Below are 288,358 nucleotides of genomic sequence, written 5' to 3' on the forward strand. Positions count from 1 at the left end.
AGGCTAGGAATCCAAGCCAAGGACTTGTCCAATTGTGTCTTGTTACAAGGAAAACAGATGCTTATCAAATTTATGCAAATACATATATTGTCATGAAAATAAGAATATTTAATAAGGATTTCTGAATTCTGGAAGGATTAGGTAGGGAGAAAAAAGGTAAATACTTTAACTTTGGTTGCAAAGATACTTTACCAAATTACAGGAAGTTACAGATAGTTTAAAAGAAAATAGAAAAAGCAGTACTTTAAGTCTGGAAAGAAAAGCACTAATGAGCCAGTAATGTTTTAAATGAAGAAGTCATAAAAATTGTAACATTTTCATCAGTTCATTCATCTTACGTAGTTAATTCTTGTTTTGCTTCATCTTCAGTTAACAGCTTTATAAATCAATCAGTTTTCCATTAGCGTTTTAGAAATTCTCCAACCAGTTCAGTGGAATGATCTTAAAGTTCTCGGAATCTTCTATTTTACAGTACTGGGCAGGCTCTTTTCCAAGAACCTCTTCGAAGATGAAGCATTTTATCAGGAGCACATTTGCAAAAGTAACAGAGTAAAACAATAACTGTAAATGGCAAAAGACTTACAAAAGACTTACACATAGACTTGGTTAAGGATCTGGTGAGAGTTTACACACACATACACACACAAAAATGATGCAATTGACAACTATTTCTATGACATACATTTTTAAATAATGACTGATAACACTATACTAGAACATACCAGATTTTTAGGAATTTTATATAATTTATGAATTACTTACTTTAATGATATATATATCCCATATACATAATCTAAGAAGATTAAACAATGCTTTTTTTGATCTTCTTTGTCTAGGATTGAAAAATTTCTTTTTAAAGTCTTTCCTGGTTCTCTTGTGTCTGTTGCTATTACTGGTTTCTTTATTATGAATAGGACTTCTTCATTTTATTTTCTATGTGATCCATAACATTATAAATTAACTTATAAATAATATTATGTATGTTATAAAGCATTTTTAATTGTAACTTTCCTGAATTCACTTACAAAGTATGCTCATTTTTTTTTTTAAAGATTTTATTTATTTGACAGAGAGAGACACAGCGAGAGAGGGAATACAAGCAGGGGGAGTGGGACAGGGAGAAGCAGGCTTCCCGCCGAGCGAGCAGAGAGCCTGATACGGGGCTCGATCCCAGGACGCCGGGATCATGATCTGAGCCGAAGGCAGAGGCTTAACCCATTAAGCCGCCCAGGTGCCCCAGTATGCTCATTTCTAAAACATTGCCTACAGGGTGCCTGGGTAGCTCATTCAGTCAGGCACCCGCCTTTGGCTCAAGTCATGATCCCGGGGTCCTGGCATTGAGCCCCACATCAGGCTCCCTGCTCAGTGGAAAGTCAGCTTCTTCCTCCTTCTGCTCCTTTCCCCTACTTGTGCTCTCTCTCTCAAATAAATAAATAAAATCGTAAAAAGAAAAAAAAAACATTGCCCACATTTTTCCTATCAAGCTTCATCTTTTCCTTCATCATAAGGATCATCTGGCTTAATGAAATTGTAACTGTGGTATATCAAAAAGATTTCATTCCATGGGAACCTGGGTGGTTCAATCGGTTGAGCGGCTGCCTTTGGCTCAGGTTGTGATCCTGGGGTTCTGGGATCAAGCCCCACATGGGGCTCCCTGCTTGGTGGGAGCCTGTTTTCTCCCACTTCCCCTGCTTGTGTTCCCTTTTCTGCTGTGTGTGTCTCTCTCTGTCAAGTAAATAAATAAAATCTTTAAAAATTTTTTTTAAAAAATATTTCATTCCAGTTTGCTACATTTAGGGATAATCTCAATAAGAATAGCATCTACTGAGTGCTTCTAATGCATCAGGCAATGGTGCATGAATGGTCTGGTGATATCACATACAATACTAACATCCACCCTTCAAGGTTACATTATAACCTATGCTTCTCAAATAATGCATGTAACTCACCCATTAGCTGTTGCTGGCAAGTTATTGAACCAGGAGTTAAACCAGGGATATTTTTACCATAAAATGAAATAATCTGAAGTCTCTTTCCCCAGGCAACATAACTAAACTAAGCCTTCTTGAGTTTGCTTTTACTTTTGTCATATATAAATATATAAATATTTAATAAGTACATATATTATATATATTTAATTTTGATAATATATTTCAGTTTCACCTCACAGACACATATATAAACTCCATGAATAATTTCTGAATGCATACTCTTTATACAGCATTCAAACAAGCACAGGGACTGAAAAATTAAATTTCACCTTCATCTTCTTCCCTTCCAAATGCCTGTCCTTCTCCAGAGGTAACTCCTATAAACAATTTTCCATATATCCTTAAAAGCGTTTTCTATTAACTTATACATTCACAGGGACAAATACACATTAATTTGCATTCATGCATAATAAGCTATATATAAATGTATTTACTGTACTTGTTATTCAACTGAATTTATACTTAACACATTATTTTGTAACTTGCTTTTTCTTAATAATCTCTTTAAGTCTTTCCATGTCCTAGAGGAAATCAACTATTTTCTAAACTCTCCAGAACCACCTTACCAGCACCCAAGCACCCTGAAAGGCCAGAGACTGGAGCTCCAAAACCAAGTAGAGAATTGAAGCAAATTATTTGGAAGATAAATTTTTAATTATTATAACTAACATATACAGACACATATCTGTGTGTGCGTATGTATATATACATACATATGTATATATGGGAATAGTTTATATATAAAACTATATAGTTTTATATAGTTTGTGTGTGCGTATGTATATGTACATACATATGTATATATGGGAATAGTTTATATATAAAACTATATAGTTTTTATATATAAACTATTCCCATCTTACAGTAATTTGGCTCACTAGAACATTAATGAGTTCTTACCATATTTTTGTCACCAAAACATTCTATCTTGGATATTTCATTATTTAGAACAAAAATGTGGCCATATGTACTATAAATTCAAAATCACAAACACTTGTATAAGATTGATTTTTATTCTTCTACCTTTAATGAAACAATCTGAATTGTACACATCCCTTCTGCTCATATCTCATTGGTCTTGAAATCCAGGGACGTGGCCACACCTAGCTTCAAGAGGGTCTGGGAAATTTAATATGGGCCATCTTGAGCCCAGCTATATTTTGTTTTCCTGAGGATTAAGGGCAGAACTAGTGGACAGACTATCAAGGTTGTGCTTAATAACTTCATGATTCAGTTTCAAAAAATGCCCATGCGACCCTTTTTCCAGAGAAGTTTCTTTTTTTTCTCCAAATTCTTGATCTTTTAAAATTCTTTAAAAATCTCTTTTTTAAAAATTTCTTAAAATGTGATTGAAAATGTCAGTAACCCAAACTGAGAAGCTTCTTTACCTTTCTTTATTTATTATGAGGTAGATTAATACCTTCATCAGGTTGTTCATAAGTTCCTCATAGAATTATCTATCCTAACAAATACTTATTGAGCAATAGGTTCTTATGTCAGTTCTAAAAACACACCAGAAATAAGGTAACAAAGTAGGCTCCCGGTGTGCGGTGTGTGTATCTGTATTATATAATTTCATCCAAATCATCTGAATTGATAAATACTAGTGAAGAAAGAGAAGCCAGTTTATCCACAGTATTTCTATCCTGAAAAAAAGAATTGCATATTTCTGACTTAATTTAGCATTTTGTTATAGAATGCAAAACCTAAGGTCCTTACAATAGTGAAACAAAGCAGAAAGGAAGATTAATATCCTAAAATCTTACAGCCAAGAAATTCTTTACATAATTTATTTGAATAATACATTAGATAGAGTGAAATATGTTACACACCAAAATTAATGTGCCTTAAAAGTTAAAGAACAATTTAGACTTGAAAGAATAATATGAGACTAAAATAAAAGAAAAATGAATCTGAAAATGAATTTCAAGATTTCAGGACAGTCTATCATGATGACTTTGAGTATTCAAGCCTAGTTATTGGAGGGGAGGCATTTTTGTTGTTTTTTTTTTTTTAAGAGTTCAGTTCATCAGTGTATACTGAGGGTTTATATTGATGACAGCTCAAAAGAGACGATCCTTGGGAAGTGACTTTATGGGATAACAAAGAGGGCTTAAGCTCCTGCAAATTTTTCCAATAGTGAATTTTTTTTAGTTCTGGATCATAAGCAACATACTCTGTTAGATGACAGTTGTCCTTAGGATCTTTGCACTTAAGAGGACACTGATGGATTTATATACACCTTTCTCCCACTTAGCCTCATGCGGCCTGATGTGAGTTTTTTTCAAGTAGATGCATTTTCTGACACTAGCATTTACTTTCTTGGAAAAGAACATTGAAACACTAAAGCATATGCCTTTCTGGGTTAAAAATAAAACCTTTCAAGGAATACCCCAACCAGATAATGCTACATGTAATAATTTGCACAATATGCACGTCTTGCCCAGTTCCCTACCGCCCATCTGCACATTGCATGTACTGACCCAGTAAGCACAGCAGTCTATAGACCCACGATGTGTAGGAGTCCAGGAAGGTTCAAAGCAAGGACAAAGTGAACGAGTTCACATCTACCACAGGGTGATAGGTATGGGGGTGAGGAGAGCTGACAATCCTGAGAGGCCACACTTCCCCATTTGAACCAGATCTTACTTCCAAAACAGAAAAAAAAGGCAATGTTGTTCCAAGAAATACAAACCACCAAGGCACATTCTCATAGCTTTTCTCACTCATGTTATTCCTCTGTGGTTCCCAACTCTATGACACTGAAAAGACTGATACAGAAAAAAAGGGACAAACGGGGCAACCCATGTCTCTTTTTCTTATCAGTTCTTCCTGCTTGTCAGAATGCCACAGGTAGAGAGCTTTGGCAGAATGCCCACATATCAAGAAGTGAAATGAAAAGTTGAGTTAATTTGGGGCAGTGTTTCTACTCTTCTGGTAAGAATGAAAAACACAGGCACACACAGGTCATGATATATGGATTGTGGTGGTTTTGGTCATTCTACGTATGAGCCAAATGCTCTTGTATCTGCATTTAAGACTGACAAAGTACAACATGAGGCAGAATAAAATTCATATTAAGAATTTTATTTTATTTATTTTTTTATAATTCTTTTTTTTTTTAGGTTTTTTTTTTTGTTTATTTATTTGAGAGACAGAGATCACGAGTAGGCAGAGAGGCAGGCAGAGAGAGAGGAGGAAGCAGGCTCCCCGCTGAGCAGAGAGCTCAACGTGGGGCTTGATCCCAGGACCCTGGAATCATGACCTAAGCCAAAGGCAGAGGTTTTAACCCACTGAGCCACTCAGGCACCCCTCATATTAAGAATTTAAAAAAATTAGTTTTTCTTTGATCAGAACAACACGAAATAACAACAAAAACAACAAGAACAAAAATCCAAAAAGAACTACCGAAAATCCCACTGTGACGGGTTGTGAGAGAGACTGCGGAAGAAAAGGAGAGAGCTGTATATTTCAGCGACTTCAATGGAAATTTTCCTCCTTTTTGAACAAGTGGTCTTACACCTCATATTTTGACTTCGCACTGTGCTCCACGGTTTATGAAACTCCTGTGTGAGGCCCAAGAACGGGCCCCCCAGCAGCTCTACAGTATGATGTAGACTGTTGCCCCATGAATGTCACTTCCAAGTCTGATTCTCTGTGCTTTCAAAATGTTTGAGCCACTCGGTCTCCTTTAAAAAAAATTCTTTTTCTGTTTAATCCAGCTGGGGCAGGCTCAGTTTTTGGCAGTGAAGCACACCAATTGATAAGAATAAAAACAAGAGCTAAAATGCACAGATTCTTACTCAATGGCCCGCACATACTCACATAATAATAAGATAAACACTATTATCTATATTATACAGATGAGAAAATCCAGGGTAAATAATCAAGTAAGTTGTCTGATTTTCACCGGCTAATGCATCTACGGCCAGGATTTCAACCCAAGCCGTCTGATTCCAGCCCTGTGTGGAGCCGCATTTATATTACCATTTGTCCTCTTAAACATTGTTGATCCCCATGGCAAGACTTTGACTAAGTCTTCAATAGGCACTGTGCCACCTAAACAAATAGCCATTGTTAGAAGCCAAGACAGTAACTGTTTGAATCAAGTCTGATTACTGAACTCATAATTCAAAGGGACGATCCAATAAACTGTCTCTTCTGAGAACACCATTGGTGGCAATTAAGAGTGTTCAACGGCTTTTATGTCTCTGGGATTCACTGTCTCTGGATTTTATTTCCCTCGATTTTACAAGATTTTACAGCACAGGATGACTAATCTGGAAAGACAGACAATGTGAGGAATTTGGGTGGCTTTAAATATAACTACCCACCTCCTCTTCTGTTAATCAGAGGTGTTAAAATAGCTTTCTCAGCAAGTAGTTTTCATGCTGCTGATGCTAGTGTGGCTCGTACTGACGTTCACGCAGACATCTGGCAGAATACAAAATTATGTAATTACAACTGATTCTTGGAAGGTTCTGCACAAATGAATGAGGGGCAAAAAGTTTGAGATTGCTGAAGTTTGGAAGCTTACACAGTATCTACCTGTAAGAAATTTACTATTGCATGAATTCCCTCGGTCTGGGAAAATGAAATCATTCTAACTTCGGACACATGTCATTTCGGTCTTTGGATGTTTCTCATTTTTGCTGATACCAGGGAACACAGACATGGTGTTTTTAAAAAAAGGTATGCAATTTACTGTAAAAAAAAATAAATAACATGTAATGTGGGCTAAGCTGTGCAAGTTAAAACACTGCAAACCACAAAGGTGAGGATCATAGGACAAATATTTCTTTACCAGCGATGGGTGGGAGGGTGTCTTTATGATTTATTCTAAAATAACAAAACAATCTAAAACAATGAAGTGTTTCTCTGGGCCTCATGAATATATATGAATTCAGTTCATGACAGAACAAGTCTTTGGTTGTCTCAGCCAAACAGCCAAAAGCGGATGATTGATTGTTTTATGTACAACCTCACGGAGACTGAAGGCACTGGAAAACTGTGATGAAATGCAAAACACTGCCAAAAATGAACGTAACTCTTCAATAGTATCACAATATTTATACTGATGACCAGAAGTACTTGAGAGCTCATAATCACAAACTTCCCAAACTCACCAGAGATACCTTTACAAACTGTTTCTATCACTTCTTTAAACAAAACTCGTACTGCCTTTAAAGTGCAAATGCTAGAAAATATATTTGCTTTGCTTTAGTTGCTGACTTTTTACATACTGGTGGGTCCATGTTTTCATGAGAATTTTTTTTTAACCATAAGTTAATTGTGGTTTATTTTATTTACCGTTGAATAAGGAAAATGTCCCTTCCTGAAATGTAAATTGCCTAATTTTTTATTTACTAGAATCTAAAATTGTATCCTCATATAATTAGGTAACAATCTATTTCTGCAACTCGTTTTTCAAAGTTATGGGTGTTGGAAATTATTTTTGGGAAAAGGGATTGCATCTACTTGCCTTTATCCATCATTACGCTGTCTTAATTTCGGTTCCCCCAAATGCGGATCTTAAGACATGGGATTAAATTTATTCGAAAGGCAGCCAGAAAACAGGAAGAGAGAGAAGACAAGGAGAGGCCAGTACAGGCGCATGTTCCTGAGACTGCTGCTGTGGGAAACAGAGACTCCGTATTGCTGGGACCTCAGAAACAGACAGAAAGCTCCCTTCTTCATCGGAAGGACAGCTGCTGAGTGTTGAACCCTTAGGTATAGTTGAGGGTTCCTGCTGGGACATCAAAACCTTTTCACTGCTGGGCTGCGGAGGTACAGGTTGAGAGAGTTCCTGTGGCTTTAAAAAAAGCTCCGGGACAGAAAAGTGAGGAACTTCCTGGCTAGGGGGTGCCAGTAAACTACAAGATGCCAAGTTAAATTAGGACTTCAGATAAATAGTAAATACTTCTTCATTATATGTATTACATGAGACATATTTAGACTAAAAAATTATTCATTATTTATCTGAAATTCAAATTTAATTAGGCAAACTGTCTCCCCCTTCTTCTTCTCCTTCTTCCTCCTCCTCCCTATCCTCTTTCTCCTCCTCCCTGTCCTCCTCCTCCTCTTCCTTCTCCTCCTCCTCCTTCTTCTCTCCTTCTTCTTCTCTTCTTCTTATTCTTGATTTTCTAAATCTGGTAACTCTTCTCCTGGCACATGCTTGAGATAGGATGCTGTCTTCACAAGTCTGAGCTTGTGCAGAATCGTCCACCCCTGCCACAGCTAAAGTCAGATGTGGGCCAAGGGCAAGATGAAGCCAGGCACCCAAGCATCTGCTACATGTGAGTATTCTTTATTTTACATGCCTGAATCTACTTCACTTTATCGGACGGAACACCACACATCCCTTCCTTATGTATCTTCATTTTTCAGATCACACTTCCATTGCTAATAGGGCTCTTCTTAACGTCCTCATAAATAATCTTTGATTTGTTTCTAAGCATAGCAGCAGTGTTGCTTAACCAAAATTATACAACCTGTTACTTATCTTTTGAATCCTCCCCAAGTCCTTTTAGGCTTGCTCATGACATCTTCTTGTCACGCCGTCATCCCAGACACCCCATGTGCCTGCGGTACATGCTAGTCTATGCCTTCTAAGAAGCAGATGCCAAGACAGAACTAAATATGCAAGAGATAAATTTGAGGCAACAACACCTGTGAGGGGAATTTGGAGAGGTACAGGGGGAGGGGGTGCCTCTTAGACCCTAATGCTTGTCCCACCTCAGGTGAATGAGAGAGGCAAGGAAAAAGGATGGGAGGGAGAGGCTCGGACTGTGGTGTAGTTGTAAGAGATTTCGGCAGGGTCTCATGGAGTCTCATACTTACAAAACTGAAGTAACTGTGGTATCTGATGTGTAGGCATATTTTGTGGTAGAGAAATCAGATAGCATTTTTTTGTTTTGTTTTGTTTTGTTTTCAAATCACAGCTACTTAGACATTGGCTTCTTTCCTCAGCCCCTGTGAGTTGTCTCCTCCTTTTAAGTAATAGATGCCGCAGCTGTGGAAGAATGGCTCTAAATCCACCCACGCTACTTGCCATGTCATCTATGGCCGCCCAACCAATCTCCTCTAAAATGGAGTGGTTTAAAACAATAGGCATGTCTTCCGTCTCAAGTTTCCGTTGGTAAAGAACTCAGGGCTTTTGTAGGCAGTTCTCACTCAGAGTCTTTCATTCAGTTGTAGTCAGCTGTCTCCTGGTCCTGCAGGCATATAACGCTGGGTTGGAACCGGCAGATGAATTTTCAAGGTGGCTTACTCATAAGACTGGCAAATTCATCCCAGCATTGGCTGGGGACCTTGGGTTCTCTGTACAGGGCTGTTGAAGGTTCCTCACAGTACAGCTCTAGTGACCTCCAGAGCAAGTGACTTAAGAGACGAAGGGAAAGCTGCACATGACTTAACATGACTTAGCATCAGAAGGCACACATCCTCATTTCCACCATATCCTGCTGTCACACACCGCTAGCACACAAGGGTATGAATACCAAGCAACAAGGATCACCGAGGGCCATCTTGGAGCTAATGTGTACATTAGAATCTCCTACAGAATAGGTGTGTCCAGAAGAAATTATGTTATAGTGAGAGTATTCAGAGTACTGAGGAATACAGACAACATCTTTCACCAGAGTTAAACCAAGTCTCAGTTTTCCACTTGTAGACACAGACAAAGGCCATCTTATCATCATGTTCTACCCTTTCAGGAAGGTCTAAAGCAAGGATATAAGTGTAGCTCATAAGCAGAATTTACCCCAAAGTCATATAATGTGCATGTAATGACTGTGCAATTAAATGCCTTCAAAGAAGCACTGGTTCTCCACTCTGCCACCACTCCGTACAATCTTAAATCCTTTAAGTTAGATAGTATCCACCTGACCCCTAAAGGCATTGCAATCCCTGCCTCAGAAGGTAGAAATTGTAAGTGTAGAAAAGGCAAAGGTGGGGGGGGGGGGCGAGGCAAGGGAAACAGAGGGACAAAGTGTTCCTGAAGCAAGCTCAGTCGGCTGTCCTCCTTCCGTGTAGAGGAAATTATAAGAACAAATAAAATCTTGGCAGTACCATGAAAGATTTAACATAGGCAAGAGAGCAGTGTTCTTGAGAGTGAAGCCTGTTAAATACTAAAGTAAGGAAATGGAAACTCCTTCTCAGGAGGTCTTTAAAAATAAGAAAGATTCTAATCTGTCTGGAAGAATTTAGGTGTGGTTTTTCTTAGGGGTAAATGGGTTGGTTTATATAACTTATAAAGTTTCTTCCATGATTTTTTTGACCCCTTTCTATGACATTTTACAAAGTTATCCTCCCTCCTCTCGGCCCTCCCCACACACAGAGGCCCCTTAGGTGCGGAATACATCATGACTATCATGAAGTTCAGCGATTCACTCTTCTGGGAAATGGGAGACCACCCAGGCGAGCAATGATAGGCTACTGCCTAGAATCTATGTATTTGGCTTGCTGGAAGTTGTCTGTCTTCTTCTTCCATTTGAAGAATAATTGTCAGATTCTGATCATTAGTATTATTCACAAAATGCTTCTATTATTTTATATCTTTTCTTCCCAAAAGTATTCCCTATGCAAAAATATTCTGATTTTTAGAATACCCAATAATATATGCATATTTTTAAAGCTCAACACTTCTAAGCAAGGGAAAAAAAGAGCTGTAATTTATGCTTTATCCAAGCCTCATCATTTTCAATGTGTGTGTTCTCATGTGAAGAAATCCAATGCTTCCAACATATTCTTTGAATGTTATGTTTTCTTTTCTAAACAAACAATGTGATGATCAATTTCAACCTTATGCCCAGGCTTCTATACAAGTATGTTTCCCATTAAACTTCATCATAACTTTTCAAAATGTGTTTCTCAAACAAATCAAGATTCTTTTATCCCTGCATAGCTAAATAGTCTTGATTTAATTTGAGAAAAATTTCACATATCAGAGGTCAACAGACATTGTAGATGTGTGAGTGCCACTGTGACAAAATGTCAATGCATTAAGGGAAAGATAGACTATACATCTTCCTTTATACTCAAGTTCTAAAAACTCCTTAATTCCTTTTCTCCTGTGTGATGCTACAACTTTCAATACATTCACTAAATGAGACTTTTTCTTCCAGCTTTACTGAGGTATAATTGTTAAACACAAATGTAAGATATTTAAACCACATGTCATAATGACCTGACATACATATATATTTTGAAAGGAGTCTCCCCATCAAGTTAATTAACACAGCCATCACCTCACACATTCACATTTTTGTGGTGGTGGAAGGGCAGAAAACATCTAAATTCTACTCTTAGCGAATTTCAGTTACACAATATAGTGTTATTGACTATAGACACCATGTTATATGTTAGATTCTCAGGCCTTATTCATCTTATAGCTGAATGTCTGTACCCTCTTACCAACTTCTTCCTATTTCCCTCATCTCCCAGCCCTGGTAAGTACTTTCCTACTCTCTCTCTATGAGATTCCACATAGAAACAACACCACGAAGCACGTGTCTTTCTCTGTCTGGCTTATTTCACTTAGCACGATGCCCTCAAGGTCCATCCATGTTGTCCCAAACGGCAGGATTTCCTTCTTCCTTGTGGCTGGATAATATTCCACGGCATATATATAGCACATCTTCGTTATCCATTTATCTGTTGACAGACCCTCAGGTTGTTTATGTATCTTGGCTATTACGGTTAATGCTGCAATGAACATGGGAGTGCAGGTATCCCTTCAAAATCTTGTTTTTATTTCCTTTGGACACATACCCAGAAGTGGGATTGCTGGATCGTATGGTAGTTCTATTTTTAACCTGAGGAACTTCCATACTGTTTTCCGTGGTGGCTGCATCAATTTACATTCCTACCAACAGTGTACAAGAGTTAACTTGTTTCCATATCCTCACCAACACTTGAGATCTCTTATCTTTTTGATGATAGCCATTCTAACAGGTGTGAGGTGAAATCTCACTGTGGTTTTGATTTGCATTTCCCTGAGGATCAGTACTGGTGAGCACCTTGTACCCGATGGCCATCTATATGTCTTCTTTGGAAACTTGTCTACTCAGTTCCTCTGCTCGTTTTTAAATTGGATTATTTGGCTTTTTTGAATTGTGTGCATTCTTTAATTTTTTTTTCATGTTTTTTTTTTAAAGATTTTATTATTTATTTGACAGAGATCACAAGTAGGCAGAGAGGCAGGCAGAGAGAGAGAGGAGGAAGCAGGCTCCCTGCTGAGCAGAGAGCCCGATGTGGGGCTTGATCCCAGGACCCTGAGATCATGACTTGAGCCGAAGGCAGAGGCTTTAACCCACTGAGCCACCCAGGCGCCCCTTTTTTTTTTCATGTTGACCCCTTATCAGAGATATGAGTTGCAAACATTTTCTCCCATTCTGTAGGTTGCCTTTTCATTTTGTTGATGGTTTCCTTTGCTGTGTAGAAGCTTTTTTTAGTTTTATGTAGTCCCACTTATTTATTTCAGAGTATTAACTTATTATCCAAGTTTTTATTTTTTTAATTGTGAAGTATTTCAAACTTAGAGCAAAGCTGAAAGAATTTTATGGTGAAAACCCATAGGTCCATTACCTTTTACCATAACCTTATCATTAGTCTTTTACCATACCCAGGCCCATTTTCATAAACATAAGACACCCACCAATCCCTACTCATCATAGTCTGACCCACAGGTCACCTTAAGGATTTCTTCTGTGTCATCTGCATATGCCCACCAGACAAGAAAATTTGGAAAAACTTAGTATATTGTTATTTGAACTATAATGACAGTAGATTAAAAAATAACAATGACTACAGTGGGTTGAAATACATGAAAATCCATGTAGTCATACTAAAACCTTAACAAAAATTCACTGGACATCCCTAGAGGTTTCTACTACCAATCCACAGTTCTGAAAATGAATCAATAAATCGAAAAACATAAAGCACTTTTTCTGTTGTGCTGGTTTGAACTCTCTCTCTAGGTAACAAGTTGTTGACAAGAGAAAGTTATTTATAAAACTAATAAATACAGAGAGCTAATAAATACAGAAAGACTGCAAGAAAAGTCACAATTTTGCAACCCCTGACGGAATAAAGCAATTAGGCACTGTCAAAGGCTCTAAACCTTTAGGGGGAAGGTGGACAAGAATGTTACAATGGGCTCATCTGACTGGCATCTCCTGAATCTGCAGATCCTTCTTAGGATCACCAAAAACAGGGACACATGGGTGGCTCAGTTGGTTAAGCTTCTGCCTTCAGCTCAGGTCAGGATCCCGGGGTCCTAGGATAGAGTCCCGCATCGGGCTCTCTGCTCAGCGGGGAGCCTACTTCTCCCTCTGTCTGCCACTCCCCCTGCTTATGCTCTCACTCTCTCTCTCTCTGTCTGTTAAATAAATAAATTAACTCTTGGGGGACAAAAAAAAAAAAAGGATCACCAAAAACAGGTCAGAAGACACTGTGTGTCCCCTGAATGATGTAACAAGACGTACGAAATGCCATCTATAAAGTATTTCTTTGATAGGACATTAGGAACTGAATGATGTATTTTGTAACAGATGTAAACCAAGTAAGGAATTTTACACTGACCCGTTAAAAAAAATTGACTCTATTTTGAGAAAAATAAGATTCCTTTAAAAATTTTTATGGCTAATCAATATAAAATCACTGGAGCATAACTTTAAAAAAAAGCAAAACTTTTTGTTTATTTAAAAAATATATAATAATCTTATAATAATGAAAAGTTTTTAAGTGATTTCCCACTTTCAGGGATTCTGAGAGGTTCTGTATTCTCTCCCTCCTATGCCAGCTTCCCCTCATCACCAAGTTAAGAATCTTTGTTTAACGGCAGAGTTGGGGGAGACAGCAGACAGAGAGCAGAGAAACAAGAGGGCATCAGGGAGTGAGACACAGAGGCAGAATGAATGTGGGAGCTACCTCCCAACCTTTTCTATCTGAAACCTCGCCATTTTTTTTTTTTTTTTCCACTACAGGATATAGAGACAAAGCATCAAGGGAATCATGCCCAGACAGATTTCTGGCAGGGTCTGCCTGTAGCTGGAACAGATAGAACAAGGAGATGATCTACTAGATCCAAAGCAAGAAGATCAAGGAGAGGAAATAACGAAGCTCTCAAGTGGGGATTGTAGATTTCAGGTTCACAGAGCATGCAGCCACTCCGTCAGCCTCCGCAGGCAAGCAGGAGCTTTCCCCAAACATGGAGGGCTCAAGTGACTCATTTCTGGGGAATGCTAAACAAAGTTTCACGGGTTATTAAGTCTCTGCAAGGAGTCCTGGAAGATTTAGTTGCAGCTACAGGCTTCTCGGGGGTCTTGTGGAAGGCCCAGAGAAATGAGGTCACAGGATTTAGGCAAGAATTTGAGATTAGAGGAGAGACCCAACTGGCCAGAAAGGGTGGTACTGATGAATGGATTAAGTGAGCAGAACTTAGGGCAAGAGCTGCCCAATGTGCTGATCTGCTGGGTGAAGTCTCCGTGGCAGGCAGGGGACTGAAAAAATGCAGAAGGCTAGAAAAAGATGAGAAAAAAAGAGAGAAAATGTTAGGGAACAAAAAGGATGTCAGGGGAGAGAAAGGAAAAGCTTGTATGCATGGAAGTGGCTGCTGAACCAGCCTATAGAGCATCTTCATACATCTTTAAAGCATAAAACCTTTATCCCCCAACATACCTTAGTAGAATTCTATTGAGGTACAATATCTAGGTGGACTCCCAGGTTGCTTTCTCCCTAAGATGTGTCATTTTTATGAGACATTCAACTGCTTGAGGTTTTTTTTCTCATAAATGAACAATATTCTTTGCCTAAAAAACCCTGTGATATAGCCCTATTGTATTATTCAAGGAGAATAAATACAGAAACAAATTTGCTAGAAGGTGGTTTTTATTACTTGTTAAAGATTGGTTTCTATTTCAAAATCTGCCCCATGCCATCTGCTATTTCCTCCCAGCCCAGCTCAGTGCACTCTCTGAAGGTAGCCGGCCCAGCCATGGAGCTGGGTCTCTCCAGCCCAGCTGTACCATCGCGTCTGGAATTCCATCTTTCCCTCTCACCTTTGCTCAACTTCCCGACTCCATTCCAGGGTCTTCCCAGTGTTTCATACGTAAGGCTTTGCCTCTCTTTCTCATTGAACTTTGTAGTATGATTCCTTTCATCTAGATATGACTCTTAAATATTTGCTAGTAGCTTTTCATGCTCTGGCTGCAGCAGAAGAGAGGAGGGGAAGCCTGCAGGGATTACAGAATCCTGACAGTCTTCGTGTGGGTCTAAGTCCAGCTTCGGTGCATGTCAGGGACAGCACTTACAGCAGGTCAGTCTTTGCTGGGAAGCCCTGCAAAACTTTATCTCCTAGGCTCTGTTCTCCTCTCTGTCCTTCTGCTGCTAGTTACAAAGGTCACCTGCCTTCACCCAACCCTGCACTAATGTCTAAACGAGAGATTCTCAACCTCAGCTGCCCATTGGAGTCAAGGGGTGGGGGTAGGTGGGGGTCTTTAACAAATGCTGATGCCAAAGTCCTAGGCTCAGTGATTCCTCTGCAACTGGTGTGGTGCTTCCTGGGCTCTGGGATCTTTTAGATCTCCTGATTTTATCATACAGCCAATGTTGAAAAATACCACTCTCAAAACATACCCCAGAGTTCTAGTTGCCTAAGTGATCCACCACTATTACCAATCCCCACTCATTTAAATTGGGGAGGAAAGTGGACTGGACATAGATAACTAAAATATCATTTACTGATAAAGTAATAATGCTGGAAATGTTAGTCAGCCTAAGTCTATCAACTTGGTTTGGAACCCACCCATGCACCTTAGCCCGCTCAAATAAATTAACATGCCATCTAGACTGAACGAACTATTTCAGCTGCGAAAAAAAAAAAAAAAAAAAAGATTTTCATGTTGTAGTTGGCACAATGTAGAGTATAGAAAGACTGAAACCGGAAATAGGTGGTATTCACAATAGAACATCAAAACCAGATTCAATTCAACAGCGTTACAGAGTGTATGAAGAGACGGTCTCAGGTACTGAGGGAAGGACCCAGAGCTGTGAATGCAGAATGTGGGGCCAGTGAACAAGAACAGGAAAATGGAAAAGACAAGAGACAGTTACTAGATGATTCCAGTGAATTATAGTGGAAGGAATATTGTACAAAGCTTGATCAGTATCTGCCCACCTGTGCTGTACAAGTATTAATTCCGCACCTGACTGCTCGCAGGTCCTCATACAAAATGTTTTACTTCGTTTTCCTTTAAACATGTTGTATCAGTGGGCATAGGCTGAGCTATCCTGCAGTAACAAACAATGCCTCCACCACAAAATCTCAGAAGATCAGTATCTCAAAATGTCTCAGCCATCCTCTCACCCATTGGGAGTAGGTAAGGGAGAAGTGGTCTCTTTGTATAGCAGTTGTCGGTAGCTCCGCCTAAGGAAGCAACCACCATCACAATCGCACCCACCCTCATGTCAGCAGAAGAAGTGTCCTGGATGATCTCATACTGCCACTTAAATGCCCCCACTCGGAAGTGACCCAAATTATTCCTACTTACAACTCATCGGCAGTTACTCGTCACCTGGCCTCATTCACTCAGAAGGGAGCAAACAAAGAAGTGCAACTGAACAAGGTGCCAGGAAGTGGGGGAGGGCCAGAAATACGGCACCGAGCCCAATTGGTGCTATACCTCCACTGAGAAAGAGGCAACTTCTTCCCGTGTTGCACAGACACATCTATGGACAAAGATACATCGTGTTGTATCTCTGAGCTGTATTCACTAAAATGTAATCTTAATGAGATTTTTATTTTTTATTGAAGTCCCTAGGACTTAAAACAGTGTTTGTAATATAGGAGAGCTTAAGCAGGTATTTTGGGGTAAATTTCTTGTGAGAAGTAAGGGTGGACAGAAAAAAGAGAGCTAGCAGTAATGTTATTTAATAGAACTGCTATGGCTGACTTGCTCTTCATTATTCCAAAAATCACCACATAAGAAACTTCCAGAGTCAAATGATTCACCAAAGATTTTGGAATAATGCTATCACTACTTCCTCAAATTGCTCCAGAAGACTTATCCCAATTAAGATCAAGTGCAAATTCTGTCATGGACTATGCCCAATATCACATGTTTAGCCACAAATATCCAAGTCAGACTTAAATTTTAAAAAGAGGGGGAGGAGGGGGAGGAGCAAAGAAGATGATCCAGCCCTCTGAGATAGCGATCTCAAATCAAGTGAGATTTCATGCTCCTGCACCTGGATGGGAAATCACAATAATTTATATTGATCTGAATTTTCCCTAAATTAATCTTTAAATTTAACACAACCCCAATTGGACTTTTTTCTCCACAAAATTATTTCCATTTTAATTTCATCAAGTTTCTAACTTCCAGAAGTCATCAAATTTTACCCAAAATGTCTCTGATATTTGCTAAACAGACAGATTGATTTAGGAAAATACTGAAACTGAGTAGCGAATTTGCTAAGAGATGAAAACATATGAGGATAATGACCCTGTCATCTTGGGGGAAGCCTTGGAGTTCTGTCCTCTCCCACCCTGGGGCCACCGTCAGAATGTAGCAATGGAGACTTCAAGCAAGGGGACCTTCCCCATTTACCAGGCCCCAGAGCTCTTCCAACTATCCTGTGGATCTTGTGATGAGTTAGAGGAAGCCACTCGGAGGAGCCAGGCTGAGTCTTCCCTTTCTGATCCTGGGCTTAGGATCTGGGCTGCATGGGAACAGGATCTGCCCTTGTGCAGTTCAGCTCCATCAGGGAGGCCCAGTGTTACTCATATGTTGACAAGTAACATCATATGATGACTGATCTGAAAACAGAAGAAGCTACTCTGCCCGAAGGGCTCCAAGGCTTACCCATTTGACCCAGAATTCTGGAAGCTGGTCCTCACTGCCAGAAAGAAAACATGACCTCTCAAATGAAATGGCACAAGTTTCAAAGGCAAGAGACTGACAAATTAACCATGACCACTTGCCCCCTGCTCCCACCACAGGCCAAGAACTGAGTCTCAATGCTGTGTGAGGCCCCCCACACCAGTCACTGCCCCAGAACATGATGGAGGTTCCTGGACTTCTCCTGAAGCCAGATGAGAAGATTCTGAGTAGACCTTCCATGAGCGAGGGCTGGCCAATCCCCAGCAGAAGCTCCAAAAGGACACCTGAGTCCCTGGGACCCATTTGAGCTTTTTTCATCTGGTTAGGGACCCTCCACGGACCCAAGCTCTGTGTACCATTTACCTGAGATGGGCTGGTAGGCACAGGGTTCCTGTTAACCCTGAAAAGATGAGGGACCCAGCTGAGCACACCTGGCCTAGATATGCCTGAGACCACCCTGGAGCTGGGCCTGGCCGCTGATCTCCCTGCATGAAACTGGGATAGGAGAGCCCTCGCCTCTGCCCTGTGGGATCCAGCCCCATCCTCCAAATAGCACAGACCTCCTGAGCATTCTTCTTCCTCAGCTGACCTGTTCGACCTTTCCTTTCCATTGCTACAACTCCATCCCCTGACATTTCTCTTTTCATATCCCAAACTCTGCTCTCCTCCCCAGACCATCCGCCAGACTGTGCACATTTTGGCCAGAATCTTTCTGCCCTGCTTCAGGCATTTATGGGTTTATACAAATACTCTCTTCATAATCTGTAGATGGTCCCTACCCAGTTTTTACAGCAAACATTGTGTGATAAGCTAAACATCTTTCCCCGTCAATAAATGCGACTCAATTGCATCATTCTTCAACAGCTGTTTCATTTCCACAGAACGGATGATTCATTAATCCTCTCTCTTCTAGCCTTACTTCCCAGTTTTCTCCTATTAAAGATAATACCGCAGTCAGGTATTTTTCCCACAGATCAGCACACATTCTAGAGAAGAAGGGCAAAGAAGCCAGGCTGCTTTCCGCTCACCTGCTGTGACCCCTGGACCCGGCACTTAACCCTCTGTGCCTCAGGCTTCTCATCCATAAAATGAGCCTGTGTGGAAAATCATGCATGTAAGTCAAAGGTTTGTTGCCACTCAAAGTTACCTTCTTGCAATGCACTTACGCTGGGGACTGATCAAGACTATTATGACGTTAACTCTTAAAACACAACTATTTTATTTTAAATTCAGTTTTGGGAACAACAGGACCACATTCTTATTCTTCCATTTCAAGTTGACAAGGATCACCACCCAGTTTGAAGAGTTAAAATGTCATTTGAAATTGCTACTCTCCATTTCTGTAACTTGAGCTACCGCTGATAGGTGGGGGAAGTAGTTATATATTTTTCTGAATTTATGAAAACCACACTTATTAGCTGTCTCTACTATAGCAACAGTGTGCACACACTATCACAGCTTTTTCTTCTGACACCTTCTTTTTTGTGTGTGTGAGTGGAAAAATCTCATTGCTTTTTTTTTTTTTTACTTTGTGCATAGCTATTTGCCATTCTTTAAATAGATAGCTATTTGTTATTCTTTAAATAGACTGCTATAAAAATTGCATTGAGCAAAGTTTAACTCTTTCTGGAACAGAATACTGCTGGCAAGAAGTCAGTCTCCACAGGATGAAGGAGGGCACAGGTGTCAGAGCCCAAGCAGGCGGAGAAGGTGTCCTTGCACACAGCGGACCCATACAGGGAATTCAGAGCCTTGGCACATTGCCAGAACTGTCCCAGTGGGTGGGGGAGGATAGATGGGAAGAGAAGTGTGTGCAGTGTCAGAGTTCAAGCCACAGGAAGATCATGTCCTTGTGAAGAAGGGCAGCCCAGCGGGTGGTGTAGAAGCTCTAGCAGGTGGGGGAGGCCGTCTATGTGCATCTATGTGGGAGTCCAGGCTGATGGGTGTGAACTCTCTGCTTCCAAGAGAAGTGAGGGATGAGTCCACCTGGCAGGGCAGCCTGAGAACACAACAGAGTGGATCTTGATTATCTACCAGTCACAGTGATACCACTCCCCTTGCCAGTGACTGATTTTAGGCGGGCATGTGACTCCATTTTGGCCAAGGATACATGGAAGGGAAGCACTTAGGGAAATGTTGCGCCTCTTGTAAGGTGAACATGAAGTAAGCCCTCTTCTTCCTCTCAATAGCAGCATGACAGAATGCTGTTATTCTGGAAAATGATGTCATTTTGGAATTTGACATTGAAAAAAATGTCATTCTGGAAAAAAAACCTGGAGCTGCTCCTACTGTCTCGTGAGGGGAAAAGCTAACTGAAAACCCAAAATGAAAGCCAACTTAGAGGAGGGCAGGATTTAAAATGAGCAGAGATCTGGAACTCTGGCCCTGACTATGGATTTCTTGTTCACGGACACAAGATATTGCCGTGCTGCTTAAACAGGTAAAGCTTAGGGTTCTGATACTATAATGCAAAACATCCTAACCAATGACAATCCCTTTACTCCAAAGTTGGTCCCTGTCCCTGACAATGAGTCCACTAGTGGCCTTGTCCATGATGAACCAGAGAGACCTACCCTCAGGGTTACTGGAAGCAACAACCAAAATCATTTACACATAAACAGTATACGATCCAGGGTATGGAAGCTGCCCTAGGAAAAAGCCATAGCTGGACTTTGTGATTTTCCAATGGGTCTCTCCTAGGTGGAGCTCCACATGAGAACCTCAGGGTCATTCTACCAGTTAAATAAAGTTTCTTAAATTATCTTAATTAGGGCTGCCTGGGTGGCTCAGTGGGTTGGGCCTCTGCCTTCAGCTCAGGTCATGATCTCAGGGTCTTGGGATCGAGTCCTGCATCGGGCTCTCTGCTAGGCGGGGAGCCTACTTCCTCCTCCCTCTCTCTCTCTCTCTCTCTCTCTCTCTGCTTGCCTCTCTGCCTACTTGTGATCTCTCTCTGTCAAATAAATAAAATCTTTAAAAAAATTATCTTAATTAGCACAAAGTATGAACGTGTTATGTTACCATAGCTGTACGGTTTAGGTATGATCCATATCAAAGTAATAAAACGAAGTTAATAAAAAATAGTTTATTCAACAAGAATGGTATAGGAAGACAATGACACGAGAGGAAAAAATAGCTGTAGGGTAAGAAGTTAAGTTCTGGAAGCTAGCATTTCCTAGCAAAGAAACTGTCAAGCTTACCAGTGTAGTAACGTCCTTGGTAAATTTTCTTGTCAAGGGATTTCCGACAAGCAATTTCTGAACTTTTAGAGAAAACATAACCAAGAAATACCAAGAGATCATGTCAAAGAACAGAATAATTTTGATAGCAGCAATAATATTCAGCATGGGCCACACCAAGATAAACAATTATGGGAGTGCACATGTAATATTTTGAGTCACTAATTTGTAGTTGACAAAGATCGGAAAGAAGGGATTTTCTTCACCTGAAGACATCCTAGTTACTAAAGCTATGATACAAAATATAACAAAAATCAACAAAGGGAAATTGAAAAAGAATGTATGGAGACAGGATGCAGGACATTTTTTACTACCTACTATTACAATAGGTAGACGGATTAACTAACGATACAATCTGCCTTGGAAAGTATAGAAAAGAGTATTTAAAATAATGTTTTATAAAGGGCTTAGCTGACTTCCTTTTGTTGAATGGCACTCACACCGTAGTGACAAATTTCTTAAAGTTTATGAGCAAAAGTAGGAATGTAGTGAAATAGTTTTCAGACCACCTACATTTAGCATACATTAAATTACACAACACATTCCTTTTAGTGAATGCTCTTTCTATAACATTCGTTCCAGTTACTGATAGAAGCTGCAAACAGGATTATGATATTTAATAATTAAAAAATGCAGCTGTACTTCAAGCTCTTGGCAGCTATCCAATTACTGTAATGTAGATTTTTGGAAAGAAAGAGAAAGATACAAGGCTACCAGAAATAATTTCACATTTTCCTATTGGTTAATTAATTTAGTGGAGGGGAGGGGCAGAGGTCAGTAGACACAAGCTCTGGGCAAGTGTTACAGTAAAAATTAGGGTCAGTGTGGGCCAGATGTAGACCCAAGAAATGACCCATATATGTGAAAATGCCATGACATTATGAGGTTCACCCTCAAGATAATATTTTCACATCAACGAACATGGTTGGACTCTTGATTTAAAGTAGAGAATCTAATGCAAACTAGCTTAAAGCAGAAGGAAAATATACTGACTTGCATAACCAAACTGCAGTCAACCACAAGCAGGTGTGGAGTTAGCTACAATGGTGGACTACCTTTAGACTTGACCTTCTCTTGCTCTGTGTGGTAGTTTCATTCTCTTCTACTGTAAATCCACTTTCTACGTAGAAACATGGCCGATAGCATCTTCCCCCCTCTTTTCCCTTGCTGCTTGCATCCATCTGAACTCTTGGATATCATTGGAAGAAACCCCAACAAGAAAGGGGAAGAAGAAGAAAAAAAAAAAAAAAAGGAGGAAAAACTGCTGGGAAGTCAGAACCTCAGTGGTGACAGAGCCAGGAATTCTAAATCTGCAGGCATCCCTGACCCATTTTCTCCCAATTCTACCGCTCGTCATATGCTGGCTTTTCATGCCCAGCCCAGCCCCTTTACATGGCTGGAAACATGCCTGGTGGCACCCATTTCCCTGACTCCTCTTCAGATCGTTGGGAAGGGAAGGAGCCCCACCCCAGGCTTCTGGGGATGACCAAATGCATGACACCTGACTCTGGAGAGAGGTGACTGGCAGCAGTTTCTTCATCTCCTGTCCTCACAGCCCAGGGGAGGAGGACACTGCAGGCCATGCAGGACTACATAGGGGTTGTGCTCTGGAACAGAGTGAACAACCAGAGCCTTTAGGAGGCACACTTGGCAGTAACCAGAAGGTGATATGCCTTGGTTCCCACACAAGGACATGATTGGGTTGTTTCAATAACTCTTTGGCTGGCAGAGAAGTGAAACCAGCTACCCCGGGATATGCACTGTATTTGTTCTGTTGGATGAGGAGTATCACTTGGCTAGGAGACTTTATCTGTGGGAAGAGAGTAAGGAGGGAACATGCAGTTCAGTCATTTTAGGCCTTCCCAGTTTTAGATATTAAGGCAACATGTAATATTAACTTTAGGTCGTACACCACATAGCTTCCTTTCCCCCTAATTCCAACCGGAAAAATCTAGGAGTAATTCTGCTTAGTCTATTTTGGATTATATGCCCACCTTTGATGCCAGGAGCATTGAGAGCTTTGAGAGCTGAGCCATACAATCAAGGATAAAGCAGTGCCCCATAGAAGGACATTGCCTTTCAAAAGGTAAGATGTGGGTGATCAAAAGACAATAATATAATTCCTAACCACAATTATGTCCCTTTCTTTGCTACTCTCTTCCTTTTCTCTATCACCTGCTTCTTTACATTTTTTCCTTCTTTTCTTTCTTATCTCCACCCTCTGTCTTCTCTTTTCTCTCCAACCCTCCCCTTCTGTCTTTCTTCCCTTTTGCTCTCTCTCCTCCTTCTTTGTTCTGTTCTCTCACTCCCTTTTCCTCTTTCCCCTGTTTTTATACAAATAGTAGGAATCTCGTGGCCTTGAACTTGATTTCCGCTGCTTACTGCATAAGTAAGATCACTCGAGGTAAAGGGTGAAGAACTGGGGGCACCTGGGTGGCTCAGTGGGTTAAGCCTCTGCCTTCGGCTCAGGTCGTGATCTCGGGGTCCTGGGATCGAGCCCCACATCGGGCTCTCTGCTCAGCGGGGAGCCTGCTTCCCCCTCTCTCTCTGCCTACCTCTCTGCCTACTCATGATCTCTGTCTGTCAAGTGAATAAATAATAAAAATCTTTAAAAAAAAAAAAGGGTAAAGAACTGGACAAAACCGAAGTGAGCTGCTTGTCTATCTTCTCTATCCAAATTTAAGGAAAATTGCTAAACTTCTTGGAAACTGTACCCTAATGGTGGAAACACATTTTCTTTCTTTGCTATACCATAAAATGAATTCATGAAACAAAAATTATTTTCTAAAACTTTAGAAGCATTGAACTTGCAATGCAAAAAAACCTCTTCGTGTCTTTGTACTTCTTCTGAAAAAGATTTCTTCTGAACTACTTTCCAAAATGTAGCGCCTATAATTAAAATGATTATTGAACCTTTGTCTCCTATTTGTTTTGTGTGAGAAGTTGGTGATGAAAGCATCATTAATATGAACCTTACAACTGAATAAAGGCAATAAAGAGCACACAGTTATTACAGTCAATAAGACAGTTTGGAATTCTGTACAAGGGTAATTGAAACACTTCAGGCTCTAAGCAAATAATAGTAACATCTTTAATGATCCATTTGAATGCCAGCCAATATCAAGCAGAACCTAACACAATTATAGTATGTTTAGAGCTATGGGAGCTAATACTATTTGCTTCATAGCTCCCTTTCTTTGGAGTGTCTTAATTCACATTCTCTGTTCCTTGGCAGATTATGTGATTTATGGTAGGGATTCAGTCAATTTCAATGCCTGACTCAATGAATGAATGCATAAATGAAGGATATCGGGTCATCTAAAATAGCTTCCTCATGTAGAAAGAAGAGCTCTTTAAATGGCTTGATGGCCCAAGTCTGGCCACACATGGTATCCCAAGCTTCCTGGAGCTAGTTTGGGCATCTTTTTCTGTCACTATAAGTATGTAAACAAGAGCAACAAAAAATCTGTCCCCAGGAATTTTGGATGCCACTGCTAACAGTGATCTTATTATGCAAAACTAATCCAGGCCATAAAGAAAAATGACTTCCAAGCTGAGTCTTCATTCTGAAATGTACTTTTTTAAAAAGATCTTATTTATTTATTTGACAGAAAGAGAGAAAGAGAGAGAGATCACAAGTAGGCAGAGCATCAGGGAGAGAGAGGGGGGAAGCAGGCTCCCTGCTGATCAGAGAGCCCGATGCACGGCTCCATCCCAGGACCCTGAGATCATGACCTAAGCCAAAGGCAGATGCTTAATCCACTGAGCACAGGCAACCCCTGAAATGTACTTTAAAAGTTATGGGAGTGTGAAGAAAATCTCAGCAGTTTCAGATGCTTGTGTTAGAAAGAGCGTAGGAGAAAACTATTATGTTGAGAGGTGAAAACTGAGCCCCAAAATAACACCCCAAAGTTGACAAAATAATAATACTTATTACTGTCTCATTGTTTAAGTATATACTACATTTGAAAAAGTTTTCATAAAGAAATGAAAAAATATTTATTGACTTGCTAATAGTATTCATTCAGGTAATGATTTTTTTAAGTTAACACAACTTAGATTAAGTTGTAGTTTAATAATAAATATTTTTAAAATCATCTTTCAACTAAATTACCGGCTATTATGATAAAAGAGTTAGGTTTATTTTTACAACTAAACATGTGGTTGCATGTAGCTAACATTCCAAGAGTAAATTTGGCATTCCAGATTTAAATATTAATCTGGAAATTGTCAGAAGGAGAAATTTTGTCAGATTTTACTACATACATATGGTAACAGGAGACAAGAATTGAGAAGAATAGCTTTTCAACTAGAAATATAGCTTTTTAGATCTCTTCATACTTGTAATTTAAATTCATATATACATATTTAATATACATGTAATATAAAAATAGACATTAAAATGTATAATTAGTTATCTATTACTGCATAACAAATCACTTCAGAATTAAAAAACAAAACAACAAACATTTATTATCTCCATTTTGAATGTCAGGAATCTGGGTGTGGCTCAACTGGGTGCCCCTGGGTCAGAGTCTCCCACAAAGCTACAAGCCAGACCAGGGTTATAGTTATATAAAGGCTTTGGTGGGGGTGTGTCTACTTCCGAGATGACTCACATGGCTATTGGCAGGCTTCAGGCCCTCTCCAGCTTTTGGCTAGAGACAACAATACCTTGTCATGTGGCCCTTTCTCTAGGTCAGCTTACAACATGACAACAATTTTACCTCAGACCAGGCCAGAGAACAAGAGAGAGGGGACCAAGACAGAAACCACGGTCCTTTCGATATCTAATGTCAGAAGTGATATCCCATCCTCCTACCATATTCTATTTATTAGAAGCCCATAAATCTGGCCCATGTGCAAGAGAAGGGAGTTATACAAGGATGTGAAAACCAGGAGGTAGGGATCACTGGGGGTATTGTAGAGGTTGTCTACTTTGTGTTTGTGTGTGTGTGTGTGTGTGTGCACACATGGGCATACATGTGTGTGAATGTGTAGGTACACACACATACATGCATACATGCACTCACACGTACATATATGTGCATATATACACACAATCCCCACACATTTATATATAGAGAGAATTCATGCTTCAAATGTCTAATTGTGATATCATATATGTGAAAAAACACAGCATTCCTGCTAGTATTATCAAGACATCTCTGCCAGTTTAGGATAAATTTCTCTCTACCAGTAACTCAAGAAGTCTAAATTGAACCAAGTGAGGGAACAGTTAGTAATTTTAATGATATCACACAATGAAATCCTACAATAGAAATTAATTTTAAAGAATTATATGACCACCCCGTTACAATTTCTAATTTCAGGCATGAGGTCTTCTGTCCTAGGCCCCATGATTTAAAAGCCCCTACTCAGGTCTTCCTCTGAACTCACCACCTCCAACCCTGCCAACCCCATTGGACAACTGGACGAGCCCACCTGGAATACTTGCATTTATTATGCTGCTTAGTGAAAAAACCAAAAAACCAAAAACACACCCACAATTTGCTCAGGAGGTAGACACTATATCTTCCAAGTGTGTTCATTATAAACGTTTAAAATGTAGTCCTGAACAAAGGCAGTCAGTGTCTCTTCCTATGAGACTTACAGTAACATGAAAGACTCATGGAGAATTCCATGAATTCTCAATATTTCATTCATTTTCATTTTGTGTAAATAAAAATTGTAGCTATCAACGAAAATGATATTTTACCTAAACTTAAAGCAATGAATGTTGATACTGTGCTTATCGACTATCATTAGAAAGATATATTTTTATACACCTAAAAATATATTTGGATTGTGGCTGATACGTTTCTCATTCTATGCACATTCTACACAGTAGAAAATGGCTGATAATGATTATTTCATGCAATAAATATTTTTCACTCACTTGGAAAAATAGCATGTAGACTGATTATTGGAATTGCTCAGGCAAAAATTGGAAGATTTTAAAAATTATTTAGCTTTAATGGTAACCAGCACACCCATAATTTTTTTTTTCTCACACATTTTCCACTGGAAAATTCTTCTTAAAAAACAATCACATGTCAACATCTCAACAAGAACATTTTACTCTGTGAACAATACATACTACTTTTCTAGAGGAGTGTAATTAGATTTTTGAGCTAAACTTCCAACTTGTTCATTTTACTATTGAAGACACTGACGCCCAGAGACATTAAGTGACTTGAAAGTGGCCAACAACTAGTTAATGTCAGAGCTGAGACCAAACCCCACATGCCCTGACTTGGAGCACAGGCTCTTTCTTCTTATCCAAAGCCACATACATGATATGATAGAGCTTTCAAATGGGGTATGCACACCCCTGCAGGCAATGGCAGTATGCCAGGGAGGTAAAGCCACAGGATAAACACAGGGTGTCTTGCTTGAGTGTAAATATTACTCAAAGATTTGAGGGGAGTTATGGGAGCCACTTTATTTTCATATTAAAACAAGATTGATTGTAAAGCAGAATGTACATTTTACATGGATTTTTAAAATTTCAAGCTGAATTCCTCAGGCTCTAATCCTACCTCACAGAGGTAAAAAATCTCTCTGCTCACTCTGCTAAAGATATTTCTTTCGTAAAAATTTTGTGCCACCAATGTGAGGATTTCTAGATAGTGCCTCTTACCAAAAAAGTGCTTCGCTAGCCTCCATCTTTGACATTCTGTAATTAAATTTGCATTGTTTTAGTCCTTGTGATCAGTTAAATTATGAATTTTTCTCAAAGAGAGAACACATTAAGATCTTATAATAAATGAGTTTCTGAGTTCCTTTACGAAGAATAGAGCCGTTTTTCAAAATTTCTTTTTCTCTTCTTAATATTGAGTAAAAAGATTTAAAAAAATAAAGGATATAATCTTTAAATATGATTTTAGTAGAAATCGACTGGTTAGTAGTTTATTTATGTAAGATGCTCTGGAAATGCATTTTGCATTTGATTCTAAAACTCACATTTGTGTAATGTACGAAGTAGAACAAATAGCATGTATTTCCATTTTTCTTGAGGCATATACATGAATTATACTTGAAATTCTATAACCCATGTTTAAGAGCAAAAATGGGAGACAGGACACCAGTCAATTACTTTATGCATTTTCTCAGTGGATCATTCCTCTCAATTGATTTTTATTTCTGGGATATAAAAGCACTTTGACAATCCTTCTCAGATGATCCCTCCTTCTATGATAACTTGGAAGACTTCTACCTACCCAACTCTACCAGACCCAAACACATTTCAGAAGTACTAAGAGTGTGCGTTTGATTTTTCTGAGACATTTTTAAACACTCTATCCCAACACGAGCATTTTTTTCATGCAAGTAGCCTGACCCCTTCCTAACAGCTACATTTAATTCTAGATTTCAAGCTCAAATTTGGACCCAAGAAACCAACTCATTCAATTAAATCAGCATTTACTGAATGCAAGGTACTAGGCCCAGGCAGAAACAGTGATGAACCAGAGAGAATCCTGCCTCCGAAATGTCCCAAGCTAGAGGGGAACAAAACTCCCATAAATAAGATCATAACATAGCCTATGTAAGAGGTTCCAATAGAAGTAGGGGAGCCATCAATTAAACAACAATAACACCTTGAAGACTGGAAAAAACTTGCCACATAGTGGCTCCACTTACCCATTTTCTGCTAGAGGGAGGAGTTTTCAGCTACCGAACCAACATGCACTTACCCTTCACAATAAGATCAGTCAAGAGTTCCATTTTTCTGCACACGTGGAATCTGGGTCTCCTTGATATTGTTACCTCCACCTGCATTCCAGGACTGGGTCTAGGAGGAGGCAAGTAAGACACTGGTCTTAGTACAAAAATTACAAAAATGTAAGGAATCCAAACTCAGCAATCAAAACAAGTGCTGATGATATATATACACATACATACATACACACACACACACACACACACACACACACACATATGTATATATATTTGAATTATATATATACATATACAATTCAAAATTAATACAACAGCATTCATGATGAACAGAATGTCAAAATTTTAAATAAGGGAGGATGAGCAATACTGATTCTTTTTCTTCTTTGCTTCAAGCCCCACTAGGATTCTGCAGGCATGCCTTCACCCCCACCCTCATGTGGCCAGTGGTACATCTACTCTTCAGAAAGCTAAGTTTTCTAGTATTTAGAGCTCAGATCAGTGAAATTATTATTAGTGGGTGATTGCCACGGGAGTGCTCTGACATAGCGGACCACCCGAACTCTGGCTTGGGCGGCAAGCTGCACCGCACGCTGGACAAACGCGAGTGTGTTCAAGGCACAACGTGGTGGGCGCTACAGGGCCACACGTGAAAACGTCACAGAAGGGACTGGCTTCAAATCTTCCCTAGTTTGGATTGGCTTTTAGTCGCCCGGATTGCGGTAACTGTTGGTAACGGAACAATGAGCCGTGGAGCTAGGTTGGATGGATAGTAGGTGCTGCTGGCCTCCCTTAGTGCCCTGATGGCCTGGGACCCGAACCATCTGCCCCATGTCTCCCTACACTCTACAAGCTTAGTCAGGGCTCCGGAAGTTGCTCTCGAGATCAGCCGCAGGGTAAGCCGCACCCCCTTCTCCAGGCCACGAGCATCTCAGGTCCCTGCGCCAAAGCCCCAGCCAGCGGTAGGCCGGAGCGGCTGGAACAATGGCAGACCCCACGCCCTCCATTGGGGCTGGAGGTCCGTAATCTCCAGGCTAGGGTTTGGGGATGCCTCTGATCCCCACTGGCGGATTTACATGAACCTTTCCTGGCTTACATCTGCCGCATATGTAACAATGGCAGTTTAGAGATTAGATAATAAAAGCATCAATTTGGAATCTTGACACTCCCACAAATATAAATAACCTAGAAATGCCCTCCCCCTAAAGTGCAAATGGACACATGGAGGAGGAAGCTTTCTTTGATGAACAGTACAAGCAGAGTTGTGGGCAGTTAAGCTTAAAGAAAGCTTGAGTGGGAACACTTGTCGGAATTGTTGGCCATAGGAGCTCCCAAGTGCTGAAGAGTTCTAGGACGCTCTGGGGAGGCTTGGGGCTGCCATGTAAATCAAGGCTGGGGCTTCTGTAAGGATTTGAAAGCTACTCACACTAAGTCCTAACTAAGCTGTGGTGGGTGTGGGTTGCATGTAGCTATAGGAATTTATCACTGCAGTACCTAAGTCAGCAAAGAGAATGTTTTCGTCTATAGATTTTAACACAGACTTCATTCTTCTGGGATTTCATAATCCCACCATTTTCAAACATTTTTTCCCTGTTTTATCTAGATCCTCAGGCAAGGGGCTGGGGGGGCGGGGACTGCTGTTATCCTCCTTGTGCTGGAACTCCCCATACCCTAATTCCATGTTGCATTGTTTTTATTTCCCTGTTTGGTTAATGAGTTAATTTGAAATCTGATTGCCCCCCTCCCCCAATCAGACAACTGTTGTCTGAATTCAGTACCTCTGCTGAGTAATATCCTCTACTACCCGATACAACACTGCAGATTCAAATTCTACCTTCTTGAAATTTGCTATCTCAGCTCCCACTCTGCTCTTGTTTCTCCAGCTTTGCAACCATCCCTCCAAACCCCCTTCCTTCTGCTTTCTGCTTTTGCAGCTTCATTCCCTCCTCCTCTCTCTCAATGTGGCTACTTCCCAGTGATTGAACCGGGGTCCCACTTGCTCTTGTGCACCGACCAGGCTATCATCCCCAGCCTGATATCTCTGCTGAGCTCCTCTCTTCTACCGGCAGCTTGCTGCTGAACACCTTGACCTGCGTGTCTCACCAGCACCCCAATTTCCGTGTTTCCAGCAGAGTTCGTCTTCCCTTCCAAGCCACCTTCTCATCATCATCGCATGAACACATTCCTTAGCATCACCACTTGTGACTCTGCTAGCCCTTATTCTCTGTCTCATTATTCGCCAGTTTCCATCAATTCTCTCGCACGCCCTCTGTCATGCCTGCTCACTGCTCCTTCCCACTTGCCACCCTCCTGGCGCCTTGCCTTGATTCGCCAGAGGCAGCCTTGCTTCCTCTCTGCAGTTCTCTCTGCCCCTTGGCCCATCACACATGCTGCGCTCCCAGAGTCATCTTCCTGAGGCCTTGCTTCGTCAAAAGATCGATGCGACCCGAGTGTCCACAGACACATAAACGGAAAAACAAAATATAGTATACACCTACAATACAACATGATTCCGCCTTAAAAGAGAAGGAAAGGCTGACACACACTACAACTTGGATGAACACTGAAGACGTTAGGCAGAGCAAAATAAGCCAGTCACAAAAGGACAAATATTGTCTGATTCCACTTAGATGAGGCACCTGGAGTCGTCGAATTTATAGAGAGAGAAAATAGCAGGGTGGCTCCCAGGGGCTGAGGGAAGGGGAAAATTGGCAGTTAGTGTTGAAGGCATACAATTTCATTTGGGGAAGATGAAAAACTTCTGGAAACGAATGGTGGCCATGGTTCCACAGAACTATACAGTGAAAACAGTAAATTCCGTAGTCTATATATTTTACCACAATAAAAAAAATAGTTCAGGGAAAGAATGCTTGGTGTGCTTCTTTAGATGAAAGGAATATGCTCCTGGTGAAGTTGTGTGTTGATTGGGAACTGGAAATGCTCCACCACGGATTCACTGAAACTTGAAACTTCTTGGCACGGATTTATGTTCTTTGGCGCTTTGACATTAACGCTTGTTGTTAGATTCGTATGAAATTTTTGGTTGGAAAGAAACATACCAGGATAAAAAGCTGGGTAAATAAATAATTTATTATAGTCATGATTTAGATATTATGTTGATAGTTTCAATTTCCTTTTTCATCTCTTAATTTTCAAAATTTGACTTCAATCCTTAAATATTCATTCCATGGCTAAAATTTTCAAAATTTGTGTTAATTTCCCATGACCAAATTAATACATGCTTATTTTAAAATATTCGAATGTTACTTTTATTTTTGTTTTATTTTTGTCAAATAATTATTTTTAAATGTATTGCTCAGAACGTGAAACTCCTACATGATCTCAAGTGATAATTTTCTTAACAATTTAGAGTGTGTGCATTTGTGTGCATATAAATGTCATTGGTGGGGCACCTGGGAGGCACAGCTGGTTAAGCAACCAGCTCCAGTTGTGATCTCAGGGTTGTGAGGTCCAGCTCCACATTGAGGTCCATATGGGGCTCCATAGTCAGCACGGAGTCTGTCTGAGTTTCCCTCCCCCTCTCCCTCTGCCCCTCCCACTTGCCCTCTCTCTCTCTCTCTCCCTTTAAAATACATAAATAGATAAAAATAAGTGTCATCGGTAACAAAAATAGTGTTGACATATAACTCCAATGGCGTTTTTACTTTTGGATGTTTAGGTATCTATTTCTGCATATATTTAAGTTACTATGCAGGATTCTATTGTGAAGTTAGAATTCCCATTAATGTGGGAATTCTATATTCCCATTAATATGAGGCATATTTCACAAATGTATCAAATCATGTATATGTGTGCACTCGAGTCTTGCTATATTTTTGAGTGCTGGATATAGAATGGCAGGATTGAGTTAAAAGCACATTTATAACTTTAATAGAGCATTGCAAAGTCTTTTTCTTAAGATTTTGTTTATTTATTTGACAGAGATCACAAGTAGGCAGAGAGGCAGGCAGAGAGAGAGAGGAGGAAGCAGGCTCCCTGCTGAGCAGAGAGCCCGATGTGGGGCTCGATCCCAGGACCCTGGGATCATGACCTGAGCCAAAGGCAGAGGCTTTAACCCACTGAGCCACCCAGGTGCCCCAGGCATTGCAAAGTTTTAATTCTACTTTGACACAGTTGCGATTGACTATGTATAGTAGAAGCTGCTAGTTTAGATGTTTAAGTTAAAACATCCAGACCCAGATGCAGAGGCCTCCTCCAATGGGTTTTTTTAAGCCCTAAAATCAGCTTGCCTTTTATAGAGTCACAAAATACCCTGATAGAAATGCTTCTATGTGAGCCAACGAATTCTCTAAGCCCCAAGATTCAGCTTGTGTGACAAGGTAACATGGAAGTTTGGGATAAAAATTAGCAGTGACACTCAATCCCTGATATATCTATCTTCTTCACTTCTTTCGATATGTGTTCATCCCATTAAATCTAACTTTTTTTTTTTAAAGTCTTCTACTAAATAACAAAACTTCTGTCAAAATTTCATAAATCACTTAGTGACATCACAACCTCACCACCCACAACAAATGCCAACCGAACTTTGGTCACTGTTTTGACTGTGATAATTATAGTGTTTGTCAGATTCCAGTAGTGCAACAATTTTACTTTCCACTTCTGTTGTGTCTTGTTAGCTTTACTCCTTCATGGCAAATTATAGATAGGCTTTACTTTTTCCATATCATCTTAGGCCATGTGGCTTGTAAATGTTATTTTGTAATCTAGCAAAACCTCTTAAGAAGAAAAAGCAAAGCACTTAAATTGCTGTTTTTGGACTTGTATTTTCAAAACAAAGCCTATGGGACTAAAAATTACTTATTCTCCAGCAAAAATGTTAGTAACTGGTGAAAAATGAAGACATGGTTCCTTTGCAAAGAAAGGAAATGATATTTATTCACTCATGCATTCCTCTGACGTTTATTGAGAACTCACAGTGTCAAGCACCTGTACGATAATGTGCGTTGTATCGCACTCCACCTACAATCATAACACCAAATATCTTCTGTAAATATGAGTTCTTCATGTTTGAAAGAACATTTAAGAATATTTAACGACCAAATCACTCTGCCTCATAGAGAACCGAAAACTTGTTTTTGGTGCTCATGTACACGTACACATTTTTTTCTCTTTGATTAAAAATTATTTACACATCTGTGCCCAGGATTAAGGATAATGAAATTCAACCACAAAAATGATTAAATAGTATATAATTGTAGTGTTGGAATTTATCAGTTTAGAGTGGTTGCCTCCGTATTCACCTTTCGTTTGATCTTCTTGTAGACGTTATTGTTATTGACTGCAAATGTCTCTGTATTTTTGCTCAGTGGAATGTGGCTTGACAGATTAATTATATGTTATCAGGCAGTTGAAGATCAACTAAAGATATGTGGCTTCAAGAGGGATGCTGATGTCTTTGAGCTGTTCCTTTCTCAAAAGTGAGTGTACTTTATATAAGAAATAGAAGAGCATCATATTATAATGTTTCACAGATGCAGATTTTTTTTCAAAGATTTTATATATTTATTTGTCAGAGAGAAAGGAAGAAATAGAGAGCAAGCATAAGAAGGGGGAGCGGAAGGCAGAGGGAGAAGCAGGCTCCCCGCTGAGCAAGGAGCCTGATGCGGCACTCAATCCTAGGACCCTGGGATCATGACCTGAGCTGAAAGCAGATTTGTAACTGACTGAGTCACCCAGGTGTCCCAGATTCAAATATTGTTTTCCACTGTTTTCCCCAAGAACTGGATAGGCAAGTACTATGCTCTAATTACTTCACCATTCTATTCATTGGTGTCCACAGTCTCTATTAGAGAGGCAAGATGGAAATGGATGAAAACAAAGATTATGGAACCATGCTGAGTTTGAAGCCCAGCTCTGTCCCTTCCAGCTGGGTGATCTTGGGCATGTCATCAACCTTCCTGTTAGGATTGTCAAGTTTAGTAAATAAAAATACAGTAAGTCCAGTTACATGTGAATTTAATGGAAACAAATGAATATAATTTTTCTTTAGTATTCAGTTTGTCCCGTACTTCCTTGAAATTCCCGTACTTCTCTGAAATTCACATGTAAATGGGTCTTGTATTTCATCTGGCAAGACTCCTTCCTGAATATAACAATGCTATCTTTTTCACAGGGTTGTTAGGTAAACATTGGGTGAGTTAGTAGAAAGTAGAAGAGGGTCTGGTACACAGCAAGCACTCAGTGAGCATTGATAGAGTTAACAGAATTACTATTACTAGAAAATAATGGCTCATCATATCCCTATATTATAATAATAACCCTATGATACTGGACCCCTCACCAACAATCCCTGTACTAATTTCACTGGTGAGTAGGAAACCTTCCTTATGTAACAACCCCTCCAACTCCCTAAGGTGGCAGCCAGCAAAGTGGGCTCTTCTGCAGAGTATTCAGAGTGCCTGAGAGAGAACCCAGGGGTAAGAGGAAGAGGAAGTTACAGGTTAGGTGGGACTCTGACACCACAGGTTTTGCTTGCCAACAAGTGACATCTGTGCAACTAGACATTGCATTTAACAACAATGATCCTATCCCTACTCTTCTCCCCCCCACTTCATGCTTTTTAATCTCTATGAACTCCATGTATGATATTAAAATCAGTTTGTCATATTTCTATTCATGTAATCTCTGGAACTCAGCTACTCTTTTTTTTTTTTTTTTTAACTCAGCTACTTTCCAAAGAAGATGTCCCACTTTATCACTGAGTTTAAGCACTTTATCTTTGGTTACTTGAGGAAATCCTTTATGAATAAATGTATTTCTTTTGTTTGTGTATATATATTTTCAGGTTATAAGTGCAGAGAAAAATATTTATCTTGGTAACAGTCCAAGGGGAAAAATAGCTGGCCAATTCAAGATTTTTAAAAATACATATTTTAGAAGGGAATAGTATGGTAGATAATTCTGACACACTTAAAGTTACTCATGGACTCTTTCTACAGATCAGTTAGTTTTATAATAACAATACATATTTTATGTGGTCAAAAGATTGCAACTCTAAGCCTTTCATGATTTTAACACCAGTACACTGTAAGGGTAAGTAAAGAACAGGAATAAAAGCTTTAAAACACTAGAGAAAAAAATAGAAATATTGGTCCTCTGACAGTGGGCAATTACTGGTCTTCTCTAGTGAAGGAAACACATTTTATATCCCCAAAATACTAAGTAACCATGCAACCCATCTGGTACCAAAAAAGAAAAAAAAAAAAGAAGTTTCTCAGTCCAGACACCAATACAGTGGGTAAACTAGGTTATTTGCCTGAGTCTCTGTTGCCCTGGATTTGTGTTGGGGTGGTGGGGTGCCTTACCAATGTCTCCTTGAGTAACCATGGAGAATACGTACAACAATAGTGCTGATATACTATTCTCAGCGCAAGTCATTGCCATCATTAGAATTTCCTCTCTTTGTCTTCCGTTGGCATCACCTTGAAATGCAACAGCCTATTATTGATTTTGAACAGGTTTAAGTGAAGAACTGACACTTTATTTTTTGTTTTTTTGTCTGTACATCTTTTTGGTTTATTAACATATAATGTATTATTTCCTTCAGGGGTACAGGTCTGTGAATCATCAGTCTTACACAGTTCACAGCACTCATACCCTCCCCAATGTCCATAACCCAACCACCTTAACCCTCTCTCCCCAGTCCCCAGCAATCCTTGGTTTGTTTCCTGAGATTAAGGATGTCATGAATGAAAGAGGAGAGATCACAACCAACACCAAAGAAATAAAAACATCTTAAGAATTATAAACAACAATACACCAGAAAATTTGACAATCTGGAATATATGGATGCATTCTTAGAGACCTATAAACTACCAAAATTAATACCTATTCTCCTGAAACTATTCCAAAAAATAGAAATGGAAGGAAAACTTCCAAGCTCATTTTATGAGGCCAGCATTACCTTGATCCCAAAACCAGACAAAGACCCCATCAAAAAGGAGAATTACAGACCAACATCCTTGATGAACATGGATGCAAAAGTTCTCACCAAAATACTAGTCAATAGGCTCCAACAGTACATTAAAATGATTATTTTCCATGACCAAGTGGGATCTGTTCCTGGGCTGCAAATTAATCAATGTGATAAAATACATTAATAAAAGAAAGAACAAGAACCATATGATACTCTCAATAGATGCTGAAAAAGCACTTGACAAAGTACAGCATTCTTTTTTGATCAAAACTCTTCACAGTGTAGGGATAGAGGGTACATACCTCAATACCATCAAAGCCATCTTTGAAAAGCCCACAGTGAATATCATTCTCAATTGGGGAAAACTGAGAGCTTTTCCCCTAAGGTTAGGAACATGGCAGGGCTATCCACTATCACCACTGCTATTCAACATAGTACTAGAAGTCCTAGCCTCAGCAATCAGACAACAAAAAGAAATTAAAGGCATGTGATTCGGCAAAGAAGAAGTTAAACTCTCAATCTTTGCAGACGATGATACTTTATGTGGAAAACCCAAAAGACTCCACTCCAAAATTTTTAGAACTCATAAAGGAATTCAGTGGAGTGTCAGGCTATAAAATCAGTGCATAGAAATCAGTTGCATTTCTATACACCAACAGCAAGACAGAAGAGAAATTAAGGAGTCAATCCCATTTACAATTGCACCCAAAAGCACAAGATACCTAGGAATAAACCTAACCGAAGAGACAAAGAATCTGTACTCAGAAAACTATAAAGTATTCCTGAAAGAAATTGAGGAAGACACAAAGAAATGGAAAAATTTCCATGTTCATGGATTGGAAGAACAAATATTGTGAGAATGTCTATGCTACCTAAAGCAACCTACACATTTAACGCAATCCCTATCAAAACACCATAAATTTTTTCAAAGAAATGGAACAAATAATCCTAAAATTTATATGGAGCCAGAAAAGAGCCCAAATAGCCAGAGGCTATTGGCAGCAATTGGGTCCTTTCTCTTTTCTTTTTGATAAGGTATCGGAGCGGGGAAGCCAGCTGCAGAGACGGAGCTGAGGAGTGGGCTCTCAGCTTGGGGTTACCTTAAACCGTGATTGGAGGCACAGTCGGGCCACTGCTCTTCGAGCAGGGACCCAACAGGTGGTAGATCTGGGGAGACGCCCTCCTTCCTCCTCCGGGAGAAGCGGTGTGGGACCATGGCAGGAAAACACTGGGTTTGGAGACTCCAAATGGGGCTGTGTGCCAGAGATAGAAACTCTCGGTCACATGCTGGGTGAGCTCAGCGTGCGGCCGGAGGCCAGGAAGACAGGAGTGATGGAGCGCTTTTCTCTGAGGGCGCACTGAAGAGTGGTGCCCCGAGCTCTCAGCTCCTCCGGGCCGGAGATTGGGAGGCTGCGATTTTCATTCCCGTCCTCCGGAACACTACGGAAAGTGTTCAGGGAACAAAAGCTCCCGAGAACGAACCCAAGCAGGTTACTTAGCCTGACCCCTGGCAAGGGCAGTGCAATTCCACCTCAGGCAAAGACATTTGAGAATCCCTGCAACAGGCCCCTCTCTGAGAAGATCAGCAAAAACATCCAGCCAAGACCAAGTTTACTAATCAATGAGAGCTGTGGAACTCCAGAGCCAGGAGAATAAAACACATAGATTTCATGGCTTTTTTCCCATGATTCTTTAGTCTTTCAAAGTTAAATTTTTAAAATTTTATTTTTTCCTCTTCTACTTTTAACATTTTTCCTCTTTCCTATTTTAACCTTTTTATACTATTTTATCTTATCAATATGATTTTTAAAATCTTATTAAATTTTCATTGTTATAGTCATATTCTATCCCTTCACTGTATTTAACCTTATTTTTTGTGTATATATAGGTTTTTCTTTCTTTAAAATTTTGGGATATGGTTTCTTCTAACAGATCAAAATATACCTAAATCTAGCACAGGGCTTTGTTCTAGTCTCCAGCCTAATCCCATTCTTTTTTTCCCCTTTTTTGACCAACTTCTTATTAATTCCTTTTTTTAAAATGTTTTTTCATTGTCGCCTTTACAGTTACATTCCATCCCTTCATCATGCTTACCCTTATTTTTGTATATATATAAGTTTTTCTTTCTTTAAAATTTTGGAGGCAGTTTCTTCTTACAGATCAAAATACACCCAAAATTAAGTGTGTGGCCCTGTTCTATTCACCAGTCTCTAATCTATGTGTGTGTGTGTGTGTGTGTGTGTGTGTGTGTGTATTTTTTTCTCCCCTCCTTTCTTCTCCCCCTGGTTTTGGGTCTTTTCTGATTTGTTACTGTATATTTTTCTTGTGTCTCTTCTTTAAGAGCAGTGGCCCGACTGTGCCTTGGATCACAGTTTAAGGTAACCCCGAGCTGAGAGCATAGTCCTCGACTCCTTCTCTGCAGCCGGCTTCCCGACTCTGATACCTAGGAGCTCTGCTATGCTCAGATACCCCTGGTCCTTTTGTGACCCAGAAGGTCCTGAGGCCACACTGTCCTTGTGAGGGCTCCACCCCACGCTTAGTCTCTGGAGTGACATCCCTCAGCGGAGCAGACTTCTAAAAGTTCTGATTCTGTGCTCCGCTGCTCTGCCACCTGCTGGGAGCCTGCCCTTTTCCCCAAGGTCTATCTTCCCATATATCACTTCAGATTCATTTCTCCACATGCTTACCTTCCAGAAAGTGGTCGCTTTTCTGTTCCTAGAATTACTGCTCTGCTCTTCTCTCTCCTGTTGAGTTTGTAGGTGTTCAGAATGGTTTGATAATCACCTAGCTGAACTCCTGGGACCCAGCGATATTTAGGTCTCCTACTCCTCCACCATCTTGCTCCTCCCCCACAAAACTAACCCTTTTGACTTGATTTAAAAATCCCTTTAAAAGGGAATCACTTTATTACATTATGTAATAGCTGGAAATTCAGCATCAAAATCACTAGTACAGGAAAATTAATGACATTAACTTGACACAGGTGATATTTCAAAGTATTAATGTATTAAAGTAACTTTTCGTGGAAATCCTTGGGGAAATCCTCTAAGTGGGGTTTGAGCTTCTCTGCTACCACATAATGATTGTTTTATTTTTCACAGGAACGGATGAAGCTAATGTATTATCTTTTTTGCCCAATGCAATAATTTAGGTGTACCAGGATCCAAATGCTTCTTCCCAGAAATAGGCTACATATCTACAGTGAGAGGAGAATGCATTTTGTGTATAAGTCTCCTATTAGAAGTTGCTCTTGAAGAGTCTGGAATATTTGTTGTGCCAGAGAAGCACTTGAATACTAACAGTGTATGTCTAAAGGATGTGTGGTCTGCTTGAAGTCTTATTTGGGATAATTTGAGAATTTAAAAAAAAAAAAGGAAAAGGAATAAGAAAAACTTCAGATACAAGTAGAGTGGGAAAGAGAGTGACTAAAAGAAAGAAAGGGAAGGGGGGATGTTCTTCTCAAGTTTTTATTTAAATGCAGGTAGTTAACATATAGTGTAATACTAGTTTCAGGTGCAGAATTTAGGGATTCATCACTTCATCATAATACCCGGTGCTCATTACAAGCACCTTCCTTAATACCCATCACCTATTTAACAGAAATCCCAAACCATCTGATTCAGCAATGATCATCAGCTGAAGCTAAAGCCATTGAATAAGTTATTGGGGCTCGAGACATACACATAGTCATCAGAGGTTTGCCCCACATATTACTTCTCAATGACAGCATTTGTGCTTTTCCAATGGAGAAACTTGGTAGACACAGCCAGAACCAAGGGGCTGAACTTCCATCACCAAGAACGGGACAAAGTGGCATTACTTGCCTCCTTCTATGATGCAGTAATCACCACCTTTGTTCCTGAAAAATGGTCCACCTGTTAGTTAATCATGAGGAAGCAAGCAGGCAAATCAGAAATGGGAGACATTCCATCAGATGACTGTCCTGGACTCTTCAAAAATCAATGTCAAGGTAATAAAAGGGGAATATTCTAAATTTAAGAAGACTAAGGGGTTTTTATCAACTGAAATGCAAAGCATAAATGTTGATGGGACTCTGGACTGAAAAAGAAAAGAACTGTTAAAAAAATTAGGGGCAACAGGGACAACATGAATATGAAAGGAATGCTAGATGATATTATTGAATTCAATTTAATTTTTAAGGTGTGATAACAGCGTTGTGGCCATGCAGGAGTATGTCCCTGTTTGAGGCATATGCATGCTGAAGTATTTAGTAGTGAAAGCCCTAACGGTGATAAGTCTGCAATTTCATTTTCAGATGATTCAGCAAGAAAATGATCAACCAATAAGTAACATCTATTACATAGATAAGAGAGAGCGAGCATAAGTGTGGCAAAATATTTAACATTATAAGGGCTCTACAACCTTTCATTGTATTATTCCTTCAACATTTTTTAGTTTTGAAATCTTCCAATAGAAAAGAGTTGTTGAAAAATGTTTCCTTTGTTTAGAAATATTTTTGCATGATTTAAAAGCACGTTCTCCTAAAAATTTTTGTTAAAAAGTTCATAAAATTTTCATTAAAATATTTCAAAAAATATAGTCCCTTAGTATCCCAAAGTTTAAAAAAAAAAAAAAACCAAAATTGAGAAAGGATGTTGCCACAAATGAGTTAATAGATGTAACATTAATGAACTTTAGTATTGGTTAAGGACTTGGAAGACTTCCTGGCACAAAGTGTGTGCTCTGTAGTGTTTGATGCATAAAGACACACATGTATACATACCCAGCCTGGGCACAGTTTCTGCCCTGAGAAACAAAAGAGATCTGAATATTCCAGCCCACAGCAGTCAAGGACCAACTCTCCTCAGGGCTTCGCCCCATTTGTGATCACTCCTCTTCCCCACCCATGCTTGTCCCTTTGCAGAGAGAGCAGCAACGGCAACAAGGTTTAGGACCACCTGCACAGTTCAAGAAGGATGGTAATATTTTGACCCCATAGCTACTAAACAACAAAGGAAAATAAAACACTTCACCTAGTCTCTGTCTCTTGGCATAAGGCCATTTTCACATCTTAAATACAATGTGGCCAAGATCTGGACAAGCCCAAAGCAAGAACCTTGCAGACATTGTCCAAGTAGGAGCCAAAAGAGTTTTCACATTTAGGCACAAATCGGTGTCTTCCCCACTTACCTTTTCCCCTCTGCCCAGTCCCCAGTAAAGCCTTTTTTTTTTTTTTTTTCAAATTAAGGTCCCAATAAATGTAATCATAACGAAGTCTAAATTTCTAGTAATGTGATAGAGTGTTTCCCTTCAGTATTTCCTTTAAACTGGCTGACAAAAATATTAATCCAAATGAATGAAGTTTTGCGGTGCGTGGGTGGCTCAGTCATTTGGTGTCTGCTTTCAGTTCAGGTCATGATCCCAGGGTCCGGGGATGGAGCCCCACGTCTGGCTCTGCACTCTGCGGGAAGCCTGCTTCTCCCTCTCGACAACCCCTGCTTGTGTTCCCTCTCTTGCTGCCTCTCCCTCTGTCAAATAAATAAAATCTTTAAAAAAAAGGATGAAGTTTTAGTGATGGTATTTCAGAAATTAGTAGGTAGGTGTGACAACAATTTTGAAAGAAGAGAGAGGCCTTTCCAGTTATTCCAAAGTCCTGCTATATAATTCACCTTACCTGTGAATAAATTAATTGTTGCTAATATTCACTTTTTCTTTCCTTTTCAGGAATCTGACAGAGGTCATTGATCTATCTAGGTTTAGAAAATTAAAATATTTATGGCTACATCACAACAAGGTAGTGTTATATTTTATCATTAAATAGCTCTGTACTTAAATCACTGTTTTAATCTCCTATTTATAATGGAGTTAATCTTTAAAAGTATTAATATTTTATACTCCTAACTTTAGGTAAGAAACTCTATACATGCAAACACATACATACATTACTATATTGAACTGCACAATTTGTGAGATGTTATCAGACTGCAACTTTACTTTTGTCTCTCATGTCCTGTCAAAACTGCCCAGTGGAGGCTATTTCTTCTGGACTCCTGGAAGAAAACTTCAGCAGTCTTGGTGACTCTTCTCATTCCTCTTATGTAATTCAAAATCTTACAGTCCATGGGAGTCCTAGTCATGGTTCCCATCCAAGATTTATTTATTTTTTGACAGAGAGACACAGTGAGAAAGGGAACACATGTAGGGGGAGTGGGAAAAGAACAGGTTTCCTGCGGAGCAGGGAGCCCAATGGTGGAGCACAATCCTAGGACCCGGGATTGTGACCTGAGCAGAAGACAGCCGCTTAACAACTGAGCCACCCAGGCACCCCCCCAATCTTTAAAAAAAGAGATTATTTTAGTGCAGCCCTACTCTTTGACATGAAGGGAACTTGGAGCCCCAGTCAGACACCCACTATAGGGTGGGTGGCTCAGTCAGTTAAGCATCAGAATCTTGGTTTTTAGTTCCAGTCAGGATCTCATGGGTCATGAGATCGAGCCCCACATAGGGCTCCACACTCAGTGGGGATTCTGCTTGAAGATTCTTTCTCTCTGCCCAACCCCCACTCTCAAGCTAGCATGCGTGCTCTCTAAAATAAATAAATAAATATTTTTTTAAGAAGGCAATGAGAATATCTAAGAGAGTGTAATAATCCACTTCCAATCTTCTTTAGTAAATAAGCCATTTCCCTACATCCCCTTGCTTATCCAGCCGGAGTTGATTGCTGGTGGCCGCCTGCCTTTTTTATTAGCTAGGAAGGTGTAGCTGGTTGTTTTCCTCTCCTTTCCCTCTCCTCAGCCTTACCCAGCATTGACATAGAATGGGGAGGTGTGGAGGAAGGGCTGGGGAGAAACAAAGTTCTTACCTGATATGTACCATCTGGTACTAACACATGTTCAAAGTCAACTTCTTTTCTCTTAACGGATTATTCAGAAGTAGGTTTCTTCAACTCTAATTCCTCTTCCCTGGCCACTTCTGACTTCCCCTCCACTTTTATCCCAATGGTACCTACAATTGACAGCCACGAGCTGTGGTAGACTACTCTCTTGGCGGGATTCCTTGTAGAGTACCCCAGATCAATATGCCTTCTGTGGCCTGGTGTGCAGGTCCCAGCACTCAACACGCTTTTTCCTGCTGTCAGAAGCCAAGGGGGGTGGTTACCTCCCAGCTCCTACCCAAGTTGATCTAGTTTTCTCAGGAATTACCAGACATTAATCCAACAGGTCCCCAACTGCAGGCAACTCTCGCCAAGGTCACTGAGCATGACCCTTAAAGTTCTCTCTTAGAGGTTAAGGTTCAGGAGGAGATGCCCTCCCACTGCCTCCCCTATAGTGGGTGTCTGACTGGGACTCCAAGTTCCCTTCATGTCAAAGAGTAGGGCTGAACTAAAATGCAAACCCAAACAATCATTAGAGTTAGTCAGTTGGTTATTCTCAACTTCCAGTAATTTGACATTCTAACAGCTTATATATATTTTTTTAAAGATTTTTTTTTTTTTTTGACAGACAGAGATCACAAGTAGGCAGAGAGGCAGGCAGAGAGAGAGGAGAAAGCAGCTTCCCTGCTGAGCAGAGAGCCCGATGTGGGGCTCAATCCCAGGACCCTGAGATCATGACCTGAGCCGAAGGCAGAGGCTTTAACCCACTGAGCCACCCAGCGGCCCCTAACAGCTTATATTTTTGTTCCTTATGAATTGAATATCCAATCTGAACATTTTGAAACCCACTGATTAAAAAGAAATAATTTCAATTTTCAGCAGTAGTCTGCTCGTGTAGCCCAGATTCACAGCACTGAATCCCTAAGCAGCCATGTTTATAAAAGCATTACAATATCACATGGGATTTCCAGTCTTCTGTTAAGTGTAAGCATAAGTCTCCTAAGCTTGAAGTCCTTTCTAGGCGAACAAATGCAATCACCTTCAAGACCCAGGCGACTAGCAGCTGAAATGGGAATTGTATGCGGCAGGGAGGGTTAAAACTCTTTTAAACACCCTGCCAAAAATTATCCTGGGTCCCAGTGTGCGACTTCTGATAAAGGTGGAAATCATCAAAAGCATGGCAGAAGTGACTAATCTTTGTTTTCCATGTGTGCCTCTTGTGGGGTTTAGTTCTGAAGGAAAGAACGTGTGCAGTGTCCGCTGTGTGCCTAAAGGGAGAGAGATAATTAGAGATTTTTGAAAATATTTTTTGGCTTTTGGTAGTGAACACCATCCCCTCTCCAACCATTGAATTTTCACACAATTGACTTACAGATACATTACGTACATAGGAAGGGATTGTATACACTGCCAACAATTTCACTCTCTTCTGTTTCCGAAGGGCAGTGGGTGGGGAAGGAATGCAACAAGAGACTGAATTCTCTCCTTGTGCTTCACTCTTTCCGTTCAACAAACCAACTATATTATTTCCGAAATCCTCATCACTTAACTTTGTTCTTTACAATAATAGACTTACTTAGTTCCTAGAACGCCGGAAGGATATCCTACCCAAAACAAGTGTTGAGGGTTACTTGGGTAAGTAAATAAACTCCTGAGAGTTTTCCTATTGGCCAGTAATTAACTGGTTCCTGCCTGAATAGTCACACTCCATGAAAAACTAAAGTCTTATTCAGAATCCCAAACTCTGATAAGCGTATTAGCTACGATAGTACTTCACCAAAATTCATACGTAAAACTTTGAGTATTACTTTTCTTTAAAATCCAGAAAGCACAGGTGTCTGGGTGGCTCAGTCATTAAGCATTTGCCTTCGGCTCAGGTCATGATCCAGGGTCCTGGGATCAAGCCCTGCATCAGGCTCCCTGCTCAGCGGGAGGCCTGCCTCTCCCTCTCCCTCTTACCCTGCTTGTGTTCTCTCTCTCTTGCTGTCTCTCTGTCAAATAAATAAATAAAATCTTTTAAAAAATAAAATAAAATCCAGACAGCAATAGGATCACCACTAAGAAGTCATTATACCAGCATAGAAATGGTATGGAGAAATATAGTGGAAAACATTAACATTGACATAAGAATTTAAATATTTAAATATGTAAATATGTAGAAATAGGTAAATATTTAGAATTGCAACACTTAATTAACAGTGGTCTGAATTTGTGATCAGCCTTGTTCTGACACTAGTGAATATCTTAAACTACCCTCTATTTGGGAAAAACGAAGGCACAAAGTAGTAAAATGAACCCATCTTTGTTGTTGATTCATTTATCCAATCAGTACTTTTGCTGAGATGTATGTACTGGCTATTATGGTTGTCCATTCAATGTCCATTTTCTCCTTTTACCTATCGAGCAGAATCTGGATTTAGGTTTTGGCACATACATCTCCTTTTTACTCAGGTAGGTGACCCATCCCCAGTTCCAGGAAGTGGATCCTGAACCGTCTAACCCATTCAGGATAATCCCATCGTCCCTGTGAGTGGCTAATCCATGAATGGGCACATGTCCCAATTAAGGTAGCAAAGACATGGGATCTGAGGGGAGGCTTTTGTGAGAGGTTTCCTCATTCCTAAAAGAGAGTACTAGCAGAGCGGTCCCTCGTTTCCCTGATGTTTTCTTGCCTGATATGAAGCAGGAACCTTCCCATCAGCTTGAGAATGTAGGTGACATTTAAAGAAAAGTACGGGGGCGCCTGGGTGGCTCAGTGGGTTAAGCCTCTGCCTTCGGCTCAGGTCATGATCTCAGGGTCCTGGGATCGAGCCCCGCGTCGGGCTCTCTGCTTGGCGGGGAGCCTGCTTCCTCCTCTCTCTCTGCCTGCCTCTCTGCCTACTTGTGCTCTCTCTCTGTCAAATAAATAAATAAACTCTTAAAAAAAAAAAATAAAGAAAAGTACGGCCCAGAGAATCATTGTGAACTAAGAGGGAGGCTCTCGCTACCTCTGGAGCTCTTGGTATGTGAGAAAATAAAGGTTCTCAGTTATTAATGGGCCAGTTTGAGTTGAGCTCAGAAGTTACCCAAAGCCAAAATCCTCCTATAGGATGCGGCTTGTTGTGTACTCACCTTAGGCCACTGATAGAATATATAACAAAAAATGTGACGATACGTGCTCTAATAAAATTAAGGGCAGAGAGAGTGGCTGTGCTCATGGTGAGGGCACGGCATTTGCCAACTGCATGGAATGGAATGCCAGAAAGCAACAGTTTGGGGAGGCAATGAACGTAGTCTGATATATTTGGAACCTAACGTGCTAGGATCCCCATTATCACCTAGTGGGTGACCAGACTGGAGCTTCTGGTCTGACCCTGGATTAACAGAATAGATGCCAAGTTGCTTCCAGTGCCCCAGCTTTGCTAGATTTGCTCAGGCAGCTCTGGTTCCTTCAGGATGCTCTCTGAGGGCTTACTTGCTCCTCATACTTGCATCGTCAGTCACCAGTTCTGCATCATCTCCATTTCTGGGTCGCCTTTTGTTCAGTTACCCTCATAGAGTCCGTGGGAGGCAGCTGCTCTTAGATCCTCTTAGATGAGGCCTTCCGAAGACTCCCTTGTCTCATCTTCCAGCAAGCCTGACCGAAGGAGGTTTAGGTCCATGGTCAACCCTTTCCAACCCTCCATGAGAAGTGGAGTGACTTGCCTTTAACAGTACAATTTCAAATGGTCTACCCATTGATCTATTTGTGTTTGGGCTCATCACCTCAAAAATTTTCTACTGAGTCCCACAATGCTGGTCTCCTTTAATTTCTGGAAGAACTAGCAGTCCTTTGGAATATTTGATTTGGCTCAGATTAGAGGAAGCATTTGATGAAAAACCTGTAGAAAGCTTCACCAAGCGACTGTCCAAAATGGGTTCTGAGTTTCTGCCAGGTAGTGAATACCAAATAGGTGACAAACTTTACAAACTAAATTCAAATAAAAATACCTCTTCTGGCAAAGTCATTGTTTATAACCTTCATCATCTAAAAAATAATTGAAATACTTATTTATTTATTTTTTTTAAAGATTTTATTTATTTATTTGACAGACAGAGATCACAAATAGGCAGAGAAGCAGGCAGAGAGAGAGGAGGAAGCAGGCTCCTCGCTGAGCAGAGAGCCCGATGCGGGGCTCGATCCCAGGACCCTGGGATCACGACCTGAGCAGAAGGCAGAGGCTTTAACCCACTGAGCCACCCAGGTGCCCCTTGAAATACTTATTTATAATGACACATTCTCTACTAACTGACCAGAGAATGCTCTGATTGAAATAAGCAAAATCATTTTAAGAAAGATCCTGGACTCATTCTTCTATGCCATTAAGATATGTTACTGTTTCCCAAGATGAAACCAGAAAGGAAAACAAACCACAAGAGATGCTTAATCTCAAAAAACAAACTGAGGGTTGCTGGAGGGGAGGGGGGTGGGGGGATGGGGTGGCTGGGTAATGGACATTAGGGAGGGTATGTGTTGCAGTGAGCACTGGGTGTTGTCTAAGACTGATGAATCATAGACCTGTACCCAGAAACAAACAATACATTATATGTTAATAATTTTTATAAAAAGATATGTTACTGTTTCCCACCTCCTAAGCATTCGGCACATATTGAGAATTTGGTAAATAGCTCAAATATGTATATTTTAGAAAGGAATACTGATGTACGAAACTAGCAAATCACAATTTAAAATATGAAAGAATTATTTTTAATGTGCTATTTTAAATAGTTGTAAATAATTCTTTGAATTACTATCTTTCTCCAAGTAGCTTTATAACACATCACGGAATTTTAGTTGGTTCCTTCAACAAGGTCTAGGTATATACATTTATTCATTTATACATAACATACTTTGTTCTAAAAAATGATTTAGAGCTGCACAAATCCCATACCAGAGCACAAAAACTGTTAAAGAATAAAATGAACTAGCATGCATTCCACTTAATTTGGGCTCTTACATGTTTCTGTTGCCTCAGGGCAACATTAATTCTATCCTTTATGTCAACTTTGTTGAAAGAATTATATTTTGCCAAATATTTAAAACCTTTTCAAAAAAAGGAAATCAACATGAATAACCTAAATAAGGCTTCACTGCTTGGTTGTGAAAGTCATAGATATCTACGCTGTACATCTAGTTAGGACTTAAAATGATTTTACCTTAAAATAAGATAATAATAGTACTCATACCTCATGAGTTTGTTGTGAAGATTAAATAAGTATATTTATATATATACCATCGAGAAGACATTAATTTGAAAATATTTTGATTAGAAAATACTAGTAATTTGAACAATGGAAATTTTTTTTTAAGATTTTTATTTATTTATTTGACAGAGATCACAACTAGGCAGAGAGGCAGGCAGAGAGAGAAGGGAAAGCAGGCTCCCTGCCAAGCAGACAGCCTGATGTGGGGCTTGATCCCAGGACCCTGAGATCATGACCTGAGCCAAAGGCAGAGGCTTTAACCCACTGAGCCACCCAGGCGCCCAACAATGGAAAATTTTAGATTGAGTATTGGAAAATACTCCATATGCCAATATATACAATGCTAGTTGGTTCCTTCAGTAATGTTCTGGTACATATATACTTATTTATTCATTTAATACCTAATACATGTTGTTCTAAAAACAGCTTAGAGCATTTGAAAAACTAAATAATTTTTAAGGTGCTATTTTAAATACTTGTAAAGAATTTTTTGAATTGCTACTTTTTTTCCAAGTAGCTTTACAACATACATCATGGAATTTTAGTTGGTTTAGTATGTATGTAGTACTTTGCTGGACATATATTTTGTGAGAATAGTTTTTCTAATTTTTTTTCCATTTTATGCCAAATATTTTTGGATGTATTTTAAACATGATTTTTGGTGAGAAACATTGCTGAAATAGTAGAAAAATAATTTAAGAAGTATTTTCCATTGCTCAAACTAACAATATTTTCCATTTCTTCAAAGCATGTTCAAATTCATGTCTTCTGGCTACTTTATATAGAGATTCAACTATTTTAATGAACTCAATTATGATGTACTATATGCCAGTTTTTGATTTGAGAATCAGACAGACTTGGATTTATCCTTGCTCTGTTACCTTGAGAAAGTTGTTTAACTTCACTGAGCCCAGTTTCCTTCTAGGTAAATAAGGAATAAAACAAATAACACAGGGCTACTATAAGCATCATATTAGATAATGCCTGTGAAACCATCTAGCACAGGGGCCAATGACAGCTAGCATTTTATCAATATGACCCTCCCTCTTCCCTTGACTCTAAATCAGCTGTTCCCAACAAGAAGTGACTTTACACACACACACACACACACACACACACACACACACACACACACACCCCGTCTTTCCCTTACAGCAGACATTTGGCAATCTCTGGAGACACTTTCGATTGTCCCAAGTGGAGGGTGTGTGTGCTACTGGCATCTAGTGGGTAGAGACTAGATTTGTTCTTAAACATACTACAATGCACAGGACAGACCTCCCAACCCCAGCAAAGAATAACCTGGCCCTCCATGTCCATAGTTATAGAGGTTGAGAAGCCCTGTTCTAAAAGAATGCCTCTTTAATTTTAAATTCATGCTGGCATAATTTTTCCTCCACTACTACCCTGGGGACTACATGTAAGTGCTTTACATTAAATGGAAGTACTCTCAGCTCTCTCTCTTTATGTATAAAAAATAATGGTTAAGTAATAATAGCTCTTGTTCATTGAGCACTTGCTATGTGCCAAGCCCTGAACCAAAATAAATGATTTGTGAAATGTCACATTCCATATAAATCCTATGGTGATCCTTCAAATTAATAGTGTAGATTTTTCTAAGTGGATAATTATAATACTATATATATTATATATATGCCATTTACTTTAACAATGGCTTGAGTGTCGGGGCAATCAGCCCGTCTTCCAGTTTCACTCCTAGATCTTGACTTCAATAGCTTGCTACATTGCAGTGTCTATTAAGTCCTGTGATTCCTACCTTGGAACTGTCTCTCAATTCCCTCTACTTTTCTTCTCCCACTGCCATTACTCTACTCTGGACCACCACATAGTCTTCTGAATTAGCGTCACGCCCTTCTCATTCAACTCCTGCCATTATGCTTACTCTCCCTTCTAAACTGTGTTCTTTCCTGCCATTTTCTTTCTAAAACAAAATTGGACAGTCACAGTCCTCTGCACAAAATCTTGTAATAGCTTCCAGGGTCCTCTTGAACTGGTTTTATCTCTTTCCACTCCATTCCCCTACCCATCTTACCCCAACAAACAGTGCAGTCTTAAAATCCCAGTAAACATGGCCCAAAGGATAGTAAGGCTCTTGGGAAAACCATGATTCTATAATTGAGATGAAACTATTAAGTTTATTAGTATTCTTCTTGTGTTAATAAGTCCATGCAAAAGAAATTAAAGTCTTGAGTAATTAGAAAGGTTCTGTTGATGTGTGGTCCGGCAGGCAACTGGAAAAGAAGAGAAGTAGTCATGGTTTCCACTGGGGTTTGTTTTCTATTCTTGTGTCAGGTGTGGCCATCGTTCGATCAGGTAGTGGTGAGTGGAAGGAAGGATGGGAGAGGAGAAAGGGATAGGAAGCCCATTGGGACCCCCGCACCCTCAGTGTGTTGCATGGTCTCCTACTTGGGAGGAACATAGTCCCTCTCATGATTTAGGAAAAGCTGTGGGAAATTGCTGGTGGCCCTCCTGCATGGGTGCTGACCTAACTGGATGCAGATAAATCTGTGAAACGATGAGATGAGCGGCACACGTGCCTTTCATAGCTTCATAATGTGTGTTGCAGAAGCAACAATAGAATTAAAGAAAATTAATTAAAGAAATCAGTTTTGAAACTTTGCATACAAATCTATGACAGCTTTTCTGAGCTATGTCTCAGGGCTAAAATTTGCAGTAAATCCTCACTAAGTCCAATGCATCGGCATCTATCTGAATCAATCGATCAAAGGCCAAAACAGTTATATTTAATGATAACAATAATCACTAGGATAAGCTTTAATAAACACCTAATACTAATGTATAATCATGAGCATATACTTCTGCATAGAAAGTGATGTGTATTTCTGTATAGAAAGTACTAAGCATTTGGTCAGTAACTATTCAATGGGAATATTCTCCCTGATAGATCCTGTATTAAGTAGAAAGATAGCCTTATATTTAACTAACTTGCTGCTTTTAGAAGATACCTGCCACACCTCTATGGCTCTACCATCCTCATAACTCAAATAAATTGTTAAATTTTCTCGAGGTTATAGAGTCAAAATTTTTTTAAAAAACAGTTCTCCTTGCAGAGTAACAGTCATTTCTGACCTTCAGTCTAGAGTTGAATACCCCGTTTCTGAATACAGTACTTAATGGTTCATTTGAGGAATTTCCAAGACTGCTTTTGACTATTTGCAGTTCATAGAACTACATTTCTAATCTAATCTTTAAAGTAAGATGTGAGGGGTGGCTGGGTGGCTCAGTCAGTTAAGCGTCTGCCTTCGGCTCAGGACATGATCCCAGGTCCTGGAATCCAGTCTTGCATTGGGCTCCCTGCTCAGCAGGGAGACTGCTTCCCTGTTTCCTTTTGACCCTCTCCCCCTCTCTTTCCCTCTCCCTTTCAGATAAATAAACAAAACCTTAAAAAAAGAAAAAAAGATGCGACTTCACCATACTGTTTGGAAAATGGGAGGGGCAGAAGGAGAGGGAGAATCTCAAGCAGACTCCCCTCTGAGTGTGAGCCTCGAGCTCAGTGTCACAAAATCACGGCCTCCGCTGGGCACTCAACCAAATGAGCCACGCAGCTGCCCCTCCAGCATGGTTTGGTATGTCCGGTTGGACAAGAGCCGATCCTTAAGAATTACCAGAAATGCACCAGGGAGAAAAGTTATGCAGGCAAAAGAGAAAGCATGACTCATACATAGATGCAGACATGGCCTCAGCATTGAGGAGAAAGCCATCTGCACATACTGGTCACTAAATAATGTGTGATGGTGGGTTAGTGGGTACGTGGGGACAGATCCAGTGAAACTGCAGGCGGCAGAACCGGGAGAAACAGAGTTAGAGCAAAGGGGCTAGGCCAGATTACAGAGGCATGGAAAACTATACAAGAAGTTTGGGAGAGATAGGATGAGAGCTTTGTCTTCAGTTAGCTGAAAACGTCCTTTTCATCCCAATGTCCTCAAAGACGATCCAGATGGAAACTCATAGCCCAGACCAAATGGTCAGAAATAATAATGATAGCAAACATCAAACTTCTCTGATCACACTCTAATTTTATAAATATATATACACATTTATTTTTATATATAGATATAAACACACATACATATATATAAATTACTATAGAAAGTATATTATTCTCTCTTATTTTCAGCTCCAAGGATTAACATTCCTAACTAGAAACTATTGTCTGTCAGAGCTCTATCTGAACCACAACGCCATATTTGACATAAGAGGTATGTCTTCAATGTTTCCTGCTGACTGAATAGATTTTCACTTGAGTAAGAACCAATAACTATCATACTGCTAGTGGCATGCAAATATCTATTGGAACATTTCTGGTGAAAATATGGGATGAAATTCATTTTTTAAAATGTTCTTTTATACATTTCATTTTGAAAAATGTGCTTCAGATTACAGTCTTAATGTAATATTGTCCTGCGCCTTATTCAAAATGTGAAAGAATCTTGTTCTAAATAGAAATTGTGCCATGCTCCTGCACAGCTGGAGACAAAGTGGGTATTAGGGAAGCAAATTTTAACAATGTTTGGGAGCATTAATCAATATAAAAATTTCACAAATAGCCTTACTGTTTTCAGTGGCTATGAATTTAAGCAGCCAAATTCCTCTTCTCGCTCTGAGTTAATTTTATGCGTAACTATCTCTAAGTTGACAATTTCAAGTCAGGTATAAAAGTACATGATTTACTAGGATCACAAAATACAAAGAGGCACAGCCCAAAACAATCTTTTTAACTCATGTATCATAGAGTCAAAATGTCATAAATTTTAAGATCCACCATGGAGAAAGAAACTTAGCCAAGTCAGCTGTGATGTGGCTATGGTAAAGACATAGCCCACTTCCATTTCTGTTAAAAATGTGGGAATATGTGAAATTTAGAATCAACACAAATAACATGAATATGTGGCTTCCTGTTGTGTAAAGAAAATATTTAGCTGAGCAATTTCGGGGAAGGTACTGAATTAAATGAGTGATTTTTTTCCCCTTGATTGGCATTATGAATCTAAGTAACACTGACAAAACAAAACACAACAAAAAGAAGAAGAGTAAAGAAAATAACCCCTCCAAAATCAAACAAACAAAATTATTGCTACAGAAAAAAAAAAAACCATTAAATAATAACAGTGGAAAGAAGTTGGTTCTACATGTCCACATCATACTCAATTATTCGAATTCTTGTGCTTTGTTGCATATTTAATGATAAATCACATTATTATTAATAATGACTCCTTGTACCAGCTGAAATGTGTTTTTTGCTTTTGTTTAGCTGGCATGTTTAATTAGCATTGAGAATGTTTAAAATCTTGTTTAAAAAAATGTCTTTCAGGCCTGCATTCTCTGCCTTCATTGTATTTGCTCCTGCTTCACCACAATGAGCTAACAAACATTGACGCCACAGTGAAGGAATTAAAGGGGATGCCAAATCTGAAGATCCTAAGTATTTGTTTGTTTGCTTCTATGGCCATAAGTTAAAACAGTAACGACACAGGACAGGTGTCATTTTTTAAGTTTAAAATTGATCAATGTTTATAACGAAATCCTTAAATATTCTTGAAAATAAGATTTAATCTTATTCTCTTTTAAAACATGTTCTTGCAAAAAAAACAGATGGAAAACATTTTTTGAGACATGACATGGCATGCCAAAGGGAAGTGACAAAAGCGACAAAAGATTTACCTGTTTAAATCTGTGTGTTTGGTTTTATCTCGGAACTAAGTTTAGCACGGTTGTATGATTCCATTTACATGACGTGTCCCAAATGGACACACCTATGGAGATAACCACACTGAGCGATAGCTATTTTTAAATAGATTCTTGTTTGTCCAGGACTGGGGGACAGAGGGGACCAGGGGGCCTAGTTAAAGAATAAGGAGTTGTGGGGTTCTTCTAGGGATGATGAAAATGTTTTACAATTGACTGTGGTGATGGTTGGCCAACTCTTCGAATATACTAAAATACATGAATTGTATACTTACAATGGGTGAATCATGTGGTATATGAATTATATTAATAAAAATGACACCAAAAGATAAAAGTTAAGTTCTTTTTTTTTAAGCTTTCCAGTAGGTGAACAGCAAATTTCATTCATGTATATTGAATCACACCCAGCAAGGAGGTAACCTATGTCATGGAAGAAACTGTGAAATGGGTTGGAAAAATAAATAATACACAGCTCTTGCTCAATAAGCTCATAATCTTGAAGGGTAAATAACCCGCACAGGATTGCAAGAGAAGATGAAATTTTCTGCATGTACCAAGGGAAAAGACACTCAGACTGATGAGTGGGTTCCCAAACTTGAGAGTTAGGAGACTTGTTTATATAATGTCATGAAACAGATGTGGTTTTTTTTTCCCCTATTCATTTTCTATTCAATTCTCAGAATTGCCTGAAACAATGTTTTGAATATGTGCAAACTGGTGTTGATGGTGAAGGTTCTGATCAGATCAATACATAGAGTAATTATAGTTTTCATATGCTTTCAGTGCTAATCAGTAATAACATCTACTGTATTGGGGAGAAATGACTTATGTGCTTATATATACATTGTTTAAACCCAAATATTAAAACTATACCAAGTTCATGGGAATTCCATGCTTCTTTTTTGTTAATCTAAAATTGTGTTGATTTTCCCTTTGAAAAGAAGTTTCACAAACATACAATAATCTGAGTTGATTCCCACATCCCACATCTCCCCTTAGCACATCCACTCAGGCCAGAAACTGTGCATTTGGTCAAGACCATCCACACTCCCTTACCGTCCTTACGCACTCACTAGTTACTATGAACCTATCATCACCCTTTCTTCTCTGCTTCCCCCCATTTAAATGGGTTTTCATTATCTCCTGTTAGTTCCCATCTTGTTCTTCTCAGAGCACAGGTCCAAGGGGCACATTTCTTTTTTTTAGAGAGCCCGATACGGGGCTCGATCCCAGAACCCTGAGACCATGCCCTGAGCTGAAGGCAGAGGCTTAACCCACTGAGCCATCCAGGAGCCCCATGGGGCGCATTTCTATTGACTACACACTGGATGGTGTCCCCTAGGGCTGGCAACATGGCCGCCTTGCTACCTTGGACACCTTTTAACATGCAAACAATCCCATGCTTATTTTTGAAACATGGTAAAGTTCTGTGAAAGACTCAGCACTGGCCTGTGTACTGGAACCATCTGGCCCTTGTCCACTGAACAAACACTTCTGTGATGAAAAGACTGACTATGCTAGATCTGGAACTCTCACTTATCTTTGTTTTTCCATAAAATGGGCTACTAGCTAGCTCTCAGGATTACCTCAAACATTAAGCTAACTCTGTAAGACATGTTTTTAAAGAGCATTTCTTGACATTCATGTTATTTTGAAGCAGTGACAAAATCAAAAATGGTTTTACTGTGGATTATGTAAATTAGATGAATTAAGATGCTCACAGTCTTGAAAATCTGCTGAGTAGTAAATAGATTTTAACAACATAACTGACATCTGAAATAATAATTGTTATAACAACATATTTGAATGTCTTCCCTGTTGAGAAAATGCTTTCTTATTATAGTCTCATTTAAATCTTCACAGCAATCCTATGATGTGATTAGAATGACTTCCTTTTGAATGGTGGAAATGCAAGTGTCCGAGCTTTAACCAAACTACTAAGAAATGTCGGGACTTAAACTCATGCCTTGTTTCTTTGTTTTGCATTTATTCATTCGCTTGTTTAATAAGTATTTATCTTTTATTCATCCATTCAGTAAATATTTATCATACGACACTCTAATACATGGTGACACAGAAGTCCCATGGTTTATGGTTTTATAACTTTTGGCCTAAATATTTTTCAGAGAGCTGAGGGAGCTTGATATGAAACTAATTGGATGATTTGCTAAATGTAAGAACTCAATAATTTAAGGAAACATCTTACAATACAAGATTTGGAAGTTAGCAGCCAAGGTCATCCTATCATAGTCAACAGGATTATGCCCTGAACGAAGGTGTCTGGCCCGGGAGTGAGGAGTGTCTGAAATCCAGTCCATGACCCCCTTGTTCAGCATGTGTGTGTGAGCACAGACTTGTGTAAGCCCTGAGGTGGGGTACAGAAGGGTCTTTTCCAGTTCTTTGAAAGGCTGTTCTGCCAACTTGGTAGTATAATGTCCCTATCATTACCTGTCACAACAGTTTAAGTGACCTCTACTTAAAATCATAGTGATTATAATTCAAGTTACATAACCACAATGGTTCCAACCGAGAATCTTTGTAGTGAGGTCATTTTTTGAAATGGAGCAAATGCTGTGTCCAATTTCTCAAAGAAAGCATTTTTAGAAAAGTTTTGGTAGCAAATAATGCATACTGTGAACACTTGACCCATTTTGGCTAAAGATATTATGTGGGAAAAAAGTTTCCATGTACTAGACTACTAATTGTATTGGGGCAGTAATGTGCCCAGATTCGGTTTCTATGAGCCTCATTTGCAATCACAGATTAGATTCAGTTCATTAATTAAAATGAGAGATCCATGCACTTTCAATGTTAAAATTTTTGCCTTTTCAAGCCCTAAAACCATATAAAATGCTGAAGTGTTGTTACTATTCCACTCCAATTACAAGGTCTTCAGAGGGTGAGAAAACAGCCTGGAGGGGAAACCTTTAATCCATTTTGGCATTTTCCCCTCCATTGGCATTTATGAGGAGTATTGCCAAGAGATGGCCCAGGAGAAGCAGGGCTGGGAGCTTCAGGGAGGCCTAACCCAGCTGCCGAGTGTGAGGTCCTGGAAACTGGAATTCCCGACTTCCAGGCTGAGTCAGGAGGGCCCCGCCTCTTCTCTCCAGGCAGTCTACCTTTCCACACCCTTCCTTTCCAGCTCCATTTTCCTCTTCCCTCCCTTTCTGCAAAGTCTTCCTAAGTCAGGATCTACTTCCTGGCTGATGACTTTCCCCGACCTTCCGTCCCCCTGCCTCTTTCCCAGCACATGGGGAGAACAGCACCACCATCAGTCACAAAATCCTTACATTCTCCCGTTCCTAAAACCTTACTTTCCTCATTTCTCTCAAGTTTTGTTTGTTTCATTAAGCTCCACTGTTGGAAATTACACTTAGATACCTCCATTCCTTAATTTTTAAGATTTGCTTCCTAGTGGTGATTTAAGGATTCTCCATTAGAGACAGAATGCCCCTTTCAGGAGAGGGTCTCCATTTTCTTCAGGTTCTACTCTTAAACATTTTCTATCCCTCACTTGGCCCCAGTCTACCACTGACTGCAAATAGCCAAGGGCTGAAGAGGGACACTGAGATCAGGGTGTGACTATGATCTCATCAGTCTCTCCACCTGAGCCTCTACCTGAAATGCCCTTCAAGGTGGGACCACCCCTCCCAAATGACAAAACAGAACAATCACCCAATAAAAAGAGCCAAGTGGGTCTTTGCTATTTGTGGTGAAGAAGAGCATATTCTGGGTCTTCCAACTCTCTTCATCCCCTGCTTTAGTCCAAACTCCCCTTTCAAAAATTGAGGATGATTTCCATATTCAGTACAAGCACATGGTGTGCAGTGGCCCATAGATGTTAAAGCAAGATGGCAGTAATGATGGAGGTGCTGACCTAACTAAGCAACCTTGAACCAGAACCTCAAAATCATACTGTCTGGCCATTGACAGCTAGACTCACTCCCACAGGATGTTCTGCATAGACATAGGACATTACGACTTTTAACTTCTCTGTATCATTTCCCCCATATATTAAAAAGGATATTTTGGAGCACCTGGGTGGCTCAGTCAGTTAGGCATCCGACTCTTGATTTCGGCTCAGTTCATGATCTTAGGGTCATGGGATCAAATCCCATGTCAGGCTCCATGCTTAGCAGAGTCTGCTTCTCTCCCTCTCTCTCCCTCTGTTCCTCCCCATGCACTGTCTCTCTCAAGTAAAGAAATAAATCTTTTTAAAAAGTGGATGTTTTGGTGCATTACCAATCAACTCAACTTTCTTTCAATGGTGGTCTTAAAAACTAACGTTCATTTAAATGATGCTTCTTAATTTAGCTTCTAAAGTTTTAAAAAATTGACTGAAGCCAACTATTTAGATAATTTTTTCTCCTCTGTTTCAGTAATAAGTAGCTTCATACATGGGACTCATGTAATTCAAGCTTGTGCAGTAAGGTAGTAAAGGCATTTTGATATATTATTGGATAGATGTAAATTGCTTAGACTCAGAATCCCAAATTAAGATAAGCAAGACAGTGCTGGCGCCACGGAGGTGTACTCCATAAGTAGCCTAGGGGGAAAGTGGATTAAATAGTATTAACCTATTGAAAGTGAAAGTGTAAGCAATTTTGCTTCATAGTTTCTAAAGGAATGTACCCATACATCACGGGAGGCCTTCAGAACTTTCAGACACAGGAAACTGATTTCATATCTTAGAAACTTAATTTATGATAATTTTATAGCAGCAATCCAAAACTCATAAATCCAAAATGTTAAATGTTTAATAGTCTGGAAGAGGGGGGAAAAAAGAGTTGAAAATAAGATTGCCTCTTTCAAAAACTTAAGAGCAAGGGAAAAAAAGGAAAATCATAAAGATGAGATGCCTCTTAAATTATTCATTTCTATTTTTTTTTTAAGCTAATTTAAGCAGAGGCGGGGCTACCAGCCCAGTGTTCTGACCTGCCATCCCTTAGATTTTACGTTAGGATGCGATAAACGGTGAGCCATAATAAGGGCATCGAGTTTTCAGTACTGGGACGTCTTCTTCGTAAGTCCTGTAACAGCAGTAAGTCTAAATCTGATGTTCTGTTTCGCTGAAGCTAGAAGGTTTTTCAATTTAGGTAAAGAAGTGACTTAACTAAAGACTGGGAGAAGCCGAGAGAAGACATGAAATAGGAATATTCCCAGAGGGAAAAGAGTATGAAGGGGATGCGGAGAGTAAACGGCATTGGTTCCTGTTCTGTGAACATCACAGGCAGAGGCAGATTCCACTCCCGGCTGCTAGAACGGACCACAGGGTTCTGAGTTGTCAGATGGGATTCTCCAACGCAGCAACCGCAGAGCGGACTTCTGCGCTAAAGCATTTGTGATGGGACTTTCTCTTCCTCCTGAACTCTCGTTAGCAACGACTGTGTTTTGCTTTTCCATCACTGAAGGACGTTCTTTTCTCTTTCTGGCTCAAACTACAATGCGTGATCCCTGTGGATCTTTTAAAAACCTGTCCTTATTACTGGTTTAACATACATCCGTTCCACTCCCTGTCCAGTACTTATAATTATTGGTTACCACTTTAAATTCCCTCCCTTTTAAGCTTAAAATGTAAACCTTTTCTGTTACTCGAGAAATCTTGCAAATCTTCCATTTCATTTTTCCTCTCCTCCCACTGCACACACATTTCCTGTCTTTTTAAATTCTCGGGTGCTCCTGGCTCTCCAGTGTCTTGTCTGCCCTCCTCATTCTGAGTGCGTTCCTTTAAGAGCTACCAGGTGTCTTCCATTGCCTGCTCCAAGTCCTTCTAAAGCTCAACTTTTCCACAGGGAAGAGCGATATGTAACGATTTGATTAGCCAGAAAAGTTTGTGTTTATACAGTAAATATCAAAATGTTTTATAACCTACAGGGAAAACATCTAGAGGCGTAATTTTTTTCAGTTTTTAGCAAAATCGTTGTGTTCTAAGCACGCACTCGTCTTTATGTTGCCAACTGCTCTTTTCTGGGCTTCTAATGCTTAATATTTTCGTGCTTTTATCAAGCCTCTCTCTGTTTTACAGTCAAATGCCACAGCGCTACTCCTAAATTTAACATGTGCAATAAATGAGCCCCATTTCGGGAGGGAGGGATGCGGTTATATGGTGGCCGGAACTCTTTCTCCTACTGCCACCTAGTGGTGATTCTCCTCCCCAGACGTATTTTTCCGAAGTGCTGTCTGCAAATTAATTGCATTTAGGCAGACTCCAAGAGCTAAAGATACCCACGTGGAAATCATAAAAGTTTTATTTCACATTGTATTAAAATAACCCTGTCTAATATATCCAGGGAAGAAGAGAGAAGCGATTTTACTCTTTCCCTAAAAATAAAACTCTCACGACTTCTAGTTGAAGATTTAAAAAAATGTACCTGCATGCGGATGCGTAGAGCGTGTGACGTCAGCCACCCCAGGAGCTCTTCCACCTGCGCTTGCTTCCCACCTCCAGCTACTGTGGGACACAGCCTGATTCATGAGGGATCCCGGCACCTGAGCTAAGGAAGTCAGAGGCACCTGCATCTGGCCAGAGGGAGACACCATCCAAGATCAGCACCAGCTCAGGTCTGTTCCTGCGGAGACGTGAAGCGGCTACAGGCGTTTAGGTACTCGGAAATATGTGCAGCGGTTTTAAGTGGAGAAGGAAAACTTTATTTGGTCCGTGCCATGTACGGCACCTCTGCCCATCTCCAGGCGGCACCCGTGTGACCTCTGAGACTGGAAGAAGAGAACCAAGTGAACAAATCCTGTCATAGAGAACAGCATCAAGACCCCCACAGAGCTGATCTCTTGTTCTTCCTTTACTAATTAACTGATGGCTAAAATTTTCCTCGTTCGTGGTAGAACTGGGTCAACACTATGTCTCCAGCACCTTGCACCGTTCTTAGTATATATAGTAAGCACTCAGGAAATATTTGTTGAATGAATGAATTTCACAAATGAGAAATAAGTGCTGCTCTGAATAATTGAGATTAGGGAGGCCACTGGTTTGGTCTATGAAGCAGAATTTTACATGTTCTTACGTTTCACATTAATTCTGCAATTTCCTATAGTTTATCCAGTGATAAATGAAACCAGTTTTGAAATCTGACATCTTAATTTGGATTCTTTCTTTGCAGCTCTCCACCAAAACCCTTTGTGCCAATATAACCTGTACCGTTTATATATAATCTACCACCTTCCGGAAGTACAATTTCTTGACCGAAAACGTAAGGATACCTCTTACAGAGAAATACTTGAAAGGCAGTCTTATAGTTCACTAGTTTAAAAATGCTGAAAGTCTTTGAAAATAATTCTTTTTTGTAAGTGGAAGTTTCCCAGTGATTTATTTTTGAAATTTTTGCTCTGTGAAATTTGCCCTAGTTTAGGAATTCATTTCTCTTGATCACTGTATGGAAAAGGCCATCTAACTGAGCGTGAGAACAGGTCTCCTCATCCTGATTTGGACATGAATGTGTTGAATGCCAAATCATCTATTCCTGGTATTTTAGTGTTTCATTTCACAAATGAAAGAATTGGACTAAATCTCTTACGGCTTATTTAAGTTCTAAAAATTGTATTCTTTGCAATTCTGTAAACATATATATTAAAACTTATATATTCAATGATAACTTCTTTATGAATACATTTTAAACATTGTAGAAAAACTAGCATGTCTGATTTATCTGAGCCACAAAGATAAGCAGCCTCACTGCATTTACTTTACATTTCGGGGGAGCCTCTCTTACCTCCAAGTGGGTTCCCCATCTCTCTACCTACCTTTCTATCTCTATAGATTTGAACATTCTTAATAATTAATTACTAACTCCCCAACGAGGATATATAAAACCTACATTTATTCCTGTTATTCCTCACAGCCCTGAGGAAAGGAAGGACAGTATCACAGCTGTGATTGCAGCCATCCACGGTGATGTGTTAGCAAGTGTTTGGGATGCATTAGGAGTATCTGTGCCTTGCAACATGAGTGGCATATACTGAGCATTTTTAAGACTACAGAAATCACGGTGACTGCCCTTCACGGTTTTGACAGGGTGTTCACATATAACATAGTTCAGATAAACACTTTATTGAAACTCTTCAATTGTGTTCTGAATGCCTCTGCATCTCTATAATGCTATGCAATAACATTACTATTTGCATTTGTCAGAAGTTACAGAAGATGAGAGAAGATCAATGATTACCGTTTTTAACCATAAAAGGACTCATGTCGTTCAATCAATAGCATTTGGAAGAAGAGTAGATGCCTCGTGGAATCCTAGAGCACCACTTAAGCAAAAACCAGCCCAGAGAGTACCTCCAGGTATTTTGAAAATGAAGAAAAATGAAATTAAAATTGCTCAGATTTTGGCTAACTGGATTGTAATAGTAACAACTGCAATTTATAATAAGCAAAATATCTACATAGTGAAATGAATATTTTCCAATTTTATTAGTCTAATTAAAGCAATATGCAATTTTATCTTCATTTGTATATATTAAATTAAGTGAAGTAATAATGATAACGATGACATATTTTCTTGAAGTTCTTACTTCAGTTTCTAGTACAGTATAAAAGGCTCAGTAAATAATCTGTTGTTATTATTACCACTATCACTGGGCAGTTTCACCAATTAAAACTATAAGTTGCTGATAATATGGAAAAAAATATTAAGAAGAAAGATAGATCATCTGCAATTCCTTCACCCAGAAATAATCACTGTTAATATTTTGGTTGGATTCATATACCTTCAGTGATGTTTCATTTGTTGGAATTTAATTTCTTATACGTAACAGAAATACAACTTCAGTGACTTAAGGAAGAAGAGTTTTTCTCACATAGCAAAGAGTACAAAGGTAGGGTGTTCAGTGTTAGCACAAAGTTCAATGATATCATTGGTGTTCAAGAATATATCTATCTTTTGGGGCACCTGGGTGGCTCAGTGGGTTAAGCCTCTGCCTTCAGCTCAGGTCATGATCCCAGCGTTCTGGGATCAAGCCCCGCATCGGGCTCTCTGCTCAGCAGGGAGCCTGCTTTCTCCTCTCTCTCTGCCTGCCTCGCTGCCTACTTGTGACCTCTGTCTGTCAAATAAATAAATAAAATCTTAAAAAAAAAAAAGAATATATCTATCTTTTGTTCTACTCTTAGTGTTCTTTTTGGTTACAAGGTGGCTGTTACATCACCAGGCATCACAGGAGATAGATTGAAAAAAAAAAAAAGGTGCAAAGACAAAAACATTTTCTTCATGACACTTTGCCCAAGAGACAAACATAGATTTGCAAAAAATAAACCAAAAAAGATTTTATAGAAATGAAGGAAAAATATTAAATTGGGAAATAATTTTGAAGAAATTTACTTGAAGAAAATTTATTTGAATTTGAATTTTTTTCAAAATTTTTTTGAAAAAAAAATTTTTTTCAAAATTTTTCAAAATTTTTCAAAATTTATTTGAATAAAGAAATTTATTTGAAGAAAAAATACAAAATATTAATTAGCTTTGAGACAAGAAAGAAACAGAAAGTCCAGTATCAGCTTATTTTTCCTGCAAGGAAAAAATAGAGAAATTGGGCAGAGGGCAATGTTTGAACTGACAATGACTGAGGATTTTCCAAATTTGATAAGCTATGAATCCTTAGATATTCAAAGACATAAATAACATACAGCGATGACAAAAACCCACACTGAAGGCAAAATGATCTAAAATTAGAATGAAAAAGTACATTACCTATAAAATAATAATTTATAGATTCACAACAAACTCCCCAACTGCAATTATGGAAGTCAGAATACAGTGATCCAAGACTTTTTAAATGCTAAGGAAAAGTAATTGTCAACCAAAAATTCTACAACTAGCTAAGCTAATCAAAAATAAGCAAGAGATGAAAAAAAACAAAAAAAAAGATGGCAAAATCAAGACTTTCCCCTCAACTTTTTAATGTGAGAAATTTTCTAATAGAGGAAACCTTGAAGGAATATTAAATACTTACACATGCTCATGTATGATATGATTATTAGTATTCTGCCCTTTTCACCCTTCATAGATGAGGCTTTGCCTTTTTCCTCATTAAGGACTTCCTCAGAAGCTTCTAGTTACATCTGATTGGAAATCACCAAACTCAATGTATACTGGAAAACATGAAAATACCACTGAACCATTTAAATGTTTTATTTGTTGACATCACGACTCTTCACTTCTAAATAATTTAGCCTATAAGTTTAAAAATAAGGACACTGTCCTATATGCCCACAATGCCACCATCATACTTAAAAAAATACTTTGTGTACAGATATTATTTAACATATAATAATACATATTCAAAGTTTCCTACTTGGTTCAAGATGGTTGCTGTAGCTGCTTTTTCAACCCAGACATCAGTCAAGGTTATAATTACATCTGGTTGTTATGGACCTTTATTCTTTTAAAATTTAAAATAAATTTCTTTTTTTTTCTTTTAATTTATTTGACAGAGAAAGAAAGAGCACAAGTAGGCAGAGAGGCAGGCAGAGAGAGGGGCAAGCAGGTTCCCTGCTGAGCAGAGAGCCCGATGTGGGGCTCGATCCCAGTACTCTGGGATCGTGACCTGAGCCGAAGGCAGAGGCTTTAACCCACTGAGCCACCCAGGCGCCCCTAAAATAAATTTCTAAATTTGTTTCCATGACTTTTTAGGGACTAGGCCAGTTACCCTGTAGAATGCATCAATTTGTATGATTGTTTCCATGAGGTGTCATTGGACTTGCTCCTTTAGTGACTCCATGTCCTGAAGAATGGAAAAAATGTCTGTAGGCCATGTTCTGGATGCAGAAGGGACTAGTGTAGTGCATTGGTTCTGCAAATGTGGTCCCCAGAGCAGTAACAACAGCATCACTTTAAGAACTCATTATGAATGCAAAATCTTGCCCCCAAAGAGATCTACTAAATTAGAAACTCCAGGACCAAGAAAGCTGTGTTTTAACAAGCCTTTCAGGTGATCCTGAGACACATACCAGTTAAAGAACCACCCGTGTAGAGGAGAGAGCACAAAACACAAGCTTTGGGATCAGATCCCCCTAGGTTTGAACACCAGCTGTGTTAGAAGTTTTATTAGCCTGGACATGAATTGTTTCAGCTTTCTGATTCTTAAAAATAGGGACTGTATCTTCCTCTGGCTATGACGACACTTAGTATGGAAACATTGCAACTCCTAATCTACTACATATCGAGGGCATGATAAACGGAGCTGCTCGGTTAGTCACGACCTTGGTTTACTTTCACTTCATGTTGAGATGTGCAAACTGAATGTTATCAGATTAGTGTGAGTGAACCAGGCTGTGCTAGGAAATCAATCCCCACATAGAAAATCTCCACTCCTAAAAATAGCTTACACAGTAACAAGCAATTTAAGACCACCCTATATGTTTTTCTGGCTACAATTGTTACAGGTGTGAGGAGGACCACTGATCACGACCTTTAGTACTTTTCTTTGGTGCAATCAGATTGCTTTTGAAAAAATAGCATTTTATTCTCTTTACTGCTTTTCCATATCAAGCCTCTAAAAACAAAATCAGAGGAATAAAGAATAGGTAGAGTGTTTTATTGCACTTGAGAGTTGTTCTTATTAATTCATAGCTATGTTGACTGTACTCCTCTTAAAAATTGGCATGACTGTAATCTACTCATTTCCTACAGAATGCCAATATATCATAGCAACTAAATAGTATTTTTAGTCCAATACTTTAGCTTGGCTTATTTTAGCTTATCTTAGTAGCTGACCATGTATAATGAAACTAATAAAACCCACTGTGTAATAGGTTTTTTTTTTTTAAGATTTTATTTATTTACTTGACAGACAGAGATCACAAGTAGGCAGAGAGACAGGCAGAAAGAGAGGAAGGGAAGCAGGCTCCCTGCTGAGCAGAGAGCCTGATGTGGGGCTCGATCCCAGGACTCTGGGATCATGACCTGATCCGAAGGCAGAGGCTTTAACCCACTGAGCCACCCAGGGGCCCCTGTAATAGGTTTTTAAAATATGTCTTAGAGTTTTATAGTATCTTTATTTGCTTTGATGTAAGTCTCATCTTGCTGTGACATGAACATTTAGGATTCTGAATTCTTTTACTGGAAGGAAACCACACCTAAAACTGTTCATAAGGCAATTTTCACACCACATTTTGATTTCATTATCTTTAATCTTAAATTGGGAGAGAAACCAATTATGTTCAAATAGCTCAAGAAGTAAAGGTCAACTTGGAATTTCTTTAAATCCCAGCTATCCATACTTGTCAAATAGATATGAGTAAAACACATGCACCTGTTTTCATTAATGTCTTTGGTGCTTCTTGCACGATAACCAACAACCTCAGAATCAAAACGCTGTGGGCTTTTTATATGGCTTTAAAGAAGCAGGTATTGGGGCACCTGGGTGGCTCAGTCTGTTAAACATCTGCCTTCAGCTCAGGTCATAATCTCAGGGTCCTGGGATCGAGCCCCACATGGGGCTTCCTGATCCTCAGGGAGCCTGCTTCTCCCTCTGCCTGCCACTCTCCCTCTTGTGTTCTCTCCCTCTCTCTCTCTGTCAAAATAAATAAAATCTTAAAAAAAAAAAAAAAAGAAGAAGAAGAAGCAGGTATTTACAGATTTCCCACCAGCTACCTAAATGGGAAAAGACATTAAGGGCATTTAAAAGAAATGGAAATAGGGGCACCTGAATGGTTCAGTCGGTTAAGCAGCTGCCTTTGCGCCGGTCATGATTTGAGAATCCTGGGATGGAGTCCCACGTTGGGCTCCCTGCTCAGTGGAGAACCTTCTTCACCCGCTCCCTCTGTCTTTCCTCCCGATGGCTTTCTGTTTCTCTCTCATGCTCACTCTCCTTCTTTCTCTCAAATAAATTTAAAAAAAAAGAAATGAAATGAAAATATCAATAAAAATTTTAAATGTCTACTAGCGGTCCAAGTGAAACTGCTGGGTTTCTGTGATATTTGCTCTTCTCCCCTAAATAAGACAGAACTCCAGGTGCTGAGACGAGGCTGGGGGATGATGTCTCCGAGCCCCGGCCTAGCAGCTGACGCATGTGCTAGGAAGAGTAAGAAGAAAACCAAAAAGAAAATCAGGTAGACTGTTTAAAAAATGGTAGTTCACCACAGTGGGTGAATCCAGATACAAGGCAAGAGGACAGAATCCAGAGAAAAGTGAAAACTAAAAGTTTTTTCCTAAGGATTTATTTACATAGGGGCACTTGGGTGGCTCAGTGGGTTAAAGCCTCTGCCTTCGGCTCAGGTCATGATCCCAGGATCCTGGGATCGAGCCCCACATCGGGCTCTCTGCTCAGCAGGGATCCTGCTTCCTCCTCTCTCTCTGCCTGCTTCTCTGCCTACTTGTGATCTCCGTCTGTCAAATAAATAAATAAAATCTTTTAAAAAAAAGATTTATTTACATGTTTGAGAGAGAGAGGGGGAGCAGGTATGGGAGGGGCAGAGGAGGCGAGAGAATATCTCAAGCCAACTTTGTGCAGAGTTCAGTCTCGTGCAGGGCTCAATCTCACGACCCTGAGATCATGACCAGAGCCAAAACCAAGAGTTAGATGCTTATCTGATTCTGCCACCCAGGTGGAAAAATTAAGAACTTTCCAAAATTAAAAGTTTTGAGCTGGGGGATTGAAGGTTCAGGAAGCCAGGCTTTAAAGACATCCCTGATTCTGGGTAGCAGTGACACTGGGCAAACCCTGGAAAGCAAATGCCAAGCGCTCTTTGTGCACGAAGCCTCAGAGAGATAGCAGAGGCCAGTGTGAGAACTGGAGATTGGTTGGGAATTGAGAAACATGCAGAGTCAGAAGAATCTGTGAAGGCAAAAATCAGCAGGCAGCAGAGCACGCCATGGAAGCCAGGTAGGCACCATTTGCATAGAAAATAATGACTGGGGGTTACTGGCCCTGAAGCGTGCTATGGAGCACCCTGGTCCAAAGAAATAAACTAAAACTGGGTGCCAGAGTGGCTCAGTCCGTTAGCATTCCAACCCTTGATCTCAGCTCAGGTCTTGATCTCAGGGTCGTGAGTGCAAGCCCTGTGTTGGGCTCCACACTGGGTATGGAGCCCACTTGAAAAAAAACTAAACTAAAGAAGAAACTAAAACTACTTTCTTAGGGAGATGTCACAAGGAAAAATACATTCCAGAAAGATTAAGAATCTAAATGTAAATGAAAAGTCCTGAAAAAAGAAAAAACCTTTTATAATTCTGAGAAGGCAGCCAATCAAAGCTTTACATAAAACCTGCGGCCACAAAAATGAAATGTTGACAGATTTAAACTACATATAAATGAAAACCATTATATGATGAAGGGACAAAATTAAGAGATATTAAAAGAAATCTTTGCAATATATACAATAGGCAAAAGTTAACTCCCATTATATTACAGTGTTTCTATAAATCAATTTGTAAACTCCAAGTTAAAAAAGTGACAAAAGCTATGGATAACGCATTTAGAGAAGGGAATAAAAGTGATGTCTAATGACCAGACTTACTAGTGAGCGAATAAATGCAAAATAAAACAATGAGATATTATTTTCATCCTGCAGATACTTAGAAATTGAAAAGGTTAATAAAACGTGAATAATTAAGGGAGGAAAAGCACAACTTACATGTTCATGATGAGAGTGTAAATGAGTTCATCTTTCTTGGAAGATCATATGACAATATGGAAGCATCCACCAACATATAAGACGTGCAAATCATTCAACATAGCAATTAAATTTGTAGGCTCTTTGCAGAAGTATTTGCAGATATGAACAAAGATTTATATGTAAAGCTATTCATTGAAACATTTTGTGTAGTAGAAAAAATAGTGAAAACACTCTGGATGGTCCACAGAATATTGTTATGGCACAATCATACATTATGCACTGCTGTACTTGAGAATTATTCTGTGATATATTGAGTATAAAACAAGTATCATGGAGTAATGTAAGGCGGAGTACTAACAAAATTGGAGCGGGGTAGATGTATGTGTGTAAGTACACGTGTGTATGCACATAGGAGGCTGGAAATATACATACAAAACTCTTACAGTGATAACCTCTGAGAAGAGGAAGGAGAGGTCGCAAGAAGTTTCACTCTCTATTATTTTCCCATTTACATCCACTGTAAGCAAAAGGTGCACTTAATAATTTTAAAAAGATGTAGGAGGGGGCACCTGGCTTGTCTCAGTTGAAAGAGCATGGAACTCTTGATTTGGGGAAGTGAGTTCAAGCCCCACAATGGTGTAGAGATTCCTTAAAAATAAATAAATAAATAAGTTCTTTAAAAAAATGTAAGAAAAGAGTCTGGGGAGATCAGAAAGGGAATGGGAGCCCTGGGTTACCCATTTGTGAAGGGCAGGATGCCATGAACTCATCTCCTAAGGCAGAGGCTGTGTGCTCCCTGCTGCTTGCGGATTGGCAGGACTCACATTGTGGGCTCTGGTGGCTCAACAGGTGCTGGTACATTCCATGTCTAGCCTGGCATGAGGCCTTTGGAGAGGAATGAACAAAGCGATGACAGTCTCTGGAAGATACCATAAGAAATCCCGGCTTTGAGGACTAGTCTTTGAGCTTCCAAAGCTAGGGAAGATGGAGATTACTGTGATCTAGGATTTGTTTATTCGATTTCTTTGAAGTTAATGCCAAGAATCCAAATGGTTTAAACTGCCCTAAATATTTTCCTCATTTGGTCTGTTAGTCCATTTATAGATGCATGTGTCTATCTGGAAAAAAAAAAAAAGGATTGGTTTCTGCATGAGACTCAGTATCTTAATTACAAAAATCCCCACTTGGATTCCACTGGTAACTTAATTGATTAAGCATTCTGTTCTCAGAGTTTTGAGATCTGTATTGAATTAAAGAATTTGCCTCAAAACCTAAGGCAAACCAGAGGCACTATACCTAAGAGAAAAGTTAAGTTTGAGCTCAGGTATCAAGGCATTTTTGAAGGATTGAACTTTTCATCTAAATAACCATTCAAAAATCAGAGAGTTGGGCTCTAGACTTTTCCTGATAGGAAAAGTTCCATTGTTTTTAAATGCTGAGTAAACATTTGAAAAATACTAATTCAGAAATGTGTTTTTTTTTTAGATTTTTCTTTTGCGAATAATGTAGACAAGTAAGTGCTTTTTAACTTTACTTTTATTATCAAATTATTTCATGATTGCATTGACTTTAAATTATCTTCATTTCCCAAAATAGATTTTAATGAGTTAAAAAATGACTAACTTCAATAGATGGGGAAAAAATGCTGTCTTTCTGTGAAATATAAGCTCAAGCTATTTAATCATATTTGACATACTTAGGTTTTTAATATTATTATTATAACCAGAAAAAAATGAAAAGCTGATTCAATGCATAAAAAATAAAACCTAAAACTTATTAGCAAATTACAAATGTTTAATATTCCTCTAAATATGTTCAGTGACAGAAGTTATGTAGATTAACATTTAAATTCCTTGGGATTTACATTTTCAAAAGCAAATACTTCATTAAACTATGGAAAAACCTTTCAAATTCATGAATATTGATGAACTTTAAAAATCATCATTCTTTTTAAATTTTGCACTTAGGCATTTTTTTCTTTGGATTCAGGGTTGAAAAATATCATCCCCAAACACATTTATAAAATAATAGCATAATGTGGAGAAATCATAACTTTCTAATAAAATGTACTTAAGACACTCATATGCATATGACATCTACAAGTATTTTAATCACCTCATTTAGCACTGGCTTCAAATCATAAACACATTAAGGTGTGAGACCTAAACTGGGAGAGCTGATCCCAAATATGTTCATTTAAATATGTTTATTTAAAAAATGTTTATTTTTATGTTTATTTTTATTTTATGTTTAGTTAAAAAATAAACAATGTATACAGTAAAAATAGTATTCCTTATTCTGAGAGTCAGTAGAGTCAGTAGAGGCCCAAAGTTATCTGTTAGTGGTACTAGGCTATAAATAGCATAGAAAAATATGGCATTTGTTTAAATTAAAATTTCGCTGTGGCTTAATGGATTTTTTTTTTCTGACATGATTGCCATTTTTGCAGAACTGTGTTCGATGACCCAGAAGATGCTGTGTTTGTAAGGTCCCTGAAGAGATCAGCTATGGCTTTTACCTTCCTGAACTGGGACACAGTTCCAACACGAGAGGAAAAATACCTTGACGAGAAAGGCAGAGAAACCGCTCAAATGCTTACAGTTACACTGAGATAGCCCCTAGTGTTTCTAGAAATCCTAGTGGATTTCTGTTATTTATTAAACTTCTCTGTGATCAAGCATATTATACATTTATTATATTATTTGAAACACAGAAACGTAAGCAGAAACACCACTAATATAATCCTTACACATTTTACGTTTTTGTTAAAGTAAAACATGTCTACAGAAATGTACACAGATCATTGTGTTCAGCTCAACAGCTCAGTTTCAAAAAAATGAACATGTTCATGTAACAGCAGTCCTAGATCAAAAGAGAGATTATTACCAGCACGTGAGCAGCCTCTTCATTCCTGTTACCAGTCCTATTCCCTATTAGGGGCCACCCTTTTAGAGACATCACTGTGATGAACTCTAAATCATCAATTAATCATGTCTGTCTTTGAAAGGCATATAAGCGCAATGAGAGAAGTTGCATTATTTTGTGTCTGGCTTCTCTTACTCAATACTGTAAAATTCACCCATGTTGTTGCTCGAGGTGATAGCTCTGTGTTCTCATTGCTGTATGCTATTTCATTGTATGAAGATACCACAATTTATTTATCCACCCTATCATCTTTTGATGTTGCCTTCGAAGGCATTTGCCAGTTGCGGGTGTGGGCTAATGATGTGAGCTTGGCCTCCCCTGAGGCCTGCTGCTAGGGGAAAGAGAAACCAGAAAAGGATTTAGCAGTTGCCCCGTGCTGAGAGACAAAATGCATTTCTGGTTTTCCCCGGCTGAGCTAATGAGGTAGATCAAAAGCTTATAAAAAGCAAGGGTGCCTGGGTGGTTCAGTGGGTTAAAGCCTCTGCCCTTGGCTCAGGTCATGATCTCAGGGTCCTGGGATCGAGCCCCCGGTTGGGCTCTCTGTTCAGCAGGGAGCCTGCTTCCCCCTTCCCCGCCTGCCTCTCTGGCTACTTGTGATCTCTCTCTGGCAAATAAATTTTAAAAATCTTAAAAAAAAACACAAAACTTATAAAAAGCAGAGTGACTTCTCCTCCTGTCTGATTGTGCTTCGACCACCAAAGAGTAACACAGCCAGAAAAGACACACACTGGACAAGTGGGGTTGAAATCAAACAGACAAGGGACGAAAGCCCTAGAGGGAACAGTGAACTGTCCCTGAGACTCTGTAACCTTTTACGCATGGGCACGTCCGATTCTGTACAAAGCCAGGGTCTGAAAATTCAGGTATGATCTGCTAGAGGTCAAGAAAAGGCAGAGAGCTGAGCATCGATGTGGATGTTGTGGCTCGAGACAAACGTGATGGTGTGCGGCTTCCCAGATTTGGTCACAGAAAGGATCAAAATGTTCTCTGGTTCTCTCTTCTGGATCACTTATTCTGCAAGAAGCCAGCTACCATGTTGTGAGGACATTTAGGCAGTCCTCTGGAGTGGCTCATCGGTGAGGAACTGAGGCCACTTTCTGAAAATCCAATGAGGGACTAAGGCCTGTCAGCACAACCTTATAAGGGAGCTGTTTTGCCAACATATCCTCAGATCTCGTGAAACTTTCAGGTGAATGGACTTCTGGCCAAAAGCTGCTCTGCACCCTCCCGAGAAACCCCAAGCCAGGATCGCCGAGTTGAGCTGCTCCTGTGTTTCTGGCCTGCAAAAATTACATGAGATAATGCTTATGGATGCTTCAAGCTGATACATTTTGGGGGTAATTTCTTACACAGCAATAGATAACGAATAGAATAACTCAGTAAAATCCATGGTGCTAGAAGTATTTGTGGAAGGTAAGGAGGCTTTGTGGAGTCTCGCAAAATCTAAGAGAGTCCTGGTACAGTCTCAAAAGGTTCTTGAATAAGGCCATCTTCGTCAGTGAACTGGTCATTGTTGGAAGAGAAGTTTGGGACAGGCTACTGCATACACCCTAGCACTAAGAGCCTGACCAACAAACATCAAGTAACTTTGGCCCAGGTTACTCATCATGAGCTGAGTACTGTCAGCCCACAAAGCAATAAAGTTTGGTGGGCAGAGCAGCAACCTATTTCATGACAGAAACGGTACATTTGGGATCAGATTTAAGCGGGCCCATAAGTGGCATAGGCAATACTAATTTTGAATTTGACTGGAGTAAATTGGAAATTATAGTGTCCCAGTTAACAACTAAAAGAATTATGAAAGAATGTGTAGCCAGATATTTTATTTTGAATCCCACAATCACTGAAAAGGATGAAAACATATTCCAATTATAAAAACATGGCTAGCAAATTTTACTTACTCTCCTTTTTGAAGAACTAAAGGAAATATGTCTTTATTTATATGAAGAAAAAGGTTTGCTTCATTCTTTTTCCATCTTACAGTCTTCTTAGGTTTGTTTGATATATAATGTCCAAGGACTGTAGTTTTACCTAACAGAAGGAATCAAGTATGTCTATTCTGCTTCAGAAGCAGAAGTGTTCAGATTATATATTTTTTAAGGATTTTATTTATTTATTTATTTGAGAGCAAGAGTGCATGAGCAGTGGGGGGAGGGGCAAAAGGAGAGAGAGAAACAGACTCCCTGATGAGCTGGGAGCCTAACTCGGGGCTCCACCCCAGGACCCTGGGATCATGACCTGAGCCAAAGGCAGATGCTTAACTGACTGAGCCACCCAGGTGCTCCAAGAAAAGTTTCTTGATAGTATATTGAAAATAATCCAACATGGCTAAAAACAAAATGAACCACCTATTTTGATGATATTATAATGGAAATATCAATTTGAGATTATGTATGACAAAGGAAGGGATTATAATCAGAACCAACCCCATCGTCTCTTAAACTCCATTTTCCAACCCCCTCTTCCCCAAAATACATCATGGAAAATTGTAACACTGACATGGCTTATACCTGAAGTCCTCTTCGTTCTCTGGCAGTTATAGCCATGCTAGATTCTGATTCCTGTCAGCATTCACTTCAACGAAGGGAAAAAGTTCCTCTCCATTGCCACATCTCTCGGTTTTCCTATTTCCTCCTGCTTTTGCATAATTCTCTATGTATTCGAAGACAGGCATCATAATGGTAACACAAAATGGCGGTAACACACATACAAAAAAAAAAGGCAATTAAAAATCAGATAACGCACATAAAAACACCGGTGGGAGAGGGCAGCCTGGGAGGATGACTTTACTAGTCAAAGAGGGATGTTTCTCAGTGTGTAGATGAGGTACCTTGACCAGTTAAGTGACGCTTGTCATGACTGACAAGTTCAGGGGCCAATCTGCCTGCTGAATTCCTACCCAGCTAACTGTTTGCACTGAATTCACTCACAAGGAGTCTTCGTGGAACAGTGTGTCAGAGGGCGTACAGGTGTAGTGCTGGGGTTGGGAGAAAAGTCAGTGAGTGAAGGGAGAACCAGCAACACAGAAGAATCTTGATCAGAGAAGTGAGGTGGAAAATGGAGTCATTTTGATTTGCAATAGTACTCATGAAAACCCTTCTTACTCTGTTCTCTAGCAGTTGCTGAATTTCCTAAAATGTAGGTTCTCTAATATTTCTCTAGTTTTTGCCATCCCTCAACAGCAATAAACCAGGAAACAAGATGTGGTGTTGGTTATATCAGTAGGCATGATTTATTTTACAATCATTACAAGAAACTCTGAAACACAGCGCTGTCTTCGGCGATCAGGCCCTAGCCCAGCTTCCGTACTGCTTGTGCTGAACAGTGGTGGCAGCACATTCTAAAAGTGACAGTTATAAATCAGTTTCTGGGCAGGAAGAGCTCCATGAAAAGCTTACAGAAAGAAAAAAGCCTTTCAAGTAGAATATGGCACATGAATCTGTTTTATAACTGGGGACACACTATGTTTAGCCATTATTTTATCAGAAATTTCATGAGACACCCTTTTAAATGCACATGCTGAGATAATTGTGGCTATGCCTTTGTTCTGACATATCTGAAGGTACAAATGCTGTAGATAAAATGTCACTGCAGGAACTATATGAAGTTCAGACTGCTCAAAATTGTTTCTATACAAAACTACAATGAATGAACTGTGACAGACCCTGTAATGTACATCTTTTCTTCATTTCGCTGCATCTAAATAAGTAGGACTTCACTATTATAAATGCTATTTATATGCATCTTATTCACATATAAGTTATGACTTGTTTAACTATCCATCTCCGTGGCTAGAAATGTCTTCTTTCCTGAAAAATCTTTCTCTAACGCCTGTTCTGCTTGCCCCTTTGTTCTCCAGAGCCTACATTTCTTCTTGAAGGGGATTTCTTTTGTTTCGAGAACAACTGCTGAGAAGCTGACCTCAGAAAGGGAGTCAAATGTTTCTGCGATACTTTGAAACACACATTTTTCCCTTGGAATAACTGTCCGATCACAGTACAGAAATCACCGGGAACTCAGGGCATGGTAGACAGAGCTTTGCTTGAAGGCATCTATTCTAGGAAACATGGACTCCCACCATGGTGCCATGCAGGTGTCATAAGGCAGTGAGGACACAGTCACGTGAGCTCTCTGGCTACCTGCCAGGGCGTGAACCATCCGTGCCGGCCCCGCTCTGCCCTTCACTCCTCAGATTCCTGCGGGCCTGCAGGAGCGTCCTGGAAGCCTTCCAACCCTGCTCCACTTGGAGAACATTCTTTCTCCCCTTCCACAGACTCCTTAGGCTGACAAGTCTCTTGGGAGATTTCCGCATCAGCCTCCGGCTGCTCTTCATGAACACAATTAGAATTGACATCAAGTTTGCCATCTGATAAAAAGAAAAAAGGGAGAGAGAGAGAGGAAAAAAAAAAAGTCATTTTGCTGTTCCTATCACGTGTCAGTCTACCATCTGAATGCTTTCCGTGTATTAAATTACTGAATCCTCGCAACAGCCACATGAGGTAAATGATCCCTATTATCATTATTGTCATGATTTTTACACATGGGGAAACTGAGAAGAAACGGGCTTGGCGACTTCCTCAGAGTTTCACAGTCAGGACAGCAGCAGAACCAGGATTTGGACCCAAGCCTCTGGCTCTGCAGCCAAGCCTGGAAATCTCTGAAATGCTTGTCTGGGACCTGCCTTCGAAGAGAGCTTTGCCACAAGGGAGCTTGAGGTCTTCGGGTAGGTAAGTGCCTGTGCAGGGTGCTTTCCTTACCTGTGAAGTGGGGGGTAAGAAAGCCTCGTCTACACGGCTGGAGAATAAAGGTGCCTGTGACACTTCGAAGAGTGGGCAGCCCCTGCTGATGCTTACCAGCCGGGAACTCCCTCTCTCCTGACCATCTTACTCTCTCCCTCATTAGGTAACAGGACCAGCTGACAGCCTTTGTCCTCAACATGCAGGATACAAAAGTTGGGTCCGGAAAACAGGAGAAGGCATGGCAGTCAGAAAGCCTGACGATTCTCTGAACCATTTATTTATACAAATTAAATTTTGCACAAATTGTTCAACCCTATTCCTAGTGTTTCTCAAGCAGGCGGTGAAGGCAATGCAGTCTACTGAGGGGTGGGGGTGGAAGGGCTTTGTTATCAGTCAACCAGGCAACCTTTTCAAGCTAGATGCGCTCCACAAAACGTACAGTATGTTCTCCAGGGTGGGACGCGGGCCTGGAGGTAGGTTCCACGGCAGTCTGGGAATCCCTGCTAAAGCAACTCACTGTCTCTGATGAAAATGAGTCATATACCTCATGAGGGAGGGAGAGAGAAAGTAATATGGAATTAAATGCCTAGACACTTAGAGAAACCTAATCCATACATTAGAGCTACAATCTAATCTGTAATTTATAAATATACTCTGTAATTTCACCTACAGCTTTGTATTTTAATTGAAAAAATTGAAGGTTCCCAACCTTAAAATCTTTGGGTAGCCATTAGGGGAAATTTAATTATTTCCTTAGTCAAAGACCTTAAAATCCCTTGTGAGCTGAGTATAAGTGAACACTCATTTAGGGTCCCATCATTGCAGGGCATTCCTGTGAGTCAGAATGTAGAATACAGAATAAACTATATGCCTTAGAATTCTATAGCTTCTGTCTTCCAGAGACTTCTAGGCTAACCATATTCTGTACATTATCCCAACAACTCCAAAGAGGGACATACTGAAATGTGATTCTTATAATGGTCGAGTCTAAGTATCCTTGGTCCCCAGAGAAGACTCAGTTCCTTGATGCCTGCGTTAATATCATTAATAATATCATTCCTCTTCCCAATGAGAAGCAGTATGAGCTCGCTTTTTATATACATACTGTTTTCCTCTTCACTCTTTTCTTTGGCAGCTTCCAATTGTTGTTTTTCGTAAATGTCCTTTAGATCCTTACAGATTTTCTTATGTGCAAACCAGTGTGTTTTCTGGCAGGTCTGATCACAATATATAACCTGAAAACAATTGTAAGTTTACTTCATTTCAAGAGCTGTGACTGCATGATATTCCAACTATGACATTAAACCAAGAGCTATGCTGTAAAAAATGCTGTTTCCTATGCTTTCCTTTATTTTTATAAAGATTTATTTATTTTGAGAAAGACAGCAAATGAGAGCTGGGGGAGGATGGGGGTGGGCAGAGGAAGACAGAGTCCCAAGCAGACTCTGCACTGAGTGTGCAGCCCAACACAGGGCTTGATTCCATGATCTTGAGATGACAACCTGAGCCAAAACCAAGAGTTAGACGCCCAACCGACTGCGCCACCCAGGTGCCCCTATGCCTTCTTTTTAAAACCATGATGGCCACTGATTTATATTTGTCATTTTTAACTTATACTTTACAACAATAGATATATATTATGTGGTCTACCAAAGACCTTAACAAATGATTTACGAAGAACCTACTATGTGTCGGGATTGTATAATGACAAGGAAGATAGAGCTGTCTCAGAGGAAACGAAGCTTAAGAAAGAGCTGGATGGAACGGCATGGAGGGAGGCAGATACCCAACATGACTCACATCGTAATACAGGTTGTAACAGCAACAGGAGCACAAAGAAAGCAGTGACTCACTCTGTATGAAGAGAGTCAGTCAACAGAGAAATGGGCAAGTAGCATTCCAAGCAGAGGTTATCTTGTACAAAAATGCAAGAAGGGAAGTGAATTATATGTTCAAGGACAGGGAGGAGTTTCTGTAAATGGAATTGAGATTTTTGCAAGATTATATGCCAAGAACTGTGCTAAACCCTTACATAGAGAGGACATGTACTGTAGACTGTTTCATTGGTCCCGATTCTTTATTCTTCCCTTCAGGTGTATACTTCCTCATGACATTTCAAAGTTCTTTTCACTGATGGGAAGGAGAATTCACCCTAAGTTTGGCCGTGTGACTTGTTTTGGCCAAAGGAATGTGAGAATATGACAATTTCAAGACTAGACTACGAGAGACCTTGTGTTTTTCTACTTGTTCCCTTTTACCTCTACTGTCATTAATAGAACGGCTCAGCCTGGCCTGCTGGTCCAAGGAGGATAGGAGACACAGGGAGAAAAAGTGCCCGGGCTAATCCCAACCAGCTGCCAACATGGGAAATTAACAAATGATTGCTGTCATAAGTGTTTTACATGCAGCAACGGTTAACCTACGTAGATGGTCTCAATGAATGAATTCTCACAATGCTAACCCCATTTCACGTACAAGGAAACTGAAGTTCAAAGAAGTAAGTAGTTGAAGGAGAATGAAGCTGCACAAGTAAGTCAAAACAAAATGTGATGGCTATTATTAATATGCTGAAGAATTCCAAACTTGAAAACAAGAGGAGATTAATATAATTAAATAAATAATTTACTATAACTTAGAGGGTAAACTGAATGTACAGATGGATGTTTATGGGTAATATCTGTGAGGAGAAGGTAGGCCCTTTACAAGGATCATGCCAACAGAAGTGGGGAGTGGAGTTCGGAAGAGCTTAAAGATCAGTGGCAGTCACAAGGGAATTGGAGGTCTACAAGAGATGATGAAGAGATTGTAGTTCAAGTCACCATCAGAAGATTTAAGATGGCGTATTTATGAACTGGCCTGTTCTAGGCTCTCATATCTGCAACAGTCAATCCATTACAGATAATCTTTCTCTCACTCATTCCCTCATATTCCTTCTTTCTTGGAAGTGGTCTACCCTGATGCTGCGACAGCCTGGAACATATGGCAAAGAACTATGCCGAACATTTATCCCATACCGCTCTTTCAAAATTACTTTTAATTATTAGATGCACAGAATGAGAATTTATGCTCTATTAGAATGCATTAGAGAACTAACGTCAGCCATTTTATTTAGAGAACATTACAAGTCAGTTATCAAACGATATGAAACCTAAACCATATTGAAGAACTTCAAGGAACTTCATTCTTACCATCTTGCAGACGGAACATCTTTTACTTGCTCCCTTCTCTCCACAGGTAGTGCAAAATTCCACATCCACAAAACCCACCTGACCAGTGATGGCTTGGGTAAGAACAGAGAATGCAGTGGGATCAGAACCCTAGAGGAGGTATGAAGAAGAGGAAAACACACCTTAAAATCACCATTGGAAGACTACAGAGATGACACTCCATGAATGATGTTGTCCAGAAGCAGGCACACCAGAGATGGAGTCATTCAGGCTGCCGGTGACCCAGACTTTATCTATGTTACCTTATAAGAGCATGGTAGTCAGAGTCAATTAGTGCTTCAGAAAAGAATCCAGGGTACCCATGAATAACGACATAGAATCTTTCTTGTCACTGTTAGGTGGCAAGAACTCTTTCTCGTTATACAAAATCTTGTCACTTACCTTGTTACATAAAAATTTGTTTAAGCACCAGAGCTCCTCCCACAGAAAGATACTCAACTTAAAAACAAACAGAATGCTTTACTCAACACATCCTATAGAATCAGAGACATTAGCTAGTCTCCCAGAAGTCAAAATATACTCTGGCAAGTGATAAAGCACAGCAACTTTAATAGGATACTCTGTTGCTTCACATTTCCTGCTGAGCTTTGTGACAGGGAGAAGCCAGAGATCCACAGGAGGAAGAGGGAACCGAAACCTTGGTGGGAGGACCCAGGCATCAGCACTGTCAGAAAGTGCCACAGGCAATCCTCATGGCAGGCCAACCCTGAGAATTACCCTGTGACAGGAAATGGTTAGTACTGCTTCAGTGGCTTGTGAACTTGCGAGTTTAACAAAACCCATTAGGAAGTAAACAGTGGCTTCCTGGGACATTCACAACCACAGGCACTGTCCAGATAAATCAGGTTTTCCAGAGAGAATATATAACTCTTAAAGAAGAAAAGTTTTTATTTTTATTTTTTATTTATTTGTTTTTAAAGATTTTTAAAAATTTATTTGACAGAGAGACACAACGAGAGAGGGAACAGAAGCAGGGGGAGTAGGAGAGGGAGAAGCAGGCTCCCTGCTAAGCAGAGAGCCTGGTTTGGGCCTCGATCCCAGGAGCCTGGGATCATGACCTGAGCCGAAGGCAGACGCTTAACGGCTGAGCCACCCACGTGCCCCATAAGAAGAAAAATTTTTAAAGAGAGAAACATTTTCTACGATGCATTAGATCCTATTCTCTCTATTAATAAACCTTTTCTCAATGACTCAGATCACTAGGGTAAACATTAACAATTACACTGCATCAACTCGAAGGACAATAATGCTATGATACAGGGCTACAGTGAATTGTTCAACCCCATATTGTTCTGCTTTGACTTTTTCTTTAAAGTACTCTGAGCTATTTTCAGTTCTGCTGTTTTCCACTTTGAAGGTGAAATGTCAGCTACCACTTGTTAGTGTTGAAAACAGCCCACGGCCGGCCGGGCTAGCTGCTTCTCTGACGTCCATTCCCCCAATTTCTGCACCAAGAGAAGCGTAACATCATTCAGAGGGGCAGGGTCCGGACCAACCGAAACTGCTCTTTTCCCCAGATAACCTGCAAAGCTAAGAGTAGATCCAGGATAGATCTGGTCTGCCTATCTCTGTGCTTCTGAGTATATGGCAATGAATAAACCCTACTGATTTAATTCACGGTTAGTCAGAGTTTGATATACGGACCAAACCACATTCATAATTGATAAACCACCCTCATAATTTGCTAACTTCAATCTTCCAAAAGTTCAAATACCAAATAACCAAGTATATTAAAAAGTAAGGGTAAAAAAAATCTCTATGTGAAATCATGGAGAACTCTCCGGGATAAACGAATGCATGAACTTCATGAAATCACCTTGTCTCTTCAGGTCTTCCTTATTTCATGGCTCTGAGCAGACAAAGTCTTAACATATGAAGGAGCACCGAGAACCCACCTGTCCTCATTTCTCACACTGAGAAGGACGGGACAGCCTAGAGAAGGCAGAGAAGAACCGACACTGCTGGAGGGTGGGAGGAAGCCATGGATTGGACCAGTATCAGGATCAGCTTCTTAGGCAACAGACAAAGGCTGATAAAGGATTTGATTGAAATGTAGCAAAGCATGACTGGTGTAGATACGGTGAACAGAAATGTGTCCAAAACAGGAAGAGTGAGGGAGAATCTTAAGACATACTACTTAAATAAGTATATGATAAAAGGGCAACAAATAATTTAAAGAACAGATAATAAAGGTGAAATCTGCTTCCTATAGCTGTATATATGGAGCACATGGAAGTATAGAAGTATAAACAGAATTTTGTTAAGTATGGAACATTTATAATCAGAGGCATTAAGGTAGAATATGAGACGCTGGGACATACTTTGAGATTGCTTATCAGGACATACAATGAGCCTCCCATGGCTCATCCCTTCACATCCCCACCGACCAGGAACCATCAGCCTAGACAATCAATTCCTACTTCCATCTAATATGGGACTTTGTACTGGTTTTTCATGAGCTACAACTGCACATGTGTGTATCTGTTATTACCCACATTTATGGTTTCACAGAGGTCTTTAAAATGTAATTTTCCACATAACCACCTATATTCTGACATAGGAGAATACTATTTATTAAACCATGATCTATATAAAAATGAAAAAAGAGGCTCAAGAGAGGGGAAACGGATGCCCAGAAACAGGTATGCCTATCGCCATGTCTGTTCCTGAAAACTGTTTAAAATAATAAATACTTATCTCTCTATTACATTAATAAATCAATGCTAAAGAGAACTTGTCTGTAATTGTACAAAATATGGTAATCAGGTCTTACTGGTAGAGTTAACTTACAATTTCAACAGGAGCAATGCTTCGCACCAGCTGCTGGAGGAGTGTGGCTTCACAGTAAGGAAATTTCCTGATGCTTTCCCTTATGATCTTTTCTTGATATACCGGAAAGCCATCTGAAGCTCGGCCTTTTAACAAGCTGGAAGATATTTTTTAAAAAGTAACTGGAGTTGAATCTCTTCCTCCCAGCTGAACCCATGAACTGTGAGTAATTTCTGTGCTACCTGAGATTTTCATTGTCTCTTCCAATCGTGCTGATAGACTTAATTCAAACTGCTGTTCTACCTGCATGTTAGGCTAGTCCTTATCCTGCTTACGTGCCCTGGGAGGTATTTGTAAAAGGGACCCCTGCCATAAAACGCACACTAACCGCCATTACCGGAGCAGCTAGTTACTCATTACCATGCCAGTTATTTGTACAAAGAGTGAAAACTCTCATTAGGTCACACCCTTCTGACACAGTTCACCTTTCTCAGTAAAACTAGGGGAATTTGACCCCAGGGGGTCAGAGAACAAGGAAAACATGCAACTCTCCCAGGTTCAATAATGGAGATAGGCTGAGCACCATGATGAACCCAGAGCAACAACCTGAGGCATGGCATACCCATCCTCAGAGTTGGACTTGGGCTACCTTCTACATCTTACACAAGCTACCTAAACACTTCAGCTCTCACCTGTAAACTGGGGATAACGAAAGCATTGTTGTAAAAAGTAGAGAACTGAATAATCACTCAACCTAAAGAGAACACTGCTCTTGTTTCTTGCAGACTAAATGTGAGCCCAACAATAACAACTGCTGCTAAAATGCTTAATTTTTTAAGCCATGATGAGGCTTTGTATAATAAAACATTATCCATCTGAGTAAATTTTACATGTGACATGGCTGAAATGGTACCTTTTGATCAGAGCGTCCAGTCTATTCTCTCCATCCTTTAAGAAGCTAATACATTTCTGGAAGATACAGCTGATGTAATGCATTTTCATAGCCAACACTTCATTCATGTCTCTCTGCTTCATGCATTTCTCACAGATCAAATCCATCACCTTGTAGCACTTATTCAGGGCTGTCTCTTCTGCCAGCAGAGGGTTCTCATTGACAAGCATCACGATCTAGAAGACATTCCAGTGAGCTTCGAAATTCCATGAGAGACTTTTCATGTACAAATTGGATACTTATTTTGGGTTGATTTCAACAGATCACCAAATAAAGTGTCTCTCAGGGTCACATGTTTACTATGTTAGTTCAAACTGGAATGCAAACTGCCAATGATCCAAGTTCTAAAACGAATACAGAAGGACCTCGGCATCTTGAAATCTCTTGAACTCTGTGTATCTGAGTTATCCAGTGATCTGCCATCAATCTAAACCAGGGTGTTAGCATGCCACTCACAGTCATGGTTTTAGAGTCTCTGTTAAAAGCACTTTTAAAGATAAACATGGCACATTTACATTTCCTTTATATACAGAATCAAATCCCCAAGCAATCACTACTTCTAGCTAACATTACTAGAATTTCACGGCTAGGAGTACTGTAATTCTCATTAATTCTTATTAATTGTAAGAAGATGAGGTTTTTACAGAAAGAAGTCTAAAAATAAAAGGTGTATTACTTTCCAATTAACTACATTTCTCTGTGGAAATTTTTATGATACACTTATCATCTATGGTAATGAGAAAAGGTCAAAGAGGAAAGCAAATTATAAGCCTTCAAGGAGAAGTATTAGAGAGTTATCAAATCTGATGCATTATGAATCCCACACTTCTCATATAGGTGCAGATTAAGTGCAAAATCAGCGTAATGAGGAGTACTGTTTTTTACTGGCTTTGTTATTGGGAAGATGATTACCTACCTGAAGTAGGTCTGCACAAGGCCACTGGAAACATTCATGGGGACATACCAGTAATGTAAACACATGTGTAACACAGGCACAACTGTATGCACAGGGCAGAAAGTCAGTGTTTGTTAACCTATGTGTTACAGCGAAACACCTGTCGTGGGGAATGTAAATGTCAGGGAATCACAGACAGCAGATTTCACGAATTAGATCCTTTGCTTCCGACAGGAAGATCATTTGTTAACTTCTATGAATCCCATGCATACCTGCCTACCTGGAAATTTAACACAGATTAAGTGTTCTTGTGAAATTAAAATATGATTTGTACTTATTTTTGAGACTACCAGATTGATGCATAATCTAGTATTTTACTTAAAATACAGCACTCGGTAATAAATGAGGGGTCATGAAATAAGTATAAGAAGATTTTTTGGTAAATGTGCTGATGACTTTCCCTACAATAACATATATCAAAAATTAACTTTTGGCAGAGAAAGCTCATTAATCACACATTTATATTTCTACTGTCAACACTAATCATTTGAAACTGTTTGTTCAACATTTTTGGGTAAAGCATTTATAATCAAAGCATAGGATCTTAAACTGACAAGTAAAAACTTTAAAAATATCTCAGAACCCAGATTAATGGGTTTTTTTCTTTGTTAAGACATTAGGTGTATGTTTTGTTTTAAGATTTTATTTATTTATTTGAGAGAGCAAATGAGAGACAGAGAGCATGAGGGGATTGGGTCAGAGGGAGAAGCAGACTCCCTTCCGAGCAGGGAGCCCGATGCAGGACTCGATCCTGGCATCCCAGGATCATGACCTGGGCCGAAGGCAGTCACTTAACCAACTGAGCCACCCAGGTGCCCCAAGATGTTATGCTTTATTTACTTCAAAGTACACACTAGTATACCCAAAGAAAAATGATATATAACCACAGCTCTACTATGAGCCTACTGAAACATTTCACAGGTAATCACAAAAGAATAATATTTGAACTAGCTACCTTCTTCTAATCTCTGCAGCGTTACAAAGTCATCCATTATAAAGAAAATCTCATTATTAATTATCAAAGAGGAATAAATGTACTTCATTAAGTGTAAAAGCCTGATATAGTTCCTCTCCCAAAAAATGTTAGAATATGTTTATATAGTGGGATTTTGAATTCTTTTTATTTTTTAAACATCCTCTAAGAAAAAATTATCAAACCAATTGAGCTCAAGAAAGTCAATAATCAAAGACAGGATCCCTTGTGTACATCTGTCCCCTGACCCCTTAGAGACTATGCTCAATTCTGTTGTTATTTTTCCCGTGATTCTGTTTTTCTCCTTTATAACCTGTGTACTCTGGGCTTCAGAACAACTGCCCGAGTCCCTGTTGAAAACAAACATCCCGATGCCACAGGAGCCACTTACCCGCCGCCAATGCAGCGGTGTGACGTGCACTGTGGTGAAAAGGGGCATCGTGTGTCGAGAAGGATTTCTGTGCTGCTTTTAAAAGGCCTTTGACTTTATAAAATGGCTGTTAGTTACTTTTTTATAATACACCCCAGGAAGACCCTCGCTGGCTTGCAAAGGGCTAAAGCAACGAAAATAAGGCATCACAAAAGCACTGTACAACTTTAATCTAAAGTGTGCGGGGAAAAGGGGGAGGTTTTCAAGTGAATAGATCATTTATACCTACAAAAACAAGGTCTAGTCTGGAGAAAGGTACTATAATCATAGAATAGTATCTTTATAAGACCAAGAGTACTAAAAAAATAGAATGTAGGTGATTTGGGTTTTTGTACCTTTACCATTTATTGCCCGTATAAATATACCCTTATTCTAATTTACTCAAACAGGTGCTCTTAAAGATAATTAGAGATAAAATAATTCTTAGGACATTTAACCCCGAGAGTCTAGGTTCCACGTGAACATCCAAAAATTACTCCACAGACTCAATTATCACAATCATTGAGATTACTGCAAACTTAAGGGGTAGAAACATAGACATAAATGACAGTAAATCAGAAAAACACAGGGAATTTGTTCAAATCATTCTAAACCCGAAGATTCTATAATGCTCGAGCCGCAGGAGAACAAGAGGGACCCAATCCACACACATTCTCCATATCAAGAAATAATGCATCCCTAGGAAAAATCCCGTCTTCCCACCCAGCCTGCCCCACCACTAAGAGAAAGGGTGCCGTGGACACGGCGTAAGTAGCTCCTATACAGGCATTCTCTCTTCGCTTGTGTATGCCAGGACAGAAACAGAACAGAACAGAACAAAACACTGATACAGAAGAGGCTACTTATTTTTTAAAAGGTTAAATTCTAAGTTCCATATACTCTCCACCATAAATACAAACATATGGTTCATGGCTGAATTTCTTTTTTGTCCTCTTAGGATCACAAGTGTTACCTCTGGGACTTCTTTCAGAATGGGAAGGATGACATTTGAGTTTTGAAAAATAAAAACAGAAGAGGCTCTACCAGTCTATCTTATGAAAAAGGGTCTGCGAGTCCGTCCTCTCTCTTACTGGCCCAGGAAAGTAATTTGGGTGGAAAGCCACAGAACAGGTATGTTTTGTTGGTTTGTTTGTTTCTTGAGCTTCAGAGTCTGTGTGCAAAGGGAAGCATCGATAAAGTAATAACATTACATAAAATTTGGAACTTCTATCTTCAAAGGAGTGCCAGTCTTCAAAAGAGTTACTTATAATCCTTATTTTAATGGTGTCCGGTATGTTCCACAGACTCAATGTAATAGATTTGAAGGGAAATTTAATTTTACTGTATCTATAATAACATTTTTTATTAAGAGAAAACCTCAGTGTTTGATCCGGTTTACCACCTTGCTCATCAAATAGTCCTGAATTACTATCAAATCTACACATGAATGAAGATACAGATGAGTAAAATTTGAAAAAGGAGAGCATCACTGTAGCATACAGAGAGTTTTATGTAATGATTCATTGAGATTATACTCATCCGGATTGATTTATAAAAAAATAAAGATAAAAAAATTTGGTAAATAAACAAAAAAGGTTATACGTAAACTCTGAAGAAAAGAGCAGTGAAAATAGTTCCAAATGGCTCCCGAAGTTTCTCTGGTAAGCCAAATGAACTTCTGGGTTGGTCTAAAAAGTTTGAAAATCTGTGTGATTTGACTAATACTGGAAGAACTGTATTACTTAAAGGCATCAAGTAGTTACTTACATTAAAATATGAGCTCAGGATGACATTTCAGAACACTTCTTGGAAGGATAATTATTGTAGCCGATGCTGTTGGTGCCCCACCAAAATCCCCACTCTCAGCTTCTGGGACTGTTGGCTGCTAGGGGCTCAGAGCTGCCTCCTTCTCCAGGGAACCGCCTCCATCCATCGGCTGTTGCCTTCCTGGGCACTACCTGGGAACCTGTCCTTTCCCGCTGAGGACAGCCCTCAGTGAACGGCAACTGAGTGATCCAAAAGAATGGCTCCCTCGCTTCTCTGGAGCCATGAAGACTCCAGAGGTCCCAGTGAGGTGAGGTGGAAGGTGGGCTTCAGCTGAACCCACCTCTTTGCCTGGCTTTTCCTCCCAGTCTAGCCTGTGCCCCTCACCTGCTCTCAGGCTTAAACCGAGCAGTCCCTTCACTGTACCAACTGAACAACAGAGCCTCACCTCAAGCTCAAGATCCACAAAACCCAACCACGGCAACGACGATCTTATAGAATTAAGAGCAGTTTCAATGCTGAAGGAATATTTAAATAAAAAGCAAAGACAATAAACACAACATTACCTTGACAGGATGAAGATTGGTTGTAGTAATAATTTTGTGCAGTGGGCCCGCCAACTTTGGAGGCAGTTTCGGCTCTTTATCCAGCCCCTGGGGTTTAGTGTAATAATCCAGTCTCTCTCGAGGAAAGAAATTGTTGATGATCGTCACACAGTCGTGTTGACCTTTTAACAGAAAAACAGGAAATCTGTTATTTTGTTATTCAAAATATGACATTTTTCAATTTTGTATTAATTATGGTGCTATGTTCTCATGAAGTAAAATACGCACCAACATCTTTAATTTTCAAGAAAAGCAAGTAGAAGAGGACAAGGAGAGGTAAAATGTTTTGAGGAACATTTATAAGCACACTTTGTGAAGTCCAAAACATAATCCCTTTTAAAGACACAGAATCCACAGTACATATGAAGGTTATGTGGATTATCAAAAAATGGAGTTCAATTTGTAAGTGACCCTCAATATTTGACGGAAGTCGCTTGTTTTTAATTAAGTTTAAATGTCTCTTCGTCCACCCCTTCGGAAATGATGGCCATTCTTCCCTAATCACATCTGGCTTTCTTTACACAGAATATAAATTTATTCTATATAAAGCTTATTATTATTACTATTACACTAATCTCCCCTCCCAATGAATTTGAGAAAAGCTTGGCATCTTTGTGAAATGAATTAGGGAAAAAGCTTTCACTGGCTTAAGCTCAGAATTCACATTATGGCTTCTTATAGATCCCTATGCCACTTGTCTGTAACACCTCTGGAGGGAAAACTGGTCCTGGGGAAGCAAGACTGTCCCTGGGGAAGGTGGTGACCTGAACCTGTTTTCCTGCTCCTCCCCAGCTCCCTCGCCACTAACTCTCTAGGGCAGGGAAGTGGCCACTCTGGGCAAACAGGCAGAACCCTCAGGGCACACTGGCAGATGCAGGCTCCTTTGGGATCTCTGTCCACAAGACAGGGTGACCAGCAGCAGAAAGTTCTGGGACCAGGCATCGGGGCTCCCGGAGGGGGGCCATCTGCCCTGGGGGGCCAATGTGGTCCCAGTCCACTTGCGCATGGTCCTACGAGCATCTGCTCGATCCCGCTGACAAAGTGATCTGCAGGGTGGACGCTGGTACTTGAGGCTGGCAGAGAGCTCTGCTTGCCTGGGAGTTTACTTAGAGTTCTATACCCATGGGTTCGACACAGTGCCCTTCTCTTCACTGCTTCATAACCCCTGTCAGCTTGACCCAGCTGTGTAGGAGATAAGGAGTGAAGTACCCAAGGGGATCCAGCATCATGGAAGACTTGTGCACTGCCTCCAGCAGATGGCCTCTTTGGTAGGAAGTACACTTACAACATGGACCACAACCACAACCGAACCATAACCATAATCACCAAACAAGAACACTTAAGTAGATCAATTACAAAATGTAAAGTTTTGTGGACTGCAGAAAGATTCACAATTCTAAAATTAATAGACAAAAAATAAAAATTAAAATAAAACCAAGAGACAAACTGAAAGAGGTAATCCAGGTTACTACTGAGGACTAAAAGAGTAATATTGAAGACAAAGTGGATGAAATATCTCAAAACAGAGAAAAATGAGGAAATGGAAATCATTATGGAAGAGATGAGAGTGGAAGGGCAGATCCAGGAAATTTAAAGGTGAAAATAGTAGAAATCTTTGAAGGGAAACGAGAAATGCATAGAGAATTAAGAACTAAGCAAAGGATAGAAGAACACACTCCTGATTTAAAAGGAAATTTTAGTAGTGATCACAAACACATTTTTGGTATTTAATGCCATTCTTAAGTACTGAAACACTAGGGTGGAATTTTTTTTTTCCTTTCTGCCTTTCTTTCCCTTTCTTTCATTTTTTTTTTTTTTTAATCAGAAAGCTCTGATATATGTATCTTGGGAGGAATCAAACAATAATAGCATTCAGTAAAAATATGAGGTGCTCTGTTTAGCAAACAATCATCTCTACTTCCATAACGTTCCTGAAGGAAAAGGCAAAAAAAACCCAAGCAAATCCCCTACTATAAGCAGGACATGACATGATGGCATCAAAATTAACACAGGTCACTGTGTGTGGGAATTTACAATGGTGCAGGAAAAAACCAGAGATGAAGACAAACTATATTGTTTCCTTAAAACACAATCTACATCCAGCTTCGATAAACAGGTATGTGATGCTATTTAATTAAAAAAAAAAAAAAGTTCTAAAATAGCTGCTACAAGGGCGTGGGGGTGGAGTAACTGGGTGATGGGCATGAAGGAAGGCACATGGTGTAATGGGCACGGGGTGTTATATACAACTAATGAATCACTGAACTCTACCTCTGAAACTAATAATACACTATATGTTAATTAATTGAATTTAAATAAAATTAAATTCAACTAAAAACAAAATAAAATAGTTCCTACAAAAAAACCAAAATTGACAGAGAATGAGCTGAAAATAAAGGAGTCGGGGGAAACACGGAATTAGTTTGTTATTCTATTTTCTCATCAATCTCTCTACTAATATAGTCAGGAAAATCCCTCTGAGCAGTTGGCAATATCTGTACATAAAAATACCAGCTACGTAACAATGTCACTATCACAAGACTAGAGGTCTCTTAAGATTACACCTTTGTAAGAAGGACAGCATGATATGACTTTACCTTTTCTTTGCTCCAGGGTTAATTTTTTTTACATTTTAGGTAGCGCTTAGATTATTTTGATATTTTATTTTAACTTATCTGCTAATAATTTACATTAGAGTGATATATACTTAATGATCATAAACTTTTACTTAATTTATATTTAAGTATTTATAATTGAAACAATTTAATATTTAGTTTTACTGGTATTTAATTTAATGAATTCTGAATAAATACAAATAAAATTATACTACTATTACAGAAAATAAATGTTGGGCAAGGGGGTTGGACAATGCATCTGGGTCCAGTACTAATATCTCTAGACTGGAGTCTTCCTGACTGAATGGGCTCACTGAGTCAGTCCTAGGCAGGTTTACTCAGAGCAAGCATATACACGACTAATCACATGTTAGTAATATTTTTTATTTTCTAAGATAAACTGAAACTGAAACATACTTCCAAAATGAGATACGGAAAGTTTATAAGGGAAAATAAATTCTCATTTCCAAAGTGTGAAATGTGAAGTAATTCACAATAGAAAAGTGTGAAGTAACTTCTACGTATGACTGAGGGAACAGAACGGTGATCCAAGAACCGTGAAACCGGCTCTGGTACGACTCACATTTCAGGGAGAAAGAGAATTTCGGTCACCATGGATTTCAAACCATATTCAACCTATAAACCATGCGAGAAGGTCCTGTAACCCAAATCTAAATGGGAACAGACAGCTAAAGATAGAGCAAGGGGAAGGGGGCGGGGGGGGGGGGGGGGAGTAGACACCAACCTCCCGTGGCAGAGATGGTTAATCTGAATAATGGGTGGAGGCAACTTGACTGAGAAATTATCTTGTTGACTGTGAGGATTAGTCAAAGAGAAGTAACCCATGATGGATGACATTCAAATAACATTTTGGTACTAAAAATACTGAACCCTCTCAGCCAAGTTCACAGCTGGTGGCAATGGTGGAGGAGGAAAGGAAAGACGTGTTGTCTGACGAGGCCGAGAATGTGGAAAAACAAGTGAGCTGGAAGGATTTCCTCATGGTGGAACCGTTAAATGGGCAAATCCAGTGCCTTGCGGGTGGGCCACCGGGGATAGTTTTGTTCTTGCTTTTAACTGGCAAATATGGGTTTAATTGGAAATGTTGTGAATAGGAGAGTAAGCATTAGTGGAATGGGAAAACATTCTTGATCTTTCTAGTTAATAAAAGAAGAAATAAATGTACTCTAACATGACCAGGCCAGTCATATTAAGGAAACACACACACACACACACACACACACACACACACACACACAAAACGCTATACACAAGCACAAGCAAAAACAACCAGCAACCACCAAGTAAAATAAAGCATAAAAATAATGAGGTAAAAGAGGAGGGATGCAATCAAGTTTATCAGTAATGATATATACGCACAAGCTGAGTACCTGTTAAAAGCCAGAGACTATCATTTTGCGTTAGAGAGCAGAGCACATGTACATGGATTTATAAACATACAGATGTAGCAGTAGTTACCCTAATATAATGAAATAATAAAGATTGAGAACAAAGAGATGGGCAAAGAGATTATTGACAAATGCAAAAACCCAAAAAGGAATCAAGAATGACTATAATAGCAAACTGGTGCAGCCACTCTGGGAAATAGCATGGAGGGTCCTCAGAAAGTTAAAAATAGAACTATCCCACCATCCAGCAGCTGCACTACTAGGTATTTATCCAAAGGATACAAAAATAGTGATTCAAACAGGCACATGCACCCCAATGTTTATAGCAGCAATGTCCACAATAGCCGAACTACGGAAAGAGCCCAGATGTCCATGGATTGTTGAATGGATAGAGAAGATGTGGTCCATATAGACAATGGAATACTCCTCAGCCACCAAAAAGAATGAAATCTTGCCATTTGCAACAACCTGGATGGAAGGAGAGGGTATTAATGCTAAGCGAAATAAGTCAGTCAGAGAAAGACAAATAGCATATGACCACACATATGTGGAAGTTAAGAAACAAAACTGATGAAGATAGGAGAATGGAAGGAAAAATAAAGTAAGATAAAAAGAGAGAGGGAGGCAAACCATAAGAGACTCTTAACTATAGGGAACAAACTTGAGGGTTGCTAGACCGGAGATAGGTGGGGGATGGGGTATATGGGTGATGGGCATTAAGGAGGGTCCTCGATGTGATGAACACGAGGTGTTATATGCAACTGATGAATCACTATATTCTACCCCTGAAGCCACTAATCCACTATATGTTAATTAACTTGAATTTAAATAAAATCTGAAAAAAAAACAAACAAACCAAAAAAAACCCCCAAATCTAAAATGAATGGACTATCAGAAAGAGTAGAACTAAAAACTGAAACAAGACAAAGAGTGGCATTCAGCAATGGTAAAACCAAAAGCAATATTATAAAAAGTGAAGAACTAAAAATATTTTTATTAAAAAGAGAAAAAAACAGACATACCAATTTTCACTATTACTATTTCTTCTTACTTTGAAGCCTAGAGCTAATTCAAATAGAAAATAAATGAAGTTGAATATCTATAAAGCCAGGGAGACTCTAGTAAAAATGACAAGCGAAAAAACAAATCAATGACTTTCTCCTTATTGTCCGTAACCAGTTAGAAATGACAGTGTGGAAGTGGTGGTGGGAATTCTTACAATATGGGCAATAACTACCAACTATTTAGAAATAAACTTGGAAAAAATGTAGTTTTATTTAAAAGAAAGACCTGCTGTGAGGGAATCTAATGGGTAAGACCAAAGGACAAAAAATAAGTAAAAGAAACAAAAAGCAATATATAGGCATACCATGCAGTCTCTGCAACTAATTATATAACGATTTAATGAAAATCCAACAAGAACCAACAAACAAAAAACAAAAAAAACAAAGAAAGAGGGGAGGGAGGAATGTATTGAAAGAGGAATAAGTAAAGGGAACACACTTGCTTTAAAGTCAATGTGATCAGACAACGTGGTATTAATACAGAAAGTGACAAGCAGCCCCATGAAGACAATATGGGGTCCAGAAATAGATACCAGTATAGAAGAGAATTTAACTTACCACAAAACTGGTATTTCACTTTCAGCAGGAAAATGTTGAGTGGTTTTATAAGTGGTGCTATCAAACTAACTAAATATCCAGGGGGAAATGAACTCTAAAAAAATTAAATCTTGAAAATACAAAAAAGTAAAAAAATGAATCTGAAGGAAATTTAGGAGAATAGTTAACTGACAGTGAAGAACTCTTTTTTTTTTTTTTAAAGATTTTATTTATTTATTTGTCAGAGAGAGAGAGAGAGAGAGAGAGAGAGCGCACAGGCAGAGTGGCAGAGGGAGAAGCAGGCTCCCCGCAGAGCAAGGAGCCGGATGTGGGACTCGATCCCAGGACGCTGGGATCATGACCTGAGCCGAAGGCAGCTGCCCAACCAACTGAGCCACCCAGGCGTCCCAGTGAAGAACTCTTTTGACAAGACAAGAACCATGGGAGGTATTTAAAAAACAAACAAACAAACAACAACAACAACAAAACTATGATTACTTAAAAATAAAGTGTCTATGGCAAAATTTTCCAGAAAGTCAAAAGAAAAATATGTAAGGAGTATCTGAAACACGTGTGATAGACAAAATGTCAGCATCCATAATATACATAAAGCTCCTCAAAGCAGTAAGAAAAGACAACCCAAAGGAAAAATACATAATGAGTATGAGTAGTCATCCACAGAAAAGGAAAATATAGATGAGCAACAACAGAAGCAGCTGAATTTCATGAATAATGAGGGAAAAGCAAATTCACAATATACCATCTTGTCAACTACCAGATTGGCAAAAACAGAAGAGTGAAAGCACCCAGGGCTGAAGAAGATTTTCACAGGAGTGTGAATTTCTATGCCCTTGTGGAAAGCAATCTAGACTTAGACTAAAATTAAAAATACAGACGCTGTATCTCAGCCATTTAACTTCTGAGAATATGTTTTACACGTATTAAAGCAGTACCATGTAAAAATGTAAGATCAAGGATCATTATACTATTTATAGTGATTTTTAAAAATTGTGCAACAGGGGCATGTGGGTGGGTGGGTGGGTGGCTCAGTCAGTTGGGCATCGAGCTCTCGATTTTGGCTCAGGTTATGGTCTTGGGGTCATGGGATTGACCCCAAGTGGGGTCTGTGTCCTTCTCCCTCTGCTCCTTTGCCACCCCCCCCCAACACTCATGCGTGCGCTCTTCAATAAATAAATAAAATCTTTTAAAAAACCTGTAAAATTTATTCATGGGGACAGCTAAATGAACTGTGAGTGCCTGTATCATGGAATATTAGGTACCTGTTGGAGGAACTGAATTTAGACCTACTGAGATGAGAGGGACTTCCATGGCATACCGGTCAGGGAAGGAAGCAAGTCACAAGGAATATCTTTGTATGATAAATATTTTTTAAAAGATAAAAATCGTTTTTAAAAAGATAATGATCTTGCACACGTGTGCCCATATTTATATAAAACTTTCTGCTCGCAGGCTATAAAAGGGGACAATGACTTTTTAAAAAGACTGACCATAATGGAAAATATAATGTTGACTAAAAGGGTTTAATTTTTGTCTACGAAGTCACTCATATAGATTAAAATGGAATGAAAATATCACTCTTGTTTCTCTTATTTTAGGATGGGATGGTGGACAATTTCTACCTTAGATTTTTATGGGTACAGTAGTGTTAAGGAAAAGAACACTGTATTAATTTTTCAAAGAATAGGCTCCTCCACTTCTAGCCCTGTGAACTGAGGAAAGTTACCAAATCTCTGTCTGACCTCTGTTTTCCTACACTGTGGACATAAATGAAAACCTGTAGAGTTCAGCAGAACTTCCTATGATCTAACTGCTGGGCCTCATGGCACAGATCAGAAAACAGGAGATCTGTGGAGGGAAGGGATTTGCCTGTGATCTTGTCATGATTTAGCAGCAGACATGAATTAAAATATGAGAATCAAGATTATCCTAGATTAATCTTATTTTCCCCTTATACTGACAGCCTCAACATTAACTGAGAGGTGAGTTGGGGGGAACCAGGGAGCCCCTAACGGTAGGAGATAAATACTAATTCTCTGAAGTTTACAATGCAAGGCCACGTTTTTCTCAAATCCTCCTGAAATTGAGGTAAAATGAGAATATCTGCTCTGACAGAGCTGTCACAGAGTGATGCAGTGACTATCTGACTTAATCACTGGTAGCTACTATTCGTGGTTTTGAGACAATAACAACTTCTGGCAAAATACACAGTCACTGCCTCCTATACCAGACTAACAGACTAATTCCCACTATATTTCATCTTAAATGTAATTTCTCTTGAAACCTTGGGGCAGGATAAAAGATCCCTCTCTCTGATATATTTCTATGAAACCCTTAAGATGTCCCATGAAGTATATTTCCACTATGCTTGTCTTTGCTGTTAGCCTCTCACTGCCGGGACAGCATTGAAGAGCCTCTGTCTTCCTCACCACTAGAGGGATGCTTGGTAGCATCTAGAGTGATGCTTGGTATCTAGACTATGAACATTAAGTATTTGTTTAATGAATTATTAGTCCCAAAAAGGCCACCGGCTGCATTCCCAATAAATCAGATGTCTATATATTTGCTTGTTCATCTCTGGACTCTTCTCAACTGCCAAATCAGTGGGACCAAAATACCAGTGACCGAATATGTACCCCATTCTCTTCCAAACCCTTCCTATTATGTCCTGGAACAGGACTGATACACCAGGAAATACTGGGCAGATACAATAAATGTCTGTACTTGATGAGTTTGATAATGAGGCAGCTATATATTATATTATTATTAATGTTCCTTTCTAGGAAGAAATTGCATTGTTGACATTTTTATTAGCAACGGTGACTGATGGCATCTCTTTCATGCTACCTGTAAAGCTCCCTACATCAATATTTCACTTAGTCCTTTCAGTAACCATGAACCAAGTTACAATGAGGAAACTGAAGGTCAGAATGATTAAGTAACCTGGTACTGAGTGGTACTGCCAGAATTTCAACTGACGATTATTGACTTTAGAGTTCATGTTCTTGATTTTAGGGTAAACTAGTTCCCTTAGAGAAATAAAATATATTCATTCAAAGCATTTAAGTACAAACCCAAATGGCCCCACTATTCTTGGTATCTCACAAAGTAGAAATTCAAAACAGCCTTGTTATCTCCACAGTGTTCCTAGATAGTTCACTAAGTTAGACAAAACCTAGTAAACTGTATACATTTTGCATTTTTAAAAATAAACATGACAGGGATGCCTGGGTGGTTCAGTCAGCTCAGTATCTGCCTTCAGCTCAGGTCATGATCTCAGGGTCCCAGGATGAAGACCCGCATCGGGCTCCCTGCTCATCACGGAACCTGCTTTTCCGTCTGTCTGCCCCTCCCCCTGCTTGAGTGCTCCCTCACTCGCTCGCTCTCTCTCTCTCTCTGACAAATAAATAAATAAAATCTTTAAGAAAATAAAAAATACATAAACACACACGACACTGTTTGTATTCTGAGAAGCAGAGTGATATTTTTTCATGGAGGACATTTTAGATAAAGCTTCAATTTAAAACCGCCGTAAAAACTCACCCACAAAGGCTGCCATTTGAGCTGCAGTTCTCCCCACAGAGTTGACGACATCTGTCTCCGCTCCGGCTTCCAACATTACCCATGTGATGTCTTTGTTACCTGAGGTTAAAAAGGAACCTGTCGGTTAATACTAAGGGACGCACAATTCAAATGTCTCCTTCTAATTTATCTGGACCCTTTGCCCCCATTTAATTTTAGGTTTCTGTCTTGTGAATATTTTCATTTTCTTTCCTAAACTGTGAACTGTAACTATAGGAAGTGGGAAAATGACACAAAAATCTACATAGAAATTAACCTCATTTTGTGCAAAATGCCTTCAGGCAATACAAAAATGGTATGGAATTAGGAATTATCACTTTTTTCTAACAAAACAAAATATATTTTTCTGACAGATAATTCTTAGTAGAAAGTCAAAATGAAAAATATCAACAATAAAGACAGAGAAAATGAAAACACGTTTCCACTTAGTATCTACCAACCCATCCCAACCCTCACCCCTATAGGCCCTGGAATAATGTTTTAACAGGTGATGGTCTATCTTTCTATACTCTTCTCTCTAAACATCCATTTGCCTTTATTCTATTTGCATTCTATCACTAATGTAATCATCACAGATACTTGCTATTATAAATTATACTCAGTGACCAGCATTTTCCATTCATTTTAGCAAGTTTGAACTATGATTTCCTTAGAACAGTTCCTGGAAAACACTGCAAGAATCAAAGTTATGCATATTTTAGATGCATTTTGCCAGGCTGACTTCCAGCAAGGTTGGTTTGATACGCATATCCCAAAATGGTTCAGAGAAATCCCTACACCAATGCTGGACATTAGCTCTCTTCTTGACTTCTGCCAATATGGTAACTGACAAATGATCATTTATTCTTGTAATCTGCATTTCTTTGTTTATTGGTGAAAGTGTTTCATATCCTCATGAACCAGTTCTATTTCTTTTGTTTTCTGTTCAATTTTGGTCCAATTCTGTATTGCAGCACTTGTTTCTAAATTATTTATGAGAACTCCTGATATATACTGATATGACCCTTAAAGATATGTAATAAATATTTTCCTTAGTTTTGCATTTGTATTTTACTCCATATATGGTATATTCTATATTTGGAAATGTTAAAATTATGTATAATCAAATTGGTCAATGTTGTCCTATTTTAATTATATATTTTATGTATCATATTTAGAAATGCTTTCTCCCCAAGTTTTTATTTAAATTCCAGCTAATTGATATACAGTATAATGTTAGTTTTGGGTGTAGAATTCAGTGAATCATCACTTACGTACAATGCCCATTGCTCATAGCAAATGGCCTCATTAATACGCGTTACGTAGCTAGCCCATCTAAGCACTCCCATGCTTTCCTGTTCCAGGCTTATCAAAATACAGATTACTGCCTTTCAAGTGTGAGAATATCATATTACATCCTCAGTTTCTTAAAAAAAGTTAAAAAAAAAACTACAACTATAGATAACTCCACTTAATTTTAAATGTTTCCTAGTTGTCTTTATTCACAAAACATAAGCAACATGAATAAGAGTTCATTTCTAATTGGATCAGCAGAATTCAGTACGTAAATGTCAGTGAAAGAGAGAGACAACTCTATCATAGCAGCTATTTTCTCAAGAGAAAACAAAGTTCTCAGATTTCTTCACAATACAAAGATACAGAACATCAACAGAACTAACCTGGAAGAAAAACGATCCAACTCCTTAACTCTACACAAAATAGACCATCAGTACAATTAAGTGATTTAAATAAGTAAAGAAACATATTACCAAATTAACTGTTTCATACGTTATAACTTCAAAAACCAATTCCTACCTTTTCTATAAGAACCGATCTTAAAATTACTATAATGAAAAAGCGTTTAATTTAAAAGTATGTATGTACTTATAACAAATTTGTAGGGATGACTAATAGTAATATATTAAAAATAAACGCCAAAACTTCACCAGAAAGTGCAGCAAACATCAGGGCTGTGTATCCGTGCTCGTGTTGATGACAATTTACATCAGCTCCGTGTCGTAAAAGTAATTTGCACATATCAAGTTTCCCTTTATAGGCAGCATGCATTAGAGGAGTCATTCCATTCTTCAACAGAAAGGAAAAAAGTATTAATTTTACTTATTTACCTCTTCCCCTATGAACAATTCCTGCAATTATTCAAAACATAAAAGAAACATGAATTAATAAATTCATCTTTATAATTTGTAAAGTACTTTATGTTGATTTCCTCACTTGGCTCTTCCATAAACTGCAGAGGAAAAATGATGGTTTTGTTATCTAATTTTTTTTTTTTCTAATAGTTTAGCAAACAGATTCAGAGAAGACTTGCTCACCCCCACATAAGCAGTAAAATGGCCAGGCAGGTACCAAACCTAGATCATCTGGGCTCTCATCTCTATCACACACACTTAGTTCCTTGGGAAAACAAATGAACCAACAAATACGAATGCAGAAATTTTTTTTTTAAGATTTTATTTATTTATTTGACAGAGAGAGAGAGATCACAAGTAGGCAGAGAGGCAGGCAGAGAGAGAGGGGGAAGCAGGCTCCCCAGCGAGCAGAGAGCCTGATGTGGGCCTTGATCCCAGGACCCTGAGACCATGACCCAAGCCGAAGGCATAAGCTTAACCCACTGAGCCACCCAGGCGCCCAAATGCAGAAATATTTTAAAAAACAAATAAACAAACTCAAAACAATTAGAATGTCTATCAAAGAGAAAGCTGAATGAAGTATGTTATATCCACAACATGGAATGCCATGAAGCTACTGACAGGAACGCATCTGTATCTAGAGAACTGGAGAGATTTCCATGAATTACTGACAATGAGAAAAACAAGATGCAGCAAATGTCTATTTCCATGGTATCATTTTAAAAATAATGATTCCCAAACCACATGTACATTTTGAATATGTATGATTTGATCACATACATGACTGAATGTATAAATACCGAGAAATGGTTGGTAGTATTTACACTCCACTGTTTAGTCTCGATATGCTTTGTGCATATCCAGTGAAACATCCAGCTTTATTTGTTCTGGGAATCTGACACTATTTGGTAGATAAATGAACAAGTTGTTCTCAAGTAAACCAGGATAAGCTATAAATGCTGGCATTTCAAAGCTGTTTTTGATAAAAACCTCTTCAAAATGATCTCTTAAACCTCTGAATACTAACATACTTTGAATTATTCTTTATGATCCCACACATTTATTATGAACAGAAGCTAACAATTTTTTTTTTTTTTTGAGATTTTACTTATTTGTCAGAGAGAGAGAGAAAGAGAGAACACAAGCAGGGGGAGCAGCAGGCAGAGGGAGAAGCAGACTCCAGGCAGAGCATGGAGCCTGAAGCCCCAATACGAGGACTCTGGTATCATGACCTGAGCAGAAGGCAGACACTTAACTGACTGAGTCATCCAGGCGCCCCAACCAATATTCTTGAAGGGTTACTGATGCGAGAATTATAGGAAGGCTGGGACCTTTCAAGAGGCTCTCCAGAAGACATCTCAGTAGGAGTTGTCATTGTTTCTTGAGAGCAAAAAAACATTGATAAGATTAGAATGTTAAGACTTCCTTTGTTGGGAGTATCTACAAGAATGAGGTATTTCAAGGTTGGGAGTGGCTCAGGAAGGTGCGGATAATCAGGATCTCGTTACACACACACACAGATTTGAGGAAGTGGGAATGAACTATATGGTTATTACCTTTTGAATGAGGCAAAAATGTCTTCAGAATATGACTAGGGTGATAGCCCCCAAAGGATGCTATAACTTGGACATAAGAAGCTCGCATGTACCCTGTGAAGTGGGGAAGGACACAGTACAGGCAGATGGGTAGTCAATCACACAGCAACCCCATCCTACAAGGAAAGACTGAATGAATAAGCCTGACACTATAATACTGTCCTATATATAGTATAGGACATATATTATATAGGACATAATATAGGACACATAAATATAATATAGGACATATATATACTGTCCTATATATAAAAAAAATCTAAAGTAGCATTCAACACAATGAGAAAAGATGCTTAAGAACAAAGAAGATGTGCAAAATTTGGGGAGGTTACATTGCAAAGTGTCCTCACCTGTTTATGTCTGCTTGTATTTTAACTGTCCTCTGTGTTGATCACTTCTGTCCATTTAATCTGCCTGCCTTCTTGGTTCCTGATCCTGTTTCCTCTTTTTTTTTTTTTTTCCTTAAATTCTCTTTCTTTTTGCTCTTTCTTATTTACCAGCAGTCTTAACAGGGACTGGTTTTTCAGAGGCAATCCATGAGAGCTTTTTAAAAGGGCAATGTGCAAACCCAATCATATAATTTTCTGTGCAATCTCTGAACTTGTTATCTTTGTCATGTCTATAAAGTAGTGTATGTTTTTCCTATATCAGGTGTCAGTGCTGGGCTGGTTGATCCCAGAAGCCAAACATGTGTTAATTGATAATTTATATTAAGCTTTTCTTTTCTTTTTTTTTACTGAAGTATAATTGACATACAATGTTGTATTCATTTCAGGTATACAACAAAATGTGTATTATGAAATGTATAGAAGCTTTCCAAGTAAGTGGATATCTCATACACTTTCTTAGTTCAATTTTGAATCATAAGAACAAAAAGAATTACAAATTTTGAATATAATTTTTACTATGCATTATCTGAGTTATAGTACAGACTGTTATTTATGGAAACCTCTCAATGGGCAAAGAAAAAAAGGAAGTGACATTAATAAATTTTGATGTTCCAAACAGATATAAAGCAGCTACCATCCCACAAATTTTCTAGTCTTTCTAGTATTTTTATGTATTCCAGTATAAAATATCAAGAAAAGGAATTGGATAATTAAAAATACTATCAATCTGCTAGATATAGAAGCGAATATGCCCATGTTCAAAATAAATTAAATTGAAAATGTCATCTTCTAGTTATAAAAATGGAACAAGCTATTATCAGTTAGAAAAAAATAATACCTAATGTCCATCCCAACTCAAATCGCGAAAGCAGAAATAAGGTTTCATAAAATGTTGTCATAGTGTTACATGTAATTCATCAGTTATATTTTAACATCTCTGAAATTGAGTTGTACTTCACGAATACTAGAATCTTACAAATTATCACCAATCTCCTCCCCCTTCCTTTTTTTACTATTTCTGAAATCTGGATGAGTCTTATAATCTACGGCATCTTCGAATCACTGAAGCATCAAGAGTAAAATTCTCCACTTTCTTGTCATTTCCCAAAGGCAACTTGGGAAGAAGTCTGCTTAACTGAACTGCGTGAAAAACAAGCAGCTAAAATTCTTTAGATAGTAATGACCCTAAAAAGAACTGAAGCTTCCCTCCCATGATTCTTAAATCAAAGAATTTATCAAGATTAGCCTAATATGTTACAATTCTCTATCATTACCTAAAGCTTTCATTCATTCAGCAAATATTTCCTGAGTGCCGAATACATGTCCAACACAGGTTTATGCACTGTGGGTAGCAATGAACTAATTCCATGCCCCTCCAGGCTAAGTCCCTGACATTTAAATTTTAGTTGAGGAGACAGGGCAGGTGGTACAAGTGCTCTAGATAAAGAACATCGAATAAGAGGGAAACAGAATGGCAGAGAGCAAGAAGAGATTATTCGTTGAAAAAGGATAGTTAAGAAATGTCCCTCTAGGGGCACCTGGGTGGCTCAGTGGGTTAAAGCCTCTGCCTTCGGCTCAGGTCATGATCTCAGGGTCCTGGGATCGAGCCCCGAGTCGGGCTCTCTGCTCGGCGGGGAGCCTGCTTCCTCCTCTCTATCTGCCTGCCTCTCTGCCTACTTGTGATCTCTGCCTATCAAATAAATAAATAAAATATTAAAAAAAAAAAAAAGAAAGAAATGTCTCTCTAGGCAGGTGGCTTTTGGACAAATCCTTTCCTAAAGGGAGTGGCTACACAAAGGATTTAAATGACCAGTGGAAGAATCCTCCAGGGAAAGAGAATGCAAGTGGGAAACTCTGGGTGAGAGAAGTATTGCCTTCAAGGAATATCAAGGAAACCAAAACTGTCCCCAGGATCTCCAGGAATCTCCTTGGCTTGATCTCCATTCTTCTAAGGTTTTTTTGTTTTGTTTTGAATTTTATTTATTTATTTGACACAGAGAGAGAGAGAGAGAGAGAGACAGAGAGAACAAGCAGGCGGAGTAGCAGGCACAGGGAGAGGGAGAAGGAGAGAGAGGCAGGCACCCCGCTGAGTGTTGAGGGCAGCTAATATTGAGCATTTTTCCATTTGCTTTTCATTGTCTTTATAGCCATCCCAGGGAGTGTGAGGTGGTACCTCACTGCAGTTCCCTCGTAGCTAATATTCAGCACTTTTTCATGTGCATATTGGTCATCTGAATATCTTTTTGGAGCAGTATCTAGTCAGAACCTTTGCCCATTTTTTAATGTGTTATTTGTCTTTTTTTATTATTGAGTTGTAGAAGTTTGTAATAGCTTCCAGTTATAAGTCCCTTATCAGATATGATCTGTAAAACCAATCTGTGGATTATCTTTTCACTTTTTTCATGGCATACTGTGAAGCATAAAAATTTTAGTTTTCAGTTTTCCTTTTGTTGCTTGTGCCTGATGGCTTTTTCAAACGTTCATGTTCACTGGTTCATTTCCTTTGCTCTCTGAGTATAGCCTAAGCTTTATTAAAAATTTCGAGTTAAAAGCTCACAACACCACACAGATTGAAAGTATAATAACAAGTGCTGCAAAATTTCCTCTATCACTTTGGCCATATAATCCAGCTTTTGATAAACAGGAACTTTTGATAAGTGTTGCTTTCAGTTCTAAATACCAGACAATTTCTACCTCTAGTCCGTTAACCCAAGAATTACTTAGAATTAAAATAAAAATTTCAGGTTGTTTTATTATTTGGATCATATTTTTATGTATTTTCAGTGTACTCTACTGTATTAGGTAAATTTCTTTGAAATTAGCTAAAATTGCCTTTATAAAACAGTATAATACATAGACTAATTTTTAATCAGTGTTCCATGTAAAAGACAATGTGCTATGTTTGTCCATGTGACACACAGTGCATTGACTGTCAATTAGTTACCCAAATTTTCTGTTCCCTAAATTACTTTTTTGCTACTTAATCTGGTGGTTTCTTAAAGGCGTTACTGTGGTCTTACAAATTTCTCCTTTGAATTCTCTTTTTCTTTATGTACTTCAAAGCTTATAAGCTTATAAGTGAAGGCTTAAAGCTACAATATTCTTGGTAGGTTATTAATTATTAATTTAATCTATGAGAAAGTCATTTTTTAAATTTTTTTTTTTATTTTTTGCTTTAAACTTTATTTTGTCTGATGTTAATTTTGGTACCTATTTCTGAGTAGAGGGTCAGTAAAACCCCTTCCTCTTTTGCATGAGCAAATGATGTTCAGCTAACTTTCTAGCGCTAGAGACACACTATAAAATAAAGAAGACACTAGCCACACGTGGTTAATGGCCGATAGCGGACCAGCCAGGAAAGACACCACCATCAATGCAGAAAGTTATTTTGAAGAGCAATTATTCTAGGAAGTTGAGTTTAGGTTTGGTTAGCTTTACCCTAGAAGTAGAACTGCTGTATCAAAAGTATGCATATTTAAAAATGACACATATTCTAAAATTTTCTCCAGTGTGTGATGCCCATTTACACCTAATTCATTAGTACAGAGAAGTCCAGTGTTTCTCACTCTTTATAAGAAATGATATGATGTGGTTTAATTTGGACTGATTTGACTAATAAAATTAAACATGTTTTTACATGTTTATTTGTCTTTGTAACCTGTCTGCTCACCTTTGGCTTAGAGATTACTATAACTTAAGCACAAATGCTAGAAAACAACTGTAAGTATTACATTTTAGGTATTATCCACCCTTATAAAAAGTAAAGCATTTTATTCAACTTTTTAAATCTTACCTCATCCAAACAGTTGACACGGACATTCTTGCTAGCTAATAGTGTTCCAGCTTCTTGGACCGTACCTTTAAAAAAGAAAAATTAGGAAGGAAGGAAGGGAAGGAGGGAGGGAGGGAGGGAGGGAAGGAGGGAGGAAGGAAGAAAAGAAGGAAAGAAGGAAGGAAATGCAAAATAAGGTTATCATTACAACAGAAAAAAATCTAACATCACAAAAACAAATGTTAAAGGTTATATGTAAAACTAAAACTAGTCTGGTTAGACCGTTAAGAAATAAAGCATCAACATGACAGCATTTTTTCCACTGAGTAATTAGACAGAAGAACAGATTTATAGAAACTAAAATAGCTCCATCTTGTTTTTACTTCCACTGACCTTAGAGTATATTAAATTGGCCCATATTTTCCTTTTGGCAATGATACAATAACCACAAAACATGAGACTCTTACTACTGAAATCTTAAAGGGCATCTAGTCCAACCTGCAGCCTAAAGCTTAAATTCCAGTCCATGTAATAATTGCAGTTCAAAATACAGTCAGGATTTCTATACTCTGTCATCACCAGGAACTGTGACTTGATGGCAGCATACTTATAATAGAATTCTTGGTTTAGAAATGCTTAGATAAACATTTCTTTGTAGCCCGGTTCCATAGAAAAGTGCCTACGGTCAGTACTCAGACTGTCATACTGAACGTCCTCTAACATAAACCTGAAGGTTGGCCCTTTGTAAATTTGGAAATAAGCTATAATTGGGCCACAACTGTCAAATTTTTCCAGTCTTCTGTGAGGCATACTGACATAAGCAAGTAGTTGTAAGAGAGAATGTTGCTATTATCATCGTTAATAATAGTCAGCTACTAGTTCTGCCATAAAATTTCTGGTTTGATGGGGAAAAGAACAATGAAATTGAGTGTTCTCAGGAAGAAAGAATGATACAAGCCTCTCCTTCACAAGGACATAAAAGAATAGGAGCATCACACAACTGGGGGTTTTTTCTCTCCTTCAACCGAAAATTACAGTTTAAGAATGTGCTAACTTCTGCTAGTTTTCCGGGTTAAATGTGGAATGCAGAATAAAGATTAGCATGCTTCTCTCTCCCTAACATGCTCCTTAAGCAAGTCATCGGGTTGCCTCACATGAACAGGGAACGGACAGAGAAATATCTCCTAGATTGACAGAGAAATAGCTCTGCTGGGGAAATGTGTCAAGTGAATGATCTACAAGTCCCTGGATTCTGACAGCAGCTATCGTGTAAATAGTGCATTTTTCTGACCCTCTACTCCTTCGGAGGGCGGTTAGTATCACTGGCTGAAGGACTACAGGATGAATGGGGGAAAGCCCTCAAGCATATGAGCAAGTTCTACATGGAACATTATCCATCCCTGGCCTTCTCAACAGAGACTTTCTCCAACATCTTTAGAAAGGAATTAAAATATAACAAAAACTCTGGCAACCCAATTTCACTTCAGGAAGATGCTTTGGCTGATTTCCATTATCCAGTGAGAAATGAATGAAGTGATTTTCCATCTGATTAGGAGATGTTTATGCAGGAAAGGGAGAATACTAGAGGGACTGTGAGCATGTCAAAGCACGCTCCATGTTACGGGAGGGTGGGGATTACAATCACAAACATTGGGCTCAGGCAAGAGAATAGGCGGATAATTCTACAAAGTGTTTAGCCCAATGGCCAACAGTTTAAGTTAAATCTGTCTTGTCAGGAAGCAATTCAATATAAGTAAATAAAGATGAGGGATGAACACATATACCACTGAATTCCAGTTCACTTTTTAAAATGCAGGGACCAGGATGAAATTTTTTTTCTCAAACTGTTTGGGCTTCCAGATTTTGGAAAACAGATGAGCAAAATACCCAAAGAAGAAAAACTTGTGATGATTTCTAATTTTATTTTCCTAATTTAATGACATCCACTAGAAAATTATAGAAGGTTTAGAATACACTTAAAATATGTACCACTTATCGTGCTTTTTACCACAGTTTGTTGGTAAAATAAACCTTATTGTCCAAGCCCATTTCATAATTCCTTTTATGTAAATAATGAAAAAAAAGTAGCAAATTCATTACTTTCTCATTAAGTCCACAATCCCAGAGATTTCAGGTACTAAACAAGTAATGGAAGATCTTCTAGTTTATACCCTTAAGGAAAGTTTAATTTATTTTGAAATAGTGCTTCCTCAGTGCTCAAGAAAAAAAATATCAGAACTTAGAAGAATGGGTCAATGTACATGTAATATAAGCCCACTGGATGTGCTTCAGTGATTCCAATTTTCTGTTCTTAAATGTCATCGAATGGATACCATCATTAACTATGATATGAATGGTATATATGTAAGAGCTTCTCAGTTTTATCTGGAACTTCTTGGCATTTCTAACAAATATACAATCTGTAAGCTATCTATCACGTGAAGTCACCTGAAGAAGAAATTGTTCTAAAAGTGTCCAGGAGCAATGTGCAGTATTCTCTAAATCGTTAAGTCTCACTCACAGTCTACTTAACTTCTGAAGGGTGCTGACTGGCCAAAGAGAGATACTCAGTCATATGCTGAGTTTATTTTGGATTGGCCAAAGTGATAGGTCACACTTGAATGAAAATTTATTGTCAGTTCCAAGTACTAGTGCTGACTGATCTAGTAGCTCCCAAAGTTGAGAAATGTATCAATGGGGGGAAAAAAATTAGGAACTCTATCCACCTACTTAAAAAAATATATTTCTTATAAGTATAAATACAAACTTTGCTTAGGACCTTCATTCAACTCTAAACCAAAAAATATTTCACAAATCAAATGTACACAAAACTACAAAATCAGTAACATTTAAAATTAAAGTGAATTTAACTTGACAGATGATACTATTGTTGCTGATGTCAAATTGTCTCTAGAAGTGAATATGGTATGGACAGCTATGGTTCCGGTTTCACTTTTTCTTTAGTTTGTTTTCTTTCATTTTTTTTTTTTTAAGATTTTACTTACTTATATGATAGAAAGAAAGAGATCACAAGTAGGCGTATTGCCAGGCAGAGGGAGAGGGAGAAGCAGGCTCCCTGCTGAGCAGAGAGCCCGATGTGGGACTTGATCCCAGAACTCTGGGATCATGACGTGAGCTGAAGGCAGATGCTTAACTGTCTGAGCCACCCAGGAACCCCTGTTTAATTAGTTTTCAAGTCCACTATAAGCCAAATGAGATTTCTGCTTTGCCACTTATTTCCTGTGTGACACTGGACAAGTTATCTAACTTCTCAGTTCCTCAGTTTCTGCGTCTATAAATTGGAGATCACTGTATTACCATAATAACAGACAAGACAAATAGCACTTTCAATGCTTTACAGACACTAACTCATTTGATCCTCCCAACAATGTTATGAAGTCAGTACCAAGGAGAAGCTCAGGACAGTAACTTGCCCAAGGCCACATCACCAGCACATGATCGTGGTAGGATTCCAAATTAGACCTGCATGGTGAACCACCCCATGTAGTCTCTCATCATGCTGTTGCTTAAAAATAATTCCTAGCTTATCAAGATGAAATGTATCAACACATATAAAGTGCTAATAATTATGCCTGGCTCATACCAACATTCAATAAAGGCTGACTAGTTATAATTTTCTCACATCTCCCATTATTTTTCTTTGAGAGTACAGTGATGTCCCAAGGACCTTCACTTGACAAGACTGTATCACAGACTGAGTCCATCTCAGTTATTTTCTCATGGCTTGAACCAACGAAATTGGTGAACCACACTGTCTCAGCACGAATGCAACTTGATGTACAGTGTGGACCCAGAAACATCACAGCACTAACCAGACTAAACTTGACATAAATTCTCTTTTATATGATCTTTAAAATAAAATCTGGTGTACACCTAAGAAAATATCCAAGGATCCGCCCCCCCATCTCTTCCAGAAACCCACTTTATAAAACTGCTCAATTGTTTATAATTTGAAAAACTGATAGCTCTGGACTGTTTAAAAGCAGAATGTCCATTCCTGGTGGATTCTGAGTGGATCCTGTTTCCTTCTCCCAGCACAGCACCTGGCACACAGCTGGGGCTCACATGTTTGCTGAACTGAATCCCAGAACCAAAGAGGGAAAGGAGAAATTACCCAGAGAGGGGAAGAACAAAAGACTGCCTAGCCAAAAAGTTCGGCCAGAACTGTGCAGAACAAACAACAAAAGCACCAAGTCCATGTCCCAGAATTCTAGGCAAAGAAGACTTATGATAAATGTAGCTGTGACTGTCTTAAAATTGTTGAGATCAGATGAAGTGGGCTCAGCTCATCAGCACCTGTTGGGTTCAAATCCGACTTTATTTCTTTTACATTTAGACTTCCCTTGTCAGTATGAAGAATAAATCTGCCTTACTCTCTGGGGGTGCAGATTTGAGCCTGACTGCATAAAAGAAAGAAGACTGGAAACTGGGAAGCCCTTATGCTGCGATAACGCCTCTGTGCCATTCCAGGACAGATGTGGCTATCTCACCCCGGACCGTAAACCAACCACCTTAACTCTGCCCACAGTTCCCCATGCCCATCCCGGAGCGGTGACTGTGCAGGAGAAGCCACGCAGTCACGCGCTTGGCACCTGCCAGGTTACAGGACTCAGCAGGGAACTCCTCTGGGACATCCACTCGGGGACTGAAGGAGAAACATGGCTTCTGGCTCGTCCCGGCGGCCTACATTTCCCTGCCCAACACCCGAAGTGGCGGAAGTGGGACAGGCGTTGGGAGAGTGGAAGGGAAGGAGCTGAAGAGCGCGGGGAGAAGATCAAGCTGTGCTAAGTGCGCCGAGGGCTGTGGACGCCTAGCCAACCTCTTCGCTTCCCTGAGGGTTCCTGCGGAGGCGGGGGGCTTCTGGAAAGAAGCCGGGGACGCCCGGGAGCAGAACCCTCCATGTGGCAAATTACAGACCTAGTTCTGTGTCCTTATAAAGAACCCTTCTCCTTCTGAGTTCCCTCCACCCCCAGGCGGGGGCGGGGACAACTATGGTATCCAGATCTTTCGGCCTCCGGAAGTCGAAAGGACCCTTTAGACACCCTTCTAAGAAGAACCTGAGGCCACCGTCGCCAAGACTGACGGTGATCAAAATCACGTTAAGAGTTTTGAAGAATGCGCATCGTGGGACCCACACGCAGAGGTCGCTCATTATAACCTGAGCTGGGGCCTGCATATGTGTATCTTTCCCAAAGCTGGTTTGGGAGACGAACCCCAGCAACCTCCGCTCTTGTCCCAGCACTGCTTCTTGCTCCCCTCCTCTCCGCCCCCGCAACCGGTCCCACACCACCGAGGGAAATGCTATTTCCTGGTGCGAGGCCACCAACCTCGCAGAACCTCGGCGAAGGGTCAGCCGGGCCAGCGGCGCCTCCAGGGCTCCGCCACGCCCCCAGACCAGGCAGGCAGCGCCCCGTTGCAGCCCAGCACCCATACCTTTCCCGATGACTTCTAGCAGCTCCTTTTCTTCCTGGGTCAGCTCGCCTTTCGTTATATGAACCATTGCTCCCGCCAGCTTGAAGATGATTCTGTTTCTTGGCGGTATTAAAAAGAAACTATGTATGTGTGTTAGGAATGCCAACCGCAGTGGGGCAACTCCAGACCAGGACGCTGAGTAGCCAAGCGCGGAAGCGTTCGAATTCTCTCCTCCCTCCCGCAGGCTGGCGAGCAGCTGGCGAGCTCCGGCGAGCCGGGATGTCTGTCGCTGCAAATCCAGCGACAGTCACCGCCCGCCCGCGCGTCATTGGCCAGGCCCGGAGGAGGAGCTACAGGAGGCGGCAGCGAGAGACTCCCATTGGAGCAGCCTGGCAACGAAAAACTCAATGGAGAAAATCAAAGGGGGGAATTAAATTCCTCTTCCACGTTCTCCACCCCTCCATGCAGCTCTTTTCAATATTTAGACACAGGCAATATTTAAATTCTCTTTAAGAAGCTCTGGGTCCGTCCACGGCTGCTCGACGCGTGCAGAGGTCCTTGGCTCCCTCTACAAGCCCCCATAGTTTCCCCAGGAGTGGCGCAGCCCGGGCCGGGGGGCGGGCTGGGAGGCGGGGCTACGCGGCAGGCGGGGCTGCGCCGGGCTCTGTGGGTCGATGTCAATGTGTCTGTCCTTCACTCCTCCATTGTCTGCCGCCTCCACTGCCGCGGGTGCCACCGCCGCTGCCGGAATCGCCGCAGCCTGCAGCCTCGCGCGTCGCCGCTACCTCCTCGGACAGGTGAGAAGCAACCCAGGTGGGACAGGGGAAACCTGGAAGGCTGCGGGAAGCGCGGCCGCCGCCCCGCCGGGGGCTTCCATCCGGGCCGGAGCTGGCGGGCAGGAAGCATGTGCCTCCTGGGGCGGCTTCCTGTCCCCCGGTGGGGAAGCCTGCTCTCTACCCCACTACCATCGCATATACCGTGTCAGTACCCCAGATGGAAGAGTCGCCACTTGCCACGTTTGGCCGCCCGGGGAGACCCCGGGACAGCGAGCCGGCGGGGGCGGGCCACGCGGTGGGAAGCGGCGGGTGCCTGTCGTCTCGCGCGTGGCACCGCCAGATGCGGCTCCCCGGAGGCCGGGGCTGGGGCTTTGGGCTAGGGGTGGGGTGGGGAGGAGAGCTCCCCGGTGCGAGCGAGCTGAACGCATCATGAGAATAGTCTCCGAAGAAGGTAGTTCTCTTTTGGCAAGCCTCGACCGCCACCCCCCCCCACCCCGTCCAGAACACACACACACTACTTGTCATCTCCTCTGGCGTCTGTGGAAGCTGGAGAAGAAAACCGGATCTGATCGCCCTATGGTGCCTGTTAAGGATGTTTGGAAGCAATTTACACTTAAACTAATACTTCGTTTATGAGAGATGGCCTGGGGGGAAGGGGGAAGGGAGGGCCCCTGCTCTGCTGGAGTTCCCAGTCTCTTTGTAACTCAGATCTTGAGATTTATGGAAATAGGGAGGGGAGGGGAAGGGGGCGGAGATTAAGTTGGTGTTGCTGTCTATATATAGCCTTAGATTAGCCTCTTAATCCAGCCTTCATTCAACTGTAATATGTTGCCTCGAGCTTTGAGCGAACACCGTAGGTAGCTAGGGGGTACATACAAGTGTGTACCTTCCTGTGGCTCAGAAGCGAGACTTGCTGGCTAATATGAAGTCGGTCATTCCTCCAGGGCGCGCATCCTTAACATGTTTACGGCGTCAATGAAAGCTTCTTTAGAAATTAGTGTTTATGTGTTCCTGTTGTTTCTCTATGGACTACTATTGATTTTTCTTCCTAGACCCATTTACTTCAAAGAGAAATATTTGAATAATCGTCTAGACTTTTTTGTTAAGCATCCCCACCACCCACTTTCTCCCCACAGTGCCCTATGTGAAATGCAGTGCATTTTCTTTTGGCCTTATGCCTTCCATTTCTCCTTCCTTCCTTCCTTCCTTCCTTCCTTCCTTTCTTTCTTTCTCTCTTTTATCTTTCTTTCTCTCTTCCTTTTTTTCCTTAAGCATTCACCAACACTTCTGAAATCCTGGAAGATGTTCATCATGAATTTCCTGCATTTAACAAAATCTTTTCTAAACTCCAGCTGTTTTCTTTTTAAGGCTTCATCTTTACAGGCTGGGGCAGATCTGAGCCAGAATATCTCACATGAAAATACTTTGTAATTATTCATCTCAATGTATAACAAAGAAACTGTTGTTTGATGATGCATTTAATAATGATGTGCCTTGTTCAAACAACAAGTAGTAAGGCTTTTGAGAGTGACCCATCTTTTGTAACACTTAAAATGCTGTTACTGCCACAGTTACAATTGATTTAAAACACAGTATCATGCAGAAGAAACCCACAAACCTAAGAAAATGCTTGCAGAGTAACCTCCTCTAGCATGTGACTGAACATCTTATGGTGGATGTGTGTCCAGAATTGGGTACTTCACTGCCAGTATTTCCATCTACTGTGCCAGATTCGGGCCATGGTTACTTGAAGGTCACACCTGTTTGTCTCACTGAAGTTGTTAGTTCCTCGAGGATAGAGGCTTATTACCTATTTTCTTGGTGCTTATTGGCATGTGGTTGGTATTTAGTCCTCTGAATACATGACCTCAGTAAATTTAGTCAGTGCCATTTAAAGACAAAAACTAACATCTGTGAAGAAATGGAGATTAAATAATAAGTTGTTTAAATTCCTAGAAACAGATGTGTAATGGATAGCATTCATCAGATGGATTATATTAATCATTTTGTACAGGGTAAATACCTAATGTAAGAATCAGATTAACTAATGAGCATACCTTAAACTTGATCAAGGAACTTTTCTTGTACTAAGAATTTATTCATGTCAAAGAAGTTTTATTGGTCATAAAATAGCTACCACCCACTTACGGAGTATTTAATTTGTGCCAGATATTCTAACAGATGCTTTCTATGGGATTAAATTTAACGATGTTATAGTGACCTGAGGTAGCCAGTGTAATCTCTGTTGTGGCAAATAAGAGGACAGAAACTAAAAGAACTTAATAAATTTGCCCACTGTCCCACAGTTAGGAAGTGTCAGAGCCAGAAATGGAACCCAGATCTGTATCCAAAACCTTTTCTCTTTTTACTGTTTTCCACCTATGTGGCTGGCAGTAAGGGGGAAATTATATATTCTTTCAACTAGCTAATAGATAACACATTCATGTGATTTCAGCATGCCAGAGATACAAAAGCCTCTTTCCTACCTCTTTTCCCACTCTTTTCTCCTGGGTTGCCCTGCAACCATTGGTTATCTGTTTCTCTCCTATCCTTCTTGAGATATTTTATGTGTTTGTAGCTTATATGTATATTCCCACTTTTTGACAGAACTTGGAGCATACAAACACACTGTTCCACACTGCATAATAAAATTTGCATGATGCTTTGGTTTCTCTTCTGTTTCTTTTGTCACCTTTTTAAAAATAATGTTTCTGAAATGTCTGAAATTTTTATGTCTCCTCCCCTCCGGGCCCATTGCTGCGGATTCCTAAGTAGCCTGCTTCTCTCTCACTTTACCCCATGCAGCTAATTCAAGGTGCCACCAGTTCAGTAAACCTGGAGCACCCACCATCCACCCAAGGAGGAGACATACTCTGTAAAGACAGAATTGATTCATTTAAAACATGTCAATAGCTTTTCCACTGGCTGCAGAACAGAGGCCCAGTTCTTGCTTGGAAGGCTCCAACTTCTGGTCCCAGCCTGCATTTCCAGTCAGCCAGCCCCTCCCACACACTCTAAGGTCACCACACTGCTGGTTCCCTCACATGCCAGTAATTTCCACCCTGTTGTTCCTGTTTTTCTCTTCCTGGAATGCCCTCCCTTCCTTCACCACTAAGTCTCCTGTCTCCTCCTCAGATCTGATGGACTGCTTAGCTTTCAGAATACCACTTTTTTTCATGATCACCTCTCCCACCTTATCCAGTGAGGGTATTAAGGATGCTAGGAAACACATTTCTTCTTATGTTTGAGGGGGATGAGTAAAATCTTGAAACAGGAGTCACTGGTACCATTATTGGCATGCCCTAAGTCTCTCCTACCTTCTTAGGCGCCCTAAGGCCTCCCCATCCCAATCATTGCTTCTTCATCTGGCTCCCCATGAAAATACCTGAAGCAGGTACCTTTTCATGACATTCTATTATCGTTCTTACTAACCTGTTTGACCCCATCTCCTTCTCAACTCTGAATTAACTAGGACTAACTTACCCTTGTTTCTCAAAATCATATCCCAGCGTCTGGCACCTCTTGGTTTCTCAAAATCATATCCCAGCGTCTGGCACCTCGTGTGTACTCTGTGCTTGCTGATTTGAATGGAGTTTGATGTCTAAGTTATTTTAGGTGGATTTGTTTCCATACTCGAGTAATCCTTCCCGGCAATTTGAAGTGATGTGGCACTGAGCACACACAGCCATAACCAAGGGCAGAAGGTCTTGAAATGTTTTGCTCTCAAGGTTCTTGACATTCTGATTGATGAATCCTGTCAACCAAGAAAAAAAAGTGTTGATACGCACATGTTACAGATTTTGCGTACCATTCCTGGATTTCCCCCCATTAAATCCCCAGACCTCCAACTCTCTGCTTTTAGACTGCTGTTTTCTTTTTGTTGCAGGGGAAGAGCTTGTTTTTGAGCATTATATCTTTCTGGGTAATGTTTCCTTGACATTTGATTTTCTTTTCTTAGGTACACTTTTTGACTGAGAGAATATTTGATGCTATCACGGAACTTTATTTTCTTTTACATTAAAAAAAAAAACTATTGTAGATATATTTATATATGTTTTTAAAGATCCCTCCTTGTCTTTTGGAGATATGTGTGGAATTATTCAAGGAGGGAATTATATGACATCTGAGATTTGCTTCAATATAATTCTGGGACCATGGAGGAAAAACAGTGAGTTTAAGAGTATTAATAAGGAAATTGACTTGTTAACACTTGAAGCTGGGTGATGAGTACATTGACTTCATTATACTCTCTGTTTTTGTGTATGTTTCAAATTTTCCGTAATGAAGTTTTTAAAAGGAGAGTTTGGAAGTATTACAACCTCTAAAAATTGTTGTTTAACAAAGCAGAAGAAATACTAGGAATACAAATGTTCTTTCTCTATGCTCAGAGTTTAGCTTATGCAATTATTCATTTAATGTTAAAACAGTTGCACCTCAAATCTGCAAAGGACTATCTTGTGAACAACGCATTTCCATAAACTGTTCATATCACATTTTAGCTTCATAAAACTGAAAGGTAGGTGGCATTGCTCAGTGCTTGTGTCCCAGGCTTATGAATATCTCCCTGGAAGCTAATTTTCATCTTTTTTGAAAAATGACAAAGTAATTTGCAGGCAAGTCTGAACAAAGGGTACAAATATGTTTAATTTAACTGAAAAAAAAAATGTGAATCAAGTGGAGATACTGGTTTTCTTCTATGTCTCATAAACCATTTCCCAAAAAAGAAGTACCAAAACTCTTGTGAGCAATATTAGCATTGTTAGGACAAGTATATTAAAGTAAGAAGAGAAGGGCCAGACTCAGAACTTGTGCCTGCAAGATTCTTACTCAGGGTTTGCTTAACGGCATGCTTATTTTCACATTTACTTCCTGGATTCTTAACAACTTTGTAACTTAAGGTTTCCTGATGTTTGTTTCTTTTCTCATGTTTTGGACTTTTTAAATGTTAATGTTTCCCAGGGCCAACATGGAGATTGCTTGTATCATTTTTAACATGTATTCCGAGACTTTGTAGGATTTTTGAAGATTTACTTAAGCTTCAGAATGAAGTCTTCACAAGTCTGAGGACAAGATAGCCAGTCTAGTACCACTGCCAGGTGTTGCTGAAGCACACATTAGTGTATCTCCAGCATCATCTCATATTTATATAAACTGTATTGCTGTGGAATTTAAAACTCTAGGTCAGTGCCTCTTATCTGAGTATAACAGACCTGTTCCAATAATTAAAAATAGAAAGCTGCTTCTGCATCAGAAGGAAGAAGTTAGTATTCCCTCTTCATTACCAATTAATACATTTAGGCTAGAAAACCGGTGGTTTTGTCACTTGTCATTTGATTGTCTATGGTGCGATTGTGTTAAACCTGGAAGACAAAGCAGCCCTTTAAACTGCATTGATCACCCTCTTCCTGGTCTGTTGATCTTGGAGTAAAGCAGACCCATTAAGTAGCCTCTTCTAATGTAGTAGGAAATGATTATGGATGGTCTCTGGGAGTCGGCCAAGCACAACTAGAGCCTTGGGAATTGGAGGGAGAAGACCATGGCTCCAGCTTCTAGGTGAGATGTATTTTCCAAAGCAATCTCCCTTGCTTTCAGTTTCTTCATATATATACAATAGAGATGCTCACCAAACTTACAGGGTGACTTTGAGGATGCTTGAGAATACTCTGTACTGTGAAATGTTGTATAAAAACAAGTTGTTATTTTTAGGGCCAATTCTGTCTGTTTACATTTGGGAAAAACACAATTATAGGCCAGTTGATAAAACATTTCAATATAAAATTGTATTGGCGTTAGTATTTGCTATATACCTGTCTTCCTTAATTTGGGAAGATAAAAATAATTTTTTTAGAGAGTCTATTTATTTATTTGAGAGAGAGAGTGAGAGAGAGCAAGCAGAAGCAATAGGGAGGCGTAGAAGCAGAGCAGGGAGCTGGACCCGTGGTTTGATGTCAGGACCCTGAGATCATGACCTGAGCTGAAGGCAGACATTTAATGTACTGAGCCACCCAGGCCCCCAAGATAAAAATTATTTTTAAAAGAGAGAATCATAAAAGATATAATTCTAGTAACTATAGCCCAGAATTGATATGTTAATAGGAATCTATTATGATCAATGAATCCCAGAGAATAAGACATGATCTTTATCCTCAAGAGGCTTATATTATCCTTCAGGAGACAGGCCAGTCCCTGAACCAATAGGGACAGTATGAAGTAATCGTCCTAAAGCTCTGTCCTGCTTATGTCAGCCCGTAGGTCAGATAACCTTTGAGACCCCTTTGCTTGTTCAAGTGGCTTCTCCGGGGCCCTGGTCTGCCAATCTGTCAGCTCTCATTGGAACAATGTTGTTACTCCTCTGCCTACCCACTGGCTTCCTGATCCTGGAATGCCCTCCTCTGCCCATTTTTGCATATCAAATTTTACTCAAACCCTTCTCAGCTCAAATGACCCCTCTTCCACACAGCCTTCAATCTCCAGCCAGAGCTGTACAGACACGAGTGTGAATTCCAGAATGGGTGGAGCTCAGTGGGAGGGCTAATTCCCGGAGAAAGTGAGATTTTGAACTGAGTCTGGAAGGATTGGTAAATTTGACAAGCCAGAGAGAACAACCCCCTAGAAAAACAATTATAAAAAATATTATAACATTATAAATATTTATAAGATAAATATGGGCTACAGTTTTACAGGCAGCCAGACTGGAACTAGCAATGTTTCCCTCAGTGTGTCAACTTTTTTTTTTTTTTAAAGATTTTATTTATTTGACAGAGATCACAAGTAGGCAGAGAGGCAGGCAGACAGAGAGAGGAAGGGAAGCAGGCTCCCTGCTGAGCAGAGAGCCCGATGCGGGGCTCGATCCCAGGACCCTGAGATCATGACCTGAGCCAAAGGCAGAGGCTTTAACCCACTGAGCCACCCAGGCGCCCCTCAGTGTGTCAACTTTTTAAGATCATAGAAGTAGTAGATTATATTTTAAAGCACACTTTGATGGTGTTCTTGCTCTCAAGTAGTTTATAAAATGTGGCAGCACATGTTTCAGACTAAATTGAAAATTACAAACCACTGTCTTCAGCATTGGCATTAGCAGGAAGTTGATAATAGACATTAAAACAGACAATGGAAGAGAAAGTCATGTAATGTATCTATTAGAATATTTTGCCCTTGATTACACAATGACTTGAAATTATTCAAAATAACTAGAATATAAATAGCTAGGAAATAAATTGGAAGCTCTTTGTGAGGTTTAAATAAAATCTATCTGAATATCCGATCCATGGAATTTTTAAAATCTGTACCTTAAAGGAATTTTAAGACTTCTTACTCTTTCGATTTGACTTCTTTCTAATTGGACTATTCTAATATTTTTCTCCCTACTTTTAATCAGTTGAATCCTGAAACAGTTAAACCTGAGAGATAGGACAGGGATTTAATAATCAGATTAATGCGAATCATTTTAATGCAGGATTGTGGTTGTCATTAGGAGTTTCTGCAGCATTTTCCCTTGGTATCTATTAGGGAATAAAACACTTGATGGTTTAGAATAGTTTTTATATTTTTAATATAAAATGTACAAACATTAGGATATACACAAGAATATTTTCCATTCTTAGCTCACTTGAATGTTGATATTGATACTATGGGTCTCTTCAGTAAGTGTTTTTTGGGCAGTTAAATGCCAAATGGAATGATTTGGCTTGTTCTGAATTTGGCATGTGTTGAGTGAAGAGTGCCAAAAAATGTTCTGATAGTTATATTTGTAAACCATCTATTTTGAAAATAAAGGTTTGAGTAACTCACTGAATGAACTGTTCTTTTGGCAAATGCCAAAGAGACAGTGCCTTTGTTATTCTTTCTTGATTTTTAATATCAGGTATATCTTTTGTTTCTTTATGTCAAAAAAGAGAAAAATATAATAACATATAAGAAAGCATAATGCCCCACATTAATATTAAAGATAGTGTCTTGGGGCACCTGGGTGGTTTAGTCAGTTAGGTGTCTGACTTTGGCTCGGGTCCTGATCACAGGGTCCTGGGATCAAGCCCCACACTAAGTGGGGAGCCCACTTTCCCTCTCCCTCTGTCCCTGCCCCCACTCGTGCTCATATACTCTCTTTCTCTCTCTGAAGTAAATGGGGTCTTTAATACTTACCTACATATCTACATAAATAAATGTCATTTAATTTTCTGCCTTTAATTTTCTTAATTATGCAAGTAACATTTTAGTAGGAAAACAATAACTTAAATCTGTGAAAGATGTAGAATTATATTTTATCTATTCATATTTCAGTTTATTTTTATGTTAGATGAGGACTTTCAAAAAACAGTTGTTTGGGGCACCTGGGGGGCTCAGTTGGTTAAGCATGGGACTCTCAGCTTAGCTCATGATCTCATGGGTTGTGGGATGGAGATCTGGAGAGGGTCTGTCCCTCCACCCTTCCTCCATTTGCATCTGTGTAGCTTTCTCTCTGAAATGAAGAAATAAATCTTTAAACAAAACAAAAACCAGTTGTTAGATGTACTGTAATCTTTGAAGACTTACAAATAAATCACAAGAAAACCCACCGGCAGAGGTAAGTAATGAGAAGGAATACCAACACTTAAAACACTGCAGAGAATATATTGTAAGTCACTGTGAAGTGAACAGTTTTAGAATATTCTACTATCATCCTGTTCTTGTACATTCCCACAAAGGACCTTACTACTTCTCAAACTAACTTCAGCAGCTTCCTGCATTTGTGATTTTTTTTTTTTTTAGATCTTTTTTAAGTCAAGTTAGTTAGCATATAGTATATTATTAGCTTCAGGGTTAGAATTTAGTGATTCATCAGTTGCATATAACACCCAATGTTAAATCAAAGGCCCTCCTTAATGCCCATCACCTACTTACCCCATTTCCCCCACCCACCTCTCCACCAGGAACCCTCAGTTTGTTCTCTGTAGTTAAGATTCTCTTACAGTTTGCCTCCCTCTCTGTATTTAATTTTATTATTCCTTCCTTTCCCCAATTTTCATCTGTTTTGTTAAATTCCACATTTGTGTGAAATCTTACGGTATTTGTCTTTCTCAAACTAGCTTATTTTATCTCAAACTAGCATAATACACTCTAGTTCCATCCACACCATTGCAAATGGCATGATTTCATTCTTTTTGATGGCTGAGTAATATTCCATTATATATGTGTGTATGCGTGTATTTATATATGTATGTATGTGTATGTATATATACGTGTATATGTATGTATATGTGTGTATATATACATATGTATATTTGTGTGTGTGTGTGTGTGTGTGTAGTCTTCTTTATCCATTCATCTTTCAATGGATGTCTGGGCTTTTTCCATAATTTGGCTATTGTGGACATTGCTGCTCTAAACATTGGTGTGCACATGCCCCTTTGAATCACTGTGTTTGTATCCTTTGGATAAATACCTGGTAATACAGTTGCTGGGCCATAGGGTAGCTCTGTATTTAACTTTTTGAGGAACCTCCATACTGTTTTCTAGAGTGGCTGCCCCAGCTTGCATTCCCATCAGCAGTGTAAGAGGGTTCCCCTGTCTGCTTATCCTTGCCAACAACTGTTTTTTCCTGAATTGTTATTTTTAGCCATTCTGACCTATGTGAGGTGGTATCTCATTGTGGTTTTGATTTGTGTTTCCCTGATGATGAGTGATATTGAGCATCTTTTCATGTGTGTTTGCCATTTGTGTGTCTTCTTTGGACAGACATCTGTTCATGTCTTCTGCCCATTTCCTGACTGGATTTTTTGGGTTTTGGCTGTTGAGTTTGGTAAGTTCTGTATGGATTTTTTATACTAGCCCTTTATCCGTTATGTCATTTGCAAATATCTTCTCCCATTCAACCTACCAAAAGGTAGGTTGCCTTTTAGTTTTGTTGTTTGTTTCCTTTGCTCTGCAGTTTTTATCTTGATGAAGTCCCATGTGATCATTTCTAAGAAAAAAAAATGACGTGTGTTTTTCTCAGTATACAAGGTAATAGCATTGGGTTATTATAAACAGGAAGGAGAACCCCACATTGCTGTGACAGAGGAAACTGTTGGCTAGGGGGAAGGGACATGGCATCAATATTCAGGAGCGTGAAGATTATGTTTTTGTTAGAGGTGAGTCTCTGCAGGAAACAATATGATAATCAGCTTCTGTAGTACTAGAAGCCATGGTGCCATAAATTTCCTACTATTTACGTGTCCCTCAGGGGCAGGACTTCTGTTAATTCCTCTCACTAAAGATAAATGTTTTTTCCTTAACAGAGCTCCATGGAAGACGATTTGGCATTTGGGAGGTAGCATATGCCAATTCAATTTATCCAAGTGCTGAACTAGACTTGAACATTAATATTTATGCTTTACTCTTTCTAATTCTGAACCATAAAATCTATGAGGCAAATAATGAAAAAGCTGCCTTCGAGTATCATATAATAATGGCCCAAGACACGGCAATGATTTTGGTTGGCTTTTTGCAAAGTACACTAAGGTAGGGACTGGGTTGATCAGGTTCTGGCCCTCACTGTTCCCTGAATGTAAGCTCCTGGTAGAGGGAATTTTTGCTTTCATCTCTCCTTCATCACCAGTGTTGGGATGGAATGCGTGACCTCAAGCAAGTGGTGTGGTACCTCAGAGCTTTCTTGGGTTGTTAGATGAGCATCTGGTGTTAGGTCCCTGCTTTTCAAAGTGTTCTATGCTTCATGGATATCAACTAAGAAACGCATATTTAATGATTAAAACATCAATAAACACACCTGCGGCTCAAATGCATCGTTTGATCCCTTTAACATACTGGAGGCCATTACTTCCTGTTAACTCACACCGCCAGGGTTTTTTTGGCTCAGTGCTTGGGTCCTGTCTCCACCTGCTAGAGAGTGAGCACCATGCCGCTGTTTTGGCCAGCCCCTGTTGGATTCCTGTTGACCGGTACCAGTCGTACGCTTGATAAAGAAATACAAACACATGGTTCTCTTTAGGTTTACACCTTTAAAAATATATATACTTGAAGATTTATAGCTCTCTGATGTTTTGTTTGTTAAGTTTTGGGTTTCTCGTCTTTTTAAATTTGAGTTTGTGTAGTCCACTGTTCTAAAATCATATTGGGGGAATACGGTCCCATATCATCAGTGTGCTGTGTATCGTTTGCAAATTACCATTAAGACCTAGGCTTGGCTTTGGCATTTCTCTCCAGTTCATGCTCTGCCCATTGTGAAATACCCGTGTGTGTGGTGAGTGTTTTTTGTGTGCAAGCCTTCAAATACGGCTTCATCTGCTAGACAGGCTTGGGCAGGCCCCCTCCTGGGAGGATGGGGGCAGGAGTGGCTTGGTTGAGAGAACTCGTAAATGTGGAAAGTTGGATGCCTGCCCACCACCACCTTTGAGCTTCATGATGGTCCATTATCATGTTGTTTAAGCAAATGCTCCAAAGCTGACTTTGCCCACTGGTTATTAGTCAGGGGTGTTCTTCCCCCCCCCCCCAGGGGATTCTATCTTCCTGTTCTCGATTAAAGTCCTGAGAAAAATGAAAAACACCTCAATCCTCCTTGTTGTAATAATATCTTCTAACTCCTCACTTGAACTAGTAGTCATATATACTCTTAACAGGTTTGCTAACAAGTCAGGAGAGCAACTGACTTGCTCTCTGGCATTTAGCACCACTCCCTTGCTGATTCTTTTTTTTTAAAGACTGCTTTTTTAGAGCAGTTTTAGGTTCATAGCAAAATTAAGAAGAAGGTGCAGAGATTATCTGAATAACCTTCTGCCTCCACACATAACACAGCCTTTGCCATTATCGTCATCCCCTACGAGAGTAGTACATTCGGTACAACTGATGAATTTATAGATCATTTGATAGCACATGGTCTGGCATAATTTGGGTTCCCATCGGAAATGTTCAAGCCATCTTCTTTTATTTTTTAATATTTATTTATTTGAGAGATGGGGGAGGGGCAGAGGGAGAGGGAGGAAAAAGTCTCAAGCAAGCTCCGCCCTGAGCAGTGGCGCAGGACTTGATCTCCGGACCTGGAGAAGGTGACACGAGCTGAAATCAAGAGTCCGACATTCAACCAGCTTGCCCCCTCAACCCATTTTCTATACACACTTATGTGGACTTGTTGATATATACGCATAGACGTTTTCTGAAAGGATGCAAAAGACAACGTTGAAGTATTTGTTATTTTTTGTGTGGAGTGGGGTTCCACTTAATGAATGAAAGTTGGAAAGTAGTGGTCTTTATTTTTTCACTTTTATGCCTTTTATACTGTGCTAGGTTTTTTGTGCCATCAGTGTATTAGTAGTGCTTTGCAGCTTAAAAGAGCCCAATAAAATAAAATGTTTCCAATTTTCCTAAAGTGATGCATTAGAACACGTGGCTTTTAAAATAAAGATCCTAGAGGATGTCATTGAATCGGATTTCGTGACTGTGCATTCTAATGCAATTTTGTTAAAGTTGTTCTTTGTTGTGATGTTAGAAAAGATGATAGAATTGGATTTAAATGTTTTCTACATATATGCACTCTCCCAGTGGAGGATTAAGCAGTATGTTAAAATGTATACAGTGGCCATTACTTAAAGTTAGAATTAGAGATATTTTTTTCTCCATCTTTTTTCCCTCTTTTCCCTAAATGGGCAATAATGGATTTACGATGAGCTGATTTTATTATCAATTTTTAAGGAATTATTTTCTCTATAAAAAGTATTTTTCATACCTTATTCAAAGAATTAATAGTTATGCATTATATTATATAAAATATATGACCATATATTAATGAAATAAACAGTGGGTAACATAAAACCGTATCTTGGTACATATAGCCCTTCTAAATCATCACTTTGTGAGATTTTATATTTACTCTGTTGATAATACAGTTGATCAATAAATGTATTTTGGGTGTTATTGTGTGTGTGTGTGTGTGTGTGTGTGTTTAAGTTTATTTAATTATTTATTTTTAAATAATCTCTACACCTAATGTGGGGCTCAAATTCACAACCCTGAGATCAAGAATCACATGTCTGACCAACCCAGCCAGGCAGGCACCTCATCAATAAATATTTTAAATTGCTTTCTGAAAAGTATATTCAGGGGTGTCTGAGTGGCTCAGTTGGTTGAGTGTCTGTCTGGCTCTTGGTTTCAGCTCAGGTCATGATCTCAGTGTCGTGAGCTCCAGTCCCAAGTCCCACATGCTCGGCATGGAGTCTGCTTGGGATTCTCTTTCTCTCTCTCTCAAATAAATAAAATAATTTCTTAGAACAAGATTTTAGAAAAAGAAAATTCATTGCCATTGAACATTACATAAAAAAGGAATTCATAAAAATGCTACTAAAAGGAAATTTAATTAATGACAGCATAATTAATTAATGTATAGTTACCCTGTATTGAAGGAAGAAACTAACGTGGTAGGTAAATTCTGGAATTGATCTTTTTGAATCAGTTATTATGTAACATTTTATACTTGCATGTTTTTGCTTTGATAAATATTTTTTTAAATATACAGGAAAAAATAATGGGCTGTTTTATTTAAAATTTTTAGAAGCCTTGTCTGCTCAGGAACCATAACTTTGCCTTTAGGTATTTGTTTTGACATAGTAAAAGGTAGAGCTTCTTATCTTTAAAAACCTCACATACTGTTTTGCATGCGTACATACACATTTTTCCCCTGCTGTTTACTTTATTCTTTCTATTATGGTAATCTTTAATAATACTGTTTCATTTAATATACTTCTCATTCTCTCCTCCATTAAGCCTGTAGCATAGAAGACTATCTCCATGGCAGAGATAATACACATAGTGAAGGGCATGGTTAAACAGGTCGTACCTGGCTCATGCCAAAGATTTTGTGTAGTCTGTGTATGCACTGGCGTAAAGAATCCCCATTCTGATGTTACAGTAAGGGTGTTTGGGGGAACTATTTTCTCGCTCATGGGACAGTCAAGTACAAGGAGATATATTAACCAGAGGAGCATCGTAGGCATCTTCAAAACAAGATTTGACTGTTGCATTATTTGCTTTTTTACTTGGAGTGTGCAATCCATACAGCGGGATTATTTCCTGCTTCACACCTGACCAAATTCTGGGAAGTTATAGTAACCCTCTTTGTGGCAAGCTTTATTTCTAAGCAGTCCCAGAAAATACAGAATCCCTCTGTTGTTTAAGTTCTGGGCTTTTTCGGCTCCCTGAATTGTTCTCCTTGCCCAGCCTGAGTCACTCAAGTCTGCAGAACTTCCAGTGTTTGCCTTTGCCTGTTGGTTCTACACGTATGTATCCACTTTATTTCTGAACCATCTCAGACTGGGTCGCATAGCCTTTGCCCCTTATTACATCAGAGCACATTTCCTTAGAAGAAGATAGTTCTCGTAAAGAGCCACAGTACAGTAATAAAATTGAATGGATTTAACATAGAAACCATACTGATCTCCATAGTCTGTACTCTGATTTCGTCAGTTGCCCCAGTGATGTCCTGAGTATATTAACATATTTTTCCAGGGCAGTACAGCATCCAGTCTAGAATTGCATGCTGCATTTAATAACGTCTTCTTGAGTCTCCTTTTATTTGCTACAGTTCTTTGATTTTTATTTTTCAGACACTGACATTTTTGAAGAATGCAGGCCAGTTGTTTGGAAGGATGTCTGTCCCTAGATCTGCATTTGTTTCCTCAACATTAGATTGAAATCATGCATTTTTCTTTGGAATGCCACATAAATAATATCCTATTCTAACTGTAAGCACCCAGAGCCATGTGATGTCTGTTGTCTCTGGGTTTAAGGCGTGACCTTGTTTCTCCACTGTGGAGTTACCATTTTTCTTTTTGTAATTTTTGCGAAGCTGCATGAGGCGATCTGAATATCCTGTTGATCATCAAGCACCTGCCCACACGAGCACGTGTCACAGCACTTTTGGTATACGTTGATGATTCTTGCAAGAATCAGTTTTTGGTACAATGATTGCAAAATGGTGATTTTCTACTCCATGTTTCCCTCTCTGTTTATCAGTTGGCATTCTACTGAAAAGAAAACTTTCATTTCTCCCCAGTTCCTTTCCCCTTGTGCACTGATCTGTTTGCTTTCTCTGAAATAAATGAGTATGGACTTGTAGGTTCTTTCTTTATTCAATGAGTCATTATCCTTGCTATTTTCCATTATTTTGATGGCCAGATAGTCTCAGGTGATGCCAGTGGATTGTCCTCAGGGTGGTTTCTATGTAGTTTGATCTGTTTTTATCATTTTTTGTTAAAAGCAATTCACTTTTTTGGTACAAGACATCTCAGGATCATGTGGTATCTTCCCTGTTCCACCCTTGGAATCAGCCACTTCTCCAAGAGACCTTTGTTTCTTTTAGTAGGGTGTGATATTTAGATCCTTCATCCTATGTCTCTTTATGCATGGATAATATTATTTGTGACCCTTTGGGGATTGGTTTAAACTTCAAAAGAAGGTAAAGCATTTCCATTTAAACACATACAATTTTTCTAATTAAAAAGTTATATATCCTTATATTATAGAAGATACAGACCAGTAACATAAGAGGAAAATGCCCTTTGAACTTAGTGCTCATGTTGACCACTGTTGAGTGCTAGTGGGCTTTATGTAGCTTAGATCATAATCGTGCATATAGAATTTGTTGGGTGGGTTTTTTGTTTTGCTATTGTTTTGTGGGTTGTTTTGTTTGCTGTTTCTGTTTTTGTTTTGCTTTGCTGTTCCTACTTAACGTATCATTGTTTTCTCCAAGTCTGAAAAATTAAACAATTGCAGTTTTCAGTCATGTATTTTATCTTTTTCTTTGTTGTCCTTCTATTCTCACTACTGTGATATCCAAAAGTAGGGAAAATTTATTTGCTCATCATCCTCTTTTTCTGCCTCCCTCTTCACTCCCGTATTGTTGCCTACCCTCCATCTTCCCCCTGATTATCAGAGGGTGTAAAATTATCAGTATGGAAAGACAGCAATTAGTATTAAAGACTGCGGGAAGCATTTATTTTGTATACTAATTGCACTTTTGATTTTAGCTATGACAGGCTACTCAGTGATAAATGTGTTTTCTCTAAAATTAACATCAATGTTTGGCAAACAGAAATAAGTCACTTGAGGAAATATCTGCCTGGTTGTTGATCTGGTATGTTCTAGATGTATGTGCACAATTTTTAACTCTTGAGAGCAAAGAGCATCTCTGGTTTTGCTCACAATTTTTTCCTTTTAGGTGTAGGATTTTCCAATGTTGGCACAATTAAAACTTTGGGCCAGAGAACCCTTTGTTGCAGGGGCTTTCCTCTGCGGTGTCCATTACTTAGTGGTGTCCGTGGCATCTCCCAACTAGACGTCAGTAGCATCCCCACTTCCCCAGTGTGACAAAATAAAGATCTACAGACATTGCTACATGTCCCCTGGGGAGATACAATCACCCCAGAATGAAAGGCTGCCCCAAAATACAAATTAATAAATATTTAAACCATAGCTGCCTAATCTTTGGGCATTTCCTTGTTTTATACCACCATCTCCTCTAAATTCTCAAAATTTATGGTTTGAGATATTGTAGGTATGCATTCATCACAATGCTGTTGTCTGGTAGACAAAAGTTCTAAGTGGCTTAACTTACCTGGAACAGAGGCTTGGGGGCATTTTGCTATTAAAATACTTTGAAGCATTATATTTGAGGGACTGGTTTTCTAAAAGCCAAGGTGTGCTACAATGTCTGTTGTATATGTGTGCTTGCGTCTTTTCAAGTATTGAGAGACTTCAAAATCACATCAGCAGGATTAGACCATCTGTAAAGTTGAATGAATATGCCTGGTCAATTATTAAAGGAAGGGAAGGATCTGGGGAGAGATTGCTTCTGGGGAAAATGGAAGTGCAGAGAAGGGAATGTACGTGCCCAGGGTGCTTTGTAGAAGTGACTCTAAGCAGAGGGCATGAACTGGTAGGATGAAAGCATTTTATTAGGATTTTATTTCCAATTCTTGAAGGTTTTCTAAATTAATTTCACTAGGAGGAAATCAATTACATTGCACATTGTCTTCATTTATTTCTATGAAGAGGTAGGTGATACTTAAAGTGTAATTTTTAGAATATTTCTATTTTTGCTACAAGGAAAACAGGATATTAGCATTTGGAAACAAGGTAGGTATACTTATAAGTTTAAGGAGTGAAATTGGGAAATGTGCTAAAGGAAATTTTATCATGATGCCTTTATATCTTAAAAGATTTAGATGAACAGTTAGCTCTTAGTACTCTTTTTCACAACATAATTCCCTTGGGCATTGGTCCTTCTTTCCTTGTCAGGTGGTTGCTTAGCACGATTTTAAGTTTCCACCATTAATGTCCCTCTGGAAATACATAGCTGTAAATTTTTGAGGGGTGAACTATTATTAAGTTTTGTTTTTTTTTTTTTTTTTTAAGATTGGTGTTCTTTAAGAAAGATTGTTTTTGTGCTTTCATACCATTAAAGATAAGAAAGAGTAAAGGGGATATGAATATAACAGTAATATTTTTGTCCTAAAGAAGGGAATGTTTGATTTTATTTAGAAACATTTTTCTTTTATAGGTAGGCTACTATTTTAAATTTCATCTTTTTCAATTATTATAAAAACTAAAACCTACATAGAATTTGCTTGGAGATGCAATGAAACATTTTGTAGAGGCTGGGTGATTTGGGTTATAGAGAGGCTGTTTGGTATAAAATCATGACAAGGACATTAAACAAGCTAATGTTATTCTGGGCAAAGTATAGTGTTACTGTAAACATTTATCTGGTCTATTGCTTTAGAATGTTAATAATTTACACTTTCAGAGTGCACCTTAATTATTTTTGCTTCTTTTGAGATCATTGTTATCAACCCAAATGACTCCTGGACATGACAACTTTCTGTAAAGGATTTTATGATGTTCGTCCTTGGAGTTTTCACTTTAATGGAAAGAAGAGTTCATAACTATGGGCGATTTTTAGTTTGTTCTTTTTATGGTACATTATTTTGCTCCTTTGGAACATAGAATAAAAGATAGTTCTTGAAAGTTACTCCTAAACACAAAGTACTTCCTGAGAATGTTGCAATGAAGTGACTCAGTAATATTACAGGTATTGTGTGCTAGTGTTACTGTTTCTTTATGAAACACTTTATACTTTGGAAATGATATTGTTGCCCTATAACTTTTATTATCTTAGAATTGAAAATCTTTTTTTCTTCTCACTGTCTCCAGGATTATTTATTACACACAGAGTTTTGCTTTGAAGTTTGGTTTTGTTTTTTGTTTTTTTTTCTTTCTCACCATGGCTTCCTGGTTTTGAAATTTGGGCAAAATGCTCCTCAGAGCTACTTTATCTGAAAAAAAAAAATTAATTAAAAACTTTCTATTCTTTGGATGTATTTTCACCTCTTTTATCAAAATGAAGTGTGTTGGGCCATAATGAATTCTTTAGAACTGGCTTGTCCAACATAACCATTAGCCATATTGGTTATTTTCACTTTAATTAATGAAAATTAAATTAAATTTATTTAATTAATTACACTCAGTTACACTAGCCACATTTCAAGGACTCAAGGGCTACATATGTCTAGTAGCTTCCATATTAGACAGTACAGATACAGAACATTTCCACCATCACAGACACTTCTGTTGGATACATGGCTTTAGAATGGGGAATGGTGAACCATATAGCCTGAGAACCCAGTGTGATCCACCACTTGTTCTGTAAATAAAGTTTTATTGGAATAACTTGTTTACATATGATCTATGGCTGCTTTCAGGTTCTAACAGCAGAACTGAGTAGTTGGAACACACACCGTATGTCTCATTTTCTTTTATCCCTTTATAGGAGAAGATTGTGACCCCCATTAGCATATTCATATTCATATATGAGGTTGTTTGAATAGCCTAGTTATATGCATATATTAGCACTAAGGCAGATTTTCATAGTTCAGCAATTATCGAGACCAGAACAGTCATCCCCTTATAGGAACAACAAGAAAATCAGTCTTTCTCTGGTAGGTCAGGTTCTTTCCAAAATGAAGGGAATTAAAGAAGAAAAATATCAGGCAGGACAACACACAACCTGTCAATCCACTCAAGGTGTGCTGGGCACCTGGCAGAATTAGTACACAGTTGCCAAGAGGCCAATCCATCTGAGCTGCTGGCCCATAGTCACACTTGGGCCCAGAGTCAGTTGGGAATAAGGGGTAGAATCTACAAGGGACCCAGGACAGAATAGTAACAGAGGGAGGTGGGTGAAATTTTATTTCTTACGTGTTAAACCGAAAAATGTTTCAGTTGGGTCTTTCAGTTCAGGAGTTTATTCAAAAGATGTTTATTTCATTAATAGTGTACTTAGTTTTGAAATTTTGATTGAATCTTTTTAATATTTTATTGTCTTTTCTCTTGTGGAATATCCAAGAAAGGGAGTCTCTTAGATAACGTGAAATGTTTAAATCCAGTTGTTTTTCCATTGTTGGGGGGCGGGGAATGAGCTTATTTTTATTTTATCTGTATGTTTGGCTTATAGATTTTTGAATGCATTATAGACTGTACCCCAGATAAGTTTTGTCTCTGAGGATTCTGTTAAACTCTGATTTAAAATATGTATGTATACATACCTATGTGTATGTAGTTTTAGTTAGTTGTTTTCATGCAGCCTAATCAAAATAAGCATTTGACATTGGCCTAACGCAGCTATCTTTGTTATTCTTCGTTACTTTCCCAGATTGAAACTAGCACAGTTTCTTATTCAAAGTGCCCTTGCTTCCCTCTCCCACCCGGGCTTCAGTGAGTGCCTTATAAAGCCTGACCCTTGCTGGAGCAGATTATAATGTAGCACGGATGGCTAAATTTAGAGACAAGCCAAGCCTCTGCTCTAAATAGTAACAGCTAAGCGGTAGAGACTTTTGGTGAACGGAATATCTTCATTTAGTCTTTCAATACCAGTCAGTGAGTTGCTGTTTGTGTTTGCGTTAATTTTTGCTGCTGTGTACGTCAGAATCTTTGTATGCTTTTTCATTGACATGTTCCTCTGCTGTTTTCCACCTCCCATATACGGAGGGCGTGCAAAATAAGGTCACAAGATGAGACCACGAAGAAACAAACTTTTGTGCTTAGAACTGAAGAAACTATAAACGGAACTATAGATTTTTAAAATAGAGTAATTCTCTCATTCTCAGTCCTCAGCGGTAGGCTGTGTTTTGTGGTAATTACTCATTAGCAGAAAAACAGCAACAGAATGCTAAGGTAGAGTTAGAGAATTCTGTGAGTTTCTATTCTGGACAGTAAAATAAAACTTTTAGAGAAGGCTCCCACTTTTAAAATATTCTTTATTGATTCCAAAACAGAGACATCTTTAACAAAGAGTAACCGCAGCATGGTCACCTGCTAAAAAAGTTTCAGACTGCTTGGAGTCTCTTTTTATTTTTATACCTCAGTATGAGACCTAAACTCTTTAGCAGGTTTTTTTTTCTTTGCTGGCACAGGAAAATATTTTATGTAATATTTGTAGTGTTTGGGGAGGTGTAGAAACAAGAAACACATGCATATTCATTGTGAGTACCCCAGTGAAATGTTTGCTAGTCCAGAGTGATCGGTTGAAAATGCCAACAAGGAAATTTCTGAATGAAGGAGTTTAGTAGAGAATGTAAATAATGCATTAGAAGCTATATTTCCAACTTCTATCAAATAAAATGAGATTTCATTACATTTATTGCATTTGTAACTATTTCAGTGTGTAGCTGCTGCCCTACACACATAGAGTGATCCCTTTCTCTACCCTTTGTTCTAGATCTGTAACTGCTATTGTACGGTAAATGTTTGCCTATTTTATCTCCTCTAGGCCCTGTGCTCCCTGAGAGCATGGAATCTGGCTTAGTCACCTTTATAGCTCAAAGCCTGATACATTAAGTTCACTTTATAGTATTAATAAAAATTCTCTGTATTTAAAGCATAACAGAAAATCCTTTTTGTGTTTGTTACTTTTCTTTTTAATCCATTCCACTTTTTAAATTATGATTTAAGTTTTAAGTGGTAAATGGATTACTTTCCATATGAAAATAGATTTTCTTCTTTCGTGGTATGGAAAGTTTTGATATGTAAATAGAATCATTTTTACATGTTCTTAAGGATCTTTTAAAACTTTGAGACATAACTAAATTGTTTACTTGAATAGAGCACATTTTCTTGATTGTTTAGTGGTGACTTAATTAAAAAAATCTAGACATTCTCAAATCACAATTCAAAAAGAACTTTGAAAGGTAATTAAATAATTTGCTTGACATTTTCTTAATTGTGTTGTCTTCATAATTTTGGCAATCTGGACATATTTTCATATTGTAATATTAATGCCACAAAATTATTCTTAATATGAAAGAGGTCTTACAGAGCAAGTTCTTTTTACTTTTTTTGAAGATAATGTAATCTTAAATTTTCTTTGCAGAGAAAAGCAAGTATTATGTATATTCCCTTTTTAACCAGAAAATTACACTTCACACTTCTTTTAAAAAGATTTATTTATTTATTTATTTGATAGAGAAATCACAAGTAGGGAGAGAGGCAGGCAGAAAGAGACGGGATGGGGGTGGGGGTTGTAGGCAGGCTCCCTGCTGAGCAGAGAGCCTGATGCCAGGGCTCCGTCCCAGGACCCTGAGACCATGACCCAAGCTGAAGGCAGAGGCTCAACCCACTGAGCCGCCCAGGTGCCCCGCGACTAAATCCTTTTATACACACGCACATACATGCATGCATACAGGCATAATTATGCATATTTGTGTGGGTAAAACGACAAAGTGAATTTCTAGTAAAAGAATTGTGGACCACGGGTTATGTACATGTAAATATTTATATTCACCAAATGCTTCCCCAAAGTACTGCATGGAGTTTATTCCCTCTGTCAAAGTTTATGCCTGTGGTAGTTTTCCCTATGTCTCTTGCCAACACTAGATAGTATTAAATTTCAGAAGTTTTGCTAGTTCAACAGTTAAGTTAAACCTGCTTTTAAAAGTATATTCAGTACAAGTGAGGTGGAACATATGCTTATTAGCCATATATTTTTATGTGAACTGCTTATTTGAAATATATAATATTTATTTTCTTTGTTTTCAGAAATTTTATGAATAAGCATCAGAAGCCAGTGCTAACAGGCCAGCGGTTCAAAACTCGGAAAAGGGGTAAGATTGTGCTGCATGTCTGCGTGTATATGGGGGTTGGGAAAGTGGGTAAAGTTCTAACCAATTTGGGAGATTGCAGAGGGATTAAAATTGTCCCTGTTTCCACTGAACCTCCCTTGTTCTCTTCTTTTGAGCTCTAGATGTAGGATCTGAAGTTTTGCATTTAAGCCTTTGAATGGCAGGTTATTTACATGTTTGATTTTGGACAGGTCATTTAATTTGTCTGAACTTTGTGTCTTTATCTACTAAAGGAGAATGAGTCTATCTGGTCAGCTTTCCTCACTCTCCTGTGAGGCTATGAAGACAATAAACTCTACTGTTCTTGACATCAGCATTTGTATTTGAGTTTTGCTTTCTTTGTTGTTTTTAAGGAAATGTTGAGAACAAAGACGGTAAAACTTAGGAGAAGAGTAAATCAGGGAAGGAGATATTGATGAGTTTTTACATTTGAAAATTTAAGAAGTCAAATTATATTAAATTTGCTGCCTAAATTTCTTTAAAGCTCAGGATATTTTCAAATGTCTTTTATTGTAGAAAGGTAGTAACAGACCCTGTTTGATGACTGGTAACATTTTTGTTTGTGTGAGTGACTTCTTTTTATGCTGTGTTCACCTTACCATCCTTCCTGTGTAAAGAATAGTTGTAAATTTTTCATCAGTTTTACATAATTATATAGAAGTCCTTTTGGACTTAAAAAATAATTGAGCTATAACTTGATAAGGATGCTTTTTTTAAAAGGAAACATGATATGAAATTATTATGTTGACTAACACTGAAGACAATAACTGAAACATATTTAAGGAAGTATCATGTAGAAAGATGAATGACAGTTGGATATCTCTGTGCAGGCCTCACTGCTGTGGTAAAACTTGATGGCAGGTAATGATCACCAAGTGCCAAATTGTTGAATTGATAGCTCATAGCCCATAATATATGGCTTTGGCATTTCCAATGTTGAGGTAGCCCCTTCAGCTTGTGCTGTCTTGCATAAGTACTTATCTGCATAAGTAGCAAGTCCAGCCTTGCAGAAGGAGAGGAAGTCCAAATGCAATCAGTCGCTTGGAGTGGAAGAGTTCGTGAGAGTCACTAGATAGCAGTGGAGGCTGAATTTTCTTTTTTTTATTTAATTTCTTTTCAGTGTAACAATTCATTGTTGATGCACCACACCTAGTGCTCCGTGCAATATGTGCCCTCCATAATACCCACCACCAGGCTCCCCCAACCTCCCACCCCCGCCCCTTCAAAACCCTCAGATTGTTTTTCCAGAATCCATAGTCTCTCATGGCTCATCTCCCCCTCCAGTTTCTCTCAACTCCCTTCTCCTCTCCATTTCCCCATGTCCTCCGTGTTATTTCTTATGCTCCACAAATAAGTGAAGCCTTATGATAATTGACTCTCTCTGCTTGACTTACTTCACTCAGCATAATCTCTTCCAGTCCCATCCATGTTGATACAAAAGTTGGGTATTCATCCCTTCTGATGGAGGCATAATACTCCGTAGTGTATATGGACCACATCTTCCTTATCCATTTGTCCGTTGAAGGGCATCTTGGCTCTTTCCACGGTTTGGTGACTGTGGCCATTGCTGCTAGAACATTGGGGTAAAGATGGCCCTTCTTTTCACTACATCTGTATCTTTGGGGTAAATACCCAGTAGTGCAATTGCAGGGTCATAGGGAATCTCTATTTTTAATTTCTTAAGGAATCTCCACACTTTTTGGAGGCTGAATTTAACTATAAATGCTGCTTGCTGGGAATTCACGTTCCTACTAAAAATGAAAACAAAAAACTGTAAAGTAAGCAAAAGGTGGTTATTTTGTACAGTATTTTTGTCTTGTGCTTTCCCCTTTTCTATTTTTTTTTTCATCCCTGGCTCATCCCTATAAACTAAGGCACGTGGCCTGAGCCATCTATCTCCCTCTGCTTGCTTGGTCCTCATCTTGGCCCTTATCTTGGGCTTAGAAATTGTGTCCCCTCTACATTTCCCCATTGAAATCCAGACATTATCAATACGAGACCTTACAGTCAATTCATTACTTTCATTATCTCATGGTTTAAAAGCAATGGGGAAAAAATGATGTCGAGATGATTTTATAAGGACTTTGTCTGTAAGGAACAGTATAGTTCAGAACACTAATTATAGTTAAGGTATTGTGGAGCCTGGTAATGTGATAATATCTAACATATGCCCAGCTGTGAGGTGCAGAAAGGTTCGCTTCCCCCTGCCCACTGGGGGAACGTGTTAACCTCAGAGCTGGATCTCCAGCTTGAGCAGCTTTATTCCTGTGACGCTGATTCACCGTAACTGAGCTTAAAAGCCAAGAGAGGACCCAAGGATTGCACAACAGCCAACTTGATGCAACAAGTAAACTGGCCCTTAGAGAGTCAGTCTTCAGTTTTGAACTGGAAAGGTTTTCTCTAATTCGGAGCTGGTTTGTCTCTGATTCATTCAGTGGGCAAGATTGTGCCTGCGTCTTCCTGCTGCTGTAATACTCAGAGAGAGCTACCCAGAAATATGTATTATTTGTCAGTTGATCGGGATTTATATAACTCAGGGCTGTTGGGGATTTCAGCAGCACTTGAGCTATTTTGTGCCAAAATGCTGGCTGGGGCAAAAAAAAATGGAGTCAACCTCATTTTCTACACTTTATGCTAGTGAATTGCCTCCTGATGATTTATCGTCTTTGGTTTTTCTCTTGCGATTATGATAGGATTGACTTCAGATAAATGGTTGGCAGTTTTATAGAGCTGAGGCAAAAAAATCTAGTGAGGCTATTTCAAGGTCATTTTCATAGGCTGTCTTCTGGGAATCTGTCTTCAGTTTGAAAATGTTTGCTAGCAAAGCTAATACTCTTCCATGTCAAGTTAGTAAAAAAGAATGTATTTTCTATTGCTTAACATCAAAATTAAACATCATGATAGGACACATCATTTAGAAATCTATTCAGACTCTTTTCCTTTATGAAATATACACATCTTATTTATGGTATTTTCTTCAAAGAATTATGTTTTCCGGCGTGGCTTGTGGGAATTTGAAATAGTGGAAATTTCTCCCCTGAGCCATTGTTATGCTTAGCTAAATGAAATATTTAATAACTGATCTCACCTCCCTATAAATCTTGTAGAGAAATTGGATTAAAATTAGTGAAAATAAGAGAGGAAAAAATGACCAACTACAGGCATCCAGGGTGCCCACAAACTCTGGGTTCCCCCTGAGAATTTTCATCCGTCTTCGCAGTTTTAATCACTCTGAGATTTATAGTAAGTGTTAGCCACTAATTTAGTGAACCTTCAAATGTTGAAATATGTATGTTTGTAAATATATATATGTGAATCTATTTGTATGTGTATGGTTAGAAAGCCCATGATTGTTCTTATTCATTTACTATACTTGAGTGACATTCAAAAAAGGATGTAGGTTTTGTTATTTTTCACTTAATCAACAGTAGGAAAAAGATTACATTACCTAGTTACCATGGTTCCTAGAGGAAGCAATGTGTTCAGACAACTTACAGGCATATATGAGCATCAGAAATAAGCCTGTTTCTCTCTGTCAGTATAATGGGCCAGCCTGACTGACTCTCTAGTGTCACACTTGTGAGTCACCAACAGACCCTAATTATACACTTCCCACTTCAAGGGAGGTTAGACCTGCCAAATGGAAACACAAGGAAGTAATAGCGTATTTTCTTTAGGATTTTATTGGTATTTTTGCTAGACTGTCCTCAAGTGGAATACAAAGGATATGTAATGTCGTTTCAGATAAAAAAGAACTTTGGGGTAAAATATTGTCTGTGTTTCCCCAAACTCTCGTCAGTGTTCTTGCCATTTTCTTGCTTGGGAATTTTGTATTCCTCTGGATGGGTATTTCATCTTAACAGATGGGAGCTTCTTTTCAGCCTGCAAAAGAATGATTAATCCTAGCATGCCATCGCGACTTCTTGAGATGCCGGAGCTACAGGTAATCATCCTGACCTAATGCATTATCGTTCACTGCCAGAGTATCTTCGGCCATGACATGCTGTCTTCCTCACCTTACTTTCCTCTTCCTTGGCACGTCTCTTGGGAAAATAGAACTGAAATGAAGGGCTTTATACAAACACGAGTTTTTAAGTTGTCTCTCTGATTCAAACCAAAGTCCTCTGCGTGAATTCTTAGCATGGTCTAGATTTTTTACCTTATTTACTAACTTTCACTTTCCAATGCCTCAAATTTATAATTTTTGAATCCCCTAAGTCTGTCTTAACCACCCGAATCAACATTCAAGTAGGTCATAGTGCCACCGCGGGAATGGCCCCAGCTGGTTTTGAAAGCTGGTTACGAGACAATAAACAACTTGTGGTGTTTTCATTTCTCATGTTCTCATATAACAGGAAAGGAAACTTTTTTGCCAAGGGGTTAGGAGAATTACCTTTTGGCTGGACCCCGAGTGGGGGGTGAAATGTCCTTCACCTGCCAGTGAGTTCTTCCCACGCAGTCACAGCTGCCCCCTCCTCCAGCGTCTTGTCATCTGTTCCTCTGGAGTTTCCCATTCTCTTCCTCCCCCTCCACAAAACAAGACCTTAATTATATTTTTCCTGCAGTCAACATTGGCATGTTCTTGGCTGCATAATGTTTTGCTTATGGCATCAAAAGAACTTTTATCTCTTGTTTGTGAAACATAGCGTTCAAGTTACGTCTGTCTTGATGGCATCTTAAGCTGTGTGACTCTGACTGGTACTGGGAATGCCGTTTTTCTCTGCTTCTGATGCTCTGGGGTTAACCCCTTATAACTCAGCCCTCTTACTGGACCAGTATAAGTAGTCAGTCTGTACAAACCAGACAGGTACTATCTGGTTTTCAAGTAGTTTTTAAATGTGTGCAGGTCACGTGGTTTAAATAGTCAAACATCCTGCAAAACATGTTCTAGCAACGGCCCATAGACTCCCAAGAGGAATGCCTTCTGCTCTTCATAGGCTCCTTTTAATTGTATGTTCGCCTAACCACAGAACATTCTTACATGGCTGTTTTCTGACTTTTCTGGGGGAGGCATCAGATCTGCACTTGATACTGAGGAAGATGAGGGTTTTGCTCTCTTCACTGCCCTACCCACCTGCAGACGACCTCTCGATTCTTCTAGCTAGACCACTGTGTAGGGTTTCTCTTGCTGTGACTTTGCGCACGTCCTTCACAGTTCAGCTGTTGCTGGATTACTCTTCTCCTGAACATCATTTTGTCTTTGGAGTTAATGTTTCATAATTTAAATTTCATAATTTACCCCTTTTTGTTGCTGTTGTTGTCTGTGCCTTAACACGACTCAGTACCAACCTTTCCCTTCCTTATGTAACTCTTTTAATACAAAAACTTGAGGAATTCTTATCATATATCAGATGATGCTATCATAGTGACGAGCCCTCTAGGCCAGCGGTACAGCTGACAATGTGAGATGTTTACAGTATCTTTTCTCCACTGTCCCGGAGAGCCCTGTTGCCCTTCTCCTATTTTTTTTCTCTTTTTCCTGGGATCTCATGACTTGATAAGATCATGAGATCATGAGTTACTCTCATTTTGGTGGAGCATTGACTTCAGTAGCTTTTTAGAAAATAGTGTGTGAGAAACATTTTTGAGGCCTCATATGTCTTAAAATACGTTTATTCAGCTTTTACGCTTAGTTGACAGTTTGAACCCCAGACTTAGAGTTTGGAAACCATTTTCCATCAGAATTTTGAAGAAATTTCTTCTGGTTTCTGGTATTCCTGTCATTCTGGGGTGCCTGGGTGGCTCGGTCAGTTAAGCGGCTGCCTTGGGCTCAGGTCATGGTCCCAGGGTCCTTGGGATCAAATCCTGCATCAGGCTCCTTGCTCAGCGAGGAGTCTGCTTCCCCCTCTCCCTCTGACTGCCATTCCCCCCTGCTGGTGAGCTCTCTCTTTCTCTGTGTCAAAAAATAAATAAATAAAAATCTTTAATGTCATTCTGTTTTTTGATAGTTTATATGTGATTTGGGGTTTTGCCCCTGAAACTGCCAATAGCTGCTTTGTTCCCAGCATTGGGATTACACGAGAACGTCAGCATCTTAACGTCTTATTGTGGGCCCACTTTGAATCTTTGTTTGCAGATGGCTCTTTACTGAGAAACTCATGTCCTTCAACTCTGTAAAATTTTTCTTGAAATTTTTAAATCATTTTTTTCCTTTAAAAAAAATTATCAGGGTACCTGGCTGGCTCAGTCTGTGGAATATGTGACTCTTGATCTCAGGTTATGAGTTTGAGCCCTGCTTTGGGTATAGAGATTATTTTTAAAAAAATAAAATCTTAAAAAAATTCTCATTAAAATTATTTGGACGTTTGACTGGTGTGCCCTTTTTCTTATTTTTTTTGCTCCTATTTTTTTGTGTCTCTTTTTCTTGAATTTTTTTTCTAGTTTCTGAGAGAGAGTCTCAGCTTTCTTTTTCAACTCTTCTATTGAGTTTTTTACTTTTTCTATCATAGTTTTCATTTCCAAGAACTCTTTTTATTCATGAAATGTTTCTTTTTTTTTTTTTAACATTTTAGTCTTCCTTTCTTCCTCCTCCTCCTTTCTTACAGTTGCAGTGTCCGCTTATCTCTCTAAAGGTATTTATGATGGGATTTTTGTGAAGTTTCTCATTCATCCTCCCCCACCCCCCACCCCTTTCCACATCCAAACTTATTCTCGGAAAGAAGAGAGGAAGGTGAACTCCTTTTGAATTGAACCCTACATTTACCTTTAATTTAGTCATATTCTTTTTCTGCCTCTTCTGACCTCTGGTTTGTCATCTTCACTTCTTTTCAACAGTGTATGATCCTTGCTTTGTTTAGGATCTGGTTCCAGTGGCCCCCAGCTGGTTCAGTTGATAAAACATGGGACTCTTGATCTTGGGGTCATGAGTTCAAGCCCCACACTGGGCACAGAGATTACTTAAAAAAAAAAAAAAAAGAAAGAAAATAGAAAAAATAAGATCTGACTCCAAACTGACCTTCCACAAGAAGTCTCTCTTGAGTCTGCTAAAGGTAGGAAACTCCATATATCCATATCCCTACATCCTCTGAAGCCCTTTCAGGGGTTCTACAAATTCAAAACTATTTTCATTATAACTAAGATTTGTTTTGCCTCTTTTACATGTTCACTCATGGTTTATGGTCGTTTCCCAGAGCCTACATGATGTGTGATATCACAACAGATTGCAAACAGTGGATATGGGAATCCATCTGTCTGCTATTAAGCCAGGCATTAAAGAGATTAAACAAAGCCTGTCTTCACACTAATTTTTTTTTAATTTGATAAATATTTTTAAATTTTGTTTTAATTTCTATAAAGTAAGTATCTATAGTTATAACCTCTTTACACAAGAAAGCTATGGAATCCTCAGTACTTTTTAAGGGTGGCAAGGGGTCATGAGACCAAAAAGACTGGGAACATCTGCTCTGAAGCCGTAAGTATACATATATAGTTCATGATATATATTAAATATTTAAGTGCCCTGGAATAACTTATCTTGTAAAATGAAATAAGTGTTAATATACATGTGGAGAAAAGGAAATCTTCATGAAATATTGGTGGGAATGTAGAGTGGCATAGCCACTATGAAAAACAGGATGAAATTTCCTCAGAAATTTAAAGGGGCACCCGGGTGACTGAATTAAGTGGCTGATTCTTGATTTCAGCTCAGGTCCTCATCTCAGGGTCCTGGGATCCAGTCCCATGTTGGACTCCATACTCAGCAGGGAGTCAGCTAGAGGATTTTCCCTTTCTCTCTTTTCCCATGCACCCCACCCCCACCACACATGCTCTCTCTAAAATAAATAAATAAATCTTCTTTAAAATTTTAAAATAAACTTCCATATGATTCAGTGATTCTACTACTGGGTATTTATCTTAAGAAAATGAAAACAGGGGCACCTGGGTGGCTCAGTAGGTTAAAGCCTCTGCCTTCGGCTCAGGTCATGATCCCAGGGTCCTGGGATCCAGCCCCACATTGGGCTCTCTGCTCAGCGGGGAGCCTGCTTCCCTTCCTCTCTCTGTGCCTACTTGCGATCTCTGTCTGTCAAATAAATAAAATAAAATCTTTAAAAAAAAAAAGAAAATGAAAACAGTAAGTTGAAAAGATAGAGGCACTCCCATGTTCATTGCAGCATTATTTACAATAGCCAAGGTATGGAAGCGACCTAAGTATCCATCGATGGATGAATGGATAAAGAAAATGTGGTATATACATATATACCATAAGAATATTATTGAGCCATAAAGAGAAGGAAATCTTATTGTTTGGGGCAAACGGGTAGACCTTGAGGGCATTATGATCAATGAAATAAGTCAGACAGAAAAACACAAACACCATATGATCTTAGTTATGCGTGGACTCTCCCCAGACAAAACAAAAACCCAAACTCAATCACACAGAGAACAGACTAGTGGTTGCCAGAGACAGAGAGTGGAGGGGCTGGCAAAATGTGTGAAGGTAGTCAGAAGGAACAAACTTCCAGTAATGAAATACGTAAGTTCCAGGGATGTGATGTACAGCTTGGTGACTATAGTTAATGATACTGTATGGTATGATAGAAAGTTGCTGGTAGGCTAGATCTTAAAACTTCTCATCACAAGAAAAAAGAATTCTAATTGTGTATGGTAGTAGATGTTAACTAGACTTACTGTGGTAATCATTTTGCAAAATATACAAACACTGAATCATGCTGCACATCTGAAACTAATGTGTTAGTTATATAATTGATATATTGATAACTGAAACTAGTATATGTCAGTAATAAGAATAATAATAATAAATAATAAAAAAATGTCCCTCTTCATTTCCTCACTCCTAATCTTTATTTTGTTAATTGTATATTCTCCTTTATTCTTAGGCAATTCTCCCTCAGTCATTTTCTTTATCCTAAATAAAACAAAATTTTAAGTTTTGATTGTTATACTTTATTTTTTCTCAAGTGGTTAGGGTTAATAGATTACATTGGCCTATCCTACAAATGACAGAAATGATCAGTTATCAATTTTATTATGTATTAGTTTGACTTTTAACATATTTTTGTGACCCCTTTAAATAGAAAATAAATCATGTGATTGAGTAAATGTTTCAACAAGGGGTTTCAGAACATGTAAATCTAATAAAAAATTAGTTGTCTTCCAACTTTTAAATAACCACACTCTCAAATAAAGAATAATGAACAAAGGAAATGTACGGTTGCATCGGGGAATAGGTTCTGTAAATAAAAGGAATATTTTGTAACATTTATTTTAGATGAAAAAGAGAAATTCGAACCCACAGTCTTCAGGGATACACTTGTCCAGGGGCTTAATGAAGCTGGTGACGACCTTGAGGCTGTAGCCAAGTTTCTGGATTCCACAGGCTCGAGATTAGATTATCGTCGCTATGCAGACACACTCTTCGATATCCTGGTGGCTGGCAGTATGCTTGGTAAGCCGTGCGTTATCAATTCTTCCTCAAGTACTTTCCATTCCACTGGAGTATTTCCTTGTAAGATAGAATCTTTATAAATTCACGTTAATGAGAGCTGATAAAAAAACACAAATGGGAACCTCTACAATTTTTACCTAGTTTGCAGTTTGGAATGGTAGTAGCGGGGCAGTAGAAAGTTACTGGTTAAGAAAGGCTTAGAAATTCCAGTTTTTATGGATGTCATAGCATGCCCACTTTGCTTTACAGCCAAAGGCCAGCTATTCATGAGTCCCTAATTCTTACATGCTTCTGGAGCAGATATAGGAGGAGTAAGTAATTCCTGTAGTAGAGTATAACTCAGTGCGTGTCTGCCAGTTCCTTCCAGTGTATTTAATTCACCCCCAAAGGCCACAGCGCCTTTCTTTTGAAGCCCAGCCTTTTTTCATGTGGTGAAATGTAACTATTAACAAATTTAAAAGTAATTCTCTGTTTTTCATTAAATGCTTTCTAATCCATAAATAAGAAAATGTCAGAAATACAGTTCCACTCTGGTTTTTAAAAAATGAGTAGTTGTGAGCATATAGGTAAAAGGAGTAAGGGTAGAGGTTCTAAAATTATTAAAGGTAAGTTAAAAAAGCAAAATAAAAATTATGGAGCAGAGGCATCTAGGAAGAAAGCTTTAGAATACTTTCAGTGACATGGTATGTTGATCTAAATGGTGATTAGGTGCCATAATGACCCATTGTTCCTCTCCTAGTTATTCTTAGAACTTAGTTTTTATAATTAGTTCCTGTGGTAACCATAAATCAAGAGAAGTGGTCAGATCCCTTAGGCCAGTGATTTTCAGCTGCCTCGGGGGCATTTGCAAGTGTGTAGAAATGTTTGGGTTGCTACAAGACTTGGTAGTGGAGGGAGGTATGCCACCTATTTTGCTCTGCAAGGGCTATTCAATATAATGAAAAATGGCCCTTTCCAGTGTGGTAGCAGTGCCTTTCTTTGAGAAATACTGCTTAATGGGGGCCTGGGTGGCTCAGTCTGTTAAGTGTCTGCCTTCAGCTCAGCTCATGATCCCAGCGCCCTGGGATCGCTGCCCTATATCGGGCTCCTTGCTCAGTGGGGAGCCTGCTTCTCTGTCTCCAGCTTCCTGGTGTTTGTGTTCCCTCTCTTGTTATCTCTCTCTGTCATAAATAAATAAAATCTTTAAAAAAAAAAAAAAAGGAAAGGCAAAGAAACCCTTTTTAAGCCGTCCTATTTAAGGACAAGGTACGTACTTTCATGCATTTTTTAGGTAGAGCTACACTTAAAAATTCTTTCCTCTGAGAAATCTCTCCGTTGGGGTACATGGCTCCACTTACTAGCTGGCCCCCTTTTGATCTGTGCTGCTGCTTTTCACCACATACCTGGCTGATTTCATTGCTGTTATTGTTCTTAAAGATCTTATATTATCACGGCTGATAATTCAAGTCCAAGTATAAGAGCTATGTGTATTGTGTTCAAATCTCACTTCCCAGAGATAACTTGTTAATATTTCGATTAATTCCCTTCTAGAAATCTCTTTACCTACATATGCTAATTTGTAAGAATAGGGTGATATTATACAAGTATGATACCCTGCATGGCTCTTGTATTTACTGAACAACATGTTGTTGGCTCTCATGCCTATGGGTGTTACCTTGGATGATACCAAAAAGAACCAGAATCATACTGATTTTGAAGCATATTTAATTTGTTCCTAGTTTTCTTTATTACAAATAGTTAGTATCTATATACACATAGCTTTGTACTTTTATCTGATTATATCTATATATTTAGTAAGGGATTAATGAATTGAAGGATAGAGCTAGAGCTATCTTTATCTATCTTTGTCTACCTATCAGAGAATGAAGACCAGCCCTCAAAAGGAATGTTCTAATTAATGTTTTATCAAAAATCGTGTGTTCCTACAAGTTTACCTATACCTTTAGCAATAATATTAGGTACTGTCAAACTTGTCAGTTTTTTTAAAATTTTGCCCATTAGGTAAGTGATGTTTTCATTCACAAACTTTAAATCAATAATGAAGTTGAACATTTTCTGATGTGATGATTGGCTTTTCCTGTTTCGTTAATTATGATATATTTTTATTGAGGTACTGGTAAGTTCTACACAAGAATAGTTTTCAACGAGTTCCAGTTCTTGCCAAAGTCACTCATGACTTCAGTAGTCATTCCTGTAGACCTTTTTCACTTCTTAATGCCCTCTTGGCAGCTCCTACTGACCCTCTGTCATTCTTGAAATGGTTTACTTTCTTCCTTTGCATGAGACCATTTCAACTTCTATTTCTCTGGATGCCTTTCACATGACTCTTGGGTTTCCATACTTACTGCCCCCACATATGGATTAAATTATCGGTACACTTTGCATTGATAATCTCAAATCTTCATTAACCATCTATATTATGATGATCAGCAAATTTATATCTACAGTCCAGATTTTGCCCTTTCACTCAACATCTGTATATCCAAAAAGGTAGGGCAGCACGTATGGTAAGACTAAGAAGCACAGCTGGCCCAACCCCCAGATATCTACTGAGGCCCGACCTATGATGTAATGAAGAAAGGCAGCGAGGCATGTTCTTTTTACATAAACACTTTGTTTACTTAGTGAGTATGGGAATTGTCTTCATAAACACACAAAAAAATTTACCTCCATTGTTCTTAAAACAGTAGTCATCCTGGTTTTTCAGTTGTGTTTTTTGAAGAGTAGTTAAAAGAAATATTTTCTTTTGCTTATATTTTGAGGAAAACAGCAGGCTTACCAGAACTTTAGAAAGGGCAATTAATACTTGAGTCCAGTATCAGGGGAAAAGAAATTAACAAGCTGTAGCAATATTATTAATGTGTAACAAATGTTTTTTAAAAGAATGCAGTTTTTAAAACTTACCTCTTAAGAGATAACACTAGAGTTTCAAAATCAGACGTTTCAGTTATATAACTTCTGTGAGATGGGAGTCATTAGCCCAGAGTTTTTAGAAGATTATCATCTTAATAAAATTTTGTTCCAGGTGGTTGTATTCATTACAGAGGGCTAATTAAATCTTATGCCTAAATTAATTGCATGAAAATAGATTCCTGAAAGAGCTGACTTTTCTAAAAAGTAATTTGCTTATAAAATGGTATGCTGGAGTCTGAAAAAGGAGTCTGAAAGGTATAGCGCTTTCATCCAAAGATCTGAAATCACAAGCTAAATCAAGATAGTTACATAAATACATAAAAGAAGTGGCTGGCACATGTATATATTCGTCAAATATTTGTTGAGTGTTTGAAAGGCATTAGTCTAACTAAGTTGGTTTATTCAAACTCCCTACCCTAATTACAATGAAGGAGAATCAGAAAACAAAAACACCTAGTGTTGATTCTTTTCTTCTAATCAACCAGAGTTTGTAATGGCCGTCATTGAAACTTACAGGAGAAGCCTTTGAATGTGCAAATTTGAATCATAGGAAAAAGAGACATTCTTTTGTTCTAGTCCATTTATTCCATGACGTTGTATAGGCCATGGGGAAAAAAGATGAGAGAGAATAAAATACACTCTTTGCTAGCCAGCACAGCTGCCAGGTCATCAAATACAAATAGGAAGGAGTCGGAATGTAGACTGTTCAACCCTGCGTGGATAGTAGCGTTAGTGGAGGAGGGAACAGGTTTAAAACCCACTCAAGTAGAAACTAACAAGATCTGCTCTATAGAGCCAAGTCTGGCCAACCTCAGTGATGATGAGCTGGAATCCCACAAAATATTATTAAGCCTGAAAAAGTGAACCATGTCCCAGTGTGAGACACATCAGGAACTACATGGAGAATAATCGAGTCCAGACTTACAGTGATAGGATCTTATAGTGATAGGGTCCTGGTAGAACATTACTCTCACACACTATGGTGGTACTATAAAATGGATCAACTGATTTGCTTTCTATTAGAAATAGGCACAAATATGTAACAACATATGCATCTACACATGTACCCTATCTTATGAATTTTTGTGTGATTTTTACATAGATTTTTACATCTAGTTTTAACATTCTCCTAGATGTGCAGGAATCGATCTGTTCTGCAAATCCTCCTTTCATTACAGTATTGTCTTAATCATTATCTTTCTCTTCTCAGCCCCTGGAGGAACACGCATAGATGATGGTGACAAGACCAAGATGACCAACCACTGTGTGTTTTCAGCAAATGAAGATCATGAAACCATCCGAAATTATGCTCAGGTAGAGCCCCTCATTTAGAGATTGTTGTGTAAGAAGGGAAACATTTGAGCAGAATTTGGGTAACATTGGGTTCAGAAATTCTACAGGCTACTTTTTTAATAGGAATGTTAGATAGCTCTTAAACCTATGTAAAGATACTCGACTGCATTCATAATAAGGCAGTGGACGTTAAAACTTTGCCAAGGTAGGCTTTTTTTTACTTCTTACCTATACAGAACACAGAGGATCAGATGCTCGCATAAATTCTCTTGGGAGTGTAAACTGGTACCATGTTTAGGGAGAGCAATTTGGTACTGTCTTTTAAAATTTAAACTACACACTTCCTTTGACCCCCAGCCGTTCCACGTCTAGGACCTTATCCTGCAGGTACGCTGAAGGTCAGGAAGTGGTGGAACTGTAGAATGGAACAGCCTGGTAAACAGGACCTTGTAAGGCTGAACATACATGCATTGTGACTAGTCAGTTTAAGATCGATGTCTTCGTGTTCTGTCACTGGCTCTTACAGTCCGTTGTTATTCTCAGCTAGACTATGATTGCAAGTCCCAGGATTCGAGTGACTGTGTAAACTGGAAATCAAGTTTGCTGGATTTTCATACCATTTATTCTTTTTCCTTATTGCATTCTAGTTGCCGGCCTGAGTCATTACTCTTTCCTCATGGGGCGACAGTGTCGGTTTTACTCTTGGACTCCATCTTGATCATATTAAGGGATAAGCATACTAAAAGTTTTAGATGAGAGCTTATTATGTGCATATAAGTGGAAGGAATTAGATTCAGAAATCATTTCCAGTTATAATAAAAAATAATCAACATTTATAAAATCTCTTATTTAAATAAGAACATTGTATTATTCTATTCAGGCTACCATAACAAAATACTGTAGACTGGATGACTTTAATGGTAGAATTTTATTATTCCCGGTTGGGAAGGCTGGGGAGGCAGATCACGATGTCAGCCAGTTTGGTTCCCAGTACAGTCTCTTCTGGCTCTTAGAAGGCAATCAGTCCTATCAGATTAGGGTCTCCCTAACGGCCTCATTTAACCACCTCTTAAAGTCCCTACTTGCAAATACAGTCGCATTGGAAGTTAGGGCTTCAACATAGGAACTTAGTAGGAACACAAACATTCAGACCATAGCAAACATCATTCCACTTAAAAAAAAACAAACAAACAGCCCAGAATTCTACCGGCACAGTGGCAAACCTTGCTTGAATGATCTGACTAGATTTTGAAGGCTAGTAATCTTTTATTACGATTAAGATATACCAATTTTTGCTTGTCTGCCAAAAAACTTGCTTGTGTAGGCATAAGAGTAGGATATCCCTGAAGTCTGCTCTCGTCTCCATCATAGCCGTGGTCTTCGTGATGATATCTACAACTCCCTTCATTTCTTTTTTTAATCTCTGCATCTCACAGTTTTAACATTATTATATTTCCATCAAAGTTATTTTTGGTTTCTTAACCTGTTTTACTCCTGACTGAATTTCTTTTATTCTACATGGATGTCATCATCCCCCCACCCTGTCCCCAGGTCATAATAACCCCTTTGAAATCCTTCCAATTCTTTATCACAGAATGCACACATTTAAGTACAATTTTCTATTATTATTATTAGATGTCCATATTGTCGTTGTGGTGAGCTTCTACACCTATTGTCTTTTAGAATTGTTTATATGATATTGAACGGTTCTCTTTTACGTTTAGGTCTTCAATAAACTCATCAGGAGATATAAGTATTTGGAAAAAGCATTTGAGGATGAAATGAAAAAGGTAAAAATTCAAATGTGATGTCTTACCTGTTTAAAGTAATAAAACGGAGGGGGACAAAAATTTTGCATATACGGTGATAGTGCTGAAGTACCATGAACATAGTAAGCTTTTAATAAATGTATGTTGGATGAATGAGTGCGACAGATCATTAGCTAATAGCTATAGGAAAATATACACGATTAGCCTAGACTTTGTTCATTCATGTTTAATGTAAGACAGCATGCTTTGCTCCATAGGAATGGTTTTATAGCGTCTGATCCCAGACTTTGCAGGGCTTCAAGTAAAAACTAGAGATACCAAAATATGCAAGAAAAATGATTATATCAAGCAAAGAGTCAAGGTGTGGTGATTTAATCAGTTAAAGCAAGTGAAAGCATGTATGGATAGCAGCTAATACCCAGCAACATTTTTTAATTTCCAAAAACACAGTTTAGCAAAGGGGATAAAACCATTTCTTGGGAGATAATATATGAGTGTCAATCCCAGTGGTGTTTCTCATCTGTAAAATAGCTGCCATAAGATGACATACCTCATAGTTTTGTTGGAATAAACAAGATAACCTACAAGGTGGTGAGTAGTTAAGTGACCTCTAGCAAGTAGGGGGAAAAAATAGTCGCACCTCATTTTAAAAAGCCCTCCTTTCAGTAATTGCGACATGTGCCCTCTTCCAGTTTCTAACTCTTGGGTGTTTACATATAGCAGCCCACTCCATTAACTTATTACAGATTTGTGTGTTGCTTTTTATTGTTTCCAATTTTAGGTATCTGCCTAAATTATACACCAAGGGAATCAAGGAACCGTATCATCTACTTTGCTACTTACTTGCTTCCCGCTATTCAGGGTAAATCCATACCATTAAAAAAAAAAAAAAAAAGTGGATCCATACATCAGGGAAGATCTTGACGGTAAAATCATTCCTTAAACAATGAAGGGTAGCCACTTGAATTGATTAGGGAGAATGTCCCTACAAGTTGGAGAAGGTGCAAAGCAGCCATTTGGTTGTTTAACCTCAGGCATGTTACTTAAATTCTGTGTGCCTCAGTTTACTTTTCTGTGAAATGAGGATCAAGGCTTTTGTAGGTATTAACACAGAGAAAGTAAACAGAAAAATAGCTGGTACCCTTGACAAGTTTTAGCTGTTATGAATGTATAATTCAGGTAAAACAATACGTGTTTATATATATACATATATATATAGAGTTATTTATAATATGGAGACCTATATAAGTGCATTTAAAAATCTGGAAGGACACCCATTAAATAGCTAATAATCTTAATTCTAAAGAAGCAGGGTTAGAGAGGAGATCACATTTTTATTATTCTGTAGTGATCGATTTTATTCTTACTATTGTGTATTAAAACTTTTTTAAGGGGCGCCTGGGTGGCTCAGTGGGTTAAGCCTCTGCCTTCAGCCCAGGTCATGATCTCAGGGTCCTGGGATCCAGCCCCACATCCGGCTCTCTGCTCTGAGGGGAGCCTGCTTCCTCTTCTCTCTCTGCCTGCCTCTCTGCCTACTTGTGATCTCTGTCAAATAAATAAATATTTAAAAAAAAAAAAAAAACTTTTTTAAATGGGAAAAAAAAATGTGATCCATTACATTGCTAGGTGCCTACAAAATAACAAGCACTGATTAAATAAAGGAGAGGAAATAATAGGGGAAAATTATGTAAAGCATTTAAATAAGCACTTTACCACTTTTGTCTAATAATACCATTCATATTTTTATTTCACTTAGCTCATTTGTACCTTGAAAACGTCCTTAGCTATTATATTCATGTGATGAATATGCTTTGAAGAATTATTTATTTTTCACAATATATCCATTTTTCAAGGAATGTTCTGGAATACACACAGCATCTGATTTTAACACTGATTAACATAATTGACCAGTGGCACCTGGGTGGCTCAGTGGGTTAAAGCCTCTGCCTTCAGCTCAGGTCATGATCCCAGGGTCCTGGGATTGAGTCCCACATCAAGGTCTCTGCTCAGCAGGGACCCTGCTTCTCCCTCTCCCTCTGTCTGCCGCTCTGCCTACTTGTGCTATCTCTCTGTCAAATAAATAAATAAAATCTTCAAAAATATATATGTAATTGACCAATGTGACTATTAATTTAAAAAATCTACCTTTTGCACTATTTTGTTATAATGGAGTATTTTTAATGAATGTCAATATATTGATGTGCTTCAAAAGTAGTCTTTAAAAGTTTATTTTGGAAGCCATTTCTCATTATTCACTTGAATCTTAATCATCTTTACAATCAGAGGAAAAGGTCAAAGTATGGGGCGCCTGGGTGGCTCAGTGGGTTAAAGCCTCTGCCTTAGGCTCAGGTCGTGATCCCAGAGTCCTGGGATCGAGCCCCGCATCGGGCTCTCTGCTCAGCGGGGAACCTGCTTCCCCTCCTCTCTCTCTGCCTGTCTCTCTGCCTACTTGTGATCTCTGTCTGTCAAATAAATAAATAAAAAATCTTAAAAAAAAAAAAGAAAGAAAAGGTCAAAGTAATGGGAAGGGTCTATGATTTTGTCAGTCCTTTTACTCTGCCTTGTTCCTGGTATTCCTTGGAGCTTCACCCATTGATGCTCTCATTCCCTTGATGTTTTCTTACAACTTTGTCTTTAATTCATTGAGACTTTAATAGGCATAACCTAGGAGTGAAATGGACTAGTTTAATTCCAGTTCTGCCACTTACTCATAATACAAATATTTAGAGTCAGATAATTTCTCCTAATGTAATAATTCTTTAATTGTCTGGGATAGTAAGTTAATATTGCCCTATGTGCTGCACAGAGTAAATGGCATTTGGTTGGTGCCAAGTAATCAAAAAGTCAGCAAGGCCCCACCCAATAGTGATAGTGAGCCCTGGGGATCTTGGTAACATTCCCCAGGACTATGAAACAGAGAAGATAGTCATGGAATCGAGTTAACCCATTAGGTGGGGGAACCTTAGGAAAGAGGAGGGCATTGCTGAATATTCTTAGAATTAAAAATGGAAAGTGGGGTATAATCCCCTTTGCTTTGGTTTTCCTTTAGCCTTTCTGGGGTCGCTACTTTTTTGATTTCCCCTCCAAAATTGCTCTTTCCAACTTACATCAGAGGTCTTTTCTCCATTAAGAACTTGGGTCAGATCCTCCATTACCTCATCACCAGGGCTGGTAAAGCTGCATGATCCAAGAAATAGCAAGTTTGAGTCTTGTTATTTTTATAAGAGCATCAGGAACTTAGAAAACCTTTCTCATCAACACTCTTGTCTTAAAGAATATTACATGCTCTGAATTCAGACAAGTGAATGCTGATGTCAAAACTTATGGACTTTTTCCTGTTTTTTTGTTCATTGTGCAATAACGAGCACAAAGAAAATGAATAGATGTAGTTGGGGGGACAAAGGCACCCCCAAAAATGAAAAATGTGAAGGACAGTAATGTATTTCAGTACAAGTTATGCTCATTATGTAAAACTTACCCTTAGTCCTGTACAAAGTCAAATGTAAATTTTTTATGTAACCTATTCACACTGTTCTCCAAATATCTCTTTTTGTTCCCATGGATGTTATCTATAGCTATGTGTAGGTAAACTTGGAAGAAAGGAACCATGCCTGAGAAAGTCACTTTCCTTAGCATCCAGTTTCTAAGTGAACCTATGTATGTGTTTCTAATGAACAATAACTCTGCTCTGCATATGACCAACTGGTTGTTCACCATCTAGCCATACATGGATATTCTGTTCGTTCTTTTCCTACTTTAGTCCTTTGCTTTATAGACATGGTTTCTTTTGTTTGACCCACAGCTTCTCCTCTTCCTTAAAGCCTTTTCCGAAACAGAGCAGACAAAGCTGGCAATGCTGTCGGGGATCCTGCTGGGCAATGGCACCCTTCCCGCCACCATCCTTACCAGTCTGTTCACCGACAGCCTAGTCAAAGAAGGTAAGCACTCTGGTGTTTTCTTACCTGGCCCATGTGAAAAGTAAAGCCACACATGCTTAGGAAAATACCAGTACCTCTTCGTCCTGTGATCTGCTACCCACCCATCCTCCATGTAAGAGATTTTCTGTTTATCTTTAAACAGTAAGAATTGTACATGTTTATTGTGGGGAATTGGAAGAAAGAATATGCACACTTTTGTACAAAGACAAAGAAAAACCAATAATAAACTGAAATTTGGGGTGTACGGCTTAATGCCTAGGTCAGATACCCTGAAGTTGATGTAGTCGAAGCCATTTCTCTCCATTTAGTTGTCACTGGCATATTTTGCTGAGAAAATGCTTCATTGTGCTTTGTGGGACATTTAACCTTTTTGCCCTCGAACACAAAATGCCAACATGTAGCACCCACCTCTATTTAGTATAACGAAAAAGGCCCCTTCTTGTTTCCAAATGCCCCCCTCCCCTGCCCTAAATGTTTATTTCCCTGGTTAGGACCATTCTTTTAAACCATTACTTCTCAAAATCTTGTGCTCAGATGTTCATTTTGATCACATTTTAAGATATTCATTATCTCAGTTTTAGAAAAAAGTCCAGATGGTTGCATCAAAGTCTTGCTTTAATTTTAAGGCATTAAGAATTTTGATAGGCATGTATACAATCATTTGGTTAGAGAATACAACAAAAGTGGGCTCTTGGAGGAGGATAATGATATTCGAGTTATAATGTAACACAAAACAAAGAGTTATTTTTTTCTTAAAAATAAAGGAGCTTTTGTGAAAACATCTGTTTCTTCTTAGAACTTAGTTTTTCTCCTACAAATGTTGAAGTCCCAGCCTCATTTATGCCTGCAGTGAAATGGATTATGGTTTTCTTTTGACTGAAAAAAGATTAGTAAATTGAGAGTCAAGTGATATTATTTAGAGATTTTCTATAGTTTTTGGCAAAACATAGCTTAGATTTGTGATAATTCTGATTCTGTGATTGTTACTAATATGTTGCTAATATTATGACATTTTGAAGTGTTTTCCTGAAGAGAATTGGTGATATTGCACATCTTATTGATGTTGTGAGCCATTTTCACACTTAGGTAAATCAACGTGAAATGTAAACAGTATATGTTAATTATATTATATTATCCTAGCCTTTAAAACAGAAAATACTTGTCTTTCTGGTTGTATTAAAATCCTACATGAGATCTACAAGTTCCTTTGTAATATATCAAAAATTATTAGATAGATAGACAGATGGACAGTGATGAAGCAAACATAAAAATATTAAAATTTAGATAGTGGGTATATGAGTGAATAAATTCAATTTATTCAATTTTTTGTATATTTCTGTATATTTAAAATTTTTTATATTGAAATTTGAGGAAAGGGAGAGAAGGAAAATACATTTGCTATGGAAATGATGTAGTGCTTGTATCATACAATTTTTCTTATACTCCACCATCCTTAGAAATTAGAGGCTTAAACTTTTGCTTCCTAAATAGGAACATATTAATACAAATTACCCTTTTTTCCCAACTCTGCACCCAACAAATAGCTAAGGAGAATAAGATTATCCCACCAAGGAAAATCTTGAGTACAGATAAATTTTCCAGATTTTCTAACAAGAAACACTGTTACTGCAAAGTGATAGCTTTAGCCAAGATTTGGATTCCTAGTTTAAAATATTATAATGCTTTATTTCTAGTGAAATACAGATTATACCACATTTTAATTTTTATTTTGATTTAAACACATAAATATATACTAAATTTTACACTGTCTTGTGAACGGGAGTGTTAAAAATTCATGTCAACAAATATAAAATCCTCCAGGTTGTAGCACCTGTGTTATTGTCCTAGCCATGGTTTCTGTTTTTTTGTTTTTTTTCTTTTTTGGCAATTCCTCTGCTTACTCAAATAAAGAAAATTTGACAAAGTTGATGTTTGTATAAATGATATATCAACTGGACACTTTACTTGCAACTAACTCAAAGACAAGACTTAAAATTGCTATATAAGAACATTTGTTGGCATATAAGAACATTTATTTCTTATGTAACAAAAAGATATAAAAGTCGGATAGACTACAGGGTGAAACAACAATGGCATCCGGGTCTTGCATATTTTATCCCATAATTTCTCACTACCATTCATAGCATCAACTTCACTCCAAGAATGATTTCCCTAGTAATTGTAAGATGTCTGCTGGTATAGTTATGGCACATGAGCTTTCTTGTTCAGATTGAGTGGAAGAGTAATTCTCAACATAGGAGAATTTATCTTGCCTTCAGCTGATTGGCTGCCATAAGCCACATGACCAGTTTTGGCCTGGTAGCAGTTGCCAGGGAGATGCTCTGGGCAGATAGGCTTCTGCTGAGGTCTCTAAACGAATCATTGCAGAAGGAGGTCATACCAGGACTTAGGCTAGAAGTCACCTGGCCTAACCAAAATTGAAATTCTCTTAGGAAGGAGGAAAGGGGAGTAGAGCTTCTTAGATCAAAAATAGTGAAGCCTTCACTTGAGAAAAATCAGTTTAATATTTCAACTACATTTGAACGTTCATTAAGTAAATGTAACATTACCTTGGAAAGTTGAAGTGTTCACAGGAGAAATGTCTACTAATGATAATTATATTTGGAAATAAATGCTAATGTCGGTATGGATATGTAGTTCAGTGGTTTTCTGATTAACATAGCTCTTTTAATCATCTCTTTAAAAATATCGAGAAAAAAGTTCAATTTGAAACAGCATCAATATTTTTATAGCTTAACTCATGAGCATTTTCAAATGCTTTTTACAAAAGTAAAATTGTAAGTTAAATGATGTACTTTCTTGTATAGCTTTATTTATATCTGTCACTATTAATGGTTTTTAACTGGTATCATTTATCAGCAAATTAGTTCATGTGTTGCCATTTCATTTTTATGTCTCAAGATTTGTTTGTTGTACCCAGGATCATTGTTAAACACATGAAATATTGGTGAGCCACATGGTGAAGTAGAGGCAAAGTCACTAGAAAATACTGGGCTTCTAATCTGTTTTAAACCAAGGTAAAACTAAATAAATAAATTTACAGTTAATTATACCAGGCTAGCATTAGAGAGACCCACTTTGAAAAATATTTTAACTCTTTTTCCTTCTTATGAAAATGCTCTCTTTTGAGTAATGAAAATAGAACTGTGCCTAAAGAAGAGACTAGAACTGTACGTAGAGAGCTCTCTGTTTTACCTCTACCAAATCAAGTCTTTGAGCACTTTACTCATTTCAGGAAACCCAGTGGGTACTGATGAAAGGAATGAAACTCACTTTTTTCTTTTTCTTTTTTTTAAACAGGCATTGCAGCCTCATTTGCTGTCAAGCTTTTTAAAGCATGGATGGCAGAAAAAGATGCCAACTCTGTTACCTCTTCTTTGAGAAAAGCCAACTTAGACAAGAGGCTGCTTGTAAGTGTCGTCTAGACAAGGGATTGTACGCTTGATGCTTCAGTTGTGGCTTTGATGATGCGTGACTGAAATGCTTGGGTCTGTTTTCATTTGGAACATGGTTCCGTTTATTTCTGTATATTTGGCAGATCAAAACGAATTCCATCTTAATGTTTGTAAATAAGTGGAATGATAAAATTAAAGAGTCATAGGGACTACTGAGACTTTCAGATTGGGTAGTTTGTCAGGATTGAGTCAACATTTAGCAGAATTAACACTTTATTTTATAACTAGTAACTATACAGATTTAAAGTTGTAATAATAAGTCCCATCAGTCCCACCTAATTAAACATTTATGTTAGGTTAGAGATGGATGATGCTGATCTCACGTAGTTGTTACTTTGTTAACAGAATAAGAGTTTAAACAGGATTCCCTGTTTATGCCAAGATACCTTGGAAATACCTAGGTTTTTAGGAAAGGAAATAAGTTTATTGTGGTTGATTTGAAGCTCCCATGATCATGATTGTTTGATTATATTTTTATTTCTCTATCTTTACGTTTTTCCAAAAAAAAGCAAGAGTAATATTTTGTTCTTGAATTTCTACCTGCTCTCTACAGTTTCTTTCAACAGCTATGCAGATGACAGAGATTTCTCCAAGTGACATTGCTTTCACAATCTAGAACAAAGTCTAAAATTGAAAGGCACCCTTGCTATCTTCTCTTCACCTGGTCTGTCCTCTGTTTTTTACTTCTGAGGTATTGCAGTGTGCAAGGGTATCTGTCAGTCTAATTCTAAACATGGACTCTTATCCTCAGAAAACCCAAGAATAATTTTAACTGTAAATGCTTTTACTTTCAGTCACTTAAAATTCCTTTGTCTCTTGAAGTTTACCTTAAAATAGCCATTTGGGGGTCTTTAAAGTCTTTAGAATATGATAAAGAAGAAGAAAGGTATAGAATCCAGTTATTTTCTGCCACTGATAATAATTTTTAGTCAGCCTGTATTTGAGTGTCTGTGCTGTGCCAGGCATGGTCCTAGAAGCTGAGGAGGCAGGAGAGGACAGGACTGAAAAGTTCTCTACCGTCAAGAACCCACTTTCTCATGGACTTGGGGTAGATTCTTGTACAGAAGGAGAAATCGTAAGTGACTAGGTGGGCTGAGCAGGGTGGAAGCTCATATGAAGGGGGGGATGTGTTTGGTGAGTCAGATGAAAGAAAAGCTTTTGGGAAATTCTCAGCAGAATTGTGCATATGTGTTTAAGGTCTAAACGGGATCCCTTTGGCTTTGTTTTGGGAATAGACTCAGAAACAAGAGCAGAAGCAGGGAGACCTTAATCTGATGGATGTTTGTATCTGGATAGGGTTTTTCTAACAAACACAAACCGTGTTCCAAGCGGTAAATGTCATGATAGGATTTAGACTGACTTGACTTCAGTTTAATCTGAATAATAATCTTCAATGTATTATGTGTCATTTATAAGGATTTGGGATATATTTCATAAATAAACCACCAGTAATATGTTTGATGGGGTATTTCTCTGAACATAACTTTAGATCAAACTTTGCAGTACCATTCTTCCTAAATTGAATATTGAATGCCGGTGTGAAATAATGGAATAATTATTGGCCATGAGTATACTCATTTACGTCCTTAAATATATCTGGCTGCATAATTTTGTTCAAGCTACTTAGCCTTATTGAGACTTAATTGATACTCTATAAAAATTTTTACTTTACATAATTATGAGGAGAATGCCCACCACATTTTGATTCATGGAAGAAACTCAGATTAGTTCCCTGCATCCCGAATTTGGAAGACCTTTTGAATGGGAGAACAAATAGCAGAATTTCAGTCTGATATGAAATGTTTGCTAAACATGAACCTGTGTTTAATAGCTGCTCCCACCAACTCTTCTGACATTTTGAAACTTACAACTCAACAAGGGAAGTTTTGGGATGATGATACAGAGAATTGAACCTTGAGTCATGTCATAGAAGGCTTTAGTTCTGTCCCTGTATGTGGTGGCAAACCTATTACAGATTTTTCTACTGAGATTTTTACTGGAGCCACTGACCATGCGTGTGTGCAAATCTAACCTCCATAAAAGTTTGGATCTATTTTTTTAGACTGCAGCAGTCTGAAAAATGTGAGAGCTTTGAAAACTGTCTTAATCTTAGTTGGGTGTTGAAGTCACACAGGATTAGAACATGACTAAGTGTTACTGAGACTCTGCCAAGCTGTGTAAGGTAAAATGGAAATGAGGTAAAAATATGCAAGCAGCCATGGTGAATTGCTCTCTTTAAAAATTTCCAGCAGAATTATGTAATGAACCAAAGAGTTTGGTAGGGTGGGTTTAGATTAGATCTTTCTGTGACTTAATTTAGAGCCACCATGATTAACAAATAAGACAAAAACTCTCTTTAGCTCCAAGCTAGTATTAGAATAATAGCATTTTCTCAGAATGTGAATATTATCTTGAGATAATAGTCAATGTTGTTTTTCTGATGTTATCTCAAGTCATCTCCCCATTATTAAAACTGACTTTTGTCTATTAACTGGTAAGTTACCATGTTATTTGCACTTAATTTAGCAGGTTTACTTATGTATTCATACATGCTACACTCTGATTAAAGTGAAAGAAAAGTAAATATGGTTCAAAATGGGTGAAGCTAGTTTATGTAAGTTGCTTAGCTTTTTTTTTTTTTTCCTTGCTTCCTCTGTAAAACTGCCTAATTTTAGAAGGTGCTTAGCGAATGCTCAAGAAATATACCCAAGATTTATTCTTTCGGCAATCATTCTCTCTGTTCTGGCATTCCAAATATGAGATATTCTTAGTGCTATTTTAATATGAAAATGTTGTCCTTTAGGCTTGCTGGAATTTGAATGTTTTTTTGTTTAGCAGTCTTTTTCCTTTTGTCTTTCAGGAGCTCTTTCCGGTTAATAGGCAGAGTGTGGATCATTTTGCTAAATACTTCACCGACGCAGGCCTGAAGGAGCTTTCTGACTTCCTCCGCGTCCAGCAGTCCCTGGGCACCAGGAAGGAGCTGCAGAAGGAGCTGCAGGAACGTCTTTCTCAGGAATGTCCAATCAAGGAGGTGGGGAACCGTCAGCTTCCCTCACCGCAGAACCCATGCCATGAGAGGAATGGCATTGTGTCCCACAAGCTTGACCTTCCTTACGGAGACCTCCCATTGTCTACTTCTGTGAACTTCCTCTACTTGTGTTTACCATTTAAACTAGCTCAGTGCCAAAGTTTTGGTTCAGAATCCTCTGGCTTGTTCCAGAAATTAGTGATCATTTCCACACACGTGATTTATTGTATCAGGCTACTGTGATGAGCAAACTAGCTCATCTGCCAGATAGAGTTGCCATCCACTATCAGTATACGCCATGATATGGTGGTTTTTCCGTTTGACCGCAGGTAATATAATATGGTTAAGTATATGGGTAGTGTTTGAAAGCAACATGGGTATTTCATGGATTACCAGGTATGAATATATAGACTTTTTCTTTTTTAATTTTAAGAGAAAAAATTTTTGATGGTTTTTGAATTCATGTCATGGAAAAAGATGAGTTGGGCCAGTGACTTGTTGGATCACACTCAAAGTAGCTGAGTTTCCCTGTAAATGTAAATACTACATTTTTTAATAACAGTAGTTCATAGAGCTGTGACTGTATCTTTGTAATTTTTTTAAGAAGTCCTGTCTGCAGAAAACTTCCTATTTGAAGTTTAACATGATAATCCAAAATTAAATCAAGTCCTTTCCTTTTGCTGTTTGCTTCCAAGTCCCCAACCGTTAGTACTCTGCATGCTCTAAGCCCCACACAGCCCCTTATGTGGTTTGACTGGAGAATCCCAGACCAATGCTATCCAGCAGATGGAGGTGTTGGGACAAAAAATATTTCTAAATCTCATGGCAGTAAGGTCAGCAATATATTGAGTAACGTTTCTCCAAGCAAGAACTTAAAGAGGATTGTCCATGGAGGGGAAAAAAAAAGGCACAATCAAAAAATGTTGTGATGCTTCTGGATGCAAACATGTTGCCCGTCTTTGCAGCTTTCTTTAGCCTACTCAGGCACTGGAGCTTCCCAGTTCCTTCTCTTCTCGAAGGCCACTTACCCCATTCCTGACACCTCTGCAGCCCAGGCTAGGGGGAAGAAAACAGTGTCTTTTCACTTAAGTCGGGGAGAGGGGAAGAGTTGCGCTAGTCACAGAGTAGTAGTACAACTTGACATGGATTATGGTGTTTAATCACTTTTGGGGACCTAACCTGTCTTTGTGATTGTATTTCAAAAGGGAAAAAAATTTTTTCTAAACCAGTTTGATATAAAATACATTAAGCTGGGCAGACCTTTTATCCCATGTCATCATATTTTAGGATAAATTTGCATATTTAAACATGGTTGTAAGGGGGGAAATAAACCTGTCCAGAGTTGCTGCATTGATACGAATCCTATAAAAAAATTTAACCTTTGCACTTGACAGTTTATTCACATAGGGCATGAGGGTCCTCAAAAGTAATCATTCTATATTAAGGAATCAATATATTAAGGAATATATTGTGGTGAACTTGCACAAACCCAAGCCATTATTCATCAAGGGGTTTAAAGCTGGGAGTTGGAGGTAAAGATTCACAGCTCCGTTGCCTTGTTTAAACCCCAGAGAATCAAACCAGCTCAAGTAATCAGCTCTGCTGGACCCAGAAGGGTTCCTGCACGTAAGAAACAAAGATTCCTTCTTATTTCCTATTCTCCAGCAGCTCCCAGCCAGACAGGAACCTATTACTTTTTGGACTAAAAATAACTGTGCTTTGCGAACAAATCATTGTTTTTCCTCCCTCTTGTAATCTGAGACTAGGTACTAGGAAAGGAGGGACCGAGCTGAATGTTTATCCCCCCAAAAGCCTTTTACTAACCAGGCACAGTGAGAGGGAAGCTCCCATCTGCCTCTTGCTCTCTGATCCCTTTCTCCATGAAATGCAGGTGGTGCTCTATGTTAAAGAAGAAATGAAGAGGAATGACCTTCCCGAGACAGCGGTGATTGGACTTCTGTGGACCTGTATAATGAATGCCGTTGAGTGGAACAAGAAGGAAGAACTGGTTGCAGAGCAGGCCCTGAAGCACCTGAAGGTACAGGGTCAGCAGGGACCAGTCTTGGCTGCAGGCCAACTGCAGCTGGTAACTGTACGCATGACACATGGGTTCAACTGCAGTTCACCCAGGTTTAGGCCAGAGATAGATTTCCTGGGTTTTTTGTTTTTTTGTTATTGCTTTGTTTGTTTATTTCTTCCAAATTTGGCCACTACCTAAAATATCACAGGTGTACGGGTCTATGAAATATATTGAAGGTAAGTTCTTACTAAACACAATGTTGGGGGCGCCTGGGTGGCTCAGTCAGTTGAGCTTTAACCCACTGAGCCACCCAGGTGCCCCAAGATGCTAGGATTAAAAAGTAAATTTTGGGGGCACCTGGGTGGCTCAGTGGGTTAAGCCTCTGCCTTCAGCTCAGGTCATGATCTCAGGGTCCTGGGATCAAGCCCCGCATCACATGGTGTTCTCTCCTCAGCGGGGAGCCTGCTTCCCCCCTCCTCTCTCTGCCTGCCTCTCTGCCTGCTTGTGATCTGTCTGTCAAGTAAATAAAATCTTTGGAAAAAAAATAAATAAAAAGTAAATTTTGATTGGACATAATGTTATAATGAAATATCCCTTAAAGTGAATGCTTTCTAAGCAAATCTCCAGATTTCTGCTGTGATTCAAGTATTGTTGGCCCTGTACCTCCCATGAAAATTAACGGTTGGTTTTACTCCCCACTTCCGTTCCAGCAATATGCTCCGCTGCTGGCTGTGTTCAGCTCCCAAGGCCAGTCAGAGCTCATACTCCTCCAGAAGGTTCAAGAATATTGTTACGACAACATCCATTTCATGAAAGCTTTTCAGAAGATCGTGGTTCTCTTTTATAAAGGTATCTATCCATGTTGTTCTACCACTGCCTTTCCATGGGTTTTTTTTTTTGTTTTGTTTTGGTTTGGTTTTTTGTTTCTGTTTTCGTGTGTGTGTGTGTGTGTGTGTGTTTCCATGTTTTACTGAAGCTCCTCAAAGCCCAGCGCAGGGGGTGAGGCAGAGGGGGACATTGGGGTTCATGCTAATTTTTGCAAGTTTCAGTGAGGCAGCCATCTTCTGTGAAGAAAGTGCTAATGCCATATATGCATGGTTAGGCCCCTGGGCACATTGCCAGAGGACTGGTGATAACCCGGTTATTATTTTTGGTGGGGAGGAATGGTGAAAAAGACTGTAATAACACAAAGTAATTAGGTCTGCTTTTGAATTGTAAGGATTAGGTCTAATAACAATGCTACCAAAGGTTGCCTGTAGTATGTTCAGACCTTCCCAGGTGCTATAGTAGCTGACTAAAATTACTGAAATAATTAGCTTTTTACTTTGTATTTTAATTATTTGGCCCAACCATTCTCCTGTTTTTTAAGGAAGTGACTATTTTTAGATTTTTCACTTCACTGTCTTTTCATTGTGTTTGTAAGGATTAGGTTGTCATGACGACTGGCACAGCCTTTAATAAATGAATGCTTTTTAACTGATCTGTCTCAACACCTGTAGTATATAAAAATGATCCTGAACTATTCTTTGGTCTGAGTTCATGTAGTGTTATGGGGGGGAAAGGAGAACTGAAGAAATGATACATTTTGACCATTATAAAATGCTTGTTGGAAGGTACTACAATCTTAAATGGCAATTTAATTTTTTTTTAAAAGTATAAATTAACATCAACCAATATTTTCTTTTTTATGTGTTCTTAAATTTGTCAATTTTGAATGATAATTTGGTCATGTGGAGTGTAAAAAATGTCACATTATTGATTAATAGCTAATTTTAAATAGCTATTAACATGTTTGAGCATCTCACAGAGTTTTCATTGGCCATCCAGTTTCTTTAGATGCGTAGGTCTTGCCCACAGGTGTTTGGGTGATACTTCACTTCTCAGCATTAAGGTTCTTGGCACAACTTTTATATCAGGAGAACATGCTGACTGCCAAGTCCTATTTGAAGTTCAGTAATTGGTGTTTTCCTCTGGCCAGATCAAATGAAGTCCTCTTAGACATGGTCATGAGATACCAATGTCCTAAAACTAGGGCTTAAAGGACACCCAAGGTGACCCATCAGAACCAACCCTGCAGGTAATATTGCCAACCCACCTGTGGTACCCAGCAGCCAAGAAGGAGAAGCCGTGTCTGCCCAGTCGGTGGCCATTCTGTCAACACCAGCCATAGCTGACTCCATTGTAAACTGGTAGAGAGACCTGTGAGACAGGTTTCACGTTTGCTTTGTGAGTGGCCAGTGTTTTCCTCTACAGAAAAGCAAACTGTTTATAAACTAGTAGCCTAAGCACACAATGTACTTTCTTGTCACTTAATAGCTAACCCAACTAAACAGTGTCTCTTACCAAATCTTTTTGTAACTTAGGCATACTTATTCAAGCCTTATCTGCAGGAGCACCTCATTTTATTATTGGACTTACTTAATTCACACACACATACACACACAACTTTTTGTCAGTAATGGCGTCTATTAAAATCCTTTTTCCGTTTCCCAGTTTAACCATTAATGTCAACATCCTTCGCCATTGTGCTCCTTACAACAACTACTGACAACAAAACCGGTTGCTTTGAGTTATTTCCTATTCTTCAGCCCCAAATGCTAAAAAATAGTGACCTGAAATTATAAGATAACCGGATGTGGGTACCAAGAGTAAAAAGCAGCAGCATTAGCTCTTCCTTAGGCCATTGATTAACTAGGTCGTCAGTTTTTAAATAATAGTCGGTACAGTCTGTAGAAAGTATGAGCAGACGCGAGGGAACACAGGAAGGTGTCAGCATCAATTTTATCCTGGCTTAGTTATTGTTGTAAATGAAATTAGGAAACTGTAAAATGGAAAGTGAAAATACATCACTGAGAAGTGAAAACTAAATGCTGTTTTTTAGGTAATTTCATAATTTCCCACAAAATTATACATATAGTGTGTTTTTCTGAATGAAATAATTACCTTTTTTTTTCTCTCGGAAAGATGGAATCCCCAAGGAATGATTTTCCATCCTACTGTTAAAAGAGTTACTATGTTTACCTTCTTACTTTTTTTGGATAGCATTTTTTCTTTGACCTAATTCTACATGACAAACACCTGTGTATCAGGAATGTGCTTTTTTCCCCCCCACAAGGACTTAGATGGTCTTTTTTTTTTTTTTTTCAAGATTTTATTTCTTTATTTGAAAGAGAGAGAGAGTATAAGCAGGGGAAGCAGCAGGGAGAGGGAGAAGCAGGCTCCCTGCAGGGAGCCCAACCTGGGGCTCAATCACAGGACCCTGGGATCATGACCTGAGCCAAAGGCAGACACTTAACTGACTGAGCCACCCAGGTGCCCCGGGTTTGGATGTTCTTATGCTGTATTTTATCTGCCGAGAAAGGCTTGATGAACAGTTTGTATGTATTAACACACTCTCTTCCCAGTGCTACTGCGTGTATGAATCACCTTGTTAAAACACAGATTCCCTGGGGATTCTAGTTCCAAAGCTCCAGGGTTGGGCCCTTAAATTTGCATTTTAACAGATTTCCAGATGATGCCAAGATTCTTGGTCAGGACAGTGGGCTAAAGGGTTATTGAATGCCAGAAATGACAAATCCTGTGCACTGTAGTAACCTATTCCAAGATTATACTTACCATTAATTCCATGTACACATACACATTCAACAAATATCAAATAATACCTAGTTTGTTTCTGTAGTGAATGATGTGGATTCCTTTTATTTATTGTAAGGAACATTCTGCTTCAAAGCAGGTTTTTAAAAAATGTAATAGAAATAATGTGTCTTTTTTCATTTAATCTCTCTCTGTTATGTACACACACACCTTCCCTGTATTTCTAGAACTTGAGGATAACAGAAACAGGGCTATTACGCCCCGTGTCTCCTTGACAAACCTACTTATTTTAAATGAATGCCATTTTTGAAAGATTTTATTTTAAACATGTGAATAGTAAGGGAATAAATGTGAATAAACTGCAAGTAATAGTGCTTTTCAAGAATGAAGGAAAAAAGTGGAGATTGGTCATTGAGTCAAGTCTATATTAAAATCTAGATTTTTATATTACTATGCAATAAGAAAAATAGTAAGTCCATCGCTGATTTTCAGACATCACATTAGTCACTTCTTAAAATAATTTCTCTTCCTTTCTTCCTAAAGCTATATACCAGTCTCAGCATGTAGATCGGAAAAATAGAAGAGTCTCTTCTCGAGTACTCTTGGTACCTCTGTCATAGATTGTATTGTTTGCAGATAGCTCTTAGGTTGAGTTCTATCCTTCATGCATATTTTTCTAAAAGAAACTTTCTTTTCTCGTCCTAAAAAAACTTGAGTGGCCCTTTCACCATGTGTTCTCAGCATTCTTAAGGTAAATTATTTTTGACTTGTGTCTCTATGTGATATCCCTAAAATAACGAGTCTCCTAAGTTCTAAGTGACACGGTTTTGGGCTTTTCTTAAATATATTTTTTAAAGATTTTATTTACATATTTATTTTAGAGAGAGGGTGCACACACATACAAGAGCATGAGTTGGGGGAGGAAGATGGAGAGGGAATCTTGGGCTGACTCCATGCTGAGCAGGGAGCCTGATGCAGGGCTCGATCCCATACCCTAAGATCATGATCTGAGCCAAAACCAAGAGTGGAACCCTTAACCAGCTGACCCCCCCAGGTGCCCTGCAAGTGATGTGGATTTTAACTTAAATATCTAAATAATGTTCCCTCCTGCTTTGCCATTCTTAAATCACTTAAACCACTAGGATATTTTCTCTTTGATTCTCATGAAAACCCAACATTTAAGTTTTAACTCTACAAATTGAGAAATAGGTAGTTTTTCTCATCAAATTGATGAAATTGTCCATCAGACTTTATCAAATGCATAGTAGATGGCAGGCCTCCCATTAAATGCTGGAAATGAGATGATGAATAAAATAGTTCCTGACCTCCTAAATTTCAGAGTACAGAAGAAAACCGAGAATTATAGTCACCATTTCATTTCTAAAATATGACTCACACAGAGGGTGATGAAAAGCGATGGGATGTTGGAGGAAGGACCTACAGTATTTGGCTAGATAGAATGGAGAAAAATATTTTGTAATCTGAGGGAATTCTACATGCACTTGTAGTGTATTTTTCTTATTGTATTTTTACTGATGTTCTATATTCCTAGCAAGGCATTTCTGGGAGGTCCCATCAAACACCGTTGTTCAATGTTGATGAACTCGTCTCCCCAATTTTCCTTAGTGGGGGAGAAAAAGTTCTCTATCCCTCAGAAAGTTCTTTCCTCTTTAGATTACACTTTTCACTAAACAGAAGTTGAGTTTCTTCTTCAACTCAATGTTTGGCTTTGCCTCTGAAGTTGTCCTGTGTAGTTTGCTTCCTTATGGCTTATTTCCTGGTTGTAGAAATTTGGTCTTGTGGCAACTATTCATTACTAAAGTAGGCTCTTCTGAGAACTCACCTTTGCGGTTTGTCTCATTTTCTGTGGACGGGGCATCTGATTAGTTTTACCTAATGATTTGGTGTCTGTGGCTGACCAGTGATGTAGTAGTTGCATGGCCTCTTTCGGCCTCTGTGGGGCAATAAAACACATGAATGAGCTCTCAGTCTTCAGAAGGAAGACCCGAGGCAAAGAGGCACCTTCACCTGCAGTCTAATTCAGCTTTCCACCGTGAGCATTGTATCGTGCACAGTTCATTAAAGTGAGGAGGTAAAATAGTATTTCTCTACGTGTTTGTGACATTTTAAATTCCATTAAATTATAATAGCTCTATAGTACTTGCATATAATTTATAAATGGAAAAACATATGTTGGTTGTACATGCTTAAAATTGTCTTACTGATAGAGAGCATGACCAAAACAATTTGGAAATTAAGTGCTTTAAATCACAAGCATCTTGGTTGGGGTGCCTGGGTGGCTCACTTGGTTAAGTGACTGCCTTCGGCTCAGGTCATGATCCCAGGGTCCTAGGGTCGAGCCCCACATCAGGCTCCCTGCTCAACGGGAGAGTCTGCTTCTCCCTCTCCCTCTTGTGTTCCCCCCTGTTGCCCTCTCTCTCAAATAAATGAATAAATAGCATCTTATAAAAAATGAATCACAAGTATCTAAAAATGTTACAAAGACAAATTATATAAAAAGGACTTCTTTAAAATCCATGTCTGAGCCAGTAAGTGTTCTTGAAAAGTCTGTGCAGAGCAGTCTTACACAAGAGCAAGTCACTTCCTCAGCTGTGAAGTGTGTGCTCCTCATCTCTACAAATACTGAGCTTTGATGGCAAGTGGCAGGAAAGTTCTTTCATCGCTCTGAGTGGAGAGTGGGAGCTGGAAATGGAAGCTAAAGACTAGACACTAGGAGTAATTCTGTAGGACTCCTGATTATAATTTTTGCAGCCAGTTCTTAGGAATGAGCAAATCCAGACTTCCTTCTTCCTTTGCAAAATGTAGTGTATTTAATGATTAAAATAAAGGAAACAAACATGATATTTTCTAAAACCAATCATGGGCATTTTTAGTCAATTCAGTCTCTTCCACTGAATCTAAGCCAGTTATTAACTTTTAAAAAATACTTCAGGTTTTGGTTATGAAAACAGTGATGATGATTTCAATGAAAACAGTATCAAATTATTTTTCTCATTTTTTAAGTTAAAATTATATTTTAACTGCAAAAACAGCATTAGTGTGATTTTTCAGCATTTATAATGGATTGGGAAGGCATTGGGTATAATAATAAATTCTTTTTATCTGCTTCCCATCTCATTTCTCACTCTGAAATCCCAAAAGAATATCCATTGGAACATTGGCAAATGTGTAGGCAATTATTTTCCTGTTCCCCCTCCTATTCTTAACATTAAGTAGTCTAAATTAATGGTACCTTGAGGGCTTCATGACACATCTGTGGAATTTAGAATTTAAGGTAATGAGTAGTTAATAGATAATGCTTTTTGTTAGAAACCTGTAAGAAGTCTACCTAATATCTGTTTTTCTCTTAATGGAGTACAAGGAAAATATTACTCTTGTGGTTTAGGACATTATGTTATAGGAAATTCATGACATAGTGATAGAATAAATGTAGAATTTTGAGTAATGTGTGTATTGGTCCTGTGGTACACCCAGATAGCTCATCTTCACATTTAATTGTTGATAGCATTATTACATTCTACTTAGGTGTTTTTATTTGCCTTTTTTTTTCCTCCTAAGAGAGTAAATCCCCTTAAAAGACCAGTCATTTGAGGTTGCTGCTTAATCAAGATGTGTTTGAAGTTGGCAGAACACAGAGTGTTCTAAATTGCTGGAATTGCTGATTCATTTGCAAAATTACAGAATAACCCACTTCCTACCAGCACATTAGTGCTGGGAAAGATTTCCAGGTCCCAGTAGTGACTCACAGATAAGCTTGCAATGTATCGGGCCTGATGAGATGTATATCGTCATCATCGTCACTAAGGTGTTTGCTAAGCAAACTCCTGAAACTCAGCACCATGCTAAATGGCAGTGAGCTTGGTTCCTGTCTTCTTGATAAATTTCAGATATGGATTTCTTTCATAGCAGGGCTTTTAATATTTAAAATGATTGCTTTCTGTTAACTTCGAAGACCTAAAGTTGCTTTAAAACATGATATTTACATAGTAACGTTGAAATCTTTGACTTGAAATTGCAGCTGATGTACTGAGTGAAGAAGCAATATTGAAATGGTACAAAGAGGCACACGTTGCCAAAGGCAAGAGTGTTTTTCTTGACCAGATGAAGAAATTCGTTGAGTGGCTACAGAACGCAGAGGAAGGTATGATTCCATTTAACAACTTTGGTGGCCATTTAGCAAGTACTTTCTCACTCTAATTTAAGGTATCCACCTCTTCCACAGACTTCTTTTGCTTTCCTAAAACTCAAGTGCTTAGGGTGTTTTCCATATCAAACATTTTGCCTGCAAACTTAGCCTTCCTTTCTGAAATCAAAGCAATGAAACGTTCTGTATGGTTTATAAAAAACAAAAAAAAAAAAAGAAAGAAAGCCAGCCTGTTAAATTATCCACTCTAATGGGGAACAAAGGAATAAATCATCAGCCATTGTGAAAGGAAAAGAGAATTTTTGGCTTAATTACATTTTATGGGATTATATAGATTTTTACAGCACTTTAACCAGTTACGGGGATTTAAAATTGGAGCACTAGGTGGAAGAATAATGAATGAGAGTGAATCCCACTGAGCATGAGAAGTTTATTTTAGGTCACCCAGGAGAGTAAGAGTAATTATAGTCTCTAATAATATTTATGAGCAAGCTGCATTTTTAGAAAGGCAAAGTTCATTGAAAAGCGAAAAGGAGCCGAAGTTTCCTACTGTCCTCGCATATGACTGTCTTCTCTAGTAAATGTATGCCTACGGCACAAAAATGTCTTTGGGGAGTTGGGGTGGGGTAGCATATCAGAAACTCTTTCATGACTTTGTTTAAAGGAACCTCTGGGGGCACCTGGCTGGCTCAGTCAGCAGAGCATGCAGCTCAGGGTCGTGAGTTGGAGTCCCATGCTGGGCATAGAATTTACTTAATAAAAATTTTTAAAAAGGATGGAGGCCTGCGTGGCTCAGTCCTTTAAGCCTCTTGACTGGTGGTTTTGGCTCAGGTCATGATCTCATGGGTTGTGAGACCAAACCCGTGCATCAGGCTTCACGCTCACTGGGGAGTCTGCTTGATGATTTTCCCCCCTGCCAACCCACTGGTACACTCTCACTCTCCTCTCTCTCTCTCTCTCTCTCTCTCAAAATAAATAAATCTTTTTTAAAAAATTTTAAAGGAATCTCTGAATAAAATCCCTGACTTTCTCTTCTCTCCCTAGAATCCGAATCGGAAGGTGAAGAAAATTAAATGGCACACGAAGCACAATACCTAGGCTACCACACAACACTTTTACTGGGAATGCTGAACCATTTGAGAAGAAACTTGGCTTCTGTTTTCACAAAGAAGAAGAGGAAAAAAAAAAAAAATAGGATAGGCTTCCCTTGTGCAGAGGGGGGAATGGTTTTCGTTTTTGTTTTGTTTTTAAATGGAGCCCTGAGGCATCAGCTATTATTCTTGGGACTCTACCTCTCACTCACTATATGCTAACTTAAAGCCATTCAACAAGGAGTCAAGTAGGTATCTGAAATTAAATACTCAACAGACTCCTACTCTTTTTTAGCTGTATTTTTCAGGTACTGTGTGGTGAACGCCCCACTGGTGTCTACAACAGGGCCACTTTGGTAGTTGTGTATCTGCTTGTGTATGTGATTTGACAAACCAGTTTTTTAAAATAAATGGCTTTTTAAAAATCTGGGCTTAAATTCTCAGAGCTTTTCTTTCTTCAGTGCACCTGACATCTTAAGCAGATGACCTCTCATTGTTACCCTTTTTTTCTCCACCCGACATTGTGAATGGTTACATTTCTTGTCGTCTATAGGAACAGCCCTGTTTCTTCTACCATCGTGAGTAGCGCATTTCACTTGTCTTCATACTGAAATAGAAATCGACACAAAATTCATGCACATTAGCACTAACACCATGAGTTGATAGTATTAATAATTATTAGGTATGTAAATGTATAGTTCCGCACCTCTCATGTTTTCCTCCGCGCTTCCTTCCCTGTTGGGAGGAGAGCTAATTGATGTACATATGTAAATAGATCTTTGTTTATATTTCTAACTAGGTGAGTTTAGTCTTTAAATTATCTTGTCCTCAGTAGTAACAGTGAAGCATCTTCCTGTTCATGAAAGTTCATAGTTTTATTACACAGCTCTTTCTTAACTCCTGAAAAACTTAAGGCCTGCACCTGTTGCTGTCAGGGCAATGGTTATCTCCAAGACAAACATTTTTTCCTAAGTAAGAGTTGAAACAAGGAGGATGCGTGGCAAACAACATCAGCAAGTTAACTACATGAAGAACTTTATGTTGTCATGTCATCATCCTGAATCAAAAGACAGCTTTCTGGTTACCTGTTTGTCCTCAAGAAGAAAAGGAGATCTTTTCCCTATGACTTAACCACATACCTAAATCTGTAACATGATGATTCCTCCTGTATTTTAAACACTCAGTCTTTGATGAATTCCTTTCTTCCCATTAGAGCCCTGTCAGGTTCTCTATCCCAACATAGATCCTTTTGTAAAATCATCTGTATGTGAGAATGTCATTTTCATTACACTGGAAACAATAAGCACGGAATAACTAAGCCAGGCATAAAGAGCTTTACAGCACCTTGGAGTGATTAGAGTACCCCTGAATGGACATCTGTCCAATATTCTTTTTCTTGAAATTCTGCTGAGCAATGCCCCCTCTTCCAGACTAGATTTCCTTTCCGGTCTGGCTGTTCACAATTGCCCTTCTATTTTATAAAAGAAAATATTAATTTGTCTCCTATTATGGAGATGGAAACCACCTGGTACTAAACAAAGGGACAATTCTAGAATGTGTTGTTCTTCTAGAATAGTCCTGTGAGGGAAAAGCAGGAACCTGAAGGGAGAGGAGTATGATACCTTCCAGGCCATCAGTTCATGACAGGCCTCCGTTATCTACCTACCCTTTCACCTAGCTAAAAATTAGAATTATGAAGTGGTAGTTGCAACCTAGAGTTCGTGCTAATGTGTTTATTTGAATGGAAAATGAAAAATTTTAGTTGGAACATAAATTTGGCCATCTAATTTGCTAAGTGCTAACTGCCAGTTATGAAAAGTGGCATATTTCAGAAGTGTATTAAGTTAAATATGTATTTGATATTTGACAAAAATAGACTTATTAAAGATAAAATTTTGAATATTGCAATTTGTAATAAAAATTTTGTCAATTTTTATGTCTTACTTTATATACATCATGTTTAATTTTATACATCAGTGAGTAAGAGAATTTCCCCTTCATTTTAGGAGATCATGAATTAAAAGTGTGTTAGAGGATATTTGACTTTGTTCCCACTGTATCAAAAGTGACCACACTGAGATCTAGAAAGGCACAGAGTTGTCTGAGGCCTTAAAGTTAGTGACCAAGATGGAACTAAGGTCCCATCTTCTGAGTCCCACATCTGTACTCCTTTTCTCCCCTATGTTCTGCTATCAGATTAATGAACAATGTCTCCACAGTTCAAGCAAGTATTTTTTAAACTAGCAGTTTTATTGAATAAACATCTGGAGACATCCAGAAAATCAATTTTTTAAACTATAAAATGTAGCAACAATAGGATACTAAGTATTTAGCAGTTTCAAGGCACAGAATATTTTTCCCAAACAGAATTTGAGGTAGTGATTTTAAGGTAAGCAATCATGGAGCGGGGAATGCTCAAATAGCAAGGACTTCCTGCATCAATAGTTAAAATAGAAAAGGTGTGGTATACACATACACACACACACATACTTGGCATTTGTGACAACATGGATGGACCCAGGGAGTATTAAGCTAAGTAAAATAAGTCAGACAGACAAAGACAAATACCATATTATTTCACTAATATGTAGAATCTAAAAAACAAAACAAATGAACAAACAAAAAGAAGAAACAGACCCATAAATACAAAGAACAAATATAGTTGCAAATGGGTGGCGGATGGGTGAAGGGGAGTGGGTTTCTGTTAGGCTTTCTGTTAAGGAATGAGTTAGTCATGGTAATAAAAGGTACAACATTAGGAATACAGTCAATGGCATTGTAATAGCATATGGTGACGTGGTAGCTATGCTCGCTGTGAGCATAGCATAATAATGTATTGAACTGAATCACTGTTGTACACCTGAAACTAATGTAACATTGTGTGTCAATTATACTCAAATAAAAGAAATCATCTTAAGTATTTATAAAACTGACCAAAAAAAATGTCTGGATAGATCACAACTCTTCATTTAATGTTAAAACAATGAAAGCACTAAAAGAAAATGTAGGAAATACCTTTATAACAGGCATGGAAAAAGCATGAACACAAAACCCCCCAAAAAATCTGATTATAAAATCTCAACACTTTTTCCATATTGAAATATTCATACATGAGTAAATAAACACCAAATGTATGTGGGATCAGTTTCAACAGATTAGACGAAAATACTTTTTATAAAAACTACAATATAAAGAGCATTTATAAATCAATAAAACTGAGAAAATGCAAAATGAGTATGAAAAGCCAATTAAAATGGATAACATGGAAAGATGCCCAATCCTACTGTTAATCAGAGATGTGCAAAATAATAAGATAAAGTATTTTACTCACTGTGTTTGAAAAAATTCCTAAAACCAATAATCCACAGTACTGTGTGTGGGAAAAATGGGTTCTTTCCTTTTGCACACAGCCTTTTGAGTTAAAATTTGGCAATAAACATTAATACTTAAAAAAAAAAACAACCCGCATATTCTTTGACTCAGCCTTTCCATTCTGGAATCCATCCCATAGGTGTACCCACAGATATATGTGCAGTGATTATTCTATTGATGAAACTGGGAGGAACTGAGACATTCTTAAAATGTCTGTGTCTAAATGTCTGAGAGGTGGCGCATGGATGACTCAGGTGGTTAAGTGTCTGCCTCTTGGTTGCAGCTCTGGTCTTGATCTCATGGATTGTGGGATCAAACCCACCTCGAGAAGGGCTCTGTGCTAAGCAGGAGGCTATTTGCATATTATCTCCCTCTCCCCCTTTCCCCTGTTCTCTCTATCTCTCTCTCAAATAAATAAACAAATCTTAAGAAAAATAATAAAGTATCTGAGAAAGGAACTAGTGGAATAAGTTGTGATAAATCCATATCAGGGAATGAGGTAGATCCAAAAACTTGTTCATAATATATCATCAAAGGAAAATGCAAGTTAAAAAGAGTATTTTCCCCATTAAGGAAAGCTGTGTTTATACAATGTACCTTTACAAATACATAGAAAGGAGATGGTATTTTCTAATATTTGTTATTTTTGCATTAGTCTTGGGCAGTGCTGGAAGGAGAAGGAGAACTTTTTTCTTCTTACTCTGTATACTTGAATTTCTTTAGAAAGAACATGCAATACTTCGTTAATTTAAAAAAACTAAAGCATGTTTATTTTGGAAATAAAATTTTGGAAGAAACTATTACACGGTTTTCTGCCACAGAGATGAGCACTTCCAATATTTTTACATTTTTACAAATATGGTATTGCTTAATTCTTTAAACAATAAGTCCATTCTACATCAATTTTATGTCCTACTCTTTATTAAATATTATTCTGTAACATTTTATCACATTAATAACTCTTCAAAAACATGATTTTACAATACATATAATTGTTCATGCTATATATGGGACATATTTATGATCCTATGGTTCAATATAAGACCTTTAAAACTTTTTGCTTTTAAAAATAACCATTCAGGGGCGCCTGGGTGGCTCAGTGGGTTAAAGCCTCTGCCTTCGGCTCAGGTCATGATCCCAGTGTCCTGGGATCGAGCCCCATATCGGGCTCTCTGCTCCGCGGGGAGCCTGCTTCCTCCTCTCTGCCTGCCTCTCTGCCTACTTGTGATCTCTGTCTGTCGAATAAATAAATAAAATCTTTAAAAAAAAAAAATAACCATTCAAGGGGCACCTGGGTGGCTCAGTTGGTTAGTCATCTACCTTCGGCTCAGGTCATGATCTCAGGGTCCTGGGATCCAGCCCTGCCTCAGGCTCCCTGCTCAGCGGGAAGCCTGCTTGTCCCTCTCCGTGCCACTCTCCCTCTTGTGTTCTCTCTCTCTCTCTGTCTAAAGTAAATAAAATCTTTGAAAAATAAATAAATTAAATAAATAAATAAAAATAACCATTCAAAATATTTTCACATAAATCTTTATCAATACTTATTTAGAAAAATGGAAATGGAATTTGGGTCAAAGAATTTGACTATTTTTAACACAATATGGTCTTAATTTCTGAATTTGAATTTATATATTTGAATGCATTTTACTCCATTTGGGACAGAGTTCAAGGCAGTATCATTTTAATCAGAAATTTTAAAACTGTTAGCCTCTCAAGATAAGAAATTCAGCAGATCCAATGTATAAAACTGTAAGAGCAGGGGAAAGTAAAATATTTCATTTTCAAGCCAAGAAAACCAGCAGTCTGGAAACACCTCAGGTCTTGCCTGGCTCTAGAATCATCTGATTTGAGCCAATGTGGTGTCCTAGGCTAATCTGATTCAACATCTCTGACCTCACCTTCTCTGAGCTAATAGCAATTACTTCTGTCCAACGCATACTTTTGAAAGATAATAGGCGTCAAGGTCCCTCCGGATAGATGCTTCTCCACTGTCGTGGCCCTCTTCTTGCACAATAGGTGTGAGTAAAACATTTCTCCATGAAAAACACCTTTTTAGAGCTAATCTTTCCACATTTAAAATCTCTACAGCTTGGTTTTGTGGGTTTCAATTATTCATTGGTAAATAAATAAAAATACATGGTTTATGGCTTGAGTAGAAACAGCATACCTGCGTAACTAGCCATCCAATGAGACAGGAAACATTAGCAGAATTCCAGAGTCACCCCCATGCCTTTCCCAATCTCCACCTTCACCTCCTCAGCATAAATCATCCTGCGTTCTGACGGCGAGTCATTTTGCCCGTCTTTTTTTTTTTTTTTTTTTTTTAATTTATTTGACAGACAGAAATCACAACTAGGCAGAGAGGCAGGCAGAGAGAGAGGAGGAAGCAGGCTCCCTGCAGAGCAGAGAGCCCAATGCGGGGCTCGATTCCAGGTCACTGGGATCATGACCTGAGCCGAAGGCAGAGGCTTTAACCCACTGAGCAATCCAGGCACCCCCATTTTGCCCGTCTTTGAAGCGGATGCAGACAGTGTTATTTTGTCTATGCCTTCTTTCATTCAACTTTTTGCCTTGCTGTTGTCCTTTGTGTTTAGTTCCTTTCTGGTATGTAATTAAGTGAGCACAGTCTCTCTACCAACAGTGATACCCAGCTCTTTCAGCAAGAGCATGTGAAACATGAGAACATTTTTTTTTTTTTTTAAGGGAGCAGAGGAAGAAGGAGAGTGAGAATCTTAAGCAGGCTCTGTGCCCACCTTGGAACCAGATGAGGGGCTCTATCCCACACCCCTGAGATCATGACCTGAGCTGAAATCGAGTCAGACACTTAGCCACCTGAGCCACCCAGGTGCCCGGAGAACATTGTTTTTTTAATGAGCCAAAAGTTACACTATTTTATTTGGGCACAGAGAATAATATCTGTTTTTCAGAGATCGTTTTGGAACACGCACATTTCCTCATGGTAGACATTACAAAAAGAAAATTGTGGCTGCCTTCTCCAAGGAGTAGTCCCCATTTTTACGTGGGCAAAATCGATTCTTTAAAAATTAAATCACAGATTAGTGGGGCTTCGATTCTGTGTTCTGTCTCCCACATTTTGCTTTTGCTGCTGTGTCGGCAGAGGAGTACGGAGATGAATTTGGGATCATTTGGCTTGAGCTTGGAGGCGGCATTCTGCCATTAATTAGCTGTTTAACTAATTAGCGAGTGACTTAACTGTCGGTATTTACTTTGCTTAATTGTAAAATAAGGGCCTGGACCTGCTCGTGCCTTAAACTGGGACTTCACAGTGCGCACCACCCAATGTTGTACACAAGACTCTTTTCAGTCCGTACTCTGACTGGTCTGTGACCTAAGAAAGATAAAATATAATTAGGCTAGGTTGATGGTTCTGAAACCTCAGTGTGCATCCAGATCACCCAAAGGGCTTAATCTGGATCGCTGGCCATGCCTCCCCCCACCCCTCTACTGGAGTTTCTGACTCAGAAGGTCACCTGGAGCAAGGTCTGCAGGCAAATTTCAGGGGATCCTCCTGGTGTGAGGACGGTACTGAGAACCACCCCGGCAGACGGTTCCTAAGACCCATTCCCATGCTGATTTCTGCAGTCTCTGATGTCTTCAGCAAAGGAGGTGCGTTGTGTTCTGCTCAGTTGTGTATCTTAGATTGATGCATAGCTCGTGGAGAAGGTGTTCAGTAAATGTTTGAATGAAAAACTGAGTGAATGTGCCTTAAGAATTTCCTTTTAAAAGGTTGATCATAAATTCATTCTAGTGTTTTCCTATATGGTTTTTTTTTTTTTTTTTTAATTCAGCATTGGGACCACAGCCTGACTGGTACTTGTAAGAATTTGGATTATTATACTCGGCAGAAATGCATCATTGATTGTGCTATTCTCTAAAACAGAGCCAGTAACATGTGGGCGCATAACGGATGAAATGATCCTGAAACTATCCCTAATCTGTTTCCAAAGGAAGCAAAAATACTTTGTTGCAGTATTGTCTAGCCAGACTCCAGAAGAGTGTGTTGTGAGTGTTGACAACACAGTGTTGAACAACTGTGAGCGCCTCAGCCCAGACCCCCATCCTAGAACAGATCTAAGAAGGGTGAAGCCTCCCTGGGCTAGATCATTAGCTCTCAGACTTCCTGGGCTTGCGAGTCACCTGGAGGGGTTGTGGATTACCGATTGTTGACAACAGCCCAGAGTTTCTGACTTGCACACGTAGGGTGGGGCCTGGGGATTTGCATTTCAAATAAATTCCCAGGTTCTGCTGCTGCTGCTGGTCCAGTGACCGCATATTAAGAACCATGGGGCACCTGGGTGGCTCAGTCGGTTAAGCATCTGCCTTCGGCCCAGGTCATGATCCCAGGGTGCTTGGATCAAGTCCCGTGTCGGGCTCCCTGCTTAGCAGGGAGTCTGCTTCTCCCTCCGCCTCTTCCTCTGGCTTGTGCTCATGTGCTCTCTCTCTCTCTCTCTCAAAATAAATAAAATCTTAAAAAAAAAAAAAAAGAAAAAGAAAAACCCTCTGGGATAGATGGTTTCTAATCCCTTGGTAACTGGGATGTAGAAGAAACCCAGTCCCATAAAGTTGAACCTAGCTTGAAAACTTTCTATAATTTCTTCCCTAGCTCTCTCAAACTCCTGTTTTCTCTGAAATTCTAAAGTATTCTTGAGAGGTGTGAAAGGGTTTGAAACATCTCAATTCAGCCAGTCTTGACTTCTTACAAGAGAAAAAAAAAAATCTGTTGAGTAAATACTGGATTCTTTCTTAGCTTTCTCTTTCTCTTTGAGCAGGAAAATCCTGTGGTTTCCTATGCGTAGACCCCCAGAACCAACAACATCAGCATCACCTGGGAACTAGAAGTGGATATTGTTGTAATCCACTCCAGACCTGCTAAATCAGAAATTCTGGGGGTAGACCCTCCAATCTCCCCCCCCACCCCCTCCAATCTATTCTAACAAGCACTCTGCTGATTCTGATGCAGGCTCAGTTTTAAGAAACACTGGCTGTACCTGAACTTTGAGTGGTAGACCACCTTGGCTCACATTCTTGAAGATACAGGGTAGGAGGACAAGTAGAACAGAGGCAGGACCAGGCTTTGGCACAAATAAGAGGTTAGCTGAGGTGAAAGACATCACTTTTTTTGGAGGCCGATCAGAGACTGAAAGATATCTCTGGAGGCAAGATGACCTGGCATGGTTCAGTGCTGTGAGAGGATGAAGATAGTAGTGTCCTGTAGCTGTACGATCTAGATCAAGCCATGGAAGTAGCTGGAAAGCTGGTATGAACTCATTCCCAAGTGTATGGGAATGACTTCTAAAAAGTAATAGTTCTTCTGAACACTGATTTTTTTTTCTTTTTATCTTCTTATTGAGCAATGAGATGAAAACATATTTCATTTTTTCTTCTTTCCAATATGCTCATCACCAAACACAGGGTTTGAGTAACAAGCAGCAGCTTTTCCAAATGCAATGGAATCTAGAAGATAAGAATGCCCAAACATATCTCCAACTAGATTTCTGGATAATGGTGAGGAACATAAGGGCAAGAGAGTAGTGAAAGATGAAGTTCGCGTGTACATGCGTAAGTTGGAGAATTCCATTTAGGCTGAGTAGCTTGTAACAAAAGATTGGTAAAAGGGGTGCCCAGGTGGCTTGGTCGGTTGGGCATCAGATTCTTGGTTTCAGCTCTGGTCATTATCTCAGGGTCCTGGCATCGATTCCCATGTTGGGTTTCCCACTCAGTGGGAAGTCTGCTTGAGGTTTCTCTCTCTCCTTCTTCCTCTACCCCTCCCCCTGCTTGCTCATTCATTCCCCCTCCTTTCTCTAAAATAAATAAATCTTAAAAAAAAAAAAAAAAGGCTTGTGAAGTTCTGATGCCGCAGTACTGCTGGGGATAAAATAACAGATGAACTAGCTGATCATTGATCTTCTTTTGGCCAAACCTTAAAGCTTTTCCACAGAGCTTAGAGAAGCTGTTTGTTTACTTTGCCCATATGGCCTCTTGTCTTTTTTGTTCACATCAAAACTTGTTTCACATCATAGCATGCGAACACTCAGTGGCTTCTGAAACATAATGAGTAATGGCAATGGCCCAAGGACTATTTATAAGTATATTTTAAAATTTCCAGTTATTGGGGTGCCTGGCTGGCTCGGAGCGTCTGAGTCTTGATCTCAGGAGTATGAGTTTGGGCCCCACATTGGGTATGGATATTGCTTAAAAATAAAATCTTTAAAAATAAATAAATAAATTCTAAAAATCTCCAGATGTTTGTTTTTTTAACACGCTATTGCTTTCCACCATAATTTCACTGTGGTCAGAGAGCATACACGTTCTGATTTCAGAGCTTGTATGTTTATTAAGACTTGTTTAACAGCATGTGGTCTGTCTTGGTGAATGTACCATGTGCACTTGGAAGTCATGTTTAATCTGCAGTTGTGCAGATGGAATGTTCTATAAGTATATACGAGGGCCTGGTGGTTGATGGAGTTGTTCAGAGATTCTGTCTTCAGTGATTTCTTTGTCCGGTAATTCTATGAACTGCTGAGAAAGGGGTATCAAAATCAACCTTGATTGTAAACTGCCCATGGCTCTGTTTAATTTGACCAATTTTGCTTCATATACCTGGAGGCTCTGTTATTAGAGGGATACACATTTATGATTGTTATGTCTTTCTCATGAACTGGCCAATTTTTCATTATGAAATGTCCCTCTTTGCCTCTAGTAACAATCTTTATCTTGAAGTGCACTTTTTCTGATAGTATGGCTCCTCCGCCCTTTTTAGGATACTGTTTGTATGGCATATCTTTTTTCATCCAAGCTATCTTTGTCTTTGTATTTAAAGGTTGACTCTTGGGCACACCATATAACTGAGTCTTGCTTTTAAAAAAAAGTCCATCTTGGGGCGCCTGGGTGGCTCAGTGGGTTAAAGCCTCTGCCTTCGGCTCAGGTCATGATCTCAGGGTCCTGGGATCGAGCCCCGCATTGGACTCTCTGCTCGGCAGGGAGCCTGCTTCCTCCTCTCTCTCTCTGCCTGCCTCTCTGCGTGCTTGTGATCTCTGTCTGATAAATAAATAAATAAAGTCTTTAAAAAAATAAAAATAAAAATAATTTTAAAAGTCCATCTTGATACTCTGTGCCTTTTAAATGGCATGTATGATCCACTACTAATATAGTTAGATTTAAGTGTACGATTTTACGATTTTTTTCCCACTTCCCACTTTCCCACTTCCCTCTGGATTTTACTCCTCTCTCCATTCTTTCCTACCTACTTCTATAATTAATTGAATTTTTTTAGAATGCCATTTTAATTTATTGCCTTCTAGCTATACCTCTTTGTTACCTTTTTAGTGGTTGCCCTGGGGATTACAATGAACAAACACAAATTTTCAGTCTAGTTTGAATTAATATTGTAATACTTTACATAAAATATAAGTACCTTGTAACTGTACAGATCTATTTACCCTCTCTCCCATCCTTTCTTGTAATAGTGATCATATAAACTGTGTCTACAAACAGTAAACACTTCAGAAGACAAAATCACATTTTGTTTTAACCATTTGGTGTATTTTTCTAGTTAAAAAATACTTGTTGTATACTTATCCATTTATGTACCATTCGGGGCTTCCCTTCTTTCCCAAAGATCTGAGTTTTTACCTTGTATCATTTCTCTTAATGATAAAACCAAAACCAAAAAGCCCTATTTTGAGAATTGCTAGAGGTAGAGACCTGCTAACAAATTACCTTAATTAACTTTTACTTGAAAATGTCTCTATTAATAGCTTTTATTATTAAGGAATAGTTTCACTGGATGGTGTTCTGAGATGGCAATTTTTGTCTTTCAGTCCCTTAAAGAGCTTGTTTCGCTCTCTGACCTCCATTTTTTTGGTGAGAGGTTGGGGGAGCTTCAAATGAATGTTTTGGAACTGCCCCAAACTCAAAGCATTTACACACACACACACACCCGCACGTGCGCAAATACACGCTTTTTAAAAAGATTTTATTTTTTTATTTGTTTGACAGAGAGAGATCATAAGTAGGCAGAGAGGGAGGCAGAGAGAGAAGGGGAAGCAGGCTCCCTGCCGGGCAGAGAGCCGGATGTGGGGCTCGATCCCAGGACCCTGGGATCATGATCTGAGCCGAAGGCAGAGGCTTTAACCCACTGAGCCACCCAGGCACCCCACATACATGCTTTTTTAGAAGGATGGAGGAGACACACTCACCCATTGCTCTTGTCTTCCTCTAAATGTCAACTCCTCCCACTCTTTGCCCTCCACCATACCTGCCTGAGTTTTGGTCATTCTCCAGTAATTTCAAATAATTGTTTTTCTTACTTTGTTTGGAGTTTATATTTGTTACCTATAGGGAGTATGGTCTTATAGATACTACTTGGCCATTACCAGAAGCAGGAACTTTAACAATAAATTATTTTAGGAATTTTTTAAAAGATTTTATTTATTTATTTGACAGAGAGAGAGATCACAAGTAGGCAGAGAGGCAGGCGGGGGGCCGGGGTGGGGGAAGCAGGCTCCCTGCTGAACAGAGAGCCCTATGCCAGGCTCAATCCCAGGACCCTGAAATCATGACCTGAGCCAAAGGCAGAGGCTTAATCCACTGAGTCACCCAGGCAGCACTTCTTTTAGGAATCTTATTAAATAGCCCATTAGTCCAGCTTACAGCTCTATACATACAATAGCCATAGCTCTCCTAATTCATGTACATATTTACTACATGTAAGCTTTTTTCAATTATGTTACATTTTTCTCATTAAAAAACCTGGAAAAAAAAAAAAACAATAACCCTATAGCTTCCACATCTGGAGAGCTAATGTTAGAAACAATTTATCATGCTATTGTTAATGGTTTCAGGTGGGGCTCAGCCTCCCCCAAAAGTCAAAAGAGACCTAAGAGATAACAAGGAAGAGCTATGTCACTATGAATTTGGCATCTGACCTCAATAAATTCAAACAATAATTCACATTCTATTCCATGCCTAGATCCTACTCAGAGGTATGTATGAAAGTCAGTTAACTTATGTTCAACTTGATTGCTCACAGCTCCAAGGAGAGGGTTCTGGTTCTAGAAATCCTCTTTTAGTTTAAATATCATCTCCATCAGACATTAGTTACCTAGCAGCAGCAAGAAAAGCAGATGTTTTATAAAAATTATTTTAAGGTCCATAGGACAAAAATCTCTTAAAACTTAACGAGGGGGCATGCCTGGGTGGATTAGTTGTTAAGCTTCTATCTTCGGCTCAGGTCATGATCCCAGGGTCCTGGGATCCAGCCCCTGCATCTGGCTCCCTGCTCAGCGAGAAGCCTACTTCTTCCTCTCCCACTCCCCCTGCTTGTGTTGCCTCTCTCACTGTCTCTCTCTTTGTAAAATAAATGAATAAATTCTTAAAAAACAAAAACAATGACCACTCCCCCCCCCACACACAAAACTTAACCAGGAAGGCAGTTATGCTCACTACTATATTTAAAAAAAAAAAAAAAAAGTCAGGGACTGGACATTCCTTTAGGTCATAATTTATATCACAGAATTAATGTCACACAGTGAGTGAGCATCCGTGTCACACCACGGGAAATCGGGGCAGTTATAAGGCCTCTGATTGTTTTATATCCTGATAGGCACCTTTGAAAGCTATTATACCTTGTTATGTTCTAGCTGATAGGAAAAACACAAAATTATAAATAATGCCTTACTTCCTGGTAGTTTTACAGGGAAAACTGGTAACTTTAAAAATAGACTGATCATAACTTTAAAAATAGACTGTGGGTTTCATTACATGACAGAGCTTATTCAGTGGCTCAATTGTTTTTATCATAATATGATATCAAGATACAAGGATACCAGTATCTGTATTAGTCAGAATTCTACCAGAGGAATAAAAACACAAGGAGGGAGATAGATGGATAGATCTGCACCATTCATTTGTTCTTATAATAGCTTTGGAGGGCTATGTTTATGTTCAAGTCTGAAGTAACATCGTTTTGGGGACAAGTACATTGTATGTGATTTAAGAAACTATGGTTTCTCCCCTCCAATTTTTTTTAATTAATAAAAGAGACCATGTGCTCTCTGTTCTTCACTCTCATCTTCTCTTGACTTGAGTTACTTCTCTTGCAAAATCAGATGGTTAGACACGATGAAATCTAAGAGTATCTTTCTAAGCGTGTGTGATCCCATAATTCAAGCGTACGACCTGAGACTTGCTGACTCCCCAGAACTTCTTTCTGACCCCTTTGAACCCTATCTCTAAATTCTCAGGACAGTGTAAAGAATGTTATAATAGAAATATTTAAAGACTTGCTAATACCACAAACCACAATTTTTTAAAATGCTCAATAGTAAAATTTTTTAAGCCCAATAAAAGCCACTGACCAGTTCCTCCACCATCCTGTGGTTAAAAATAGTCAAGTCAATGTTAATTCCTAAAGTTGCTTTAGATAGAGTCCAAAGGTTGGTTTGTTTCTTGCCCTTGTGTATGAAAGAAAAAAATATTTTTCAAAGACAATGACCAACAAAGTTTCAAGTAAACAAATTAATTCCCCAGAGGTTCTTACGCTATGCGCATTGTTTTAGATGTGGGGAAAATATTCCGGCTCTTCAAATCATGCTGAAAATAAAGACGGATTCCAATAGTGAAAGATTTGCAAATAACCAAATGAATACAGTAGATGCCTCTGAAGATTGGACTGCAAAATATGTTAGAAATGTGTGCATTCAGGAAAAGTGCATAGAACTTCATGCAAGACTATGCGGATTAAAAAAAAAAAAAAAGTTGGCAGCCAACCAGCAAGGGTTTGCCAAATAGCGGTATCCAGTTAACTCCTGGCGGAGGGAAGGCTGGGCCGCCGAACGCCCGTGTGAAATGTGTTTGCATCGTCAACGCTCCCACTCTCAACACATTTTTGTCCTGGGTGCTCTTCTTCTTTCTGACATAGTCTCACACCGGAAACATGAAGAGCAAAGGGATCTCAGTGGAGAGAGAACTGAAGGGGGGGGGGCCGAGGGAAGAACAGGGGCTGACGGGCTGAAGGGCCCGGCTTAGTGACCCGCTAACTTTCCGTCCATGTCGGTTAGGAGTTTGGCCTCAGAACGCAACAGGTACTGTTTCAGGAAAAAAATTATAGCCCATTTTCTAAGAAATATGGAGTAGGTTAGGTAACTCATGGTACACTTTTGTCTTTAAAAACTAAGGCGATATTGGGGAGGTATGTGCTATGGGGAGTGCTGTGAAGTGTGTCAACCTGGCGATTCACAGACCTGTGCCCCTGGGGCTAATAATACATTATGTGTTAATAAAAAATTAAAAATTATATTTAAAAACACAACAAAAAACTAAGGTGATAAACTTGCATTGTTCAAAACAATAGTGAGCTATGGAATGCAGGCAGCTCTGCTCAGCATTATACCAAGCCTGTACGTACTAGTGTCTGTCTGGGATAAATTGGATTTTTTTCTCTTTGTTTTATTAACACTGAAAAAAAATTTAAATTAAAACACATAGTGCTAAAGATCTAATTTTCAAAACTTGATCGGGATGTTGGGAGGTGGTGCTAACATTTAGAATAGTGAAACCCAGAATGAACTAAATATGACTTCATGCCTTTCCTTGTTAAAACCCCTCTTCTTCCCAGGCCTTCTTTCAGCAGGATTTCAGCAGAAAAAAACTGGAGAACATGGAGACACACGGACACGCACATTTACATACATGCACACACACACACACACACACACACACACACCAGCTCTGAGGTTATTATCTTGGAAGGCAAATGTTGGGGGGGTGGGGGTGGGGAAGAAAAAGCAATCACAGCACCCAGCCCGGAAGAATAAGAGGAGACAGAGCAGTAGTCTTAATTCTATGTGGAAGCAGAAGTACAAAGACAATCTGGGCTCTGAACCAAATGGGAAAGAGGATAATCAAAGAAAACCTCAAAAATCGATATTTAATTAAGGAGCATAAAAGTATTGCAGTCGGGAAACATTTCTCATATCAATTTTATCTGATTGTTCCAGACTTATCTCGGAACAATAAAGGTTCAAGATGAGTATATTCTACTCAAATTTATAGGAAACTCAAGTGACATGAAGCAGGGATGGGGAGCAGTTGAAACTTACTGATTAGAGGTACTAATTGGGTTTAGGTATGCCATTTCCTTGAATTGTCCTCTAGAAAGTCTGTCTTATTTCGACTTAATTTGTTAGTGTTTTGATTATAGTGAACAGCTTTCTAGTCTGTAACTGAGGTCATCACACATGGGAGAAAACCCAGCTGTTTACTAGAAGGCAGCTCACCATTGCCCTCACGTCTCAACCACACTTCAGGCCACGAACAGGAGGCACTTGCGTGAGGAGTACTGGCCTCGCAAACACACCTAAAAGCAGCACCACAGGCAACATCTTCAGATCCCACGAAGGAGATGAGGGAAAGCTGCTCGCAGACCATTCTTGTATTAATTTCCTCCTGACACCGTAACAGATCCCCACAGGCTTCAAACCACACAGATTTAGCACCTTCGCCTTCGGATGGTCACAAGTACAAAATGGGTCAGTAGAACTGTGTTCCTTGTATGGGCTCTAGAGAAGAGACCAGGTCCTCGCCTTTATCGGCTTCTAGAAGCTGCCTGTCTTCCTTGGCTTGTGGTCTCTTACCCCCTCTTCAAAGCCAGCAGCAGAGTCTCTGTTCTGTACATCCTGCTCTCCCACTTATAGGACTCTGGTGACTTCATTACACCAGGATAACCCAGGACACATTCCCATCTTAAAGTCCTTGGTTTAGTCACATCGGCAAAGCTCCTGTATCCCCTAAAGAGACATAATCACAGGTTCTGGAGATTAGGGCATGGGTATCTTTGTGGGAGGAAGGGGGATCGTAGCATTATTCAACGTACAACAATTGTCAAAATGTCAATAGGATATAAAGAAGGTTGGTTGTCATGTGCATTCACAACGAACCATTACAAGAGGAAAAAGAAATGATTAGCTCAAGGTACTTTAACTCAGCCTTGATTAAGTTAAAGGGAAAAAAGCTACTGTAGATAATGATTCCTAAAGTGAAAACTGAGAGGAATAATGAAACAGTTCTGAAACAAATTAACTCCAAGAACTCAAAGATCAGGTCAGTCATAACTATATATTTAGAGAAATAAGGAAGGAAGATAAAGACGATTTAGCCCTTATTTGCCATAAAAAGTAAGTTAAATCAACATTCAGCCTGTTCCTTATTATACTAAAGTATCTTAGTCTGTTTCCTAAAAGAAGGGAACTTTCCCCTAATATTTCAATTTATTATTTGTTTTTTTGTATCTATATTTAATATTGTTTTATTAAATATGCTCTAAGCACTATTGACATTAGAACTATTTTGTTTTATGGAAAGCAGTGTTTGTGGAAATATTTGTTTTGGAGAATTGTGTTTGTTCACTTGAAGTTGTAAACAATGTTTGTCTTAGGAGGCTGAGTTGACTCACCAACTCTCATGATTACTGTAAATTCAATGATCCTGTTGGAAGCAACTCAGCCCATAGAAAAAGAAAAGTTTAGTCATTTAAGTAAGAGTGTCCCATAGCCTTGTTACTGGTAAAATTTGATTTTGCAAGTAAATACTTTGTTGATTTTAAAAACAGCTGCTTTCAAATCATAACACAAAATTCTTTATTCCTCAGTAGCATAGTACTTTTGGGAGGGTTCTGACCCACCAACTCCTTCAATAGGCACGCAAGTGAATCTTAAATATGGATATCCAGCTGTCCCAGCATCTCTCTTCCTTTTTTAGATATTTGAAACTTTTCATAATTCAAAGAGAGAAAAAAATGAAACTACTCTTACAACTATTCTAAAATATACACTTAAAATTTTATTTTAGAATCTGCTGGGAAGTATTGCCAAATGTAATTATGAAATTTCTGCGATAATGCAAGTGCCTTTCAAATCCACACAAAGTTCTAAAATATCAAGTGTTTCAAAAATCACGTTGAAGCTTTTATTTACCATATGGATTTTAGAGCAGGAGCATTTCAGCTAACCTAAACCTACTAGGGCTCACTATCAGGCACAAATGGAGGGAAGCTCCAAAATGTACGATAACTCAAAAGTCAGTGACATTTTAAGTTTTGATAATCTGAGAAGCATGAATGCTTCAAAGTCTAAAAGAACCCAAAAAACAAAAAACCAATCATTTGAAAATACAATCATTTGCATTTATCACACTTTCATGCAGCACTGAGAAAGTTTGAAGGATACATTTTATGTTGTGGTAAAAAACTCATTAACATAAAATGTACCATCTTCACTGTTTGTTAATGTACAGTGAAGTAGTGTTAAATACCTTCACGTTGTTGCGCAACCGATCACCAGACAGCTTTCATCTTGCAAAACTGAAACGTCATTCCCAATAAGCAACAGCTTCCCATTTCTCCTTTTCCCAGCCCCTGGCAATCATCATTTTATTTTTTGTTTCTATGAATATGACCACTGTAGATACATCAGAGTAGTGGATTTGTATGGTATTTGTCTTTTTGTGACTGGCTCATTTCCCTTAGCATCATGTCCTTGAAGTTCATCCACATTGTAGCATGAGTCAAAACTTCCTTGCTTTTTAAGGCGGAACAATATTCCACTGTGTATGTGTTCCACATTTTGTTTATCCCGTCATTCATTGGTGGACATTTGGGTTGCTTCGACCGCCCAGCTATCATGAATGATGCTGCCATGAGCATGGGTGTGCAAGTATCTCCTCGAGACCCAGCTTTCAATTCTTTTGGATCCATGTCCAGAAGTGTGACTCCATCTTCCATTTTTGGAGGACCTGCCATCCTGCTTTGCACAGTGGCAGCAGCATTTTGCATTTCCACCAGCAGCACACTATATATATATATATATATATATATATATATATATATAGTGTGTGTGTGTGTGTGTGTATATATATAAAGATTTTATTTTTTTACATGAAAGAGAGTGAGAGAGAGACAAGCAGGGGGGTGGGCAGAAGGAGAGGGAGAAGCAGGTTCCCCGCTGAGCAGGGAGCCTGATGCGGGGCTCGATCCCAGGACCGCGGGATCATGACCCGAGCAGAAGCCAGCGCTTAACTCCCTGAGCCATCCAGGTGCCCCCCAGATAATATATTTTTAATTTAATTTTCTGTTTTAGTCAGTATCTGCCCTCTTCAGAGGGACTAAAAAAAATTAACCATTAATTTTCCAAATATTTTGAAACTAAGTAGAGAAATGAGTCTTCCAAATGATACTCCTTTTGTAAGTTTGTAGTATCTATACTACTGGAGATACTAAAACTTAAAACTGGACTAAGACTTTCGGGATACTGTGCATATAAAAAGAGAGACTGAGGCTTGCCAGTTGAAGCTGTAGCTGGTGGGAGCCCCTACTGCCTCTTCAGGCTTCACTGCCCCAAACAGCCACACCTAGAACTACGTGACCTGCTTCCACCTGGAGTATAATACCTACGGCTCCTGCCTGAGCTACTTGTCCATGATGGGCAGTTTCAGCCTCGGTAGGTCTCCCCTGAAGTAGATGTCCATGTGGTAGAACACCTCTTGGACATCATCAAGATATCAGAGAGGAGTGGTGAGTACCCATACCATTCATTTGCTTACTGTTTTGGGAGACCATGGCACACCTTTATATTCTCCCCTCTTCAGGAATCTGTAATGCAACTGACCGGGGTTGGAAGCCACCAGACTGGAGCCTCCAATGGCCTCAGAGCCTCCCCGGTAACCAAAGAGTGGCAGATGCCTTGTTGCATTAGATATTAGAGTCTTCTTTCTGTTGGCGTGATTAGTACTTAGCTCTTAAAAATATGTTATTTTGGCGCACGTAGCTAGCTCAGCGGGTAGAGGATGTGACTCTTGGTCTCAGGATCCTGAGTTCGGACCCCATGTTGGGTGTGGAGCCTACTCAAAAAAAAAAAATTGTTTGTATTATCAATGTAATTGTTCTCCTGAAAGCTGTTAAAACTTCTGAGATCTGAATTGCTCTGGACTTTTGAGTATTCAGAGTATGTCCAACATCTTCTTGGCTTTGATGTGGTTAGAGACCACATTAGCTGGCAGCTTTGCCTAAAGGCTAATATACAAACACAAAGAAGGAAAATTGTGATAGTATTTTGAATTTGCCACGGTGGTTGTGTGTCAGTGGGCCTGGATCTGTAAAATGTGACTTGCTGGTTCCTTCTAAATCATTTGAATACCCTGAGTGGTACATAAATAATTGAATAGTGACTTTTAATTAAGGCTCTGTAGTGAAAGCTGCTTTATGCAAAATTAAATGCTTTTTAATAGCTAATTTAGAAATCACTTTTAAACATTGGAGGTACCATACCAGGAAACTCAGCAAATTACTAATTTGATTTGGCCAAGTGTTCTCAGATGACACTTCGGATTCAATATCTTTGTGTAAATGAGAGTTGCCTTTCATTCACGAAGCTCAGAACTTTCTTTCAATTGCCTATATTTTCCCAGAAGAAAAGTATATTTTCTCAAGGGAGAAAACATAGACCACATCATACATTAAATAATATTTTATAGTGATGTGAAAAAATAATATAGCCTAGGATACCTGGGACTAAATGTTTCATCTCCTTATCTAAGTCTTAACAAATATTAAAGGTAACTAGGTGTTATGAATTGAACTGTGCCCCCCCGTTCAAATATTGTTGTCCTAACCCCTAATACCTTAAAATGTGACCTTACCCAGAAATAGGATCACTGCAGATGTAATTAGTTAAGATGAGATCATTCGGGAGCCGGGTAGGCTCCTAGTCTGATGACTGATGTCTTTAGGGCATGGAGAAAATCTGGACACAGACCCAGAAGGAGGGCATGGTGTGAAGATGAGGAAAGAGATCAGAGTGATCCAGCAGAAGCCAAAGAATGCTGAAGGTTGCCCTCAAACCGCTAGCAGCTGAGAGAAAGTCATGGAGTAGGTTCTGCCTGGCTCTGAGCAGGCATGAGCCCTATGACGTACTGATGTCAGACTCCCACCCTCAATACCCAGAAGACAAAGAAGTTCTACTGTGGAAGCTGCCTAGTTTGTGGTCCTTTGCCATGGCAGCCCTAGTCAAATGTTCTAGACTGGAGGTTTGTGTCCCTCAAAATTCACATGTTGAAGTCCTACCTCCCAGTGTGATGGTATTTAGAAGTGGGGCCTTTGGGAGGTAATTAGGTTTAGATGGGATCGTGAGAGGGGGGCCTTGTAATTGGATTAGTGTTCTTACCAGAGAGCTTACAGTGTCTATCTCCCTGCGCTGTGTAGACACAGTAACAAAGTTCTTGCCAGAAACCAACCACGCTGCCACCCCAATTGCAGACTTCCTCAGATCTGTGAGAAATCAATGTCTGTTATGTCAGCCACCCAGTCTATGGGAGTTTGTTACAGCAGCCTGAGCTGACTAAGACACCAACTAATAACATTAGGTAATCCACGTGGAACTCTGAGGATAAAGCAGCAAGCTTGGTCTTTGGCTGTCTGGGACCAGGTTTGCCTAAAAATGTCTTTTAAGGTATTGGGTAGAATTAAGATGAAATGTCCAATTTTGAACATCCTAAGATCGGTCAGAAATTGCCTTTAGAAACATATGAATATAACAAATACTATGAAATATGCTGTATCCTATCATTTTCTAAAATTTTTCAGAGTTGGGAATATTGGCACCCTAAGCTAATTTAAACATTTGCTGAATTAAAACCTACAGTGATCAATTAAGTTTTCTATAAATGTGATTAGGCAAATAGCATTTTCATTTCAGTAATTATACTTAATTTCCTAAGGCCAAATAATTATGCTATCTTTTAATTTCAAAGCAGCACTATAGGGTAGAGCTATTATTAATCTGATTCTACAGCTGATGAGCCAGATTAACAAAACTAAGTCATCCAAATTTTTACAGAAAACAAGTCATGGAAATCTGACTTCACTTTCTTTGACTTGATTTTTCTTTCCCACAAATGTTCCCCCAAGCCTCCCTTTATTAATGTTATTCAGTCCCTAATACAAAAGTTTATTAACTTCTCACAGGTTGCAATTGAATGAGATGAAAGTTATTTCATAGTACAATATCTCATATATAAAGTTATGCAAATTACTTAGCCCGTTATAACTTGTAGTCACAATTAAATGAGAAAATGCATATAATAAGCACATTGTCAAGCACAAAGTACTGACTATTATAGCTATATTAGTTGTTAATAATAGCAACAAGGGATATATATTATATAGCAACTATGTTATATATTAAATATATTATATATAATATATATATTATATAGCAAGATATATATTATATAGCAACAAGATTATATAGCAATATATAATATATAGTAACAATATATAACTATATTAGTTGTTAATAATAGCAACAAGATTCTTTAAATAATGGATAAACACATTTATGTCATAATAATGGGTCATTATTATACACACTGATAATAGTCAATAAAAGAATAGTAAAGAGGGGGAATAAATCATTGGCCTACACTCATTAAATTTAAAAATAGATAATTTTTTTCTTATTCTTTATACCTGTACACCTTTGTACTTTTACCTGTGTATCAGTAGGGATAACCCAGAAAGTTGAGCAGAGAGACCCAGATTGCTCATGGGGGCCTGGTCTGCTGCGGGACTTGGGTGTCTATAGGTGTTTCATGATGTGTCTTATTCTCCATGGCTCCCCTAAGACTAGAAAATAGGTTTCCAAGCTGTGGCTATTGGTTGACCACCCCGAGATTGCTTCCCACGCATTATTTGCTGTCTGCAGGTGCTCTGTATATTGAAATGAGCAGCTCTTCATGCAGATGACGGAGCCCATGGTATCGGGTGTCTGGAAGGAGGAAGGTTATGCATTCTTCTGCGTGGGTTATGCCTTCAGAAGTCCCAGCAGTTTCCTTGGTGAGTTCTAGAGTCTAGTTAACTGTGTCACTGCCAAGTGGCTGCAGCTGGGTATGTTAGAAACTATGCCTTAGACTGTCTTCCTACATAATTCTAGGTATTATGAGCTTACTCCCCCCCTTTTTTTTACATGTACTATTTGCCATAAAAAAAAGTAATTTGTTTTTTCATTGGTGATTAGATTATTAGATGATTGCCAAAAAAAGAGCAGATTAGATTTCTCTTTGATTATTTACATATCTTTGGACCAGAATAAAAGTGGGAGAATCATCTGATATTTCTGTGAGCAGCCTGTGAAACAGAAATGATTCAACTATCCTTATTTAATAGCAAGTCTAGTTAAATAGCTAATATAACACTGGAGGAACTGTAGAAATGTCCATGTGGTAGAAGGTGAGGATGATTCTAGATTGTATAGCTCCTCAAGAAGAGATGTAGTGATGTTGCTGGACCGGGTAATGGAATGACTGATGTATGTTAGTGATTGGAGATCTGTTCCCCTGGTGTCAGTGGATGCCTGCAGTGGTATTCTTAGCTGTCATACCTCCCCCACAGTTCATGTTCCATGAGCTACATCACATCTTATGTGACAGATCTCTGCTTTACTGTAACACCCAACAGTAATCCACCCAAACCTTCTGGACCAACAAGCATGTGCTTTTATCGAGGATGCTAATCTGTCAAAAATAGACTAGGTAAAAGTACACAAATTACTAGGAAACCTCAGTGCTACACCTACTCAGGATCATGTCTAAAGTTTCTTATAATCCTGATGTCCTCATCCTCGGCTCCCCATTAGAGCCAAACTGGGAATCACGAGTATTTATCAGTCTTCCAGTCAAGAGAATCCCATGGATACTGATGCCCTGTAAAGAGGAAGCTCCAATTTTAATCATTTGTTTAACAGATATCTAGTGTTCAAGGACTGGGAGACCTATATTGTGATCCATGGTGGGCACTCAGCACTAAGGAGACGGACCTAGTCTGTGACTTTGAGGAACTCAAGTTTTACTGGGAAAGAAAAATGTGTAAATACAAAAATAAATACTTAATTGCAATTATTGGAAATGCTTCGAAGGAAGAATACAAGGTGATAGAGCATTTGGTAGATGGATCTAATTTAGAATGAAGGTAACATTTAACTTGAGAAGCAAAAGGTGCACAAAATTTAGTCAGGCCAGCATGACAGTAGGTGGCGCAGGGAACAGGGACGTGGGGTTGGGGAAGAAAATATGGGAGGATGGACGGTTCTGGCAGAATAAACAATGATTCTGCATGAAGGCTACACACGAGACCAGATTCGATGTGGCCTAGAAACAGAAAAAGAAAAAAGGTTAGTGAAGACACAGAAGCAGGGGAAGTTGGGGAAGGAGGTTGGGAAATAAGCCTGTAAAAAGTAGACTGGGACAAATTAAACAATTTGGATTTTATTCTTATAGCAAAGAATTATCCTTTCTTCCAGCTTTATTGAGATAGAATTGACCTAGAACATTGTGTAGCTTTAAAGCGTATAACAAACTGACATGATACATTTATATACTGCAAAATGATTACTACTGGAGTGCAATGGTGGTGATCATTTTGTGGAGTGAACACTGGTGGAGAGAACACTTCCACCTATCACATAATTACCATTCTGTTTTAGTAGAGGAAACATTTAAGATCTACTCTTGTAGCAACTTTTAAGTATATAAAACGGAATTATTAGCTACAATCACCATGCTGCACAGAGATCCCCAGAACTTGTTCAAGTCATAACCGCAAGTTTGTACCCTTTGACTAATACTTCCCCATTTCCTCCATTGTAACCCTAGTAACCATCGAGCCTAAGAGAGATCCCAGAAGCCCTTGAGCAATAGTGAGTCCTAACCAAATTTATGCGGAGGATGAATTGTAGGAAAAGAAGAGTGGAAGAAGAAAATCTTGTCCAAAGACCATCTTAGCAACCCAGGTGCATACGAGGGGGGACTGGAGCACTGTAAAGATAAAAAGGACCTGGGGAAGGAGACAGATTTCTCAAAAGTAAAATCAGCAGGCCTTGATGATGGAATGTGGGGGTAGTGTGAGGTGCAGCAGGATGTCAGGAGGTTTTTCCCATGAGTCAGTGGCGATGAGGTTTGTTTGCAGTGATGAAGGTACCTGGAGGAGATGGCCAACCTGAGAAAATGAAGTTGAATTTGGGGGAGGTAGAAAAATCAAGAGTTAAGTTTGAGGTAAAATAACACACGTAGTTAAAAGTGTCTAAGTCAGAAGAGAACTGTAGTGGTGTGGACAGTATTCAGTATAACAGGAGACTAGCTGATCACCTAGGGCAGAGGTAGTCAATTTTGGATTTTCATTAAAATTACCTGGAGTGTGGGGTGTGTGTGTGTGTGTGTGTGTATGTATTTAATATGAATGTACACGAGCCAGTCTGAAGCAATTGGCTCAAAATATGTTGAAGTGAAACCAACAAACCAGTGTGTTTAAAAGCTTCAGGGCATATGGGTGGCTCAGTTGTTTAAGTGTCTGCTTTCAGCTCAAGTCTTGATCTCAGGGTCCTGGGATCAGCCCCGAGGTGCTGGGCTCCTGCTCAGCGGGGAGTCTGCTTCTCTTTCTGTCCCTCCTTTCCCTCACCCCCACTGTCCTCTCTGTCTCTCGCTCTCTCAAATAAATAAATAAAATCTTAAAAAGTATATATGAAAGCTTCCTCAGGTGTTAGAGGAGGAAAAGCTAAAATTAAGCTGTTTTCACCTTAAGTTCAAATTTTCTCATAATCTTGTGGATCTTAATGCTAACATCACCTAACTGATAATAACAACTGATAAACATTTCCTCACAGTCGTGTTTCTTTTGTCTCCATTATCCCTGTTTCCCTCACACCTGGATTAAATCTGGGGTCTAACAAGAACAAACCACCATTTACAATGGAAAAAAATAAAAATTGGAGACATCATCCATGGAACAATTTGAAGGTTTAAGGATCTCCTGAATCAAGCCTATTCAGAGGTCTCCTTAGAGAATGAATGCCCGAGAATGATATTGCCAAACACATAGAATCAGGGGGGAAAGAACAATGCTCTTGCCTGCTGTGTAACATCTCTTTTCAAATGCAAACATCTCGGATGCTGGGGTCTCTTTTACTCATTCTAAAGAAAAGGTGGACAGCCTCAGACCGTGCCAGGACTTCACCCCGTCACCTCAGCTCCTCAATCACTGTCAGTGCAACTAAAAGAATAATTTCCTGCCTGGTGAGGTGCTGTGGCTTGAAAATTTAAGTATAAATAACAAGTGTCAGAAAGTCTTTAATCAGCGAATTAGCATTTCAAAGATCAAAGATAATAGACCTTGAAGTCTCTCTCCACTCTCTACAGCTGTCACCAGGGTAATAGTTTACACACCCCTGTCCCCTTCCTTCCTTCCTGTCTCTTCATAGCTGTCCTGTGGCTCAGAGTGCATGTCTCCCCCCACCCCCATTTAAGGAATGTGCTGGTCGTTCCTTTTTCCCTTTGTGGTTTTGCTATGAATGTCTTTTTCTGTCTTCTGTTCTTTTCCAGCTGTCCTTCGTCCTGTACCTTTCACGAAAGAAATATTTATTGTCTACTTTGTTTTAAAGATTCTGTTTTTTAATTATTAATTGGACAGAGAGAGAGACAGCGAGAGAGGGAACACAAGCAGGGGGAGTGGGAGAGGGAGAAGCAGGCCTCCTGCTGAGCAGGGAGCCAGATGCGGGTCTTGATCCCAGGACCCAGGGATCATGACCTGAGCCAGAGGCAGAAGCTTAACAACTGAGCCAAACAGGCGCCCCGAGTGTCTACTTTGTTTTAGGCTCTGTGCTAAATTCTGGATATTTAACCAACAATAAATATGAGCCTTGCCCATGTATGTATACATCATGGTGGCATCTTCCTTTTCCTTTAGTCTGTCTACTTTCTCTTTCCACTTTGTTAAAAAGAAAACCACGGGCTCAGAATGGCATTACTTAGGTTAAGTCCCCAACTCAGTAAACCGAGACTTAATACACAACTTCACTGCTGCTCCAGCCCCCCAGAAATGTAAACTTTAACCAGCAAATGTGGGAATTTCCTGGTCAGCACTAGGAATTGTACTGATAGTTCCCTTCTGTTTCCCTTAGCAGGGCAACCTTGCCTCAAACAATGGAATCTTTGCTAATAATTTCCTTTTTTTCACGCCCTCTTTATCTTCAAAAAACTTTCCTTTTCTGTAGTCCTTGGAACTGCCCTCTACTTACTAAAAAGGATGCTGCCTGATTCATGAATCAATTAATAAAGCCACCTAGATCTTTAAAATTTACTCAGTTGAACTTTCATCATTTAACTTCCTATGTCTACATTAACTGGTTATAACGTGGCATTAAATTCTTTAGAATGCAATTTATGTGTATTGAATCTAATCTCCTCCCTTTCACTGTGCCATGTTTTAATGTTTTTTTTTCTTCCAAAATTAAAATAAAACAATCACTAAAGCTAACTGAGCAGAGTGTAGGATATTGTCTGATATTCAAGCACATTAATAATTCTCAGTAAAATGTATTAAAATTATTCACACTAAGTGGCATAAATAAAAGCCTGCACTTTGTCTCATGTCATTTTAGGTTAAGTTTTGCTACAGAAAGAATCTCTGCACCAGATTTTTAACAACTTTGTAATGCTCAGAGCCTCTTAAATATTAGAATAAGGATAAAGGACTTTGGATTTGCCCAGCACACGCCTGCCCACAGTAGACATTCCTAAAAATACGTGTTGAATGAAATTTTATCCACTTTATTTTCTTGGACCCTAAAATAAAATATGTGCATCATGTAAGGATAAATATAAATTAAAAATAAGAGGCTTGATTCTCTCTGTTGAAAATAAGAGATTTTCCTCCCTCCACCTTTTTTTTTTTCCAGAAAAGTTGTAATTGGAAGTACTTCTCCTCTCTTTGAAATGTATATAAATTCTTTTGCAGACTAGATTGGCACTTGGCCAGTGGTATGACAGAGAATATGTTTTTCAAGGACCTGGGAGCCATCTCTTTGCAATGTGAACATCAGGAGAGACGGGACCCCTCTCTCCCAGTTTCCCTGGGATGATGGTAGCCTAACTTAGGTAGGCACCTTGCTCCAAGTTGCAAAACTACCTTCTGTCATAAAGATAAATGTTTTTCTTCTTGATAAAGCCAATTAGCTAACATAGATGGTCACTCATTTACCAGGTAAAGTTAGGATGAACTCTGTGTGACAGATGGTGTGGTCACATCTTCTTAGTTGAGGACTAGTTATTATTTTTCTTGCAAATATGTATATGATGGGTTGTATCTGCTTGGCTACAGGAAGGTATTTGAGTCCTTTCTGTTCTTGCAGTCACTTAAAGGGTTGCCTATGACCTGTTTCACATCCTGGTTTAATGTTTATTCAGTAACACACACACACACACACACACACACACACACACACACACAGAGATGTTTCTCTATTACTTTGTGGAGAGGATTTCTGGGTTGAAAGAAGATGTTGTTTTTAATTCTATTTCCCCCAAAATTTGTACCATGATATAGTAGCCACATTTTTTTATGTGGCTTTTTTATGTGGCTTATTTTAAAGATTATGTTCAGGGCCACCTGGGTGGCTCAGTTGGTTAAGCTTCTGACTCTTGATACCAACTCTGGTCTTGATCTCAAGGTTGTGAGTTCAAGCCCTGTACTGGGCTCCAATGCTAGATATGGAGTCTACTTAAAAAAATAATAATAATAATAAAATAAAATAAAGAGAATATTCAGCCAATTTTAACTTCTTCTTACCAAACTTTTTGCTTGCTAGTGATAAATTTCAATTAATGGTAAAATAACTCTTTGCATAAAATACATGCCACTTATAACAGTAATATGTGTACCTCTTAAATATTGCTGCATAAGTCAGAGACTGCTGGGGTGGAGTGGGTAAGGAATGATATTTGAGAAAATTAAAGAAAAGATAAGGAAATTTTCTAAAGTCAATAACAAAACGTAAAGAGAAAAAAAGGAAAAGATCAGGGCTGCGCTCATCTGAGAGGTTATTTAATGAGTGTGACAATTAATTTTAGTCAAGTCAACTTGATTGGACGATGGGGGGCCCAGAGAGCTGTCAAAATCCTATTTCCTGGTGTGTCCCCAAGTTTATTTTCAGAGACTAGGATTTGAATTGGTAAACAGAGTAAGGAAGATCTACTTCACCAAGGCGGGTAGGGGTCACCCAATTGTTTGAGTGCCTAAATAGATCCAAAAGGCAGAGGAAGGTCAAATTCACTCCTTTTGCTGGAGGTGCGACATCCATCCTCTCTGGCCCTTGAACATCAGCACTTCTGGTTCTCTAGTTTTCAGCCTCCGACCTAGACTTAAATCATTGGCCCCTCTCTGATTTGGGAGCCTTTGGACTCAGACATACCATAGGCTCCCTTGGTTCTCAGGCCTTGTGACTCAAACTGAATTATGCAAGGGCTTTTCCTGCTTTTCCAGCTTTCAGACAGCAAATCCTGGTACTTTTTGGCTTCCATAATTGTATAAGTGGATTCCTATAAATAAATCGCCTCCTTTCTCCCTCTCCATGCTGTTGGTTCTGTTTTTTTCTGGACAACTCTGACACATAAAATGAGCTTCATTACAATGTTCCCGTAGAGTTACCAATTTTAATTCAGTTAAGATCACAAACATACACATTGTCATGTAAACTCAGTTTTATCCAGATCTTTGAATGAAGCTTTGTTGGTCACCTCACTGCATATATTTGAACTTACTGTACATGTTATAGACCTGCAGGTATTTTCAGAATTTAGGTGTTCAATCTGTTAAAATATCTTTGGTTGCCCAGAGAATACTTGACTCAATGGCCTTATGAAGACTTATGTGGGTCTCCTCTGTCTGCAAGTGTAGAGGAAGGACAGGGCTTCATGATTGACTCAATCCAGTGACTCAGACTCCATTTCTTTTTTATTCTATTGGTTGTGACTTCTTTGTGTTACCCTCATCCTCATGCTTATCACAGCATGTTCCATGCTTTACATCTGCCCACTATGAAAGGAAACTTTTGCCCAAGTATTTCAAGCAAGACTGCTGAAAGTCTCCTTAATCAGACCACTTTTTTCACATGTTTACATCTGAATCAGAGCTGCTGGCCAAGGAAAGGCTATTAAACCATCGAAGACTCATCTTTGTAGATAGAGTGGGATTACCTTCCTCTATATTACATGTACTGCTTGGGAAATTAGTGTATATGTTTATCAAGGGAGAAGGTAGTTGGAGTAAATGGATACTGGGGAGGTGCCCAACCCATAACGCATAGTATAGGCCAACCCATGTCTGTTACATAAAATTATGCAATGTATAATCTACCAAGGATCCCAGGAGTTTGCTGTACTAGATTCCAGACTTTTTTTTTTTTTAAGTCTTTATTTATTTATTTTTGAGAGAGAGAGGGAGAGAGAGATCATGAGCAGGGGAAAGGGGCAGAGGGAGAAGATGACTCCCTGCTCTGCCCAGAGCCCGATGCGGGACTCAATCCCAGGACCCTGGGATCATGACCTGAGCCAAAGGCAGACACTTAACAACTAAGCCACCCAGATGCCCAAAAGTATATGTTATTTTTATGACTAAAATTCCCAAGCTTTTAAATATGAGTTTCAAGGTAAAGGATTCAAGCAACTACTATGAAAGAGTCCACTTAAGAGCACAAATGAGCTGCACTGAAAATACTGCTTTTTTGCCACTAAGTTGAGAATATATAACAAGGTTTCATATTCTCATACTATTTTCATGTTTTTAGATTTTTTTCTGTATGTTTTATCTCTTTTTCTCTTCACTGTGATTTAATGAGGTATTACAAGTAGAGTATAATTGTAAGTTCTAGATGAGTGAAATGAGGGTCATACTTAACCAAGGTCTAATCTGTGACTTAAACAAGATTTATAGACTCCCAAATCAGTGGTATTTGTATCATGCCACATGTCAAAACCACTTCTCTAAATAAATATAGTAGTCATATTTCCTATGATTTTCTTTAAAAATGAGGCAATAGTTAGACTTCCTTTTAGCAGCATAAACTAATTTACTTCATTTTGCTTTAGCTAATTGGTTAAAACTGGAAGTTTACTTTATGCTTGCCAAGAAACACAAGAATGATTGAAAACTCTCTTATTGGTGTTATTTTGTAAGTAAACTCCAAATTTAAAACTATGTATCTCTAAAAATTAGCTTTAGAATGTTTTATGATACAAATGTTACTTATAAAAAGCATTTATTTTCCAACTGAAAACCTAAGTTTACAATGAACATACTTCAGGACCTGGTAGGATAGTTAGCATAGTGTATTAGGTACTGTGGCGGGGGTCCCCAAGCCCACCCTTGGGTTCCAGGAGTCACTAGAAGGATTCAGAAAGGCTGTTATATGCATGGTTGTAGTTTATTACAGTGAAAGGATACAGACCAATCAGCCAAGGAAAAAGGTGCATGGGGAGAGGCCTAGGGGTAATCAGGGGTAAGTTTTCAGGAGTTCCTTCTCCGGGAGGTCTCACAGGGAGGACACACTTAATTCTCCCAACAATACTGGTGTGACAACACATGCCACAGGTTGCCAACCATGGAAACTCACCTAATCCTCCACGTCCAGGGCTTTTATTGGGGGTCAGTCTTGTAGATGAGCAGTCCAGTATGACTGACGGCCACTCAGGCTCCAGGCTCTCCCCTGCCCACATCCCCTGCCAGAACAAAACAGACATTTACTATAGAAACAACATAGCCCATGACCTCAGGCATGCAAACACATGTAAGTAAGCTATTCAAAGGGCTCAGGCCATCTTGGAGGAACTGGTCTAGGGCAGTCCTCAAGACTGGCTTTTCTTTAGAATGCAGGGTTTGAGTGACTCAGACCTGCACAAAATAATGAGCCCTTTTGTCCCTAGATGTAGACTGGGACCTGGAATTAGAACCAAGCTGCTCTGCTGTGTGACCAGTAACGAATTCCTTATGATCCCTAAAACCTCTACTTCATGGTCCTTAAAATAGAGTAAATAACATTAAAAATTATAGTGATGTCATTGGAGTATAATACAAAAACAAGTGAAGGAATAGATAAAAATAAGTGTTATAATTTATATTTTATTCAGGGGATTATGGAAAATAGGGGCTAGAAATCTTGTAATAAACACGTAATAGTGTCAATATTTTGTACATTCGTTTAGTCATTCAATAAACATGAATTCAGTGTCTAGAATTTGCTGACACTAGGGGAGAACAAAATGTTAAGCTATACTAATATACTTCCTTCTCTCATGAAATTTATCATATATCGATAAAACAAAGGGAGTTAAGTGAAAAGACCTATGAATGTTAGGATGAAGATGGCAGCGGGGCTGGTAGAAGCTGTGCTGGGGGTTGCTTTGATGAATGATGTGACCAAGTTAGTGGTGTTCACCAATTGTTCCAATTATTCCATTCATTCTAGTCAAGGCACAGTGAATAGAAGGTGCATGGATCCCTTTGGACTGGAGGCTTTAATGGCAGGTGTGTGTTCTCCAGGCTCTTGGGTCACTGCATGGAAGACAGCTGTTCGGACTTTGAATTTTGCCTGTGTGAGGAATAAAGGTCTATATTGTTAGGATTAGGAAAGTCAGTGGTCAAACTTCTGTTGTAGTTTAGTCTACCATACTTAACTATTAGGGAACCCAACACAGACCTAGGCGTTAAGAAGACCTAGAGAGAAAGAATATTGGAATTAAAATAATACAGAGTGATTGGATTAAGGAGTGCTTGAAGGCAGTGTGAGAAGTATTAGGATGAGAGATGGGTATGGTCCAAGCTTTGAAAAGAGCCTTGTAGGGGTGCCTTGCTGGCTCAGTCAGTTAAGCATCTGCCTTCTGCTCAGGTCATGATCCCAGGGTCCTGGGATGGAGCCCCTCATTGGGCTCCCCGCTCAGCAGGAAGCCTGCTTCTCCCTCTCCCTCTGCCCCTCTGCCCTGCTTGTGTGCTCTCTCTCTCTCAATCTATTTCAAATAAATAAATAAATAAAATCTTTTAAAAAAGAAAAGAGCCTTATAAACCATGTTAAGGCATTGGACAAATGGCAAAGAGCCAGTGAAAATTTTAAGCTAGTCTGATAATCAGGTCATATCTTTTCTATGTTTTAGAATGATTACTCTTGTTGCAGGACAGAGAGGCCTGCAGGCTAAAATCCGAGGTGAGGAGGCTGGTTATAGAGGCTAGCACAGTAAGCCCCGGGAAAGCTATCCTGAATTGATGGAGAGTCTAGGAACGAAGGGTGGGTGTGGGGTGGAGAAAAACATGAATAAGACTTTTCACCGGCTTTGGGAGGGATTCTCGCAATGTATTCAAATAGTTCAGTGTCTTTTTTTTTTTTTTTAAGATTTTATTTATTTATTTGACAGAGAGAGATCACAAGTAGGCAGAGAGGCAGGCAGAGAGAGAGAGAGAAGAGGAAGCAGGCTTCCTGCTGAGCAGAAAGCCCAATGCGGGCCTTGATCCAAGGACCCCGAGATCATGACCTGAGCTGAAGGCAGAAGCTCAACCCACTGAGCCACCCAGGCGCCCTAGTTCAGTGTTTTCATAAAATTTGCGAACATGAGATATTTTAACCCTCATCGCCTGACTTTCTCTATGCCAACATCCCCCTCTGTTAATCTGCTCCCTTTTGTTGAACGGTTTTGTAGAGCCTGTCAACATATTTGGATTGAATTAGAGGAAGTTGAGTTGGGGATGTATTTCATTTAGGTTCACTGTGAATAGTTGTGTAGCCTGCAGTCTCTGCCATATGTCATTAGTTATCCCACACATATTTCATATATAGTTTAGCCAGTCCCGTGTAGGATTGGCTTCCAGGAAAATTCATACTGACACTGGGTCACCTCACCCCATGAAACATGAAGGTGCACTGCTAGAAGTCATAGTGTGTCATGGCTTTATCCTATGGAACCCAGCACAAAAAGAATATTAAAAAAAAAAAAAAAGGGTTGTGAGGTATAGGGCCAGAAGTCTGTAGAAAATTTTTTCAATCATCAGATACGTAAAATTGTAAATGGAAGATTTTGTCTCAACCACACTTTGTCAAAATGGAAGTTTTCTCATATCAGAATTACATAAAACTCCTAATATTTCACTACACATGGACATCAATGCAAACTTGTTGAGTGTTGTCAATTCAAGAGTATTTAAGATTACTAAATGCCTTGAAATGAAAGAAATTTATTATAGGGTAGCAGCTAGCATCAAAAATAGACCCCAGTGCTTCCTGGGGGTTATGCCCTTCTATAAGGGCTAAGTCTCCTCCCCTGAAATCTGGGTTGGCCATATCAAGGTTTTGACCAATAAAGTAGTGTAGAGCTGATAGAGGTGACTTCTGAAGCTACGTTCTAAGAAGTCTTGCAGCTTCTGTCTGGATCTCTTGAAACATACACTCCAGGAACAGCAATAGATTATGGGAGAAGTCTGCTTTCCCTGAGATTACCGTGTGAGAAAGCGCATGCTAGTCATGTGAAGAGCCTTCATCCCCCACCTGTTCAGCCATCCCAGCTCCTGACGTGCGATAAGGAAGCCATCTTGTATGTCTGGCCAATCTGAGCCTCCAGATCACTCTAATGTTAGCCTCCAACTGCCAGCAACAGAATGAGAACTCTCAAATGAGCGATGACAAGCCGAGTACACAAAACACACAAAACCATAAGTGCTGATAACAAATTATTTTTTTAAGCTTCTGTGTTTTAGGGGTGGTTTGTTAGGTAGCTGAGAGATAACTGAAGTAGGATCACTGTGGTGTAATTAAAGACAGCCACAAAATCTTTACCACACTCCTATCAAGAGTTCTGGTCTCTTTTCCTCTCCCCTTGAATTTGGCCTAGCCTATGGCAGCTCTGCCTGATAAGTCCAGTGGAGATACTGTGCCTGTTCTAAGTTCCACTTTTTAAGAGGATTGTCAGTGTCCACCTTGCTCTTAGAGCACTGAGCCACATGTGGTAAATTCACAGAGATCACATGGAGAGGCCCTGAAATGACATGGAGAAAGGACGTCCCAGGTGAGCCCCAGCCTGTGAGGATGGATCCTCCAGACCACCTGGCTGCTACCTGAATATCACCAGTGGCTCTGGCAATACCATGTGGAGCAGAAGAATTGGCCAGCCAAGCCCTGTTCAAATACTTGACCTCTAATATTATGAGATATAATATAACGGTTATTGATTTGAGCTACTAAATATGGGGGTGATGTGTTCTGTAGAAATAGATAATGATGAGGGGTTTTCCCCAAATGTATATAGGATTACCAATAATGAATTGTGACTGTAAGTTGTAAAGCAGAAAATGTTCATTTAAATTACTGATAATAAAAACTAAACTTCAATCAACTGTGCTAGAGGAAAGATTGAATTACGCTTCTATCTTTTTTGTAGAAAACACTGTAAAGTGGTTTTCATATAAAGAATAAATCTGAGAGTAAGAAGAAAAATATAGTGAACATGTATTATAGGGTTGTGTCAAATGGCTAATTAATAAAAACAATATGATTTTTTTGGCATTTTGTGAGGTTTGTAGAACTTATTGTTTATTTTAAAAATTTAGAATTCATTGTTTTCTTTTTCCATTTTAAACAATTGTTTTTGGTACTTAAGTTCATTTATTTTTGTACTTTGGTATTCTTTTTCTTAAAGAGATCCTCCAAGTTTTCAGAAAACTGAGGTCAAAGGGAAGATTTTACAAGCTTCCAAAGAGAAAAAAAATACAAATTGTCGTAAGCAAAGTATCAGGAGGGGCACGTGAGTGTACAACTCTTGGTTGATTTTGGCACAGGTCATGATCTCAGGATTGTGGGATCGAGCCCCTGCTCAGGCTTCATGCTCAGCATGGAGTCTGCTGGAGATTCTCTCCCTCTGCTCCTCCCCATGCTTGCACTCTCTCTCAAATAAGTATATATTAAAAAACAAAAATCTTCAAAGTGTCAGAATCAGAAAGACTGTGGAATTTTCAAAAGCACTGCAAGATAAAATTTATTAGAGAAAGCCCTTCAAACTTAGAAGGAGAAACAGTATCCAACCTGGATTTCAATGTACCACGAGATATTAATAAAATGACAAAGAAGAATGAAAATGTTTTCTGGCCACTGTATGATCTCAGAAAATTTACCATGCTCCCTATTTCAGGAAAGCTTTAAACAATGTGCACCAGTATATTTAAGCCTATGTAAACAGGATATGACCTAACTCTGGCACACTTTTAATTCCTAAAACTAGGTCTTGCTGCCCTAAATTGTACGTGGTAGACTTTGCCAAAAATATCATGAAGACACAATTGGCACTTTATGGCAATAATGGCTAATATCCAAAACCCTCTGATGTGAAATGACAAAGGTCAATTTATCAGCTCCATTCCCTAAAAAACAGTTACCATTCAAACGAAAAATCTGTGCAAGTAACCAGTTTTGAAAAATACACAGATGGTTTTACTATTTTTTTATGGAATAACAAGAACATTGTTTAAATAGTATAAAATCTGAGATTACTTCAGGCTATAAATTTTTCTCCCCTCCTCTACTCTTTCACAATGTAATCACAAAGGGATCCTCTAGGACCATGATTGACACCCCAGGAGTCCCCCTGTGCCTTTCTCCAATCACTGTTCCCACACATAGCTCCTCAAATGCTTGATTCTCCTGACATGTTTATCAATCCCTTGCTTTTATTTCTGGTTTGATCCTCTAGTACTCATCTCTAAATATTGCATTAGAATTGGTCTTTTTGAGCTTTATATAAATGGAATTTTACAATATACATTCTTATATTTCTGGTTTCTTCTAACTCAGTGTTTGTAAGACGCATCTATATTGTTGAGGTAGCTGTACTTTGTTCACTTTCCGTTTGGACATAGGTTTCCATCATGTGACTGTAGCGTGATTTCATTATGCATTTCCAGTATTGATGGACATCTGAGTGGTTTCCAGCTTGAATGATTTCCACTGTGCCAGGAGCTACATTATGCTATATCAATCTTACTTTTAGAACTCATAAGCTGTTTATAGATAAGAAGCAGAAAGATAGTTTTTAAAAAAATTTAACATCTGGTCCCCCTTATAAATGTCGGGTTTCCTTCCATTTTCTCAAACATAATGTCAGGTTATTTAAATAAATTCAGTTGACCCCTTTAATTGCACCTTTTCCTATTTAATTTTACCTGTTGTTCTCTGATACATATGTATTCACTAAGGCAGTATTATTAGCTTTCGATATAAAAATTATATTTTTACTGAAGTAGCTATTGGGCTAAATAAATACAATATAAGTGGATTTACAATACTCAGAATGGAAACAGGTCAGGCCTTAGAATCAGTAGGGTAGATTTCCAGAAAGGTCTTTCAGATGTGATTGGAACCTTAAAAATATCAATTCATTTCAAATTGTACTCTCATTGGTACTTCATTAATGTAGCACATGAAAAAAAATTTGGAAGGGAGGATGTGGAGAAAACAGAGGCAAGGAGTAAGCAGATTATCTTCTCCTGAAAGCTGATTGTCTCCCATCATTTGAGGCAGCTGATCAGTGGTCTGGTTGGATTTGTCTGGCCATCAAGCTGGATTTGCCCATTAGTCCCTGGAATTGCATGCAGTGCTATCATAGCTGAATCTACCACTAAAAATAGTCGCAGAAATTCAAAATTGAGATTTTAGTGCCATAGCATGTAACAGAATGGTCCTATAGATGCATGCTTTTAGTCCCGTTGACATTATAGGGGAGGAAAAAAAAGAAGTTGGTAAAAGCAAAAACAAAACAAAAACAAAAAAACCTTCAAGTTTAATTTGTGGTTGGAAGAACAAAATTTCCTGTAAATGAACTATTATTTAAAATCCTTTGGCATCAATAGTGAAACATCCTGCATAGCAAAAGGGAGACAATATTATTGCAGGATGGAAGAATATGTCGCTTTCAATCGCTGAAGTCTGGCATAACATCAAAAAGGATAACACAGAGAAAACAGCAGAAGAGATAGAGTCGGAAGGAGAGAAGCAGCTACTGATCAGTTTCTTTGTCTTTTTCTTGGCCAAGAAACTCATTTCTTATGCTTCACTGAATCCAAAAGATTACAAATAATTTCAAAGGAAAGATTCTACAGTTCTTTCCTTTATTTGTCCTGGAGATAGTAGAATATCAGAGGAATAATGGACCAAAAAAAAAATGTGTAATAGAAAAAAAATCTATCGGGCATTAGAAATCATTTAGCTGGATCAATTTTAGTTAAAATCATTGACAGATATTTTAACAATTGGCATTTGATTTATTTAATAATGATTTCAGGAAACATACTAGGGTTTAGCATAGCAAGGTGTACTGCAGTTGAAGTGATTTAAAATGTGCTATATCACAGATATTTTATGTGACTATAAAATGCATATGAACAATTTCATGTTTATCTAATTTCATTTTTATATTTCTGTGAAGTCCAGGAAGTCTTTTGGTAGAGCAGTTAATAATGCTGTACAAAAGCTTAGGAATTATTTTGCTTAAGATTTATTGAACACACACATACACACACACACACACACACACACACACACACACACACAAGATTTATTAAACATGGGGCACCTGGGTAGCTCAGTCAGTTAAGCGGCTGCCTTCGGCTTAGGTCATGATCCCAGAGTTCTGGGATCAAGCTTCACATCAGACTTTCGGCTCCACGGGAAGCCTGCTTCTTCCCTTTCCCTCTGCCTGCAATTCCCCTTGCTTGTGCGCTCTCTCTCTCTCTGTGTCAAATAAATAAATCTTTAAAAAAAAAAAAATATTGAACACAATGAAGTCCTTGTACTGAATTATTACAAAAAATGTTGACCTTAAATTTGAATGGCAAAAAAACAATAAAAATTTTAAGACAATGTCAAGCTCAATCTAAAGCATGAAGAGTTTTTATTAAAAATTTAACAGCTTTTTTTTCTTTTTTTTTTTTTTTAGGTAAACTCTATGCCCAGGGCAGGGTTCCAACTCATGACCCCAAGATCAAGAGTCACATGATCTACTGATAGAGCCAGCCAGGCACCCTCCTGAAGAGTTTTTAAATGTTTGTTAAAACCTGAAATGGATTACCCAGAAGAACTTAGAGAATTTCCTTCCCTGATAAAATGATGAGGACTGAAAAATTGAAAGATGGTTTGAAATGTGACCACAAAAATATTTTTAGGACATAAGGGGAAAATATAGTTAGAATTATTTTTCAAGAAAATGCACCTCTCAGATCTGTTGTGAAGAGCATAACTGAAGCTAGTCTCAATTTTACATTCTGATATCCATCCTTGCATTTGTGCTGATGATTCCAGCCAATAAGTGTGGTAGGGATACGGAGGCAGCTGCATTCCAGGGGAATATGCTAGATTTTTTGGACACCTGACCTTGGCTCAAAAACTCTTTTCTGGCCTTGCCAAATCTTAAAACTGCCCTGAAGTTTACATCTCCCTTTCCCCCTCCTTCTTCTTTTTTCTTCTTCCCCCTCTGCCTCCCTCTCTCCCTCCTTCTCTCTCCTTCTTTCCTTCTCTACTTCACAGAGGTCAGACCTCCATTATGTTCTCTAAGTGCTCACAACTTCCTGTAGCTCCTACGAAAGCTCACAGATGTGTCTTCCAATAAATCTCTTGCACTGGAAGAGTCCAGTCTTGGTGTCTGCCTCTCAGAGGATCTGGACCAATGCATAAGAACATAAGAATGCTGTTTCCCTGGGCCAAAATAAATAAGTAAATAAATAAATAAATAAATAAACAAAATAATAAAAATAAAACAAAGGAGTAGGAGAAGAAAAAAGAAGGTACCAATCTCCTCAATTGTTAACAACTCATTTCATATTAAAGACTTATTTAAGAACCAATAAATTACATGTAAAACTGATTAAATTTAGTTTATCTTTCTTACTCCCATTTATTTTATTTTTTAAAAGATTTTTAAAAATTTATTTGTCAGAGAGAGAGAGAGACAGCACAAGCCGGGGAAGTGGCAGGCAGAGCAGACAGAGGGAGAAGCAGGCTCCCTGCTGAGCAAGGAGCCCCGATATTGGAGTTGATCCCAGGACCCTGGGATCATGACCTGAGTTTGAAGGCAGATGCCCAGCTGACTGAGTCACCCAGGCGTCCCACTTATTCCCATTTAAAAATTGTTAAAAATGGTTTGCTTAGGACACCCAATTTAATTTTTATTTTTTTTTATTAACATATAATGTATTATTAGCCCTAGGGGTACAGGTCTGTGAATCACCAGGTTTACACACTTCACAGCACTCACCATAGCACATACCTTACCCAGTGTCCATAACCCAACACTCTCTCCCTACCCCCCTACCCCAGCAACCCTCAGTTTGTTTTGTGAGATTAAGAGTCTCTTATGGTTTGTCTCCCTCCTGATCCCATCTTGTTTCATTTATTCCTTTCCTACCCCCCAACCCCCCACATTGCCTCTCAACTTCCTCATATCAGGGAGATCATATGATAATTGTCTGTCTCTGATTGACTTATTTCACTAAGCATAATACCCTCTAGTTCCATCCACGTCATTGCAAATGGCAAGATTTCATTTCTTTTGATGACTGCATAGTATTCCATTGTATATATATACCACATCTTCTTTATTCATTCATCTGTTGATGGACATCTAGGTCCTTTCCATAGTTTGGCTATTGTGGACATTGCTGCTATAAACATTTGGGTGCACGTGCCCCTTCGGATCACTACGTTTGTATCTTTAGGGTAAATACCCAGTAGTGCAATTGCTGGGTTGTAAGGTAGCTCTATTTTCAACTTTTTGAGGAACCTCCATGCTGTTTTCCAGAGTGGTTGTACCAGCTTGCATTCCCACCAACAGTGTAGGAGGGTTCCTCTTTAGGAGACCCAATTTTTAAAGGAAATAAATTTCAGGGACACCTGGGCGGCTCAGTCGGTTAAGCTTCTGCCTTCAGCTCAGGTCATGATCCCAGGGTTCTGGGATCGAGTCCTGCATCTGGTTCCTTGCTTAGCAGGAAGCCTGGTGTTTTCCATGCTTATGCTCATTCTCTTGTTCTCTCTTTCTCTCTCTTTGACAAATAAATAAATAAAATCTTAAAAAATAAAAACTAAAAGAAATTTCAGTTATCCATTCTATTGATTTTATGGCCAAAGATAAATTTATTATATAAACATAAATCTTCCTCTTCCACTGAATAAAATGTAGTCTCTTAGTTTCGTCTCCATTGAAACTCTCTGAGAACTACACTCTAATGTCCTGTTCTTTTTCCTCACATAAACAAAGGCAATTTGTAGGGTGGCTCAGCTGGTTAAGCATCTGACTCTTGGTTTTGGCTCCGGTCATGATGTTAGGGTCTTGAGGTTGAGTCCTGTGTTGGAATCCATCCTGGACATGGAGCCTGCTTGATTCTCTCTCTGCCCCTCTCCCATCATCTGCTCTTGCACTCTCTCACTCTCTCTCTCTAAAAAGAGGGGAAAATTTGTCAACAAAGCGGCAGTTTGGAGGCATAATATGGAAAAAGGACATTACTTGTGGCAGATTTTATTTTCCAAAGATACACTGCAGTTTTTCCCATATATGTGCTCCTCTATAACGTGACCTTGCAACCCTCCCATAATAGGTGGAGTCTGTGTTCCCCTCACGTTGAATCTGGGCAGGCTTATGTTCCTCTGCTCAGTAGGGGATGGTGGGAATGACCATTTTTGGATCTGTGGGTTGATAGTTCTAAGTTTGGAAGATTCCTAACCATTATTCTCTTTATATATGTCTTCTCTCCGATTTTCTTTGTCTTCTGCACACACACTACTCGATCTTATCCCACAGATATCAGAGGCCCTGGTACTTTTTTGGGGGGGAGGGGGGGACTCTTTTTATCTTTGTGTTTTGGTTTGAGCAATTTCTATTGACCTACTTTCAACTGATTTTTTCCTTCTGTTTTATCCAGTTTGCTTAAATCACATTTAAAAAATTTTCTTTTTTTTTTTTTTATTTTTTATTTTTTATTTATTTGACACAGAGAAAGAGAGATCACAAGTAGGCAGAGAGGCAGGCAGAGAGAGGGGGGGAAGCAGGCTCCCTGCTGAGCTGAGAGCCTGATGCGGGGCTCGATCCCAGGACCCTGAGATCATGACCTGAGCCGAAGGCAGAGGCTTTAACCCACTGAGCCACCCAGGCGCCCCACATTTAAAAAATTTTCTGAGTGTATTTCTCATTTCATTTAAAAATTTTTCCAACAATCTTGATTTCCAAAATTCCCCATATGTTCCTACTTGTTTTTCATGGAATTCTTTAACACATTTGTTACATTGAGTTTTCAGGACCTGTCTGATAATTCTAACATCAGGATCATTTCTGGGTATGGTTCTATTTGCCATTTTTTCTTTTGACCATAAGCCCCAAGTTTTAATCATCCACAACCTTCATAATTTTTTTATTATGTGTCAGATAGTATGTATAAAAGAACTATTGAGAATGAGTTAAGTAATATTTACTCCCAGAAAATGGTACATGCCTTATTCTATCAGGTTGCTACAATGGGTGCTTAACTCGGTCTAAACTATAGTTGAGAGGGGTCAGAATTTGTTAGAGGTTTAATTAGATTCAATCAACATGGGCTTCAAATATTTTTGAGGGAATGATCAAGACTTTTTTTCGACAGAAAGGAGGTCTGTGTAGAGAACTTTTGTACCTTATGCCCAGTCACCAGCTTTCTGACCTCTGGAAGGTGTCTATGCTTTACAACCTAGCTGTTACCATTTTGTTTGCTGGGGAGTAGTCTTTGTTCTCTAGTCATGTTCTTGGTTTTCATTCATGTCCTTGTGAGGTATCTCCTTATCCTACTGTTCCAGTTCAGGTTTGGAGGGCTGTTACAGTGTACCATAGAGGGATTTTTCTCTTCTGCTGCTCCCTTAGTCTTCAGCAGCCAATGCCTTGGATTAGTTAAAGACCCATATTGTTCTGTAGGAGTCTTTCTCATCTTTCCCATCCCTACCTCAGCTGTTAATCACTTTTTTGGGGCTGGGGGAGGGAGATCTGTTAACCTTGAGATAGTTGGGGAAAGAGCACTCTTCTCTGACCACAGACTTTGAAACATGTAACCCTTGTACTAAGTGAAGGTTCATGGGTTAAAGCTGGCAAGTAGTTGTAGACTCACTCTGTGGCTGGGGCCTCCTGGAACTGTCATAGTTCACATGTGGACATTAAAAGATGGTTAAATGACCAGCTAGTTACTCTTTGTCTCTCATTTGATGCAGTGTTCTTTCTACAACCAATCCACACGAGATAAAAGCAGCTGTGAACTCTTCTTCCTAAGAATGTCTTATTTCCTCCTGGATTTTAGTTCTTTTAGGTGTCTATGTGTCTTTAGTTCTCTGACAGCTTTTTTTTTTTTTTTTTTTTTTTTTGGTGAACTGAATTTGTTGTGTTTCTGGCTCATTGTTGTTAGGATGGGACTAAATGGTCTTTTATAAATCCTATAAAGAAACCCATTGTATTCATTTTTTTTTCTAATTTGTAGTAGTTCCTTGGTTTTCTCTATTAAAGCCCATAACACTTATCTGACAATGCTTCTACAGCTACAGCTCTTGCTTGACTTTTGTAACTGTTTCCTAAATTGCTGTTCAGACTTAAGGGAAGTGGCAATTATGCGTTCTTGCTAGATCTGAGCTGCTCCACTATTCTTTATTGGCTTCCTTTAAACTTGTCCACACTTTTAAAAATAGTCTCTTTATTAAACTCTTTTTAATTATGCTATTTGAATGAGCTCTATCCTTCCACTGGACCCTGACCAATATATTGGTGGCATTTCTCTGAGATAAATTAAAGATTCAACCCACACGGAGATAGGAGAGGGTATTATGAAGAAGTCAAAGAAGAGTTGCCATGGTTGGGAGAGCAATGAAGTGGTAGCAGTGTTGGCAGCATCCAGGAATGAGAAGAAGAAAAATAGATCTTCCTGCTAATACCTCTTTAATAAGTCTCTGGCTTTTAAAAAGGAAAGCTGGGGAGCACTGTATTGTATGAGTTGGAAGGTCATTTTCCAGAGTAATTTTTGGAATACTTCTGAGTGTCTATAAAAGGTTAATGTGGAATACAAAAGCTAAAGAATCAATGAAGGCTTCTTGGTGTGGTAGGGTTTGGAGAGGTAAAGAGAGCTCAGAAGGGGGAGCAGAAAACTACATGACCACTATTTTGATCAGCTGCAATGTTCTATTTAACATTTGCTATCACATAATTTACTCAACATGAACACTTAGGCTCCACATAAGTATCTGAACATTTCTTTATATAAAAGGAACCTTTTTTGGGAAAAGGTACTAGGAAACAACCAAGCCTTTATAGGCTTAGTTTACTGCCTGGAACACAGCAGGTATTAAAAAACTGTTACAAATACTAGCTGACATGCATTGAGCACTTACTTTGTGCCAGGCACTGTGCAAAAAGTGCTTAACATAATAACTCAATCTATAGGTGAGGAATCTGAGAATACAAGATGTATTTCCAGAGTAGACACTCAATAGTGCCAATGCAAAGACTGACGTGAAGACTCTATCATTTAAAAAAATTTTGCACAATCCTTATTTGTGAAAAAAGAAAAGCTTATTGAAATTCAAGATTGAAAGACAAAAATTACCTCTCCTGATTTTCTCTTGCATGCACATATTCATAGTCATTAGTATTTTGCAAATCCTTGTAGGAAAAATTTTGACCTGACGGGAGTCATCACATTTATAGGCCATGTACTTTACCTATTTCCTAAGAGTAGCAGAGACTTCATTCTCTCCTTTTATTCTTTCACTTATTTTCTTCTTTTCATTTTCCCTCACTTCGTTGTCTCTTTTAAATCTTTCACATTCATTAATTTATTTCTCCACCTATTCATTCAAACAAGGCTAGGTGCTTAATTTTCAAATCTCATTCAAAATGGTGCCACGTCATCCACCAGGGCCAAGAACCGAGAGGTGCTGTCATATTCTTCCCTGCCAGCGTGGATCTCCGTCGGGCCCCGCCCTCTTCTCCTCACCTGCTCCCCAGGAAACGACAGCGACGCGGCGGTCACACGCTCTGGCCTGGAGCTAGGTCCCCTACGGCCTCCGCCCCCTCCCCCTCGCCCCCGGGCCGCCCCGCCCCTCCCGGCTGCCGGCTGGCGGAGCGCATTTATTTGCATATTTCTACCTTTGTTCCCTGCCGGCGGCCAATCAGCGTGCGGGGCGAGGCGAGGGGGGCTGGGCGGGGCTCGGGCTCCGGCTCCAGCTGCGGCGGCCGCAGGTTCCAGAGCGGGTTCGATCCGCGGCGGGCGCGCAGCGCACTGCAGCCCCAGCCCAGGGCCCCCCAACCCCGGCCTCGGCCAGGCCCCGAAGGCAAGGACAAAGAGGCTGTCCCGGAGGCTCCGCCCGAGCCACGTTTACCTGCGGTTGCGGGAACCACAGGCTCCAAGATGGTTTGCGGGGGCTTCGCGTGTTCCAAGAACTGCCTGTGTGCGCTGAACCTGCTCTACACAGTGAGTACCCTGAGCCCGGTCCTCCCCTCCCGGGGGCTTTGCACCTGCTCGGTTCCTCCTTGGTTTTCCTGCCTGACCAGCGACTCTGACTTCATTCCGCACCCGGTTCCCGTCTTCCCACGCTCTGCGCGCCCCTGGCCTCCCCATCCGTGCCCGCCGGAGACCAGGAGCCGGCGCTTGTCGCAGTCTCTTCCTTTCCTTCATTGTGAAGCCGTCGTCTTTCTGGCTCACTGGCCACGGCGCTGCCACATTGCTCTACCCCGCCCCCTCACCCACCGCCTTGTTTTTCAGTCATTTGACCAGACCTTCCCACTTTCCCATCGCTGTTCCTTCTGATACTCCCTCCTGGCTTCCAGACCCATCTGGGGCGGGTTTGGAGGCGGGAGAGCCGCCTCAGGTTTGAGGACAGTTTTGCAAAAATAGCGTGGTCTGAAACTGACAAGGCGGCATATGGATAGTGAGCATTTTGGTTAGCTCTGCGTGGTCTCGTGATTTGAATTGAGGTCACCGAGTAGGTTTACAGGATATCCGCGGCTTCCGAAGTTTGTTTCGTGCTTACATAAAGGGTTCTCTTTTCTTTTGTTTTTTTTTTTCTTCTTCTTCTTCTTTTTTTTTTTCCCCCTTGTCAGTTTGCTCATACTGGATGTTTTTTCCATGTGGTCTCCCATCTTATTAATACCCTAACTCCATTTTAAGCGAGATCCTCCAGTAAATAAGCAAGCCTCCACCCAAGTCATTTCTTTCTTTCTTCTTTTTTTTTTTTTCTAACAAGCTTGGGCCTTTTAGTTTAAAGGCGCAGTCTATCTCTATGATTTTTGAGGCGCAGTTCTGGGCGAACAGGAGAATAGGGGAGCAGATTGACGCTTATCCATTGCCTGCTACATCCCAGGATTTCGTTCCTCGTTCTGACAGCCATCCGAGGCAAGGGGCATTGTCTACATTTTATACTTAAGATAACAGACCAAAAAGGTTGTTTTTTTTTTTTGTTTGTTTGTTTGTTTTTTTTTTCCACTAAGTTTACATAGTTGGCAAGTCAGGACTAGAACCTAGACTGTGGGATCCAGATCTTTCCACAGGCTTCTCTCCCAGGTGGAAGAAACTTCCTATTCTGTCATCATCCCTCCATCCTAGTCTTGCTCCCTTCTATAAATACACCTGGCGGTTTGCAGCACCCACCCTGAAAACAAACCCAGCTCCCCTGCATTAGCAGAGAGCTAGGCCATCTGTGCAAGCTTAGGTTACATCCTTGGAATGGAGAGGCTGCCTTGTGGTCACCAACAGAAGAGCAAGGCTGGATCATTTTACCATTACTGTTCCTTTGCTTATGAACGTGCTTGTTAAGCTTTGAAGGCGAAACAGTGGAATAAAGTCTGCTTTTCTGGCTAGTTAGTAGGAATCTAATCAGCATGGTCACTGATAGTAGGCATGGGGGAGGGGAATTGTAAAACACCTGGTGATTCATCTCCTTGTAATTGTAGAGTGTGTCAAGTTTCCGAGCAAAATCCACCTTTGTCTCACCTGAAGCATGTTGATCATATTGATTGTTTATTAAGTAAGTGCTGACCACTTCTCCGGGTATTTTCTTTTATTAGCATGGATGGCCTGCTTAGAACTTCAAATTCACCATTTTGTGCCCTGACTTTTGCTCCCACCCCATGATTTAGTCGTCTGCTCACCAGACACTTAGCCTTATAATGTGTGCCTACAGTGGAAGATCTGCTTTGCATGCTTACTTGACTGAGACGTTTATAGAAATTAAGGTGCAGTATGTATACATACACATAATACAGTTGATTTATATAGATTAATGTGCAGTATATATTAAAAGGCAAGTTATTTTTAAGTCTAGTTTTCAAGATATGTTCCTTCTAGTTGTATTCACTGTGTATTAGGAAAGCAAGGAGAAAGGTGATTCTAAAGGAACATTTTAAGACTTATATAGCTAATTCAACTTACCTTCAAAGTATATTCTATTGATTTGAATAGCAATTGCAGTAAACCTCAACTAGAAATTCGTAAGGCTGTAAAATGGTTAGCATCCTTTTAAATCCTAGACTTTTTAAATAAAAAGGATATTTCTTAAGATGAATTAATGTTTACTTCTTATATATTGTGAGCAAGCTTAAATAAGGTGAGCAGTTTAGATTGGAGGTGAATGAAAGGTAAAGAAGTTGGACCAGGTCTTAAACAGATGGCGAAAATGAGCCACTACTCTTACTGAGATTCTGTATCTTCCCTCGTCTCTCCCTCCATAATTGAAGATGAGAAGTGTGAAGTAGTTGGGGGCAGGGCTGAAGTTGAAGACTTGGGAGATACTTCTAAGGTACAAATAGGTACACCTTTCATAGGTTCCAATCTCACCAGGATAACTACCTCTAAAATTGCACAGAGTTGAAGGATTGAGTCTGAGGTCATTTCTAAAAGTGTTAGTAAAGCCAGGATTGCATATGGGAGTGGCGGGTATAAAGGCCACGACCTGCTTTTGTGTTGATGCATTTTCTTGAGGAACTTAGGACTCAGTGAGCCAGACTGTCCATATGCTCAGGTGGCCTGTAGATGAGCCTCAAATGAGAGCGAATTCATGATTGGACCAGAAAGCATGTCACTCAAATAGCTTGAAGGAACGTCCCTCAAACTTGTCATGGTCTTCTGATCACTAGCCAAAGGTGCAGTTGATTCTTGTTATTTATGGTTTGGTCATTTTATTTTATTTATTCATTTATTTTTAAAGATTTTATTTATTTGACAGAGAGAGTGAGATCACAAGTAGGCAGAGAGGCAGGTCTTAGGCTTCCTGCCCAGCGGAGAGACGGATGCGGGGCTCGATCCCAGGACCCTGAGATCATGATCTGAGCTGAAGGCAGAAGCTTAACCCACTGAGCCACCCAGGCACCCCTGGTAATTTAATTTAATTTAAAATATTTTATTTATTTGACAGAGAGAAACACAGCAAGAGAGGGAACACAAGCAGAGGGAGTGGGAGAGGGAGAAGCAGGCTTCCCACCCAACAGGGAGACCTGGGGCTTGGTCCCAGGACCCTGGAATCATAACCTGAGACGACGCTTAAGGACTGAGCCAGCCAGGCTCCCTGGGTTTGGTCATTTTAATCCATAGGATCCCTAGTACTGTATGTGTGTGTGTGTGTGTGTGTGTGTGTGTGTGTGTGTGTATGTTTGTGTAGTGAACATAAACTGTTTATAGATATGGTACAAAGAGCAGAAGCAGAATTCTTTTCCTTGCACCTTCATGGTGTTAGAAGAAAGAAGAAAACTGGCTTCAGAACTTCAGTATATTTCAAGAAACTGAATGTTTGTTTACTCAATAAATATTTATTTGTTTATGACAGGCACTGTTCTCAGTTTGGGAAGACACCAGTGAAACAAACTGGGCCTTAAAATCAATATGGCTTTGTGAAGCCTCTTTTTTTTTTTTTAATTACTCTTTTCTTTGTATGACCTCAGGAGCTTTATTCAGTCAATAAGCATTTGCCTACTGTGTATACTCTGCTGAGAACTGTGGGAAGTAATAAACACATACAAAGACAAAAACCTCCCCACTGTGTGAAAACAGGATCTAGTTAGGATTCATGGAATGGGAAAACTAAGTGTGATAGAAGGGAATGACTGACTCGAGGTACCTTAAAATTTAGGATGAGGGGACATCTTCATGGGTTAGAGAAGTTGGGGAGTGAAGAAGTTATAAAGAAATTGGAGAAAATGTAGAAATAGCATGAATCTTTTTCATACTGCTTACGACATAAATGCAAATGAAAAGTACTTTGGGAAATGGCCCATTTTATGTTTAGTAGTTTGTTTTAGAATACTTCTGATTGAAAATGCTTTGACAAAGAGTGACAAACAACTTTTTAAAATTGTACTTATGATTTGTGGGGAATTTTAAGAATATGATATAAGTGTTATTCTAAAATATGTGAACATTTAGAAGATTTATAATTTATGTCCTTGTGCTTCCTTAGCAGAGAAGAAGAGACTTTTAGGAGTTGCACTGCTGATTTTTAATATATGTATTAAATATTATACATATAATATATATTCATATATTTGAATAATTTTAATTGAGAATGTAAAGAACATAAGTACCTGATCTTAAAATGAGAAGGGTCGTTTCAGAGGTTTCTTTTTCCATATTCATTCTTCTAAATTCTTTCCAAGTTCGTTTTCTTGATTTTTTTTTTCAATTTTTTCCCCTATAACTTTGCTTGCTTTGGGAAAAATTCCCATACAACATAAAAAATTATACTGATTTATATCCATTCTCAGACCCTGATTTACAACAATTTACATTATAATATCTCTGAAACTGAATTGTCTTAAAGTAGATAAAACATACTATATATAAAGGTAAAAAAAAAAAATCTCTGCAGTCTATAGGAAGAGAAAGAATTGGGTTCAAGAAGAAAACTTAAGTTTGAATATCAACTCTACGACTTGCTTGGAATTTAACCTTGGGCAAACAGCTTACTTTATTCAAGCTTCAGTTTTTCCACTTATAAACTGGTGATGATATTTTTCATTCTTCCCTCATGAGTTTTTAGGATAAAATGGGAAAATGTGGGTGAATGCTTTGGATGTGCCACAGAAAGAAAAAATTAAGTTGTTACAGCTTCAAGAGGAAGAAGTTTATTTTAAATTTCTGAATTACAAACCTGCTTGTGATAATGAAGATTTTTAAGCTATTGGGATTCTAGCACTTAATGAGAGCTGGTGTTCACTCAAGCAGGCTCTATGGAGGCAGCAAAGTCGTAATATTAATCTTTTAGTTGTAAGAAAAAAAATGACTGCGGTGTAGTAAGTAAAATATGGAATGATTTACCTATACGTTTTTTTGAGTCTCATTCTGGTTATTAGAGTGCTGGAAAACTGTAATTTTGTTCGGTCTTAACTCCAAAATAAATGAGAAACACTAGTATTTCAGCCAAAGAAAAATCTATTCATTGCTGTTTCTTTCAAATGATTATACTGTCATTTTTCAAAATTCTGATCATCATTTTTCAAATTATTCTTGTTTAATATTTTCATGTGTGGTTAGGTTTATATTATTTCTCTCCATGTTCTCGCTCGAACTACTGAATGAATTTAAAATATTTAGGTGGTTCCTGGTTATTTTCTTGCATTTTTTATTTAAAAATGATTCCCTGTTTATAGAACCTGAGATTTTCATGTGATGTTGTTGTGCTGATATTTATAGTCTGCCTTTTTGCCAAGTATGTTTGTAAAATTTCCAGCCTTTTGATTTAAAAACGGTAACAAAAATGTGCTATTTATGCCATTTCTCTACTTAGAGTGAGGTTATTGACTTTCATAAAGTTTAACGATGTAAGAGGCATTACAAAGAAAGAAACAATTCATTCTGGGAAAATTATATTTCAGCCCATATTTGAAAAGTGAGATTTGAATATTTTGGTGGCTTGATTTGCATACAGTTTTAAGGGGTTTAAAAATGGGTCATTATCACTTCAGAGATACACACACACACACACACACACACACACACAACTGGTGACGGCAGGTTAGGTTTAGATCCTCTTTGTTTGTGTCCCATTTCATCTGAATTTATGCTTCAGATTATGTTACCGATGTAAAACAAGTGATCCAGACCCATTTGTGATAATAGGTGAAAATTCTTAGAGAATCAACCCAAATTCCTTACGTGTCCTTTGAGATCTTTCACCATCTGCCCCTCCCATCTGCAGCCCTTGACATCTTTTCACCACAGAGAATTCCCCACACAAAATGCCCTTTGTTGCCTTTCTGTTTTTGCTGATGCTCTGCCCTCAGCCTAGAATACCTTGCTCTGTCTTTGTAAAGTTACTCAAATAAAGCCTCTTATTTCCTTAGGCATTGTTTCCTCACATTTTTACTTGGGAATCTTACTACTTGAGTGCCACTCCAGATTAATTCAGTCAGATCCGGGGAGAAAGTGAAGGCATGTGATTATTTTTTTCCTACCTAATTCTAAATTACAGTGAGGGCTGAGAGTCAGTATTGTAAGATTTTGTTTTACTTTATCTTTGCCATTGACCATCCCAACTTTCCATATCATAGATAGCTTTGTGTTTGCTTTTTACCCCAGCTAGATCATTAACCTTTTTTTTTTTTTGTCATTGTTGGCAGAGATCATAGCTTTCTCTTTGCTAGATCCTTCAGTGTATAGCATTTTCTTTCAAAAGAAAAACAAAAACAACTGTAGAGTGTATAGTAAAAGCTATACACTCTAAATACTCCTCGAATTGATTTTACAGAAATGGTTGTTCCCTTTTCACCACCGGCAAAACTTACCTAATGAAAACTTCATAAAAATGATAAAAATGATTATAATATTTAATCATGAGAAATGATTAAATATTAGGGGTGCCTGGGTGGCTCAGTCAGTTGAGCATCTGACCTTTGATTTTGGTTCAGGCTGTGATCTTAGGGTCGTGAGGTCAGGCCCTATGTTGGGCTCTGTGTTCAGTGCAGAGACTGCTTGAGATTCTCTCTCCTCTCCCTCTTCTTCTCCCCCTGCCCTCATGCTCACTGTCTCTCTAAATAAATAAATAAAACCTTAAAAAATAATAATTTATTCAAAGTTAAATCTAGAAGGCAGGCAAATGTTTTATTTTTTTATTTTTTTTTAATTTTTAAAAAAATTTTAAAGATTTTGTTCATTTATTTGACAGAGATCGCAAGTAGTAGGCAGAGACGCAGACAGAGAGAGAGGAGGAAGCAGGCTCCCGGTGGAGCAGAGAGCCCGATGTGGGGCTTGATCCCAGGACCCTGGGATCACGACCTGAGCCGAAGGCAGAGGCTTTAACCCACTGAGCCACCCAGGTGCCCTGAATCTAATGTTTTTTAAAATACTCTTTTATCCTCTGTTGTTGGCCAACCTTTCATACACTTCCCAGGTTTTCCTATAATGTTTCCCAAGAAGAAATCCACTTCCTATAAAATTGTACTCTAAATCATAGTTGGCTAGGATGTTTTACATTATTAGTCTAATACATAATTTTTATTCTTGTATAAATATAAGATGATCCCAAATAATGTTTTATTTTATTCATTCCAAAAATAAAGATTAATTGAACATTAAGAGCAATAAACAAACCAAACCAAAATGTGCTGCTTTCATGGGTCTTACGTTTATAGGATGAAGTATGTGGTAAGTGAATAAGTAAATAAATTATACATCATATGAAAAGGTAAGAAAGTGCTATGGAGAGAAATGGAGCAAGAAGAATGAAGCATGGTGAGGCGTGGGTGGGTAGGGGAGGATAAATCCATATTTAATATATGGCCAGGATTAGCCTGCTTGGGAAGACAACACTGGGACAAAGATTTGAAGGCGATGAAAGACCAATATCTGGGAACAGCGTTTCAGATAGATGGGACTTTGAAAAGATCGAGGAAGAGGAGTATGCCTGGTTTATGCCAGGGACAGAGATGAGTCCACTGTGACTGGGACAGAGTGAGCAGGGCATGGAGGGGTGTGGGATGAGTCCGAGAAGGTGTGAGATGCAGGTGGTGAAGGCCTTGAGTCCACTGGAAGGATAAGAGCTTTTATACGAGTGAAATGGGTAGTCATCCGTGGCTTTGGGCCTGATTTTTCTTTTAAAAGGTTGTCTCGCCGCTGACTTGAGAATGGATTATAGACCACCGCAGTGGAAGCAATGAGATTGTACGGAAGGCTCCTGCAGTAATTTAGGCAAGAGATGTGGAGGGCTTGGACCTGTGTGATGTCAGTATAAGGGAAGTAGTCTGATTTGGGGTGTATTTTTTTTTTTAAAGATTTTATTTATTTATTTGACAGACAGAGATCACAAGTAGGCGGAGAGGCAGGCAGAGAGAGAGAGGGGAGAAAGCAGGCTCCCTGCTGAGCAGAGAGCCCGATGCGGGGCTTGATCCCCGGACCCTGGGACCATGACCTGAGCTGAAGGCAGAGGCTTTAACCCACTGAGCCACCCAGGCGCCCCTTGGGGTGTATTTTGAAAGTGGAGCCAACATAACTTTCTGGTGGATTGGAACAGGGTGTGAGAAAAAGAGAGGAGCCAGGATTACTCATGATTTATGGCCTAAGCAACTGGTCGGATGGATCTTCTATTAATAGGAATGGGGAGACTGTGGGTGGAGGAGGCTTTGGGAGGAAGATAAGGGGTTCAATATTAGATGTGATTCCAATCAGATACCCAAACAGAGATGTCACACAGGAGGGAGGAGGGAGGCTGACAACAATAGAGTTCAGGGGAGAAGAGTAGCTGGAAGTTAAAATCCTGGTGGCCACCAACAGAGAGAATGGGCTTTAGGGTTGATGCTGGATGAGATCCACAAGTTAGTGAGGATAGATGGAGAAGTGCAGTCATCTGTGGCGTGAACCAAGGGGCCTTTTAAATAAGAGCTCAGAAGACAAGTAGGAACCAGGAAAGGAGCCCGAGAAGGTAAGAGGTAGAGGTTGGTGTCCTAGAAGCCAAATGCAAGTTATTTTAAGGAGGCAAAATTGAACATCTGTCTCAAATGCTGCTAAGTAAGATGGGGGCTAAGACTCGGTTCTGGAATTGATCAACGAGATCGTTGGAAAGAGCAGTTATTCTGCTTTTCATAGGACAAACTCTGTGCCCCTCAACAGTATGGGCAGGGTCCTCATCACTTTTCCTCTCCTGACTGCCCAGCACAGCCTTGGCATACGGTTGACATTTGAATGAGATAAATGGTTGAATGAGAGAATCGGTGCAGGGCTGTTGTGCCTATAACCCCACTTCTTGTCTACCAGAACTGCCCCACGGCAGGCAGGAGTAGGGGGGAAGTTGGCACTTGGTTGGCAGCTGTGACTGCCACCTCGAACTCTTACCCTTGGAACATAAGTCAGGATCCCATACTTTTGAATCCTTTTATATAACTTCTTCTTAGCAGATATTATGTAACATGTGTATGTGTTTTGTGAATAGAAAATCTGCTTGGCACCACGGAGAACATAAGGAAGGAAAATATGTGACAAAGTCACGTGGGGCATCTTTGTGTCATTTGAAGAATGAAAACGAGACCAGGAACGGAGGTCGTGGCTTCAACACTAAACGTGTGGATATTTAGCAAGATCTAGATTATTTATAGAATTTTCAAGTTTCTATCCAGATGTTTGGCATCATAGAAACACAAGCTTGATCATCGCTGAGTTGTTCTTCAGTTTTCCACATTAGGCAGAAGTTCAGAGGGAGAGTTCAGTGATCAAGTGTAATTGCTCGTGATGAATGTTGAAGCAGGAACAGGGAAGGCTGTCTGTGGTCTTTGCTTTCCTCATGTGTCTATGGATGCTGGGCTACATTTTGGTGGTATAGTCCCTCTGAATCTTCCTCCTGTTTTAGATTTCTTATCCTCCACTATTATCGTCATAGTGCTGACAAAATATTTTTGAAGAACTTAATACAAAATCAAATCCAGTTTTGCCAATGTTCTATATTTCTCATCCTCAAAGCAATTCACTTACCCTGGTAGAATTCAGAAGTTAAAAAAAACATGTAGAAGTAATGAGAAAAAACATGTAGAAGTAATGAGAAATATTTTAACATGTAGAAGTAATGAGAAATATTTTAAGAATAGTTCAAGTTGCTCTTTGCCTCTTGTTTTGAAATGTGGATATCTGATGAAAGAATGAAAATTATTTTTATAGGTTATATAGAGAAAGAATAATCTGGGACATCATTAGGCTGAGTTTCTTTCCCCCAAATATTACAGTGGTTAGGGAAGAAGCATTTACCTGTCCTTAAAGCATAGTGAGCAATTTCATGAGCTCTTTGATTCAGCGGTGTATTTTGAGTACCTCTTCTGTACCAGGCACTTTGCCAGGAGCTAGGAATATCAGAAAAACATGTGCCTCGCTTATATGGCACTTAAAGTATAGAAGGCTCTTTGAAAGAATTTGAAGTCTGGCTGGAAGTGGGGAATAGTGGCTAATGAATTACCTCTAGCGGTCATCCAGGCTCTTCACGTCCTTGAATTTGTTAGCCTGGGATTTGGATTTTATTCCAAGATTAGAAACAACAGATCACCAGCCTGGGAAGGACCAGATCTTACTAGCTTTAGAAAAAGACCGAAGACCACTGTATTGGGAATAGAGTCCAGCCCTCGGTAATACAAACCCAGCTACTGCTGCTTAAAATAGTAAGCTTTATTATTTTCACGTAGATAAATGTCCAGAAGCAGGTAGTCTAGAGCAGGGGCATGATTGAAGAGTCTTATCAATGTCCCAGTCATCATTGTGTTCCTGCTCTACCCTTCTTGGCGTGTAACTTTCTTCCTTTTCACTAAGTTGCATTGGCAACTCTAGGCATTATTGATTTGCTCCATTCCCGAAGAAGGATGATACTGTAAAATGCTTTTTCTTGGCAAATGCTTTTTCTTGGAAAGGTGTGTCTTTTGTTAAAAGTTTTATTGAGGTATTATTTACATATCATAAGCTGCATGTATTTACAGTAGAAATTTAGTAAATTTTGGTATATACATAAGCCTCTGAACCCCATGGCAACATTCAAGATCTTGTTCCCCACCGTTTGTTTATCCTCCCTTGTAATCCCTCCCTCCTGCTGCACAACCCCTGCTCCCAGTCTGCAAGCAACTGCTGACCTGCTCTGTGGTAGAGTTGAGGCTGGAGTTAAGTTTGGTAAGTCTAGACAGGCTGTTTGCAGACAGAAGATGGTGTAGGGCATTTCTCTGGATCGTTGATTTCCCTTCTTGTTTTGTCCTTCAAGTTTCCAGGAGGTCTTTTCGGCCAAAAGGGGGGTGCTTATGTTTTTTAAAAGCCTACATTCAAGGTGAAGGATTTTGAGTTAATCTAGGTAGGGAAAGTGGTCCTAATTGTGAAGGTAGACAAAAGCTCTGAAAGTTGGAAGGTATTAAAAAATTTATGATCAACACTTGGGAGATGAAGCTTATATTAACCAGAATTCTTTATGGGTTTTAGATGAGCTTTAAATGATGTGTTTTTGAGAGAGCACAAACCCTTGAAAGCATACTTGGAATTGGGACATCCAAACAGGTGGATTGTCAAGTATGGCTGGATCAAGGGGCTCAGAAAGGGTCAGAACTCTCTTGCTCCTTTTTTCTCAGCTCAGCTTGACACTGCTTACATTCTTTTTGAAGATAGATTTTTTCCATGTGCCCAAGTGGCCACTGGCAGCATCAATTTTAATTGTTCTTATAGCTTGGTATGCCAGAGGAACCCATTTATTTTTCTTTCAATATCCTTTCATTACGGAAAGGAACAGCTGATTGACCCATTGTTTATGGACCCATTCCATGGACCAATCACTTGGATAGGAGGCTGGGTAACCAGGATTAAGAGGCCTATGTTGTGTGTTTCTGTGCTGGTGGTGTTCAGATGGGGCTGTGAAACACCACGATTAAGAGGCTTGTAGGAGATGGATGTGTGGGGTTATAAAGGCAAAATATGTCTATTACAGAGGTCATTCCTCTTCTGGGCAGTAATTTTGTTCTTCTGTTCCTCCTTCTAGAATATTCTAGCAACTTCATCATTTGAAAAGTTTAGCGTTGTGGTTTAATATTTCAACACACACTTAAGCTAGATTATAAAGATCATTATGCACAGTGTATTTTTTTCTTTGTTCTGTAATGGCATTGCATGTATCCACAAGTGTACAAGTACATGCATGCTTATTTTGAACAATTTTAGGTGCTAGAGTGATGTCAAAGATAAACACTTTCCTTCTTGCTCCCTTACTCTGGACAGTGCGCTATGCACTTTTGTGTGCATGTCAGTGTATGTGGCAATATTTCTGGGTTGGATAAAGGGAAAATAAAAAACACAAAATAAATTTGGTAGTTAACAAATGGAAAAGTCATATAAGTAGAAGACTTCACTCTTCTGTTTTTACGTGGCTATGCAACCAAGTCTCCTGGGGAGTAAGTTGAAGAGATGCTATACAAACCCACAAGGATCTGGCTACAAAGCAAGAACTGTATCTTATGCATTATAACATTGTTGTTTGTATTATATCTCTGTGTTAAAAATTACGTAAATATAATGCTACACACTATGATATGCTCCCACAGGGAGAAAAAAACCCACACCAAGCAGAAAGTTTGCCACAGTTCTGCCTCCGTGTCACTGGGCATGGAAATTCGTTACTCTTATCACCTATAAAATGGAAGGGAATAGATGACTGGCCAGGTAGCCTTGGGCTTTGGTGTTCTGTGAATTTCTGCTGTCTTGTGAGCCCTGGTTAGGATCGCCTTGTCTCTTCCAATAGCACCTTCCTCACAGTCCACCCCCTGTGAACTGTGCGTCTGCCCCCACCTCCTCCTTTCAGGGCTTGGCTGGGGAAGTAATGCCAGTTGTAGATACTTTTCTAATCCTGCTTCATGTATCTTTTCCGTTATAGCTCTTCTAATCTCTCTTTTTAGAAGCTCTTTTCATGCGATACACTTCTCTTTGTTTTAAAGAGAAAACAGGAAAGGTTGGTGCTTCCTGCTCATAAAAACATTGCTATCGACAAGTTAACAGATCCATAATCTGTTTTTATCAGTATTCTGTCTCCCACAGGAAGGAAACTATTTGTCATAGGTCTAAATTTACTTTCTATTACAATTGGTCTCATAGGAAACTGTTGTTATTATCGAACAAAGGAGTCGTGCAGTTCCTTTGTCTACCAAGTTCTAGGGACAAACTTAGGCTTTTTAATTATACAGTTAGAATTAATTTTATCAGAATCAATAATTTTTAGATCACTAGTTTGGAAGACTTCATATAGCCCCATTCTCTTCAAAATTACAAACCAACCAAAACATATAATTACCACTAGTCAGAAATAAATAGTTTCATTACTATCTTTAAAGGGCTTCTTTACAGTAAAAGTTAAAGAAACTCTGATAGGCAAATTTAATTAATTGAATTTAATTAAAGACATAATATAAACCTTTGGGTGCTATTTCTAATTTTAAAAATCAATTATGAATACTTGCGGACTCTGTGTTGCAATGTTTTAGAAACATTAGCCACACAGAATGTAACATTTATGTTGTTTTCTATTATTTTATTAAAAGATATTTTGGGGGTTTATCACAAAATTGACTAGCCCAAATAAGTTTATGTTTGGGCAGTCATACTGTTGTAGTTATAACTGCAGAATTTGTTTCGGATTGGACAGTTAACTCAATGTTCTGTTCCAGCTTACAGATGAGAATGTGTATTTGTGTGTGTGTCCACATACCTATGCCTGGGAGTTAGGCACAAGAGGGAGAAACAGGGTGGTGTCTTTTCCACACATGCGACCATGCAAGTGTGACCGGTTCAGAGCTTTGCTTTCTGTTGTAAACAAGTGAAGATACAACAAATCATTGGCTACTGCCTTCAGGTATATACTACCATCATTTGAAAGCCTTCCTTTTTCCTAACTGGGAGCCCATCATAGGAGAGAATATGGACAGTCCTTGAAGATGCACAGATGAAAATTAATATGGAATATTTGAGAGATGATTGAGAATATCTTGATTTATGTGCCTGTGTTTGGGGAACAGTGGAAACAAAGGCTGGATGAGGAAAGTTGGACCAATTGACAGAGGAAAGCAAAATAGGAGAATTTAAAATTGCTGCCATGGTAAGAAAGAAGCTGTTATATTTTCAAGGCTGGTTTTAATTAGGAAATATTTCATGTGCAGAGAAGATATAATGGTAGACTCTTGGGAACCCAACAGGCTGATTGCACAGATGCCAGTGTTTTGCCACATCTCCCTGTTTTCTAGAAGTTAAGTGTTACACAGCTAAAGGCCGTCTCCAGCTCCTTACCCATTTTTCCCCTTCTCAAAAGTTGTCACTGTTCTAAAATCAACATCTATCATTCCCATGCACGTTTATGTACTTATGACAGTTTGAGCTATTAGTCAACCACAGAGACTATCAGGTGACTTTTTGTGGGGCACCTGGGTGGCTGAGTCAGTTAAGTGTCTGACTCTTGCTTTCAGCTCAGATTTGTGAGATGGAGGCCTGTGTCAGGTTCAGTGCTAGGCGTGGAGCCTGCTTGAGATTTTCTCTCTCCCCACTTAAAACAAAAACAAAAACAAAAAAACAACAACATAAATAGGGTAACTTTTTGTGTGCTTGAAAGTTTATTAAATGGTATGCCTTATGTATTTATGTAATTTATTTGAAATTTATTGATTTAATAGAAATAGATCAAAATCTTTTGTATTCTACTGTGTGATCACATCAGGGTTTGTGAATGCCATAGTCATGGTTTCTGAGGTGGTTTTCAGTTTTTTACTGTGACAAGGCTGCAGCAAAAATCCTGATGTATGATGTCTAGTTGGGGACATGTGTACTTCTTTGGGGTATTAATCTAGAAGCAGAATTGCTGGTTAATGAGGGATATGTATTTTTAGTTTTCTTAGGTGCTTCCAGATTGTTCTATGAAGTGGCTGCAAAAATTTACACTTTGACTTCTAGATTCTCCACATCCTTGGTGTCATCAGGCTTAACTTTGCCCAATCTTGTGCATGTGAGATGATTTTCCATTGCTGTGATTTTTGTTTTCTTGTACTATAATGAGATTTAACATCTTTCAGGTATTGATTGCCTTTTGGATTCTTCTTTGGCAGATTGCCTCTTATTACCTTTGTCTGCTTTACTGTGTACTTTTTGTTCTTTTAAATTGATTTGTAGGTATTCTTTGATATATATGAGCTCAAAATATCTTCTAGTTCTGGGCTTATCCTACATTTTCTGATTTTTTTTTTAAGATTTTATTTATTTATTTGACAGACGGAGATCACAAGTGGGCAGAGAAGCAGGCAGAGAGAGAGGAGGAAGCAGGCTCCCCGCTGAGCAGAGAGCCCGATGTGGGGCTCGATCCCAGGACCCTGGGATCATGACCTGAGCCGAAGGCAGAGGCTTTAATGCACTGAGCCACCCAGGTGCCCCTGTCCGATGATTTTTATTGTGTAGAATCTTAAAATTTTAATGTGGTATATAGTGTGATAGGTAAGAACACAGAATCTGCAGCCATACAGCCTGGATTCATAACGCAGTTCTATCCCTTCCTTGCTGTGTAATCTTGGGCAAGTTACTTAACATCTTTGTGTCTGACTTTTCCCTGTCTGGAAAATGGAGGCAGTAGTACTACCTACCTCTGAGGGTTATTGTGAAGATGAAATTAGTTAGTGAATGTAAAGCATTTAGAATACTTCCTTGCACATAGTAGACACTACATTAGTATGATACTTGATTGGGGGGTGGTTTGTTTAAGAAGTTTTTCTTTAACTACAAAGTCAAAACACTTTTCTTTATTTTTTTTTCCTAAAAGTTTGGTTTTATTTAATATTTAGGATTTAAATCTATGGTGTGAAGTAGGGACTACTCCTATTCTTTTTCAGAATGTGCAGGTAATTGTCACAGTACTATTATTGAAAGCCTCCTCTCTCCCTACTGATTTGGAATTCCATCTCCCTCCAAGCCTACACTGTTGGTTTATTTAGATCTATGTCAACTACTTGGTCTTAATTATCGAACCATTACAACAAGTTGTGATATTTGTTTGAATTTTTAACTTAGTTTTTTAGTTTTTAACTTAGTTTTTTAGTTTTATTTGTATGTTTAATTTTACTGATTAAAAAAATAAATAAAACCTGTCCAAAAGATGTAGAGTCAGGCCCAGGATTTGCAGAGCTTGGTGAAAACAACAACAAAGAGAAAGTCTGGAATGGTTAGTTGAAGGCATTGACAAAGGCTGATTTGCTATTAAGAGCATTTCTTAAGCATGGTGCTGGCGGGGGTGCCTCTCAGCTGAGAAGGAGTGGAGCAGATACAGCTTTTCTTTTTAATCTTAAAAGATGTTCCTAGGCCTTTGGCGACGAGTGACATTTATTCTTCCATGGAAATTAATGGATCGTTGTATCAAGTTCCACCCTAAAAAAACTTATTGAGACTTTAATTAGAAATAGATTGAATTTGGGCACCTGGGTGGCTCAGTGGGTTAAGCCTCTGCCTTCAGCTCGGGTCATAATCTCAGGGTCCTGGGATCATGGCCCGCATCTGGCTCTCTGCTCAGCAGGGAACCTGCTTACCCCCTTTTCTCTCTCTGCCTGCCGCTCTGCCTACTTGTGATCTCTCTGTGTCAAATAAATAAATAAAATCTTAAAAAAAAAAAAAAAGAAATAGATTGAATTTGTAGGCTAAATTGGAGGCAAATCGATGGTTTATTATAAATAAGTGTCCCCCCACCATGAACATGTTATATCTCTTCATTTAATGCAGTTTTTTATGTGCTTCAATTAATTTCACAATTTTCTCTTTGAAGGTCTTATAATACCTTTCTTAGATTTACTTATATATACCTGATATTTGTGGGGCCCATTACAAATCACATCCTAAAAAAATGCATAACAAATTTTGGGGGGTGTGCATCAGGATGCTGTTGATGTTTGTGTATTGTTTCTAGTCATAGTAACTTTTCTCTATCTTACCAGTTTTATTATTTGCAGTCTCTTGTTTTATTTCTCATGTGGATACTGCTATTAATATGAATAATGAAAGCTGTGTTTCCTCTGCAGCTTCACTCTTAACTTGGTTGTCTAAGACCTCCACTATAATGCTGAGTAGAAGGGGTGATAACACCCTGGTCTTAAGCCTAAATTTTGAAGGAAATGTTTCTCAGGTTTTATCATTGAGTATGATTTTTGTTTTCAGTTTTTGATAGCTATTCTTAATCAGCTAATGACATTTTGGGGGAATTTAGCCTTATTCTTTTTCTTAAAAAATAATTTTTCTGAAGGCCTGTCATTCTTTTCTTTTTTAAGGAAGCTTTTTTTTTAAATCTTTCCTCTAATATGTTTTTCTTCTTTCTACTTTCTTTGGCTTTGCTCTCTTGGCTCTTTTTCAAGTCTCTCTTTTTAAATATTTTTTTGGTCCATATTGTTTTTATCCTTTTATCTTTTTAGTCAGTTTAAACATCATAATTTTAGTCTCATTTGGTTAGTTCTATTACCTCAACTTCTTGGGGGCTCTAATTCTTCTTTTGCTGTGTCTGTCTTCTCTCTCTAGTGTATTTCTTTTTTTTTTTTTTTTCTTATGTGTTTTGTGATTTTTGATTGACAGAAAAGTTTTTCTTTTGTCTTTGGGATTGGTGTGAGGGCTCGGATTTGCAAATGTCCCTCCTGAATCATTCTGGATTTCCTTCTGAGAGTTTTCCTTTCCTAGATCCCATCACTGCCTGTGATCAGCTTTTATCTTAATTGCTTGGCTGATTGATCAGAATCAGCTTCCTGCATGCCTGGGTAGTGACATTTAGACTCCAGACTCTAGGCTTAGAGCTTCTCTTTCTGGCAAAAAACTTTTTGAAGGGACTCAAATATCTTTGCTATCACCCTGGGTGTGGTGGTGTAGTTTTTCTATAACACCTTACACTGAAAATACAGCTTTCTAGAAATGCTCATAAGTGGCCTTAGCGCTCCATCCTAGTCCTGCCTGGTTTGAAACCCAAGTCCTTCCTCTTTAGGGACTGTTCTGATCTAGGAACTCCTTCCTACCCTTCCCATCCAGAACTCCTGCCCCACCCCCACCAGCTGTATGCTTGTATTTTTGACTTTGCAGTTCCCCTTCCTTTCTGGCCTGTAGGACTTTCCCGTTGTTTCTTGGTGCTTAGGTATATATTTAAATAAAATATTACAATCTTTTACAATATTTTAAAGTATTTGGAATAGGAAAGATTCTATGGTAGCTCAGTTGCCAATGACCTCAGAACCCTCTAAAGTAGGCTCAATAATATCCCTCTGCCCCCAAAGGTACACATCCTAATCTTTGGCTATGGATTGTTATGTGACCTTACACAGCAATAGGGACTTTGCAGTGTGATTAAGTAAAGCATTTTGAGATGGGGCAATTATTCTGGATTATCTGGGAAAGCCCTATGTAATCACAAAGGTCCTTATAAGAGGGGATGCAGGAGAGCTATCCTCAAAGAAGGAGATGTGCTTGGGGAAACAGGTTGTAGACTGAGATTCGAATATGCTATGATGCTGGCTTTGAAGATGGTGGAAGTGGTTACAGGCAATGGAATGCAAGTGTCTTCTAGAAGGTGGAAAAGGCAAGGAAAGGGATTTGCCCCCAGAGCTTCCAGAAGGAATGCAGCCTTATTGACATATGATTTAACAACCCATGTTGGACTTCTGACCTCCAAAATTGCAGCAGAATAAATCTGTTCTTTTAAGCCACGAAACTGTTTAAGCCACGATTTGTTAAAGTGTCAAGAGGAAACTGATAAACTCTCTTCAGTGTTTTTCAAGAAGGAGCACTTTGTATTAGCAATAGGGATCGACTGATGCCTATGTGAGAGACACAGCAGAGTGAATTTGGTGAAAAATACTTTTGACAGAGAGGTCTACTGCTGGGAGTAGCCCCTTTCTTCCCCTACTTAGAAAAGAAAAATGTGAGCAGAGATATTTGTGAATGTTCTAGATAGTGTTCTCAATAATAATTTGGTCTTCTAGGAGGGTGCTCACAGGAATACCTGAATACTTCACTCCAGCCACATGGTTAGGATTCTGTTAGTGGTAAAATAGCAGGCAGCTTTCTGTAATGGAGATTCCTGACTTGTCCAGTGCCCACTGTGTGAATTGTTCTGTGTTAGTTTCCTAGGGTTTCTTGGATGAAGTACCATGAACATGGCAGCTTAAACACAATAGAAATTTATTCCCACAGTTTAGGAGACCAGAAGTCCAAAACGAAGGTATCATCAGGGTTGCACTCTCTCTGAGAGCCCTGGGGGAGAATCTGTTCCTTGCCTCTTCTATCTTCCGGTGGCTGACGGCATTCCTTGACTTCGAGCAACGCCACCCTCTGCCTCTGTCATTATGTGGCCGTCTCCTCTCTGTGTGTCTCCTTCTGCCTCCCTTATAAGGATACTGGTGATGACATTTAAGGTCTACCTGATAAGCCAGGATAAGCTCCTCTTTTTAAGATTTTTTAATTTAGTCCTATCTTTTGCCATATAAAATAATATTTATAAAATGTTTTGTAAATATTATGTTTATTATAAATAATAGAATATTTATATCCTATCCTTTTGTTGTATAATGTAGTATTTACAGTATAGTTATTTTTTTCAGCCCATTACCTGCTTCTTTACTATTTCTTTGCAGTCTCTGACCTATTCTATTTATCTAGATTTTTTTGGATTATTGTTCCATCCTCTGACCCATCTTATAAAAATATCCGGTAAGGCAATTATTCATCCCATTTTAACGTTTTAGTCTCTGCTACCCTGACTCCTAGAGCAAGGGTCAGCAAACTATGGCTCATGGGTCATATACACTCCACTGCTTGTTATTGGATAGCCTGCCAACAAAGAAGGACTTTATAGTTTTAAATGATTAAAAAAATCATAGGAAGAATAATATTTTGGTGCACGTGAAAATGACATGAATTTCAATTTCAGTATCTGTAAATGAAGTGTTACTGGAACATGGCTCTGCTCATTGGTTTACTGCTGCTTTTGTGTTAGAGTTGCAGAATCGACTAGTTGTGGCAGAGACCGTGTGATCCATGAGGACAGATGATCAATATCTAGGCTTATATAGAGAAAATTTGCCAACCTTTGTTCTAGTAGGGATATCTTGTCTCTGGCTTTGGGTGTACAGTGGGCAGTAGTCACTTGTTGTTGGCTATTTAGACTTGTAAGAATTTCATTAATATAGGAAGGATTTGGTAGGCTTCCAAAAGGATTCTTTGAAACTATGGAGTTAAAAGAATTATAACTATCATATTATTCATGCTTCTGATCTTTTTGACTCTAAGACTCAAATAAAGAAATAGAGAGTGACAATCCTGCTCCCAAATTTAATTGAACGGGGAAATAGGTATCAAACCCAAGAATTGAAGTTTGCACGTGTGCTGGTTAATTTTATCTGTCAATTTGGCCAGACGGTGGTGCCAAATGTTTGTTTGGTTGAATGCTAGTGTAGCTACTGATTTGAAGGCATTGTTTTAGACTTAACCTTTACACTCAATTAACTTTAAGTTTAGCAGATTACTCCCATTTTGGTCTGCCTTATCCAATCCGTGGAAAACTTAAGAACAAAGACAGGTTTCTTTCTTCTTCTTCTTTTCCTTTTTTTTTTTTTTTAGAAGATTTTATTTATTGGAAAGAGAGCGTGTGAGCAAGGGCAGGAGCAGGAAGGAGGGGCAGATTGAGAAGGAGAAGCAGACTCCCCACTGAGCAGGGAGCCCGATGGGGGGCTCAATTCCTGGACCCTGTATCATGACCGGAGCTGAAGGCAGACGCTCAACCAGCTGAGTCACCTAGGCGCCCCAAGACTGAGGTTTCTTAAGGAAGACAGAATTCTTCCTCCAGACTGTATTAGAGAAAACCTGCCTGGATTATCAAGCTGCTGTCCTCCCACACATTTTGGACATGCTGGCCCCACAAATGCATGAGCCAATTCCTTAAAATAAATCTCTATTTCTAAATATATATCCTGTTAGTTCTCCATCTCAGGAGAACCCTGACGGATAGAGCGTGTTGTTCTGATGTGTTGCGAACGCAGAGCACCTTCCGTGTTTGGTGCCACGATGCAGTGCAGATGCCGAGCAGAGCCAAGGCGAAGGCCTGTCTCCGCATTCTCTCTCCTCTTCTTTCACCCCTCGTGGAAGGAAACATGCTGTATTTGGATGCCACGGAGTCGGAAGTAAGCTCGCTGGTGACAGAGCAGAGGACTTTTTCTCAGTCCAGTATGGCTGGAAGTCATGAGAAGATGGTGAGTGAGAAGAGAAAAACAAGACAGAAGCAAATGGACCTGCTGATAAGGAGCACTTGAGAAAATGAGAGGGACCAGGCAATTTTTGGGTGGCAAAGGTTCTGAGAATTTCTTCCCTCTCCTTCTCCCTCTGAAAACAAAAGCCTTCTGTGTGTACTAAGTACAGTGGAGAACAGCAACTCCATGTAACTCTGTGACTTGGTTCTAGCATGCTACAGACAATTTCGTTCTTCTCAAGATCTGCTTTGTCATAAATGATAAGAAACAGGTGGGGATCCTGGTGGCTCAGCGAGTTAAGTGTCTGCCTTCGGCTCTGGTCATGATCCCAGAGTCCAGGGTTCGAGCCCCATATTGAGCCCCACATCAGGCTTCCTGCACAGTGGGGAGTCTGCTTCTCCCTCTAACTCTGCCTGCCACTCCCTCTGCTTGTGCTCTCTCTCTCTCTCAAATAAATAAAAGCTTTAAAAAATACAAATATGTGTTCTTTGTCAATATTAAGCAGTTTTACTTGTATCTGTACACATGGAGGGGGTTTTAGATATGAAGATATTTAGAATTTGTGTTCCTAAGCTATGATTTCATATATAAAAAATTAAATATTTGAGTAAAAATCCTTTTGAGTGAGTGGTGGATTTATCTTTCAAAACAAAGTTCATTGGGTCTTGATGCTAGGAAGTATATTTCATGTATTTTGATTCCTCTCCACTGTGTATGACACTGTCACCTTGCTCCAGGAAACGGCTGACTCTCAGAGGATACGGCCTCCTTCCTGCCCCAAACCCCAACCCCCATCCCTCACTCATACCTGTTTCAGCTTCATCTTCTGTCAGTTCAACATCATATTGACATGGCGTGTTCTTCATTTGCTATTTTAAAGAAGTAATTGTAACTTGGTGTACTACAGGTAATGGCTGATTTTCAGGCATGTGTTCTACTTCTTCACTTGGTTTTGTTTTATAAGTATATAAATAAATGGAGTATAAAATAATTTCATCGTGCTCAGTATACCACTTTCCTCAAAAGAGCTAGTCTCTTACATTGTCTGAAGAGTTTTAATGACCTCTTTCTCTCTCTCTCTGAATTGTAATAGGATACACGATGATACCTAAAGCAATTTTTTTCAACAATTCTTTGAGAAATTTTTGATTGTTTGCAAGGCCCGGGGTCTGTGATAGGTTCTGGGGATATAGACAGATGAGAAGATGGTACCCTCCTCTCAAGGCACTCTGCGTCTTCTAGGAGAGACAGGCTTGGCAACAGAATGAGAGTGTGACGAGGGGAACAATAGAACCAACTTCGAAGAACAGTTTATGGAAGACGAGGAAAGCATCATAGAGAAGGTCACAGCTGGCTTTGAAGGAAGCATAAGTGATGTCCATGTGAAAAAATGAATACTTTGGACTGAGATGTGTTGGCATCTGGGAGTCTCGCATACGCCATGATTGCAAAAGCTTAGGCAGAAATCATTTAGGCTTAGTAAGCCAGATGACCTCTGAGGCTTCATAATAATTTCATAGCTCACTATTACTTATTTTAAAGCATGCCTGAGGATTAAATTAATTTGTTAAAACAATACTACCTATTAAGATCTAGCGTGTATTCTGGTATTGAGTATGAGCAGTCATTTGTAAGATACTGAAAAAGGTTCTTTGTATTATTACAGAAATTGATGTTTTCCTCCTGTCCTTCTCTTCCCCCTGCCCCCATCCCATCCCTGGCCCTTTTGGTTGTCTTTGTAGTTGGTTAGTCTGTTGCTCATTGGAATCGCGGCGTGGGGCATTGGTTTCGGGCTGATTTCCAGCCTCCGGGTGGTCGGTGTGGTCATCGCCGTGGGCATCTTCCTGTTCCTGATTGCGTTGGTGGGGCTGATTGGAGCCGTAAAGCACCATCAGGTGTTGCTTTTTTTTGTATCCTTTTTTAAAAGCAGAATTTTTAACCCAGTTGAGTTTGCTCTTACTTTTATTGCTTACTCTTTTGATAACTGCAACTAATTCGGAATTATCATTAGGAAAGTCATTGCCAGAGAGCAACTCTTAGCATGCCCTCTGTGTATTTGTTCCACCAACATTAGGAATATTTCTTAGGGTAAAATTACTGTATGTTTTTATATGTTCCCACTCTCTCCTTTTCACATCATGAAGAATGTATTCTATAAATTATAGTCCTATTTATACATTGCAAATTCAGAGTTAAATTGAACTGATTCAGTGACCTCTAGACCCTTTCCAAAAGGTTAATATGTGGTTGAGAATTTCAGTGATTGTTTTTTAAGATTTTAATGCTAAGAAAACCTAAGTACATTTATCTATATGTATTTCTTATTTTATACGTGTAAGGATTTTTATTTCAATCTAAAAGAAATTCTAATATTTTATCCTTTAAATATTAGTATTTTTATTATGAACTATCTACAGTGTATTAGTGAAAATAATAATTGTGTATATTCTTTGTAAACTTTCTAGGTGCCATTTGTTCTGTTTCCTGGTTGAATTCCTTCTAGTACGTTCTGAAGTTGTCAGTACCTCTATTTTGTTATTTTAAGAGTGTCGAGAAATACCTTAACTTGAATTTTCAGTATATGATTATTCTCTTACTTGTATTTATTGTTCAGTTTTCTGTATCATGTGCTTGCTTAGCCCTGAACCAGGAGCAACAGGTAAGCAAAGACTTTTTTTCTCTTATTTTATTACACCTCACAGTATGTGTAGGAAAAAAGAGGGAGAAATGATTGGAATATATGATAACTCCTCTTTGCTCAGAATGGCATTTCACTAGAGACAGCTAGAATCTGTTGTTCCTGATTGCGTTAGTGGGGCTGATTGGAGCCCTGAAATGCTATAAGGTGTTGCTACTTTTCAGCATCCTTGAAGTGAGATTTTTCCCTTCCCTGGGTAAAAAGCGCCACTACTGAACGATTTTCACCCAGCCTTTTCCAACCATCAGCAGTGAAACATTTGTGATACCTTTCTAGCAATTACACTTTCTGAACTCTTAATTTGTGAAGCAGTATGCAGCTTTGTTTAGGACAGTGGAAAATTTGTCTTGTTTCAGTCTGAGAATCTTTTCAACTAAGTGCTTCTTTTATTTATTTATTTATTTAATTTTTATTTTATTATTATTTTTTAAAAGATTTTATTTATTTACTTGACGGACAGAGATCACAAGTAGGCAGAGAGCTAAGTGCTTCTTTTAAAGGGCATGTAAAAATAAAGACTTTTCACTCTTGGAATAGAAGCAGTGCTTTAATTTTTTTAAAAAGATTTTATTTATTTATTTGACAGAGATCACAAGTAGGCAGAGAGGCAGGCAGAGAGAGAGGAAGGGAAGCAGGCTCCCTGCTGAGCAGAGCCCTAAGTGGAGCTCGATCCAGGACCCTGGGGTCATGACCTGAGCCGAAGGCGGAGGCTTTAACCCACTGAGCCACCCATGTGCCCCCAATGTGCTTTAATTTGTGTTGTAGATTTAGGTATTACCCTTTGAAAACTTTTAATCATCTTAGGAAGAGCATTTATTTTAGGTACACTCAGTATTAAAAATTACAAGCTCTAGCTCTATACATTTTGTGCAGGGATAACACATGTCAGTGTATATATTACACGCATTTTCCAGGGTCAGCTTCTGGAAGTGGGTTGGAACAATACAGCAAGTGCTCGAAACGACATCCAGAGAAATTTAAACTGCTGTGGGTTTCGAAGTTTTAACCCAAATGACACCTGTCTGGCTGTAAGTACAAAGTATAAAATATTTTCTGGAGACATATTATATACAGAGGAATAATGATTAACATGAAGAAAATGGAATTTCTTATGCTGAGTTGTATTTTTAAAATGCTTTACATGAACCTATATTATATTCCATGTACACTGGTGTATCATTTGTCTGTTCTCATATCCACTCCTGAGAGTACTAAGTATCCCAGAGCCCTGCCAGACGCAGATGCTCACAGTTCTTTGCCCCTAATTCCTTCCCATTCAATTCCTCCTAGAACAAGTTGTGGAAGAAAAATAAGACCACATGAGCCTTAGAGGCGCAGAAGAGCTGTAGAAATATCTTGGTTTTGAAGCATCTCAGGGTAGTAGGAGGAATGGTCTTTACTGAATTTGGGGGCTTTTTTAACCAGTTAAACATCCCCAGTGGGAGGATACATGGAACTAACCCCTTTCCTCCCTCCCCACTTCCCCATTACAACTTCATGCTGTTTCTATGGGAGCTGAGCTAGCGATAGACAAATTAGAGCCGTACTATTGTCCCAGGACAGACCCCAATATGAGGCTAGATTTGGAGCTTGACTCTCCTAGGAAGTAAACGTGTTTAAATTTCCAGGAAACTCCTATTACCGTCTCTCTGAGCCGTGAGCTGGATTTCCTTTCAACATGGCCTCTTTTGGGGGATTATTAGTTTTCTAGTGCTATGTGACACATGAATTCTACCCAGGTGTTCTTTCGGTTTCCATGGATCAGGAGCGTGAGAATGGCTTCATTGAGTTCTCCACTTAAGATCTCACCTGGGTGAAATCAAGGTGTTGGCCAGGGATAATCTTATCCGAGGCCTGGGGTGGTCTGCCAAGCTCAGTGGGTGTTGGCAGAATTCAGCTTCTGGTAGTTGTAGTGCTGAAGTCCCATTTTTCTTGCTGGGTTTTCCTCAGTTCCTGGAGGCTGCTCTCAGGTTCTAACTTTACAGCCATCTCACAACGTGGCGGCCTCCAAGTCGTCATGAGAATCACTCCGTTCTGTTAAGATAGATGGTGTCTTGTGTAACCACATGATAAAGATGGGAGTGACTGTCGTATTCACAAATCCCATCCATGCTCAAAGCTGGGGGCTGGGGGGGTGGGTATTCAAGGTGTGTATACTGGGCCTGGGAAACTTGGGAACCATATTATTTATTTTTTTTTTAAGATTTTATTTATTTGACAGAGAGAGATCACAAGTACGCAGAGAGGCAAGCAGAGAGAGAGAGGAGGAAGCAGGCTCCCCCTCGAGCAAAGAGCCCGGTGCAGGACTTGATCCCAGGACCCTGAGATCACGACCTGAGCCGAAGGCAGAGGCTTAACCCACTGAGCCACCCAGGCACCCAGGGGGAACCATTTTAGAATTTAGGATGCTACTAAACAGCCCAGACCCAGATTGGATATAATATTCCAGCCACTCATTTTTAGGTGGGTTCAGTGTTTATTTGCTTTTCATAATTGCACTTTGATATGAAAATTCTTTTTTTTTTTTTTCCAAATTGATACAGAGCTGTGTCAAGAGCAGCCACCCATGCTCACCGTGTGCTCCAATAATAGGAAAATACGCCGGAGAGGTTTTGAGGTTTGTTGGTGGCATTGGCCTCTTCTTCAGCTTTACAGAGGTATGTGCAAATAACTCCCTATCTTTCCATTTTCGTCAGGGGGTTTTCTGTTTTATACGGCAAGAGGGCATGGCATTTTGCCTTAGCATGGCCCTTAATTTTGGGGATGTATCGATAAATATCTTTATTGGGAACTAGTATTATAATCAGAGGAGCCCTGGTTTGAAATCAGAAGACCCCACAGATCTAGTATTAATTTTATACAGGGTGGAGGCTTGATTATTAAATTATGTAAAATTTAATGAACACATGAAATGGGTTTAGGCTGGGTTATTTCTAGAGTCTTTGCTATTAGAGTTGTATGATAAATTATAATTCTAAATTTAATTTTAGAATAGGTAAGACATTCACACTGTTTAATATAGAGAATATAGAACACACTCACATACATACTTAGAAAGATATGCTTTGAAAAATGGCCTTTTGGGAACCTGGGTGGCTCAGTGGGTTAAAGCCTCTGCTTTCGGCTCAGGTCATGATCCCAGGGTCCTGGGATCGAGTCCCGCATCGGGCTCTCTGCTCAACAGGGAGCCTGCTTCCTCCTCTCTCTCTGCCTGCCTCTCTGCCTACTTGTGATCTCTGTCTGTCAAATGAATAAATAAAATCTTAAAAAAAAAAAAAAGAAATCCGTTTTAAAAAAAAAAAAAAAAAAGAAAAATGGCCTTTCAAGCCCATCTCCCATTATTTCTAGCTTTCCAAAAACTACAGGTAAACACTATTATTAACTTCTTATTTATATTACATATATTTATACTATGTTAAAATATCTATCATATTGATTAATACATTTAAGTATAATATAGGTGTCTGTAAGCAAAACCACACTCATTATTTGATAATTTCGGAGGAATGCTAATTCTTTTTGCAGTGTCTTTATTAAACTCTCAATATCTACAGATGTTTTTTGCGATAGCTGACTTAACAATATATATGAAAATTTAAATTTTTAAAAATTTATACATTCTATTTATAGCACTTTATTTCATGGAGATCATCATATGTCTATTTAAATGACTAGAAAGGAATGTTCATTGTTTATAACAGCAAACCCTTGGGCCAGCTTGTGTTCTTCAATAATGAGCTGGTTAAATTAGAGTGGATGGGAAGGAACACTTTTTTCTGCCCTTTAAGTTCCTTCTAGCTGGACAAAGAGTCAGACTGACATGAGATTGATTAACAGAAAATAAAATTTAATGTGGTATATATAATGCATATACTGCATTTGTGTAGATAATGCATACACGCTACATGGATATGATGTAGGGTCAATATACAGCATATTATAGATACATATGTATGTATATATTATATATTTTATTCTCTTCAGTTTTCTTTTCTTCTCTTAAGAATGCAAAATTCATATTTGGTTGTTATTAACAAAGTAGAGATAAAGACCAAAGTTAATATTCATTTTTTACAGGAAGTCTCCCCTGACATCTCTTCTTATCCTGAGCATTTTTTTTTTTTCATTTCACTTTTTCTCATGAAAAAGCTGTCTTACTTGTGGGTTGGTTGTGACATTGATTCAAGAAAATTGATGTACTGTTTAAAAACAATTCTGTGCATTATTCCTTCATTTCCTTTTTAAAAGTACAATTTTTTTTTTCATGAAAACTTAAAAATACAGATAGGAGAAAAACTGGAATGAGCAAGCTCCATATAGCCCGTGAGCCAGATTTTGCCACATGGCTTCCTTTTTATATTTGGAATTTATTTTGAGAATTTAATTCTTTTGAGCAACTCCATTTTCTTTTCTTTCCTTTCTTTCTCATCAGGTTACATTACCTTCAGTTGTGCCAATTTTTTTTTTTTTAAGGACTTTTTTTTTTTTAAGAGCACTTTTGAGTCCTTAGCAAAATTGAGAGAAAGGTTACAGAGATTTCCCATATATCCTTTGTCCTTACATAAGCATGGTCTCCCCCATTATCATTACTCAACAGAGTGTGATTTTGTTGCAACTGATGAACCTGCATTGACATATCATAATCACTCAAGGTCCATAGTTTACATTAGGGTTTACTTTTGTACATTTTATGGATTTCAACATGCATATAATAACATGTATCCATCATTAGAATATAATACAGAATATTTTCAGTGCCCTAAAAATCTTCTCTGTTCTGCCTATTCATCCTTCTCCCTACTGTTTTTAAAAAATATTAATTCTTTTAAGAATATAAACTCATGGGGGCATGCCTGGGTGTTTCAGTCAGTTGAACGTCTGTTCTGATTGAGGCTCAGGTCATGATCTCATTGGTCGTGGGATCAAGCCCCATGTCTGGCCCTGCACTCCCTCTCACTCTCTCTCTCTGCCCCTGCCCCACTCACATGCACCTATGCTTTCTCTCTCTCAAATTAATAAAATCTTTAAAAACAAAAAATATAAACTCATGAGTCTTAGGTGTCTTAAAAGCTAAGAAGACTTGGTGTTCTTTCATGGAATCCTGCTCTATGTTTTAATATTTTACATACGTGGCTAGAGATTTTAATAATAATTTATCCATCCTGGTATTTTCTGGATAGTGAATATTTTATAGGTATACTAACTTTTTAATTTTTTGTTTTATTTAGTAGTTCACTGAATCAGAGAGATGAAGCTAACCAATGACTTCCTTTCCTTGGTGAAACAGATTGATTTTGAACTACTTATAATAGCTGAAAATAAATTTAAACCATAAAATAAGCTTTGATTTAGAATCTGAAAAATAGCTGAGACGTGGTAACTTTTAACATGTTAAAGTTGACACATGTTCTTTGTAGAAACTTTAGAAAATACAGAAAATTTTGAACATGAAAGTTAGATGGATTTACTAACGTGAATGAAAAATAACCAATGTTTATACTTTGGCATATTAGTTTTTGCCTTTCTATATGTAATAAATAAGCATAAAATTTAATAAATAAGTATAAAAATAATGTATAGGCTCACTGCACATATTTCTGTGTAATATACTATATGCTTTAGTGGGCTGCATACTAGGCCTAGGTTCTAGGATCAGTGGAGTTCATGATCAGTTCTAGTCAAAGTTACTCTTGAGAATCTTTAGATCATTTTAACCAGCTTTGTAAGTTTAAAATCCATTAGTTATCTAACTTTGATCTTTTTGTATTTTGGGTGTGGCATTCCCTCTGGGGAGGGAGGGATGAGATCATGGTACAACAATGGGACAAAGTCCAATTTTGTCACTTACAGCTGAAACGGAGGAATGAAGTTTTGGTAAAATGTGGCTTCAGATTATGAGTGTCTAATTTAATTTGCCCAATTGCTTTGTTTCCCCTGTAACTTACACTACTGGCCTATATCCGGGGCTGATGATCAAACTATTTAAAAGCTCAAAAAATTCTCACCCAAACTCTCTCCCTGTGTGCCTGTGTTTCTGAGGTGGGGGAAGGAAATGATGCTTGTGCAGATTGGGAGGGGGGCGGGGGTGTCCAAGGAGTTGCTGTCCACAACAGGTGTGCAAGTGTTTCAGTGTTGTAAAAACCAGCCTGGTTGCCATGGTGGGTAGAATGTTCGCCTGAGATTGACCTTCAGTATGTCAGATTGATTACACATACAACCCCAAATATGACTGAGGGCATAGATTGTAGGTTTGAACCATGGTTCTAGGCCTCATGATCTGTGTGACTACTACCCTCTTATCTAACCTCTTTGCCTCAGTTCCCTTGCTGGTAAAAGGAGGATACTGTTCCCATCATACAGGGTGTTTGGGAGGACTGTTTGAATTAGAAAGTGTGAACGACAGAGCCTGTCACAAAGTACTCCTTATGTGTTTATTAAGTAAATCCCCCTCCCCGCCATTATATATACTCAACCCCAAACTTTCCATTTCCTTAAATTAGACTTATCTTTCCTTGATTCAGCTCACAAACTATAGTTCCATCAGCTCTTACATGTTATAACTATAATCAGTGCCAGTCGTGAATTTTAGAGTAACACAGGGATTATTACTGTGGTAATGAGAAAATTTTGGATTGATCATAATTCTCTAGAAGTAGTTTAAAGGGCTAATGGGTAGTTATGAAGTCAAACAAAATTTAGATGAAAAGTTGGGACAGATCTAAAGTGGAAAATATAATTTGAAGTTCATTTTGTTACATTAAAATTTTGTATTTTTTTCAAAGAATTTTTGATTATTTTAAGTAAATCAACTTTGAGGTAGTGGAAACAGAATGAACACATTCTTAATTTTAAAAAAATTATATTAATGCTTTGGTGAACCTAGTGTGGGAAACAACACAGTAACAGTAACAACTCAGTAACAGTAACAACTCAGTATTTTTCTAAATACTAACTATTTAGTACTAAATACTAAAGTACTAAGTACTTGAAAGTCCTAAAGTACTAAGTACTAAACAGTAACTGTAACAACTCAGTATTTTTCTAAAATGAGAGATCCCCGGGCTTTGAGAAAGGTAGGAATTAGAATATTTTTTAAAGATCTCCTTTAGCAAAATTTGTTATTGTGGAGTTTTCGTTATTGCTGAATTTCTCCTGCACCCAGTTTGTTTCTCAGTTATCAAAATAATGTGATATTTTAGCTATCCAGACAGTTCAGTGTTTCAGCAGACAATTTAGCAGGAGAAGTTCCTCTTGCTGCTCTAGCAGATAGTCACAAATGGAATTGCTTAAAGCAGCCCAAATGTATTATCTTCTACTGCTAGGGGTGAGAAGCCTGAAAGGCAGGCTTCTCCGGGAGGCTCTCTGTGAGAAGCTGTGTCCTTGACTTTCGCAGCTTCTAGAGGCTGCCTGCACTCCGTGGCTCATGTCCTTGTCCTCCATCTTCAAGGAAGCCATGCTGCATCTTCTCTCTGACTCTGCTTCCTGTTGCTTCTGACGTCACATCATCTTTTCTCAGTGTCTCTGATTTTGTTTTGCCTGGCTCTCTTTTATAAGGACCCTTGTGACTACATCAGCGAGCCCACCCATATGATCTCCCTGTCTCAACAGCTTTAACCCAGTCACATCTGCCTGGTCCCTGTTACCATGTGAGGTAACCTATTCCCAGGTGCTGGGAATTATGATACAGACATCTCTGGAGGGCTAGTATTCATATTACTTGCTTTTAGGGCTTATTTGGGCTACTTACAGTGCTTCCAAGAGAAAAAGAAATCTCTTCCTCTTTGAACAAAGAAAGCCAAGTGCTTCAGAGGTTCCGGATTGTGTACTGATAAACTGAAGAAACAGATACCACAGATAACTTTCTCTTTCTTCTTTTTTTCTTTCTTCCATTCCAGATTCTGGGTGTTTGGCTGACCTACAGATACAGGAACCAGAAAGATCCTCGTGCTAATCCTAGTGCATTCCTTTGATGAGAAAACAAGAAACATCTTTCGTATTTGGATCTTGTTCACTTTCTCTAACTTAAAGTTCAACTAATTTGCCTGTTTAAGAAAGCAGTATCTGAAAAGTTACATTATAATTGACAGTGGAATTATATATTTTTACTCTTACGTTTCTCTAAATGTTTTTCTTTTCCCATTGCTGAAAAAAAAATTAGAAACTTGTGGTCTCCTCTGACCCTCAGTGGTACCTGTAATCTACTGTATTCACAGTGTCTGGCACTGTCCACTGTGGCCTTTCTTAGCATTTTTACCTGCAGAAAACTTTGTATGGCACTATTGTGTTGATCATATTGTAAATCTAAGCATACATCTCACTGGAATAATTAATTGTATGTCACACTGTGCTGTGTAGATAGTTCCTGTTGGAAAAAAGAGTTGAAGTTTATTAAAGCCAGAAAGTATGAGAGTCTATTATGTTAAATTCAGTAAGGGAAATCCAAAATCCTGCATTTTTTTTTTTTTTTGTCTTTTTAGGAAAGATGTATTGTGGTGAAAATTGTTAACATAAAAGTGATAATTTAGTTCTAGTAGTCTTCTATGATTACACTAATGTAGCCTAGAAATAGCTGTGTCTTTAGGAAAGTGTGGTCTGGTTTTTGATTTTTATAGGTAAGTACAGAGCAGATATGATCTCATGAATGTTCTGATGTGTAACATTTGTCTTCAGCTTTTGAAATGGAATGGGTCTGAGAAATTCAGAAAGTATGACTATAATCTTCATATTCTTTTATAATAATTTGAAGTTCAAAAGACTGCATTTTTAAACAAGTTACTATTAATGCATTGGCCCATGTAGCAAAAAGATATTTGATTATCTTACAAATTGTTAAATACCTTTTTCATGAATTTTCTCAGTATTGTAACAGCAGCTTGTCAAATCCAAGCGTATTTGAATGTAAGCTCCCATAATTTGAAATTGAAATAGTATTGTGGTTCTGTATATTATGTTAAAAAAATTAAAGAATGGAAACCTCTCCTCGTGTATGAATGTTTCAATTAAAAGAAAGTAATGGAAGAATTGCTAAATGGATTAAGTGGAATTCTTTCCTTTATTGCTTTGTTTCCTTTGACCTAGAACTGAGTGCTGCTATTTTCGTGTATAATCCAGCCACGGAAATGAACTTCCAGCACTAATGTCTACTGGTAGTCCTCCCCAAATTCTTTCTTGAAATGTTTCAGTGTTTAATATTTTCTCCATAGTGAGAACTGTTTGTTTGTCTGTTTATTTATTTATTTATAAAAGATTTTCTTTATTTATTTATTTGACAGACAGAGACCACAAGTAGGCAGAGAGGCAGGCAGAGGGAGAAGAGGAAGCAGACTCCCTGCTGAGCAGAGAGCCCGATGTGGGGCTCGATCCCAGGACCCCAAGACCATGACCCAAGCCGAAGGCAGAGGCTTTAACCCACTGAGCCACCCAGGCGCCCGAGAACTATTTTTTAGAAGAGAGGTCATTTGTATTTATTTGGGGAAAATATGTAAGTTCTTTCGTGTTACTGACAGTTATTAAGTTCTTGTCTTGCATTCTATGTAGAATATAGTATTTTATTGGTAATTGTCATGAGGGTGGGTTTTAGGCCAAGAAAGAGGGCAAGTGGTTGATCTGTAGAATTTTAGAGTATTATGGGGTCGTTTCATGTCCACGACTCTAGAAGACTGGCTGATCTTGCAAGAGAACCGGATTGTGCAATTCCCATGATAAAGTAAGGGAAGAAAAATAATTTTCCCTTTACTCTGCTGAGTTCTTGTCTTACGCCCTGTCCAATACAAGTGAGATTAACAAGAGGAAAACAGGTTTATGAACATGCATGCATATCTACTAGCATGTATACATGTTACCCAAAATGGAATCATTCCCCTAGATGGCCCAAGACACCATATTAGATGCTATCTTTAGCTAAAGACGAAATAAAGATGTGTGTGTTGGGGTGTGGGAATTGGAGGGAAGGACAGTTATAAGGGTAAAAGCACCAGGAAAAGCACCCCAAATAAAGATAAGACTTGTGAGATTTAAGTCAGTGACTTCTGCAGTGCTAAGTTTCTTGTGATTTAGAGTCCTCCTTTTCCTCCTGCTACAGAGAGGAGACACTCCTAAGTACAGAGATTTCCTAAGTGTAAATTTTCCTTAATGAAGGGTTAACTTCTCTGTTTACAGAACTCTTCCTGTGTCTGCATGTTTTCAGAAATAATGAGCTCAAAATAATCTTGATGTCAAAGAGTGCCATAGTCTGCTATCCTTCAGTGCCATCTTGAGCTCTGGGCAATGCTAACGATGTTCCCACTTACACGGATGAGATTGTAAATGACACACGGAGCAAGTGAGCTTTTTGGATACTGTCTTCACTCTAAGGCATTCTGTATTTGCCTTGTTTGCTTAGTCAGATTTTGAAGTTCCTGTGAGAGTCTGGTGTCTCTTCATGTAATATGTCTCTTGGTACAAGTGACTGTATTGGGAAGAGCTCTTCCGTAGCCTTGGTCTGTGCTCTAATTGCAGTCGCCTTATTTGGGTCAACCCAATTACAAATCAGCCTGGGAAGCATGAATCTTTAGGGCTGTTGAGCTATAGGATTATAAGAGTGGATTGTAACTAATGACTAACCACTCAAGAAATAATCCATTTTCAAGTACCAAGAGCAGCCTTGTTAGATGAATTGGGGCTTTCTGTTCCCGCAGGCAGATCTGAAGGTGATAGACTGTCCTGGGAGGTCTCCTGCGATCTTGGTTTATGTCTGTGTGCTGACGTACAGCTCACATTACAGTGTATTATAAACCCGCTGGAAAGGCCTCTGACTAGGTCTATCCTGATTCCTCAGTGGCTGCGAATGAGGCTGCAGAAGTCGGGCTGATCCCGGCATTCCAGGATCACTGCTGCCTGTGTGCATAGAAATGTTGCCCGCAAACACATAGGATCAGAAGAGGGTGTTTCAGAGCAGTCTGTCCTTGAATTACAACAAGCATCCATAATGCATACTCAAGAGCGCTCTCTCTGCATCTCCCCACCTAGCATTTATTTAAAAAAGAAGCTCTAATTGTTTTTAAAATTTCTCTTATTTCCTACTTACGTATTCCATTTAGGGGAATAGTTCTTAGAATATAGCCTTGATGTGAAGGGTGAAACTTGAGTTAATAAAATGCAAATACAAGGAAAAAATGTGAAGCTGCAATTTCTAAAACCAGAGTTCATGGGGCATAAATTCATCTCAGACACTGGGTGATCAAAACAGCCAGTTTGGTCTGAAAACCAGTTCTGCCTGTTCAACCTAGGTCCTCTGCTGCTGTGTACAACCTTTCAGAGAGGGAAAGGCGTCCAGAAGTGGGGTGTCAAGTTCTTAGTTTCCTTAAGCCAAAAACCTCCTGCAATTTTTCTAAATATTTGTTTAACCCTGTTTAAGTTCATTCATCCTTTTGAAAAGGCACCAAGTAAATTTATGAAACAATTTCATTGTATAGCTGGTACTGAAGAAATTAGAGTGGAATTTTTTTTCATAGTATTTCATAGGAGGAAAGAACACTTTCAGGCATCGTGATTGTACAAATATGATCTTTCACACGTCAGTTTTATTAGAGTTGACAGTAAAGTTAAAGACAAGTTTTTCGGGTTTCTGGAAATGTTGAAGGGATTTGTGTTAAGTTGCTATGCACTGGTTATGTTGGGGGCTGGTGGTTAATTCTTACACCTGGCTACCCATGCCGAATGCAGTTATGGTGTTATTGGTCAGTGTTTTCTTTTTTCTTTTTTTTTTTTAGACTTTATTTATTTGACAGAGAGAGAGATCACAAGTAGGCAGAGCAGCAGGCAGAGAGAGAGGGGGGAGCAGTCTCCCTGCTGAGCAGAAAGCCCGACGTGGGGCTCAATCCCAGGACCCTGAGATCATGACCTGAGCTGAAGGCAGAGGCTTAACCTACTGAGCCACCCAGGTGCCCCTGGTCAGTGTTTTCTAAACAATTTTAAGGGAACAACCCAATCATGCCCTCTACCCCATTTCTCCACTGAACCCCCAGGGAGATGGAGAGAGAGAGGGAAAGAGAAGAGAGGTCTTCCTGTTTGTCACCCTCACAACTGGGCAACTGTCGTCATCAACATACCTCCTGAGACAGTGGGCAAGGAGCAAGATCAGACCTTCTGCCACATGCCAGGCTACGTCGCATCCACTCTCCTCGGGAAAATCAGCTTTGGGAATTCATGCTCAAATGAGGGCGGGAGGGAGTTGCCTGAGTTAGATTATATGGCAAACAGTGGAATGATGTCACTTGAAGGGTGAAACCACCGTTGCTTACTTTCAGGACCTGGCTTTATGGGGTCACGACTTGACAAGTGCCTTTTTAAAAAGCTAGGCTCATTTTACTTGGATTTTTCCTTGGTGAGTAACTGAAGGAAGCTCTGTTCTTGCCTAAGAGCTTTTTTTTTTTAATTCTTCCCCCACTCCTGTGCTCACCAGTGACTGCTAAATATAAGGACCTTAGGAGATAAAAGAAGCTATTTAGGATTACTGAATGCCTGAAACACATAAAAACCCAGAGCAGAGCTAAACAGTGTAGATGATCGTTTGAGGACGGCAGTTCTCAAGCAGGTGAAAATGGTTTAACCAGGCATGTTGATCGTCATGTAAATGACTCACAGATGATTTATGTTACCAACTTTTTTCTAAATTACCCTTTAACCCCCTCAGTTTTGGGGCCTCCAATAGAACTGATAAAACATTCTTTTCTTAGTGTGGTAAAATACACATCGTATAAAATGCATCATTTTAACTTTTTTTTAAGTGTACTACAGTGTCATTAAGTACGTTCACGTTGTGGCCCAACCATTATCCCCAGGAGATTTTTCATCTTCCTAAGCTGACAGTATGCACCTGGCAAACAATCCCCCCACCTCCACTTTCTCCCCTCCCCCTCTCCCTCTTCTGTGAGCCCCTGACAACTACTGTTCTCCTCTGTGTCTGTGAATCTTACTCTTCCAGATCCCTCAGGTAAGTGGAAACAAAGCGTTTGTCCTTATGTGACTAGTTTCTTTTTTCACTTAGCATCGTGTTTTCAAGGTTCATCCATATTGTAGCAGGTGTCAGAATGTCCTTTCTTTTAAGGGCTGAATAGTGTCCCATCGTTGGCGTTCGCCATATTTTGTTGATGCACTCAGCTAGCGATGGAGTTTGGGTTGCTTTTGCCTCCTGGCTCTTGTGATTCATGCTCCTACAAAAGTGAATGCACGGATAGAGTTTTCCTGCTTTCAGGGGTTTTGGGTACATGCTCAGAAGTGGAATTCCTGGATTGTATGGTAATTTGTTGCTAAAGTTCTTGAGCAACAGTCATTGTTTTCCACAGCGGCTGTACCATTTTGTATTCCCACTGTGTTACCAACATTTTTCTTCAGTGGTTTGGAATAATGCTCTCTAGACCTACAGCTTTCTTCGAGTTCTGTGTAGTTGGAGAAATAGTCAAGGTATGCTTTCCCTTCAGTTTATTTGAACCCAAGGGAAAGATTGTGAGATGACAAGAACAAACGGGCTTTGCTAATAACTCTGTAAGCTTCAAGCAGAAGTTCCTCCCTTTGCACCTTCATTTCTCATTCTAACCGGTGTGTGCACACACTTCCCGGAGTTACAGTTACAGTTAGAGCACAGAAATACCTAAATTCTGGCTTACTTACTCTTTGTTTCTTCACAATGTTTATGTTTATAGATGAGAACAGACTGCGCTTTGTGTGAAAACACTATGTAACCACTAAATTTGAGAGTTGCCATTTCTTTTAAGTATGTTTAAATAATGTTGCCATTGACATCTTCACAGAACTTTGTTTCTCTTGAATGATTTCCTGATTCGCATTAGGACAAATTCTCAGAAGTAGAGGAGACCATGACTCTGTTTAACACTTTTCTAAGGGAGATTCATCTTCCTTGCAACCTTAACATTTGACTTCCCAGAGATATATTAAAAGTTACATATGTTGTTAAAATAACATTTTGTCATTCAACAAATTTTAAGGACTTAATCTTATTATCAGCCCAATAAAAAAGGCATTTTTTAAAATTTTTATTTTGCTGTACTATAGAGGAAACCTGAACATCTTAGAAGCTGTCATTCAAAATATTTGTATATGTTGGAGCACCTGGGTGGCTCAGTGGGTTAAACCTCTGTCTTCAGCTCAGGTCATGATCTCAGGGTCATAGTATCGAGCCCTGCATCGGGCTCTCTGCCAGCAGGGAGCCTGCTTCCCCCTCTCTCTCTGCCTGCCTCTCTGCCTACTTGTGATCTCTCTCTGTGTCAAATAAATAAAATCTTTTAAAAAATTTATATAAGTGAAAACGCTTTTTTTCCCTTCATTAACTCTGAGAACTTTCTGAATAGGATATTTAACCTTTTTTAAACTTATGTACCCACTTGTAAGAAGAGAGCCCAATCCCTCTGCCGATATTTTTACTGAGGATTTGTATGTCATTACATCAACCATATGTGCACAGAACCTATTAGTTAGTACATAGCTTTTTGATAGTACTGTGAAAGAGAAGAATTTAAAATGTATATTCTGCCCTGGAAAAGATAATAATGCCAAAGAAAAGTTTGTCAGGACAAACAGTAGCTAATCAATATCTCAATACTCAAAGCATCATGCAGCCCACCACAGCCATTTGTGGGCCAAAGAAGTCAGTAGGGGCTGGGTGAAAAAGCAATTCCATGTGACAATGAATGTGAGATTAAATATGTAGTGAAGAAATTAATACACAGTTCTAATTTTTGTCATTCAGAATCAAGAGTTGAAAGTGGCAAAAACTGCTCCCCTATTCGACACAGTTCTAATTTTTGTCATTCAGAATCAAGAGTTCAAAGTAGCAAAAGCTGCTCCCCTATTCACTACCTTTCTCAACTTCAAAGGTAAGTGGTGACCTCTGACCTTTGCTCCTTTGCTCTTCTTCCAGCTAGCCACATTTTGGTGAAGAGGGGAACAACTCAGCTAAATTTATCCCAGGACAGTGTTCTAAAATCTTGAGAGACCAAATGTACTGTAAGGCAAATTCTTAGGATTTCTTTAGGCTATGTTTATGGGTACAGATGTTCTTTGAATGACCTTTTCACTAAATTAGGGCTCTGATAGAGAAAGCTATCTGTAAAGACTTACCCTGAGAGGGTTCAGTTGTGCAAAATCTAATTAAAATTGAATTCTTGAGGTGAAGTGTGTACCTAGGAGTTTCTGGTCAGGGTGGGAAGGGCTGTCTCCAAGGAGGTACCTGATCTTCTTGGGGTGCCTTTCTACACATTCTTTTGCACTAACACATCTTCTGTTTTGATACTTCTGTTGACTAAGCTCATGCCTACTTCTTGTCACCCACTGAGAAACTCTAAAGTGAAGTGATTACTTTGACTTTGGTCTTCACTACCCCCAGTTAAGTCTGTTTTGTCTCCTCTTTGAACATTTCATGTGTACAGAAGTCCTGTTGGGTGAATGAACTAAATAGCTTTTCTCTGAAGGACTAAGTTAGTGGTGACAACAACAGTCTGAATACCTCAAAAGGATTTAATTTTTTTTTTAAAAAAAGCATGGCTTACTATGCTAGTATGCAATATTGTTTTCATACAGGTGTACTTGAGACCAGATTTTTAAAAAATATCTGTTGTAACAATAACCATAATCTAATCAGCATGTCCATCAGTGTATCTGCATTCTCCAAAGTCTTCTAGGATCTCCTCTGGTTCCAAGTCTCAGGGCCGGACACAGAGGGAAGAGCTTGCAGACGTTTTTTCTCTACAATTCAGTCTTCAGCAGCTTGAGAGCTTTCTTCATGTTGTCGAGCACTAACGGGGAAAAAGTTGCCACGATCAAGATGTCGCCAGAATTATACCGATAGCTCTAGTAAACCCCTAAACTTGGGTACTTTATTCATTATTGAATGGGGCGTGATTTCATGATAGGGTGAATTGTTGGTAATTTTGTTAAACATTTTTTTCTAAAAGTATGTGACATGGCTTTTACTATGATCCAGTTTTCTTCCAATATTTCTCACATGTCTTTTATACAAAGCACTGTGATATTACCTGTGCCGGATACGTGCTTTTGTGGAGCTCAAAGTCTTATTTCTTAATAGCACTGGCCATTATCTCGAGAAGGGCCAGTACTTGGAATGTGCTTCCCTGGTCCTCCCCGCACCCACCGGAGTCATTGCTAATGGACCACGAGCATCTTTGCTGCTGCCCAGATGCAGCCTCTAGTTTTCCCCAGCACAGTGTTGGAGGTCGTGCCACTCAACAGGTATTTTTGTGATGATCAAAAATATTCAGTGCCTGTGCATTGAGAACTTAAACAGTGGTTAGTGTGCCTGCTGAATTGAATTTTAAATTTTAATTAATGTGATGTTAAAGAGCTACATGGAGCTCATGGCTCACATATTGGGCAGTACAGTTCCAGGCAGCCCTAGTCACTGAGCTGAATTGGTTCTTAGGACAAACCCAATTGTCTTCCCAGAAGGACTCATTAGGGACCACAACAGGTACAGTCTCCTATTGAGGTGCTCTGTCTGCTCTGAGTTTAACTTTTTTTCCATTCCATTTTATGACAACTCCGGGGATAGTGAGTATCTTGCCAACTCCTGGGAACCATCTTCCCTACTGATCTTTAAAATTGAACTTAAACTCAGCATCACCAAATGGACCATATCATTTTACTTTCATTATTTGGAAAAAATATTGAAGGCCTGAATAGGACAGTTACTGTATTGCACTTGATTCTGTCGTAGGACTCTTTATGACAGGGTGCCTGAGGAAACCTTGAGAAGCAGGTAATATGGCTATAGAATCCTCCCAGAGAAAAAGATACCCAATCAAAAGACTCTGTCATAAATTATTCACTTAAATAAATGAGACCAAAGTGACTATGATTTGCCTGAGGGCACAAGGCTAGTTAGGGTCACACTGATTCTCTGCATGTCTGAGCCCAGCTTCCTCCCTCCTCATCGTGGACTCTAAGTGCAACAGCGAGACACATTCACAGGAGGTGACACTTACATAGAGCTGTATCTGAAGGTTCATAAGCGTAGAGGCGATTTGAGTATCTTCCAGTGATGTCAGCTCTAACTGTCAGGGATGGGTCTACAATGAAAAAACAAATGGGAATGGAATCGATGTTTCCAAGCTCTGTTGCGCGAGGAAGCCCACGTACTTGGCCATGGCCAGTGAAAGGAACACAGCGTGCGATCCCCCGCATGAAGGTCTAGTCCATCTACTCGGCAACCCGGCCTGTGGCTGCCAGGCCCCAAAGCAGGGCCCGGAGCCCCCGACAGCTGCACAATGCTATTTGTGGCCAAGGTTATGAACCCTGCTATCCTATCTATAGCAACCTGAAAACAGAAGAAGACATACTGGCAGGGGGATGTTGGGTGCTTTGGTGAAAACCCTGGCATTCTATACTAAGGCATTTTGAACTTTTGAAATGCTGATGTTGTAACCGCAGCCTGTTACCAGGAGCAACCTAGCTAATTAGAAACCGACTTCCAATGCTAGTTCTTGAAATAAAAGGTTGTTTTTAATGAATAAAAGAATGCAAACCATTAACGGCAGCAAAGTTCAAATAAGCACATAGGGCCCCTCTCTGTTTTTCACTTTTTTGTGATCTAGCTGAATTTAAAAAACAAAGATTTAGGAGTCTTCCTTTATGCATACCAATGTCCTGAGAGGTTTAAATCCATTTTTCCATGTTTTATATTTATTTTGAAGTTATCCACTCATGAGAAAAGAAGGCATTTTAAAATAAGGCATATCGACAAGGGAGGTACTAGGATCTACGCAGGCCTAGAAATCTTCCCTTGTCAGAGAGGTTTGAAGGGGCCCAAGGAGCATGTCCTGAAAGTCAGATGGAGGAGGCACGTGAGACCCAGTTGGTTGTGTGCACAGTCTGGCCCTGGTACTTAAGCGGATGATCTGTCATTTCAGAATGTTGGAATGGGCCCCACTGATGTTAATGACAAGAAGCTGACATTTATTTGTTCAACAAAGACTTAAAACCTATTATACTTCTGCTAGTGCAGAGGATACAAACACATGGTTTACTCTTTGTGATAAAGTAACACAGGAAAAGCTATTGAAACACCCAACCCTAGACTCATAAAGCTGCCCCCCTGAACCACCTGAAGAGCTTCAAGAAATACCTCCTGCCTCCTGTTCCCGACAGGATTCTGATTGAATTGGTTTGCGGTGTGGCCCAGCAGCTTGTTTTTCTAAAATCTTCTAGGTGATTCTAATCTGTAGCCGGTGTCTATGCTCCTGAGCTGTAGTTGGTTCTTTTGGAAGGCATGGAATGTGGGTTACAATGCCCTTAGACAGGAATAAATACTATAAAAAGAACTCTTGCACAAAGTGTCACAAGATGACCCATAAAGTCCCAATTTAAACGTTCTAGATTTTCTAAATCCTCACATAACTGAGTGTATAAAATTAGCTCAAGTTCAGCTTTCCTGCTTTAGCTCCTTCACTTGTTCCTCTCCCCTGTCCCGTGCATTCAGTGTGGACTTGGCTGGATCCCAGCCCTGAAGCACTTGATCAGTGCGAGTTCTGCCGTGTGATGGATTTATTTATGCGTTGTCCTTAAATCAGTATGACTTGGCTCAAAGCCAATCTGAATTCATGTGTCCAGTCATTTAACAAATATTTATTGCCAGCCTCCAAGAGCATCATGCTGAAAATATGATGGTCAGAAGAAACCCACACAACCCCAGGCACAAAGAGCTGTAGTCCTACAGGGGAAAATAGATACTCAACAATCACCCCTGGGATGCCTGAGTGGCTCAGTGGGTTAAGTCGCTGCCTTCGGCTCAGGTATGATCCTAGGGTCCTGGGATCGAGTGCCTCATCGGGCTCCTTGCTCAGTGGGGAGTCTGCTTCTCTCTCTGCTTCTGCCTGCTACTCTGCCTGCTTCTGCATGATCTCTCTCTCTCTCTGACAAATAAATAAATAAAATCTTAAAAAAAACCAAAACAATCACCTCATAAACACAAAATTATAACTGAGGGAAGAATGACTGTTGAGAGGAGCATGGTGCCACACGGGCACATAGTGGCAGTTGCGCCAGGTCAGTGAACAACTGTGATGACTAGGTGACGGGCAGGTGCATGGGGGAAGCAGGAAAAGCTCTCCAGCAGAGGGAGCAGGATGTGAAAAGTACCAGCGGCTGGAAGGAGCATGGCTCCTCTGATTTCTTTCCTGGAAGCCGTATTCCTAACTTGCCCAGAAATAATTACCAAAAAATGTCAGAAAGAAAAATCCAGCATACCAATTGGAAGTTTGCCTGATGAAAAATAAGAATTTACCAGCCTGATGTTCTCAGGAAAACAGGCAATACATTTAAAAGTTAGCAGGGTGCTTCCCTGTCTGATATACTTGTGATGGGACATGATAAGTTTACATGTGCAGATGAAAAACAAATGAGGAAATAGATAGAAGCTTGAACTTCGTAATGAAGAAACGTTGAGAAACGTAAGGGAAGGTTACACTCCTTGTTAGGGTGGGGCAGTGACATTGGCCGTGAGGGAGTGACAGATGAGGGAGGAGGCCTCCGAGGAAGAGATACCAAAGTGCTTGGGCAATTATCTGTGCTTAATCTCATTGTCATTTTTACTTACCAATAAACATGATCCTGGGGACATATTGGCCATCAGGAGAAAGGTGTTTGTCAGTTGTTTCATACTAAGATTAAAAGAAAAGACAGTTTTAGCTTGTCTGTTCTTCGGGTACTGTCAAACTTGTTAATACAGAAATGTGTTTTCTACTGGGGGAGGCGTCTTGAGGTACTGTCAGGCATCTCTCTTCCCCAGAGAGCTGACAATACAGATGGGGAGGCGAGTAACACGCATGAAATAATAAATAAGATAGAGCCAAACGCAGTGTAGAACCTGAGGTAGAAAGCTGAAGGGACATGATAAAGAGCAAAAAAATCAAGAAGGGAGAATATAGAGGGAGTTCCAGTATGTGGGGAAGACATCTTGGATGAGAGAGATAGGAGGAGATGGAGGAGTGAAAAAAACAGGTCATTTTTGGAAAAATTACAGAAACAAACAGGCTTGTCTGTGGCACTCATCTTTAAGGAACACAGGTCCGCTGAGAGACACAGGTAGGAAAATGAATACCGTGGATCCACTTGGTGTGGTATTATGGAGGCCGTGCAGGTGTGGTGGGTGACCAAAGCAGGGCATTTAACCCGGTGTGCAAGTTGGACTAAGACTTAGGGAGGGAGAAGTCTTAAAAAAAAAAAAAAATAGGACAGGACGCCTGGGTGGCTCAGTTGGTTGAGCGGCTGCCTTCGGCTCAGGTCATGATCCCAGCATACTGGGATGGAGCCCCGCATGGGGCTCCTCGCTCCAGGGGAGCCTGCTTCTCCCTCTGCCTCTGCCTGACTGTGCTCTCTCTCACTCTAACAAATAAATAAATAAAATTAAAAATAAATAAATGAGTAGGAGTCAGGTACATGGAACACAAGGTTACTCCAGGCAGTGGGAAGAGTTTGTCCAAAGGTAGAGGAAAGGCACAGCACTTTCTGGTAGGGCTGTGTGTTTTGGGAGGATTGAAATACAGAGGACACAGGAGGCAGTGGTGAGAGAAGATGCTAGAGAGCTCCTTTTGGGGTTGGCTCATGAGAAGTCTTGCACACCATGCCAGTTTTTGCCTGTGTTCATAAATAGATCAGAACCCCTGGAGGGATTTAGAAGTACCATGATCCCAGTTTGGTTTTTAGAGTCATTACCCTGAAGGCTATGTGGGATTAGCTAGGATTTATTTTGTAGGCAGGGAGCCATTTAGTAATACTGTAGCGACCTAGGCAGAGGGAGAAATTCTTACACTAAACAGTGGTCCTCACTTTATAGGGAAGTGACCTACAGCGAAAATATTTAGAAGTTAGAACGGCAGGGTTTCTTGACTGCTGGAGGAGAGTAAGAGTGGAAACTTGTATGAAACTTTCAGTGAAACACGGACTAATGAAAGAAGAGCTGTTGGAAAATCCCGCACCAAGCTGATAAATTCAGCATTGAGCACGTTGAGTTTAAGCTAATAATGCAAAATGTGGACCACGGTTGCACACACAAGTTGGAAATTGTTGCGTGTTTGGGTAAGATTTGGCAATTACCAGTGCGTGGGCATTGATTAAAGGCAGATGTAGATGAAATTGTCCACAAAGAATATAAAACATTAAAAAGAATATAAAATATTAGGAAGAGAAGTAAGCGGGCAGAGATTCACCAAGTCACTACTAGGTAGAAAGAGGAGGAGAAGCCTGTGGAAGGAAGGTGAGGAAAAACTACTGATGTGAATGTTCTTTGAAGAAGCCAAATTTGTTAGCTTGCGAAGAGGGAGGGAGGAAGAGAGAGAGACCGGGAGAGGGGTGGAAAGGGGGAGGAAGGGCTGGAGAGGACCTAGGGTTAGGGGGAGTAGTTTTGTGAGTTGTTTATTGTTACTTGTTTCCCTTGGGAAGGAAGGTGGAACTGTTTGCATCTGAATAGAAGGACCCTGGAGACAGAAAGCTTGACCTACAGCAAGAGTGTTGATGGCAAAGTAAGGTGGGAATGAGTGAGGCTAAAGCTGGTGCTTTAGACAGCTGGGAACCTGTCACTCCCCAGGAGAGAAGAGCTGAGAACTAAGAAGAGGGCAGAGCATCAGGACTGCAGGGAAGAGGGCACAGGAAGAGATCTGCAAAGAGAGCCTTGCATTTTTACAGCAACAGAGAAAATCCTGACCACAAGAGCAATATTTTTCAGACAGACTGAAATTGTTAATTACTGAATAAAAGCACAGCCATGCAAGATAGATTATTAGTAAAATCTCTCTTTTTCTCGGTCATCTGTGAAATGAGCTCTCCGGAACAGCCCCCAGTCAGTGCAGTATGACTAACATACCTAGGAAACATGAATCACCCATTTCACATAATGAGCCACAGAGAAATGTCTGTGATGACGAAAACTGAACTTACAACTAGATTGAGGAGGACAAACTGCTCTGCCAATTTCTGGATTTCTTTATTTTCAGCAAACACTTTCTTTAAAGCTAGAATAGACCAAAGAATCAGTAAGTATCCATCTCCTTGCTGGTTGAAACCATTGCTCTCTGTTGTATCTTAAGCTGAACTGTATTTTCAATATAATATCCAACTTTGCCTTTTTAGCAAACAATTAGTGAAGTAATATCTAGTCCATTCACTACCTTTGATGCTTGCCATTCACTCATTCATTCATTCATCTATTCATTCATTCATCCATTTTTTTCCAACCTATATTTCTTGCTTGTCACGTGGTACAAACTGTTTCATGAAAAAAAAAAGAAGAAGAAGAAGAAAGAAAAGTAATGTGTTGGGCGCCTGGGTGGCTCAGTGGGTTAAAGCCTCTGCTTTCAGCTCAGGTCATGATCTCAGGATCCTGGGGTCATGGGGCTGTCTGCTCAGCGGGGAGCCTGCTTCCTCCTCTCTCTCTGCCTGCCTCTCTGCCTACTTGTGATCTCTGTCTGTCAAATAAATAAATAAAATCTTAAAAAAAAAAAAAAGAAAAGTAACGTGTTGTCTTCCTAGAGCTCAATTGCTTCTGTGGGAAACAGATCATAAATAAGTAAACAAATATATTATCTAATAACTTCAGTTGGAGATATGTACTTCGAAGAAAAATAAAGCAAGGCAAGAGGTTTAAGAGCTCTAGACTGTTCAAGGCAGAGCTCTCCGAGGAGGTGACGTTAAAGGAGAGAATGATCCACTCGAAGATTTTGGGGATCTGTCATGCTGGGCCGAGGAGGCCGCAGGAGCAGTGGCTTGGAGGAAACTGCACAAAGGCCAGGCTAGAGGGAGTAGAGAAAACCACAAGGGCGGAATAGGAAGGAAAGCAAAGATAACCAGGGGCCAGATTATGTCCAGCCTTGCAGGCCATGATCGGGAATTCAGATTTCGTTTACTTGTGATACGAAGCCACTTGAACACATGAGTGAAAGTGTCTGATTTATGTTTAACAGCCTCAGTCTGGCTTCAGTGTGAAGAGCTGAGTGTGGGCTGATTAGTTAGGTGGCTGATACAGTATTCTAAACCAGATGGAATCTTGGCTTGGATCAGGGCAGTAAAAAGGAGTCAGTAAGAAGTGGTTGGATTCAGGCAGGACCTACACGATACATGGATCCCGGGACAAAACACAATTACGGGGCACCTGGGTGGCCTAGTGGGTTAAACCCTCTGCTTTCAGCTCAGGTCATAATCCCAGGGTCCTGAGATCAAGCCCCACATCGGGCTCTCTGCTCAGCAGGAAGCCTGCTTTCCTCTCTCTCTCTGCCTGCCTTTCTGCCTACTTGTGATCTCTATCTGTCAAATAAATAAATAAAATCTTAAAAAAAAAAACCCACAATTATGGAGCCCCTTATTTAAAAATTCTATAAATTTTAAGATAGCAACAACCAGAGATTTAAATCCAGCACAGAAAACTTCCAGGCCCCCTGCCTTGTGTGAACGCACAGTTTGCATATCCTTCGAGCTGGGGCTGGCTTCTGGGTATATTTGGGAGGTAAAGCAGTGGCGTTTGCTGATGTAGTAGATATGGGTTACAAGAGAAAGCAAGAAGTCAGGATGAATCTTAGAGTCTTGTTTTTTTTTTTCCCTTCAAAATGTGCACCACTGGTTAGCACAAAGTATGGAAATATTTGAAGTTACTTTAAAATATGTTTTTCTTACATAAAGATACTGTTTTATTTAACTGTGCCAGGCGCTAAGGATAAAAAGATGAGTGACCTGAGCCTTGTCCCTAAAGCTAAAAGCCGATGAAGGAAATTATATTTAGAAGAATAAATTACCTTGACTGTGTGGGCATTCATCCAAGTGATGAATAATCATTATGGGTTTGTTGCTGTAAGAGACAAAGAGAGATTGGGTCATTTTTAATGAGCAAGATTTCTTGTATAGCTACGTGCCACTAGAGGGTGCTCTTGTGAGCTTGGAGAGAACTCTGTAACCTGTATCTTTACCTTGTCTTGGATTTGTACAAAGCTTCTTCATAAGTCTGAGTCCAGATGAGCTGATCACCCCAACCTAGAGCAAAAGGAACAGGTGTATTTAAAACTATTATAATTTCTTAATTATAATTAATAATTATAATTATTAATTATATATATATATAAATAAATTACATATATAAAAATAATTATAACTATAATAATTTAAAACTATTATACCACTGTTGAAAAGCAGTGGTAAAGCCTGGAATAAATATATACTGAATACCAATCGGATGCAAAACCCTCTAAAGAAAGTCGGAAACAGTGATCAACTTTGATAAATTCAGTTCAAAAATATTTTTTGGCACCCAAGCCTCAGGTTCTCAATGAAGGGGCACTGAAAGCTGGCCGGAAGCGGACTCCTACCTCTGGAGAGGGTCTGGGGCAGTTTGGGTCCAGAGTCCTTGGTGTCTTTCTTAGCTCCTGATTTGGCCGAGATGTCTTTGGCCAGAGTGTAAGAGAGGGCGACGAGGAGCAGGAATGCTGACACCGAGATCTTCTCCATGGCAAATCTGATACGGAAAACGAGAAAAATGTCAGTGAAACAAAAGGGAATTAGGAGCCTTCTCAGTCTTCAGACTGTATCATGACCCTGGGATACAAAGGAACTGACGTTTCACTGAGACGGAAAACATGCAGCTGGTGTGAAAAACTCCCTTCCACAGACCTTTCCTAAGAATGCTAGTGTGAGTATCTATCTACTTTTGGATCCATCAACAGATACAGACCCACGTAGATATAAATATAGTGAGGGAGCTCTCCACAGAAACCTACAGTATAGAAATAGGTATATAGATGTATTTTAAGAAAATAGATGTATACACTTGCATTTAAGGGAATTTACATTTAAATTTTATATTTCAAAAATTTTACGACTAGAAGGCACCTTGGGGTTGCCTCCTCCATTCCTACTCCCCACGCCTCATTTTGTAGATGCAGAGTCTGAAATTCAGGGAGATAAAGCCTCATGAGATGGGTAGAGAACCAAGTCCTCTGGATCTTGCCATGTTGCAGCGCTGGCTCCCATTTTCCCCATCCTGAAACAATCACCCTCAACATACGCACTTCTTTAGCCTTCTGTGAAAATGGGCCGTTGCCATTAAAGAATAAGATCTAAGTAAAGAGAATCCTTATATAACTCAAAGCTGCCAACTTTGTCACGTAACTGAAAACTTAGGCCCAGCTAACTCTCTCCCTTGTGTAACATTCACTCAAATTCCATTTATTAGTTCTGAGATGAAGAAAATATGTCCACGTGGGCTCATTCTACTGAAACAATTCCTTGACTCTCTCCATGGGCCTGTATTGGTAGGCGATGGTGGGCATGGGTTTTTGGGCACAAAGATATTCTATGGGGCTTGTAAGACAGAGAAACCAACCCCGTGTGTGTCTCCTTGTTAATTTCCCCCCACCCCTTCCAGTATTTCAGTTAATTCTTCAGGAAAGTTACACTACTACAAAGCAGATGCCCATAAACAGGAAAGGGAATGGTTAGTTAAAGTCAATGAGTGAGCGAGGGAGTTGCTAACTAGTAGAGTTGCACTAGCAGATCACTACAGTTACCCATCGCGTGCACGATTAGAGGTGGGATTCCAGGAAAGACAAAGACTGAACTTGCTTCACAAAAACCTCACTAACATGGGTGTAGGCCTCAGCAAACTGCAAAGGAAGCAGGATGGACTATCAGTGCTTAGTATTTTTAAGGTGGGAAAGCTTCTCACGTTCTGATAGCTTGAGTGGGAATTTTTGCTGAGTGTTTGCTCTTTTTTAAAAAAAGCGTTTGAAGCTACCAAATTCCCATGATGCTTTGGCTTCACCTGACCAATTATCATCTATCCAAATCATACTATGTGGCCACAAAATGTCTTACTTAAAAGAAGACCTAAACAAAAAGCAAAGATACACTTACTTCATTTTCTACTCAGATAAGAATGTGTACTATAGGTCCGCAATTCCCAGCCGTCTTAGTACAAAGACTTCTTTTTAATATAGAAGAGGAAACCAAACACACACACACACACACACACACACCAGGCACTTTGATGTGAGCCTAATTGTACTTTCAAAATATGAGTTGATTCAGAAACCTATCATGGCAAATAACTACTTGGAATTTATCAACAAACATTTGCTTTTGTCTTTTATATATAGCAATAGTATCTCTTTTTGTTAGGGAAAAAACCGTGACTCGGGGGTGAAGCATTTGATCTCTGCGGCTCGTGGAGGGTTCTTGCCCTGTAGCTCAGCGGTTGGAACGATGCACTTAATGCCTGTGTTTCTGGCAGGATGACTCACTGAAGCCTATTGTCGCTCCTGCCATATAAACACACTGCTGTGGCCTCACTTTCTGAGATTCATTCTGTTGGGTTCTCACAGTAAGTAGACTCTGCTCTGCAAGGGTCCTGCCTGAACCACCTCAAAACAGAACGCTAACTGGGAGAGAGAGAATTTGGATGCACACGTGCATGCATGCACGCACGCACACACACACACACACACACACACACACACTCACTCTATGGAACCAGCCCTTTTTACTGGTCACTGTACATCTGTCTTCTTATCTTTAGCAGGGAATGAACCTGCAGGAGGTTTCAGTGTCCCTGCTCGTAAATGCTTCCAGAAAGCAGCCAGATCTCTCCTCCTAGAGCCCATGCCATGAATTTCAAGACTGCAAATGCAACAAGAATATCTTCACGGCAGATGGAGAGACAGAACTGTGTTTCCTGAGGTGCAGTGATAATCGTGAAATGCAGTTCCCAGCGGGCAGTCCAAGCTGATGTTTGCCAGGCCCGGGAGTCTGTGCTCCAGCCATGGGTGAGAGGCAGATAATTAGATAATGACCAGTGCATGGTGGCAGAGGACACTGGGCCCTGTCCCAGGCCTAAACGCTGTTAGAGCTCACCCAACCTTAAACCCCTTGTTTCTAGAGAGAGAAAGCATTACCTTGAAACAGCTCAGAAATGCAGCCCTCTACCAGCTCTGCCCAAAGAAAGGCCCCAGTAAGCCTTGGATGGAAAGTCCATTATTCCCCGTCCAAGTCCCTGGGAACTACTTTGAACTTCTCTCTCTGTGGGTTCCTGCAACTTTACGATGTAATCAGAGCAAGTGCCCTGCAGGAGAGTCTTGTCAGGAGCCTTACCTGGTTTCCCCACCCACCTGTCGGTGTGAGCCAGCCGCCTCTGTGCTGTCCAAGCCTCCTGGCGTGCTGGCTCCCTTTGAGCTTCTATTTATGTGTGGAGCACACCTCAATCCCACCCACTGATCCCGTATTTACATGTTGCAAACCCAGAAAGGAACTTTCCTTTTCCCCAGCGATCATCTCCCCTGGACTAACGAGTTCCATGTTTTTATAAATAACAGTGCAAAGGATGTTTTTCAGTATGCATGTTTTTAACTGTTTGTGAAAGTATATTGTTAAGAGATTTGGAAAAGATGGGCAGAGTGCCAAATCCAGGTAAACTTTAAATGAAGGCATTTGATTTGCCTGGAGGCTGATTTGTCTTTACATGATTGGATGGAGTGTGTGGTTTGTAGATTTTTTTTTCCCTCCCCCTTGGGCAGATTGCCTTTATGTAGTTGCGAACACACAAGAGATGAGTCACAATTCTTAACTCCGCCAGTCTTTGACCTGCTACCCTCCACTGTAGTACAAATTATTTTCCACCATACACTTCCTCTTCCTGGCAAACAAAATGTATATTCACAATGGCAGCGAAGAAATTACAAATCAAGCAATCACAAAGTATTTCAAAGTTGAGGAACTTACTGAAAAAAAGAAACCTAGTACTATGGGTTTTTATTAATTGCGTTGTAGTTGAATATATGCAGCAATTTCCCTCAGAAACGTTCAAAACTAACTCACAGGTATTCTCTCATTTAACTGCAAACTTTCCTGTGAGGCATGCAGAAAGCCATTTACCTTATTTTTCGGACCTAGAAACTAAGCTCTGCAACTAGTTTTTTTCACTCAAGATTACACAATTATTCACTAAAGATTTTAAGACTGATTTTCTTTTCTTTTTCTTTTTTTTTTTTTAAGATTTTATTTATTTATTTGACAGACAGAGATCACAAGCAGGCAGAGAGGCAGGCAGAGAGAGAGGAGGAAGCAGGCTCCCTGCCAAGCAGAGAGCCCAATGTGGGGCTCGATCCCAGCCCTCTGGGATCATGACCCGAGCCGAAGGCAGAGGCTTTAACCCACTGAGCCACCCAGGCACCCCTTAAGACTGATTTTCTATAAAAAATTTCAATCCTGAGTTTTGTTCATGAAGCTATATACAATCCTTAAAGCTCAGAATGGGTAAATCTTTAGCAATAGAAAATTAACTAATGAGATACAAACCCTATAAAAATAACTTCTTAAAATGGGTTAAGATCATAATATTTCAAAACATTTTCAAGTATATATATATTTTTATAAAGCCAAAATTCCCATGGGCAAAATAGTGATTCCCCAAATACTGAATTTTCTTTCACTTCTGAGTTTACAGAGGTAATTTCTTTAGAAGTTTGACTGAAGACTGGTTGGCTCAGTCGGTTGAGCTTCCGACTCTTGATTTCTGCTCAGGTTGTGATCTCAGGGCTGTGGGATGAGCCCTATGTGGGGCTCCACACTCAGCGGGGAGTTTATTGGAGATTTTCCCTCTCCCTCTCCCTCTGTCTGTGCATGTGCTCTTTCTCAAGTCAATAAATAAATCTTAAAAAAAAAAAAAGTTGGAAGACAGTGATTTGAGCTAAACTTTAAAACTGGGAAGGCTTTTATGTGAGCTCTTAGTCTATTCACCCATAGAACATTCAACTCAACCCCCTCAACTGTGCAGAGGAAAAAACAAAGATGATAAAAAGTCATGACTCCGAAGGTCCTCACAATTCCTTTAGGACATTTCTGGGACCAAAGTCCAGGGGTCCTCTAGTCCATCACCTGCTCAGAGTAGAAGGTGGGCAGGATTTGGGGGTCACAAGATTTTAGTCTGAATCCTGTGTCCTGGTGCGTGCTCACAGGATAAGCAGAGATGCCATTTAACTTCCCTGAAACTTCGGTTTCCTTTTCTATAAAAAGGGGTTACTGTTACCATATATAATTGTTTTGAGTCCCAAATGAGATTTGAATGAATTAAGAAATGAGAAAGTACCTGGTGTATTAGTTTGCTAGATGAGCTGGAACACAGTTTCACAGAGTGGGTGGCTTAGACAACAGAAATTCATTTTCTCAGTTTTGGATACCAGAAGACTGAGATCAAGATGTTGGCAAATTTGATTTCTTGAGAGGCCTCTCCTTGGCTCTTCGATGCCATCTTCTTCCTACATATTCACATGGCCTTTCTTCTGTACCAGTGTCCTAATTTGTTCTTATAAGGACACCAGTCATTTTGGATTAGGGCCCATCCTAATGACTTATTTTACCTTACTTACATCTCTTAAGACCCTATCTCCAAATATGGTCATATTCTGAGACACTGGGTATTATGATTTTAACATGTGAATTTTGAGGGAAGAACTCAGACCATACACTTGGTAATTGAAAACATCTTACATTTGTTATAATTAATTATAATGGTATCATAATTATTCAACTATATTCCTGTGCCTGATCTTGTGCCATTAGTATTTGTCATAACACATGTCATGATGACTGTGGTATCTTCAGCATATATAACTGTCTTCGTGTGAAGCAATGAGGGTTTTGTAGACGGTACCAGTTTTTCTTTTATATTTCATTACTTTCTTTTTTTAAGATTTTACTTATTCATTTGACAGAGAAAGATCACAAGTAGGCAGAGAGAGAGGAGGAAGCAGGCTCCCCGCTGAGCAGAGAGCCCGATGCGGGACTCGATCCCAGGACCCTGAGATCATGACCTGAGCCGAAGGCAGAGGCTTTAACCCACTGAGCCACCCAGGCGTCCCTATATTTCATTACTTTTAACAGTGACATCATGTAATCAGTCTTTCAGATTTGCCAAATAGTGTAAAAATCTATTGTTCATAAATTACTTTATCTTATTTTAAAAATAGACTCCACACCTAGCGTGCAGCCCAACATGGGGCTTGAAATCATGACTCTGAGATCAAGACCTGAGCTGAGATCAAGCGGCAGACGCTTAGCTGACTAAGCCACCCAGGTGCCCCAATAAATAAACATTTTGATTCCCCAAGTAGGATTTGATAATGTGATATATAAGATAATGTTTGGCAAGTGAAACTACACATAGGACCAGTGACCCTAACAATAGATTATTTAAGTGCATGCTATACATTTGTGTTTTATGCATTTATGTTATCATACTTTTGGAGGATTTTATTTAAGCAGGTTTTAAAGTAGATTATTTTCTATTTTTTAGCAGAATTTGGAGAATTACAACAATAACTAGCAATTACTGAAATCCAGTAGGCACTGGGCATGTGACTATATTATTTCATGTATTCACACATTATTTTGTTTCTTCACCAAATAGTCACTGAACCTATTTGTGTAACAAATAACATGCCAGACACTAAAGATAGAAAGGTGAATAAGAAATGGTCAGTTATTGAGGTAGCCAGACATATACGTAGAAAATTGTCATTCAGGGCAGTAAGCCATGTCATGGGAACACCCAAAGAAGTTGAAGACATTGTCACTGTCCTAAGGTTACGTACAATCTGATTGAAAAATGAAGATAGAAACTCACTGAAAATTAACCATCCATGTGAGAATTTCATCCAATAAGGGACAAGTAATTGATATAGACATTAGCTGTTGTTATTTTAAAGAGAAGGTAGAGATTTCTATCCACTACAATGTTTACAGTGGTAGTGGAAAGCAAGATTTCCAGGTGGAGAAAATGAAGAATTTGCAAAATATGTTTGTTGGATATTTTTTGTTTGTTTATTTGTTGGATATTTAATGGGATGAGGGTATTAGAGTGAGATCTCTCTGGATAATTCATAGACAATAGGTTCAGAAAGGTGTTTTGAGGCTATGAGCCTGTATCCTTGGATGTCATTATAAGGAGTTGAGATTTCACCCTTAAGAGGGAGTATCCTGCAGTGGTAAACAGGGCCATTTGTAGATTTAGAGTGATTCGGGTTCAAATCCAGCTTTATGATTATGACATTCTCTACTAAATCCTGCAGATCACTTAAACTTTCTGTACTTTAGTGATCTCACTGGAAAGTGGAGATAGAGAGCATGACCTGCCTTTTTTTTTTTTTGCTGTTTAAAAAAAAATAATTTTATTTTTTCAGTGTTCCAAGATTCATTGTTTATGCACCACAGCCAATCCTCCATGCAATATGTGCCCTCCTTAATACCCACCACCAGGCTCACCCATCCTCCACCCCCTCCAAAACCCTCAGTTTGTTTCTCATAGTCCACAGTCTCTCATGGTTTATCTCCCCCTCTGATTTCCCCCATCTCACTTCTCTTCTCCATCTCCCAATGTTCTCCATGTTATTCCTATGCTCCTACAAGTAAGTGAAACCATATGATAATTGACTTTCTCTGCTTGACTTATTTCACTCAGCATAATCTCTTCCAGTCCTGTCCATGTTGATACAAAAGTTGGATATTCATCCTTTTTGATGACTGTGTAATATTCCATTGTAGATATGGACCATATCTTCTTTATCCATTCGTCCATTGAAGGGCATCTTGACTCTTTTCACAGTTTGGTGATTGTGGCCACTGCTGCTATAAACATTGGGGTACAGATGGCCCTTCTTTTCACTACATCTGTATCTTTGGGGTAAATACCCAGTAGTGTAATTGCAGGGTCATAGGGCAACTCTATCTTTAATTTTTTGAGGAATCTCCACACTGTTTTCCAAAGTGGTTGCACCAACTTGCATTCCCACCAACAGTGTAAGAAGGTTCCCCTTTCTCTATATCCTCTCCAACACTTGTTGTTTACTGTCTTGTTAATTTTGGCCATTCTAACTGGTGTAAGGTGGTATCTCAATGTGATTTTGATTTGAATCTCCCCGATGGCTAACAACGATGAACATTTGTTCGTGTGTCTGTTAGCCATTTATCCTCTTTGAAGAGGTGTCTGTTCATGTCTTCTGCCCATTTTTTGACATGATTATCTGTTTTTTGAGTGTTGGGTTTGAGGAGTTCCTTATAGATCTTATAAACATTGTTAAAATGTTTATACTACCCAGAGCAATCTATACTTTCAATGCTATCCCAATCAAAATTCCACTAGCATTTTTCAAAATCCTAAAATTTGTATGGAACCAGACACTGAATCACTAAGGAAATGTTGAAAAAGAAAAAGCTGGGGGCATCATGTTGCCTGATTTCAAGCTTTACTACAAAGCTGTGATCACCAAGATAGCATGGTACTGGCACAAAAACAGACAGGTAAACCAATGGAATATAGTACAGAGCCCAGAAATTGACCCTCAACTCTATGGTCAAATAATCTTTGCCAAGCAGGAAAAAATATGCAGTGGAAAAAAGACAGTCTGTGCAATAAATGGCGCTGGGAAAATTGGATAGCTATGTATAGAAGAATGAAACTCGACCATTCTCTTACACCACACACAAAGATAAACTTGAAATGGATGAAAGACCTCAATGTGCGGCAAGAATCTATCAAAATCCTGGAGGAGAATATAGGCAGTGACTTCTTCGACACTGGCCACAGCAACTCCTTTCAAGACACGTCTCCAAAGGCAAAGAAAGGAAACAAAAGCAAAAGTGAACTTTTGGGACATCATCAAGATAAACAGCTTCTGCACAGCAAAGGAAACAGTCAACAAAACAAAGAGGCAACCCATGGAATGGGAGAAGATGCAGATGACACTACAGACAAAGGGCTGATATACAAGACCTGCTTTCTATTACCCATGGAAGATTTTATAAAATAACTGAAGTAAAGTGCTTCAAATGGTACATAGCACATAGCAGGCTCTCAGAATGTATCACTTGCTTCTCTGAGTTACAATCATTTAGGTCTCAGTCCATTAACTCCATTACATAATATTTAGTCAGTGAACTCCCTAACAGCAGAATTTAATTCCTATATAATCTTTGATTATAGCCCATCACGAGGCTTAGAATTTCAACACACACTGTTGGAAAAATGAAATTGTCATCATAACAACCTCACCAGACACAATTCTTCTAAAAATAAGGAAAATAAATTCAGATGTGTGAATATAATTGAGCCAGTGACACAAAAGTGATGAGTGGAGGGATGACTGAGAACCCTCATAATTGCTGATAATTAATTCAATATTCCTTTCTGTCTACCAAGCTGCCTTCTGATGTCAGGAAGTAAAGAGATGAACCTATAAGCAAGTGTTAACCTTCCCCCAACCAAATGGAATAATGATGAGCTTTATGTAGAGGAAAAGAATAGCTTCTTGTCCTGAAGGACTTGCCCCTCACAGAGGGCTTTTCAAAAATATTTAACTGCAGATCAGGCTGCTGAATAAATATGCTTTTCCTAAACTCTTGCTTGGAGAAATAGACAAATAACATTAGTATCTTGACAATATAGGATGAGTTGGTTGCCATTTTAGTTATCTTGATATTTGATGGGGGCTTTTGCATACAAAAATATTTGTTTCCCACTTCCTGGAGTTTAATTGCTATTCAGTGTAGTAAAGGTGATAACTTAAAGCCTAGCTTTTCCTAAATCTACAGGTTTAAGAATCAATTTCAGTAGATTAAATTTACCAGATTAAATTTTATCTGTGGACATCAGGCTGGCTCAGTCATTGGGCATCTGCCTTTGGCTCAGGTCATGGTCCCAGGGTCCTGGTATGGAGCGCCCCCCCCATCCACCCCACTCGACAGGAGGCCTGCTCCCCTCCTCTGCCTGCCACTCCCCCTACTTGTGTTCCCTCTCTCGCTGCATCTCTGTCTGTCAAATAAATAAGTGAAATCTTAAAAAAAAAATAGATTCAATTAAACAATCACAAATTGATTTTTTTGTGTCAATAGATTTAAATTCAGTGGATCAATAACCTTTTTTACAAACTTTGCTAATGGGACTCCCCCAAATTCTTTTAACTACAATTTATAAATTTAATACCAGTACATCTAATTCACTTAAACTTTTAAAATGCCCAATAGGGCAGATTTGCAGACATAATGAGCAAAACCTTTCTAAGCACTTATCAATTCTTATAAATATCATAAATAGAAATTACTGGATATTACTTTCAGTTCAATGAACCTTTTAAATATTGCTCACAAACAGTCAACTATATCCTTCAAATTAAGATTCTAATTCTAGGGGCACCTGGGTGGCTCAGTGGGTTAAAGCCTCTGCCTTCAGTTCAAGTCATGATCTCAGGGTCCTGGGATGGAGCCCCGCATCCGGCTCTCTGCTCAGCAGGGAGCCTGCTTCCCCCTTTTTCTCTGCTTGCCTCTCTGCCTACTTGTGCTCTCTCTGTCAAATAAAAAGAAAAAAAAATTCTAATTCTATTTATTTATTTATTTATTTTTAAGATATTATTTATTCATTTGACAGGCAGAGATCAGAAGTAGGCAGAGAAGCAGGCAGAAAGAGAGGGGGAAGCAGGCTCCCCGCTGAGCAGAGAGCCCGATGCGGGGCTCGATCCCAGGACCCCGGGACCATGACCTGAGCCGAAGGCAGAGGCTTAACCCACTGAGCCACCAGGCGCCCCTAATTCTAGGTTATTTTTAATGAGTCACAGACTAATATTCAGATTTCTTAAAATATCAACTTTTCTTATATCTTACAAACACTTAAATAAAGACATGAAGGTTATCCCAATACTTTCAAAACTTATTCTTCAACTTCAGACATAGAAATCTTAATCCTGATCTGAGGAATAATTAGATCTGAGGAACTTCATCAGTTTCAGTCTTATTTCCATTCCTTCCAGGAGTGAGCAAAGAGAGAGCAGATTTACCTCTCACATGGAGAAAGGTTCCTGGGTCTAAGGTTTGGGGATATGACATGTATCAAAGGCTGCAAAGTCATCATTGACATGTTATATTTAAAGTTGTATGACAGGTTGAGTATCTCAAGGGAAAGTATTGAGCACACGGCTCAGCACCGAGCCTTGGTAATAATACTCGTCCACTTAGGAAGGTGAGAAAAAAAGCCAATTTCTCTGCTGTGGTAGTGTATTATCTTCTTGGTTCATGAATACAGTGATTAAACATCCCAGTTTGTACAGAAGAGTCTCATTTTAGGCCTGTTGCTGAGTATAGTAATTACAAATATCATCTTCTACTCATTAAAGCAGGATGATTTGGATAATTCTTCATATGGTCTAGGTGATGAAATCCATCAATGTTCTCTGTAGGAAAAATGCTCACACACGTTCCTCCTTGGAGGAATCCATCCACCCCAGCTTAAACATTCTTACTCGAGTGTTCATATGTCAACTAGCCATCTCAAGGAGCCCACAGCTTTAGAATTTTTTGTTTAGCTCTCTGTACTTGTTTTATAGCACAGTCTAACACTTCTTCCCAGTTATCAGAAATGTTATACCTTGTACTCAACTGGAAGGAATCCTAGTCTTGTAGGCATTCAAGTCTTTTGCTCTACCTGAATAAAGGCCCACATTTGGAAATCCTTTTAGATCATAGAGGAGATGTGTCTTATAGGAAAGAAGATGTAAAAAATAATATAAAACTTTGGATACGCTGGAAACAGGGGTAATTTAAAATATTTATATATATATTTAGATCTCGTAACTTCTTTAGCCATATATGAAAGAAGGAGTTCAAATACATTAAGGAGACGTGTCCTTGGCAGTTGGAGTTTGACCCTAGAGTCAATATTGTTATATGACAAATACACTTCTGAGGGTGGGGCCCTGAGCAAGCAGAGATGTCCTCTGAAGCTGTCATTCCTCTTGAGGCAAGTGACTTTTTAAAAGCCTAATCGTGCCTTCTGAGATAGCTTTCCTTTGACTTCAGTTCTAGGAAATGTCTTCTGGGAGTTTTTTAAGCTTTCCTCCTTCAAAAACCATTATATCATTATCTTCCTATCCAAAGTGAACAAGCACATTGTCAGGTGGTCATGACTAGAGTTTCCTCTCTTATTATCTGGCTGTCTTTGGCCTGATGTGGCAGGCGTTTTGTAAGGGATGGTGATAAATGAACCGCAATATAATATGCAAACAACAAAAATGTTACATATCAATAGTAGCTTGGTAAGTAAAACACATGGTATACTCTATCATAGGATATAATACTTCAAAGTTGGCGAAGTTTTCTTTAACAAGCAAAAAACTTGTAAATTTTAATATTTTAACCTACAGCAGAAAACACTGATTACTGTTAAACAAGAGGCTTACAAAGAAAGTACTATTATGCTTATAATTTTCTCATCTGTCAAATAATAATAAATAACTTTCCAAACCCTCAACATTTTTTGTGTATATAATTGAGTATATAATTGCGAATATATTTGATCTTTCTTGGAGTATCAGAATAATCCTTTTGTGATCTATGATTCCAAATTTGCCTTGAGTGTGCTTGTGTGTGTCTTTTGCATGCCAATGAATTCTGTTCTATTTTTTCTCCAAATGGAAGAATTGGTTTCAAAATCTGAGTTTGGATAATTTGGGGTTAAAAAAAAACCCAGCCTTCTCTAATGGTTATTTAAAGAAATGCAGGGGTGCTTGGGTGGCTCAGAATATTAAACGTCTGCCTTTGGCACAGGTCATAATTCCAGGGTCCTGGCATGGAGATCTGCATTGGGCTCCCTGCTCAGTGGGAAACCTGCTTCTCCCTCTCCCTCAGCTTGCTGCTTCCCCTGCTTGTGCTCTCTGTCTTTCTGCCAAATAAATAAATAAAATCTCAAAAAAAAAAAAGAAAGAAAGAAAGAAAGAAAGAAAGAAATGCAATCATGTATTGCTTTCACAAATTAATCTTTTTGGGACACTTTGCAATATCCAATTTTTACGTTTTATCCTTAAAGTACCAATGAAAGAGTAACACGTCCTCATGTTCTCAGCATTCTTCTATTTGCCTGTGTTTTCCAGGTGACTCATTCTGTAATAACTTTATTCTCAGTCCTCAGCAATAAGTCAGCCCTGAAAGCAAACACAGAACATTTACTTTCTTCCAGATTTCTTTAAGACCTCGTCATCATTTCAAGACTAAGTTCTGTGGTGTTCACCACATTGCATTTTTTCTTATCTGTCCTTATAGGAAAATATCACATTTGTTCATTATTTATAGGCTTTTAGACTCCACACTATGGGAAAAAATGGGCTCTAATTCTGTGAATATTTAGGATGTAATTTTAGAAGTGAGTCTTAATTACACTTAAACCAGTTTTCTATTATTCTTATTTTTATATTGGATTGCTGAATGAAAATCTTTAAGTAAAAGAAATCCTACCAACTAATCACCATAAATGTTAAACCATTTGATGAATTTGGTCAATCTCCTGAGCCTGTAAAGATAGTTTAAGGGATTTTGAGTGTCTTCAGGGCATGAAATGCAGACATACTATAAGGAGGTTTTCATATGGAATCATTCAGGTCATTCTGTTTAAAATGATAGAATTAATATTGCGATAGTTTTTGTTTTTTAAGCACCAAACTATGGATAGGAAATTTTTTAAAACTTCAAATGGATGCAGACCTCTTATATATATGACTTAAAGTCTAGTCTTATCTGATTAATTTCACTAGTCCTACTCAGGCTCATTTTATACTGCTTTTAAATGAAAATCTTCATTTCCTCAAAGTGATTGCAAAAGATTTTTATGTGACATGTCCAAAATTTGTATCATCTACAGCTCAGATTGGTTTAGGAAACTGGGGTTAATGGCTTTCTGAAGATGGGGAAAGGGAATAAGGCAAAAAAATCTGTGAAAATAATTAAAATTTCTGAAATCATACATTTTAATGTATGTCTTAAGTTGTTATTAATAACTATAGCTGTGATTTCTGAAGTTTTTTTAAGGTGCTAATGTAAGCACAATTTTCTTAAAATGTAACAGGCCTCCCATCCTGTGTTGAATATTCTTTTGATTCTTGGTAGTAAACTGGGTGTCATGGTTAGACCATTTTCCCCTTGCAGCCCCATTTATTACAAGCTTTTCCTGCATAATTTTGTCTATTAGAGTCAATTAGGTAGTTTAGTACTACTGGACTATGGAAAAGTGGAATAAAAGGACTTACAATGATCGCTTTGGGATTACTAAACTAACCCATGAATTTTAATGCAGAATTTTTTTCTGCAAAATTACTGTCATAAATAAAAATAAAATTTTTTACTTCTATTGGCTTTGGGTGTTACTTTTGTAACCATTTCAAATTGAATACCTTACTGAATTTTGGCAAAAGGGCCTCCCTTTGTTGACTAACTACATGTTCTGAGCTAGATTAAACTAGAGATCTCTTATGAAGTAATATAATATTTATTCTGGCATGTGATGCAAGAAAGACTAAACCTAAAAAGAACTAATCCCCAAAGCATATTGTACTGGAAACAATGGTACATCCTCCAACATCCTTCCACTAGGAAGCTCTGCAGGTGTCACTGGACCAACAGATCAAGCCAGCTCACAGTCCAAAAAAAAAAAAAGACAGCTCTCAGAGGGAGCTTTGCAAACCATTATGAGTTTCTGATTCTGTGTCCATTTTCCCTTTTGCAAGGCACTCTGGAGGAACAATTCAGGTTAGGAGACAATGCAACAAAGATGTATTATGCTCAGAAGAAGGCTATTACCGATGCAAAAGTGGTGCCCAGGGAGTCACTGGATGCTAGTTTATTGCCAGGGGCTGGGTAAGTAGAAAGAGTTTAATATTTTCTTTCCAACATGGGTCTGCATCAAAGATATGGCTACAAAAATGCATTGTTTAGTCTGTCTGGTTATCTAAAGTCCAAGGAAGAAGTAAATCTAGGGTCATATATCTGTATTCAGTGCTTATTACAAAAGGAGAAGAAAAGAGACAGTGCTACCTCTACCTACTGGTAAGACTCAGACTCAGTGTCTGTCTCAGCAACTCAACTTGCTGTCCTCAAGCCTCCTCTTTCAAGGATGCCTGTGTATTCACTAGACACAGCACTATATTACAAGAAGTTGTGTAAACCCCAAATGAGTCGGAATCCTCCCGTGTTGTTCCTCTGTCAGTCTCATTCCCCTAGGGCTCTGAAGAGAATTATTGTGCTTTCTCATTGCTAGAATTGGGGCAGAGTGCTGCCCTTTGACATCTTAGAAAAGTTCCTTTTTATAGAATGTAAATGGACTCATTCCAGGTTTTCCTGGAGAGCACCAGGGTGATGGTCCACTTTCACCACCACATTTCATGGATGTGGTATGCTCTGATTGTTTGTAAATGGTGTTATTTTTCCTTTCTAGAAGCCTGATTGAGTTCTTTATTGGTCCCCCTGTTTATAGCATTATACCATTATTGTTTCTTTCCTCTTAAGTATTTCTTTTTTTTTTAATAGAAGATTTTATTTATTTATTTGACAGACAGATCACAAGTAGGCAGAGAGGCAGGCAGAGAGAGAAGGGAGGAAGCAGGCTCCCTGCTGAGCAGAGAGCCCGATGTGGGGCTCGATCCCAGGACCCTGGGATCATGACCTGAGCCGAGGGCAGCGGCTTTAGCCCACTGAGCCACCCAGGTGCCCTTCCTCTTAAATATTTCTTGAAACCTATGTATTTGAATTGGCAGTGCTAAATAAAATTTTTATTTGTTTTCATTGTTGACTCTCCCTTGGGGAGCCTTTTATTTTTGCAGAAACCTATATCTTGTGAACTCGTCTTCCACTGGGATTATTTTTCTGCGGGAATCCAATTGCTGGGTTATAGATAAATTTCCATAGAGAAGTTTTGAGTTTGTGTGTGGCAAGTGCCTGAGTAGTATCTTTGGTGAGGGCAATTTTTATGTTATTCTCCTCTAGAAGATTCCAGCACAATGGGGATAGTGTAAACTTCATTTCCATACCCACATGTAGGATAGGCGAAGAGCTTTGCTTTTTCACAAGACCACATTTGTTTTATTTTGACTTCCTTTACCAGGTCTCTGCAAAGACAAGTTACTTTCCTGTGTTTCTTGGCCACAGGGTGGAATTTTCTAGCCTCTTTCCCCCAGGGCCCTAGTTTCAGCAGGGCTCTCTCTCAGTTTTAGCTCTCTGTCTTGAACCAAAGTCACTTAACCATTTGGCACTGTCTGAAACTGTCAGTTGGAGATGAGTAGGGTATAAAAGCAACCTGCTACATTCAAGTCTGAATTGATTTGTGTTCAAGGACGCTCTTGTGATTACTTTTACTCAGTATTTGCTTGAAGTAATAGAGGATCCAGTGGCACAGTGTAGAGAATGTTGTCTGAGGGGTGATTATTGCCGTGGTGATGAGGGAGTGTCTTTATTTAAGATCCTGGTGGAGCCAGCCCTAGGCTTTACTCACTGATTGATGAGAGGGAGACTAAGGAAGGGAAGTAGGTAAGGAGGGGAACTGGCAGGAAGCCTGGGATGAGCCAGGTGGTAATTATAAATGTTCTGTGCAGCAGATGGGGACCAGATAGAGACCTGATTTGGGGTGGGTAAAATGACGATACTATGTAATTCTTTCTGGAGGGTTAGAAGAAGGCCTCTATTTCCTGCTTTTGTATATTTATTCTCAGAATGAGAAGTGATAATGTTCAGGATATGTGTGCCCCAGTGTAAACATCTAAGAAAGTAAGCTAATGGGATAGAGGGTGAGTTCGAATATTTCCTAGGATGTGTGTCTTTATTCCAAGAACACTCAGTCTTTAGTATTAATCATGTTCTTAATATATCTAATATACTCTCCAGGAGCATATGTGTGTGTTCATATGTGTATAGATATACATATATATGCATATTTATGTGCAAGTATATGACTTTATCTATTTCTTTTTTTTTTTTTTTTTTATTTATTTCTCAGAGAGAGAGAGAGAGAGAGAGAGAGTGAGCACAGGCAGAGTGGCAGAGGAAGAAGCAGGCTCCCTGCGGAGCAAGGAGCCCGATGTGGGACTCGATCCCAGGACGCTGGGATCACGACCTGAGCCGAAGGCAGCCGCTCAACCAACTGAGCCACCCAGGCGTCCCGACTTTATCTATTTCTATATCTATGTACATATCAAGTGCCTAAGTGTTTTTGGTGGTAACGAATCATTAACAAAAGTGAAGGAAACTTCATTCAATCAAAAAGTAATTGTGATATGCCACCATTTCCAGGTACTTTTATAAGCACAGGGATACATTAGTGATTAAAGTAGCAAAATTCTTGGCCTCATGAAATTGATGTTCTAGTGCAGAAAGGCTGACAATAGTTAAAATAAGTTAGCCAAACATATAGCGTGTTAGATAGAGGTTAGATAGTCGGTTAGAGGAAAGCAGAGCAAGTGACGAGACATGGAGCATGGGTGGCGGGACTCTGCAATTTTCTTATTTTATTTTATTTTTAATTAACATATAATGTATTACTTACCCCAGGGGTACAGGTCTGTGAATCATCAGGGCCTCTGTAATTTTAAATCAGCTGTTTAGGGAAGACGCCGCAGAGTACAAGGTGAGGGTACCAGTCAGCCAGAGGCAAGACCAAGGGCAGAAGTGCTGAGGAAGGAGCCTCCATGGAGCGGAGGAGGCCGGCTGGCTGGAGCTGGGTGCACGAGGAGGAGAGAGTGGGAGACAAAGCCCGAGAGACCCCAAGGGGCTGTGGAAATTTCCTGATGCAGCAGAAGGCACCATGTCCAGTCTCCATGGAACTGAGAACACTGGGCAACAGCCCTGGGATGTCTGGGTGAATGAGTTCTTTAGATTAAAGGGCGGAGCAGAGTTCCGGGTGGGTGTTGGAGAGGGTACGCTTTGTTCCCAGGGTTCTCCCGAGGCATGGCAGAGCCCGGGAAGGCTCTCCCTGAAAGCCGCATCACTTCCTGTTTCAGCAGGCTGGGCCTGTCTTGCATCCCTGCAGCAAGACAAGATCCTTGCTCTGCAGTGACGGGAGTCATCTGATAAGCCTGTCCCTGCCTTGGTCCTGGGTCCTGGCTGATACTAGTTTCAGGTTGTCGCCCACTTCACCTCCTTAGGATGCTTGAGGATAAAGTTCCTTTCAGACTCAATGAGAATCTAATTTGAGTCCTTGCACCTAGAAATTTACTTTTGTGTTTGTTGCATGTATGGCCTTGTGCTAGGTCCCTCGGGGAGGTGCAAAGAGGAAGGAGACACGCGCAACCTGGGAATTTACTCTCAGGGAATTTAGTGTTTAAAGCAGGGATGAGGGAGGAAAGACACTTGTCCAAACAGTCACAGATTCTAATGACAGAACTTCAGGGATGGCTACCCACAGTATGCAAGATGTCTTTTGGGAGGGAAGACGTACTGGTAATTTTTAAAACATAAAAACATAAGCAACTGTAAAAACTGGTCTACGTGGAGCTGTGGTCACCAGGGCCCTGCATCAGCCTGGATGGTGGGCAGCCCTGCAGGGCAGCAGGAAGCCATGTTCTGAGCATGGGACATGAAGACAGCTCTTGGGTTTGAATCCTTGTTATTACCTGAGGGACCATAGGTAACTTACTGATCTTTCTGTAGTTTGGTTTCCTCATGGTAAACTAGGGATAAAATAGTAGCTAAGAACAGCAGCTGGAACACAGCAAGGCCTTTGCCAAGGTTTCATGTGATCCCAAGCAGCAGATTCCTTCCTCCTTCCCCTTTTCAAACCGTTACTCCTCTCTAGTTACACGATCTTCATGGACAACATTTATTGCATAGACAAATAGTACAAGTCTTGCTCTATTAAAAATAATCCAAAGTTTTTCAAGAGGTAAATATATGGAGAGAATTTATAGGCCTTGTGGGAAAAGTTCTTAATTCCCCCAATTGTTATGCATGACAGAAATTTCTGGAAAATTTAGCTTCTAGAATTTAACTTTTTTTTTTTTTTTTTTTTTTTTAAAGTAGGTTCTATGCCCAGTGTGGAGCCCAACCCATGGGCTCTAGCTGAGATCAGGAGTCAGACACTTAAGTGACTGAGCCATCCAGGCGCCCCCAGAGTTTAACTTTTATGGATGTTACACATAGTCTCTCTGAGGGGTGGTGGAAAATAAAGACTGAAAACAGCCATAGGGAAGCAGTGCAGGGACTTTGGTGAAGGTGTTTTCCTTGACAAGAAGGTGGAGTATCTTTTCTTTAGCAGCAGGGAGACGTGTGGGGAGGGAGAGGGTAGCCCATGAAGGTCGGTGTGATTTGCTTTCATCTCCTTTGCCAGTGAGAGATGGTTCTGTCTGCTTAGGCAAATTCAGGAATCGGAAAAGGAAGAGATTCTTTCATTCATCCTAAATGGTCAAAATCCACTTACCAGAATCGAGGTAACTTGCAGAATCTATGTATTAGGGGTTAAGTACAAGCTGTGAGTGGGATGAGACACAAATAAGAACGTAGAAAATAAAGGTTAGCAAGGGCCCAGCTGAGGGCAGAGCATGACTTAGAAGTGTTCTCAGACAGCTGCCACTTTTAATCTTTCTTCAGAAGAACACGTTGCTTTGGAATCCGACAAATCACACCGCAGGGGCTGTGCTGTTTCAATGCACTCTTACTGACTTCACCTGTGTGTTTTTCACCCTGGGTTTTTTTTTCCTGGAATTTTTTTTTTTTTTTTAAGATTTTATTCATTTGACAGACAGAGATCACAAGTAGGCAGAGAGGCAGGCAGAGAGAGGAGGAAGCAGGCTCCATGCTGAGCAGAGAGCCCGATGCGGGGCTCAATCCCAAGACGCTGGGATCATGACCCGAGCCAAAGGCAGAGGCTTTAACCCACTGAGCCACCCAGGTGCCCCTCATTTCCTGGAATTTTATCTTCTCTCTCTCTCTCTCTTTTTTTTTCAGAATTTTACATTAGTATGAGATTAAGCTGAGAGCATATTTCATGGATAATTTAGCAGATACTTGGGGTAAGGGAAAAAAGATATTGAAAAAAGGGAAAGAGGGGTGCCTGAGTGGCTCAGTGGGTTAAAGCCTCTGCCTTCAGCTCAGGTCATGATCTCAGGGTCCTGGGATCGAGCCCCGCATCGGGCTCTCTGCTCCTCGGGGAGCCTGCTTCCTCCTCTCTCTCTGCCTGCCTCTCTGCCTACTCGTGATTTCTGCCTGTCAAATAAATAAATAAATAAATCTTTAAAAAAAAAAAAAGAAAATAGGGAAAGAAGAATTTCTATTATATCAAATAACACAATCATATTTTTTATTGTAAGCACTAGATTCATATTTTATCTGAGCCTCCCCCTGCCCTCCGCTAGGATTAATTCTTCTTTGCACAGTCAATTATCCTTTGGGGATAAAATTTTTAAAGAGCTGAAAGTGTCCAACTTGATGATTTCCTTCTCACTTGACTCATAGAGTAAGGCTAAAGTTGATGTTATGCTTGCTCACTCGTGTATGGCTTGGGACCTCAGCTCCTTCATTTCTAAGAAGAATATGATAGTAATGAGCTAATTTGGGTTGCTAGGAGGAAGATAAACAGTGAAATTGTAAAGGGTTGGCTAAATATTAAATACTATACAAATACCTTTGCTGCTGCTATTCAGGAAGAACTCATGACCTTTAGATAAAGTTTATTAAATTTCTGAGGGGAAAAAAATGAATGAGCAACAAAGCAGGCATTTGCAATTGGAAATCAGTCCCCTGGTACTTTACTGATAAGTAAACTGGTTTTCAGTTATACTTTTCCTTTTGAGGAAATGCACCCGCTTGAGTAACGTGATCTTATGAATAGTCCTAGTCTCAAGAAACAGGAGGCCATTTTTATGGAGAAGGAGGCTGGAGCAAAGAATATAAGAGACTTGATAAGGACCAGCAATATGGTAGGCAAGAGGAAAAACTCACATGAACATCTGTTTCTGTAGGTAATGAGTCACTTATTCCAGGATTCAACCACGGTTGCACCAAGAACAGCTCCTAGTACCTAGTAGGTGTTCAATGAAGTGTTTATGGCTTGAGTGGATATTGTTTCCAACACATCCTATGGTACGACCAACAGTGTGTTAAACAGTGTGAAATATGCTCATGAATGGATTGGTTCATGACTGTGGGTTTCATATGTGTTTTAGCACCCTAACCCTGAGGTCATAGTCCACAAGTAGAATAAGCAGTGGTCTGGGTGGAGTGAAAAGCAGTCTCTTTCCTCAGCGTTGCATGTGAAGATCACGTTTACGTTCATTTTCTCTCTTGACTCCATGAGGTAAAAAGAATAGGTATGTGTTCCATTTTCCTGAGGAGGAAACTGAAATAGGTTACATCCCCGCCTGATGGGTTATGACTAGTACTTTGCCAGAAATTAGTTTGACTAGAAAAGAAGTCTGCTGATTCATACCCCCATGTTTTTTTCCTTCCTAAAAAAGATCCTCAGATAAGAACAAGCTAATGAACACACAAGTAAAATTTAAGGGTCGGTCCCTTAATAAAAGGATCACAGTACCAAGAGCTTCTGTTAAGTAAAAACAAATTGCATAGAAGAGGTCTATATTAATAGAATAGAATTTTTATGTCATATTGGTTGGAACAATAGAAATAGGAAATACTACGTACCAGTCTCAAAGTGCTTTCCAAATAGTCACCACTTTAATCATCACAATGACTCTATGAAGTAGGTACCACAAATATTCCTTGCTGTCAAATTTATTTTGTGTTTGGATAGCAAAGTTGGATAACAAGGGATATAATGCTAGCAAGATCAATTTGGTTCCTGACTTTCGGACAGCAAGTAGTGGGAGTTTGGATAGGAAGGGATTTATTTAAATTTATTCAGTTCCTAAATTTAAATAATAAGGATGCCCATCTTATTCTCTTGACTCTGGGGGAAATAGAGGCCAGGGAAAGTGAAATAACTTGCCTGAGGCCACCCAGCTAGTCAGTTGCAAGTGTTGAACCTAGGACTCGAATCCAGAGTCGTGTGAGTTCTTATTTACCATGATATGCTCTCTTCCACTAGGATGTCCAGTTGGGACCCAGGACATTTAGGATCGTTAGTGTTGAATAGAAAAGCAAAAGGAGGGCGCCTGGGTGGCTCAGTGGGTTAAGCCGCTGCCTTCGGCTCAGGTCATGATCTCAGGGTCCTGGGGTCGAGTCCCGCATTGGGCTCTCTGCTCAGCAGGGAGCCTGCTTCCCTCTCTCCCTCTCTCTGCCTGCCTCTCTGTCTACTGTGATCTCTCTCTGTCAAATAAATAAGTAAAATCTTTAAAAAAAAAATCCTTTAAAAAAAAAAAAAAAGAAAAGCAAAAGGAGCAGAACGTGAGATAACAGAATATGGGTTCAGGGTGCGGGGTGAGAAGGTAGAACAGCTCCGTGATGTGGGTGGGTAAGTTTTGGCCAAACAACATCAGCTTACCTGTGCCTTTACTTTAAAATCTGGGAAGTAGGGGATGCCTGGGTGGCTCAGTTGTTGAGTGTCTGTCTGCCTTCAGCTCGGGTCATGATCCCGGGATCCTGGGATCAAGCCCCACATCGGGGCTCCCTGCTCGGCGGGAAGCCAACGTTTCCCTCTCCCACTCCCCATGCTTCTGCTCTCTATCTCACTGTGTCTCTCTGTCTGTCAAATAAATAAATAAAGTCTTAAAAAAAAAAAAAAAGAAACCTGGGAAGTGAGAAAAAACAAAACAAAACAAAAACAACAAAAAGCCTTGTGTCTAAAATAGCTGCTGCCCAGAAGCCTTACTTATCCTAATGTCATTAAAAGAGTGATTAACCCAGCTGGAATCAGCGCCCACTCCTCTGATGACTTTCTGTGTGTCTGTCTGGAATTCCAGCTCAGAGGCATATGCCAAATGGGTTCTGCTTCATTCAGCAGGTTGTACCAAACTCCCACATTTTTATTAGTGCTCTGTTTCCTAATGATACTTGGTGGACATTACCGCCAAGAGACGTCCTTAGGGAAAGTGGTTTTATAGTCAAATAAGCTTAGAAATGACTGCATTATATGGTGTCTTTGGCGTGTTGCCCATGAGCGTATTAAAGACATTAGGAAGTTCCACGGGAAGGAGGTCTATTGAACTTCACCTAACCAAGCTTTTTTCCAAACTCTCTGATCAAGTAAAATTTGTAAGGGGTTTTATGGTTGCTGTTATTTGCATAATATCTATTAACATTCCATGGAACAAACTTCATGAAATCTTGCAGTAGTATAAAAACATGTTTTATCAAAATAGATATTTTAGAGCATCAGACTACCGCTTAGTGGATAGGATAACGCGCAACCTGTTCCTGGAAAGCTAGAGGTACTTACACGTTTCCATGTCCATATGCTTCTGTGTGCACAAAGTTCTTTTAGGGACATCCTACCGTTTGACTCTTAAAACTGTTGTTGGAGAGGGGCGCCTGGGTGGCTCAGTGGGTTAAAGCCTTTGCCTTCGGCTCAGGTCATGATCCCAAGGTTCTGGGATCGAGCCCCGCATCGGGCTCTCTGCTCCGCGGGGAGCCTGCTTCCCCCCCTCTCTCTGCCTGCCTCTCTGCCTACTTGTGATCTGTCAAATGAATAAATAAAATCTTAAAACAAACAAACAAACATAAAAAACTGTTGTTGGAGAAAGTAGGGCAGCTCTCTTTACCTCCCTGGATGTCAGGAAAATTATGGCTTAAAAGGGTGGGCTCGCTCTAACGCCTCGCACCTCCAGAGCTACGCTGAAGGCTGTCACTTTATTTCACAAATGTGTTGAGTTCCTGCTGGGGGTACTTGTGATTTGAGTTGTATTTTTCATCCTGGTGACTGGTTTGCCTTGATCAGTCAACATCCTTTGTGTGGTGGTTCCCACTAATAGTCAATTATCTGACTATGTGGAAACATAGTGAAATAAATAATAATAATAATAATAATAATAATAGTAAATAATAACATCTGACTGATGTGGAAAGAGAAATTTATGGCCATGAAGCTGAAAATAGAAAAATAAATGTTCTATGAGAGAGCAGCGATATTAATGTGTGTTCTCTACAGTTGAAATAGCTCGATACCACTAACACACTAACTTTTTTTTTTTAACGCACTAAAATTTTTACAAAGATTGGTCGTTGTGAAATTGTGTTATCTTTCAGAAAAAAATAGTCTACATTGAGTACTAACCCAGAGCCAACAGGAATTATAAATATTATATTCCTCAAATAATCAGGGCTAGAGATTTATCTCTAAAATATTTTCAGTAGGATCATGGAATTTTACATTTGGAAATGATTTTACAGATCAATTGCTCTAGCTTCTTTACTTTGCAGATGGGGAAATAGGCTCAGAGGAGTGAGGGATTCCGTCAAATACTTACTGCTTTAGCACAAGACTAGGCAAGATCTCAATTGTCTCACTCTTTAAGAAAAGGCTGCCTGTTACATGAAAGATGGTGAGGGGAATTTTCAGGGCCAGATTTAGGTCACTTTTGACATGCAAATGTATCAAAAACCCTCAAGAAAGTGAATAGAAACCTAGTCACTGCGTCAGAATCTGTCTAAAAGACTCATCTTGGGATGCCTGACCGTTTTTGTTGGTAGAACATGTGACTCTTGACCTCAGAGTCATGAGTTCAAGCCCCACATTGGGCATGGAGCCTACTTAGTAAAATTAAAAATTAAAAAAGACTTAGCCCTTTGATTGTCCCCTTATGTCCAGAGGCATTTGAATGCCTGCTATCCTACAATTTAGAGTATTCACATATGTGTGTGACTCCTGCATAAAGAGAACTTAAGAAGTTTATCTATGTGAGAACCTATCAGGGTAGTTTGATGACTCCCTCTCTTACTTCATGGAGGCCATAAAGATTTTTCTTTTGTTCTTTTGGGTGTCCATGTAGTCATTCCACTCTGGCTACACAACCTTTAGGTTGCCTTTGAGCCTGTGATTATAATTCCTGTAGGTAATTTTTCTCACGCCTAACCTTAGGATTTCTCCTGGTATCTTCTCCTAATGCAAACACTGTGAAGTAGTGAAAAAACATTTTTTGAATAAAAAATTCTCTCCACAGTCACAGTCTGACTGAGTGGAGACAGACAGATACAAGTTAGGCTTCTGGATTAGACTCTTATGAATGAGATAATATGCTTCCAGGACTTGTTTTAACAAATTCTTTTTTTTTTTTTTTAAGATTTTATTTATTTGACAGACAGAAATCACAAGTAGGCAGAGAGGCAGGCAGAGAGAGAGGGAGAGGCAGGCTCCCTGCTGAGCAGAGAGCCTGATGTGGGGCTTGATCCCAGGACCCTGGGATCATGACCTGAGCCAAAGGCAGGGCCTTAGCCCACTGAGCCACCCAGGTGCCCCCCCAGGACTTGTTTTAAAGATTAACAGTAATTTTACAAGATACTTGCTAATGTAGGTATGAAAGAGGAGCCCAATGAATAGAAGATACCAGTAGTATTACTAATATTAGATGCAGGACTGTCTCTTTGAAAAGCTGGCACATCAATATAGCTGACAGCTTTTGCCAACATGCAATATAAGAAAAGCTATTGTGTATGTGTATGAGGGAGGGGGATGTGGTACAATTCAGGGCAGTCCAAGTGCCCCGATCTTGTGATCTTGCTTGGTCCAAGGCTATATTAACTCTTTGGGAAAACAGGCCTCTTGGTCTTCAAATAATCAGCCTTATGTGTTGTTTTTCTCAAAAACAAATTTTGATGACTATTGAGTCCAAGACTGCAATGGCTTTTAGAGGAGCCCACTGAGTATAAACCATTGTGTTA

At 39.2% G+C, this 288,358-nt stretch overlaps 5 protein-coding genes across 8 annotated transcripts; 3 read left to right on the forward strand and 2 right to left on the reverse strand.

The window, feature by feature from the left end:
• Positions 1 to 14,233: 14,233 nt before the first annotated feature.
• LRRC72 (leucine rich repeat containing 72) lies at positions 14,234 to 71,696 on the forward strand (the record flags this gene model as incomplete). The annotated part of the gene is made up of 13 exons (XM_080818722.1): positions 14,234 to 14,402; positions 15,159 to 15,309; positions 15,988 to 16,118; positions 29,341 to 29,440; positions 29,588 to 29,687; positions 34,159 to 34,232; positions 42,416 to 42,485; positions 52,948 to 53,029; positions 54,142 to 54,252; positions 61,631 to 61,720; positions 62,659 to 62,811; positions 70,567 to 70,594; positions 71,531 to 71,696. The coding sequence occupies 13 exons, from the start codon at positions 14,234 to 14,236 to the stop codon at positions 71,694 to 71,696; spliced, it is 1,425 nt and encodes a 474-aa protein (XP_080674848.1).
• A 3,514-nt stretch (positions 71,697 to 75,210) lies between these two features.
• On the reverse strand, positions 75,211 to 111,245 carry ANKMY2 (ankyrin repeat and MYND domain containing 2). The gene is made up of 10 exons (XM_080818497.1): positions 110,964 to 111,245; positions 105,531 to 105,595; positions 99,550 to 99,688; positions 97,586 to 97,684; positions 88,361 to 88,521; positions 83,655 to 83,869; positions 82,763 to 82,898; positions 79,934 to 80,062; positions 77,851 to 77,980; positions 75,211 to 76,372 (listed from the first exon to the last, which is right to left on the reverse strand). Exons 1-10 carry the CDS (start codon positions 111,028 to 111,030, stop codon positions 76,188 to 76,190), a joined length of 1,326 nt encoding a protein of 441 aa, XP_080674623.1. The 5' UTR covers positions 111,031 to 111,245; the 3' UTR covers positions 75,211 to 76,187.
• A 345-nt stretch (positions 111,246 to 111,590) lies between these two features.
• On the forward strand, positions 111,591 to 170,977 carry BZW2 (basic leucine zipper and W2 domains 2; the record flags this gene model as incomplete). 4 transcript variants are annotated; one of them, XM_080818501.1, is made up of 12 exons in its annotated part: positions 111,591 to 111,739; positions 133,775 to 133,839; positions 143,087 to 143,263; positions 147,387 to 147,490; positions 149,194 to 149,259; positions 153,060 to 153,176; positions 156,498 to 156,607; positions 159,513 to 159,683; positions 161,572 to 161,718; positions 162,411 to 162,549; positions 169,334 to 169,456; positions 170,504 to 170,977. In XM_080818501.1, the coding sequence occupies exons 6-12, from the start codon at positions 153,092 to 153,094 to the stop codon at positions 170,530 to 170,532; spliced, it is 804 nt and encodes a 267-aa protein (XP_080674627.1). In that variant the 5' UTR covers positions 111,591 to 111,739; positions 133,775 to 133,839; positions 143,087 to 143,263; positions 147,387 to 147,490; positions 149,194 to 149,259; positions 153,060 to 153,091. The 4 variants fall into 4 exon arrangements, with proteins under 4 accessions (XP_080674627.1, XP_080674625.1, XP_080674624.1 ...); XM_080818499.1 differs by having other exon boundaries at positions 111,593 to 111,739; positions 153,041 to 153,176; XM_080818498.1 differs by lacking the exon at positions 170,504 to 170,977 and having other exon boundaries at positions 111,603 to 111,739; positions 153,041 to 153,176; positions 169,334 to 169,512.
• A 43,882-nt stretch (positions 170,978 to 214,859) lies between these two features.
• TSPAN13 (tetraspanin 13) lies at positions 214,860 to 247,782 on the forward strand. The gene is made up of 6 exons (XM_080818834.1): positions 214,860 to 215,308; positions 237,795 to 237,962; positions 238,631 to 238,711; positions 239,665 to 239,778; positions 241,294 to 241,407; positions 246,646 to 247,782. Exons 1-6 carry the CDS (start codon positions 215,246 to 215,248, stop codon positions 246,718 to 246,720), a joined length of 615 nt encoding a protein of 204 aa, XP_080674960.1. The 5' UTR covers positions 214,860 to 215,245; the 3' UTR covers positions 246,721 to 247,782.
• A 6,464-nt stretch (positions 247,783 to 254,246) lies between these two features.
• AGR2 (anterior gradient 2, protein disulphide isomerase family member) lies at positions 254,247 to 263,248 on the reverse strand (the record flags this gene model as incomplete). The annotated part of the gene is made up of 7 exons (XM_080818942.1): positions 254,247 to 254,541; positions 255,748 to 255,831; positions 258,357 to 258,420; positions 260,696 to 260,769; positions 262,543 to 262,595; positions 262,714 to 262,777; positions 263,110 to 263,248. 7 exons carry the CDS (start codon positions 263,246 to 263,248, stop codon positions 254,492 to 254,494), a joined length of 528 nt encoding a protein of 175 aa, XP_080675068.1. The 3' UTR covers positions 254,247 to 254,491.
• Between the last annotated feature and the right edge of the window lie 25,110 nt (positions 263,249 to 288,358).

The sequence above is a fragment of the Martes martes genome (genome assembly GCF_963455335.1).
Source record: "Martes martes genome assembly, chromosome: 11".
In the NCBI taxonomy this organism is placed as follows: Eukaryota; Metazoa; Chordata; class Mammalia; order Carnivora; family Mustelidae; genus Martes; species Martes martes.

Bases quoted from the DNA above. Each gene is read 5' to 3' on its own strand.
- TSPAN13 (XM_080818834.1), top strand. From the start codon at position 215,246: ATGGTTTGCGGGGGCTTCGCGTGTTCCAAGAACTGCCTGTGTGCGCTG. The intron at 239,779-241,293 runs GTAAGTACAAAG...AAATTGATACAG, and splicing joins CAAATGACACCTGTCTGGCT to AGCTGTGTCAAGAGCAGCCA. The intron at 241,408-246,645 runs GTATGTGCAAAT...CTTCCATTCCAG, and splicing joins TCTTCTTCAGCTTTACAGAG to ATTCTGGGTGTTTGGCTGAC.
- ANKMY2 (XM_080818497.1), bottom strand. From the start codon at position 111,030: ATGGTTCATATAACGAAAGGCGAGCTGACCCAGGAAGAAAAGGAGCTG. The intron at 99,689-105,530 runs GTAAGATTTAAA...TTTCTGTTGAAG, and splicing joins GTGTCAACTGTTTGGATGAG to AATGGAATGACTCCTCTAAT. The intron at 76,373-77,850 runs GTATGTATATAA...TCTTTTTATCAG, and splicing joins AAAGAGTGAAGAGGAAAACA to ATGGCAAACTTGATGTCAAT.